Source organism: Lycorma delicatula, chromosome 1, assembly GCF_047948215.1.
Source record: "Lycorma delicatula isolate Av1 chromosome 1, ASM4794821v1, whole genome shotgun sequence".
Classification (NCBI taxonomy): domain Eukaryota; kingdom Metazoa; phylum Arthropoda; class Insecta; order Hemiptera; family Fulgoridae; genus Lycorma; species Lycorma delicatula.
Genome location: NC_134455.1, coordinates 175,491,063 through 175,733,662, shown reverse-complemented (window position 1 = coordinate 175,733,662; position 242,600 = coordinate 175,491,063). Strand labels below are relative to the sequence as shown.

General features: G+C 31.5%; 2 protein-coding genes and 1 pseudogene across 5 annotated transcripts; 2 read left to right on the top strand and 1 right to left on the bottom strand.

Annotated features, from left to right (window-relative positions):
* Window positions 1-30,157: 30,157 nt before the first annotated feature.
* shn (zinc finger protein schnurri) lies at window positions 30,158-221,798 on the bottom strand. Of its 4 annotated transcripts, none has more exons than XM_075367637.1 (15): window positions 221,076-221,798; window positions 106,445-106,615; window positions 94,915-98,306; window positions 80,818-81,168; window positions 72,593-72,862; window positions 70,480-70,591; window positions 68,132-68,252; window positions 64,570-64,705; window positions 60,850-60,964; window positions 57,299-57,540; window positions 49,754-50,147; window positions 45,635-46,373; window positions 35,498-35,684; window positions 32,700-32,948; window positions 30,158-31,507 (listed from the first exon to the last, which is right to left on the bottom strand). In XM_075367637.1, exons 1-15 carry the CDS (start codon window positions 221,113-221,115, stop codon window positions 30,326-30,328), a joined length of 7,701 nt encoding a protein of 2,566 aa, XP_075223752.1. In that variant the 5' UTR covers window positions 221,116-221,798; the 3' UTR covers window positions 30,158-30,325. The 4 variants fall into 4 exon arrangements, with proteins under 4 accessions (XP_075223752.1, XP_075223743.1, XP_075223770.1 ...); XM_075367628.1 differs by having other exon boundaries at window positions 60,850-60,967; window positions 221,076-221,797; XM_075367655.1 differs by lacking the exon at window positions 221,076-221,798 and adding an exon at window positions 219,663-219,715 and having other exon boundaries at window positions 60,850-60,967.
* LOC142325622 (uncharacterized) lies at window positions 145,526-164,121 on the top strand. The gene is made up of 2 exons (XM_075367614.1): window positions 145,526-146,059; window positions 163,122-164,121. Exons 1-2 carry the CDS (start codon window positions 145,927-145,929, stop codon window positions 164,009-164,011), a joined length of 1,023 nt encoding a protein of 340 aa, XP_075223729.1. The 5' UTR covers window positions 145,526-145,926; the 3' UTR covers window positions 164,012-164,121.
* Window positions 208,079-210,213, top strand: LOC142318512 (uncharacterized; annotated as a pseudogene).
* Window positions 221,799-242,600: the final 20,802 nt, after the last annotated feature.

Genomic DNA, 242,600 nt, shown 5'->3' with positions numbered 1-242,600 from the left:
CATGTTCAGCAAAAATAAAGTTCAACATATATGCATAAAACCTAAATGTAAAAAAAATATATTTTATCAGTTGAATTAGAAAGGTAATTTTTTTAGTTACAAAATAGTATTTTTACAAGACAAAAAAGAAACAGAAACTTTTTCCAAATGATTGTATTAAACTAGTTCAACCTTCGACACAAAAGTATTTACAGTAGTGGCAAAAATGATCATTTATTAAAAATTGGATACTACCAGTAAAATTGTAAAGAAATTATTAATTGAAAAAAATACTAATATTAAAAAAAATTGCCTAGCCTAATTAAATTTAGATGCAAAGTAATGACTTCCCTTAAAAACTCAGGAACCTAAACTACTTAACCAGTAGTGATTCTTAGCCATCCTTAGCAATTCAAGAAGAAAATAATCAAAACTTATTGAAAAAATAAGAATTCCATTCCCCTTGTCAATTTTAATAACTGTTTTTGGTTCTAAAAGGATTTTTACAATTTATTCCACAAACGTGTTAGCCATATCTTTATTAATTCCTCTCCCATGAGTCCAAGTAGAACCTTAAAATACTGCCTGCCATTGCACTGAAGGAATGTTAGTTTCCACTTCTGTTTCTCTACCTTCTCTGTAGTCTGACCTGCAGAGTAACTAACCACCTTCTTTATAGCATATTTGTAGAGCATCCAGGTATTTGGCATTAGCTACTTTACCACTCAGTAAATTTTGTCCCAGATCTTTCCAGTTCATCAGTTTTGAATGTATTAGATTTGTCAGATTCTGAATTGTGCACTGAGTAAACTATCATCTGATGTAATTGAATCATTAACTTTATTATCATTGACTTTATTATAAATTTCTTTTTTCCTCATTCTATTTCTATATATATTTTTTAGGTGTTTATCTTCTGAGTTTCTGTGAATTTTTTTAAAAATGTTTTTCCTTTCATTAATAGCTCTTTCTATGATGAGCTGTAACAATAGCACCAAGTTCAGTGTTTACTCTTTTCTCCATAATGACTTATCATTAAATGTCCTGATATTATCAAGACCATGAAGTTGCCAAAGAACTCCAACTGCAGTCTCCGAAACAGAAGTGTCATGTTCTCTTGTTCACTATTGGTATCAGTGGTACCATTTTCTAAAGTCATACTTAAATGACTTCATGTGAGTTGAAAGGACGAATTCCACATGCATGAAAAACCAGCACTTGCAGTATTGTGAGCCTCAAGTCTGTCATTCAGCTTCTTTAAAGTGGTGGAAATTCTTGTGTAAGCAAAGAGGTAAATGTTTTCCTGCTTTAAGCTTCTAGTTTCTAAGAATTTCATATCAGTATTTCATCAGTGGTGCATAAAAAGCAACATGTCAGGGTTGACAAGGGTGTGTTATATTGGTGGAAAAGATCCAAACCTTATTTCTGGTTCTAAACATTTCTTCAAGACAAACTGAAAAAATGGGAATAGAGATTGTCTTCTAATAGTGCTGTAGGACCTGCAAGACACTGGGGTTGATGGAGTGACAATAGTTGAAAACTACTCCTTGTAACACAATCCATTAAACCATCCACTTTTAGTACTATTGTACCTAACATATTATCTTCCCTTAGATGCCCCACCCTCACTCCAGAGTGGATAGACCTTAGCAACTTTATACACAACATAAGCTGGAAGTAAATCTCCCAGTGCACTGTCATTGAATATTAAGGTGATTGCACTTTTGATTTCATTCAATTCTTAAATGGCATTCTTCACACCCCGGCTAGGAAGATACTTTATTTCACTCCTGGGAAGATAAGTTTTTGTATTACTAAAGTAGTAAAATATTTGTATTACTTAAGTTAGTCTCATCAAAATGTAATAAATTTGATGGTGGTACATTCTTAATACTGGTTTCAAACCTCTGAAAGAATTCTTTGATACCAGCTGAACAAATGTGAGATCTTTATTGATATATTTCTATATAGTCTATGTGAAAGCATATCACTTTCTGCATAAAAATGTTTGTATGAAATTACCGCTTAACAAGTTATTTTTAGAAAGAGGCTCATTTTGTGATTGTTGATCAAGATAACCTTTAATCAGGTAGGGGAAATAGCCTAATATCACACTCTTTTTTAAAATGTATTAATTAATTGGCTATTTTTGTTTTAAATTAATCAACTTAAGTTTCAAATTTGGTAGTTAATACTGTACTACACACCAAAGTATCTATAAAATACCATATATAATTGAAAATGTAGAAAATAAAAATACCAAAAAAGACATTTTTGTAGGTTGAAAAACGTATTCTTTATATCACACTGGACGTGTCTGTAATATTGCACAGGATGATATTAGGAACACTAAATTAAATATTCAAAGAGAATAGGATGGTAAGCAGAAAAAATTAATTTAACTATTTAGAATATAAAACAATTTAATAAAGAACGTAGAATAAATTGCATAAGCAATTATACTTGTACATAGAAAAAAATACAAATTATAAATTTTAGAATATTAGATGTTAAATTTGGGAATTTAGCTTTCCAAACAGAAATCATAAATGAAGGTTTTGTAATTATTAGTTACAGATTCTTCATGACTCCATATGCGACATTTTACGCATATGGTCCACTTTTCTTTTGTTTGTCAGTTGAGTAAGACTGGTTACAGTAAGGACACACACAATCATCTTTGCTGTCTTCGCCATCTGTGGGCACCGTCAAGGATTCATTAGGATCTTAATCTGTATTTGAAGATGTTTCTGATGATGACTCACTTTTATCTTCTTTCTTAGGCACATTTTTGTTTTTCTTTTCAGTCTTTGTATCAGGTTGATTACTTTTCTAAGGACCTCAAAAATGTTTTTAGTTACATTTTTCTTTTCTTTTTTAGCAATATCTTCACAAAATTTATTTTTATACAGCAAACCCATCAGGACTGATGCTAGGAAATTTGATTGTCATCCTTTCTTTTTGTAAGTATTTTGATAAGTCATTTACAGTAAGGGACTTAGGTCAGTTGGAAAAAGTCTACTACTGTTTGGTGATGAGGAGGAGGAAACATAACTGAAATATTGTTGAACATGGACACTTTTATTCCCAAATCGTTGAAGGCAATGGGTCCAGGTTGAGGCTCAGATTGTGCTGGAGGGAGTTCTGGTTTGTTGCAGGTGGTAGACTGCATTCATTGGTGATGGAGAGACTGGATTTCATGGCCCTTCTTGTTGATCACAGACTCAGTAGAATCAACCACTGCAAATTCATTATCTTTAAATACGTTTATTTTCAAAGGATAAAGCTAGTAACTCTAAAACCATGTTTGGGATTAGTTATTGTGGCTTCACTGAACAGCTTTGCAGTTTGGTAATGTGTTGTAATCCTGCCAACATTTTGCTTATACCAGTTTTTTTATTTTGCATATAATAAGTTTTTAATGGGTACATGAAGACTGAGGTGAGGTCCAGTAACACCAGGTGGTGTTAGTGAATATTGCTAACTAACATCTATGAACGGGTACATGAAGACTCTCTCAAGGGGTTACATTTTGTGTTGTGTGGTGGTAAACTGGTAAACAGTGATGGGCACATTAGCTGATTTGTGACTTTCCTTGGATGAGTCAAACAACAGCAAGTTTCTTGTGTGAGTATAGTGTCTGTCCAGAACTAGGATTACTGGGCCTTTCTTGCTTCACACTGTCTAAGATATGCTCCTGAAACTATTTAAGAAAGCTTTCAGACTATCCACCTACATTTATGATAAGTTGCTGGTGGTTCCATTTGGTGCTCCATTGAACAGCACTAGTTCCTGATTTTTTCAAGAAATACATGCAGAGGAGGAATGAAATGGCCAGTGGCACTCATGCTTATAACAACAGTCTCTAATAATATTCTCTTTCTGCAAAGGACATAGCCCTAACTTGACTATTACCTTTCAATGCAATGACTTTGCTAGTCTTGTGTTGAACAATTACAAGTCCAGTCTTGTCACAGTCTGTTTGGAGTATAATTTATCTTTTCCAAAATTGGTCATATATATCAAAAAAAATTTCAGCCCTAAACTTCCAACCTAACTTCAGTATGTCTTCTCATGAAAGAGCAAAGCCACTACGTCCAACCTGCTATAATGATGCCTTTGCTAAAAGGATTTCTCAGATAATTTTTTCTGTTAGATGAAAGGCCATTTGTTTATTATCTTTTGGGGTAATTCATAAAATCCTCTCCATATCTAGACAGTATTTAATAAGGGACTTTTCCAGCTCATTGTCAAGCACAGGTTTTCTTGCAAATTTAGTAGAAACCAATACAATAAGGTCATTCTCTCCAGAATTTACTTTGCCTGTTGACTTCAGAACATTAAAAAAATATTGACATACGCCCAAGATCTATCTCCTTATCCCTAACCACCATGACTGCCTCTTCATGTTGTCCTCATTTCATTGTTTCTCCTTGTTAGGGGACTTATGCATAAAAAAAATATATATACAACATGTTGCGTAGCACCCATTAAGGTGATAACACACTTGTAATCACCTTAATAATATAGTATTCCTAATATCGCACAGTGCAATATTAGGAGCAACGCAATACTCCAGTATTGTGTTGTACTGCTGACACTACCAGTAAAACTGACAATTCACTGTTACCAGTTACATCTAATGAAACCACGCACGTTTTTTGGTTATACTGATAGTATATTGATTAAAAATATCACTTACTTTTATAAAGATTAATCTTAGTAAGATGAACTCTTCAAAAACTTATCAGATCCACAAAACTTAAAAAAATTCTACAGATTAAACACAACAATGTATCTCACCAATATTCTCATTAGTCTGTCGTCCTGCCTCAGGACAATAATTAGCCAGTTTCCATCAAGATGCAGTACTACTTTGTGACAACATGCAGGATGCGATATTAGGCCTACTTCCTCTACTTCAGTTCAATGAAAAAAGCTATTCCTAATATTTGTCAGATATTTAGCAATCGTATACTGTTCTTATGCGGTCAAACCCTAAGGTTGGTCTGTACATTTTGAGTTTCTTGTTGTCTGTTCACTAAAGTTCTTTTTGTCACATAGTCTCTTTAGCTGCAGCTCTCAATCTTAATTATTTCTTTAATTGTCTTAAATGCATCTTCCATTTCAGATCTGCAAAAGAAACTCTGAAGTTCTAAATACATAGTTTGAGTTAAATAACTTGTAGCCTTGTTTCCAAAATTAGCTTATTCTACTAAAATTAAGAATTCCAGATTTTACCAGAAATTATAACTAAGACTCAGATAATGATTAAAAAGCTTATAAAATAAATAATGGATTGAAAAAAAAAGATTTATTCTTAGTTAGATATATACATAGATACAGATACAAAAAGATTGATTAAGCAATATATTGATGTGAACACAAAATTACTTTAGGACAACTTTTAATCTCATTTATAGCAACTTTTCCTTCTAAAACTAAAGTACAATACTTTTTTGATCAGTTTGTAACAACCAGCTGTTTTACAGAGAAAATTATTACTGTAAATCTTAAAATATTACACTTGCACTAGTTTCATAAATTACCGTGGATGATGATACTATGTTTTAAAAAAATAGAAATCTTTTATTTATGTGTTTTTATATTGAAAATATATAGAATGAGTTTCCTTCCATTTTAGTTCTACTTATCATACACAGTAGGAGTAGGTGTTTATTATAAAAATATTCCATGGTGCTGTTTTTATATCCAGCTTTAAGTTGAACTTAGTATTTTATATGCGTTTTGAACTTTATTGCCTTTGCAAATAATTTGTTTGTTTACAAGTGTTAGATTCACTTGCTGGGAACAAACGTATGTATTAATGTTATTGAACGTAAGTTATATTTAACCAGATTAACTAAATTGATTTCATTATTCTTAAACAAAGTTTTTTTTTAATAATTTCTTGTATTCACTTATAGTTTAGAATTTTTTATTTTTGTAGCAATTTCTTGTTGTTTTCTAAATAAGAGCTTAGAAAACAATGCTTTTTAGATTACAGTGTAGTTATTTTCTATGCTATCACTTACATCCCATTTAGTTAAAAAGACAGTTTATACTTTTAGCTGTGCTTTATAAGTATTAAGTGAGATCCTAGAGTAAAATATGAAAGTTGTTCATACATAAATAACTCATTAATTAAGATGTACTACAATAAGATCTCTGCTGTGTGACATGAATATTAATTAGCCAATGTCAAGATAGAAATATTAATCTAGAAAGTAAATTTTTAGCAAAATAACAGATTATTCAATTAAAACTTTTTATTTAGAGAAATAAATTTAAATGTTGCTTCTTAGATTTTACTTGAATAAAAGCCACAATGTGTTTATAAATTCATTTAGTTAATGTTTCTCTTTTAGCCAGCCTCAATTTCATTTACAATGCTTTTGCTTATCAACAGTTCAGATTTGTGATTTCTGTTAGTGTAAGCATAATAAGATGTAATGCACATTATTTTATTTAGAATATTATTTATTTCACAAAATTTAGTTTATTTGTATTATAAATTGTTTAATAAATATCATGATCCAGCAACATTACATACATTGATTGTATTTATTATACTCTATTTAACTTGGCTGTGTGTGTTGTGTGTATGCATGTGTGTGTCTGCAAGTATTCTTTTATTCATAAAAAACACTTCTCCATTGTAGTAAGGGACAAAACAATTTTCTGAATGTCCCTCACTGCCACACAGCCAGATAAGGATGGACAATTGTACTGTATTTGTGAATGCAGAATATATATTACTGTTCAAGCATGCCATATTATTCCAATATACTATGCCATATTGATCCAATATTACTTTTGAGATTTTTACTGTTTAGTTTACTTTAATTATGTAATGAATTAATATTTGTTTATTTATCATCAAATGTTGTACAACTCTTTCCAAATTTTTGTTATACATTAGATTTTTTTAGACAACTAGCCAATTATTCTAGTCTTAGAAATGTTTATTCAATTTTATATTTGTGTTTAAATAAGTAAATTTTTGTCTCGTTGATGAAATATGTAAAAAATAAAAAAGTCCTAAACTATCTAATATTTTTTTGTTTAATTACCCCTAAATCAAAAGAAATCCTTACAGGTTCGGAAAAATTATTGTTATATAACCCTAGATGCAAAACAGCATCAATTAAACTACTAACAAAAAAGATGACAACTCAGTTGATGGACTTTACCCTCATTTAGACAGGAAAGTCAATAGTGGTAGCGAAATCTCACTATCGCTAAGTGGGTTGTTTCTGATGCATGGCTTACATACACAACTTAATTTAAAATATTTATCATTTTATTTAAATACAATTTTTTTTTTTTGTTTATTTAATTCAAGATTCTAATGCACAAGTGCATACCGTATTTAATTCGCACGGGTGTAGAGGTACTAGTGGTGATGGTCGGCATTAACTAAAGTAATGTAATTTCACAACTTACACAGAACAAATTTCATTTGCACAGTCGGCTGACTGGTGTAGCCGCGAGGCTTAACACATCAGGTACCAAGTCAACCGGGCGATCAAGTTTGAAACTCAGCCAGCCCAAGTTACTTTTTACTCTAATATTATTAATTTATTTAATTCTATCGCTCACTTGTGACGTCAAAACATGACGGTAGTTTAGAGCATTTTCTGGAGTGGGAGTGTGATTTTGCAAAAAAACTTTTTTGCAGATATTTATTATTTTTTAATTAACAAATATGACCTTAATTAGGGAAATGTTGAGATACTGAGGGTGACCTTGCTCTACAGCCTGACCCCCTGTTGACTTTTAAGTTGAAAAAATGGCATCAGTGCCCCATATATAGAATTAATCTGACCAGGTTTGGTCAAAACAGTCTATTAGTTCTGAAGATATAAGGTATATACTGAACACACACACATACTTACATACGAACATTTACATCCAGAAAATTTCCATCTAGTTTTTGGGTTCCTTAGGTGTCAAAATGTCAAGATCTGGTGAAAACCACATATGCCCAAATTGAACTGATTACAATACATTCCCCTCTAGAGCTACAGCGCTATCTAGATGGGAAAGTAAAAAGAATCTATTCTTCTTTTTTTTTTTACTTTTAATGGTGTTTTATATTCATAAATTTTATGTTATTGAACATTAATTGAATTATTTTTTTAAGCTTTAAATAATACTTTTTTATCTGAATAATTTTCTTGAATTCACTGTATTGTTTAATTTAAATTTTATACGTTTAATAACCTTTAAGAAATAGCTCTTCTCTTTTAGTGTTTGTAAGACAAAAGATTGTCTGTGTTATTCGCTCAATAAAAGCTACTTTTTTCATCTGAGATATCACATCATTGCATCATAAATATACCCTACTTATGAAAAATGACCTACGATCCATTCTAATTAAATAATATTGATTCCAACTGCATGAATCCATTTTCATATTTCAATACAATTCCATTGCAACAGACACTAAAAAATGCTGCTGATGTAATATAAATTGCCAAAGATACAGTCATATAACTTAAATTTATTTTAGAGAACTTATCTGAGACCATATGTGTAATGGAAACTTTTTCCCTACTAATATTTCTTTAATGACACATTTTAATTTGTACAAATTTATTGTTTTTTCCTTTATTAAAACCATCTTCTTTCAATTTTTACTGGTTAAGTGAATTAATTAATTTAATAATATACACACACATACAATGAATTATGTGTGGAAATAAACTTGATGTTTCAGAGTTTTCAGCATTAATTTTCAGTATATATCTTATACTGAAGAATTCATTTTTATAGATACTTTTTTCCCTTTAGGTCCTGTTAGTAAATTCTGTTGAATCAGGTCTCACTGGTGGCTTCTGTGTTTTCCCATTTTAGAGACTTTAAATAAAATATAACTGTTACCGTTTTTGTTTGTTGGAATTATAAAGCCCATTTTATGGTATTTTTTTGTCCTCTACTTTTTTCTTTTCTTACAGCACATTTTTCAAATTTAGTATGTATCACTTTTTTTGCCAAATGCTGACCACCTGTACATTTACCAACAACAGTTGATTCAATAAATTGTCAATCTCTGGTGACTTGTTTCTATCATAACCTTAATATAGTGCTAGATCTCACTAGTGAGAATTTTTGACACTTTTTCCTTCCCATAACTTTCATCTATTGCAGATACTGGATTTACTACCCTTTATTTTTCATTAAATCTAACCTAAAAATTAAATCGTATTTTTTAGACAAACTATATAATATAATAATGTATATAGTAATGTATTGGTAACGGCCAAAAACTATTATTAAGAAGAATTAATAATAGTCACAAAGTTAAATCTGTATCTGAAAAAACCAGTTAAAGATATCTCTAAAGGTTCTACAAATTAGAGAAGAATAAGGATACAACAAACTATCTCTCTCACTAAAGAGCATATGCAATTGATATGTTGATGTAGTTCACACCATAATCTATTTTAACAATGGGATATCCATAATAATTAGTTAGCATGAGAAGTTACCAATTCTATTTGGTTGGGCTCTATTCATACTAGCAGCCACCCTTAGATTACAAAGATAGTGCTTTGCCATTGAGCTATTCTAATTATTAAAAAAAAGCAATAACCTAGTAAAAATTACACTCTGGGGTATTCACATTATTCAGAGATTATGATTATACAAAATTTTTCTTACAGTTAAATTTTCCTCCCTATTCTGATTGTAATAACCATCAACTTCTTTAGAAAATCAGCATTTCCATCAAATTTATTACCTTTTTAATCATCATGTACTTTCCATACTTAATTTATTGAAACTTTCTTAGACCTGAAATGAAATATAAAAATGTCTTCAGATATCTAAACTTGATTAAATAAATTCCTGTTACATATTTATTACAGTTTAAAACACTTCTTTTTATATTTAGCCTCTGAAACTTCAGAGGACGATTTGTGTGAATGTAATTGAAGAGTAGTCTTGTACAATCTTAGGTTAACCATTCCTGTGTGGTTAAAATTGAAACCCAACCACCAAAGAACATCAGTGTCCATGATATAATATTCAAATCAGTTTAAAAGTAACTTTACTAGGATTTGAACCTTAGAACTCTCAACTTCAGAATCAGCTGATTTGCGATGAGTTCATCACTAGACCAACCCGGTGGGTAATTTAGAACACTAAAGTAAATACATTAATGGTACCACAAATAACTTAAATAGCAAGATGAATTTGAAGTAACGAAATGATTACATTTTACAAGAACACCAGTCTACTACAATAGCACATACTGTGTAGATTTTGCCATAGTTTATGGGGGTTCCACATTAGTAATGCAGAAAGATAGGCGTTTCTAAAATTGTGCATAATATTATTCAAAATAGTTTATTTTAAATAGATTTACAACTAGTTCAGTAACAAACTGTTGATTTTTAATTCACTAGTATCAGTTGTAACCAAGACCGGAATTACATCTAAATTGACACCGGTAAATTTGCTTGTAATTCACCAACCAAACATAAGACATCTGATATTGGTCCTTAAAATTTTGAAGTTGCTGGTAGTTTTGGTCTTAGTGAGAAAAATGTTGATTTTCTGGTTCTTATTTGAACTAATTGGACAATGCACTTACTGGAGAGATTGCATTAAACTTACTGACTACGACTACAATTTTCTGTCAAAAATCTGTTAGCTTAATGTTATTAGAAATTGCACAGGTAACTTTATGTTTTAATTTTAAGGTTTAAATATAATGAACTAATTTTCTGCCTAAATATCTTTACTCTTTTTAATAAAAATTGCTTAGGAAAATACCAGGTACTAGAATTTGAAATTTGGCTTAGGGACTATAAACACATTAACTGAGGTTTTGCATTAGTTTCGAAGTTTTGAAAATTCAGTAACAAAGGTGGTGATGCAATTCAATGCAAATGAAGCAAGATGTAATCTCATTAAATTATGAATGTATTTTAAGGTGCCTGCTGCATGTAAAGCATTATCATTGGCTTAATAAATTAACTTCCTTACTTAACTTAGTCTTCCTTACTGAACTGAAAAAATGACTGATTGGTGGAACTTTAAAATGTTAGCAGCTAATTACTGTAAAGAATTTCAAATTCAACTTCTGAAATATCCTTCAATTAAATGACTCTGACAGCAATTTTAGATGAGCCCTGATTTCTTCATATGCAATAGAAGTTATGAATTTAGCATCATCAGCAACTCTTCTAGTGAAAAAAATTGAGACAGAGATTTTAAAAACCAAGAGCTGACCAAGTGATAACACTCCTCAAAGACACCAGCCATTCTTTATCATATTTAAAATTACATTTTTCACCTGTACGGATGTAAGAAACCTGTTCTAGAGTAATGAGTCAGTTCAGGTTTACAATAGATAAAGTTTTTTATAAACTTTGAATCATAATGTGATGTGAAACTTCTTAAGCAAGTCAGATTTCTTTGACTGCTGTGTTCAATTTTTATTCACATTTAATTTGGTATAAATTATACATTGAATGAGGAGTTTCTAGGCTCTAGGCTCTGCTAAAAAAAAAAAAAAAAAAAAAACTTGATATATTTATTTACTGCACTGGAGCTAGGGTCCTAATCTATCTGATTCAGTAGATGAGTTGATGTCATAGTTACTTAGCTACTAAAAAAGAGATTTGAAGCTATTTAAGAAGTATTACAAAGAGAAACTGCTTAAAACTAAATTTAAAAAACTGACCAACTGATCAAAGATTAAATTTAAGAAAGAAAGAAAGCTAAAAGTAGTTGTGTGTAGAATAATTAATCCTCTTCAAATAAAATTAAAAATAAATAATTCGTTTTTAATAAAAGTTGGCTACCTCATAATAATGCATTTTCTGTAGTAAAGGTTGGTTACTGGAGTGAATCTATTTAGAAATAGCTGATTAATGTTATACAACTTTTAATTTATTGGCAAAGAGCTTGAATTCAACTGAACTGAATAAAAATACTACTTAAATCTTAAGTTTATCAAATTGCAGTGATATTCAGCCTCACAATATCTTTACTCAGGAACTAGCTGTGTAATTAATATTATTATTAGAAAAAGTAGTTTTGACTTGTGCTCTTGTATTCCAGTTGTTTTACATGTATCGTACTTATAAAGAAGCCTGGAACATATAAGAAAGCAACAAATTACTGTCCTCATTTCAGTGGAAAACTAACATATTATATGCAAGTGTCCCATGAAAAAACTTTCAGGACATGTTCTACTGGTGAAAATAATGAAAAAAGTTAATATAAACATAGATTTGTAACACTTTGTTTTCGAGTTGTGGCTAGCCTGGATTTCAGCTCTTCTAATAAAAAGAAACCCTACTGTAATTATTGGGACCAAAAGTAAGTAGTAAATTTGATGGTTTCTTACATAATTTGCGCTGGAAAATAGAATAAAACAGATCCATAACTGTACAATAATGTTTATTAGTTTCAATTTTTTCTTCTGTATTGTTTCAATAAAAAATAAATTTTTTAAAGTTTTTATTGGCTGTATTTACATTAATTTTCTTATAATTAAATTCTCTACAAGTTTTATTACTAAATTTTCCACATTTATTATTAACAAAGCTGTTGTACTACAAAACTAATAAAAACTTGTTTTTCGCCACTGAATTTTGTGTTTTACATCGTATATCTTAAAAATCACTGGAGTTACCATTATGGGATCTATTTTATCCTATTTCCCAGCACAAATTATGTAAGAAACTTAATTTTGGTCCCAGTAATTACAGTAGGGCTTCTTTTTGTAAGAAGAGCTGAAATCCAGGCCAGCTGTAACTCGAAAACAAAGCGTTTCCAGACCTATGTTTATAAGAACCTTTATCATTATTTTCACCAGTAGAACATGTCCTGAAAATTCTCAGTTTCTTCATGGGACATTCTGTAGAAGTAGGAGGCAAACTTTAAATACTACAGTTTAAAAATTGGTGTATTTCCTAAATATAGTGTTTTATATGTGCAAAACATTGTAACTTTATTAAGGAATGAAATCCTTATTAGATTGATGGTATTACTACATTAAAAATGTTTTTACTTGAAATACATGAAGTAATTATTCATATTTACTATCACAATTATGAATTTGTCTTTTCTGTTAGGTTTTCTTTTTGCTTCAAAACTGCTAAAATTATACTTGTTTTCAAGAAAAGAAAACAACCCATTCAAACTAAAATAATAAAAAAAATAAATTGACTAGACATTTATCTAATAGATTTAAGTTGGTTGAAATAAGTAATAATCTACAAACACTTCAGAATGTAAAATACAGCCCTAATATTAAGAAAATAACTAAAAGAGTAACATTGTTCAATACTAAGAACATTTTTATTTTTAATATTAAGTAAAGATAAAGTGAAACACAAGATTTTTTAAAAAATGATGTATAAATAATGATTAAGATGCATAAATAATAAATACATCGTACTTATGGAACTGCTCTTTGGTGCACACAAGTATTTTGAACTCAAGAATTGTATTAGACTTTTAAATGTCAGGTTAGCCAATTATTGATGACAATATTTCAATTGCTTGTATCTAAATTTTAGAATTAAGTGTATGTAGACCTTCAGAAATGTTTCTAACTGGAGTACAGTTCAGAATTAAATGAGCATAACACTGAAAATTTTTCTCAACAGCAACTTTTGAGTCAGCACTCTTTTATAAATGTAAGAAGGCAAGTAATAAAATACCAGCTTTTATTTAACAAGTGTACATACATGTTCAAGCATTGCCTCTCTGACTGGTTCCAAGATAGGGAATACTAGTTATTAATGACTTAATAAAGTATAGTATTTGCACCACTAATATTTATTTCAGTGTATTTTGCTATAACATTTTTAACACTATGGCACAAGTATATGCATGTTTTATTTTTATTGTGATTTGTACATCACCAATTTTTTTTTTCAGAATAATTTGTTATTATCTGACAGCTTTAACTCTGAATGACAGAATCTTGTAAGGTATAAAAAATACCAAGCCAGATAATTATTCAAAGCAGAGATAATATCATTACACCACACACTTTTATTTTTAATGTTATTACATAAAAATATTGCTTTTTTTAAATTTTTAATGCCTAATCAGCTAATGAATTTAATTGATTAAGGTAAAAGAAATATAATATCATATTGTTTTTGTTATAATTTATCTGAAAAGAATGGCTGGGTGAATGTAACACTGATACTCCAATACTGACATCCGCCTCAACTGCTTTACTGCAATTAATTTCAGTACATACAAGGTCTGCTCAACTGAACTTTTTTTAATCTTTATTATTACAGATTATTGGTCCTTGTCTCCTTCAAAGTACTCCACTCCCCCATTCACACATTTTTCCCAGCAGTATTTCCACTTCGTGAAGCAGTCCTGTATAACTTCATTTAAGGTCCGTGATAAATTTACTTTAATACCTTCAATAGTCTCAAAATGCCATTCTTCATCACTAAATTTAATTTTTGAAATAAGAAAAAATCACAAGCAGCCAGGTCTGGCGAGTAGGGAGGCTGAGGAAGGACAGTCATCTGATTTTTGGCACAATGCTGAGCGAGTGGTGAAGGAACCATGAGTTTTCTCACTATAACACTTGTCTCTTTTTGCCGATTTTTTCACATAACCTTTAATGCCTTGATAGTACGCACGATTCACTGTTTAACCTTGAGGCATAAACATAACATAAAACAAAACAGATAGCATCACTTTGACATTGGATTGAGACTGACATGCCTTCTTGGGGTGTGAAGATCCTTTGCCAATCTTGTGATGATTGAACTTTTGTTTCAGTTTTGTAGCCATAAACCCAGCTTTCGTCTCCCATTATGATCCTTTGCATGAATGTTTCATGATCATTGGCTTGTTCAAGAAGTTGCCAACAAATGTCCACTCAATGTTCTTTCTGCTGTTTGATCATCAAACAAGGAACAAACTTTGGTGAAATCAATGCATGTTCAATTTTTCATTCAAAATTTCATGGCATGATCCAATTGAGATGCTAACCTCTTCTGCAAGTTCTCTGATAATCAATCAGCGATTTGCATGCTCTAGATTACAGATTTTCTCATCGTAGGTATCATCAATTGAAGTCGAAGGCCTTCCTGGTCAAGGGTCATCTTCAGTTGACTCTAACAACTACTTTTACATTGTGAAAACCATTCATAACATTGCATATGATCCAGAGCACCATCTCCGTATGCTTGTTTCAAAAGTTGAAATGTTTCTGTGAAAGTTTTCACCAGTTTCATGTAAAATTTTACATTGTATCATTGCTCCTGAAAATGTCACATTACAAAAATCACTAACTAACACTTAAACACATTGCACCCAATAACAATAACATGAAAACTAAGTGAGATATCAACAATCCAAGAACATTTTGTTACAGAGGAGGTTATGTAGAACACAATGCTGGCAACTGCACATTACTAAATATCTCCACTGGTGCGTAATTAAATATGTTGGATCATGCCATGACAGAAAATAATACAAAAAGGATCTGTGACCAATTAATACAAAGCTGAAATCACAACATATCATAATGGTAAAATATCGAATACTTAATTAATAACTGTATTAAGTTGTGAACATCTGTCCAAATTATAAACTAGCTGATAAAAATCATATCACAAACCACTACAGCCACCTTTTTTTTCTTTTCTGTTTAGCCTCGAAGCACCATGAGGTATTACTTCAAAGGATGATATGTATGAATGTAATGATGTGTAGTCTTGTACAGCCTCAGGTCGACCATTCCTGAGATGTGTGGTTAATTGAAACCCAACCACCAAAGAACACCGGTATCCATGATATAGTATTCAAATCAGTAACTGCCTTTAATAAGATTTGAACCTTAGCCACTTGCTGTCTTAATACTGTTTCTGGTAACAAAATTTTAATGTTTTAAACATTACAGAAATAGCATCCTAACAAACCAGTAACATTTTTTATTTTACCACAAAGTTAAATTTTGAATGTTTATAAATATTAAAATACATTTCATGTGTTACAAATATTACATAATATAAATGACAAAAAAAAAAGGATTTGAACCAGTGTCTTCAGAAAACATTTGTGGTTGATAGTAAGATGAATTATTTATATTTACATGAAATTAAGTGTATATATAAATAATATAATATTTTTATTTTGTGTTCCAAATAGTCAGCCCTAAAATAAAACAATAACAAACCATCATAAATGATTATTTTAATCAACAGTAAGCAATGTAGGTTAGGGAATACCCAATATTGGTATAGGTGATGGTGAAAAGGGGCGTCCATCAACTAATAATTAATTTCAAAGGTACTGTAAGTTAGCAAGCAACATTTTTTGAGTTTTCATAACATAATTAATCTTTCACACCACTCTCTCCAGGATATTTTTAATAAAATAAAAGTATTTGATACTGTTTTATAAAGAAAAACTAGACCTCTTTTTCAAGAAACTTGTAAGGAAGTAGCTTTTTAATTCAACAAGTATGTATTTTTTTACAAATGTTCAAGTGTTACTCTTAACTAAATGATTATTTCAATCTCAATGATTTTTTTTTTATTTTGAAGAGGAACACTTTCTCTGATGGTTTCATTGGAAGATTTTGTTATATAACTAAAGTAAAAACATTTTTCCGTTAAAAATTAGTTATTTACCAAGATGATTTCAAGATAGTTTTTCCTCATCATTGCTTAGTGTTGGACTGTTGTGGTATACAGATACATACGAGGGCTGTTTTTTTTTTAAACAAAAAAAACTTTCCACTTAAATTGTTGGAGGTTTTGCGTCATGTTGGCACAAAGTGGTCATGCATTATTGTGGATCAAAACCATGCTGGACGAGAGCATGCCTCTTCTTTTGTTCTGAATCACTCTATAGAGGTGACGTAAAGATTGACAATAAACTTCCTTTGTTATTGTGGTCTTCTGCTCCATAAAGTCCACCAACAAGACACCTTTACGGTACCAAAAAACTGTAGCCATTGTTTTCCTGTTGCTCAGTGTCTGTTAGAACTTTTTCAGTTTGTTTGGAGAAGTGTGCATCCACTGCTTAGACTGTTCATTGGTTTCTGGATTGTTATACTGGATCCAAGTCTTATCGCCAGTAATGATAGCCTTTAAAAACTCTTTCCCCTCATTATCATAATACATAAGAAATATTAAGCCTGACACCATTCGCTGCATTTTGTGATCGTCACTCAACATTTTTGGGATCCAACGTGCACAGTTTCCAGTATCCTAGATCTTTAGTCACAATTGTGTATAGAGAAGACCTTCAAATTTCTGGGATTTCTACAGAAGGTTCACTTATCATAAACCTCCATTTGTAATGGACAAAATCATCAACACACTCAACCAGGCGTACCGTAGCGACAGACTTACGTCCTTGCCCACCTTCATCATGGACATCCGTTTGCATTTCTTTAAATTTCCTACACCACTTCTGTACACTACCATCACTCATAGAGTTTTCACCAAACATTATGCTCATTCTGCGATGAATTTCAGCAGCACTAAACATCCTTCTGCTTACAGAAAGTGTATCACACTTTGCAACTCACACTTGGCAGGAGCATCAATCATAGTGGCCATGTTCAATTGCCCGTAGATCTGCTCAGACTGATGCACTGATCTTTATATAACTGGATAGATGTTCCCATGTTTTGGAATTGGTAAAAACTAGCGCCATCAGATGAGTGGCAAGAACTAAATAAAATGAAGTGGTGCATGCACAGAGATGTGTAGGAGTTGGTATAACACCATGTTTTAAACCAATGCAGTAGAAGTGTTCTGATTTTACATTTTGAACACTGATCTCTATATAAATTTTCTACAACTTTCTGTAAATTTCTGCTTGTGTTGTGAAAATGACCGTTCTTTTGGTTATCAGACTTGAGTCCCTACCATCACAATTGTAGTCGTGCAAGCTTATAATAGTTTTATTTAGTTTCCAGCCACTGATTCTGCAGTGCTGGAGTATGCTTCAATATGGAACACTTAATTGTACTTTAGGCTATAAGAATCCTCCTGTATCCAGTTATATAGAGATCAGTGGACTGATGCAATGGAGCCAGCAATGGCAGAGGTTGTGGTGTGGGAGCGGCGCAATTGCATGACACACAGACCTGGTTCCAGCTTATCTCTTGTTTACTTAGATGCATGATCGGAGGTTGATAAAAAAGCAGCCCACGTATTTTCCAGCAAAAATTTTGGGTAAAGAAGCAATATCTATTTTTACACTCTAGAGAACCTGATCTCATGCTCATTACCAATCTCTTTAGATTATTTCTCAAATTTCTTTACATATTTTAATCAAACATAGAAAAAAGTATAATCTATACTTCAAACTTGATAAAGACATCTTTACGTAGATTGAAAAAATTCCTTTTTTATTTTAATTAAGAAACTGGTTTTGTTGTCAGTGGATTTTTTTCTTACTGACATGTTTTTTTGACCTACCCAAATTTGAAATAAAAGTAAAAAGACATAAAATACAATAAACTGAAACAAAAATTTGCTTTTCTTAATATTGAATTTAAGATGTTGGTGCCATATTAAGAATTTTTTTGTTATGGGAGACTTGTTTTTAATCAGGCAATGCCTTCTAGAAGTCAAAATTTCATGATGAATTGAACAAAAAAAAATTACTTTTAGTTTAAGGTTTTTTTTTTTTGACAGTCTATTTTAATAACAGACTTCAAAAAAGTAGGAGATTCCCAATCAATTTTTATTTCATTTTGTAAAGTTCCTTGGTGACCTGTTGAAAATTTTTTTGCATAATTTAAGTGGAGGGGTTTTAAAATGAAAAATTAAATTTTCAACATATATGATTTTAAGGTATTTAAATTTTTTTTTAGTCATTATTGTTTAATACTGGATTGATGTGCTGTAATGATACGTGAACCTGATTTCATTGCAATATTCTAAGTATTTTTCACAAAAATTTGATTTTATTTAGAAAAATTAATACTTAATTCCAGCTTGTCTGAAAGATCAATAGATGATACAGAGATCGTGTTCTATTACAGTCACATTGTTTCTCTGTATTCATTTCTTATTTTTGTCAAGACCTAGGTTGGTTTCTTGCCTTTGGACTTCTTAGAAAATGATTTCTTATAAGGGCAGCATTTTTTATACTGGCCTATCCATACTCTAACTAAAATAAAAACTGTAAAAGAAAATAAACACTTAAAGAAAACTACCTTGGGAAATTGAACTAAGATGGTAATGTGAAAATCATGAACCCACCGGGTTGGTCTAGTGGTGGACTCATTATCGCAAATCAGATGATTTCAAAGTCAAGAGTTCTAAGGTTCAAATCCTAGTAAAGGTAGCTACATTTATATGAATTTGAATACTAGATCATGGATACTGGTATTCTTTGGTGGTTGGATTTCAATTAATCACACACCTCACAAATGGCCTGACCTGAGACTGTACAAGACTAACTTCATTTACATTCATATACATAACATCCTCATTCATCCTCTGAAATAATTCCTTACAATGGTTTCGGAGGCTAAATAAAAAGTTCCAGAAGCTAAACAGAAAAAGAGAGAGTGAAAATCATACTTGAATGTTGGATATTTTTGTGACAAACTGATCTAAAATAATAATTTTCTGGTTTGTTTCTTCAAACAGTTTTAACAGAAAGGTACCTATATATTACAGGTTCTATATTTAAAAAAACCAACACCAGTTACCATCAGTTGTCATCTGGTTGTTATTATTCAAAACGTATATTGTATATAATTCCTAATGTATATACAATATATATAAATACACATATGTAAATATTTTTTGGAAGACTAAAAACAATAATTTAATATTTGATATCACACATAATCAATATATGAATTAACTACTACACATTATTAAATTATACATATTTTTTTCTATGAATTTATATACACTTAAAAACAATCCAAAAATAGATACAATATTTATCAAATATATTTTTTTAATAAGCTGTCAGTCAAAATTTATATAATCATTACTAAAACAATTATGAATAGAAATGTATAAATTACAAAGCTATATCTGTATTTCACTCTGATAATAGCAAATATGTCATAACAGGATAAAGCTGAGGGATTGTTGGCACTGTCAGCATTTAATTTATTATTTGTCTATTTTATAAATACAATTAACAGCAATTTAATTAAATCATAATTTATCTTATTCTCAGGCAGCTACAACTAAACAAATCAATTAATTAGTTTGTAATGGCTTCTTCAAACTTACTAAAAGTAGAAGGATATCTTTCTGAACATTTAAAAATAGTAATAAGAATATAATGAACAATACCTTAATACTTACAAAAAAGCCATCACTTTTTATATTTAGTTCTATATTCTCAAAAAAGCACACTTACCTCTTTCAAATACTATTATATTAATAAGAGCTAAATACATTTAACCAAAAAATTTTTTTTACACTTTTAAAAATTATTAATACTTTTTACTTTCCTGAAAATAGCTGCAATAATAAGGGAATGTATGGTTGATTGTCAAAATTTTGGGTATGGAGGCTTTTGCAAATTCTCAAAGTTTCATGACTTACTCTTAAAAAAAAAAAAAAAAAAAAAAAAAAAAAAAAAAAAAAAAAAAAAAAAAAAAACAGAAAAAGACCCATGGAAAATTCCACAAGGATATGCATGTATGTTGGCCAGTATTTTGATAAATATCTACAGACTAACTTAACATTGAAAGTTAATTCAAATATCTCAATAAATGGGAAATTTATTTCATTAAATTTGAATTTAATCAGACTAGAGGATAGGATATTTACCACCATTTAAAAATATCAACTTTTTGGGAGCATTCTTGGAACTTGAAATTTAGTGTAATGATAATGCTATAAGAATTGTTTGTTTACAGTACTGAAATTTTGACTTCAGAGGAGATATTATTAGCTTAGTTGTTTATAGTTTTTATTAAATATTTCCAAACCGATAAATAAACTCATGAAACTTGGAAAAATATTCATCTACATTACTTCTAAAGTTAAATTGTAGACCCAATCCGACTAGAGGAAACCCTCTTTTTCTGTTCAGCCTCCAGGACAACCATAAGGTATTACTTCAGAGGATGATATGTATGAATGTAAATGAAATGTAGTCTTGTACAGTCTCAGGTTGACCACTCCTGAGATGTGTGCTTAATTGAAACCCAACTACCAAAGAACACCAGTGCTCATGATCTAGTATTCAAATCTGTATAAAACTAGAGGATACCAGCTATACCTAAAATAACTGTTGTTTTTTTTTAAATTTTATTTAATAAATTATTCTAAACAAGCTTAAGTATTAAGAACCAAATTAGGCCAAAATATTTATGGGCATGAGATTTTAATTATGTTATCTTTTAGGCAAATGAATAGACAAATAGGCAAGCGAGTTTAATTATTTCATCCAACATTAAATAAATTTTATACTAAACTGTATGGGTGAGGCTAATTAATCATTCACAAAAAAAAAAAAAACAAAGAATGCACTCAAGGTCCATAGGTCATGATTACCTCTAAAAAAACAGTTACATTCTTTTATATTATCATGGAGAAAAAAATCAATTCAATTTCATTTTGTCATTTCTGAAATCGCAGTATTAATACTTTATGTCCATATTTTGACTTCAAGGTAGAATTTTGATCAATTTTAAGTAATGATATATGACTGATTTTTAAAAATCCTTTGATGTATTTGAAATAAAAATCTATCGAGAACGAAACAGGAAAATAATAATTTTTTGGCTTTTTCATACAATACGAGTATGTTTGTAATATATACCTTTGTTCTTAACCATGAGTTCTTTTACAGGCTTTTGAAAAATTACAGGAGGTACCAAATAGTAACTGAATTACAATTTTTTATAGCATCGTCATAAACAATAGTAAAAATGCGAGCACTTTATGCACTACATGCATATTATAAAGCTCAAAAACAAATTACTAATAATGTAATCATATGTTATCATTCCATGTTTTCACATATCAAAACATTAATTGCCAGGGACAGAACCATATAAGAACTTACGTGTTCAGAACCTTTCCTACCTCTCAAAAAAAAACTTTTTAAAGTTAAAAGTACAACTGGAACTTTTAATTACAACAGGTGCTGCATGGAGAATCCCTAATAATAAAATAGTAATACATAGAAAACAAATGAAAAAGAAGAACCATAGATTATGAGATAGAGCTGTCTATCAAGTTTAAAAAAAATTCAATGAAATTCAGAATTCAAGTAAGAACCTCTAAAATTATATTCTAAATCCTTGTAGCCAAACATCTAATAACAAGACTGAACAGGAAGGTAGTTATCATACTGATCATTAATTGTAAACTACATGCATTAAGAAACATAATAATTTTAATATTTTTATTTATTAATTCTAATAAATTATTATTTTTTAACTGTTATCTACTGATAATATATTATTGCATAACCATATAATACATGTTTTTAAATACTACTGTTTAAAAAATTTTATTTGATATCCTGTTTCAACAATTTTGATTCTCCAGATTTAAGTGAATGGCATATCTAGCATAAGCAACTGAACGTTTTTCAAATACCTATAATAGTGTAATAGGTTATTACTAGTGAAGTTGAGGTGATTCACAATTTGATATCAATTTTATTAAAATGATTCTAGTTTTAGATGTCCTGAAATTATACGACATAAAAGAAAAACAAACTCCTAAAACACATTTCCTTCTTACTAATACAGTCAGATAAAAAAATCTCTGAATATACATTTACACTTTTCAGCTTTTGTTTACTTCCTTATTAATAAAAATATAATAGTGTTTTAAACCAATTCGTAACATAAATAAATATTTTTAATAGCCTTGTAAAATCCTAACACTTTCCACAATAAAGTTGAAATTTTACGAATATACTAAAAAATTATACGAGGATGTCTCTTCCAAAGCAAATTTTTTTCTGTAAATTTCAATTCTATATTGCCTCAGTTGTTAAAAAATCAAAAATCTAGTTTTATTTTATTTATAGCTAAGAAGTGACCCATCACTTTTCTGTGAGTATTGCATGTTATACTAACAGCAATAAATTATACTTTACTGTAATAAATTAATAAAAGAACAAGATTTAAAATGAACTATGAATCCAATTTTTGTGACGTCTCACTGATAAGATATGTAGTTTTAAATACAGGTCTCATCCTTCAATTTATGCATTATAGTATTTTATATACCCAGGAAGTCAGAGGGAATTCTTGGAGTGTATGGGGTCAAAAGAAGTTGAAATTACGACAACATCAAGGCTTCTGGGCAGCACATAACAGATTTGGACTTGTAATTGAACATGTAAAACGTCATATTATTACTATAATCATAACCAAGCTTACCAGTAATTAACTGGATCATCTTTTACATATTTCATATGATATTCATTGACATATACTACATTAAATATAGGATTACAATAACTACATGACAAGTAAAATTGAAAAGTTATATTTAATTAAAATTCCATCAAATGGGTGCCCACTCCATCTGTAATCCTATAAAAGATTGACTGAATATGTTTGTTTACTTAGACAGGAGCAACAGATTATCTAGTAGTGATTTTGCTTTGATCAATTTAAAAACTGTTATTTCTCCAAGAATTAAAGAGCCATTTAAGAACAGGTACAGAGTAATTAAACAACCTAGCCCATTCCTGGAATTGTGTGCTGAAAGAGTCTCCAACTGATCTATAAACTGTACAACCAAACACCAGCTTTATATATATATATTCCTTCAGACTCCTTACCTCATTAGATTACAGTGAAGGAAAAACAATTTTAATACAAAACTACTGTTATTAAAAAAAAAAAACAAATTTTATTTAACTAACATTTCTATGTCAAAACTGGTTTTGACTGAGTTTCTGACCTTTTTGGGCATAGCACTAAATAAAAATTTGGTTTGGGTCATCATTATAAAATAATTAACTTCTCTTTATGTTTCCACTACTAACCATTGTACTTTCAATAATTAACTACTTTTTTTTATAATCTGGGTTCAGGTTTGAGGATAAATAGAATGCAAAATACATTATGAAGGTCAAGGCTCACAAAGAAGCATGCTTTGACCTAAATATTTTATTTACATAGTTAACTATGTAAATCTAAGATCTATATCTCATTTACATACCAGTAATATTTGTTGAACTATGCCCAAGAAAAGTCTCTACAAAATGAAAATCTCCTAAGAAAAAATCTACTAACTATTTATAAATCTATCATTTTTTCTTTACAAAAAAAAATGATTATACATCATTGGCAACTAATAAAATGCCTAGTCTACATCTCAATTTTGATGTTTGATGTGAAAATTCATTTTCAGAGAAAAGGAAAGAACTTGAGCAACAGCTTACTTAACATAAAATCATAAAATTTGTTTTTTTGGTTCCACATTGCAACTATTATAATCTTCCATGGCAGTATGCAGGTGAATTTTGAAACCTATATGAATGTACTCCAATTGGGAAACAAACAAATCTTTAATATTGAAATTTTACAATGATTCCAAACACAACCTAGAAAAATTACATGATTCCTTGGAATGCTAACAATAGTTCATATGATATTTAAAATTAAATACAAAGTGAAACAAATTTTGCTACAAATATCAGGAATGACTGAACCATCATCAAAACATCTTGATCTAGATCTTAACAATAGCTTCTGACCTGAATAATAGTGAAACAATAAGGTTAAACATAGACTTAACCTTTCAAAGGTTAGAATTTATAAGTTTTACAAGACAGGTAATTTTTCCTGATCTCCCAAGTTTCTTCATTTGTCAAAATAGAAACATGTCAGGATCATCTAATCATAGCAATACCTATAGTGAACAGTGGAAATATCAATCTTACAGTACAGAAACGAGAAAAAACTTTCTGGCTCCAAGATTAGTAAAAAAGGGCTATACCGAATCTATTTATACCAAAAGCAAAGAATAACCAAGAAATATTGTGTTTTATGAACTTGCTGAAACTATATTGGTCGCCTTAATCAGAACAGTAAAACTTATTCTCAAATATCCCTTTACACAGTCTCTGTTATTATTGTTGCCAACTTAAGTCAATTCCACTTTCAAATTTTGGTGGTTATTAATTTATTTTAATTTATTTATTAACTCTTTTTTTAAATTTTATTAGGTTACTGATCATTTTTTTATCATATAAAAAAAAATAAATTATATAAAGTTAACACGTTAGTGCCAAGAACACATATGTGGCACCCAAGTCTAGTCAACTTGCAGGTACAGCGTCTGGTGTATTAGCATATTTCCAGCAGTCCTATTCCATGGGTGCTTCAGTTGTCCATGCTGGAACCTCTGGGACCACCATTGAGTATTGCTTCAGAGGATGAGATGAATGACAAGTAGCATGTGAAAATGCCATGACTGACTGGGATTCGAACCTGAGACCTCTAGATGAAAGGCCAAGATGCTACCGCTTGCACCACAGAGGCTGGCGTGAAATATATATTAAGATAATTTGTGCCTGGTTTCAATTTTCTGTTTGTATACTCATATGGGTGACTATGATGTTTCTGGTCCATCATGACCAAAAAGGCAACATTTAGATGCTAATAAAATTATAATGGATTTCGAATTGAAACAAATTTTAGAAAAAACAAAAACTGTAACGAGGATTATAGCAATGGTGATATTGATTCTAATTATTGTTTTTTGGGCTAGTGATGATGAATTTTGAAGCGATTCTGATGATGAAAATATAAAAACAATTATTGATGGTCATAATCTTAATGAGGGTAAATATTGATTCTATTCCTGACCAACAGCAGCAGCAGCAGCAGTAGCCGCAACACCAAAAGCAAACTGCTCTTAAACCTAACTACAATTGACTACCTAGACAATGCAGATAACTTGACTACAACTTCTATGAAAGCTGCAGTTACTTTAGCTAATAATGGTATTAAATAGGTTTCCAGGCCACTAAGATTGAAGAATGTTCTGTTCACCAGAAATCCTGGTTTACTTGTTACTATACCAAACGAAGGTAAGCCAACAATTTTTTTTTTTTAATTTAATAGCTGATGAGTTCTTTGCACTTCTGGTAGAATCTAGTCTTCATACAAATAACTAAAACACAGCAAAGCTCATTCTCCTCACTCACAAATGTCTTCATGGAAACTGCTTGAAGATGAACTCCAAATATTTTTAGGATTTATATTTCACATGGGAAATATAAAACTAAATAAATTAAAAGAATACTGGCCGACTCATCACTTGTATAATATATCATTTTTTCATAATTTTATGGGGAGATTCATTTACATTATTAGATGCCTTCATTTTTCTCAAAATCAACCAGAAGAAATTGCTTCTACAAGACCAATACAACCTTTACTGAAGTTATTTGATTAAAAAATGAACTGTTTGTACTACCTCAATAAAGAACTTTGAATTGTTGGGTCATAGTTTTGTGACATGGTTCTTTGATATTTTGTATGTATAAAAAATAACAGCACAAATATGGCATTACTGTACCTTGTATGCATTGCTGTACAGGGCAATTTTAAAAGTAAAAGTATACACTGAGCTTATGGAAAGCACGGGTGAAAAAGGTCATGTTGCTAATGTTGTTCTGCATTTGATGGAGGGGAAAACTAAAAGTAGGTCATTTGCTTTATATGGATAATAATTCCTATAATCTACCCAAAAAGTTATTAGAACATGACATGTACACTACTGGTACACGCTTTGTAATAATAATAATAATAATAGAAAAGACACTCCTTGTCATGTTTCTAAGGCAAAACTGAAAATCAATGAATCTGTTTGCCTTTGCCAATTTTCAGGAGTAGGCATTGGTAAGTGGTAAGATAAAAGAGAAGCTATGTACACATCAAGTGAACATAAAGACAAACATGTAGAAAGTCAACAGGAGGGGTTGGGCTAAAGAGAAACCGAAGCCTACTTGCAGAATATAATGAATATATATTCGGTATTCAACAACAGGATGAAATGCTCTCCTATCACTTGAGAGAGCTAGAAAAACCATTCGGTGGTAAAAGAAGCTTGCCACTCATATTATTGAGATGATGGTAATGGGAGTAATGAGTAATGGGAGAAACATTTTTCATTTTTAATTCCTCGTAAATACGTATAAGTAAACATTGTAATTATTTCTGCTATGGAAAATGTATTCAAGTAATACATAGAATTAAACATTATTATTAGGATTGGTTATAGTTTAATTGTTTAGTTAATTGTTTCTGCTTAGTAGCAGTAGTGTCCTTTCTTATCATTATTTTTTGTTGTTTAGATTTTTCTCAACTAGATGATGTCTAACCATCATTATCATTTCATTTGAATTTTTTCTTATTTTAGTTTTACTTCAATATTATCCATATTTATCAATATTGTTTATGTAGTTTTGATAAACTATATGGCTGCTGAAATAAAGATGTTTTTTTCTTTGGCCTAAATGTTCCTTTATAATGATATATTTGAAGTAACACATGACAAACTTTGATGTAAATAAATGCAGTACAAAACAAAACAAAGAGTGTAGACGGTGGACAGTGACAAAAGCTGGTTGACCACTACCTATGCGCCAACCAGCTTATAAGTGTTTTACGGTTTAGCTCAAAAATAATGATAATTATTTTCTATTACTGATAAAAATGCTGTTTTAGTGCAATTAAAGTAGAATAAAAAAAAAAAAACATGTTGGATTCCAGCAAGTTTACATCTCTTTATGGCAGCACTGAATGTGTTAAATATATATATATATATATATATATATAAAAGAAATATTTAACATATTCAGTGTGTATACATATATATTTTGGGGAAAACAAAAAATCTTTTTAAACTAGATATAGTGAGAAAATTCACAGTAAAAGTATTGTCCATAAGTTTTAAGATGTATGCAAAGTTAAAGGTATTCAATTAATATGTACATTGAATGAAGAAAATTTATAATCGTGTAAATGAATGCCAAAGTGAATATTTATTTAAAAAAAAGAACAGGAATCAAATTAAAGGTACACAATTTTTGAAAAATTCAAGTGATGAAGACGTAATTGGTAATTAAAATGCATCAATTAATTACATGACATCGAGAGTAGTAGATAAGACACTCCATTCTAATCATCTCAGTGAATCTGGCTCAAAACTTGAAAATGTTAACAATTTTGTGAAACAAACAATATGAATGATGAAGTAAACATTTAAATAAAATAGTTTTGACAAAATTATAATTAAACATAAAATAAGCAAATGAAAAAATAACATTTTCTTAAGTGTTAAAGCATAAAACTTTAGTGATTTCAAAAACAAAAAAGGAAACGAATTAGAAATTTTTTTTAAGTTAATAAATGTTGAATAAATATAGTTTTTTTATGTACAAATATTAACCTTCTCATGGATGCATCTCAAGGATATCTACATTGATCATAAGCCTCTTGGCATATGTGATTTAATTTAGCCTGACATGCTTTACAATATTTTATTTTTGAAAATAAACATTCTTTTTTCAAATTTATTTATTTCAATAATAAATAAAAATTATGATATCTGGTGAAGTAAACAGGATCAGTTAGCTGACAGTAGTAAAATGGACAGCAACAATGAAGATAAGGTTATTGCCTTTCCAATTATTTGTAAGTGTGTGGTTCAGGCTGTTAAAAACTGTTATACAATTTTGTCTAATTATCTATTACTTAGATAAAGAGTGGATTTTTTCTTTTGCAATGCTTGTTGACAGAAGTATAACATTTATTAAGTTAAGTGCCATAATCAAAAAGGTTGTAGGCCATTACAAGTTATTTCTGAAATTGACATAGCTATTGTGAAGATAACAAGTACCCTGTATCATAAGTTCAATTTTTAATATAAAAATGAAATAAAATTCAACCTTATCAACAATTTATATTACGTCTAGTACTTTTGGTCATTCAACCATCCTCAGGGAATAAATTTTTTACTAAAGAAATTTTTGATTTTAATTTAAAACATTAAAATTTTTATGTTTTAAATTAGAAAAAGAATTTCTTTCCTAAGGACGGTCAAATGACTGAAAGTACTAGACATAATATAAATTGTTGGTAAGGTTGAATTTTATTTTATTTTTATATTATAACTCATCCCGTATCACTAAAGAAAATGACAAATGGAACTGTTTGGCTTCTTCACTGACACTCTCACACATCAATGTACCAAGCCCACTAAAATGAAACTTTTTTATATGGCTAAATTTAAAACTTTACATTCCTAACTGTACATTTATTTCTTTTTTATTACATACAATTATTTTTAGCAACCAGTAGCCACAGAATATTTCATAATATTATTTGGCCAGACATATTTAATTAGTAACTGTAGGCAAATATAATTATTAGTAAATTTGTTTTAGTAGTAAATATACAAGCCATTTAGGTGGAAATTCAACAATGTACATTTATTAAATTTAATTTCTTCTAAGTTGGCTAATATTGATGAATTAATTTTAATCACATTAAATTATTCAGAGAAATATTGTTTTAACAGTAGTATATAAATCTTTTAAAAAAATCTTAGGAAAATATCTCAATATAAGATATGAAAGAGGAACAAAATATACAATAAAGAAAATATGTTTAAATATTTCAGTAAATCTGTTTTACAAAAAAACATACTACGCAGAATTTTGGATAGTTATCAGACTGTAAACATATGGGGTTACTAACATAAGATAAATATTTACCAATAATAATTTTACACAACAGGCTGAATGCAACTCAGAAATTAATGTCATGAAATCTTGACCATCCAAGCTGATTGTAGGGTCTGAATATGCATAATTTGTACTTATTACTGACCTGTGTATATTTTTCATCACACAAAAGTTAAGAAAAATAACATAAAATGAAACACTTTTTGTGCTTTTAGAGATGTCATTCATGCTAGAGAAGTTTATAATAATAGGTTTTTACTTACTAATATGTTATTAATATATGATTTCTTAATTCCAAAAACACACAATAAACTAAACCTTTAATTTATGCTCTTTTTAGCCAAGAAAATAATTCCTCATAGTAGCCTAAAAACTGGTAAAAAAAAACTGATAAATGCCAACAACCCCCACGTTGTTAACAAGTAAACAAAAGTTAACACAAAAAGAATTAAAAAATAATAAAAATAAATAAAACACAATAAAGATAATGACCAAACACAACTGTAAATAATCAAAGAAACAAAATATATTTTAATTCTATAGTAAAATTTATACATAGTACATATAAAACATAAATTGGGCCCTTTGAGAAAGATTTAGATAAAATGTAAAACATTTTGTTTTCATATGAGCTTTTAACACAATAACAAACATAATACACAGCCTATTACTAACTGCATTTTTCAACCGTTGAAAGATTTGATATACTGATACCACTACCAACATTTTCAAGTGATTCGTGACTACTTTGTAATGATGATACTGATTTATCATCATTATTGTTAGTCACATCTACATGTATCTCTGTCCTTTCAGCTGCATTTGTTGACATATCTCTATCGTTATCAGTTAGCTGTTGAGTAGGCTTAGTTTCACTGACTTTCTTGGTGGGTGATACACCTATGCTAATTCCACTATTATTATCAGAAACAGAATTACTATTACCGTAAATACCCAAATCATTACACACTAAATTACTACTATTACTGCTGTTGTTAACACTTGACATCTCATTACTAGTCTGATTTTGTTGTCCAAAACTACACTTAATTCTCTGAATAACAGAACGGCTATTGCCACTTTCAGAATTACTATTATTACTACTAATACTACTACTACTACTACTACTACTACTGCTTTCAGTAGTTGTAAAATTGGAATACTGAACAACAGTGTTACTAACAACATTAGTTGTACTAACAGTTGCATTCACAGTTTGAGGCTGATCTTTATCACTCTTCAACTTCTGATTTTTATTATAGTTGCCGGATTCTTGTGTTGTTGGTATAACGCAATTTATGATACCAGTAGCAGTAGCTGATGTCTGAATTTGAGTAGGTAATTTTTTAAGATAAATAAAATGCATTTCTAAACTGGAAGAACCAGAACTAGTCTGAGCTGAAGATGTTGATGGTAATTCAACACAACTGTTAGAAATTTTATTTTTAACTGTACTGGTAGTATTCTGATGGATAGGATTCATTACAGGTGGAGCTGCTGCCTGAGGATGTAGAGTTTCAATATCACTGGGTAAATGGCTGGTTAGACGATATTGTGTGCCAGGAATGTAATGCTTATTATCAGTTAAATTATCATCAGAAGTAGAATTAGCAGTGGACGTGATGCTACCTTTACTGACTGCTGGGTGATGGTTTATATCTACTGGCAGTTCATCATCATCAGATGAGATTTCATTCTGGTGTTGGTTTTGTTGATATAAGAGATGTGTAGGACCATGATGATCTGTAACAGCACTTGCTCTATGATTTTGAGAAGAAACTGGCATCATTTCATTTTGATCCCATTGCCCAAGTTTAGTAGGATCTTTGTCATATAATTTTTGAGCCAACAACTAAAAACAAACAAAGACAATTATCAGAAAGGTATTATTAAGAATGGAAAAAAAACACTGTGAAACATTAAAAAAAATATTTATATGTGATGTACCTAATAAATTAATTTTTCACTTAAACCTGAGGTTAATGCCTTTATTTTTTAGAAAGTTGTTTAGGTATATTACACCAACATCATTCTTTTCTTTTTTATAAGTTTTATAATACAGATTGAATTACTTATTTGTATTATATTTCATATGAACTTTTAGATTAAAGTATGAAAAATTTTACAACCTTGATAATAAAAAACCCAGGATGGTAATGATTCGAAGAACCTTCTCTAAATGAGAAGAGTACTCAATTTATAAATCACTATATTCATCTATTTTTTTATTATAAATGAAAAATAAAAATGCTGATCAGAATTATAATGCCAATAATGCTAAATTTCAGATAAAAATAAAATTAGTATAATACTATGCTAATATATTTTATAATAAAATCCTTTGAGCAACAAAGATAACTCTTAACTGTACTATTGTGTTAACACAACTAATAGATAAGAGCATCATTTCATTTTAATGTACATTAAAATTCCTTGTTTTTTAAAATCTATTAAATACAAAATAAAACATAAATGAACTGACAACTTTTGTAAATGTATTTGCCATTGGCAAACATTTTATGTTATTACCTCCAAAAATTATATTATTTTAACAAATAACTAAATCTAACTGCAAAATAATCTTTTGCCTTTCAGTCAATAGCACCACCCTTCCTGAAAGACAAGTGTAACTAATCCAGGATTAGGTGAAATATTAATGCAAAAATTTTATCTACAAAAAAATAACAAAAACAGAGTGGAATGCCAAAACCACTCTGAGCAGAGAAGGTAAAGGTTCAGAATGGCACATATAAAATCTTATAGAAAATTTATAGGCTTTATCATGTAAAGATTTACCATAAGAAAAACTAAAAGCAAGTGAGAACAATCAACGTAATGAACAGTATATACAAATAAATACCAAATAGCCTGATGCCCAAAAATGATCACACCTAAATAATCACATTCTACATGACTGAGTCAAATTATATGGTACGAATCAATATTTTACAATAGAAATACACTTTATGCAAACAGAAATTAAGGTGGTCCAATAATTTAAATTAATAGATATAAAAAATGTAATCAAAGATTTCCATTTGTACCTGAAGACTTTCTAAAGAATTCTCACAATCAGAAGTATCAATATCATTCATATTTATTCCAGAACGTTCCATTTCAGCATAAGTACCAAATGGAAGCTTGCCAAGACATTCCAATTTCATGATATGCATCTTGGAACGAAGATGTTTTGCCAGGTGTCCATGTATTCTGAATGCTATTTTACAATCATCACACTTAAAAGGACGAGGATTTGTTGTGGTAGCTGTACCAAAAGTTGAATTCATGCTCATCTAAACAAAAGAAATTCATAAAAAATTTCAGTGTAATAAATCACAGAATGTATGTAAAAACTTCTAACAATGTAATTGTATATTAAACAGTCATTTTTTGTTATTGAAGAAACATATGTTAATATAGAGAATAATAATTATAACCAGTGAGTTAAAATGATTTCTTATAGAAAGTACACTATGAATGCAGTCTAGACGCAGGAATTATTTTTGAAAACAGCTTTATAAGCGTCAGGATAACCTACAAGCCATTGACTGAAGGTTTAAATATAGTGAATACCTTGATTCAAATCAGTTGGAGACATTAATCTAATGGATTAATGTTAATTTTCAACCACTCAGCGACTAAAATAGAACCACAGAATGGCTTCAGAAACAAAACCTATTTTTTTTACGGATAGCTTTGCAAAGATTGGGCAAGAGCTATTCATAATTGCTTTACTTACTATTGGCTGTGAAATAGGTCTGTTTACCAATGTCACTTAAGAGGCTTCTTTGTGATGTAAAACCCAATTTTAAGAAAACCAATTTATCTTAAGAAAAATGATACAGTATGTGACTACCATCCTCCTTCAACAAGATTTCCAAATAATTTAACATATTACTGATATATTTTTATCAGAAGATTACGATCACGCTTTCTGTAACTCTTACCTAACTTTCAAGAAAATTAAAATCAAATTAGCACATTTTAAGAAATATGAATACTAATTAAAAACAATATATAAACTGAACAACATAAGGTATTAAAATGTGTAATTCCTATACGAGGTGAACGGGAAGTCCCTTTACACTGTAACAAATCCAACTTAATTAAGCTTTCCTGCTTCCAATTCTCACCTCCGCTGGGAAAATTGGGAAGGATAAGCCATGGTGGAGATCATCTGGTATGTTCATTCATGGTGGGATGACCTTAGTCATAGTCAAGTGTGGAATGATGGATACAAGTGCATTTACTGTTGAAGAGCATTTCTTAGCTTGGTACCATGTTTTACCATACACTGGTAAAACATTATGAATGACTTCTTTGTGCATTTTGGGAAATTGTCACCACCATAGCAAACATTACTGACATGGCAGAAGAAGACTTTTGCAATGAGAAGTTTTCTTGATGTGCCATGCAGTAGAGGCCGAGCACTCAAGATGAGATGTGTGCTGCTGTGGAGGTATTGATTCAAAGATCACTGATGAAATCAATATCCAGAATTAGGCACGTTCTACAGAGTTAGGGGCATTCCAAGATCAACAATGCAAGACCATATGCAAAAGTACTTGAAAGTTACATGTTTTCATCCAGTCACAGTTAATTAGTTGAGTGACAATGTCCTTGATAGACATGTTTATGCATGTCAGTTATTTCTTGAATGCTTCCTGAGAGCAAATGATAAAAAGAATGTCATTTTCTTAGACAAGTGTCTGATTTATCGAAGCTCTCGTAATCGAAATGTTTTTGACTTTGTACAACCCTCACTTTTCGAGGAAATTGAACACCATTCACCACATGTTATGATTTGAGCTGGGATGACAGCTGAATATCTTATTTTTATTTTTCCGATGGCACAGTTATTCAGCACAGTCATATCAGAAAATGATTGAAAAGTGGTTGCTTCCAGAATTAACGGCAAAAGGGATTGCTGACATCATTAAATTTTAGCAAGATGGTGCTCCAGTGCATTTTGCTTTGAATGTCTGCAAACACCTCAATGAAATTTTTTCGAATCGCTGGATCGAACATGTGTTAGAAGAGTTACCAGCTTCCATTGGCTTGGCCAGTAACAAGCCCTGATCTCACCAGACCTGACAATGCACTCTGCAGTTCTGTAAAAAGAGATCCAAAAACACAGATACATCAACAACGAGCAACTCCAAGACTGTTCAGTCAGCATTTTAAATTATCACCCCTGATATGCTGTTGCAGATGAACAACAGGACATTGAGGCACATACAGCTGTACTTTGAATATGATGGTACCCACAAAGACATTTTAAATCCATAGAAGGTAAGCTACCCCTTAACCTTAATAATTGTACCTCATTAAATTAATAATTTTATAACTAGTGTAAAGGGATTTTCCGCCCATTCTGTACAGTAGATCCAATTAAAAATAAGCAGAAATATAAACCAGAGATTCCTTTTAGAAACTCAACAGAACATTGTGAGTCTATAAATGATTACACAAGTTATTTAACTTGATCCTTATTTAAATTAAAATATTTGCTCTGCTCAGCCCTGTCTATATATAATAATTAAGAGAATAGATTTGCAGCAATGAGTTATTCTTCAGCAACTGATATACATGACAATGAGTTGTACTTCAGATAATAATATACATGATGTATGGACAAACTCATAACTCGATATTTTGAGTTCATATAAAAATGCAAATGTTCCAAAGATACCTTCAATACATTTAATGATTGTACAAAGTATTTTTTGTTATTAACTAGTCCTTAATTTTGCATTTTATATAATAATATGGGATTTTTTTGGATAAGAATGGATGTTAATATTAGAGCTAAAATAACAAATAATGCAAAAATGTAACATACCTTATTAAGATGTGTAACAGAACGTTGATGCTTCTGAAGATGTCCCTTTGTACGAAATGAAACGGCACATGATTCACACCGAAATGGTCTTTCAAAATAATGAATATTTACATGCAATCTCAACTGACTTGGCTTTGTAAATATTTTATCACAAATTAGGCACTTGCTACGACCATCTTCCGTTACACTTAAACCAAAAAAATACAATTATAAGAGTAACATATATCATAAATTATCCATACTTAATGCTCCTTTAAAATTTTGCACAAAATGAACAATAAAAATAATAAATAGAAATAAAAACAACGCAAACTCAAATTTTAAACATAATAATAACAAAAAAACAAAAATCCATCAATCAACCCCCATCTCTTAACTTATTTATGGGTCATTCGTTGTTGAAGTTATTCTTGCTCAACCCTTTTTAAGATTTATTTATTTATTATCTTTTTTATCACATGTATTTGGCAATAATATACTATTTTCAATAATATCACCATTTTTCACTTTAACTATCATAAATATGAAATATTATTGCACAGCAACTGACAATAATATGGTTAATCTTTTATTAAACTAATTTATTTTGATGAATCTTTAATTTCTACAACAGTTTTTCAAGCTAATAACTACTGCAGTAACTACTGTGTTTAAATTTTAATAAACACTTTTTATTTCATACTCTGAAAATAAGTGGCTATGAGGCTTATTGTAATAAGTACAGTTTCCTAGTTTTGAATTGGAAGAAACTGGCTGGCTACAAGTGGAAGGTTTCAGAAGTTTAAAAAAAAGAGCAACAAGTGTAGCTTAAAGGTTTACAGATATTTTCCTGTTTTTTCTCATATCTTTATAGTCTTTGTTTCCAAATTAAGTAATCTTTCTCTGGTTCTTTCACAAATCACACCCACTACAGAATTTTGAAATCTATTTTTTTAAACAAAATTTAGCTTGCTTGATGTGTATACGTTAATATAATTTTTAAAATAAAAGAAAAAAATCAACATTTTTTTCACTTGTTGCTCTTTTTTTTAAACTTCTGAAACCTTCCACTTGTAGCCAGCCAGTTTCTTCCAATTCAAAACTAGGAAACTGTACTTTCTAATTTTCTGGAAAACTTGATTTTGTAGACATAAAAAAGTTGGGATGAATGAAATCTGGTGTACAATAATATAGTGAGCTGAAATTTGTTTGTAATAATGAACTGGTGATTAAGAAAAATGTAGTACTGTCATGCTTTAAATAACAAGTCAACAGTTTGTAAACTGGATAATTATAATGAAATGATAAGCATAACATTTACAGTATACTTATAATTTCTGCCTTTTGAGGGAATAGAAAGCATGTTTTATCCAAAAAAAAAAGTCTCCTCAACGATTCATCTGACTTTTTTTTGCAATCCAATATTATTTATTTTTATTATTTATTTAAATTTTTTCAAGTTTTATAAAATCAAATCTGTTTGTTGTCTATAAAAATCTTTAGGTTAATAATTCTTATATTCAAAGAAAATAATAATCAGCAAACATGAAATTATAGTTTTTTCCAGATTCTTCTTCTTCTTCTTCTTCTTCTTCTTCTTCTTATTATTATTATTATTATTATTATTATTATGAATACTATATTATTAAAAAAATCATCTGCTTTAATATGTAGGTAAGAAAACATAAAAATTAAAAAAAAAGTTGACAAGGAGGCTCAAACCTGAGAATTCCTGATTATGAGACTGGTCTGCTCATCAATCAGTTGCTGCTATGACTGCAGGTATGTAAATAAGCTACTTGAACTGCTTGGAAATCTTTAAATGTAGTTTACTCAAAAATGGGGCCAAGTTGGAAACTGTCATTTTGAATTTAGACAAGGGACCGGACCTTCCCTCCTACTATCCTCAGAAAGGGTATCAATAAACTCTGGTTTAAGCAGAATGCCTGCCCTTGTAAAGTTGAGTTAGTAGTATGACAGTATTGCTGTCATACTACTGACAGCAATCTGCCCTTGCAGATTGCTGTCAGTAGTATGATGCCAGCTACTAAAGGCAATTAGTACAGGATCTGTTCCTTTTGAATGTGTAATGTGTTACTGATCCTATCCAGGAGTGTATAATATACGTAAAAAATTCTCATCTGCACTAAACGCAAAGAAAAGTTAAAACTGTTGCTTGAATAGAAGCATTCATCTAACAGTTAAACAAACGACATGCTAAGCAATTAAAACTAAGCATTAGATACAAATGATATATATGCTAGCATAATAAAAACTTTACTGAGGCTTTATTACATATGTTAATTGATGAAATATATTAGCGTAAATAGGTATTTTTTTAATACTGGCAGGCATTGTGCCTATCGAAAATCTAAAGATACTTCGTAATGACCAAACCATTGTTAGGGCTAGACTAGTCGAGTCCTAATAACATAGGGCTCAAGTATATAAGCCATTAATAAGTAGGATACAATTTAATTAATGGTATCCTAATGTGAGTTCTATATTATTTTATAATTAATAAACCACAACAGGCTATCTATCTGCCACTGCTTGTTCAATGTTATTAGCATGAATGTAATACACACTAGATTAGCACTGGTAACACAGTCCAAGGGAACTCTGGTTGATGATGAAGGATCTCTGTTATGAAAATATCTACTTTATTAGTATAAAATACATGTCAATTTACAACAAAATAATTTGAAACAAAATGATTTAAAACAAAATAATAATTGAAAAAAAGAATGATCCCATTTTACATGCTGAAATAAATGTGTCGGATTTCTATAGAAGTTCAGCAGATCTGATTCATTAGAATTTACTGGACTGCTTTAACAATAAACTTAAAGCACTAATCTAATCCAGTAAACTCACACAGTTTTGAGAGAATTTTCTCAGGTTTACCTTTAATAGTTATCAAGCCAATCTCATGAGAATATTAGTAATTTTTGTACCATTATTTTAAATACACACATAATTTTATTATGTAAAAAGAATATTTTGTTTATAAAATATTTTTTTTTTACATTTTATTAAATTGAACTACAAAAAATATAACCAATATACACACATCTTAATGTAATTTATTTTTTGTAATCCTCAAGCCAGTGAATAAAAACAAAACTTCTTCTAAAGAAACAGAAAAACACTAAATTTTGTAAGTATATGTAAAAATGAGACACATAACAAAAAAATAGACTCTCATCTATATTATTTAAAACAGATTGGATAATTATCATAACTACATCTGCTTACATCCAGATGGTTCTACAACACCTGGAACATCTTAGGGAGTAGCATCTTTGCTGACCTCCATTGCAGAATTGTAGCATCTCTTTCTTTCAAACAGAAGGTACTGGGTTTGACTCCTGATCAGGCTTTGCATTTTTCACATTCTACAAGATTCATCAATCGTGACAGATACATGACTCTTTACTGATAACAGTAACTAGGTTTAAGTACCACCACTAGTGTTGGATTGTTTGTCAATTAAAAGTTTTTGCAACATCTATGTCTTAATAGAACATGTTGTTAGTACCTGTTATAAGCAAGGATTTGACCTAGTCTTGCTTACATCCTTTGGGTGTGGGCCGTAATCAGAGGTCTTGTGACTGCTTGCTGAAAAAGGTATTTACAAGATCGATCCAGTAGCGGCTAAGAGGTGCTGAGTGACAGGGGGGGATTTATACACCTCTGGCTGTCTGTAGCTCACTGCATGTGGTTGTCATATTCGTAGGGTTGCCCATATTTAGTAATAGTAGATACAGTGAGATTTAGGTAGTCTTTGTTACTTTGATTTTATAGGATATTTTAGTGGAAATGTTGGAAGCTAGTGATTCGAGCAAACAGCTCAAGCCTGAACGGGGTAGGGCTGGTAAAGTAATGGAGGTAAGAATCAGTGATTGCTCTGGCTCCTCAGATGAGGAAGATCAGGCAGTAGCAGGTGTTACCATGAGGTAATCTGCCTGATGAGTTTCAAGTAGCTCTATCCCCCTGGTTAAGTATTTTGAGGATCAGCAATCAATTTATGATCTTTATAGAGAATCCGCAAAGTGCTTCGATTAGAAATACGATTATTCCCAGGATAAAGGAATTTAAACCATTGTTCTCTGCCCTTGCTCAGGGTTAGCTATTACTTGAAAGCTGTCGAGATGTACTTCAATTCATTGAATAGTTAATTTCAGGCAGTTGAATACTCAGGATGCTTACATAGCACAGACTGAATTAGGTGAGCTTGTAGATCGAAGGAATCTGGAAGTGACTGTTTTGCAGTATCCTTATGTTATGGCAGGTGATCTGCCAGGTTTTAGTGGCTGCCAGAAGTTTCTGCATGGTCCTGCTAGTATGTCCACTATTCTGTGCAGCATTCATCTGGACTGTGTTTTTGTTCGACAGCTCTCTGATTTTCACCATGTTGTCATGAAGCTGGTAATTGGGATCATGCAGCTGGTAAGCTGCATCATTCATTTCTGAATGATGCAGACATTAATGCAAAGTCTTTATGGTGACATAGTATTTTGACCGATGAGAAAGGAGAGTTGGTGGAGAATTTCATTGTATAATACAATATTAAGGTTTATAATGTTTTGGGTGAATTGCCAACCTTAGCAGGAATGGTTGATGGTAGAAGGTTTTTGGTGCCACAAATATAGATGTGAAGTTGGAAGGAATATTCCTGGGACTATTTACTGATGGACAGTATTTGATGACTGTTCCAGTGATCACTGTCTAATTGTGTTTCAGATCGCGAATGTCTGCAGTGAGATGTACTGGTGTAATGTTGCTGTTCAGTAGAAACATTTATTGTACAGGAGGACAGACTGGCGGAAATCTGTCGACATATTATCAGCCAGATTTCGTGTCTTGGACCGGAGTTTGAAGTTATGGATTTGGTGGAGTTGGCAGAGAGGCTTTCTCTTGCTTATGTGGATAGCAGAACACTATCCCATGTAGTTCTGGTCGGGAGAGAATTGCTCCATCGTGGACAAGAGAGTTTTCTGATCTAAAGCAGTCTGTGAGTCATCTTAGGCGAGCTTCTCAACATAAGAGTGACCCTGAGCGATGAGTAGAAGTCACTTCCGAGCATAGGGATCTGAGTTCCCAGTATTTTCATACGATTCGAAGAGCAAAAAGGGATTCTTGGCGTTCTTTCATGCAGGATCAGGGTAATAAGGATCCCTGGGATGTCGTTTATATGATTTTGGGACTTAAACAAAACAAAGATGTTCTTCTGTCTGTTCTCTTAACCTGGCAAGGTATACCAACTGACAGGACAGAAATATTGTGCACTTTGTTGAATGATTTACTGCCAGATGATAATGTGGAGGGTGAATGTCAGTATCATCTGTGTGTTAGGCATGAGGTTGCTTCTTTTTGTTCTTTGAAGATTAATCTTTGGAGAATACTGAGGCTGAGGTGCAATAAGTTGTTTGCAGCAGTTTTGCGAGGCATAAGGCTCCTGGGTACAACAGAATAACTGTGGGACTCCTTCTTCACTCACTGGGCATATGTGTAGGTGTAATAACAAAGGTTCTGAATAGATTGCTTTCTGCTGGCTATTTTCCGCTTTGTTGGAAATCAGGTGCAATTAACCTTCTTTTCAAAGGTACTGACAAGAAGCCTATTGTGAGTTCATCGTACAGGCCTCTGATGCTTCTGCTAGTGCTTGGTAAGGTGTTTGTGAAGGTGCTGTATTTGTGGATTAATGGAAGGTTGGCCTCGCAAAATCTTGATGGAGGACTAGTATGGTTTTCAACTGGGGAAGGGTAGAAAGGATGCAATTTTAAAAGTGACTGATATCCTTACTAATTTTAACTCTGTGTATGCCCGGGGTATATTTTTGGATATATCCGGAGAATTTAACAATTTGTGGTGGCCCTCTGCCTTGTTATCAACTACAACGATGGGTGTGTCAACATGATGAGATCGGGGTGCTGTAAGTTACTTTTGTAACTGATATGTAATGCTTCATGATTGTGGCACCAAGGTGACTACAATGTTGTCCAAGGGAAGTCCCCAAGGTAGTGTGCTGGGTCCTCTGCTCTGGGTTGTGGAGTTCTCTCATGCAGTTGAGGCTGCCCAGTGGATGTCGTGTCATCGCTTATGCTGATGATGGGGGCTTCTGCTGGTTAAAGTAGACTCACAGAACGAGGTTGAATTCTAACTAACTTAAGCTTGTAGAGTTCTAGAGATGTGAAGCAATCAACACAAAATTGTATTTAGCCCTGAGAAGGCCATCATGATGCTGCTGAAGGGCCGTTTGGCTTCTACGTGGTGAGCCTGTGTTTCAGTGACTGGGCATCTTCATTATGTCTTGTTGCAACAGAATTTGGGTGTACTCCTTGATGAGAATTTAAGATTCAAGGAGCAATTTCAGAGTGTAGCTAAAAAGGTGTGTAATGCCTTCTTTGGCATTTGTAGGGTGGTCCATCCCAATTGGAATCTAAATTTTAAAACAATGAAAACTTTGTATAAAGATGTATGCAACAAGATTATGCTTTATATGAAATGAGTATAAAAGTTACCACAATATTCTGTAAAGGGCTGAGCATCACCTGTTACTTACTGTGATGATGGGACTATAGGACTGTTTCACGAGGCAGTTCTAGTTATTACAGGTGTTAAATCAATTGATGTCCTGTCAGTTATGTTATGCTGCGAAGAAGACAGGTGAACCGACTGGATTGCTTATTTGGGAAATATAGGAGGAAGATTTTGGTATTTGGCAGGACAGATGGGATGATGCATAGTCTCTTTCCAGATGTAAGGACATTGGAGTCACCTTGTGGATCTTCCCAAATCAGCAAGTGACTCAGTTCCTTTTGGAGCATGGCGCGTTTCAGGACAGGCTTGCTCAGATTAGCTGACTGACTCAGGTCAATGTGTTCAATGCTTAGTATCGAATGAAGCATATAATGTGCTGTACATCTGCTCAAAATTGAGTTTAGGTCAGGGAGCTTGAAGGTATTGGTTCAAGTCTGGATCTGCAGACTAACTGGAAAGTTAGAAATGAGTGGCACATTATTGAAAGATTTTTAAGGTTTTTGGTGCTCAAAAGGACTGCAGAGTGTTTAGTATAGAAAAGTAGCCTGGTGGCTAGGGGCCCATTTGGGTGCTTTTCTGCCAGAGTAGGCACAATCAGCAATTGTGCTCAGTTGTTGTTTGGTATGTATGTGGGTCAATAGGTAATCTTGGCTGCTTTGGTAAGATAGGTCAAAATTGCCATGTTGCAAACAATTTTTTTTTTGTTTTAGCTCAATTTGTAAATTCTTATTGGTTATCAGTTTTTTGAATCATGAGTTTGAAAAATATCTTTTGTAGTTGATGGAATCTTTTAATGGATATCTTTTTAAGACTGATGGAAATGTCTTTCGAGGCATTTACATCAATGCCATCCTGATAAAGGTCGTACTGATGACTTAAGTATGTAATCACATATTGAGGGTCTAGAAGATGACCTCTGGTAAAGCCCATCAGGGCTAAGGAACAGAGGTGGTAGTGTGACAACCGGGATCATCACAAGACTGGGGGGAGGGGTGTGTCTTCTCCAATGGGTCAGGATGTAATAACCTTAAAAAGATTGAGGGGTATGAAGTATGGTTGAATAGTTAGTCACGAACACTTTCAGTGTACTAGAACCCGAAGATTACTGAAGTTGGGAATTATCACTGAAATTAAGCTGAATGTGGATGTGACATTACTTACAGTTTTAGCCTTTAAAAACTTACAGTTTTTAAAGGCTAAAGATAGTAATTGATACCACTTAATACTAAATAAAAATAAAGGTATCATAATAAGAAACAATATATATATATATATATATATATATTTTAATTTCATTCTGATCACTGCTTTTAATATATTATACAAATTAATAAATTCACCTAAGCAGCAAAAATTTTATGAAGACATGCTTTCTTAATGATAAATTTTTGTGTCATAGAAAAATGTGTTTGGAGAGCTACCACTTAACACCAGTTTTTTTATATGATGGTCATTCATATATAAACGGGAATTTTGCTGCATGGACTGAGGAGGAGCAATGAATGTGATGGGGTGCTGTGGGTAGTTAGTTGGATATGTGTGGAGGAGTAACTGGCGAGCCACACCTGTAGGTCAAGTTTCCATATCAGTAGCAGTATATCTGAGGCAGAAGGTACCATTGTCTTTTGCACAACAAATTATAATTCGATATCTTGCCAACGAAGGTATCAAATCCTCTGAAATTTTGATTCCAATCCAAGCACAGTTCAGAGAAACTATCCTGTCAAAAACTTAAGTGTCTGATTGGCCAAACACTTTAAAGTGGTTGTGATGCAATGAAGTCACAAACTTCATCTGTGGACCAGCGTCAATGACAACAACAACATTCAGGTCGTGTGTGACCTTGTAGAAGGTGACCACCACCGCATAACCGTTGCTGAAGTTATATCAGAGGTGAGCATAAGTTTTGGAAGTGTGTGTAGAATGTTATCAAGCACTCCTGGATACAGCAAAGTGTCAATGAGGTGCGTTCCATGTCTTCTGACTGACAAAAGAAATGTTTGGAAAGACATCTCAGCCACATCTGAATAGCTTTGATGAAGGAGAGACATTTTTTAGATTGTATTGTGACCTGTGATGAAACATGGGTCCACCAATACATACCAGAAAACTAGAGAACAAGTATGGAGTGGCGGAAAAGTGGGGAAGGGGCACCAATAAAGGCCAAGAAACACTTATCAGCTGAAAAAGTTCCGGCTACTGTGTTTTGTGACTTAAATGTGTACTATTGATGATTCCCTGCACGAATAAAGGAGGATAAATGTGGAATACTATACTGTCAGTTTGTTGGATGACATCAGGGCTGCCTACCGCAACAAATGACAATGGCAACCGATTCACAATGTCCCTCTCCACGACAACGCACAACCGCATACAGCAGCTCAGAGTTGCTATAAACTTCCTAAAATTCATTGGACACCCACCGTACAGTCCAAACTTGTCACCATGTGATTTTCAGATGTTTGGTTTGTTGAAAGAAGTTTTAAGTGGGAAAGATTTGAAAACAATGCCACAGTTGGACATTATGTATGCAATTGGTTGTTCGAGCAGTCATGTTGTTTTTTTGATGAGGCGATCAGGAAGCCACCTATGTATTTCTATTGAAGGAAACCATGTAGAAAAATAGATAATTTATTAGTAATTCTATGCAATATCAATAAAGCTATACAAACAAATTCCAGTTTATATTTTAATTACCTTCACAAAAAAATTATATTTTTAAAAATTACAAAATCAATGTAAAAAGTTTGAAATTTTAAATAACCATGTTACTGTGTCAAAAGTTCACATGTAATAACAAACCAAATTTCATGCAAACTTTTAACACTGCTATTTTTAATTTTTTAATTTTACTGTATTACAATGACTGAGATGATGGAGATATCTCTAAAAAGACTGTTCTATATAATTATGTATCTTTAACGTAAGAATATCTTCCTTGAATTTTTATTGGTTATGTGAATTCATTAATTCACAAATTATAATAATTTTTAAACTCACTTTATTTATCAATACCAGTTTTTAATAAATTAACCTCCTCAACAGGATCATAAAACAGAACTCACCACTGGAAAGGTCTTTCCTCAGGCTATATTCAGTCTGGATCTTTAATTACAAATTGCATTATGAAGTAAAAATAGTTTTCATTTTTTAGATATTGGTATATAATGATTATATTTAATGTAAATATAAAATTATAAAAAAAAGTCTTTTCCATCTATGCACCTCTGATTTAATTGCACTCTTTTCAATCATAACACAAAGTATAATGCTTTGGTTGAAAATACAGTGTTTTTATATAACGTGTAGCTGCTCTTTGATAATGAGTACTATTTTCTTCTGCTAATTAAGATGTTCATACACATAATAAAAACATTAAATAATGCAATAGACATAAAACTGATAGAAACCTTCTCAATAATAAAATTATCTTCAACCACTGTTAACAAAGGAATAATTTAAGAAGGTTGAAGATGCTAAATAGAGAAATTGCTATTATGAGAGGAGTCTCATACTGACTGGTGGTAAGTAAATAATAAATAGTATACAGAACAGTAAATTCAATATATTTAACAAATGTTTAAATATACATCAGCAGTAGAGATTTCTTACCTGACGTAGCTGGGTGAAGGTCCACTAGAAGGAGGTAAAAATTCGGCTTTTAATTTTTTATTTGGAGAAACAGTAGAACCAGTGTTAACACAGTTATCACCAGAAGGTGTATTTGATAATTTTAAAGCATGCTTTTTAGCATCAGTCGAAGTCTTAATTAAAATATCCAAAGCATTTTCTTTTGCAATCGCAACAGAATGTATCTCACAACCAGAATTATCATTAGTAACTGCCGAGTTGATTGTTGAGTATGTTTCATTACAAGTATCATCCTTGTTGGCAGAAGCAGTAATGATGGCAGCAGAACCAACAGAAACTGATGGTAACGATTGATTAACTGAGAGTAATTTTGATGCACTTGTAATAGGTACAGTTGTTGAAGATGCTGTTATACTTAATTTTCCTCTATTTTGGTCTAACACTGGATGTAATGTATTACTCATGTTATTATTACTAGTGCTACAAACTAAGCTTTGTTGTTGCTGTTTCATTGTTTGTTGTTTAACTGCACGTTCAGTTATGTAAGCTTTTAACAGATTATTATTATGATTTTCTTCAATGGTGCTGTGCATTGCAATATCCACCATCATATCACTTACAGCATGAGAATTAGAAATTGTGCGTTTCGAAGTTGGTAATGAATCAATTGTTGAACACAATGATGCTAATAATAAAGCAGCCTCACAAGTTTGTACCTGAGATCTTATATTGTTGTTAATTATAGAGCTTCTGTTTTCATCTGAAACAACATAATATATGACTTACAAGGTTAACTGCTGAACACAAACATAAAGCAAAATATGCAGATAAATATGTATTTGTCCAGATTTGCTCATATAGCTAAGTTACTTGTAAATGAAGCAGCTAAGTGACTAAATTTAAAAATGTTTCATCAACATGGGGGATCACTGGCTTTAAATAAAAATTCTGAAAAATATTCTCTAAAACAAACATTTGTTTCTAACTTAACAATTAGATGAATTATTTTAACTATGCTCAGCAAGTTAATAAGATAGGTAAGAAAGAGTAAAAAACAGGCTTATATTCATATAAAAACATTAGTCATCTCTACAGTTTATATATATTATTCACAAACTATGACTTGAAACTTCTGGTTTATGAAAAATAACTTCTGGATCAGAAGAGTACTTGTAATTACACATTTCTACAAATAAAAATATGCAGACCATAGGAAATCACTTTATGGTTATTCAGTTTTTGGTTTGTTTACTTTCCAACAGTGTGCTAACACAAAAATTCATAATATAATTCAGTAGTTGCAATCTACTTAAAATGTATTGAAGATTAGATAAATACTGAAGACATAACATTTTCAGCAATCATTGTTCTGTTCAGTATTCTTTTAGATAATGAATTCATAAGGCGAAATCTGTTACCATGTAAGTTACACCATATGTTAGCATCCTCTATTCATAATTTCACTTATATTTTTTTTGTTCATATTATTTATTAGTAACAAATTTTTGGTGCTCTGTTTGTTTTGTTATGGTTCTTTGTATTTTTATTTTTTAAAATTGATTATGGCACACATACTATTATTATATATATATATATATATATATATGTATATATTATATTATATTATATTAATCTGATCAACCCAAGTATAGAATTAAAAAATAAAATAGGATGACACCTACCTTATTCCATAATCCAAGAAAGAGCACTTTTGCGAGTACCTCGCATCATCAGTTGCTCTATATATTTTTTCAAATAGTTCGTTGCAAATTACACATTAAAATTAAAAACCCTATATTATAAATGAGATTTAAAATTGTTAAAAGATATTTTTCAATTAAATCAAAACAGAAATAATACTAAATTTTTTTAAATTCAAAAATTTTAAATCTTAAATTAAAATTAACAAAAGTGCATAACCAATATGAAGTCATTAATAAAATTAAATTAAAATCAATAATAAAAATAAAATAGAAATCCATATAGACTAGCTAGCCAAAGTTATGTACCTGTACAGAGTTGAAATACTATGAATTATCAATGTCTAAAGAAGTGCTGCTATCTACAGCAGCTTTTATGATTGTGTCATCTTCGTAAGCTGTATGTAAATTGATCAAATTAAATTTATTTTTATATTTGTATATGTAAAATCTTTCTAAAATGTCAAAACCCCTATTATATGTATTAATAATATTGCATTTCTTAAATTTCCAGTACTTCTAAATTTGTATGAATATTGTATATTGAATGTGTATTATTAATAAATGATCAGAAACATTGGAGAAACCCAATTTTCTATTTTATAATATCTAAAGTGTTCATCAAATCTAGTTTTAAAAGATCTAGTAGTTTTACCTAAATAAATATGGTCACAATCATTGCAATTTATTTTATAAATACCACACAAATTGTGTAAATCATATAAGTAGTACATGCATTATTTTTTAAATGTTTTATTAAATGGTTATTTTTGTCTTGTATGCAAGTTTAAATAAATTCTTCGTAAACCCTTGTTATGTTTTCAACAATATTATCAGTATATACATATTTTAAATATATATTGTCAATTTTTTGTGTGTTATTGATTGGTATGAAATATGTATTATTGTTAATTTTTGGCTTGTTTTTTGTATATATTATCTATTAAAGATTCATTATAACCATTATACTTAGTAATTTGTTTTATAATATCTATTTCTTTATTAGATTTGTTATTATTACACTTTGTGTAATTGATTGCTCTTATAACCATATTCGTATATGCATTCATTTTGTGTGACCATGGATGATTTGAATATCTATGTATGGTGGTTTTGTTGGTTGAGGATTTTCTATGTACTGAAGTTATGAACTGATTATTTTTATTCCTATTATCTATTTCAATACAAACATCTAAATAATTTATTTTCCTATTTTTATAAATTTCAAAAGTAAATTTCAATTCATTATGGTAAGAGTTTAACTTGTTCAAAATTATTAAATTTTAATTATATATAACAGCATTATAGATAACAAAAATATCATCAACAAACCTGGTCCAGAATAAAATATCATGAACATAAGTAATGCTATAAACAATTTTACTTTCAAAATTTTGTAAAAAAAATCTCAGATATGATGGCCTAACAATGGAAAGTCCATTAGTAAAGTATTTTCTTTAGTACAAAATTTTATCATCTAACTTAAAATAATTCTATTGGCAAATATTTCTAATAATAACGATAATAGTATCAATAAATAAAGGGTCTTCATGATTTTTTATTAATTTATATTTTATTATGTTGATTGTTTCATCTATGGGTATGCTAGAGTATATGTTACTAATGTCATAAAACTAACCATCCTAGTGTTATCCCCAATTTATACATCTTTGAATTTATTTACAAGTTTATATCCATTCTTTATATTATATTTATAATCTAAATTCATTTTGATTCTTAGTATTTTATCTATTACTAATTTATATATATATATATATATATACATACATAAGAACTTGATATTATCTGATATTTATCTGATCAACCTAAGTACAGAATTAATAAATAAAGTAAAGTAGGATGACACTTACCTTATTTCACATTATATATGCAAGAGCACTTTCACAAATTACTCACATCATCAGTTGCTCCACGTAACGTTTTACAAATATTCATATCAAAAATATTAAAGTTATGTGGAGCAACTGATGATGTGTCTGATGTGTCAACCACTTAGGTTGATCAGATAAATAAAATTTTTGTAGTACTGAGGAATATGATTCCTAAAGGAATTGACTTTAGAAAATGAAAAAAATTATATATATATATATATAAATGTATGTATAATTTCATTTTATATAGTATAGCCTATTAATTAAAAAAAAATGTTTTGTGTATATTGAAATAAGTGCTTCAAAATTACATTTTAAATTTAATTAAGGGAAAAGGTTTTCAGGTAAGATTTATGAATTATTCTTAACCTTTACAACTATCATATGAATATGCTGGCCCCGACCACCCCACATCACATTAATTTAAAAAGAAAATGAAAAGACAGAACAGAAAGGTATCATAAAAAGATATTAGTAATAATTTATTTAACATTAAATAAACTGACCAAATAAAACAATACTACAAAATTTCAAAGATATTAACATACCTGATGTTTTATTACTGAGATCAATTGGTGATACAGCAGTAGTACTACTGACATCTGAATCTGCATCAGTTTCAGTAATACTACCACTTACTTTTGTAATAATAGCCTCTGCTGAACAGTTAGTAGCAAGATTTCCAGTATCATCACCATCATCATAATTTTCACTATCAGCTGTACTCTGTCGTTCATCAAGGTGTGATTCAGTTGTTCTCTTCTTCAGTGCACTCTTCTTATCATTGCTCTTATAATGAATGGATGGAAAATAATACCTTGAGGCAACTGTGCTTGCACCATCACTGCTTTCACAATGAGTAGATGGTTTCTGTGCAGTGCACATTGTAGGCTGCTGTTCATCGTAACTTAAATCTCTAGCTAATCTTGTATTATGTGATACCTATGGCAAAGGAACAAGAGAAGATTATCAAATTAAAAAAAAAAAAAAACAACTTAAGATTAAATTTAAAAAAAAGGAATTTTACAGCGGGTTCATTCATATACAGTGAAACTTTGATAATTCAAAACCCAAGGGACTATTAAAAAATTTTGAATTAATAACTAGTACAACAAAATTCCTATTATCAATCTAACCTAACTTTTATGTTTTATATGCTTTCTTTTGGTTAGGTAACCCGTAGGTGAAATAGTTTCCTTTTTTAAAGGCAATATGTTTTTATTAACTTAGATGCAAAAAAATAATACAACAATTTTTAAGACGATTATTAAGTTTAAATACAGTGGTAATAAATACAGTACATACAGTCAGTATACATATTTACAACCTACAGTTATTGGTGTGTAAAAAAATATACCATAATTTTAACTTGTTTCTTCTGTTTATTTTGAATTTTCATGACACTTTATTCTAACTTATTTAAACAACTAAATATTTCTGGCCCTGTATTTACTTGACCTTCAAAGTACGACTGTAATTTACTTAACATTTCCAATGCTTCTTTACTGTCAGGCAGCGGTAGCTGTTCTTCTTCCTCAATGTTGCCATCTTCATCGTCTTCTAACCTTTCCTCTTTTCTAACTTTGGCTACGATTTCTTCATCTGGTGTTTCACTGCTAATGATGATATCATCATCTACACTTACAAGCACAGCAAAAGGTATACTGGCAAGTTCGTTCCGATTCTCCAGTTCATTTATACTATTGTCTTCATCATTCTCTTCACAAATGTTACTTCTATCTGTTTATATAATGAATCCAGCAATCTTAAAACAGTTTGAAATGGTATTGGTTTCCATGCATTTAGTATAAATTTGTGTCTAACAAATTAATACTAAATGTTTGAATTGATTTTGTTATTATTTTAGTTACTAAGAGATTGTGATTATAATATTTCAAATATGGTCCAGCAATTGACACACAGAAGTTATATTCAGTGGCAAATAAGACGTGGGTGAGCAGGACAGTTGTCAATGAATAAAATAACTTTTCTTTTCTGCAAAATGGACCACATAACAATATATTGCGATGTATTGCTTACTTCTGTAAACCCCTTCATTACGCACTGGAGTATCTGGAAATTTAGGCCCCCTTTGTGTTTTCTTCGATCTATCTCCATTACAATTACATTCTAAAATCTTATCCTTATTTTTTAAGCAGGTGAATAATGTTGATAAAGGAATTCCATACATCAGACTATATTCTTCCTCCACTTTCAACTGCTTTAATAATTTCAGTATTTTCTTTCAGTTAAAGTTTTGTATCTACAGTTGGCTGACTTATCAATTAACAGATTGCAAAACAATTCAAAATTAATGCCGTAAAAAAAAAAAGAAAAAAAAACAATGAAATACTACTAAACAAATAAGAAACAGTAAACAACGATTACAGAACAGATCCATCTCTTCATTCAATATCAAACATGAATTTAGTTCAAGCATAAGGTAGGGGGGATTATTTATGAATAACCAAGATTGTCACTGACAATAAATATAACACTAATAAAGAAATGAGATCACTTTAATGACAGAAATACAAGTGCTTTTGAGTAAATTAAACATAAAGAAATGGAATAAATGAAAATAAAAACTTTAATTGATGAATATTTTTATTTTGAAATTTTGAGTTACAAGGTTTATTTAACAAAGTATACAAAATTGATGGGGATGAATATTTCTTCAAATTAACAAGTTTCAAATTATCAAGGATTCACTGTAATTAACTGAAGGTCAAATAGGTAAATGATCTTTATAATTATTTATCTATTCACCTATTACTTTAATATGCATATATTTATTGTTTATAACAGATACATACCATACAAGTATATTATTTTACATGAAATATTTAAAAAGGCCAAAAAAACATAGCATAAAATTCCCAGCAAATCAGGATTACATTTAAGTATGTAAGTAAAGAATTACAACAAAAAAAATTGTTCTATACTTTGAGAAAAATTCTGACATGGTATCCATATGGGACCATATCTCCCCAACCCCTTGACCAATTGTAACCAAAATCTAATGACATCAATTAATCATATTAAAAAAAAATTCATAAAAATTGGTTGATCCAGTCTGAAAATATCAGGCAAAATAATTACTAACCAAAAAAGGCAATAACACTTGGCTGAATTTTTCCCCTTAATGAAAATGGCCAAACACATAACCAAAGAGATATGGTGAATGTAATGTAATCATTTTAATTAATACAATAGGCGAGTCCAGAAGCAACAAAAAAGGGTGTTACCCCTTCACCTTTATGGGGTTTTTCACCAGACCAAACCCCATCAGAAATTACTTTTATCAACTTAAGGATCATTAACAATAAAAAAAAAGATTACCTACCCTTTAAATGAAATTTTGAGATATGGGACCCATAACATCTCTATTTAACTTCACTCTTGATCATTTGTAACCAAAGTTAAATGTAATATCCTGCATCTTCAATTGGTATTAAATTCTACATCTATTACATTAAAACATATTCTTCATTCTGATTAATTTAGATTACAAGGATTTCAGTATAACAGAATTTCATCATAAAGTACTACACTACACACAAGTATAAGGATATTTTTTCTAATTCTTAGAAAAAGAAGGAGAGATAGCATTTCAGACTTTTATTCAGGGGTCCCAGGATCAAATCCCAAACAGGCATGGCATTTTTTCATTTGCTACAAAATTCCTTTTCCATATTCCTAAATATCTTCATGTCTGTGATTCAAATATCTACAATTCTTGTAAGCTTCTGTGGTGAATTAATTCATCAAGAAAAAAATTTAATATTTAATTCCTTATAACCATTCTTTCTGTCGCATTTCATCATTTTCTTTATTTTCCTCTAATCTATTTTCTCTTCTACTAATGATTTCATGACATTCAAAATTTCTGGGTTCAGAATTAATTCTGAGGTTCTGTCAAAAGAATAACATTAAAAGTGAATCACAATGACTTGAATTCAACTCCTGTATTCCTTCAAAGTACAAGTTAAAATGCAATGGAAATAGACTAGACTACACACTTCTTTTCTGATTTCTATTTGAATCAGACAGAGCCTATCTCAATACACTCCATACATTTTGATTCAATTTTCTTTAAAACATTAAATATTTTATTCCATTTTACAATATTATATACCTTCTCCAGATCAGTACATGCTATGAAGATGGCTACATTCATCTTAAGCTGCCTTCTAAGATTAAGCAAAAGGCAAAAATGGCATCTCTTATATCCATTATCTTTCTGAAATCCAACTGGCCTCCATTTAATATCTTCCATTAAACATTCTTTTCAACTATAGATTATTTTTTAAGCATAAGAAAATGTCTGAGCTGATAATGCAACAGTTCTCACACTTACCTGCTCCTGTTTTCTTTGTTGTGATAAAAATTATATTTTTTCTTTAAATCTGCTTCAGTCTCATGAACTCTTCACACTAATCTGTTTTCTCTGTGTAATCTTACCTCTTTAACCAAACAATTTCGATGATGTATTATCTACCACTGTTGTTTACTTTTTGTTTGTATCAATTAACATGTTCCGAACAATTAACATGTTCCGGCTTCTTATTGTTCATTCTCCAGTCCCGTGCACCACATGTGCATTAACTGCAGTCATTACATTCTACGTTGTAGCAGTCGGACCTTCATTCACGTTTGTTATATTTTAGTGGCGTGTTGTTTGATATGTTTTGATACTTGGTCTCAGTTTTTTTTTTGTTTTTTTTAATTACTTATTATGACTCAGAGTATGGGTGGGGGGATGATAATGAATATGAGTGTGAAACTGGAAAAGATGACGGAGAAAACATAACACTTATTACAGAACAAAATTCTGACGACGATTGGTTTTGAAAAGTTAGTTGATGAACAAAATGATGACAAACAGATTCATGTTCCTAATAACCAAATGCCTACAGATTTACCTTCTAATATTTTGTGGGCATCAGTAAAATATTGAAAAATATCCCGCTTACCAGAAATCCAGGTTTACATGTGTCGATTCCTAGTGAAAGTAAGCCAATTGATTTTTTTTTTTATTTGTTTGCTGATGATGAATTTTTACTCTTCTGTTGCTTGAAACAAATTGGTATGTGAAGAGATTGAAAGCCGAAATTATTTCTCCCAAGTCACATGTGCTCTCATGGAAACAGCTGAACAAAGATGAGCTACAAATATTTTTGGGGCTAGTGCTTCACATGGGTAAGATTAAATTGAACAGATTGAAGGACTACTGGCTTACTCATCGTTGATATAAATTCTATGTTTCCATGATTTTATGGGATGAAATAGATTTTTGACAATTTTAAGATGCCTCCATTTTTTCAAAATCAATCAGAGGATCTTGGCCACAGACCTGCTGACTGCTTATATAAAATAAAGCAGTTGCTTATTTTTTTTAATAATAAAATGAACACTTTGTATTATCCTGTTAAAGAATTATACACTGACAATTCAATGTTGTTATGGTGAGGTCGATTAATAATAAGACAATATATAAAAAATAGAAAGCATACATATGGAATAAAACTGTATGTTCTAACCGAACCTGACGGTACTGTTTTAAAGCTCAACGCATATACTGGTGTTATGGATGATATGGTGAGAAAAGATCATGCAGCAAATATTGTACTTCATTTAGTGGGCGGAAAATTAAAGGCAGGGCACGCTTTGTACATGGATACTTTTTATAATTCATTCCATCTATCCAAGAAATTGTTGGAACTGGACACACACCACTGGTACTCTCCACAATAATAGGAAAGAACAAAAATTAAACCAGTGCCTATCATTAATTAATTATCATTAATTATAGCAAGTATATGTTCAGTACTGATCACAAAGATCAATTATTGTCTTACTACCCAGGTGCCAAAAAAACAATCCGCTGGTATAAAAAACTAGCATTTCATATTAATGATATGATGATGCTCAATACACTCAAACTTTACAGCAAAACAGGAAACTTGAAAATACCATATCATGATTTCCGATTATAGAACTCTTGCTGGAGAATGTTTCACAGGAACAAAAACCGGCAGTCCCAGCTGTTCAAGGAATGCACACTACATGGGTATATGTGAGGTAACTGAAAAAGGCCGAACTCTCTGCAAAAGATGCCGCTTTTGTACAAAAAATAATAAACTTAAAGTCAATATGTTTTATTGCAAGACCTGTAAAGATTTCACTGGATTGTTTGAATGTTTCGAACCATATCATACAAAATTTTTATAAAATTAAAAATATAAATAAAAAAAACATTTTCATAATAAGCCAATTCTGTTTACTTAGATTCTATAAGTTTTTTTGTGAGATTACATTTTGAATCATTACTATCATTTGAATAGTTAAATTTATTTTCTAAATTTTTCTCTTATTTTTCCATGTGCGAAGCTTAACTATCCAGTGAATGTTTTTTTTTACTTCAAAACACTTCTACACCAACAAATGTCATTATTTGTTCCTAACATTTTACTAATTTAATTTCTAGGATGGCTTTACCATTTCCTTCTTTCATTATGTTTAGAATTCTTATATTTTCTGTCTTCATCCAACAAATCTAACACAACTTATGTTATGTTTTTTACAACTATTACCTTTTTTACCTCTGCCTTAATTATTCCCTTTTTCAAATTTATTGATTTGTGTTCTTCTGCATCACATTTTAAGTAATTTTTAGATTTATACAATTTTGTATTTTTTTTTAAATTTAATTTCACATTATTTTCTTTTAATATTTCTATATCCCATCTCTTTGTTCTCATTTTTCTAGTCATCATAACTGTTCATTTTTCAATCTATATTTCAGCATAACTAAGTTGTGGTCAGAATCAATGTCTGCTCCTGAGCATGTTTTATAGTTTAAAAAAATAATTATATATAATACTGACACACTAAAAACTTACAATAAAACAATAGTAATACACATGTGCAAATGAATGCATACATGCATGCACAGCAGACACTGTTATAAGCTTGATTAGCGGACAGACTTCAGTAAGTTGCTGAATAAAATATTGACTAGTTTTAACAATGTCGGAGTAGTTTTAATCAGTAACTATCACAAATATGTTACTGAATGCAATTTAAAGGCGAAACGAAAAAAAATCTTTTGATTGTTTCATTATTTTTTTAAGTTTTAATTAATGGTATTTCAAAAACAAGAATAGTTATTGAAAAGTGTATTTCATCATTTCCCACAAGATCATCTTACTATTAAAAAAAACTGAAGAAGGCTTCAGATGATGAAGTAAAATTTCAAACGCCATAAAACAACATTTTTTCAACTGCCCACATTTAAATCTATTTATATTATCTGATAACACTCATTTTTTGCAAAGTTTTCTAACAACTTGTAAATATATAACTTCTAGCCACAAAATTAACTTAAGAGTTATGTCATGAATTTTTTAAATGTTAATTTATATAAAACTGATTCAATTTGCCATTAAAAAACTAAAGATTTTACTGAAAATAAACCAAAATCTAACCTGTAAAATCAAGCTCTAAATAAACATAATAATTTGTGTAACTGTTGTTTGTGATCATGAATTTTAATTACTAGATTAAAAAATTGCCACTAAAAGTAGAATAATCAAGATAAATAATCAGAAAAATATTTTTATGATAAGGAAATTATCACTACACACAATTTTGTGATTTGGAGACAAATTTTCTATTTTTTTAATTACTAATTGACAGTGGCATTAACTCCTATTACTAATGACAGTGGTCATTAGCTGCTATAACAAATTAACCATACTGTAAAAACTGTACTCAGCATTTTTAATTTTAGTGACCTAAAATATCAGTAAATTAAGCATGGCTTCAAATTGTTTTTTACTCCTAAACCTGTCAAGTCCCATGACTATATTCACTGAGGTGTTCTAGACCATAAGGGATGCAGTGTGCCATGTTATATAGGACCCTAAAAAAGTCCTTAATTCTACTATGGACAAGTTTAGTAAAAAAAAAAAATGTATTTAAAAGAATTCAAGCAATCGCATACAAATAAAAATTATAGCAAAACAAAATTTAATACCTACTAATAAACATCAGATTGAAATTTTACACACTATTGATATAATACTAACCTTTTCTCTTTCTCTCTGAGCAGTCATTGCAGTCAATGTTGGAGTTTGTGGCTGTGATACATGGGATGATGTGTTTGTAAATGAATACGGGTAAGTACTAGGTCGTATTGCTACAAGTCCAGCTTGAACATGTACTGGTGGTACTGTAACTGCAGCAGCTGACACAGCTACTTCAGATAATGTGAGAAGTGAACGTGCAGCAGCTTCTCTTTCTAACCTACTATTCCAAGTATCAGCATCATCTGATAAAAAGTAAAAAATATAATAAAAATAAGTACAAAAAGAAAACATAAATTATTTATAAAATATATATTTATGCATTCAGTTATGAATATTTGGTAACATATAGTGAAGATTGAAGATGCTTCCAGAATCCTGCATTCTTGTGTAAGTAAGAAAGAAAGAAATTTACATACTAGACAAAATTATCAAGTTTGGTAATACTATCTGACTCTGAAAGCAGGTAAACTATCATCATCTCTTGAACAGCTAAACCAATAAGTTGTTTAAACATAATCTAAAAAACAATTTAATATTTATAAATCACTTTTTGTTATAACAATGTGACAAAGGAAATTAAAGCACTCACACTGTATGTTAAATTTTCTTTATTTAATACTGGTTATAAAAAAGAAATCTTAGAGGATTTAAAAATAAAAAATAAAACTGTTTATAGCATTAAAATATCAATGATTTGACATTTCAGATAACAAACTTTTCAGTTTAGTTTGAGATTTTAGACAATGAGAGAAGTAAAAGGTTCAGTGATATCTTAACGATAGACATCTTAGCTGTTACTAGGGAGATTTGTGCAATCCTCAGAAAGTAAACTTACTTTCAGCCTCCGGGAATCACCATAAGGTATTACTTCAGAAGATGAATGATGATATGTATGAGTGTTAAGTGAAGTATAGTCTTGTACAGTCTCAGGTTGATCATTTCTGAGATGTGTAGTTAATTGAAACCCAACCACCAAAGAACACCGGTATCCACAATCTAGTATTCAAATCTGTATAAAAGTAACTTCAAAATCAGCTGATTTGCAAAGATGTGTTCACCACTAGATCAACCTGGTGGGGTTTAGAAATTAAACTTAAAAATTGGATTCTTAACTGTACCTCTAGCAGTTTTAAAGAAAAATGTCATAAAGCTCAAAAAACATAGTTAGGTTTCATATTAATTTCCTTCTTTAAATTGCTAATAAGCAAATAAATCTTGTAACAAAATTTCTGAGAGAATCTAATTCTGAAAAAAATTGATACAGGAAAAATCATTTAAATAAAAATATATCAACATTAATACAAATAAAAATTAAAGAAATCCAATTTTTATTTAACACTTTGATTGCTACAATCATGAAGAAAATATTTACCCATCTGCCAAATTATTTTTGCATTTTGTACCTTTTACATTCCATTCGTTACACAAAGACGCTACCTCCACTTTAAATAACCTAAAATAGTTCATAAAATATTGTGGCACAAATAAATTATCTACAGAAATAATACAATAATCATCACAACACATTTGACAGTAGCATGTAACACTACTGCTCTTGCTATGAGCCGCTACTATTGTGTATTCAACAGCTTCTTACATTACAATACTCTCCTTTCTCAGTCATTGTGTTTTACAATTTCCATTATTTTAGCACATATTTTTCAATTAGAGAAACTGATTGATTTAAGACAGTTTTTTATTTTAGTCCACAAAAATACAAAAACATACCTATTCAAAAACATGTACGTACGTCACAGATTTTTATTTGTCTAAATCTTAATTTTAAAATTTAATTACAGTAAAAATAGATAATTCATAAGAAAATTTGAATATGATGGACATACATACACATATACAAAAATTTGGAATTTGATTTTTAGAGTTCAGGAACTAATCATCACCAAATATGTTAAGTGTTTGAAACTCTTAATCCCCAAAACCTTCTAAACGATTAACACAAGGAAAAAAATTAAATATGCAATAGTTGATTCATTCTTTTACTATTAACTAATTTTTTCCATTCAGTAATATTTTATCTTCAAACATTTACATAACCAACTAATTTAAAATATAGTTCAACTTTGAAAATACAGTTCAAACTGCTCACAAATAAAGACACTGCTGAAAAAGTAACATATGGTCTCATGTACTTTTCTTTCACTAATTGTTTCAATCTACCATAGTTTACAGTGGTGGGGGAAGGCGAATTTTATGAACAGACATTATTCAGTAAATTTTACATGGGGAGTTAATCCAATTTTTAGTTAATCTTGTGTTTCAGAATTCTTCAGCATACATATTCCTGTTTTATGATATTAATACTGTAAAAGAATTGATAAAATAGTTATTGACTTCTGGCCACTCTAGCAAAGATATAAATTTGGTTATAGATTTTTTAAATTTAATCTACAATTTTAAGAATTCTAAGTTAATTTATTACGGTTATAAAAGATAAATTCATGAAATAAAGCAAAAGTAGAAATTTTGTACCTTCAAAAAATCAAAATGATACATAAAATCAAAAACTACTACTACATCATCAGTTTACAAACAATAAAAAACAAACATACCCACTAGTTCTACGTAGGATGTCTGAAGAAGTGTTCACTGCTAATAGTACAGTGCAAAGGTTCCATGATAGGACATTATAAGTAATAAAAAACCAGTCCTTTGTGGCATTCATGATGTTAATTTTCCACTTTTTGCTTTCATGTTTTATAAAGAGTATATTTCAATACTCACCACTTTTTTTTTTACTGAACATTTTAGTATTTTTCATTATTCATTCTCATTCTTAATTCCTATCTTTTTACAGACACTATTTTTCCATATTGATTCTTTATGTGTTTATGTTGATACTCCTCATACCTCCCCACCAGTCCAATTATCCAACCCCACCCTAAATGTCAACTGTGTTTTCTAAATTTTGATGAGTGACACTTCTTAAAGCACTAAGGACAGGCAAAATACTCCTGAGCAATATAAATAAATCCTTATTGTGATTCAATACAGGTCAATGTAGCCTGGCAGGTGGTTTCCCTACTGCTACCAACTGGGCAAGCTCATACTATCATATATTCTCATAAACATTTTGCAGTGTTACTCTGTCTACATCTTCAAATACAGCATGCTTATCCCTAGACCAGCAGTATAATCTTGCAATTCTAATGCCAGCACAGCATTCAAACAATCTATTAGTATATAAATTAACCCTATTTCAAATGCATTCCTTAGAATGAGTTCCACTTTCTTGTTTCTTAGTACTTAATCATATATTCTGTTTGCCAGTCATTGTTCTCACTTAAAGAATTTAGAATACCATGAAATTTATATTTTATATGTTGTTAATGGTTTTGTTTTGTAGCCTTTATAGAGGATCTAAAGGCAAAAAAATTAAATGAAAAATAACAATGATAGTAGTAATAATATGCAAAAGAATAGTTAAAACAAGTAAAGGTTAAGAAATAGGAAGAGGTGCTTTACAATCAATGTTTCCACCACAGAAAGACAATCATCAATATACATTTACATCATCTGCTACCATAATTCACCTTCATTGTCATCATCCTCTTCTTCATCTTCTTCATCATCATCATCGTCATCTTCCTCTTCCTCCTCTTCTTCAGATTCCTCAGCATCAGTAAGACCCTGGTCTGCTCGCATTGCCTGCTATTACATGATAAAGCAAATAAGGTAAAATCAGTCAGAAAATGTTTCCACAAACATTACAGAATTTCAAAAACTGAACATATACAAACTTAAAAAGCCTCATACTCAAAATCTTTGTGATTCACATTAAAATATATGTCAACAGGAATTATCTGTAAAGGATGACACAGATTTTTAACCTTTATTTTACCTCTCCCATGTCTTATTTGACTAAATATTAGTTATTCTTCAAAAATAGTTGTACATAGACCCTACCCTGCCAATGGAATTTTAGCTGAAGAAATTTTAGACATTTGTAAGAAATGTACTACATACATTTAAATGTTCATGAACTATTTTTTGAAATATTTTATTTATTAGGAAAAATAATGACCAATAAGGTAAAAAACAATTCAAAATTTTCTAAACTCTAGCCCAATCCAAGATGAGTCCCAAAATGTATTAGATGCTCCAACTGACAATTCCCTCTCTACACCTTACAAATTAAGATAGAGGAAATACATTATTGAAATTCCAAACTGTGAAATTCTTGATTGACAGTCCATTAAATGTAATACATAGAAAGGCACACAAATAATAGTCATGTGTAAAAAAAATGCTCAATTAGATAAAATATATGAATAATAAATGTGAATCTACAAATACAAAATACTCAGGTACCTGAATATTAAATATATTGAAAAAACAAATGTTGATCCTAAAAAAAACATTTTTAGTTCTGATCTAGTGATATTAATTGCAATAAACCTGTTTACAGACATTACTTGATTGCTTTAACTAAACATACTTGACTGAAAACATAATTTAAAAAACAACAAATTTAATTTAATTACAATAAAAATTCTAAGTGGTTAACATATATCATAAAAATAAGAATAAAAAGAATATAAATAAGAATCATTCATATAAATTTATTCATATAAATAAGAATCATTCATGTATCATAAAAATAAGAATTTTATTATATAAAATTTAGTCTAAATGAGTTACGCTTCAAACTTCAGCTCAATACGTTCAGGACATTAAAGCATAGATTAGCTTATCTGAACCCTTAAAACATATAAAATAAAAAATGAACATTGTAAAAAGTTATTGAACAAAGTTTTTTTGACAGTTTTTCAATAAACAGAATTTGGAAAAATGCTAAAGTAATTGGAAACGTTACTACATAAAACTAAGCTTCAATAATACAAGTGAGCAACTTAAAACTGGTCCAATGCAGAAGATTTATCTCCACATAATAATTTTATAAATAAATTAAAGAAATTTGACAAAAAAAAACTTAATACTTAATTTATTGGTGAAAATTTACATAATATTTTTACAGAAGATGTTGGAAGTGAGCACCCTACTCAGCAGTTCATTTTCCTACTTAAGTAATAATGTTGAGACATCTAATGCAAAATGTAACATTAAATGGTTTCATTAACATGGAGAACCAATGTATGTGATGTGATGCTCAGGTCTTTTGAAAAAAGCACTTGAATTTGGTCATCTGAGCCTAGACAAAAATTTTGAGGAACATTTCTTTCTACATTACCAGTTGAATCAAAAATTTCTCATCGTTGTTTTTTAAACAAATTAGAAAGGTTATTTTTTACTAATTGTTTGAATACCTGAACAATATCTGATTTTTGCAATTTGACATCCCTACAAAGTCAGAATCATTCTTTGTCAGTCATAAAGTACAGCATTAAGTCTAATTGACCATAAGCAATTTTAATGAGAAGCCAGTTACAGTAATTAGGAAATTTCAGAATATCTGCTTCCTTATGCTGTTGCATAAACGTTTTACAATATATCTTAAATTTAAAGAATGTAAAATCTTATGGCATGATGTGTATTTGAGGACATTTTGATCTGATAATTTTCTTATAGATTTTTTTGATTTGTGAAAATTCTTTGTTGAATTTTGGCCTCTCGAGAAACAGTCCAATAGGCATCAATCACAGATAACAAATCACAGAGCTGGACTCTCAACAAATATTTCTATAGCATTTGTACCTCATTTGATGAGTCCAGACAGGTGCAACATACACCTTATAACTTCAAATACACCCTTATATAGAACATGCATGGTTTTGAAATTAAGTCCTCAATTGGGGTAAACTAATCTCTAAACACTGAAGAAAGCAGTACAACCCATTTTGGTAGCACATTGAAAGTGCTCCTTGAACTGAAGATTCTAATCAAGGACACCTAGGTACTTCTGCAGCAGACATACCTAATTTGATGACCTGCCATCAAGATCATCGTGTAACAGCTAGTCTGCCCTTGAGCAAAATTATCATAGTTTACTGGACTAAACACCATCTAATGTTGCACCTCTGCCTTTGTAATTTCCACAGATAAAACATCAGAATGAAACGCAGCAACTTCCTCTTGAACTTGCAGATGATACAAAATTATATTACTCACCTAAATCAGGAAACAACGAAGACAATTATAACATGGTGAAGCACCAGTTATCCAATATTTTTTGTCAACTTTTTTAATCCAATCATCTGTTATCACCAGAGGTCAGTCACTACATTCTTCATCATGAACATTTGTTTGTCCTCTTCAAAATGAAAAGCATCTCATTTTTTTACTCTAACATCACTCAAAATATTCGGCATGTAAAAGTTAAAATTTGTCGGTGAATTTCAGCCACACAATAGTTTTTTGCTATCAGAAATTGGATTACTCTGCGTACTTCACACTTGGCAGAATCACAAATTGTGGCACTCATTATAAATGGATGAATATATACAACAAACAACAAAATGACTAAACTATTGTTACTAACAGCTGATTTTTAATTAAAATAACTGAGCTACACAAGAAACATCTGTTTACATCACGTATAACGATGGCATATTCAAAATTGACCTTACTTTAAAGACAATGTCTGTCTGTGTCTGTGTGTGTGTGTGTGTGTGTCTCTCTCTCTCTCTCTCTCTCTCGCGCGCGCGCGCGCGTGTGTGTGTATAAGTGCATGCGCGCACTTACATTAATAAACAATATTTCACACAGCACTTTAAACAATAGAAATATCATAAAATAAAATCTGATAGATATTAGAAAAGATCCATCATTCAAACTTATAAAAATACTGATTGATGCAATATTATTTCATCATTTATGCTTAATGAAAGATATTTATTTTTCATTCACATCAAAAACATAAGCCACAAGCCTTGTAAGTACAAGGAGCTTGGACTCCTGAATTCAGAAGTAAACAGATAATCAAAAAAAAACTTGAGATTTTCAAACCAAGGTAAAATGACAAACCAATATATAGAACCTAGGGAATTACACAACGAAGGAATTCATACATTATGTAGTAACCACTTCATTTTTTTAAAAGGGTTAGGTTATTTTATTAATGAATACAGATATTTGAAAAACTTATTCAAAAATGTTTTTCGTGTGTACATGTTAATGATTCCATTAAACTAAAATTATTATTTACACATAAAAGAATGATATAAGAATTTCACTCTGAAGTGAATTGTTCAATTTTTCTTAGTTAGTTCTTCAAAATACTTAGCGTTTACAACATTTTTGGTGTCGATCAAGGCACCATACAACCAGTATGGAAATAATACAATATTAATTACCTGTCTTGCTAACATCTCTTCATTAATACATGAATCATCAACCAAAGTAGGCACTGGATTTAGTCCAAGTTCAACACATTTTTTAAAATGTGCTTTAGATTTCATGTGCTTCGTTAAATTTCCTTTTGTTTTGAAACTAGTAAAAAAAAAAAAAAAAAAACAAACAAATAATATAATTAAAATAGGTTGAAAAAACTAACAAATTTGTTTCCTCTTTTAATAAATAAACAAAAACACAAAAAATTATGCTAAAAATTATATTTTTGGTCAGAAATATAGAAAAATTCAGCATATAAACATAAATTCAAATCTTAATGTAAATTTAATTCCAACACAGAAAGATTTTTAAAAATATACATTTTTAAACATATACAAAGATGACCTAAACGAGATTATACGTTTAATTTGCTAAGGGATTATTACTTGAATAAAAGTAATAGAACATTGAGAAATTCCTTTGTTTAAAAAAAACTTAAAACTAACACTTTAACAACAGGAAGTGAATAAACATGATCAAAAGATTAATAATTATAATTCCAGCCTTTTTACTTAATCCATGATAAAAAAACTTTTTAACTGGGATCAGCTGGTAATGATTCTGTCATACAGAAAGTCAAATAACACACCAGTTATAGCTCAAATGTAAAGATAAATTAGTTATAAATAGCAATTGGCAACAATGAATGGTTTCAGCATGAGCAATTGCTTTAAATAGTGTGTTGGCATGTAACTTCCACATTGCTGACAGTTCATTGTTGTTGTGAGACAAGAGTTTTAAAATGAATGTGGTAGTAACAAATCCCACCAGTTGTAATTAGATTAAGTAATTAGATTTCTAAATACAGGAGGACATAATGCGACTGAAATTCTAAGCTAATGAAAATATGGGCCTACTGCAATATGTGAAGGAAAAGTGAGGCAATGGTGTCATGAGTTTAAGGAAGGCTATTCAAATGTTCACGACGATCAGAGAAACAGCAAGCCTAGTGTCCAGACTGATGATCTCACTGAACATGTGAATGCAAAAGAGAAAAATCATTGCTTTACAATTAGTAATTTTTCTCTAGAATTTCCAGAAGTTTCAAAGACAATAGTGTTGGGAATCATGACTGATACTCTAGGCTTTTGTAAACTGCATGGACGATGGATGCCAAAGATGTTGACTAGTGCTTACAAAGATTACAGAATGACAACCTGCATATGCTTTTCTCGACCACTTTAACCACAAGGGTGACAAATATCTTCCTACATCGTTACTGGTAACAAAACATGGATTTTACATCAATGCAAAGACAAAACAACAATCCATACAGTGGCATCATTCCAATTCATCTTAACTGAAAAGATTCAAACAAGCCCAGTCTCGAAGAAAAATAATAACTGTATCCTAGGACCAAAAGGAAGTACTTTTGATTGATTTCATAGAATCTAGAAAATCTATCACATCACAAGTCTATTGTGAAACACTTTTTAAACAGTGTTGTGCCATTCTAAACCAATGACAGGGAATGCTAAGGAATTGTACTTCTTCACAATGCACTTGCACACTTCCACACATGCATACACAATAGAAACAATTAAAAAATTCAGATGGGAGATTTTTTATCATCCCCATTACAGTCCTGATCTTGTGCCCATTGATTACTATCTCTTCCTATACCTCAAAAAATGGCTTGCATTTCAGCAATTCAAAGAAAGTGAAGAGTTGAAAATCTCTGGGCAAAATTGGCTACAATCCCAGGCAGTGGAATTTTAAGCATGGGTTTGAAGAAGCTTGTTTCATATCAAAAGTATTTGGAACAAAATTGTGATTATATAGAAAAATAAAGTTAATATGTAACTATTTGACACTATTAATAAATTTTTTTTTTTCAAATGTTCTCATTTTGCTACTGATCGGCTCTTACCTTTGAACTGTGCCCTGTGTTACTAAAATCAGAACAATTCAGTAGATAGTTAACGCAAATAAGTAGCATTCAAGTTATTCATATACAGAGTGATTCAAAGAAACGGGAAATTTTGAAATTTATGTTGGTAGCTGTGGGCGATTGGTACCACTTGATAAGTGGCGCCTCTCTAACCTAACCTGCCATTTAGTAGTCATGGATCCTTGGAGTGGTGCGCAACGTGCATTTGCTATCAAAGCTTTTTACAAAAACAATGACAGTGTGGAGGGAGCGCGTAGAGAATTTCGCCGTCATTTTAATCTGGGACGGCACGACCATGTTCCATCAGCACATGCAATTAAAACATGGATATCTAATTTTGAGGAAACTGGTTCGGCAATGAAAAAGAAACCTCCAGGCCATGAGCGAATCGTCCGTACACCACAGAATGTTCAAGCTTTAAAAGATGCTGTCACACGAAGTCCACATCGGTCAATCCGTCATCTCTCAGCATCTTTACAATTGCATAGTTCAAGTGTTCGAAGAATGTTAGTGAAGGACTTGCAATTCCATCCATACAAGTTGCAGATCGTCCAGGAACTGAAACCGAACGATGGAGTTGTGCGAGCACAATTCTGTAATGTAATGCTTCAGAAGATAAATGATAACAAAGAGTTTGTTCACAAACTGTGGATGTCTGACGAAGCGCATTTCCACCTCAGTGGATTTGTTAACAGGCAAAATTTCAGATACTGGGCACAAGAAAATCCTACGCAGCTACACCAGCATCCGATGCACAGCCAGAGTGACCGTGTGGTGTGCTATGTCATCTTATGGTGTTATAGGCCCTTATTCTTTTGAGGATGACAACGGTCTTGCGATTACAATGACGTCGGCTCGTTACGTAGCCATGCTTGAAACCTTTGTTGTGGAATAACAAAAGAGATTTCCACCGATTCTTAACACAGCCTGGTTTCAACAAGACGAGTAACGTCACATACTGCACGAATATCGATGGCAGCTGTACGCCGATTGTTTGGACAACGTGTCATTTCACGAAATGGTGACATTAGATGGCCTCCCAGATCGCCTGATCTCTCAGCTTGCGATTACTTTTTGTGGGGTCACCTTAAAAGCAAAGTGTTCCACAGTAGACCTGCTACAACGGAAGAACTGAAGGGGCAAAGATCCGAGAAGCAATTGCGGAAATTCCAGTTGAGATGTTATGTCAAACCATGAACAATTTAACGAAGAGACTTCGTGAGTGTTTACGTAAAAGAGGAGGTCACCTGGAAGATGTCATCTTTAAATATAAACTAAAATGTATGTATCCTAAAAATGGCAACATTTGTACAATTACATGAAATAAAATTCATTTTCTAAAAAAAATTTTTCATTAACGTTATTTAATTTTTTTAATTTCCCGTTTCCTAGAATCACCCTGTACTATTATAGTATATGCTCATTAATCCTAGCACTGATTCAATGATACATAGAATTGAAAGTTTTTAAAAAATTGCTCTCATAACAAAATTTTTAAAACTTTCTATTATCTTTCCCATCATCCCAATATCAAAATTTTAAACTGATAAGAGAATCAATAAAACTGGATCAGCCTTTTCTACAATTCTTGTTACCATAAATCAGTTTATCAAGATAAAATGAGAATTTTGTACCTAAACGTGCAGTGTTTACATGTGAATGGTCTGACATCAGTATGCGTACGGATATGTTTCTTAAGCATTGAAGGTTTTTTACATCTTATACCACACTCTTCACAAACATATCTTCCTCTGCCTGAAGAAGAACAAATTAAGCATTATTCAAACAAGTAATTAAAACCTAATATAAATAAATCTAATTTATTAATTCTCACAAATAGCTTCAAATTATGCCTAGTTACTTACAATTCACATACAAATATAAAATCTAAAAAAAAAATTAAAGACCAATAATAAAGATCTTTTTGAAATTATCAACTTCTTTCTACTTCATGTCCTCATCACATCAATTCCTCATTGTAATTCTATATATTCTTATTAGTAATCATTCCATTCTCTTTAAAAAGTGGTTTTTCATTTGCAACTCTCTTGATACTTTAGCTCTCATTTTTTTAAAGTTTTTGGAAAACCCATAGGTAACGTGTGGTAGGTAGAGAAAATTATTTTGAATTTAATGGTACATGTTATATACAAAAAAACACATTACCTAAGGGTTTTCCCTTATCTGCGATAATGTCAGAAATTAATCTACAAGAACTTGAAAGTAAAATTGTCTATGGTATAAATCATGTACATAAAATTTTATTATGGGTCAGATATGTAGATGATCTTTTAGTTATACCATGTATAAATAACAAACGTAAAATAATTTTAAACAAATTAAATTCTTTTCATGAAACATTAAAATTGACATATGAAATAGAACATAATAAGAAAAGAAAATATTTAGATGTAAATATTAAAATAAATGAAAACAATCAAATAATAACTGGAGTATATAAAAAACCTGCCTCAAATGAAATTATTATAAACAGGAATACCAACAACCATCTTTGGTCTCAAAAAATTAATATTTTTAAAAACATGGTAAATAGAGCAATAAATACATAAATGATAAAAAAAGAATTGTATAATGAAATAAATAATATAAAGAATATAGCTACAAAGAATAGATGTGATACCTCATTAATCGATAATACTTATAAAAAATATAATTCCAAATACTTCAGTAACATAACAGTACAAAACCAATAAATGAAAATGAAATCAACAAAAATATTTATATAAATTACTCATACACAAATAAAATTATAAAAAACTTAATTAATCCACATAATAATAAAAAATATAAACCTGCTTATAAACCTGATAATCATGTAATAAAACATTTAAAATATTATAATAATAAAATAGTAAAAAATAATTACGATTCTTCTGGTATTTATAAAATAAAATGCAGTAATTGTGAAAAAATACAAAATAGAAAAAATAGGACTTTTAAAAAACATAGATTTAATGAACATTTCAGGTCATTTAAAAAAAAAATAAAATAGGTTTCTCAAATATAGCAGACCATTTAATAATTAACAACCACAATATAACTAGTTTGGAAAATAATTTAGAAATAATTGAAAAATTTTATATATATCAATGTAAATTCAGCGTAATGAATCTGCAGGCAGAATTTGTTGGGGACATTCTTAAAAATATTATTTAAGCTTGTAATAAATTGATAAGGAATTTTAAATAAATTAGAAAATAAGTACAGTATTACAAACTTCAAAATAAATAGAATTTTTTTTATAAAAATTGCATTTCGGTTATAGTTTTCATCACTTTAATGCATTTAATTCTCATTAACAATAAATCAATATACAAACAAATTTGTACACTAGAAAAAAAATATTGGTATGTAAATTTTATAATCAGGTAAACTTTCATAGTTTTAGAATATATGAAGCCCACACAGTGTATATTTATTTTTTCCTTCTATAAGAAAACAGGTGTCTGCATAATATTCAGGTACTAAACACTTCACTTCACAGGATCCAAAGTGTTATCAGTGATTGTCAAAACATCAGTGATTGATCAATATGTACTTTCCTGTATTACAATTAACAACATGTATTTACTATATAACTGTATTACAGTTAACTTATAGCAGCTAACCTGCAACACAGGTTTCAATCAATTTTCACAGATCCCTGTTCAACAGGACTTGACCATATAGATTGTGAAAGTTTAGTGCACCATCATCACTACCACAGATTTACATTTAAAAATAATTGAATGAATGATATATACAAACATTCAATTTTTTCACAATTTAGATTCATCTCTTATTTATTAGAGAAGTGTTTATATTAAAATCAAATAATTCTTTAAACTGTTATTTACATTAAGTTTTATTATATCTTAAAATTTCTCATTAAATTAAATATTAAAATATGAAAATACAATGATAATTATAAAACATAACTTACTTTGATTTGATCTGAGAGTAAGATTTCTATTACACTCACCTCTGCCTCTGACATAAATGTAATCTTCATTTGATTCAAAACCTCCAGCAAATATTTTTACCCTCTTTGGAGTATTTTCTTCAGTTTCAATCTTTCCAATGACTTCCTCCTTCTGTAAAAAAAATTAAAGATAATTATGTAAAATATTAAAAAAAGTATACCAATTGCACATATTGATTTTTCAGTGGATAAAATATTCATTATTGAATTAGTTAATTTTAAGACCTAAACTCAAAAAATTGAATTACAATCCAAACAAAAATCTTTGTTTCACATACAGAAAAATGCAAGCAGCACTTAGAGAGCAAATAACAGAAGCAATGAGGATATAAGTCTACATTTACACTTGACAAAAGCTTAAATTGATAGATAGATAACTAACAAAATAATTATAAAGATGTTTGTAATTTACTGACTTCAAAGAAAACTAAGAAATATGTTTGAATGCAATTTTAAAACGCTGAATTGGTTCATAAATGAAACTTTCTAGATTATGAGGATCTTCATAGTTTTCCGAACTTTAAATTGTAAAACATTTTATTGATTTTTCCCAGTAAACCATGCATTACAAATTACCCAACAAAATCTTTTCATTCATTTTCACTGGTACTGTATGAGTTAGAATTTCTAAAAAAAAATTATGTTTTATAAAATATAATATTATTTTGTTTCAATGTGTTATATTTAGAAAAAAACTTTTACGTTCTAGAATTAGTCAATCACTTGATTTTTACGTAATAAAAATTTCTAACAGTTTTAAAGACATACTGCTGTTAACAATAAAAAACATTTTTCATACTTTCTTTATCTTTTCATTGATGTTTCTCACAAATGACACCACTTTCTGTTTCACCCACTCCTTTTGATGTTTTTAATTCATAGATTGTGGATTAAGCTAGAAAGTTGTTCGACACAATCTCGATACAATTTTCTAACTTAGTAACAGCAGAATTTTTTTACTTTACCAATAGTTATGATTTTATTTAACTATCATCAGCTTTTCTCACTTATCCAATAAATAATCATGTTTCTTCTCTAGCTTTATGATAATGCAGTGATAATCAAATAGCTTATCTTTATAATTGCATGGTAGTTAAGACAGGAAAAACATAAAAGTATCTTTTATCTCTCTCATTCTGGGTAAAAAGAATTTGTACTAGTTGGATTGATTTCTTGATTCTTATTTGAAACAGATAAGAAAATCAATACAAAAACAACATAATATTACAATTATTGATTGATATAAATACTAGGGGTGAAATTCTCTATCGTACTGTTATTGATAATAAAATAGAAATCTGTCAATACAATCATGAGAACAGAACAAGAAGTGCTACTCAATAGAGTTAACAAATTCAGAAAATCATTCAAAACCAAAAAATATTAAGTAAACAGAAAATTATAATAAGTATTTTTTTGGAACCAAAAATGTCTCTTGCTCATCAATTTCAAGCCTAATAAAACAGCAATCAATTACAGGCTTGCTGTGAAGTACTTAAGCAGCTCCACTGTGGAAAAAACAACACAGCCTGTTTCCAAACACCTTTATTTAATTTCACTGCACATCCTAACAACAAAAAACTTGATAACACTCGATTGCAATAATTCAAATGCTGTTTCAAAAATTTGGCTAGTAAGTACTCAAGCACCCACCAAACTGCTCTAATCTAGTGTCCTTCGTAATATAGGTTTGCTCCAACTGTTTCCTTATCTGATTTCATTTGTTTCCAAAAACAAAAGGCAGCAGTAATTTTAAAAGTGATGATCAAAAAATCTTCACAAGTGGCTGACAAAACTAACAAGAGATTTCTACAATAAAGAAGCAAAAAAAAATCTAGCTATATGATTTGATAAGTGTTTAAATCTAAATGGTAACTTTACAGATCAATAAAGAAAATTTTGATGCAAGAACCAAATAAATATTTAAAAATTGATTGCTTCAAATTTATTATTCCCAACCCATTTTCAGTTTTTGAATGGTCTCCATAATTCAATAATATCACAAATGAAAGAATCCCATTTAACGGGATAACATTTACACACAAGACTAATGAAGTAATTTATCATAATTAACAGAATAACTACAAAGAAAAAGTCCTATCAGTCAACTTACCTCTTGTCTACAAGATTTTGTAGTCGGAGTAGCTGTATCGAGTGATGAAGATTTAATTAAATTAGAAGCTGAAGTTTGTTTGATGTTAACACTATTATTATTATTGTTATTGTTGTTTATCCAATACGAAGAATGAGTAACAGTTAACTGATTACACTGGTTTTGTGTTTGAGCAATAGTATAACAACTAGGACGATGGCGGGAATCATAATACCTCATTGCCTTGCCAGGATCTAGTCCGAATGGATTAGGATCTGCATCTGAACACACCTAAATTAAAATAATGAATTTAAGTCAATCATAAATATAACACAGTAATGGTAATATAATACAGTAAAAGTTCATATCATAAAAATAACTGAAATATTTTAATAAAAGTTGTACAATTTTTCTACTTAGATGTGCTACTGGCTACCAAGAACACTATGTCAGTGTCCCATTCAAACTCTCTTTTAATTTATTAAAACCCTCCTCTTTTTCCTAACCACAAGACCAGTAGTTTAATTTTCTGCAATTTATAATCTATGGGAACTAAAAGTATTACTTTTTCTTTCTTCTTAAATCAAATTTTTGTAAAAATCCAGAAGAAAAAAAAAATATATATATACATATGTATTTATTTGGCGTTTCATTTTATCCAGAGTGTCCAGGCAGGAGAGATGTTGCCCAAACTTAAGGGTCTGATTCACAACATCAAATTAAACAAATACGTTTAATGAACAAATTCCTTATTATCATGCTTTATTTTCTTTCTGCCCACTATTTTGTTTTTTTCAATAAAAATCTATATCAAAGAATGGATTAGGATATTTTAAAGAAATTTGGTATTCATGTATCCAACAACATCTACAAAATTGGCATATTTGAAAATTTTACCTTTAAAAATTTCAAAATGGTGGCCATTAAAATTTTTACATCACTAATATCTTTATAAATATTAGTTTTATCAAATTAAGTTTCATTAGATTAAATGTTAAACGTTTTATTGCATATAATGACACTTCATTTCAATGTTCAATCCACAATGTGAATCATAAAAATTACCCAGTCTAACAAATTCTTATGTCTGTTTTGACTTCCTTCACTAATAATTTCTATTACTAGTAGTGAAAACAGACAAGACAATATAAACCGATTTGTTTACTTTGAAGTCCTGAATCAGTTCCTTAACTCTGGCTAACCCCTCCCAAGGAAACTGTTTATGCATGATTTTATTACATCTTCGTAAAAGAATATTTTATGCTAAAGGATAAAATATAAATTTCTACATATTTAGGTAATTTTGGTATTTTTTGTTACTTTTTTTAATATTAATATCCAGCAGACATTTTGACAACATAAATATTCTCAACAAATTAATTAATTTTTATAATGAAAGTCATTATTCATGCATGGTAAAGCCTTATACAGTAAATAATCAAATCTGAATATCTAGACATTTTTGTCTAAAAAGTAAAAATACATATTATATGTCTACATTACGTGAGAAGGATTTATTTTTTGGTAATTTTACTTATAATTGGTTCACTATCCATTTATCAATCTATTTATAATTGGTACACAAAGTAACAATTAAAACCAAACACATGATTTTTCTATCTGTTAACTTAAAATATGCTACAGTTCCCTTATAACTGATATTAAGAAAGTAAGGAGATACTTCTTTAGTTATCTTCTAAAAATCTTTTAAAACTTGTGAATTCATGGGCTTTTATTGTGAGGAAAAAGAAACATTTACCGAGCAAACTCAGGGTAAATGAAAAAAAAAAGAATATGCAGAGAAAGCAGTAAAAGAAAAGATATTTAAGTGATTAAAAATGTATATTTTCAGTTAATAAGCTACATACTTTATTTTTATAGCCTATACTCAGAATGAGTTTCATGTAACCGAAAACTACATTCATTGTAATTAAATTCATGTGGTCTTCTAAATTCATTAGTCTTTCTAAAATACCCATAATGATGATTTTATATGTAGATGTATTCTTCCCATCAAAATAATGAAACACAGGACTAGAAACACTTTGTTTTCAAATTACAGCTAGGCAAAAGATTTCATGTTCTGTTCCAAACATCAAATAAGAACAGCATGTATGTAATGTGCATGTGCACGCGTGCGCGCACACACACACAGAGAGAGAGAGGGAGAGATTTTATACACATTAAATAAAAAGACAAATATTCTTTTTTTTAAAACTCAATATACAAAGAGTCCTCTCATCAATGAGTTTAGAACTAACTTGATGGAAATGTGCTTCTATAAATCTTCTTTTTTTAATATGAAATGATCATTTTAATAAATAAAACAAAAACAATATCCTATATGATAAACAAAATACATCTGATATACAATTTAAAACATAATCATACTAACAGAATTTCTTTAACTCAAAATGAACATTATCAACAACACTGCCACTTACACCATAAAATATATTAATTAAAGCAATAGAAATAAGTTTCAGAAGCGAATTTCCATTTTTGGTTTGTTTTTTTTAGAAATGTGAATTTCTGTTTACATTTGTTTTTATCTCAAAAATTAAATACATTTTGTTGTACAATATTTTTCTTATTTTATGACAATTCTCAATAAATTACACCAAAAACAAAAAACAATTTTTTAACAGTTTATCACTTGACATGAATCAAAATGTAAACCAAATTTAATAACCCTTACAAAACATTATAAATAAGTAAATATTGTATCTCATTCTGATCAATACATAAAAATAAATTACATAGATCAGGAATGAAGATGTGCTACTCCACAAATACAAAAAATGAACAGATCAGAAAAAAGATTTTAAAACTAACATAAAAAAAATGTAACAAACTATATTAGAAAACAACATTTTTTAAAGATATGATAAAGTAACATTCACTGAAAATTTTAGGTTAAACAAACCAACTGCTACCCACGGTATTAGGCAGTAAAAATGATGTACCTTCTTGGGTTACAACATCAACTAACAATATATTACATAATGCATAGCAAATTCAGTTATAGAAAATATTCTCATATTGCACTAAAAACACCAGAAATATTTTTTGCAGTCACACATTAAAATAGTTTCATCATACACATTTAATTTAGGCCTATTAATTTATACGCACCTGATAAAATACAAATAATCACTATTTTTCATGTTTTCAAAACCATTCTAAAAAACCAGTAAACAAAACAAATAAAGAGATCTAAAACCTTAAAATTACTGTCCATACATAACTAATTTATATTTAATTAAACTTAAGATCCAGGTGATCTAAGTAATTTAATAAGATCCAAGTGTAACAAAAAATATAAATAAAAAATAAACTTTAGTGTAGACCTATACAAACCAAAAATGTTAATTAAAATAAAAATACTAATATGGCTTTTTAATGCAATCCGTCCCCCATAACTTGACCAAAAAAAAAAAAATATATATATATATATACATTTATCTAGATAGATAGATATATTGTATACTGATTGTATATGTATATATATAACATACTTATACAATCTAGCCTTGTGTAATCAGCATCTTAGAATGTTAATTAACTCACTAACACCCTAACATATGAGGAAAACAATGAATTAATGCCAATAAACAAGTAACTAAATAAGGCACAATAATTATAAAATTAAATAACAATAAAAAAACATAACCTAAAATTTTGATCTTAACAGTTCTATCAATATAACAAACTTTAAATATGGTAAAATTTAATTCACTTATTTCAGTTAAAGAATAAATGAATTATTTATTAACCCTAATAATTAAACAATTAACTGAAATTTAGAATAAAAACATAAAAATATTTATTTCTCAAACACAAGCATTCTTATATATAACTACAATACAATCCAGAATTAACTATAATAATGCACACTTCACTAAAAACAAAATAATAAACGTGTATTAAAAACTTAAATGAAAATATGAATATAATAGAATAAAATAAGGAATACATTTTGTAAACAATCACTTTAGTTCAATGTACTTTCAGTTCCTTCCTATCTTCAACTAATCAGCTAAATAAATTGTTACAAAATAGTAAACTAAGTACAAATCTTTATAAATACTTGATATATGCTTCCAGAAAATTTCTTAGAAACTATAGCACACTTTCTTCCTCAGTGGGTACATGGTGTTCAAATGGAAATTATATGGCAATCATAATGGTAACATAGTAACCATAATATTCTTATTTTTAAATAATAACTTCCTTGAGAAAAATGTCATTACTTCTTCCCAAAAAAAAAAATATTTTAACTGTTTATAATTACATCAATTTTATTTGCCTGGTAATAGAGAAATTAATGATTTTGATGTATCTTAATTGAGTTCACATTCAAGGAAAACATTGTAAAAAAAATATATTACTTGTCATATATTATACACCATAATATTGAAATAGTATACACTTATTTATTAGTACTATTTTATCTACAAATATATAGGATGCCAGTATTTATAAGCACATTCTATGTCAGCAACTGCTCAAATGAAATAAATTTATGTAACATCATTTTAGATTATATCATGGTTAAACAAAGATTTAGAAATCAACTCGTTGACTGCAAAACTTACCCTGGAGCAGACATTAATAGCGACCATAATTTGGTGATAATGAAATGTAGATTGGGTTTAAAAACCTGAAGAAAAGGTGTCAGATGAATTGGTGGAATTTAGAGAAGCTTGAGGAAGAGGAGGTAAAGAAGATTTTTGAGGAGGTCATCGCAAGAGATCTGAGTAAAAAAGATAAGGTAGTAAATGTAGAAGAAGAATGGGAGAGTGTTAAAAGGAAATTCTTAAATCAGCAGAAGCAAACTTAGGCGGAATAAAGAGAACTGGTAGAAAACCTTGGGTTTCAGACGATATATTGCAGCTGATGGATGAACGTAGAAAATATAAGAATGCTAGTGATGAAGAAAGTAAAAGGAACTATCGGCAATTAAGAAATGCTATAAACAGGAAGTGCAAACTGGCGAAAGAAGAGTGGATTAAAGAAAAGTGTTCAGAAGTGGAAAGAGAAATGAACATTGGTAAAATAGACGGAGCATACAGGAAAGTTAAGGAAAATTTTGGGGTACATAAATTAAAATCTAATAATGTGTTAAACAAAGATGGTACACCAATATATAATACGAAAGGTAAAGTCAATAGATGGGTGGAATATATTGAAGGGTTATACGGAGGAAATGAATTAGAAAATAGTGTTATAGAGGAAGTTGAGGAGAATGAAATGGGAGAAACAATACTGAGATCTGAATTTAAGAGAGCATTAAAAGATTTAAATGGCAGAAAGGCTCCTGGAATAGACGGAATACCTGTAGAATTACTGCGCAGTGCAGGTGAGAAAGCGATTGATAGATTATACAAACTGGTGTGTAATATTTATGAAAAAGGGGAATTTCCGTCAGACTTCAAAAAAAGTGTTATAGTAATGATACCAAAGAAAGCAGGGGCAGATAAATGTGAAGAATACAGAACAATTAGTTTAACTAGTCATGCATCAAAAATCTTAACTAGAATTCTATACATAAGAATTGAGAGGAGAGTGGAGGAAGTGTTAGGAGAAGACCAATTTGGTTTCAGGAAAAGTATAGGGACAAGGGAAGCTATTTTAGGCCTCAGATTAATAGTAGAAGGAAGATTAAAGAAAAACAAACCAACATACTTGGCGTTTATAGACCTAGAAAAGGCATTCGATAACGTAAACTGGAATAAAATGTTCAGCATTTTAAAAAAATTAGGGTTCAAATACAGAGATAGAAGAACAATTGCTAACATGTACAGGAACCAAACAGCAACAGTAACAATTGAAGAACATAAGAAAGAAGCCGTAATAAGTAAGGGAGTCTGACAAGGATGTTCCCTATCCCCGTTACTTTTTAATCTTTACATGGAACTAGCAGTTAATGATGTTAAAGAACAATTTAGATTCGGAGTAACAGTACAAGGTGAAAAGATAAAGATGCTACGATTTGCTGATGATATAGTAATTCTAGCCGAGAGTAAAAAGGATTTAGAAGAAACAATGAACGGAATAGATGAAGTCCTACGCAAGAACTGTCGCATGAAAATAAACGAGAACAAAAGAAAAGTAATGAAATGTAGTAGAAATAACAAAGATGGACCACTGAATGTGAAAATAGGAGGAGAAAAGATTACGGTGGTAGAAGAATTTTGTTATTTGGGAAGTAGAATTAGTAAAGATGGACGAAGCAGGAGCGATATAAAATGCCAAATAGCACAAGCAAAACGAGCCTTCAGTAAGAAATATAATTTGTTTACATCAAAAATTAAATTTAAATGTCAGGAAAAAATTTTTGAAAGTATATGTTTGGAGTGTCGCTTTATATGGAAGTGAAACTTGGACAATCGGAGTATCTGAGAAGAAAAGATTAGAAGCTTTTGAAATGTGGTGCTATAGGAGAATGTTAAAAATCAGATGGGTGGATAAAATGACAAATGAAGAGGTATTGCGGCAAACAGATGAAGAAAGAAGCATTTGGAAAAATATAGTTAAAAGAAAAGACAGACTTATAGGCCACATACTAAGGCATCCTGGAATAGTCGCTTTAACATTGGAAGGACAGGTAGAAGGGAAACATTGTGTAGGCAGGCCACATTTGGAATATGTAAAATAAATTGTTAGGGATGTAGGATGTGGAGCGTATACTGAAATGAAACGACTAGCACTAGATAGGGAATCTTGGAGAGCTGCATCAAATCAGTCAAATGACTGAAGACAAAAAAAAAAACATCTATTAAACATATCTAAATGTTCCACTAATATTACTTTCATGACTATTGTAATATAAAACATCAAAACAGGAAAAGGTATTGTAATGGTAAAAAACTAGCTAAATTTTTGCATTTCTTTATTTAGAAGTCACCTAAATTAAAAAAAAAATACTAAGATGGCATTTTATGTTCCTTAATGTATACTTCTTGGTGTCTATTTTGTTTAATATCTCAGGAGCTGGTGATTATATACTATGAAGTTTGGTATAGTACTTTGTGTATATAGGGCACTAATATTATTTAATTTTTATGAAAATCAGATAAGGGAATGAGATAGTTTAACTTGAACCCATAACAATTATCTCTAAATAGGCATACTTTGGTAAAACCTTACCGAGGAATGTTTACAGATTATTAATAATAGTGTCAAAAATGTCTTTGCACATCCTTAGTCTAAAACAGAATCAATGGAGGGAAAAAATTAAAAAAAAAAAAGATGAATAGTATTTAGTAGATTCAGCAAAAGTCGGATGAAGGAATCGATTGGATTCCATGGGATCAATTATTATGATTACTATTAACATAATGATTATGTTAGGTGCTATTTGGTAGAAATTTCAAAATTATTTTGTATATTATTAACAGTAATATAAAAAAATGATATTCCTTATTCTCCAAATGAGAAAGATTTATCTAAATAGAGATTTAATTTAACATGTTAAAATAACAACACATGAGAGAGTGATATACAAGGTAGAGCAGAGAACAGTGCCCTCTTAGTTTTGAAGGCAGAGGTAAACGGTAGAACTTTATAATTTAGAAATAAGCAGGTAAATTTTTAAAAATAGAAGAATGTTTGGCCCTTTTTCTTCCCCCGTGGCCATTAAACATCTTCAATACCAAACTGAAATGACATTCTGAAAAAAAAATCTTGAAATAACAAAATATCTTGCCAAAATTGTTTTGAGAGGAAATAAAATTAAGTAAACCAGGAAAGCTTGATAACCTTGCGGCCAGCATTTTTTTACACACCTGAGTCCTAATGCCTTTAGGATTAAACTGTAACTAATCTCCAACTATTTCAACCATTTTGCCGCAATTATTTTTAAATATGTAAATGAAAAACATTTATTATATTACACACAAAAAAATTCATTTTTATAATTTTCATTTATCTACTCCTGTATTTTATAACCACACATTAACATTCCTGTGTGTAAGTAAAATTCTACCAGCATTAGGTGAACAAACCAGACTGATCACACAATATAACCCATGAAAACTCTTAAGTTAAACTTCAATCAACTCCTCTAATAATATTTTACTGTATCAACATGTTTATGTTGATACAGTAAAATATTATGTGAAAATATCAGTAAATATTAGTTATATCAGTAATATCAGTTAATATTATTAATATTATTATTATCAGTAAATATTATGTGAGGGTGTTTACCCTCACACACATAAAAGAAATATTAAATTTACCTTCCAATTGGAGTACATAGACACACTGCTGTGTTCAGGTGTTAAAGGTACATAGATAGGCTGAGGTTTATTCAGTGTACAAAAAAACACCCTAGTGGAGCACTTCAGTCCAAGGTAAGTGTAGGCATGCCCATTCAAATATAACTGTCCATATGATTTTCTAGGCCGCGGAGTCTCAGGACTAACAAGTGGTAATACATTAGTAGGCGTATTAAGAGTATGTCTTTTAGGAATAAATGTACCCGGTTTAAGGGGCAGTGATGTAGGCCTTAAAAATTTTTTCTCAGGTTTATTTTCAGTGGTCTGACTTTCAGATAAAGGAACTCTCTCAATAGATATAACAGGAAGTGGCTGAAAAACCAACAAAAAGTAAGAAAATTAGTAAAATATTTTAAAATAGATTTAAAAATTAATCTTATCTTAGTATACAACCAAATACAAATACATGTTTTTTTTAATATTAATAATACAAACAAGTATGAGAGGTGATCAAAAAATAAGTTATACTCTTGCTGTGTTCTTGAACTGAAAGGGATATTTTAATGTCTTGTAGTAGCAGCACTGGTTATGTTGTTGTCTTAATGCTCCCACAGCAGCAATTCTGCATGACATTCAGTATGTATGTAGTGTAGTTGTCAATACGGCGTGTCCTCTAATGGTTTCATCCATCATAGAAGTGTGTTCAGTAATCCGATTTTTGTGGGCATAAAATTAGAAATTCATCACCAAATTGTTGAAGTATATGGTGAGAATGCAATGTCATGCCCCATGATCACAAAATTGTGCCAAATATTCAGAAATGGAAGAACAAATGTGAGTGACGTACTGCATGCTGCGCGTCCTTCAACTTCAAACACGATGTGTAATGCAAAATGCATGAATGAAATGATCTTGAGTAATCGGCGCATTAAAATTAGAGATTGCAAGTGAACCTAACATCAGTTACGGTAGTGTGTTTGTGATTATTCACAACCAGCTTGGTTACTATAAGATGTGTCCACGATGGGTGCCACATCTGTTGACCGACAACCACAAACATCAACATTTTGCGTCTGGTATTTCTTTTCCTCCATGTTATTCCAGGACTAGTCCACAGTTTTTGAAGAAAATCATCGTAGGAGATGAGAGCTGGGTGCTTCATTACACTCCTGAGACTAAACGAGTATCACATGAATGGATACAGAAAAATTCGTCGCAGCCAAAAAAAGTGAAAACATTCCCACGTGTTCAAAAGATTATGCAGACAGTCATTTTTGATTCTGAGGGAGTTGTTTACAGTGAATTTATGCTCTGAAGAACATACTTTGACTGATACTGTTTCGTAACAATCTTCATTTCATTATGAAATAAATAAATACTTTATTCAGATAATTATATAGATAATAGATTATAAGATCACGTCAGAAATGACAGATGATGTATTACAAGGATGAATACAACAGCACGAAAATTCGGACCAGATTCCCAGAAAACTGTTCTAGCATTTTACCAGGAAAGAAGATTTGTGGAAAACCCTTAATATAAACAGCATTATAAATTACTAAATTAATGAATAAAAAAGAGGTATTCAAGTCCTAATCAATGACAGCTCGACGCTAAAATTAGTCAGGGTGGTGCTTCAGAAATTTTTTTTCTGTGCCTTTTCAAGGCCATGGTTAAAGTTTTCTGTAAAATAAAAGAACCGATAAAAAATGAATCAAATAGAATAGTGGGAAGCAAGATAACAATCTAATTCTACACTTTTATCACCATTGAAGAATATGGTTCATGATTTTTAAGCACATAAAACCATATTTGGTTTAACTATATAAATAATAAAATGTCAATACAGATAATATTTCTTAGTATTATTAGATATTAGAATGTCTACTTAAAAACACTGCAGTCCAGTGGTGCTTAATTTAAACTTCTATGTACACAGAAACAAACACATAATTAGTTTCTATTAATTACCTTCTCTTTCGCCCTTCTAACGTGTTTTTGGACATATTTGGCAATCAAAGAGCCCATGCTTTCCGCCATCTACTGATCATTATTGAAAAAACAACTAGACCACTTTCATAATCCTTCCGCTGACTAAACTAGAAAAGGGAACGAACAAGGAACGTTCCATATACATGTGGAGTAAAAATAAAACTAACTTCCACCAGCATGCCAGGGTTGGCACTGTGGGAGTGACAGTGCTCTCTTTCCCTTACAGCCTCATGTGCAGCTTTCTATGTGCACATGCACACAACAGCCAAACACCACCCCGCTGGAACTGTGAAGCGCACAGTTTCATACAAAGATTTTTGTATCCTTTCATAAACTGGTGGATGGCTACTGACAATAAGCTTAAGGATTATTTATTGTACAAGTATAAAATGAATTAAAGAAAAAGGACTCATTATATTAAATGTTAACAATAATATTAAGTGGAAATAGTGGGTGCAGCAGTTCCACAGTGCCGACATGCAAGCCACCACTGGTCCTAATTAATAGATAAAATAATGATTATTAGAAAAAACAGTGATAAAACTATGTGAAAATAATAAAATTTATATTTATAGTCAATAATTTCAATAAATAGAATTCATACAAAATATAATAACAATTTTGAAAGTTTAATTGAAGAAAATTTGATTAAATAGTTAAATACACTAAAATACGTATGCAGAAAATTCAGCTTTACCTAATTAATATTATTTAAAACTCACCAGTAGAGTAAAATTAATTGTGCGCAAGGAAGTCAAATAATATTTTATATAAATTGGTCAAAAGATCACTTAGATGTGTAATTTACTACAATAAAAAGCCCTCAGATTAAAAATTCTTCATATTTTTCACCCTTATGTTAACTAATATACTTTAACAAATATGTACCACTTAACAGTGTTTTTGGAGAATCACTACTCAGATAATATTAGAATTTATTCATTGGAAATTTTTCACTTAAGAAAAAATTATTATTAGATATGCTATAAATGTAAGTGGAGATAAGTTTTAAATAAACCAAAATAAGTAGAAATGAGTAATCTACAGAATAAAAAAAAATAAGACGAATATATATGTTTTATATTACAACAATGTTACAAATGTGATCTATGTAACAAAGGTGCATGAAATTATATCAATTTTAACAATTTTCAGTTTTAATGTTAAACTTTATTTAAAATACAGCACATTAATTAATACATAGAAAAAAATTAATTTAACAATGAAAACAAATAATATAATTTTGTTAAAATAAAAACATCATCATATTATGCTTAATAATTTGGAATTAGTACAAAATGAAATGAACAGTTCAGAAGGGGAAAGATAATCTTTATACAGTTTATGAAGTGACTGTTCTGGACAAGATAATAAGAAATGACCATCTGAGATTCAAAACTATGTACTTTAACTGACCTGAGAGGTCCTCTCAGGTAAGTTGGGTTTAAGGCCCTTGAGCAGCCAGTAAAACAAACCCATAACTATTTGTACAACAATTCCATAAAAAAACACAGTTACTAAGAAAATCGTAAATGAAATTTAAGAAAAAATAAACAGCATTTTTTTAACATAAGATAAAAATAAAAAAATTAATTTCATAAATAATTAAAAATTAGAAATAACTTAAATGATCACTTGCACTCATAACTTTGAACACATCAAACACCAAACAGCACTTGTATATGTAAATAATGAATATTCATATGTTCAAACAAAAACAACTACTATGACTCACTCCTTTATTTAAATCACATCTTCAGTGTACATAGTTGACATAATTTAATTACCATGAATTCAATAAACACATTCTATGAAGGTATGCATTCATACACACATGTATATACATACACCTTTCTGTTTCTCTCATATTGTAGAAGATTTAGAGTTCCAGGGGTTTGTTTTTCTTGGGAAAAACATGTCAATTGCACTTTTTAAGTTAAATAAATAAGAAGTACATAATTGGGATTGTATAATAAAACTCAAACCCCCACATTAAAGTTTTTTTTTTTCTGTCTTCAATCATTTGACTGGTTTGATGCAGCTCTCCAAGATTCCCTATCTAGTGCTAGTCGTTTCATTTCAGTATACCCTCTACATCCTACATCCCTAACAATTTATTTTACATATTCCAAACGTGACCTGCCTACACAATGTTTCCCTTCTACCTGTCCTTCCAATATTAAAACGACTATTCCAGGATGCCTTAGTATGTGGCCTATAAGTCTGTCTTTTCTTTTAACTATATTTTCCCAAATGCTTCTTTCTTCATCTATTTGCCGCAATACCTCTTCATTTGTCACTTTATCCACCCATCTGATTTTTAACATTCTCCTATAGCACCACATTTCAAAAGCTTCTAATCTTTTCTTCTCAGATACTCCGATTGTCCGTTTCACTTCCATATAAAGCGACACTCCAAACATATACTTTCAAAAATCTTTTCCTGACATATAAATTAATTTTTGAAGTAAAGAAATTATATTTCTTACTGAAGGCTCGTTTCGCTTGTGCTATTTGGCATTTTATATCGCTCCTGCTTCGTCCATCTTTACTAATTCTACTTCCCAAATAACAAAATTCTTCTACCACCGTAATCTTTTCTCCTCCTATTTTCACATTCAGTGGTCCATCTTTGTTATTTCTACTAATTTCATTACTTTTGTTTTGTTCTCGTTTATTTTCATGCGACAGTTCTTGCGTAGGACTTCATCTATGCCGTTCATTGTTTCTTCTAAATCCTTTTTACTCTCGGCTAGAATTACTATATCATCAGCAAATCGTAGCATCTTTATCTTTTCACCTTGTACTGTTACTCCGAATCGAAATTGTTCTTTAACATCATTAACTGCTAGTTCCATGTAAAGATTAAAAAATAACGGAGATAGGGAACATCCTTGTCGGACTCCCTTTCTTATTACGGCTTCTTTCTTATGTTCTTCAATTGTTACTGTTGCTGTTTGGTTCCTGTACATGTTAGCAATTGTTCTTCTATCTCTGTATTTGAACCCTAATTTTTTTAAAATGCTGAACATTTTATTCCAGTCTACGTTATCGAATGCCTTTTCTAGGTCTATAAACGCCAAGTATGTTGGTTTGTTTTTCTTTAATCTTCCTTCTACTATTAATCTGAGGCCTAAAATTGCTTCCCTTGTCCCTATACTTTTCCTGAAACCAAATTGGTCTTCTCCTAACACTTCCTCCACTCTCCTCTCAATTCTTCTGTATAGAATTCTAGTTAAGATTTTTGATGCATGACTAGTTAAACTAATTGTTCTGTATTCTTCACATTTATCTGCCCCTGCTTTCTTTGGTATCATGACTTGGTTGCTGCTCATAGTCTAAAACAGGCCATTGGTTATGAATTCAATAGTCTGTCACATAAGGAACAAAATATTATAATTCAGAATTTATTACTTTAGTCTTCACCAGTTCAGAATTAGAAAAAAGCCATTGCTATCTGGGCAGTGCTGCAACACTGAACAGGTAACACATTAAACCAAGAAATAGCAGTCTTTAATCTGACGCATTATACAGTTTTAAATTTGATGATTTTAACAGAAATATTTATGTAAGCCATTTATTTCCTGTTACTACATAAGTTTTTAACCAAGAAAACACCTTTCAAAGACTAATCTTTTTCAATTGCTGTATTTTTCTGATTTTATTGTATCCTGCACTTTCATGTTTTTTTTCTGAAGTTATAACATGTTCTTTCTGAAGAATGTATAAGATCATAGAAATCTTTTTTGTAAAACAAAAATTTTCCTTTGGTGACAAAACTGCTGTAAGCGAATTATACTAAGCAGATGGTTAAAAACAATATAATACATTAAAGAAAATGTATTCATAAAGTATACCTTTTTATAAAACAAAATAAATCTGGCCTAAGCATACTTTGTAATAATACTACCTTTTAATCAGCTTTATAAAAAAAAAAATATGTTCAAAAGCACAATAGCAATTATAAACATGAACAGCAATTATAATGGAAAAGGATTTACAAAAGTGAAGTAAAATAATTTTGGAATTTAATTTGCGTCTTTTAAAAAAAATGAATCATGAATCATGAATCATCCTCCTCTATGAATCATGAGACCTTGCCGTTGGTGAGGGGGCTTGAGTGCTCAGGGATACAGAGTAGCTGGACCGAAGGTGCAACCATATCGGAGAGGTATCTGTTGAGAGCCAGACTAAGGAATGATTCCTGAAAGAGGGCAGCAGCTCTTTCAGTAGTTGTTAGGGGCGTGAGTCAGGGCGACTTAAACGGCCGTATCAACATCACTCAGTCCTCTGAGTACTGCGCAGCTGAAAGCAATGGAAAACTACAGCTGCTTTTTTTTCCAAGAAAATGTGGCTCTCTGCATTTTCATATAGAAATAATGGAGGCGCCTTCCTTGGTAAAATATTCCGGAGGTAAAATAGTCCCCCGTTCGGATCTCCGGGTGGGGACTACTAAGGAAGGGGTCACCAGAAAATTAAAAAATAACATTCTACGAGTCGGAGCGTGGAATGTTAGAAGCTTGAAAAAGGTTGGTAGGCTAGAAAATTTAAAAAGGGAAATGGGTAGGACAAATGTGGATATAGTAGGAATTAGTGAGGTTCGGTGGGAAGAGGAAGGCGACTTTTGGTCAGGTGATTTTAGAGTAATTAACTCAGCGTCAAATAATGGGCAGGCAGGAGTAGGTTTCGTGATGAACAAGAAGATAGGGAGGAGAGTGGAGTATTTCAAAATGCATAGCGATAGAATCATTGTAATAAGGATAAAATCAAAACCTAAACCGACAACGATTGTTAACGTCTATATGCCTACAAGCGCCCATGATGATGATGAGGTAGAGTGTGTATACGAAGAGATTGATGAAGCAATTAAACACGTAAAAGGAGATGAAAATTTAATAATAGTTGGAGATTGGAATGCAAGCATTGGAAAAGGCAAGGAAGGAAATATAGTGGGTGAATACGGGCTGGGCAAAAGGAATGAAAGAGGGGACCGACTTATAGAATTTTGCACGAAGTATAATTTAGTAATTGCCAACACCCAATTTAAAAATCATAATAGAAGAATATACACTTGGAAAAAGCCAGGCGATACTGGAAGGTATCAGATAGATTATATCATGGTTAAGCAAAGATTTAGAAATCAACTTGTTGACTGCAAAACTTACCCTGGAGCAGACATTGATAGCGACCATAATTTGGTGATAATGAAATGTAGATTGGGGTTTAAAAACCTGAAGAATAGGTGTCAGATGAATCGGTGGAATTTAGAGAAGCTTGAGGAAGAGGAGGTAAAGAAGATTTTTGAGGAGGACATCGCAAGAGGTCTGAGTAAAAAAGATAAGGTAGAAAATGTAGAAGAAGAATGGGAGAATGTTAAAAAGGAAATTCTTAAATCAGCAGAAGCAAACTTAGGCGGAATAAAGAGAACCGGTAGAAAACCTTGGGTTTCAGACGATATATTGCAGCTGATGGATGAACGTAGAAAATATAAGAATGCTAGTGATGAAGAAAGTAAAAGGAACTATCGGAAATTAAGAAATGCTATAAACAGGAAGTGCAAACTGGTGAAAGAAGAGTGGATTAAAGAAAAGTGTTCAGAAGTGGAAAGAGAAATGAACATTGGTAAAATAGACGGAGCATACAGGAAAGTTAAGGAAAATTTTGGGGTACATAAATTAAAATCTAATAATGTGTTAAACAAAGATGGTACACCAATATATAATACGAAAGGTAAAGTCGATAGATGGGTGGAATATATTGAAGAGTTATATGGAGGAAATGAATTAGAAAATGGTGTTATAGCGGAAGAAGAGGAAGTTGAGGAGGATGAAATGGGAGAAACAATACTAAGATCTGAATTTAAGAGAGCATTAAAAGATTTAAATTGCAGAAAGGCTCCTGGAATAGACGGAATACCTGTAGAATTACTGCGCAGTGCAGGTGAGGAAGCGATTGATAGATTATACAAACTGGTGTGTAATATTTATGAAAATGGGGAATTTCCATCAGACTTCAAAAAAAGTGTTATAGTTATGATACCAAAGAAAGCAGGGGCAGATAAATGTGAAGAATACAGAACAATTAGTTTAACTAGTCATGCATCAAAAATCTTAACTAGAATTTTATACAGAAGAATTGAGAGGAGAGTGGAAGAAGTGTTAGGAGAAGACCAATTTGGTTTCAGGAAAAGTATAGGGACAAGGGAAGCAATTTTAGGCCTCAGATTAATAGTAGAAGGAAGATTAAAGAAAAACAAACCAACATACTTGGCGTTTATAGACCTAGAAAAGGCTTTCGATAACGTAGACTGGAATAAAATGTTCAGCATTTAAAAAAAATTAGGGTTCAAATACAGAGATAGAAGAACAATTGCTAACATGTACAGGAACCAAACAGCAACAATAACAATTGAAGAACATAAAAAAGAAGCCCTAATAAGAAAGGGAGTCCGACAAGGATGTTCCCTATCTCCGTTACTTTTTAATCTTTACATGGAACTAGCAGTTAATGATGTTAAAGAACAATTTCGATTCGGAGTAACAGTACAAGGTGAAAAGATAAAGATGCTACGATTTGCTGATGATATAGTAATTCTAGCCGAGAGTAAAAAGGATTTAGAAGAAACAATGAACGGCATAGATGAAGTCCTACGCAAGAACTATCGCATGAAAATAAACAAGAACAAAACAAAAGTAATGAAATGTAGTAGAAATAACAAAGATGGACCGCTGAATGTGAAAATAGGAGGAGAAAAGATTATGGAGGTAGAAGAATTTTGTTATTTGGGAAGTAAAATTACTAAAGATGGACGAAGCAGGAGCGATATAAAATGCCGAATAGCACAAGCTAAACGAGCCTTCAGTAAGAAATATAATTTGTTTACATCAAAAATTAATTTAAATGTCAGGAAAAGATTTTTGAAAGTGTATGTTTGGAGTGTCGCTTTATATGGAAGTGAAACTTGGACAATCGGAGTATCTGAGAAGAAAAGATTAGAAGCTTTTGAAATGTGGTGCTATAGGAGAATGTTAAAAATCAGATGGGTGGATAAAGTGACAAATGAAGAGGTATTGCGGCAAATAGATGAAGAAAGAAGCATTTGGAAAAATATAGTTAAAAGAAGAGACAGACTTATAGGCCACATACTAAGGCATCCTGGAATAGTCGCTTTAATATTGGAAGGACAGGTAGAAGGGAAAAATTGTGTAGGCAGGCCACGTTTGGAGTATGCAAAACAAATTGTTGGGGATGTAGGATGTGGAGGGTATACTGAAATGAAACGACTAGCACTAGATAGGGAATCTTGGAGAGCTGCATCAAACCAGTCAAATGACTGAAGACAAAAAAAAAAAAAAAATGATAAAATATTAAAACCAAATTACAAAATTATTCCGATTTAAACCATAATCTTCACAAAATATTAACAGAGTTAAATAAAGTTCGATAAAAGAAAATTCTCTGAGTTAGAAATAAAATAAAATATAACAATATATCTCAGATCCCTCTCTACATTGCCTGCTGAATGATTCCTGTGTCAGGAATGTGTCTGGTTTGTTAAAATTTGTATTTTTTACGAAAATAGCAGTGATTTAACAATTAAGAAGTAGCCACTACCTCCTAATGTCTAATTAATTTAGTATTTTCGTTTTTAATTGTACACATTATGTTTCATATTATCTTTATTTCAATAATTAATTAAATACAGTGTTCCACGAAGAGATATATGCTTTTGGCTTAGTATCACTCACCCATTTCCCCACTGATTCTGTTGAATCTGCACAGAACTTTTAATAAAGGTTCCAAAAATGTTCTGTGAAAACTTCAACCTTCTAGGATTTATAGAAACAAAATAGCGGCTTTCAAATAAAAACATCAATTTCAGATAAACCACATTTTTTATTCATTACAAAATAGCTGGTAAAAATGATTAAAAACAGATGATGTATTGTTAAACAGCTATTAAAATTGAATAAAACAAGTTAATAATTAATAAGCATGACTACTTATCTAATTGTTTTTAATTGTTCTAGTTCTAATTATCATCTGTTTTTAATCATTTTTACCAGCTATTTTGTAATGAATAAAAAATGTGGTTTATCTGAAATTGATGTTTTTATTTGAAAGCCGACATTTTGTTTCTATATATCCTAAAAGGTTGAAATTTTCACAGAACATTTTTAGAGCCTTCATTAAAATGCTTATAAAGCTTCAGTATTATTGTGGAGGGGGGGGAGTAAATGGACAAGTGATAATAAATCAAAAGTTTATACCTCTTCATGGGACACATGGTATATGTTACATAGAAGACAGATGAAACAATATGAAGGAATCAACTGTGAACTAAAATTACTCATTACAACACAAATCAGATCTTCTTTTAGATGGCATTGTCTTATTTTATGAAATTTTACTGCAGTCATCAAATTTAGTGTCAATGTAATGATTGCAAAGAAAAGAAAGCTGTGCTACATGGTTATTGAAATAAATTGTTAAACAATAACTTATGAATCTTAACATTATTTGGTTAGGTCATGGTGTCCCCTCTTACGCTGATATAATAGTTGAGTTATATTTTTTAGTTTTATTCCATAAACACTGCTGGAAATACTCATTTTGTATTATTCAGTGAGTGTTGCTCATTTCTTAATTTAATTTTATTATGATTTCTTCACTATCATTCTTTTTAGTTACTTTTTCATTTATTTGTTGTTTTTTCTATTTTTTTAAACTATTTTCTCAATAACTACTGATAATGATTGTTAAACAATGGAAATGCCGTCTAAATTTAGATTTTAAGTAATTTTTCCTAAATCATTCTTTAATGTTGATTTTCCATTTGTATAATTAGATAAAATAATATTAGATATTACATAATTAGATAAAATGAACCAGATTTATTTATTTTTAAATTTCTGTCTTTGAAATAAAAATAAACAAAATAACAACACAACTGCAGTGAAAATACTAGACAATTCATTCAAATTATAAGTTAACCGCTGTATGTAAATTAAAATTCATAACATTTAGATAAAATATCCATAACAAATCAATAAATACTAAAAAAATTGTTTACAAAAATATAAACATTTATACTGATAAACCAAACCAATTTTTAATAAAAAAAATTGTAATAATTTCCTACAAAACATATTGTCATCTTCATGACCAGCTCACTGAAGTTTAATCAGTAAAAATTGGATCACTTTGTTATTTTTACATTTTTAAATAATTCTTATAGCTAATTCAGAAGCAAAACAATAACAAAAAGAAGAATGTATGGAAAATACATAATGTATGGAAAATACATAATGTATTTATAAAATATTAATATATAACGCATATTAAGTTTAAAATAAAATTACACTTTGAACAAAAACACCAAACATGTATTTAAAACTGGTAAAATTCTTTTCAATAACAAAGATATGAGTAAATAAAATATGCAACAGTTATTATATTTTATCATACAACTCTTAATCTAAACTAACTGGAATCTTAGGACTGTTCTGTTTGACGAGCTGTTGAATAAAAAAAAATTGATGGATGATCAAAAACTAATTAAATTTTCTGAATGCACAGTGTAAAATTACAATATAAAATCAAGTAACAAGTTTCAGTATATAATGCATGGCAGACAAAAGCTACAAAATCCTGTCCATTTAAACATGCAACAAAAATAACAATGTCAAAACTGTTTAGGTAAAACAAAACTAAATAATTTGTATTTGTTAGTTAAAAAAAATTAAACACATGATCAGCTTCATGTGTTATCAGAAAAAAAATAATTTTTTTTTTCTGATAATTAAAATCTGCAGTAACGCACAGGTAAAATAATCACAAAAAATAAAGTTTCTTCTGAAAATAAATGTTAAACTGAAACAAATTCATTACTTCCCGATATACAAATTTTAAGTAAACTAAAAGAAACTCATTGTGTATTAGAAATTACAAATTACAGTTGACAGTTATATTAGGACAAGCAAGACAACCTTTATTAATTCATTAATAAAGGTTGTGTTGCTTTAATTCATTTGAATTTGACAATTTTTTAAATTTATTTCATTCTTAAATTTTCAATTATATTTTGCCATGTTAAATCAAAAAAATAATTTTTGTTTTAATGATTATTAAAAAAATATGTGCTTAAATTACATATTTGAGATTTTTTATAAATATAACAATTACTTAACAGTGATTTTAGTTTCTGTACATACAAATGAACAATTTTTATATGTTTACACATATTTAGTAAAACAGAGTAGCAGAAAATGATTTAAAATTCTACAATTAGAACAATATTGTAATTCTCTTTTATTAATTAAAAAAAAAAACTTTAGTTTGAAGATGTTTTTTAACATATAACGTTTTTCAAATTCTTTCCACTAACTAGCAACATTTTATTTAAAATTCAATTACTATACATCTATACATACCAAAACAATATTTTTTTAAATATTTACAATATTTAAAAAAATGATATAGTTTGTTTTCAGCTGATAATTAATTTTTATTCACAATAATATGTAAACTAAATACAAAAAAACTCTGTTTTTAATTAAAAAAATTTAATGGTTAATCTCTGAAAATAGTTCTAATGATTTCCATTTTATACGGTTTACTGTTGAAGTACAAAGTTAAAGAATTTTTATTAATTATTGAGAAAAAACTTCTTTTTTTCATTTTAAACTGTTTTGAATTTATGATTACTATTTAAGAAATACTGATCAAAGTTTAATTCATATTGATACATTTAGATTTTACATTCCATTAAAAAAAAAATCATCAAAATTGGTCCAGTTGATTCTACACAAGAGGATAAAAATATTCTAATATATGGAATTCCTAGAGAATCTCCAAGGATGGTTTAGTTCACCCTAAAACACTTTTTTTTTTTTAAATTGACTGTTTTTTTCAATAAACTTCTATTTTAGCCATCCAAAAATTGTAAAACTTCCTCAAATTTGTACAAAGTTGTCATGTATAAATCTATAATTGAAGTATATGTATATAAAATGAACTGATTATTTATTTATATTTCTTCTATGAATTTAATAAGATTCTTTGGCAAATTATATTGATTAATTTTAACATAAGAATTACTCATCACCATATAATATGTTTTGTATGTTTTATTACTATTACTGCATACTATTCTGAAAGGAGTAAAAATTCTGATCCAAGATATCTCATAGAGTAGAATGTTGTTAATAATATACCTAACATTAGTAAATCAGTAGAAGCCCAAAGCCCTGTAGAGTTCAATGTTTCTGATAACTCAAATTACAGCAGGCTAAATAAATAATTGAAAATCATGCTTTATGAGATTAATATGTAGTTTTGAATTGTTTGCTCATACTGTAAACATTATGTCAGCATAACTAATCACAATTTGTGACTACTATTCACCAAACTACAACAAATAATTTTAGAAACTATAATCTCAGAATGAATTTAATATTTTTAATGCACATTCATTAATTAATTTATAAGAGTTACACTAGCTAAATACAAAAAAAGGAATTAATATGCTAAATATGAAAACAGAAAATGCCCATACACCTTTTTTTATGATTAATTCACCACTTAAACTCAAAATGTGTTGTATGAAAATATGGAATGAAATATTTGTAGAGTAAGAAATACACCATGCTTGACCAGGTTTTGAACTGGGACCTTCTGGATGAAAGACTGAGCCTACCACATTGAGGTACTAATTAAAAGAAATAATTAAATTAAAATCTTTTAAAACTAGATGAACATTTTGAGATAGACAATCATAGTCAGCAGATACTGAGGAATACTTTACATAATTTGCTCAGTATCTACTTGCTGGGTAATCTAAATCGTCATATAACTTAAGAAGTTTTTTCAGCATTTCTATTTTTAAATTTATTTCAATAGAACCATTTTTACAAAAATTCAAGCCTTTAAGGGAATAAAACATTTTGTAATGTAAACCACTTTCAGCCACTTTGATCACACAAAAAGTATAAAGCTACATGAAAAGTAGCAACAGTAAAAAATATTTTATTATCTATAAGTTATAAATATTAACAAATTCAGAAATGAACAAATAATTCATAATCACTAAACGTTATAGGAATAATAAATATTAATACTTACAGAAACTGCAGTCTGTTTACTGGTGGCAACAGGTTTGTTCACTGGACTTGTATTACTTGCACTTACAGAATTTTCAGTTTTATCGTTGAGTTGTTGATCTACTGAAGTCGATGAGTTTATACGTTTACCAGATTTATTATTAACCACTTTATCAACCTCAGTCTGAAAGGTTTGTGAAAATTTCCTTGTGTTACTACCACCAGTACTGGATGGTTTATTAATGACTGTTTGTGACTCTGATACAGATGAAGAAACAGTCGAAACTGCTTTCAGAGGTGAAGTTGATATCAATGTCTGCGGTCCTGGCATACCAGGTACATAGGGTATAGGTTTACCACCATGTAATATAGTCACTATACCACCACCATATGGAGAACATATTGAATTGTTATTATTATTACTATTATTATTGTTGTTGTTAGTGTTACTATTACCACTTATCAATCCAGCTGCAGGTAATGTTAAAGGGTTGTAACCAGTGATGCTTGTCAGTGGATTTATTACACTTAAGCCATGGTGACTATTGTTATCAGTTAAAATTGGAGTAAAAGGTGCAAAGGGTATACCTACAGCTGGAACAGGCAGATTCGGTATAATTGGTATAATCAGTTTATTTGTCTGTGGATATTTTGCCGAATCATTCACTGTTAGAACAGTAGGTGGCTGTTTCTGATGCATCCCTGAACTATTATTAGCTGCTGAATGATCTTCAGTGCTTTCCCCAATGTTAGTTGTCTTTTGTGGTCGCTGCACTAGAGTGCCACCTGAATGTAGTCTAGTTTTTGCAATTGTAACAACAATTTGTGGAGGACATGATTCTTTGAAATTTGAAGGTTCATTGTGATTGTCATCCTGTCTACTATTATCAATAGGGGATTCTGCACTATCCATTACATGAACATCCGATGATGATCTGTTGGAAGGCTCAATCCTCAGTGTCTTCGTTTCACCTCCAGGATTATCAAGTATTTTAACTTCACCACCAAACATCTGCAAACTGTTAGTTCTCATTGGGCACTTAGACAGCTCTTCCAGAGAACGAAGTGTTATTGACAACGGCTTACTTATTTGATCATGATGGGGCACAGGTGATGTTCTGCTCGTGGTCTCAACAATTTTACACTTTTTATTACTACTCTCTTGTTTTATTCTATCGACCACTTTACCACCATAACCATTATCAACCAAAGGTGTATTACCCAATAAAGGCCCTGGAGATGGAAATGGAGGACTTACTACAAGTGATACAGGCACAGATCCATCTCCCCTTCTATCCTTCATTGGTGAGCTTTTTCTCACATTTTCAGCACTTGTCTGTTTATTTTCACTAATATGCTTTGAAGAAGAGAAATATGATGGAGAAACAGAACAGTTAATAGAAGGCAAAGAAGGTGAGGAAGTGGAAGACACAACTGGACTGATTACCTTACAGTAATAATGCTGATGTATTTCTAAGTTTTGAGCATTTCTGCAAGGTACACTGCAATACTGACAAATGTACTGGTTCTGATCTTCACATCTACTGCTGATTCTTTCAATCGCAGCAACATTGGCAATACTGAGATGTTGTACTGCATAAGGTATGTTGGACCCTGTGACTGCTGGGTCCAACATACCACTGGGTACTGCCCCACTCATTCTGGTTTTTAATAATAAATCTTTAATTATAGAACTGCCATAGTCCATATTTTCATTTTTGAATCTGTGTTTACCTTCTGATCCAGAAATATCATCCAACAACACAGAATTAATGTTAAATTTTGTTTGTTCTTCATTCAACTGAGTATTTGTTCCAGCTTTCTGATTCTGCTGCATTAGTAAATCAAATGATCTCTCGCTTCCATATTTATTACCTGCAGAAGGAAATCCTTCAGAGTAGCTACGTTTACGACTATGAACTGCAGCTTGAGCTGGAGGAGGGCTGTCTCTTTTACAACTATTATTGTTGTTAGTTGATAAATTCAAAGGTTGTTGTAGAACATCAGCAAAATTTAAAGGCTTGTTCTGCACTTGTAGAACATCAGCAGATCCTGACATCATGGACTGCTGACTTGGTGACACTGATGTTTGAGGTCGAAGCAGAGCTAGGGCTAATTTTGAAGGAACATTTTGTTTGGATATTTCAGATTCAGAAACAAAATCTTGGTTTAATATCATTGTAGATGCTTCATTTCCACCACTTGTTGGAACTCTGGGAAGGTGATACTTTTTTGCTACCAAAATATCAGTTGGAACTGGAGACGATGAAAGGGGACTAGAAGGGGCCTCCTTGCTGTTCGACCTTTGAACATATTTTTTTGGCCAAAATTGCTTTGCTGAAGAACTGCTTGGCCAGACTGTTTCCACAATCGCTTGGTTTTCACTGATGAGTTTGGTGATATGTCGTTGAAGAAATTCAGGACTTGGAGAAGACCCACTTGTAAAGGATGAAGTTGTAGATTGAGGACTAAGGACTAGGGTAGATGGTGACACAGTAGTAGTGGTGCTAGGGGTAGGTATTTTCAATAGTAAATTAGGATGGTTTTTTTGAGAGCTTCCTTTACCTTCTTCTTTGTTTGGTAAAGTCACTGGTTTGTTAATCAAATATATTCCAGTAGTATGAAATTTGGGTTTATACAGAGCAGTCTTTGGATGTAATTCAACATTTTTCTCTTCTTTTACAACTGCAGTAACCTCACAATTTGTTTTAATTTGATCAGGTATAGTAGCCACAACAGAAGAATGTAAACTTCTCTGTACAGTTGATTTATCATCCTCTTCATTGCTGCTTTCTGCATTATCGTCCAGCAAAGGAGGCCCAGGTGGAGGTGAACAATATCTATCATTAACATCTTCAGTTCCTGATTCTTCCACTTTCAGAGTGTGTGCTCTTGACCTACAATGCTTGTAAAGGTTGCTTTTGGTTTTGAAAGCAAATCCACACGGTGTACACGGATAAGGTCGTTCATTTGTATGAGCACGAATATGTTTTTGTAGTACACTTGGTTTGGCACAAGCCAGTTTACAGTAAGGGCACGTATAGCGTCCAGAAGGAGATTCCACTGACCTGGTTCCATCATTTAAATTTTTCAAAGATTTATTATTATCACTGATACTGCTGTCCAGTATAATCGATTCACTATTATTACTATTACTGTTATTGTTTTTGTTATTATTATTAATAGGCACTGAACACAAAACCCCTTTCACTCGACTGCCATTGACTGTAGGGATCGTTGGTGGCATCACCTCTTCGGGAGAAAGTACAGTTGATGCCATTTTCTTAAACTTTTTATGCAGGTACTTATTAGTAGGCAGAGCTGCTCCTTCATCACCATCAACCTTTGATGGAGAATCCACAACCATCCTCTTGTTTGTGGCACTTTGTAGTCCTGTCCCACTCCCATCAGTACCTAAAAATAAGAAACATTCTGTAAATATATAAACGCTACTATATGTATTAGACAGTAAGAATAAGAAATTTAATTTACCAAATAATTATTTTCGAGAGGAATTACCCAACTTAACAACGAAACATCTGCCACAGTAAATTCAGGATTCACACCTTTCTTTACTGCTAACCAATAAAACAGTATCAAAAACCTCAAGTCCTTGGGGTTATTGATACCCAATAATGGTAAAATATTTGAATTTAAAAAAAGGTTACAATTTGAATAGAAAGCAGTTAATGTACATTACAACAGAAATAATTATAAAATTAAAAACCATAAAATGACTAAATACCATTTTGAATTGCTGAAGGAAACAAAAATCCATAAGTACAATAAATCAACATTTGATAATGAACATAAATATAATACACAGGATGCATTTACAGTAATTTATCATTAAATAAAACTAATAAAATACCATATATCTGTAATAAATAATTATATATAATACTGTGATTGTCAATAAATTCTTCTAAATGAGGTCTTGGGTAATTATTTTTTATCAGTATGCACAAGATATATATTAATAATTAATTTATTCTTTACAAGTACAAACACTAGGTCTGATTGCAGTTACTGATAATTTAGTAAAGATTATCATAATCCTTCATTACATTATATGAAGATTCTTAATTCTTATCAGTAAAAGAATACGCCAACAAACCATTACTTAGTTTCGATGGTACAATGATGAGCATGCTGATTTCTAATCAGCTGGTCTTGAACCCTATTCCCAGCAAGGAAATGGCATTTCATCTTTCTCATTTTAATATTATTATTCCTAATGGGTACGTTGCAATCTTTTCAGCTAGTGAACAATAAGCAACCCCTCCATGACCCAGTGAAATGAGATGATATACTTGTATATGGCTTGTAAATGAGGGATAGTCTTGCACAGAATCAGGCCAACCATTCCTGAGATGTGTGGTTAACTGAACCTCAACCTCCAAAGTACATTGGTACCCATTGTCTAGTATTCAAGTAACTATCTTTTATTAGGATTTGAACTACTATCACCGCTGGCAGAAATGTAGATAAGGTGAAATCTGACTATTTATAGTTTAAAAATACTATACTGAATAAACCAAATAAAATATTGATGGGTTGGAATGAAGTAAAACCTTACACAAAGAAAACCAGCAACAGATATTAAAGGTATGAATGTGTTCTTGCCTTTATAGCATTAAACATCGATAAGACAATACATACACAGGCAATTAATAGCAATTTGTTCAATGACATCAGCAATTCAAGTGATATGCAATCACATAATTACATATTTCCACAGTCCTTAGCATTCGCATTGGAAAGTTCAGTTTGTAACAACTGCTTTTACATTTTCGATTGTGTTTTTTTATGATATCCGGTTTTGGCATTTCTCTAAAATTTACGAGAAAACTTATAATACAAGTATATTTATATTAACATTTTTATGTGAATTATTATTAACATTGTTATGTGAACATTTTTATATTTATATTAACATTATTCTATGTGAAACTCAGTAATTCAAAATCATGTAATTTAAAAGAAAAAAAGAAATCAACCTTTTTATTTCAAATCTTAAAAATATACTTACATTGTTATTCAAATATTTAATTTCCAAAATCTGCTAATAATCAATCCTGTTTTAAGTATTTACTTTAGATAAAAAACAGAAATTAAAATTACAATCTTCCAGAATTTAAAATCGAATGAACAATTATTGTGGTTTGCGAAGAGTCGCTTATAATTCTGTTAGATGCTAACAGTAAATTTTAAAACCATGGACAATGTTAAGATCAAAAAATTGGTTTCTGTTTAAGAAATTCTACTTCAGAAAGTGTGATAAAAAGGCTGGAAAGAAATGTGACACACAAATCTATCTGAAAACTAAACTGAGGTTGCTACCATAACACTTTCTTTGCTACCGCAGTCTGACGTATCATTTCTAACAAAACAATCTAAAGAGATATCATCAATATATTACACTGTAAGGAAGAGGAAAAAAGTGGAAACCAACAAGAAAAATTAACAAACAATGAAGAAACAGGCAAACCTCCTTCTTCGACAAGCATGAAGGTAGTTAAGTCACCTGTTATTTTACTGTCTTTATGTATCAGTACATAATTCAAACATTAAGAGATTAAATAGATAGAGATTAATATTATTATTCCTAATGGGAATGTTTCAATCTTTTCAGCTAATGAACTATAAGCAGTCCTCCATGATGTTATAATCTGACCCCTCCACAACCTGTTTCATAATTTACAGAAACGTTCAACTGCATTGGAAGTTTAAAGTACATGAATACACAGCATCACCTTGAAAAGCAAAAAAGTGATGTTATGTTTAATCATCAGTAATAGTAATGACAACAATGCTTAGCAGAGAAATTCTATCTTCCCTCTATTTTACCTTCAGGAGAAATTCATCGTCCCCTATTGTGATTAAATACAGTAACATTTTTCGGCAGAATGCCTGTTAATTCTGCACATCAGAAAACTTAACTAACTACTTAATAACTACTACCTTCCATAAATCAAATAACTGTAAAGCACATGAGGTTAAAAATATACCAATCAGAGGTCGCTTTCCTTGCTATTAATGATGTTCACCATTTGGTCAGTCCATATGGTGAACCGAGTGAAGGTTAACTTTTATAGTGTTACATATAACTTGCATTTCCCTAGACTTTGCATGTCAATATGCAACAATACATTCAATTCAGTGAAGAAAGCATTTTGAAACCACTTCACTCTTCATTATTTATTAAATGTGATATAAGATGCTTGCTATTGTTAAGAATAGCTAAACTATTTTTAGAGGTAATTTGTATATCTCGTGTAAGATCGCCTACAAAAGTTCAGTTACAGTCTGCAAACATTTGGTTAGAACACAGTTAATAATATTTAATTAAAGTTATACTAAGTAACACTAAGTATTATTAAATTCATAATTTAATAATCTACATTAAAATTCCATAGACTGATAGATACTTTCAACAATTTTTGTAATTTAAAGTAATATTTTATAATTTGAATTTTTGTGTTCCTAGTTTTGAATTAGCATGATTTTTACTGTATCGCTATGGTTTTACCATAACATTTTGGGTTAAAGCTTTTCTTTGCTATTGAAATTGTACCTTTTCTGTAAATACTATCTTCTTTTTTTTAAATTTGATGTAGGTAAAGATTCCTACATTAGTAGGAATGCAATTTGTTCTCGCATTACATTCCAGTGTGCATTACATTTCAGTTGCCCTTTGAATTAAGTGCGAACTAAAGTTTGAATTAAGTGAACTTAGGTTCTCGCTTATCTTTATAATATACTACGACAGTCAAAATTAATACAATAAATAAAATGTTTATTTATGTAAATAGATCTGCTGTTGATTTATTTGAATTTAAAATTTATACTTGCTAACAACAGTACACGTTACATGTAATCTAGCAACTTTAAAATAATATAGAAAAAATTAACTGAAAGAATAATAATAATAATAATAATAATAAATCAAATAACGTACACATGAACAATACTTTTTTTGAAAATAAAAAGAAATACTGATGAAATTATAAATAAATAATTACAAGTGTATTATTGAAAGACATCACATAAAAAACACTTGAAGAATAGTCCTCAGATTCATATCAGTACGTTTAACCCACAAACTGTCCTTCCCTTGCAGCAAAAATTTTCAACTTTGCTTTGCCACCTTATATAAAACATTAAATTTATACATGTTTGAAAAATATTGAACTATAATTTGTTTTTCTAGATAAGATTTAGCAGCATTAATCGTCCAAGTAAAGAAGGTAAATACTACTAGATAAATGTGAAAACAATTCCTTATGTTTATCATGGTATAATATACCTTTCTCTTATTTGATGTGGTACAATAAATGAATGTATAATACAGAACTTAACGCATTAAACCCCAGTATATTATATTTTAATGGAAACAAAAAAAAAAATTTACTGGTAGCATTACTTATAACATTTGTATAAGTATATGATGGGTACAACATAATATAGGACTTGATATGATGCACTGTTAGCACAGTCAATATGTATGAACCATCAGTTGATATCGACAAGCACATAACTGCTTAATAGATCTAAAAAGATTTTTCTTTTAACTTACTCAGGTAAAGAAATACTGCAGTTTTTCAGGAAATGGATTATTTTACCAAAACACCTTTTCTGGAATGCAAAATTCCAATCTGAAAGCAGTTGTGATTGGCTGAAAAGTATAACTAAGTTAGCAAGAAAGATTTCGAAGTGTAGAGCGGTAAAAGAATAGGAAAAACAATAAAACATTTCCCTTTTTAATAAATTACAACCAATTTTTGGATTCTTGTCTTTTAAACCCTTATAATCTTTTAAAATAACATTTAATATAATACATGCAAAATAGAATGAGATTCTGAATCAATAAGAAATATTTAAAAAATCCTTCACATAAGTAACATGGAGCATGGATAAATTATGGTTATTTAATTTTCAGATCTCATTTCATCCAGGTAAGTTCAAGTCTACAATAGACGCATGTCTATCGTAGACACCTTTTCAAACCTACTAGTATAGTTTCAACTCTTCTAGAATCATTCAAAGACCAAAAGTATTTTAACTGTTAATTAAAGTACACAAAGATTTCATTCAATTATATTTTAAATGTTAATGTACACTTGTACATTATCAGCCAAGAGAAAGTCAACATTGTTAATGTCCAAATACTGTAACCAAACAGGTTAAGTTAAAATCTGTAACATTCAGTAACACTGTAGTTATAATCGGTAACAGTAGAAACTTTAGATATGTAACATTAACATGGTAAAATAATTACACCTTTAATAGAAACATTACATTATTATGAAAAATGATGTTAAAGAAAGCAATGTAACAAAAAAAGGATGTGCAAAATGATAAAACCAGCTTTTCGATTATCCACAATTTTTTGTTAACATTGTACTCAATTCTCATTTTCATGAAATAGGAGTATATAAATTATACTGCGACATATTTTCTTATAAGTTACATTTAAAAAAAATATTACTATAAAAAAGCGTTTTTCATCCACCATCTACGTTAAACATTTTATTTTTGAGTCCAAAAATAATTTTTCGTAATCATAACTAATATCAAACCCGTTAAAAATAAAAAACGTTCTCTATATTTTTACTAATTGTATTCATAAAATCTCACAATGTAAAATTTAAAAAATTATAACGTCATGTTTGCAAAATAGCCTAAATGAAACTGTTGTACTTCGATAAGCAAATATAACATTTCGATGTCATGAAGGCTACATGTCTGGAATATATTTTTTAACGACTCAAAATAAACTAATCAAATCGTTTTTTTTAAATCTGTAAGCTCTAATTTTTAAAAAATGATACTACTAATCATAAAAACTATTTTAGACAATTTTCTCAATGTCGATTATTTAATATTCATTATTCCAAAACGTCATCTTCGTCAGTAGACATGACGTTTCAACTGTCTACCATGTAGACAATAAGTTTAAATAACCCAGAAAAATTTTCATCATTAAACAAAATAAAAATTAAAACAAGACATAAAATCTTTTTGTACTGAAAATAATTTAATTTTATCCTTCTTTGGTTTTCGTTTAAAATAAATTCAACTGTTTAAGTGTTGGCCAATGATAATATTGCGTAATACAATATGTACATCAGTGACTTAAACTGAGTTATACTCAGTTGATTGTAACTTTAACTGTTCTATAAAAAACCTACTTACAATATTTTTATTTTCAAATAACCGTGCTCTTATCGGCTAGATTTAAACAAATTTCTGGTTGAGTAACAACTCAACCGAACAAATTAGCTTTTATGTTATGAAATTCAATGTTATTAAAACACTATTAATTTCTTTAACTATTATATTATACATTTATAAAATATTTAAATTATCTGTCTAAAGATCTATTATGATCGCTCCATAATCGGTGACATAGAATAACCATCATGTAGGATACGGAATGAAATCTGTTAAATAGATTAAACATAATTCTGAGTATTAGATTACCTTTGTTATTGATTGCAGTTAAATCAGCCTGTATTATGACTCAATCTGTGAACGTACCAGGTTGTCATCACATTTCTAACAGGTTGCAGAACTGGCATTTTTCTCATAAGGGTTGTTTTAAAAAAACTTACTCAAGAGTTCCACTACAATTTTATACTACGTCGCAAAAAGCCACACCAGAATACCAAATATAAAGTAACTAAAACGTTACTTTTCTACTTCACATCTATTGAAAAATAATGACACCAAGCAATTAAAAACTTAGTTTACACACTTCTGCTTTCAAACATAAGTAGGAGAACAGAAATTAACGATATCTATATATTCATGACTCTTACAGGAGAATGCATACAAAAAGAAATTTACCAAAACTTCGGAAGAATGGAGTATCATCTTGTTTCGAGAATACTATATAATGAAAATAATAATTACTTTAACAAGTTCAAATCGAATTAAATTAATTAAATTCACATTTACTTCAAATTTTTATTTTCCATGCCCTAAATACTGAAATATAGGATTTTGAAAATTGGGTGTCAAGCAAGATCTAGCCAAGAAAAATGTTATTAATAACCAAACCTTAATTTATAGATATTTTATCCAGATTATACTTACTCAAAACAAATGCTTCGTCCAAATACAGTTTGGTTAGAAAAAAAAAAACACTTCAATAACATTCCGCATCTTGTATGTGAAATTCTCACTTTGTGAGAATATAAACAGGTTAAGATATAAAATCAACGACAATCGAGTACAAATTTTTAGATGAAGTTTTGTAAGCTCAAAATAACTTATTTTACACAATACAAAATACATATTACAACATGGAAATCGATCAAATTTTGTGATTAGAACCGTTTAACATCTTCCAACATTGCTTCAAATAAGCCATTACTTTGGATTTCGTTTTGATGGCGCCACAAGTACTCGGAAATACAAGAATTTAACTGTTCCTTTCTATTCTGAAGCTTTGCAATCGCTTACATTGACACCACTATCCGGGTGAGTGCACCCTTTGTGGATTTACAAGCTCTCTATAATTTACAGTTGTATGACTGAAATTAGCATCAGGTAACTGGGTAGTAACTTTTGTATGAGTGCCACATCGTAAATAAAGGTTATATCTCGATCAATATGTTCACGAATAACCTCTAGAAGGGTTTCCGATAAACGGTCGGGAACATCATAGATGAAATAGCGCCATTTTTTTCAACATATATCTCCGAAGACTCAATACCTGAGGTATACTTAACCGAAAATATATTTAGGTCGCGAGAAACATAACTGATCTATTTCTAAGGATAAATTATTTCAACCAATTTTTCTTAGATTTATTGAAAGGAATTCAGCGCAAACCTCAATCAAGATAATTTTTCCAATTTGTTACCGCATGTCCACCGATTCCTAACTGTAGTAGCCTTTGTCTTTTAAGTACTAAACCGCATTCCGTAACGGATATCAGCTTCATTTACCCTATTTAATAAATTTCGTAAATCATCTAAACTATCATCATCCAGCTAAATGATATTAGCCGCAAATCGAGGATTATTGAAAATCATATTACGCCTGTATCACTTTCGAAGCCCTTAAAAAATTTCTTCAATAAATACTGAAAAATATCAGCAAGAGATTGCAAAACCCAGTCGAGCACATATGTGAACTTAAGCACGCCACCACCTGAACATGTATTACGTTAAGAATAAAAAAGATTATATTTTTTTTAAAATTGCTTCTAAAAATATTGGCACTTATATACTTAATAAGTATATAAGTAATAAGTATGTATATACTTATTACATGATTCAAGTCCCGAACAAGTTCTCTTATTTATGGATTAATCAAACAAACACACCATTTCTATTTAGCCGATTCATCTAATGTGGAAAAAGTTTCCAGGTTTTCAAAACAGAATCATGGTTTTTGTACATTCTTATACTGTAAAAAAATAATAATTCAAAAATACGCATTTGGATGTTCTATGACGCTCCTAGAATCTTAAATCTCTGAAAATCCTGTCGGCGTCCATAAATAGTAACAATAAATAAAATAAATAATTTTGCAATTACCGGTTGTGGTGACGTTGGCTGCACTGGCTGGCGTATTTCTTTTTAGTTTGTTTATTGTTAAAGTAGTTGTACTCGCGGTCGTACTGGCATCACTGTTACTAACGCTACCGGTGTTATTATTTCCCTGATGTAAAGATTCAGACGTGTGCTGGCCGTTGTCCGTTTTAACTCCTGTCACAAACCAAACAAATAAGAATTAATTAAAATATTACAACAATATTTTTGCATAAAACAGTTCTGCGAAATAAATCTTCAACTATCACAATCCACTTTCAACAGATTTGATAAATTATTTCAAAAATTTTTATCTTTATCAAATACTTAAATCATAACACAATTTACTGAACTTTTAACTTTTTTTATGGATACAACTATCATATACACACAAAAACATGACATTAATTACATAGATTTCATACTTTCGCAATATATTGGTCTTGAAATTACTTATTTCAATTCCTTTTCATTATATCTTTCCAGTTTCCCCGTTACGGCTTTTCGTTTATTTCATCTGCCAATCATTTAGCAACGTGTATAAGGGAACATTCCAAAACCGGTTGATGTTTTCCTAGTAAGTGGAAAAATGTTTTTTTTATATTCGCTTTCGACAATATTATTTCATTTTTTTTAAGAAAATTATTTTTTAATTTCAGTAAAATTGAAAAATGAATAATATTATTAATTAAAACTAAAATAATTTTAATAATTATTTTATGCAAATACATAAATTAAAATAAAATACAATCAAGTATACATAAAATTTTATATAATATAAATTATAATATTTCTATGAATTATAATATTTAATGACAAACAAAAAAATTATCTGTTATGAAAATCACAATTTTTTTATTTCTGATCTTAAGTACTGATTAACTGTTTAATCATTTCTAGGTTTTCATTTGAGAAGAATAGAATCCTGCAGTTACGTAAACTATTCGTGACAGCAAAATAGAAATAATCGCAGCAAATTAAAAATTTAATCGTTTTTAATAAATAAATATTTACAAACGAATGGTGAAAAAGGAAATCCACATTCTTTTTTTTTAACAAAACCCATAGTAGTGTACTATTCAGCATTAGTCACAAGGTGGACAACACAAGTGACGTAACACGTGTGCTGCAAGTGAATGACCCTACAAAATAAAATCTGCGTCAACTATTCCACCACAATTTAAATTAAAAAGGTATATATTACTCCTGAAATTATATTTCACTTAAGTATCATCACAAAAATAATTCACGCATTCAACAAAAAGTTTTAAATATCATTATCAGTTCTAAGAAGTGGATAAATACAAAGAAAATCTACCAAACGGTTATTAAAATAAATTTGAAAAAAGAAAGCGCTCACAAAAACCGTTCACAAAACAATTACTTAAAATGTACTCGATAGAATAAATGGTCATTTTGATAGGTAAACAATCGCCATAAGCAAATAATACGGAAAGTTTAAAATATATATACATGAAAAAATATTTCTACCAATATTTATAGAATTAAGAATAAAAACAACTGTCAATAAAAAAAAAATCTAATGTGGACATCACATGACTTCTTTGTACGCCTATTAAATTACATACACACATTTTTTTAAAAATGAAAAGTACTTAAAATTTTATTTCATTAAAAACAACTGATATTCTTTCATATATATATATATATATATATATATATATATATATATATATTTTTTATTGTTATTATTGAATTATTATTACCATATTTTTTTTTTTACAATCAGAGATTAATAATTATTAATAAATCAATATATTTTAATTTAAAAAAAGTTAAAAAAAAGGAGATGAATTCTGATTCGTATCGATGTGCCTTCTCCTTTTAAGATCCAAATATTTCATTAAGATTTCATTTGGCTATAACTCTAGAACCAATGAAAATAAGTACCACATGATATAACGTTGAAAATTTCTCAATGAGTTTATTCTGCAAGTACGAAAAAGTCCAAAATTCACATTTTTTGATCTTGGACTTTTTTGGACACTTTTGGTTCAGTCAATTGCAATCAAAAGGGGGGTGCACAGCTAGATGTTACAACAGTCCTAAATTTCAACATCCTACGACTAATCGTTTTTGAGTTATGCGAGATACATACGTACGTACAGACGTCACGCCGAAACTAGTAAAAATGGATTTAGGGATGGTAAAAATGGATATTTCCGTTGAAATCTGAAAACCGAAATTTTTCGCGATCACAATACTTCCTTTACTTCGTACAAGGAAGTAATAAGCATCGTTTTAGGAAATCCTAATAAAAGCGTAAAGTTAGCTTAGAAAATCTAAAAAATTGAAACCTCTGCGACTTAATTCACATCCCTTATATGTGATTGGATAAGATAAAATATATCTTATCCAATGCTTTTTTTTTCATAAAAAATAAAAAACCATGAAATACAAACCAATCCAAAATATGAAGAAACTTAACGGAGGAGCTTCCGTTTAATGTTCTTATGATATAAAACGGTTGTAAAAGAAATAAAAGTTTTAATCAGTTAAAATTCCAAAATGCTACTAGATAGCACAGTTGTCTCCCCCATCATTGTTCAGTAATGAATTTTCTTCCTCACCAAATAAGTTTCTTATTTATCTAGTTCCTATCTATTACGGATGTTATTTTAAAACGATCGTTTCTAATAATCCAGTTTTGTGACCAGCTTCCAGGTAAACTTAGGCTATAGCCAATATCTCTGGTTTTCTATAATAATACAATGAACGAAATGCATATTTATTCTTCCTTTAAACTTTCTCTACCTATACTAAATTGCAATTCTTTACAAATGAGTTTATAAATGCTCTTTGGTACGGGTTTAGTTTTATCTTTAGCGTTACTGATGACAGAGATCTGTTTTCTACATGCAAACACGGTTGTGATTTTCAATTTTTTTTATTTTGCTGCTATAAGAAAAGACAACATGCAATTTCTTTTCGTTCTTTATTCACACCTTTTTCTCTATTATTCCTAAGAATTATTGCTGTATTTGTTGAATATACTTATATACAGGTGATCGTAAATTATTCAGCGAATTTTAGGACTAATAAAAAAAAGAACAAAGCAATATATTTATATGAGTTTTATTTTTGATCAGGGTATTTCAATCGGTTTTGTTTACAACACTTATTAACTTCAGATTAGTTTCACATGAGCACTTGTTTTGACGTGTAAAATGTTTACAGGATATTCAATTTCACATCACACGTTACGAAGACTATCTGGAGTTATTCCATTAATTACAATCTTCGTTACGTACACTCTATCTTTGATAAATCCCCAAAGAAAGAAATCGAGTGGTTTAACGTCAGGGAATTGTAGCCAGAGAACAGTCCATCACGGCCAATCCAATGTTGAGGAGGTAGTCCCTAACATGTAAACCCAAACTGGTGGTGCGGCGCCATCTTGGAAGTAAACGCCGTAATTTCGATATTCAATTTGCGATACTGCATATCCCTGTGACATCTCTAGATAACTAGCGACAAAAAAAAATGGTCGCATCACTTCATAAGCAGTTAACGCACACCAAACATTAATTTTCGGGATATCACGTTGTGTTAGTCGAACTGCATAAGGGTTCTCGCTACCCCAAATCCTACAACTATGACGGTTAACGTGACTAGAAAGATGGAAGGTAACTTCGTCAGAGAAAATTATTTTTTCTAAAAACATATTATCTTCGTTCACTTTAACAAGAATATCCACGGAAAAACTGTAACGTGATTTATCGTCATCTCCAGTCGCATGCACCGGCTGAATTTTGTCGAATGAAGTTTTAGGTGCTTGGGCAGAACCTTCACGATTGTCGATCGCGGTATTCCCAGTTCTAAACTCGCACGACTAGTCGATTTACCCGGGCTTCTTTGAAAAGTTTATCTCGCTTGATCCAACTTCTTCGAGACCGGGAGGTTTGCCAGCACCTTTTTTTGTGTACTACACTTACTGTATCCTGAAACTGCTGATACCGACGTTTAGCAGTCTTTATTAGAAGTATCACAGGCCTATTCGAAACGAAAAATCTAAGAACAGTAGTAATAAGAGATCCTCGCTTTCATGAAATCATAGTACGCGCATTGTTTTCTCCTGCACGGTAGCCACTGCTCAACTGACGATCCCCTCTGTCATTACATCGCGCCGGCGTGTACATTAAGGCCATCAGTAACTCTAAAATCTACAGTAATGTTTGAAAAAATCAACGCGTGCTGCATTGCTTTGTTCATTTTTTATTAAACCCTAAAATGCGCTGAATAATTTACGATCACCCTGAATTGTAACCTCACTATTTATTGATGATGACTGTTTAACAATCGAATTGAACATCTAATTTTACATTTAATTTAATTGGTAATTCGGTTTTAAACTGCTTTCGTGCTCAAAACCGAAATTACGAAAGTCAAAATATTCTATTCATATTAAGATGTTAAACTGAAACGCCGTAGTAATTTATTTTATCTTATCTTTAGTTTACTGAAATTTTGTCTCTACGACTATTGTCCACATAATTTTAATCATAGAGTACAAACTGTAAATTGGAAAATAAAAAAACCACGAAAACCGTTTACAAACCAAATATAGCAAAACTACCTACAATAACTACCTACCATATAGCGTGGTAGGTGCCAAAACTACCTACAATATAGCAAAACTACTTACTTCAGAATCACAGAGAAAAAGATATGAATAAAGCACGAACAAAAATTGCATATTACCTTTCGTATGGTAGGAAGGTAAAAAGCATTTTGAAAAAAAAACACAACTTTAAACTAATTGCGTTTGCTTTTAGAAAATTAGGTTCATTTACGCCCCTTACTCCAAGAGAGGTATTACATGAAAGGTATCTTTGCTCTTTTGTACTCTTATAACTCCAGAATGACAGTACCGAATTTTATAAAAGTGGGAACAATTGATTCGATCGACTTAATAAAAGTCTCTAGTTATATATGACAATTTTCAATTCTTTTTTATTCATTCAACAATAACAATTGATTCAGTATAATAATTACACATTTAAAAAAAATATTTTATTGATATATAAATTATTCAAAGAAAGATTTAGATTTTAATCGCTTCTCTAATTCTTTTTTACTTGGTATTTATGGCGCTTTAAACCTATGGGTACAGCAATGATTCTGTAAAGGACAAAGATTGTTCATGATGGAGAAAAGTAACAAACATTTTCATTAAAATTAAGTAAAAACTAATATTAAAAAAAAAAATTGTACTTAAGTAATTTCTATATATTTTCTGGAAGCACATTTAAACAATTTTTCAGAGGTCAGTTATTATTAACAGTGAAATTTCGACAACGTTTATTGAGTTCCACTCATAACTGAAGCAATAAGTAAGTTTTGATATATATATACCTCCTTTGATGAAAAGCTTTGTTATAAATATATAATATAAACTCCCGACCAACCCGGGGGTTTCTAAGATACGGGGTCAGATCTTAGAAAGTTCGTATCAGATTCAAACCGTTTAAAATTTCTTACCTAATGAATGATTCTCAATTGGAATTGGATTAAAAAATAAAAATACAGATAAGGGAGCAGAATTCATCATTTACCTCCTATATCTTTAGATGAATAAATTATAGAAAAATACAGCTATTTGATAAGATCTACTTAACAAAGCAAAATTTTAAGCAAGTAATTAATTCAGTTTTTATTATTTTTACAATAATATCTTAACAAATACTATTCATTAGGAGCAGTCGTAATCAAAGACTACCTATATTGTTCATTATTCTCATATTTTACTCTTTAAAAATAAAAAAAAAATAAAAAATGAAATGAAGTGATTAAGTAATATAGTTAACAAAAGTAATACCATATAAAACTTTTTTTTTATAATTTAAATTTAATTAAAAGTAAGTTTCTTTGAGACAGAAAGTCGAACGCGACCAGTTGTCAACATTTTATTTGTATATCTATTCAATTAATACCTGTATACCAGGTAATACATCTGATTCATTTTTAGATACAGGTAATTCCAGAGTATTTAACATCATTTCAAATAACTAACTACAAAAACTAAATATTACTGTATATACTTGTATATAAATACTTCCCCGTCAAGTTACGCATTTTTCACACCCTACAATATCATGAATAAATATAATAAATCCTCTAAAACAGTAAAATTGAAACAGTTGAATCAACAATTCCGAGCTTATATAAATTGTTACATGAGATAAATAAGCAATTCCAGCAATTGAAAACCTACATCGACAGACTATTCTCCAGATTCTGAATAATCTCTTCTTTATTTCTAAAAACGAAATACAGAAAGAGTTAAACTTTTATCTTTATACAATATTTTATATTATTAAGGTTAAATTATATAAATTTAAATGAAGAAATAAAAAGATTATACTTATTGACCGAGAGAAGCGAGACCTGTTGAAACTCGACCTTTTGGAATTACGTATAAGAGATTATAATGCAGTTAGACCCAAACGATTTTTACGAAATTTTGCAGAAACATTTCTGACTATTAGGCGGATCGATGACATCATAAAATTTTCCGTTTCAAAGTGGTGCTATTTTTTTTAGGTACGGGGAGATGAAGAGCCAAGACGGAAGGAATGTTTCAACCGCCAAGCGACCGATAGTTCACCTCCACTTCTAACCTAATCTTGACGTCACACACCTTTCTCGTCTTTCAGTTAGCAGTTAGATGCTTTCTTTATTCCTTCATTCTTTATGTTTCACTCTTAATTTTAAGCCTAATGTATCTTTTATAATTTTTTTCCTCCATCTTATTTTTAAAAAAAAGTGCTTTCTCAAAAATCACCAGCAAGCGATATCTGGTGCTCTTCCTAATTAGTATATAAATATATTTTCATAGTAGCTAAATTTTTCAATCACTTACAATGGACAGCTTTGTACTTCATTTTAATTTTTAATTTATTCATCAATTTCGTTTTAAAATTCAATGTGTTAAATTTAGATAGAGCTAAATAAGTTAAATTCTATTTTTTTTTAATTTGTTAAGCTCATTATACAAATGAGCGTAGTGTACTGTTCACAAATCTATTAGTTATGCCGTAATTGGTTACGGAGAATAAATTAATTTAAAAATTATCTAAAGAATGAAGTTAATAATAATATTTTCGTAATTTTTTTTCAGTCAATAAAATTAAACAAATGAAAATCAAATCAAACAAATATAATTAAATAGATGTGCCATGATTACACCTTATCTGTTTTAAAATGTCGTCAGTTTTATAGTAATAATTCTAGATTTCGTTAATAACTTTGATATGTCGATGTCGCTTTAAAAGAATTTTTTTAATAAAAATGATCCAGGAATGATGCTTTTAAAAAAAAAGTAGTGTTTAATGGTAGTGTTAATAGTCGCCATTAAACACTACTAGTTTTACACTACTTAGTTTTGAAATAATCTTGGAGAAAAAAAGCAGAGAACAAAGCTTACCTTGTTATCATACTCTTATTGTATCCGCAAAGAACACTGTAAACCCTGAAATTTAATTTTAATATAGTTAATTATTAAATAACCATTTTTTTAATGGATAGTATTAAGTTTACACAAATAAGAAATTTGTACAACATAGAAATGTTTTTACTCCTCAAACAGCACTTCCTAAATTGGGATTTTATCAAGATAAGTTGTTGAGCTGTTAATTTACTTCTATGAAAAAAAATACTCTGCAACTTACTACCTAACGCAAGCCTACGAAATTTTTTATTTTAAACCTGTCTAATTTCAAGGAATTAAAACATAATTTATTGTTTTTTCGCACATTACGATTGTACATTCCTTTTCTTTATTAAACCTGGTAACGATCTTTAATTCATTAAAATCACAGATTTCCTAAAATAGAGTATATTCTCCAGATCATTTTCTAAATCAGTATCAGGTATTTTCCCCTAAAGTATTACGTCCATTTTTTAAATTTAATAATTAACTTATATATTTCATTTGTTAATAATTACACTTCATATATTTCATAAATAAATATTGCAATATACACACATACTCATACGGCAGATTTTATTCAAGTCCAAGAAAAAGATGAACGCTTTCTACCTGGAATTCCCGTATCCACTACCGTTGGCGATACGGGATAAGAATCCTCGACAGTAACAAATTTAGGCTTCGCCTAAGTTTTATTTATAATGATTTTATTTTACACGTTTTTAACACACATTTTTATTATTTTCTGCAACAAACGTACGATACAAATCAATGATCTATTTATATAATTATAATTATTATAACTCGCAACTAAAGAAATGACAAGACCACAATAAATATAGAAACGCCCACCTACATAGGAGATGGGATTGGTAAAATGCCGAGGAGTTGGCTAGGGTAAGGAATGTCGCTTTGGTAAGTGTGAATAATGTTCCTCCCTTCATCGGTACATCACAGACTTCTGAACAATTTACAATAGCAGGTTTACAACAGACAGGACGTGGGTTGCGTTGAAAAAGACAGAACTACTCCGCTTATCCTATTTATCTTAAGGATAAATTACCTATGTATTTCGAATAGATATATTCTTTAATTTAATATAACCCATGAATTCTACTTTAACAATTATATAGTAAAACAAAACGGATTATTATAATTTTTATACAGAATATAATCATTATCAGCAAAAGATTTTCAACTTTATAACAAATGTTAAGTACTGGTACACAAAAATGGCAGATCAATGTATCACGACTGTTAGAGTAAAAAGTTTTATCTAGTTTTCTTTAAATGTATCGTACTAAAAGGTGGTATGTAAGTAACAACAGACGATATATTAGCACTGGATAAAAAATGCAGAAAGATATATTCAGGATCATTTTTGCGAAGAAATTTATATACTTCATTTTTTCCTACATCTATTACATCTTTAATTCTAAAATAAAAAGCAAAAGAAATATTTAAAATACTACTTTAAAAATAGCAATGGATAACTCCAGGGTAGGAAATGGATAAAACATTTTTGTCTTAACACACTGTTTTTTTTGCAACTATTAAATAAGGAAATTGCAGTGCTTTCTGAATTCTAAACTGACCATTTTTCCAGTTATTTTTCCCTACCACGGCTTTTTTCTTAATTTTGACTACAATTTTTATTTTAATACGAATACCACGATTAACACAGTCATTATTAATATTATGCGATTCATAGTTTAATTATTATTTTTCTTTTACAATTGCAGTTGTTCACATAGGCATAATATTTCTTTAATGACAATACGTTTGCCGATTTTCCACATAGCTGTTCCTATAGATATGTAAGGCCAAACAAACAAACACACAGACACACACACACACAGAGAGAGAAAGAGAGAGAGAGAGAGAGAGTGTGGGAAAGAGTGTGTGTGTGTCCGTGTATATAAGGCCAATATATTAGATTAAGATTTAAAGTTAGAGTTTAAACGAATGTGCAATGCAATGTTTGCCGAAATGTGAATATAAAAGTCAGAGTCAAGGCAGAGTGTAACAGACTAGAAATAGACGGTCAGAAGGATGATGCTTCATGTACTTTTCGTAGCTCAATGTTCGTAAAGTAAATACTCTACAAAACAGAAAAAACACACAACACAAAAAGAGAAGTGATGAGTGCTTCTTACAAATGAACGAGGGAGATGGTCGTATGGCGTCTACTGAAATATTTGGCACCAGATAACAAATATGCAGACAATCCGCATCGGCAGCACCGCATTAAAAACACACACAAGACGTCCAACGCGTACTATCAAACGCTTTTTCTCATCAACCTGCGCTACCACCTTAAAATATCGTCTACATTTAGACGTTACAAAAAATTTTAATTACTACTAAACGATGAATTCAATACAATTGCAAAAATATTTTGATACAAGATACTACTAAACAACTCACAACAAATGTTCTTTATTTCTCTTTCATTCACGCGCAAAATACAGAAGCGTGCGAAAATAAGGATGAATATTTGCAACATAAACGTTTTTCTTAGGAAATCTTAATTCCAAAATAGTTAAGATAATTAAAACATAATCACGTTCCTGAAGTAATGCGACATTCTTAGATCACAAAATGTACAAATTAATCTGAAACAACTGTTTTTTCCTAACTTTCTCAAATACGAGTACGTACGAAAAAATTCACGAAAATTTTCCAACTGACAAAATTAGCTACACATTAATAATCAATATTGCACAACCCGTATGTTGTTTAATAAAAAATGCAGAGTAACCTATAATCTCTAAGTTGTGGAAAAGTCACGGTGAGCATTATTTTAATCTATGAAAACACAATAATGGAAACAGTAATTATAAGAAGCGCAAGAAAAGATTTAGATCTTTACCGTTATTACCCTTACAAAGGTTTCGTTACTAAAACGAGTTCTTGATAAATTAATCTACAAATAGATAGTTGTGAGCTATTTCTGTAAATTACGTAGATAACTATTCTGCGTAGGCCGTCGCTCGTCTTGCTAGTACCAGCAAATGAAAATAAAAAGACCCAAAAGAAATGCAGGCGAGTGTCATTTTCATTCTACTCATTACATGTACATTTATACAAAAACATGACGCTGAACCCGTAAGTAATACCAAAACTCTACGAGAAACCGACCGTGACTAACGGCCCTTTTTTTACTTTATGTGCTTTACATGTGTTACAACCAAGAGAAAGACTGGGACATGTACAGAATTTAGTACCCTTGTATATCGAGGAACAATGTCCAGACACTGTCTTCAGTATAACCACTAAAATCCTATCATTTCATTACTACAATGAACAGAAAATAGAAAAATTAAAAAACAACAAAAATGTAGAACTGAGAAAAAATATTGTCGCGGTTCGACAAGGATATTGAGAGACTAGCAAACGTAAAAAAAATCTTATAAATGAAATTTATTACTCTAAAATGTATAAAATAAGATAAATAATAGTAATATTAATAAATATATATAATATACAAAATAGTAATTCAAATAAAAAGACAAAATTGATTTAATGAAAATTAAATTATAGATACCAAAATACAGTCCAATTTACTAAAAACTATATTACTAATAGAAATTAATATTGCATAAACAATAAGATAACAATAGAAAAGTGTAAAATACATTTCACGTTTTGCAAGTATTACTACTTTACTATTTACAAAAGCACGAACTACCCTACAGTTTATAAATGGATAGAATACTGTCACTTTCACTCCAAATTACAAATAACTCACCGCACGGCTTATTTTCAATCACTGTCCGAAATGGAATACTCGTGACGCACTCTTCAGTCTTTGTTAATACACGCTTACTGTTATCACACGCTGCACCGAAGTTGGACTTGTAAAACTACTTAATGTGTCCGCTGGCCACCAGCAGTACTTCTACTTCTTGGCCTGTAGAAGCAGTACCCTTTTAATTGTTGATGCGTAATAATTTTCATTTTCCGCGCTCTTACATTTTTCTTTAAGTTCTTTTTTCGGTCCAGCAATCTTTCTGGTCGAACAGCAGCTTTCGGAGATGCCATTGTCTGTATTATAAAAAACAAATCGTTAAACGGACCCGTTATTCTAACTAAAGAACCCTTTCCGATCCTCCTTCTAGATTCTTCTTTCTTTATTTTCTCTCCCTTTCTTGTTGATTGGAAGAAACTCGAAACACTGACCCCATTACAGTATATATATATATGTTTTATCCATAAAATAATCCTGAGTGCTAGCACAACACTCAACCAATCAAATTTAAATGTTTTACTCCATTCAAAAATCCCTTTCCCTCCCTAATAACAGATATTTTAGCTTGTTAAGATTTAGGTTAAACTTCTGGCTCACTTTGTAAGTACTGATTAACCTGATCCAGCTTTTATAACTTGGTACTTCACAAAAAAAATTGCACTGTTCCAAAGACAACAATTATGGATATCTAATTACTCTTCATTGACGGCAAGATTTTTTTTAAAAAAATATTCATGAGATCTATATAAATATGGTCATAAATAAAAAATAACAAACGAATCTAAATTCATTTTTTTTGTAAACTTAATGGCAATTTTTACAAAACTATCAAATTATTAGCTGCCCGAGTTATACATTGTTTTTCTTTTGCCAATGTGCATTAGTTGGCATTCCAGCATTATAAACTAGTCATTTTTAATTAAAAATATCAAAAAGGTAACAAATTCAAATAGTGTTAGATCTACAGTTAAGACTGAAATTACTAATAAAAAGAAAAGAAAAAGAAATATTAAAAGATGCATTAATTTGCTTTTTCGTTAACTAATCTAACTATCCTTCTTGATAATACTAAGAAACAAACGTATAATCTTTCTTTGTCAACTGTTTCTAACAATATAATATCATGTTTTGCGTGAAAAATGTATAATTAGTTGTTTCAAACAATGTGTAGTTAGATTAGATTTGTATATTATTAGGATTCTAATTTGGTTTTTATCTTGATATATATATATATACACACACAAGTATAACTAGTATTTAATGAAACTTCAGTTAATCTACATACACGTAGTAATTCATTACAATCAGGGTATTTTAGTTAATTTTCCATTATTAAGTTCAGTTATTATAACTTATTATATAATTATTAAGAGCCCTCCGGGCTGGTCAAGTAGTTTACTCTTCATCGCAAATCAGTAGTTTCACAGCTGATTTTCGAGGTCGAAGGTTTTGAGGTTCGAATTCTAGAAAAAGCTAGAAAATTCTAGAAATATTTTTCTTTCTTTTTCTGTTTAGCCTGCAGAATTACCGTAGATCCTTTACTAGGATCTAAATACTAGACAGTGGATACCGGTGTACTTTGGTGGTTTCTTCTGTTTAGCCTCCGGAACCACCATAAGGTTTACTTTAGAGGACGAATGCGGATGATAATGTATGAATGTAAATGGAACTGTAGTCTTGTACAGTCTCAGGTCGACTGTTCCTGACATGTGTGTTTAATTGAAACCCAACCACCAAAGAACACCAGTATCCACGATCTACCATTCAAATCAGTATAAAAGTAAATTTGGTCGTTGGAATTCAATTAACCACACGTCTCAGAAATGGTTGGACTCTGTCTGTACAAAATTACTTCTCATTTACATATCATAATATCATCCTCATCTTATTGGGACGTGAAAGGTTTACTTGTTACTAATTAGTTAAACAGATTGCAACTTACACATTAGAAAAAAAAATGATTAAAAATGTAACTTTAAATATATGTTAAACATTAGCAATTTGTGTGTTTTGTAGGCTGTACCGTATAATTTATAGAGTAACATCTTTAAAGTAAAAGTTAAATTAAATTTTTATTATTTTAGATATTTGCTCATTACAATTAGTATTTAAGTTTTAATATTTCATTATTTTAAATTACGAAGGAAAATGCGAAAGCAAAACAACAGAAAAGGAAGAAAATTTAACCTGTGAAAGCAATAATTTCGTATTTTTTAAAACCAGTAATCATAAACAAAAATCTGGATCAGTTTTTTAACGGGGGAAGCTATATATAAAAAAATTGTAAAAATACATATGCATGCATTTTTCAACAAAACAAAGACTAAAGGCTGTTTCATTACTAAGAGTTTAAAAGCAGGAAAGTCATAGAGAAGGCTGTATCAGTTTGATTAGCCGAACAACAGCAGGTGAACAACCGGACTGTAACTGTGATGGAGGACAACACCTGCTGATCCAACAAAACTCATACACACACATGCTCTCACACGCGCACCTGCTGCTGCTACTACAGTACATCCATCTTAGCAGCTGCTGTCAAGTGGCGCCTTAGTGACTACATGAAGAAATCCACATATATAAGCGTATCCATACAAGCAGTTAACTTCAGATTTTAAAAATCATATATATATTTAAACCGTAATAATTTAGTTTAAAATCAAGCACAAAAACAGACATAAAAATGAGTGAGAGAACTTGTAAACAACATATATCGCATAATTACAACTACATAATGCACAATAATAATCGCTTAAAAATTAATTAATTTTTAATTGTAACGTTTGTGGAAAGCCTTCAACTGATTGTAATTTATTTTCAAGCAGGGTTATCCCAAAAATTTATGACACCTTCATGTTCCTTTCTTAGATTGGTCATAATTAAATCACATGTTGACGCGTTTCGGATATATTCCATTTTCAAAACTCGCTGTACCCCAGGCCAGAATTGTGAAGAGTACAGACAGTTTTGAAAATGGAGTGTATCGGAAACGTGTCAACATGTGATTTTAATTAAGACGAAGCATTTTACTAAATATAAATATTACGACGATCTTAGCAAAAAGAAAATTTATTTTAATAATAATTCATATGTTCCGTTTACATAACATTTTTATGTTACTGCTTAAAAAAAGTTATTTTTGTAGATAATTTTTCGGAATTTCTAGCAAACTTATTTAACAGTTTTACTTACAATGTGAACGGGAGCTTTTGTTCATGTTATTCGGATAAACTTAATTCTACGTTCGCTTATCTACAGTACATTACTGTTGTGTACAATAGTAATACACATTTTATAATAAACACACTCGCCTAAAAAATAGAGTTTTTAAGCTAGTGTGTCTTTATAACTCAGATCTGAGTTTTAGACAGATTTCTGAATAAAATGAAATTACGTAAGTTAACAGAAAAGTGTGATTGGAAAAAACGTAAAACCACTCTAGATATTTTAGTTATTATGAAAGTTATAAAGCCTCAAATTCAGTAAAAAAGATTAACACGACTAGTATGACCTGAATTCATTAAAAAAAACCTAACAACTGAAATATCATTATTGCTACTATTTGTAATTAAAACTATTACGTTTTGTCATGTGTCAAATTTTAATTGGCATTTGAAACAGCAAAAATAAGTACGCAACAAACGCGCTTAACTTTTCCAGCATCAGTAGTGAGCTTAAAATTTAACCCTAATTGTTTCAGTAATAAAAATTGAGAATTTATTTATTTTTTACGATTTTCTATTTAAAGAAAATAATTTTACGCGTACAAATAATTTGTTTTTTTTTATTAATAATCAAATAGACGTTACAAATATTAGATCAATTTTTTCCTCTTCATTATCTGCTATTGCGATCCCTAACATGTTAACGACTCATTTAGAAAAAGATAATACGAAATTTTTAATTGTATAGGTTAAAACAATAAAACGACTTTTATATATATTTATATTATACATATTCCGATTAAACTCGGTGTCAGATGTTTTCAAAATTGCCAATAATGCTAACTTTTTTTGTCGATTTCTTAGGTGGAATATAAACTGAATATACACCCCAACAACGTTCACTTTTTTTACCAAGGATTCTTATATTTAAAAATTCAGATAAACACTTTTTCAGCGTTTCTCAAAACGCCGAATGGATAGTAAATTGACAATATTCATCCACCTAATTACTCTTCTGTAACGCAAAGACAACGAAAGTAAAATGGATATTAATCACAATTTTATATCATCGTGTCATTAGCGCAGTTACGAGGCCTAATTTTTATAAACTAATAAAGAATTTCTTAAAATTGGGAAAGAAACATTCGGCTGTACTAATAAGAAAACATACAAAAAAAATGTTTAACAACTTTAAAAAGTTCTTTTTTAAATTTATTATCATCACTCTTGGTAATTTCTTAAAAATCTATTTTAGCCGAATGTTTCCCCTGAGTACGGAAGCCTCCAACATGAAAAACATTTTTTTTATTTTTCAAGAACATAGAACAACGGCCCCACCTCTCAACTTTCATAAAGTCCTTTACAAGTATAGACATAATTGGCTTTTTGTATTTCTCTATTTAACTATTCGAATGTATCATAATACTAGAAATAATTTTTTTTTTATATAAAAATGTGTAAAAAGGAATTTTAAATTTTGGTTATTATTTTTTTTTCAGTAAAAAGAAATAATTTTATCATAAAAATACAAACAGAGTTTAAAATGATTGAATTGAAAACACTTTGAGGTTAAAAATTATTTGCATAACTTGATCGACGTAGCCAGGAAAGTTTTGCAATTCACTGTTGGCTTTTTAATCTGATTAAAAACGCTTCGAAGGGGAAAAAATAATGAAAGAGATTGATTTAACTATAGATAGCTATAATAAAATAACTTCTAAAACAATTAAAGGTACTTCAGAACTACATGAAGATTAAAAATATGCATACGATTAAAAACAGATAACGTGATCATCTAGTAAGAACTGTATATACGTTAAGTCTATGATTAAGCTGTTATTCTCTTCTGATTTTTTTTTCAATAGAACGTAATTTTCTCAACAAGACATTCGCTGGAACAGTCTTCAGTTTTAATATTGCGAGTAACAGAAGAGAGCAAAAGTTTTTATTTCTCCTAACCTTTAAGCCAACAGCGAAATTGGTACTTTTTCGGAATTTCGCAACAAAAAAAAAAATAAAAATTAATTTTGAATCAATGTAAAATGACAATAATTAACATTATTTAAATAGTTTAAATATCACTTTTGTTATTAATAAGTTGTATGTATTGGTTATATTTAATCTTAATTAGATGAGTCTAGCGAGCGAAGCAAGCGTAGGTTATGTTGAAATACGTACGATACATAAATTCGTCGAGACACAGGAATCAACATAATCTAACCAAATAAAGCCTACGTTTGCTTACCTAGTCTACTTAACATTAAAAATAAAAATTATATGTAGTAAGTTGTATACAAAATTTTGGCTGTGAAATTCCGGAAAAAGTACCGAGAAATTTCACAAACCAAAAATTTAATCCCAAAACCGGGACATTACTGAATTATCACATAACCGGCGGATTTATTTCACGATAGAAAATTCACTGGATATTTTCACATCCAGAAAATGCAAGGTAAGCACAGAGCAAACGAACAAATGAAGTTCCCAAACTACATACCGATGATTAAAAGTAAGTCAATTTATTAGACATAAATAAAACTCCAAAATATTACGACTCCACAGCCCTCCCCATTTCCTCTTCTGGGGAAAGAACTACCCACAAGAGAAAAACTAAGTTCTCAGCCAAGATGAATTCATTTACACGTACATGTAAAATATAGTATCACAGCAAAATAAATGATTTTAAAAAATCAATTCTTAGAAACATATCAAATGAAACCGGGTGAAATATTAGGTTTAAAAATAAACAACGATGTGAAAAATGGAGAAAAGAATACGATGATGATAAACAGCAAGGCAAGTTCTAATTGAAGGCGCCGTTAAGACCGATTGAACAGGCTGCTGCCGTTACCGGTTGCCATGCCAACCATCTGACGCCGACACAACCCACCACTATTATAAACATAATACACAAACGGACTAAGGGCCACACATCATTACGACTGGAACCAGATATCATCAGAACGTTACCACCGATTTGTCGGGCAAAGTAATTAATGATCCTGCAGCTGAAGGCTAACAAATCGCTTTAAAAATATTACAAGTTCGAATCAAATATACTGATATTTGTTTTTAATAAACAATGAGGACAATTTTCCTTCTTGTTCGTTACCCCTACACAAGACAAATAAATCCAAGAAAATCATATACAGGTTTGTTTTAATCGTTTTATTACCGCAATCGTTAACTAGTGATGTACAACTCCTAAATTAATTAAAAAAACCGTTAAAATCCTTTTAACTTTATGACACATATTTTGCAAAACTACGCTGAATAGTGTAAATTGTTGCTGAATATTTGATACGTAATTATCCACTATTAATAATAATTAGCGGTAAGATACTGGACTAAAATAATGCTAATTGTGATTTTTTATGATTAGTCTGACTAGGGGTGAGAAAGGGAAAACGAACAAGTACCCAAAAACTAAGCCTTAATAAATAATTTATGGGATAATTTATTTTCTGTTTACCTAAATAACAAAGTTAAAAACATTTTGAGAAGCATGATCATTTTAGTTAGGTTGAAACTAATGTGTGTGTGGGTGTATATATATATATATATATATATATATATATATATATATATATATATATATATATTATTTATTGTTTTATTATTTTTACCAAAAGAATAAATAAAATATTTTCAGAGCTGTTCAACAACTACACAACTGCGATTCACAAAGAAGTATAAAAGCAATTATTTGGATGCCTAAAAGATTAAGATAAACAAGAAAAATTACATTAATGTAATGTTGTTTGTGTGAATATTCAGCGATAACTGTAAAACAAGATCGGTGTGGCCGATTTTAACGATTCGTCGATACACGGATTCAACGTAATCTAACCAAATAAAACCTACGTTCGGTTAGCTAATCTAAAAAAAAACCGTATTTTTATGCAGGCATCAGAAAAGAAAATTTTCAGTGCGACAAAATGTACTAGGTCGGATAAATTACGCGATGATGTTACACAAAAGAAGTTAAGAAATTTCGGTCTTACTGATAAAATCAGACAATAATAAAAGATGGGTATATGTACTAATTAAAAAAAGTCAGAAGAAAAGCTTTGTGTAGTGATTTTACGGTATTAACCTATCAGAAGAAGCAATATAGACAGACCAAGCGTACGTTAGGTTTCGGTAGAGGTTTATTTACGTCTAATCCTTGTCCGATGAAGAATAATCTTTATTTTAAAATGATTATTTATAGTATACTTTTGGGAATTAACTATAGTTATAATAACTAATAACAAAAAATGCACCAGTACGTAATCCACTAGTCAAAAACGTTAATGAAAACAGTATCACGTCCAGTTTAAACTAAGGGTACACATGAGATAGTGAAGCATAATTGGTAAAAAGCAAAGATTAATCGATAAAGCGATTAAAATAAGATCGGTTAAATTATTTAAATCCATTGTATGCACAAATATTGTTAAGTACGAATTCAAGGTACTTATCACAATTTCTTAATTTATATATACTCACACAACAAAGAAAAGAAAGAAAAAACAATATAAATCTGTATTACCGTCTAAAAGTACTACTTCGAAGCACAAACACAACTTACGAAATTAGACATTTTCAAATTTCTAGCAATAAACAACATTTTTTTTACAACTGAAGAGGTTAGTTAGAACCAATAATGTATAATATCTTAGATTTTATGTAATCAGGCAAGCAATCACATAGACTCAGGTAGAAAAAATTCAAAAACACCTGTAACTATCGTACTCATCATTGTACCCAAGCCAGGTATCTGAATCTTTCCAACCCTGGTATGAAATCGGTTCTTCTGAAAAATCAACCGAAGAGAAAAATAATGACAAGACGGTAAATAAGCAAGAAAATTTCTCGTGCACACACACAAGTTTTTTTATCGTGTTTGACAGCTTGCTCATGTATAACACAACAAAGATAAAACTGAAAAGTAATGCGCTGAATTTATTAAACCCCTCACATATTTAACGTTAAGACTACATCGTCTAAAATAAAAAATTTAAAAGAGAACTAGATCTCCCTACTTGATGCGCGCGAGTAGTAGGCGTATCGATCTTTTATCCGGAGGTCCCGGGTTCTAATCCCGGTCAGGGACGGCATTTTCACACGCTACTTGTACTTCATCTCATCCTCTGAAGCAATACCTAATGGTGGTACCGGAGGTTAAAAAAAAATCTCCCTACTTGATGAAAAAAAAATTATTTGGTATTTACTAGCTCAGAGTTTATTTTTATAAGTTAATATATAAATCATTAAATCTGACGTTCTCCGACGATCATCTAAAGAAATGTTTACAGTTAACTCTTTAAGAATATAAAATTTGGAATCAATTCTATGTAGGTTTTTTTAATAGGGATTCGACCCCTTCAAAACTAGAAAAGCCAATTTTTATTTGCTGTGAAGCCAAAATGTTATTATTAAGTGTATAAAAAATATATGTTATAATAAAATATTTCTTGAGAAACATTTTCACAATTTTTTACTGATATTTCCCGTAAAAAAGATTCAGAACCGATAAACAGAGGAATGTCAGGCAATTCGACAAATAGAAAATAAACGAATGAAAAATTCACAGATTCATGTAGGAGTAACTAGCGGAGGTACCTAAGGAGATACTTTAGCCCGTGCGCATCATTATATAAAAGTTATATAGATCACAAATCACGGAACAGTAAGGTTTCCATGTTATTCTTTCACAATATTATGTCATTCATAGTTGAGAAAGGATACAGATCAGAGAAATCAATAATGTTGTAGTTTTTGACTTGGTGGGTAATGTTTTTTGTACAGTCAAGAGAAACAATAACAAACGTTGGTAACATTTATATTTTGGTGAATAACATTCTGAAATAATATTGTTCTGGGCAATTTAACTAACGATTCATACCATAAACTTGCAATATTTGTACAGTTACCTACCCTTTGAAATAAACATCCGACATGGGTGTGGGGCATCATCGCCATCTTCCACAGAACGTTGAAAAGGAAGCTTCCATCGTACAAATATGTGTATTATAGAAATTACTATGCAACTATGTAGATAGCTACAATAAAATAACTTCTAAAACAATTAAAGGTACTTTAAAACTACATGAAGAAGACAAATGGTATATTAAATATTAATAACAATGGGAGAGCGCGTAACAGACACACACACACACACACACACTCTCACACGAAAGTATACTTTACATATAAAATATATATATCATACAATATAGTATGATAAATTTAAATAAACAGTAAGTAACAACATTAATTTTTTTCAGAAGTAACAATCCCTTTCTCAAAGAAATCCAATGAATGATACTAACGACCATACTAGTTTCTCACATCCATCCAGCATGCTGTCAGCAAATTATTCATATGAAGTGGAATTCGGTACAGAGGCCCTTGTAAAACACAATTATGAGTTTTTGTGTCCCTCTTAAATGTACTGTGGACGTAATTTTAGAAGAATCAGATAAGTACGAAGATATATATATTTATCCAAATTTTTTGGACAATTATATTACACTTTTTATCACTACAAAAACAATGGAAGCTTCCATCGTCAAATATGGGTATTGTAGAAGTTGTATGAGCAGTTTCGAACATTTTAAGACAGCTGACTATTAAAATTCACATATTTAGATAGTGTACGCCACGCCCCTAGGAATCTGCCCGGAGAGCTCGATTCTGGCGAATGAGAAGGACAACATGTAATGATCCTCAACATCTGCATTATATAATAAAAATTTCATACCAGAGAATTCTCTTAGCCACTCATTCAAATTCCAGTCCTTAATCTGCAAGACCTCTGTGGCCGATTTCTATGGAGGAGTGGATGAAAGCCCTCTTGGCCTTTCATCCGGAGGTCCCAGGTTCAAATCCTGGTCAGACATGGCATTACTCCTAAGTTACAAATTTCCATTTTCACGTACACGCTTCTTTGTAAGCTTCTGTGATGAATTAATTCATCAGTCAAAAAAGAGATGCCCCTGCTAACCAGAGTAACCCAGTTTAAGGTTAGATTAAACCGTTCCAGCAGGAAATTAAGATCTGGGGCAGGTGACTAAAGATTACATCCTTAGTTTGCAGTTTCACACCTGATAGACGTAGAGCAACAATGAAGTCTCCGGAATTAGTAACCGCTAACAATCACATCGGTTGCCAAGTAAGGTACAGTAACCTAAATTGCACCGTTACAGGTTGGCTACCAATCCTTGAGGAGTTAGCCCCTCCATTTGAATATGCTACCGCAGGGCCAATAACCTGGGCAATGGGTATCATTGAGAGCAATAAAAGGAAAGTAGCCGGATAGAATCATCAGAATATAAACGGCATCAATAAAGAAATAATCACTTTTGGAACTAGGAACATTACTTCGTTAACGGGTAAGAAGTGTGAATGAGGGTGGAATAACTCAGATAGAAGGGAAGAGCTTGCAGGATATACGAAGATTGGCACTGGATCGAAAAGGTTATGGCTGAAGAATCTCGACACTTAACAGAAAAAGGGAAAGGAAAATTAAACTAAAATAGTGTGGCTTACATTTTAATTCAGAACATGAAAACCGATATCTATAATGATATGACATTTTTACAACTACAGTATTTACGCAGCTTAGTAAAGAATGAACTTATGATGTCATAAATTCTTTGTTGTTTTTATATTTGTGTAATATCAACGAAAACAGAATGAAAATGGCTAACCTAACCCACTTTGTGGACTGATCTGTCCACATCAAAGGTAGATCGATACAGATGAGGTATACAGCTTCATAGTAAAATTGTCAATGAGCATTTTCTAATGTCCTCGGGGACTCTTATTCTTGTTCTTATAGTGATAATATAAGACTAGGTCTTCCCTATCCATCAAAATAGACCGTTACAATATCACCGGCACAATTAAAATGCAATCAAAAATAGCTTGGATTTCATCCCTTATCTGCCTTCAATCTATAAACAAACATATTTGTTTATAGACTTAATTAACTAATTGATTATTGTGAAATTTATATATTATGAATTGTAAAGCCGAAGGTCAATACACTTTTATACAGCCTAATATCATAAACGTCCACGCTTTTGGTGACGTTAACCCGTACGAATTTGCAAAAGTACGAATCTATATTTCTACTCTCGTCCCTTATGTTTCTAGTTAAGATAATTGGTCTGTGCTAAGGTACATATCATACTCGATGCATGAGTCTCAAAATGATGAATAATCAACAAATTATACGAATGGTTTACGGTAGTAATTACAGTTTTACATTCTGAATTTTATTATACACTTTACTCAAAAAAATTATTAAATCAAGGAGGATCTACACTTAATAATTGTAAATTATCAATTACTTCTATAACATAAACACACGAAATAAGTACATACAAACAATTAATTAAAATATTAATTGGAACATTTATTAATTTATTTTAATAAGACGCGTAATCAAAGGCCTAATAACCAATACAAATGGCATTCACGAACCGCATATGATAAAAGTATAAATAAGTAAAGTCCGAGGGTTCTTCTGTTTTGGTTTTTCCAAAATTAACGATTTCATCTGAACAATCCGATAAAGAAATGGCTAAAACAAACATCTTAAGAATTTTAATCAATTTTTAGATCTAAAATTCACTAATTAACTGTTTAATTTTTCATTTTTAACTGTGTTGATTTTTTAGTGTAGTAATTATCTAAAAACAATCATTTAATCATTAACATTAATAAACATAGTGAATTTAGTAACAATAGATTATTTCATACTAATTTTTAATAGTTTTAAATAATCCAATTATTTTTAGAACAAAGAAAAGTAAAATTAGACGTGTAAAATCAACTGAAATTCAGAAAATCTATATTCTAATTAGTTTTAGGAACTTAATTTCAAATCTAACGGCCGGTGGAAGCGAGAATTAATTTTCTACTCCATTGTGAAAGCACTAGACTTAACCAACCTTACATTTTTCAAGGTGCTACAAATAATTATTAAACTATTATACACTACTAGTAATTACAGTAGAAGTAATTAATTGATATGAGGATAACCCGGTTCAAATCCAGTGTCTGTAGCACAATTTAAAAATGCAAAATAAAAATGTTTGTCTTTTTGTAATTATTTAATTTTATTTTACTTATCTTCATTGTGATTATGAATCTGTGTTTATATACTTGGGCTTTTTTAAAACCTAATAATATAGAAATTGAATTTTCTAATATAGTCTCGCTATTAATAATACTCTCTCTTTTTCTGTTTAGCCTCCGGAACCACCGTAAAGTATTACTTCAGAGGATGAATGAGGATGATATGTATGAATGTAAATGAAATGTAGTCTTGTACAGTCTCAGGTCGACCGTTCCTGAGATATGTGGTTAATTGAAACTCCACCCACCAAAGACAATACAAATTAAACTTTTCATCAATAAATAAATAATTAGATGGTAAAATCAGATATTTTATGCTACTTAGAAAATGTTTCTTTTGCCAAGCATTTTAAATAAATTTGTACGTAGTTTAATAAACCTACTCACTTGATTCCTGATTCATTACTGTTGCAGAAACGTTTCGTTTTAATAAACAATGTTTTCTGTCTTCAGTCATTTGACTGGTTAGATGCAACTCTCCAAGATTCCGTATCTTCTGCCAGTCGTTTCATTTTGATATATCCCTTACATCCTACATCCCTAACAATTTGTTTTAAATATTCCAAACGTTGCCTACCTGCACAATTTTTTCCATCTACATATCCCTCCAATATTACAGCGACTATTCCAGGAAGCCTTAATATGTGGCCTATAAGTCTGCCTGTTCTTTTAACTATATTTTTCCAAATACTTCTTTCTTCATCAATTTGTCATTTTATCCACCCATCTTATTTTTAACATTCTCCTATAGCACCACTTCTCAATTTAATAAAAATTTTAATTTTATTTAATAAACATAACATAAACATATAACGACAAACCAAGCGTTAACCGATCCACAGGATTATTTGTAAGCACTCAATAATGATTAATTCTCAATCAACAAAGAGCTTTAATAATAAATCGAAGTAGTACGTGTCATAACATTTGAAGTCACCATTTTTATACTTCATTTTTTTTTATATTTTCATACTTGTACAAAGCTACATTTTCCACATTTTAATTCAATTTTTTCGCGAGATACAAACTGATAAAATTCTTATATTTGTATTAAAAAATAAGATTTCAGGCAGTTATTGTATAATTTTATAATTGTTTCTTTTTTCAGCAAAATATGCAATACGACCGCAAAGTGAACAGTAAAAATGATAAATATATTATATATGCCGTTAAAGTAAACAATATAGTCACAAATTTATTATCCACACCTGAAGGTCGGTTGTTCTGTTAAATGTTTATAATAAATTATATATATATATATATAGAGAGAGAGAGAGAGAGAGAGAGAGAGTAATGCAGGAATTACTAATAAGTCAGTAATAATTCAATAATTTGCTAACTGGATTTATCCCGAAATTAATAGTAATGAATTTAATGTGCAGGTAGAATGGGCGAAGTGCTGCGTGATACGCATGTGCAAATGGTAGTTAGACAATGGTTGCAATAGTGCGCTCATGCGCGCGTCTACTGCTGATTTTTATTTACTAATGTAAGTATTTTTATTATTATATAGTAAAATAAGCTACATGTAAATGTATATTATGAGACAATAAAGAACGACAATTTTTAGATATCGATGTTATGTTTATGGACAACGACTGACTGCAAATACAATTTGTATCTAAACTGTTGGCAAATTAATTCGGTTTACATACTGTCATTCTTGATGAGGAACCTTAAAAAGGAAACTATAAGACTCAACTTATACTTCACTAGTAAACAAATATTAAAAATTCATAAAGATTGTGATAAGCCTCCTCGGAACGATTTAGTCGATAAAATTATACACACGCGTAACTATACCATGTTTATGATCTTTCCGTCATTAACGATGATACGAGACCATTTTATTATACCGTATCATTTCTATTCATTTAGCCGTTAATGATACTTATGTACTCGTATCATAGTTTGAAAACAGAAAGATTATTGGCAACGTGAAAAGGACACAACGTACAGTATATATGACTGCATCTTAAGATATAGCAATAAAGATCATTTCTATTGGCGGCTTGTGCTTTCTTGAACATATGTACAGTAATTCCTTCTTCTAAGTGTTTTATCAAAATTATTTTAATTGCTCATTCACTGAGATAATGTAAATTTAAACGGTACATATAAAAAATAAAATTTTGCTGGTTCTTTAATAAGACAACTCGGTTAATCAAAGCCAATTAAAGATTTTATTTATTTTAGAAAACTAAAGAAGATACGGTTCTTAGAGATGCAGTATGCTGAAGGTAAGTTACTGCCCATAAAAATAAAACCAAATGACAAGAAAATCGTAGACTAGCAATAATTATGACAGGAGTAGTTCAATTAGCAGTAGGCCAATCATTATTAACACATAACTACTTACAAAGAACATAAAATTACAATCAAACAACAACGCGGATGTAATACCAAACTGTAAATACTTATTTTAGATAACATAAAGATCAACCGCAACAACTGAGGGCCGTTCAAAGGCGTTCTAAAATGGTATCTGTATCACGGTATACGTACTATTTTCCTGTGGCATGTGGTTCGCAGAGTTACAACATGGATAACATCCCACATCATTACAAATAAAGAAATAAAAACTAAAGGCCACATCCGTGACACGTATTACAGCTAGTAACGGGTAGAAGAAACAGATAAAATTGTGGACGCGCCTTACACTGCACAAGTTGACAGCTACAGCAGACGGGTAGAGGAAATCATTTGCTTGCGTCACCGCTTCATACTCGCACACCAAACTACGATTCGATGGAGGGAGGAAATAGCTGGAACCTGTGGAGGGGGCTCGCGACCTTGCGCGCGCGAATACATACACATACGAGGGAGCAAAATTTATTATGCAGACCAAACAAGATGCTGACGATATCCTAATCCGTTATGTCAGTTTCACGAGCGTAGTTAGCCTATTATGCGGTAAATACTTTTTAACAGAAATGATAATGCAAGTAGCAAAAAATTCCTTCATTTACATGACTAGAGATTTTAATAAATTAATACGCAACGACTTAAAAAAAATTTACAAATTTAAATCGGAATAAAACTGATTGTTATTGTACCAAAAACTAAGCGGCGTATTTTCAACCGTAACAATATTGATTAGCAGAAAGATACCGATACATCAGAAGTAATAATGTGTTTCAGTATCTTTAGTAAGGTTAAACAAAAATAATAACATTAAGATCTAAAAAAGTATAATAAAAAGTTAAAATAAATTTTTTTTTTTTAGATTCTATTACGTAGCTTGAATGTACTTATAAAAAGAAAAATTCTTCATGTTCTCTCATTTAACTTACTACAGACTTGTTCTTTTAGATCAATAATACTGTAATGAATTCAAAAATAGTATAAAACAGAAAATCTTGTAACACGTACTAAAAGAATTAATAACGTAAGCCACAAATAAAGCTACATCTAATGAACGGTTCTCAAGTTGAAAACCGACTTCAAAGAAGTCCTAATAATAAATGAGTACGATTACAACTTGGAGAAAACAGATTCAAACAATCGTATGACCTTTTAATAACATGATTTTTTTTCTAACATATTTTGCGCCCCATAATTATATACTTCTGTCCCCCCACTACCAAATGAATTCAGTCAAATACGCTTAATGCCCTAATGATGTGTTCTATGATTTTTTTATTTGTGCATTTAAACTTTTATCGTCAATAGTTACATTCAATCATAACTGCTAAATATACTGAAAAACAGAACAGTGGTAAATAATTTCGTATGTTGGAGAAAAAAATGAAGAAATGCATTACAATGTTTTTTAACATTTGACGATAGTCGTACAACAATGGTTGGCAACAAAACAAACAAATTGGTTATCGTACGGGTTATCAAACGTCGGAAATAAATTGAACTTTGTTTAGTACAAAAAACATTAAGAGTCGTAATTAACAACTATGACTGTTGTTGCTGAACTATCCCTGACCTGATACAATGAATCACTAGATAATTATTAGAATATGTCCATCCTCAACTGAGTATCAGCCACCAATCCCAATGAATCACTAAATTATGTGCAAAATTGAAAACCGTGACTGTTATTACTGAGCTACTAGTATCCCTGTAAAAAAAAATCACTAAATTCTATGGAAAAACTATAAGATTTTGAAGAATTTTACACTCAAATCACACATATTTTACAAAAATCAGGGTATTGTGAAGCACAATTGTGGTTTCTGTTAATATTTAAAAAGTAATTAATGACGACAGGCAAATGACCTTCCGAGAGAAGTAAAGGTACGTGTTTTTTAAACATATATATCACTGATCCCTACACGTACAGACGTCTTTTTATAATAGAACAAGGAACTTACATCTCAGATGCCATTGACAAAAACAGAAAATTCAGTCAAGCAAGCCCTAAACTATCTATTAAAAGCATATTACGACCAAACCTTCGTAATTGAAATTCTACGGAAAAGATTACGTTTTTTCATATCAGAAATATTTAAACTTAAAAAATTGTTAAATACCGAGACCTTGGAATATTAACGTGAATTTTAATCAAGCACTTACTTTAAAGATCCACAACAACACGATTAAAAAAAAGACTTCCTCTCCTAAAATGTAACTGAGAGATACGTGAATCTGAAATGCAATGCCTAAAAACCAGATCAAGTTGGAGGAGACATTCATTTATCACCTACACCTCTGCATTCACCTGGTAAGTCAAATATAAACCGAAAATTTATTTCACGGCCCGGATATGAACATGATTGGGCTGCCTTGGAAGAATATCGATGAAGGAGTGTCGGGAGAGGATGGAAGGGGATGAAAAATTCATCTGTCTCGGCATTATCATCTCTCTGGTCAATAGCGTCATGTCAGAGCAAGAGGTTTCATCATCGATTTCGCAACGTATAATCTTGAAGTATCTCACGAATGAGGGCGTCAAACCCTCCGAAACTTTGAATAAAGTGCGCACGCAGTTTGGAGGATATATCGTCAGATACCCGTATCTACGACTGGGTCAGTAAATTTAAAGGAAGACGTGAAACCGTAGAAAATGAGTTACAATAGGCGTTAAAGAGGAAGTATGACAGGTGACGATCGGCATCTTAGGGTCGTTAATGTCGCCTCGGAAGTGGATACAGTCATGGAAATCGATTTCCACCAGGTCAGTTTGAGGTGAGTTCTATGACTTTTCACCCAAAATCAGAAACGCCCGACAGGAAATTTGCCAACGGTTCCTGAATGATTTCAACGAGAGGGAAATAATTTATTGCACGGAATATCACATTTGATGAGAAAAGGGTATTATTATGATACTCTCGAATCAAATAGGCAAATATCGAGAGGAGTAGGAATGGAGAACCCTGCCTCTTGTAAAGAAGAAAATGCGACTGAGAGCTAGAAAAGTCCTCGCAACAGTCTTTTAGGTTGACGGTTTTCTTCATAGACTGTGAAAGATGCGTTCTACTGCCATCTCACGGACAAAAAGAAAACTACCTACAGAAACAAAAGCCGCCGTCAACCAAGCAGAGATGTGATTCTACTTCACGTTAAAGTAAAGCAGCACACACCCGTTAGTAGTACTCAGGATAAACTGAACAAAATTTACTCGGAGACGTTATTATTCCTCCACGAAGTCCAAGATTATCCTCTGCGATTTCTGTTTGCTTGGCTAAGAAGGAGACATTAAGAGGAGATCGATTCCGGAGCGACAACAAGAAGGGGAGGAATACGCAGGGGCTCGTGATACGTTTTCAAAAGGTATTATGAAGAAGGGATCCACAAGCTCATCACACGTTGGGAAAAATGTAAAACTACAGGAAGCCTACGCAGAAAAGCAATAAATATGTTTTTTATTTTTATTCTTTATTAATAAATGTTAAAAATTAAACTCCGGTTTATATAGACTGACCTAGTACTTTCTATGTTGTTATACGGTACAGCTGTTCGGCATGAATCAACTCATATAAAACAAGAATTTTGAATGATACACTGTATTATGTAACTGGAAGTATAAATTTAAACCCGGTTAAAAAATTGCACATTCTGATATTACAAGGAAAAATTTAACTGCAAAAGAAAAGTAGAAGATTTATAAACCCAAAAAGGCGTATACCCTATTCATAATCAGGAGCCTTTTCTAGCTAGTATAAAATTCAATAAATTCTAGAAACTACAGTAACAAATTAGAAATAAGTGAAAGAGTTAACACAACACTATAGGTGACTTTTTCTGTAACTGTAAAGCAAATAACTTAAACAACCTCCTCCAGTTACTAATTTAACTCATGAAAGTCGTTGTTTTCCTTTCACCCAAAAAAATACGGAAAATGTCATTGCCAAATATTGAACAAAGTACTTAATTAAGAAGAAATGAAGTCACTATACGAAGAGAGTGACGACATTAAACGTTAATAAAAGTTAAAAGACTCAAGTTTCAGAAGCTACTTTTGAAATCAATCAGAATGTTCCACATAACCAATGACGTAGTAAAAAACCCGTATCGAACAGTACATTCCATCTCATGAAACCAACTCCATTAAAATTTTAAAATACCACTTAAAAAAGTGCCCTTCAGTGCATTCTCATAAAATAATTGTTCCCAATTTTATTTTCAAGGCTACTTATTTCATTACATTACTACACTTTATTTTAGATTTCGTTAGAACGGATCAAAAAGCTGCTCGTGTAAATCCTTAAATTGAATCGATTTTAATCACTCTGATCTGAATAAATGGCCACACAAAAACAGTAAGACTGTCCACATTACTATTTCACGTGGCATCTATATTAAGGTGAGTAGAATAAATGCCAAATTCTAAATATTTAGGTCATTCACATTTTATTCTACTTTCTTTCTTCATATATTTATATTTTTCAGAGTGCTACTCCCACATATTCTAGGAGCTGTGTAACTATCGAATAAAGGAAGATACAATTATACCTTACTCATAATCTAACAAACTACTGACAAAAACAAAGAATGCTTTATCAAAATTCAACAAGGTCATCATTGAAAAACTGAAAACTTTTTATTCATAATACAATTTACTTTAATATTATTGCACAGAACACGTATTTCATTACCAAATATCAATTGCTTATTGATATATATACGATCAACAGTAAAGGTGATTGATTCCCGTTAATGTTATTACGTCAACTATTATTGAAAACCTAGAAGCACTAATGAGACGTATTAAGTAAGGGATAATGGAGCTTACTTATCCATTCATTTTACTTTATTCTCTTTACACATACTGTTTGTGAAAGGTAAAATCCTTTTCCCCTAAGAAGCGCCTCATTGCTATGGTAAATTAGAGACATGATTGGAAAATAGTAGTAATGTGGATATTGGAACAATTGAAATGAAATTTACAACAAAAACTACACAAACGCTAAATCAAACGAATTTATATACGCGCGCGCGTAAAAAAAAATTTGAACTTTCAAGTTAATAATATAAGGTGTAGCTTAATTTTCTACTCGTTTATGATTAAAAATATGTATGATGTACAGCCATCACATTTTGTTAAATGTCACCCGATGGTTAAGAATAGCAAAATAAAATAAACCATATCAAATTTATTAGTTTATTTCACATAATGTTTTTAATAATAACTACGGTCAGTTAAATATCATAGTTTATTAAATTATAACAAAATATTGAATAAATCATTCATGTAAACTTGGTGTATATAATTGCAACCACTTTAATGTGTTCTGTAATTTATTTCACTGAAAATCAAAATTTTATAAATAAAAAATCTGATGTGGACACCACATGACTTCCTTGTACGCATATTAAATTACATATACACATTTTCTGCTGCAATTTATTTTTATTTCATTTGAAAGTGAGATACGATCCTCCAATTCTTTAATAAAGTGAACAGTTACATAATTGCTGAAATAGTAGTTGCGAGTGGCGTAGGAATGGATAACCTTACCTTGTAAAGAAGAAAATGCGACTGATAGCTAGAAAATTCCTCGCAACCGTCTTTTTTGACTGTTTTCTTCATAGTATCGTGAAAGATAAGTTCTATTGGCATCTCAGACAGAGTGAAAGCTATCTACAGAAAAAAAGCCGCCTTCAACCAAGCAGAGATGTGATTCTACTTCACGTCAAAGTAAGGCGCACAAAGCACACTTTAGTAATTAAACTATTCCGTTTAGTGAACTCCTGTATACTGGTTACAAATATTAATTTTGACCTTACGGTGTAAAATATTTTACACCGTAAAATAGTTTTTATTATTGGATTATTTGGTGAATAATCAACAACGAAAAAGAAACAATCATACAGGAAAAAGAAAAATGACATGAAGAAATATATCTCAAAAAAACGACAAGAAAATGAATATGAAGAGGAAGAAAATGTTAAGGACAAGGGAAAAATAAAAAAATTAAGAGAAGATGATAAATATATAGAGGAAGAAAATGTTAAAACCAAAAAAAGGAAAAATGTTGCAAACCAAAAAAAAATAAACAGGAAGAAAATGTTGCAAACAAGGGAAGAATAAAAAAAATAAAAGATGATAAATGTAAAGAGGAAGGAAATGTTAAAACCAAATAAAGAATAAAAAGATTAAGAGAAGATGATGAATTTAAAAACAGAGAAAATTTGAAAACTAGAGAACGTGAACACAAATTAAGATCAGACGAATTAAATCAAACCAAAGCGAGATTAAACGATTGCTAACAAAAACAAATAAACGAAATGATGATAGACTCCGACTTCGGGAGAATATTGTCCGACAATTTCAGAGGAGTAATGGACAAAAAGATAAGAATTTTTTGCAATTTATTAAAGATCGGGCATGTATGCCTCAGTGTATATGTTGTTGTGATGGTCTATTTTTCAGTCACTCTGTAGTTAACTTTAATGTATATAAAATTAAACAGAAATTCCAGAATAATTAAGTAAAATTAAAAGATAATACGATTCGAAATTACAATTTTCAATCACCTTTTTTATTTTTTGTTTAACCTCCGGGACCACCGTTACTTATTGCTTCAGAGGATGAGCTGAATGATTTGTAGCATGTGTGAAAATGCCCTGCCTTACCGGGATTCGAACCCGGAACCCCGGATAAAAGGCCGAGACCGCTACCACTCGTGCCACGGGGGCCGGCAGATGTTTCACCTAATCTACTACATTTACACATATGTAATAATGCCGATTAAATTTCATATACAGCTTTTTTAAAAGTAAATAAAATTTTATTTCACTAATAATTTCCCAGTTTTTGGAAAATATTTTAAATTCCGGTAATAAAGAAAGATTTAATTTTCAATTTTTTGCGACCGCAGTAAACATTCGATTTAGTTACACATTTTTTACTGATGTAAAAATGTAGTAAGTATGATACCAAAGGAGCTGTTTACAAATGGTTAAAGTCATATTTAACCATTTTCATCATGTTTACCAACCGTAAACATGTATTTGAAATTTCACCTTTTGATAAGAATATTACGTAAAAGTTATGATGTAGAATACTACGTAAAAGATGTAGAACGCGGAGTGCCTCAGGGAAATTTTCTTAGTCCTTGCTTTTTTATTGTTTATTAATGGAACTACCGCAAAATCTTTAACCCTTTTCGCAGATGACACAATTGTACCTGTACCTATATATATTTACGTCAAAGGAAATGAAAACTATACGATTACAGTTCAAAAAATGATTCACTGGATGAACTGTATCTAACATTAAAAATGGATAAAACCGTTGTATTGTGTTCCTCAGGTAGACATAACACTGCTGATCGCGTGAAATACTCGATAATGATAATGCTAGTATTTCTGTTGCCCACAAAGCGACATTTCTGGGTGTTTTATTAGATGACAAGTTGTAGAGGGATGATCAAATTGATTTCGTTTGCAACAAAATCAAGCCGTACTGTTTTGCAAGAAACACCTAACAAAATGCTACGCTTGTCATCATTATTAAATATTTATTTTGCCTACATACTGTATATTTCCGTATAAAGCATAATGTCATTTCCTGGGGCTCTCTCAAAAAAATCAGAACTAGTTTTTAAGAACAATAATGGGCTCAAAAATCTGGCTCCCATAAGTATAAATCGTGCAGACCTATAACTAGAAAATTAAATATATTAACTTATCCTTCTGTTTATGTTTATGAATGCGTAATCTTTGCTAAAAGGATTGGTCACTTATTCATAAAATATAATATCCAATTTTGTCAAATCATTCAAAAAAACTGTTTTCATATAACTCAGCAAAATACTTCGAAAGTTGGAAAATTACAATAAATATATATGTTTTTTTGATTTTCAGAAGTTTTATTTAAATGTAACAGCTGTTTCGATATACTGTACTTTCTTCAGATGTTAAGTACAGAATACAATACTTCGGTTTACGATAAGCGAAAGGGCTAATTGAAAGAACACAATTGAAAGTTTGATAAAACATTAACAGCCCTTCTATTTACCCTTTCTCCCTTCTCTCTTTCCTTCCCCCATTCTCTTTCCCCTATCCTTTTTTTCCCCTTTCTATTACCTTTTTCCGTTTTCCACTTTTTTATTTTTTCCATTTTCCCCTTCTTACCTTTTCGATTTTTCCTTTTTATGATTTTTCCCTTTCTTCATTTTTCCCGCGCATAAATAGGTCCAGTAGTTTTTTACTCTATAGCGGACACATATCGGAAAGATTAAATATCGCTGTACTAAATACTTTTATTACGATTCCATCGTAAAATATTTAGTACAGCGTGTGTTGCTTTTACGTCCAACAGACAGCGCTGTTTTTTACCTGTCACGGATGTGACGTCTTAGGTATATAAATAGTAGGTATATAAAAACTCGCGTGTATTCGAATGCAACGTTGAATCAAAATTTCAAGATGAAGAACTTTTGGAGATTAAGATTTTGAACAAACGAAGATTTACAGTTTTAATTATATAGATAGAATTAAGAGATTTTTTTTAATGAAAACAATACTATTCTGTTGACGAATTTTTAAATAATACTAATTTAAACAAATTAACCACACGATTTACTTGCATCCCGTTCAACGTGTACAGAAATATCTACTCAAAATAATTTTCAATAGCGGCTTATGAATTGTGAATTATTTTGTCGTAATTTTTTATACTTAATGTATTTACAATTTTATTTCATTTGTTTGCACTTAATTAATTGTGTACTTAAACACATCTGTTTTTTAGCTAATAATTTGTTTTTATAATAACGAGTATCTTACATTGACGTGACCTATATAATGCATTTTTATGTACCGATCAGAATGAAGATTTATATACTCGTATTTATAGCATATTTAATAAAAAAAATTATAAATCTTAATTCATAATTTTTACACTTTTATTTATAGCTGACGAAAAGGAAAAAATTAACTTCTACAGACGGCCTTAAAATAATTGAACGGTTCTGCGGTGCGCGATTGTTATTAAATTAAAAAAAAACTTCTTAAATATACATCTCGATTGTTCAGTGAAGTGTCAATTCATATATTAGTATGAAACATTCTATTTCAATTAACAAGTTTAGGTACATTTAAACCGTACGGCTTCTAGAACTCAGGTTCTATTCCCGGCAAGGATCCGGTATATTTTTTTAGCTATCATCTCATCATATTCTTTAAAACTGAAACATATCGGCGGTCATAATAACAAAAATAAAAAATATACACAACTATCTCCAAAATAATACCAGATGGCCGGTCGTGACCTCTACAAATTACCGCTACGTTTAGGCTAAAGCAAATATTTTGTAAAACTAAAAATGTAGAAAATAAAAATATATTTAATAAATAATAACTTTGCTGATTACTCAAAGCTTTTACGGTTAATTTAACATAACAGACATGATTTGGATGGCTGAAAAAAGTTTATGTATTTTACTGCTCTTCTTTACGATGAGATTTTATTTAGAAATATTAAATCATGAACTCTGCAATTATAACCGATATATACGAGTATATCCTATCGTATACTGAATGTGTTATCAGGATGTACCTTAACTGATTTGTGGCGTCCTCACTTAAGGCACATCCACGATGACAAAGTAATAGTAGGGACTATGTGTTAGTTTCTAGGACTGCAGAACAAGAATGATAGAACAACAGGAAAAGTGGGTCACTACTCTTGGTAGGTTTATACATTGCTTTATTTCATCCATTTTTCAAAGATCATTTAGAAAATGATGGACGTTAATCGACTAGTTGGTGACAGACCAGAAGAAATTCAATCATCGGTTAGAGAAGATGATTTTCTATTGACGATATTTTATGTACGTGATGTGAAGAACGAGATGGTGAGGTCGTCTTCCATATTACTGCGGTTTTTCAACAGGTAAGGATCTGCGGATGTTTCAATCTACCCCGGGAAGAATTCATGCGAGTAGATTATGTTCGACAATAGGAAAAAATCCAAAATTTTTACGTAATTTCTAAGAACAGACTAGACATTACGAGGAAGTACAGTACATTTAACTTCATTGCAGAATTCTCAGTTTCACGGATATTTAATTATATGTGTTATCTGATTAGAAAGCAGTGATGGACGTAATGGTATTCTCGGTAAGTATTACAATTTGCTATTTCTTCAGAATGTAAGTACAAATTTAGAAGCCCGTAAGCGCCTTTACCTCCAACCATTCTTGTTTTTTCCTTTATGGCCATACGTTTACGTGTGTGTCTGATTACCGGCGAACGATTTAAGAACATATTTATAACACCTTAAGTGGCTTTACAATGACAGGGAAAAAAATCTTCCACAGAATTAAAACGACTATCGTTAAGCTCAGAACAAAGTTAGTATTTATAATACGTTTAAAATGCAGTACTTACGTTCTTCAATTCTTAGGACTAAGAAAAATCTAAATAATTGACGAAAAGTACTACGAGTTTGATGCAAAAGCTCATGAAACTGCACAAAAGATGACGATACTGTTTAACGTACTCTTATTTTAAAATGTTGTAACTCTCCATCATTTCATTTTAATTAATTTTTTTCTTAAATTAACTGTAATAATTCGTTAAATAAATTTTAACAGACATTTAGTCGTCGTTGACCAAGTATTGCTTGTAAACATAGAAAAATCCGGTACAAAAATTTCTCATTCTTTTCTTCTCAGAATAAAAGTTTGGTGGAGACTAGCTTGTTCCTTTCAATAAGGAGATATCAGCGAATAACATCCTAACTTTATTCATCAAAGGACTATTATAATGAGCATCATTATTCTTAAAGTAACCCTATCCAAAACCTCTGATATCTCAAGGCTTTATATGGATCACAGCAAAAGTAAGACTGAGGCGTACACCGTAAAGCAACAAATGATATCAGTTTCAGTCGACAAAAAGCTACTTCTTTTACACGAAAATAAGAAAGTGTAAATGATTTCTAGAGAAATCACCTTTTGTAAAGGTGCTTGATAAATACGAAATATAGTCATATTTTTTGCAGTCTTCGCAAGATATAGAACGATGGGTAAAAAGGGCATGAAGATCAGCAAGACATCATTTTAAAAAATCAGCAGAGATGCTGTAAAAAAAAAAAAATAGTTAGTAAAAAAAAGTTCTAACGCATACAATCATCTATCACTGAACTAAAGAGATATTTAGCTTTGAAATTTATACTTCCCCACAATAAATATCAAAAATGTAAACGCATCATGGCTTAAACTCAAATTATAACGTTACAGGAAAGAAGATTTCTTCCGTTTAAAACCGACGACAAAAGCGTCACGACTCAAAAAAAGCATAGCTATCCTAATTTAAACCGATATGTAAACAAATTTAACAGTAAAAGTCCCAGAAATTTTGAAAAAATTTCCAAATTAAAAAACTATTTTTCAACATTCCAGTAGTTTTCAAACGATATATAAAAATAGTAGAAATTGCTGACAAATTACCTTTAGTATTTTTCCGAGAAAAATTAATAGCACATAAATAAATATAATAATTACGTGTAAAAAGTTTAATTTAACGTTCTGCGGAAACCATATCAAGTCTTTCTTTCATTTGATAAAACGAATATTATTAAAATCAAACTAATTTGAGATATACAGTATCGATTATTACATTCCACTAGCCAATTTGAGTTATCAGCCAAATTAAATGAATAACAGATATAGGAAAATATCTTCATCAATCTTATATCCCACTGAAGTAGAACGCAATAGTACGGTGAAGTTTGCAATTCGGATGTAAACTATCTAGGATCAAGAATTAATACTAACTTATTCAAGGATTAATACTTTTCTACGTCGAAAAAAACAAGCAGATACAGAATTCAATCGTAAACAGTACACTAAAAAGATTCAACTTTTTCATAAATTAACAACTTTTTTAAATTCTTAAAAAACTTTACTGAATTTAGTTTACAAAAAAAACCATTGACAAACAGTAACAAATATTTGAGTACGATATAGTTTTTTAATAACAATAAACTTTCTTTCTAAATTTAATTATAAGTCTGCATGTTGTCCAATAAACCGATTCCAATCAAGAATTCTTAACTCTTGTTTTTGTCTCCCCATAACTTCAAAATTAAGAAATAAATTTTACAAGAATAAAAACGATCAAAATACGTTCAATAAGTAATACTGTTAACAATTAAATCTGTAACGTAATAAGTCATTCCGAAACGATAAATTAAAACAAAATAGAAAATGAAATTAAAAAAGTTTATCATTATGGTGTTTTCATACATTGATGCATAAGTGCACTCACTCTTTTCAGTATATATGGAAAAGAATTTTAATTCGGAACCAAAACGACCGAGGGATTGTCTCATGAACAAATTAGGTCTCATTAAACCTAAGCGAAATTAACAACCTAGTTTTTTTTTTAAGTAAAACCTCGGCGTTATTCGGTTACGGGTTACAAAATAAGAAATGAACTACTTATCCCCTCCCCCCCCCCCACCACTTAAGAGGAAGTGGATCTATATCTTGTTATTCTGTTTAACATACAGTTTCTCTTTCAAATGCATTAGTTTTTAAAAATTGCAAATATACCGACAATATCTCTTAGAATTAAAAATAGATTAATAAGTACGTGCTATGAAATACTTTTAAAAACATTTACACAATGGGAAATTTTTTTGCCCGTTAAAATTAAGGAAAATAACCACCCGATAAGAACACGTCTTAGAACAGCAGTGAAATTAACAAATCCTTTTAGACCACATGCACTTATACAGATTGACTGAAACTATTCTAACCGTTAATAAACTTAATTTATCTATTTTCTGGCGTATAGCTAACCTAAACTGATCTACAATTTATGAAAAAGAACTAAACTCCTTAAAAATAAATAATACTCAATAAAGTTCGCATAATTCCAGGCATATAAAGCGTTACTGTACACATTCATATTACACTCGTACATATTTATGAATATGCGCATTGTATCAATACTACAAATATTATCTCAACTAAGAATTTTTTTAGAAATTTTCTTTTACTGTAATCGATTACTATTAGTTCATTAGAGCATCACTAAGGTTATCTTAAATTTGAATATTATTAGGCTCATTCAAAAAATTTCTAGTACAGTAAATATTCATATTATTGCAATTATTAGATAAGGGGACTTCGTCCGACTAGTTACTCCCCGCTTCACTATACTCCCAACATAGCATAGCCGTGGCCGTGGACCGCTCTGCCGTTCACGGATGGCGAATCGTTACGAAACGACAACGACGGCGGGGAATGGTGGCGGGCGGGTCACGGCGACCTCACACTGCCGAATACGGCCGACAGCTGCCGGATTCGTCCGAACTCATAGCCGCTTCGTTTCCGGCCGGCCGTACACCGCTTATACAGAGCCCACTGCTGCAAAGCGAGACACGTCTGTCATAAGAGAAATCGAACCGAATATTATTAACTGTTCGGATATACCGGGAGTAGTGCGTGCGAATTAAATAATATCATGTACGCTGTAATCGTTAATTTATCGACCAAGTGATATTTATGTTAATGCTTTTAACTGAATATTACGCAGGGTTTTATATGTACGGTCGTCTTAACCGCCACTTGTTAGAAAAATGGATAACGAAAGATTGATCGAGTTGGTATACGAAAGGAATGAGCTGTGGGACGTCGGAAACAGAAACTATCACAATAGAGACTTCTCCAGGAAGCTATGGAATGAAATAGCCAATGCAATGGATTGCACAAGTAAGTAGAACTAGTAGTATTGCTCACTAGCATAAAACGAAACGTGGGAGGGGGAACGCGCGCGCACCTTTCTTCAATCTGAGTAATACAAACACAGTAAAGCATAAATATACAACAAAAAACATACGAAACTAAAATTCACACCAGTAATTTAAATAAATAAATCAATACTTTGATATTTATTCATACATTTTTTTTTTTACTTTCTTAAATAAGCAAAAAGCGTGTACGTGTATTAGACAAAAATAAAATTTTAAAAAAGCATTAAAATTATATTGTTTCATCTTTTAGTATCGTCTTTAACCCGCATAACATGGTATTTAAGAAATAACTAAAACCATATATTACTGAAGGGAATGATCTAATATTAAATAAGTATTTTATTAAGTTTAATAATGTTCAAACACTCTTTCAAATACTGATAATATTTCTAAAGATATTTTGCCGATTTTTAATGGTATCAACTACTAGTCATTAGTAGTTGATGCCATAATATAATAGTTGATGTTATAATATATGCAGTAATTTATCTTAAAGGTAATCGCATCCGGCATTGATTAACGTGGCCGATCAATGGAAACCGATCAATTAAATTCTGCTTAAGACATCTATGTGATTTTTTTTTTTTAAACTGTTCCCCAGTGGATCAAGATGATTATAAGCGGTTGCACATATAACCATCAAAGATCTTCATTATACACGTAATTATTTACACTGTACTAACGCTGTAAAATATGTTTACAAAAATCAGGAGAGTAAATCCTTACCGACGAAACTTGAAATAAAAAATCTGATGTGGACACCACATGACTTTCTTGTACGCCTATTAAATTACATATACACATTTTTAAAATGAAAGAGAGAAAAGTTTATTTCATTAATAACCTCTGATTTTTAATTTTAATTTTATTGTTATTATTGGATTATTACTTATTGTAAAATTATTTTTACAATCAGATTTTAATAATTATTAATAAATCAATATATTTAAATAAAAAAAAGGAGATGAAGTCTGATTCGAACCGATGTGACGTCCCCCTTCTAAGATCAAAATATTTCATTAATTAAAATGTCATTTGGCTATAACTCAGGAGCCAATGGAAATAAGTACCACTTATGATATATCGTTGAAAATCTCTCAATGAGGGCTTACTACAGTTTAGAAAAAGTCCAAAATCCAAATTTCTTTTAATTTTGGGCTTTTGGTCTAGTCAATTACAATCACAAGGGGAGGTGCACAACTAGATGTTACAACAGTCCTAAATCCAAAATTTCAACATTCTACGGCTAATCGTTTTTGAGTTATGTGAGATATATACGTACGTACAGACGTCACGCTGAAAATAGTCAAAATGGATATTTCCGTTTGAATCTGAAAACCGAAATTTTTCGGGATCAAGCTATTTCTTTTACATTGTAAAAGGAAGTACATTGATATAAACCACGGATATATTATTTTTTCAGTCGAGCAATTAAAAACTGATTTGAAAATACAGACAAAATAATCGTTACACTGATTAAGTAAATGTGTATAATTTCATTTAATTCTGTTGTCAAAATCACACTTCAAAAATGTCCGGTAATTCATTTCAAAACCATGATTTTTGGTATAACATCGAACTAATTTTAATATAATTAAGTCGTGTTTATATTACCGCTTATAAAGCGATTTGCATTATACTAAGGTTATCCTTAATTGCGCTTTAAAACAAATTATAGAAATACACCTCGTCTCAGGTAATCTTAATTAAAGGTAAATAAAAAGTACATTTTTTTGAGATTGATTGATTTTTTCTTTTCTCAATTTCTGAAACGGGCGATGGTGAAGCATGGACAAAAATCTTGATTTATTTGAGCGATTTTTCGTCTAATATTGTCACATTTTTTTAATAACCATCCGTTTTTGTTCACTACCAATAAATTATTTTCTCATCGTTCATCAGATAAATAATTCATATACTTCAGTTTATTAAACATCAATCATCTTTGTGTTAAAAATGATTGTTACTTTCAGCATAGTACCTAGAATATTGTATAAGATTTACCTAATACAGGATTCTCTCATAGTTAACTTTTAAAACTCTAAATCCTATATATATAAAACCTACCGGGTTGGTCTAGTGGTGAACGCGTCTTCCCAAATCAGCTGATTTGGAAGTTGAGAGTTCCAGCATTCAAATTCTAGTAAAGGCAGTTACTTTTATACAGATTTGAATACTAGATCGTGGATACCGGCGTTCTTTGGTGGTTAGGTTTCAATTAACCACACATCTCAAGAATGTTACAAAATCAAATCGAAAATGATACAAATATCATTTTCTCAAAACAATATTACCAGATTTTAAACGAAAAGTGTTCATAATATAATGAACGCACTGAATTTTAAAAAGTTATTATTTTTCGAATTTAAAATGCATTACTATGTACTTATTTCCTTCTAGGTCTTTTCTGGTCATTGGTAATAGACAAAATCCACTTCCGCAGTATGACACAAATGCGGTCGATAATGCAGGCAATATGAATCAGTTGGCCTGTGTTAAATTCATGTATGCATTTACAATTATTTCCGTAAATCTTCAATTCTCTTTCAGCTTTTTCTGTTAGGCTGGCCTATGTACGAATAAAACCAAGTATATTTTTAAAGGTTTTATTTCTGTTTAGAACAGAAATAAAACTTCAGTTAAATAATATGAAATTCTTATTCTTATGTAACACACTTTTATGTAATTAAATTTAGTGTCTATATTATTTAGTGTCTTTTATGTAATTAAATTTATTGTCTTTTTAACAAATTATATTTTAAAATAAAGCAAACGAATTATTTCTAATAAATTTTTCCCTATCTGGTTACAGAATTATAAACATTCAGCTTACAAAAATTTGACAGCAAAAGTTTCGATTTCGTTGAAGTATCTTTTAAAAAAATTATTGTATCGTTGGTTTGATCATCAGAAGTCTTTTATAAATCCACATAATCAGAAAAGAACAACTAGTCGATTCATAGATTGAAATAAATCAGTTTACTGAACCTGTAACTGGTTTTGGGAAATAAATTTCCTACTAAATGTAATTTTTCAAAGATTTACTTAAAATACCAATAATAAAAGGCACCGATATCAGATTTTCTTTTTACACGATTACTGGGATGTTCTATAGAGATCGATTTTGACAGATAAGGAATGTGTAAACTTATACATGTGGTCCAAGAAAAGAAAAATAATTTTCGAGCTGGTACTACATGTATTCTAAGATAAGTAAATGCTATAATTCTAAAATTTTCTATTAAACGAAAAAAAATTTAATAAATGTATAATATTCTGTTAATGTAAACAAATAATTATGGACAGTGTGACAGGCCATGTATAATACCACCTACACAGTAACTGTATCTCCGTGCAATCATAATCGTCTACATACAGAAAATGAGTCTTTGTATTTAATTTGTTATTCTTCATAAAAATTAACCATATTTCGTTACACCCATCACAGAAAGAAATAGTCACCGTTTACAACGAAAATCAAACACCTAAGCAATTCACGTGCAACCTATGAGTATTATAAAACATAATACTCGTAATATGAAAAATGCACACCAAAATAATATAAAAAAATGTCGCTCTTGAAACCTGGGAAACTATAAAGAAATATGAATTCCTAACTCAAATTGTGTGTAATTCACAAGTACACTATTGATGAATGAGTAGAGTATGTAGAAACTTCATTTGTCTAAGATTTTTGCTAGACTAAAGAAATGTACAAAACAACCAAAAAACATTTTCATAATACATGATCTTCTCGGGAAACAATTTGGAGCAAACTGGATTGTAGCAAAGCTGTTTTATTTATTTTCCTAATTAACGTACAAACATACCGGAGATAAATCCTACTGACTGCAAAATTGTTAATGCTCTTAATAATCTTTTTTTCTTGGCTCTTAATAATCTTTTTCTTTTATTATACATGCGTATATATATATATAAATATAGAAACTATAAAATACATAATAAGTGTGCGGGAACATTAGCCTAATACTTCTGTTGAAAATAACATCAATATCTCGAAAACATAAAACTAAAAAAGTACGAAACGAGAGATTAACGCGTGAGAAATTTTTGAATCATAAAATTTTCACAAAGAGGACTGAAGTCAATTCAGTGATTTTTAGACCATGATAATTACGTAAAATATAGAATTATAAGAATTATTTTGTCATATCTTTTTTAAAAATAAAATAAAATTACACATTCATTGCGAGCATCTTCGAATTAGCCGTTTTATTTTAGCTCAAATTAATTTTATAATGAAAATGGCCTTTCAAGTTGAAAGCAGCGCAAAAACGGCCTCTACGGAATTAAAACTCCATTACAGTCGATGCTTGCGTCATTTACCCTAGTGACAGACATAACACAGCTCGAATAATGTCAGATTATTTAGTATGTGAATTAGAATATCAAGCTGAATAGCGATGTCAAAATCCATAAACGATATAAATGAAATATTAAAGAATGTCTCCAGTAAGAAATTTATGTCGCTTAAATGATTAAATTATCTGGTATTTTGATAGTAATAATTATCAAAAGGTTTTTTTAAATCTGAAGTGGTCTTCCCAGAAAATGAATATTAGTAAATGAAAAATGAAGAGACAACAGAATGCAAGATTCCTCCAATTAACGGGTAAGATCGGAAATCGAACCCAATACCAACTGACCTTTTGAAGTCAGCCGTCTTGACCGTTACATCAATTGGTTGTTTAAACCAATGGTTGTAAAAAAAAATGTTTTTATTAACTGTTGAAACTAATTAAACAATATCAATGTAAGAAAAATCTGTTTTTATAAGGAAGCATAAGGGAAGTTTGATAAAGGAGTACGTTTTAAAGAGGTTGCAGTATTTTTTTTCTTTTTTTTTTCAAAATAATGGTGCAACATAAAAAAACATATTTATACCATTCAAAGAAATAAAGAGGGAGTACTAGTTCTTTCCATTTAAAAATAAACTATTAAGAGTAAATTCTTTGTTAAAGGGAACAAAGGAAATTACCATTTTTTGATGGTTAAATACATGCAGTTACTTCATGTATCATCACACAAAAAAAACTGTAAAATTACATTTGTTCCTTTCACCATAATAGAACAAATTTTGTGTTAACTCCATTAAAAAAAGGATTTTACTGCAAGAGAAATGCAAATTTTATAGAAGCTCAACCTTAAAACCTTTAACGACACAGCTTTTGTAAATTTTAGTTATGTTTTCTAACGATAGAGGAATTTGATAGAAAAATTTGAGTAAGACAAAGTTTTTTCCTATAAAGGGACCATTAATTTTAAAGTAAAAAATTTGAAAAGAGAGAACAGCTTAACCCCAAAGTTGTGCTAAAAATATAAAAATATCCTGGAAATTTTCTTAAACCGAATTCATTCGTTCTTTTCTAAATCAAATTGGATTAAATACAGTCAAGCAGAAAAAAACTCTAAATCTGTTGAAAATAACATCAATATCTCGAAAAATATAGAACTAAAAAAGTACGAAACGAGAGATAAATATTAAAAAATATAAAAGACTGCCAAAAAAAAAAAAAACACTGCTCACAAATATTTCTCTAAAATATGATAATTACTAATATTGAATAATTAAAGAGCGTGTGGGTGACAATTTTGTATAATTTTGTTTTCAAATTTTTTATAAATTTATTTAGACATATATATAGTCTATGACACTGCTGGTAGTTCGGGCAGCCATGTGCGTTCCGGCGGTAGTGGAGTTCGGGCAGCCATATGGAAGTTGCGAAAAGATCGGGAGGCCGAGGTATTTGGGATGAGGTTTCGAGCCAGGTGTGTACCGTAGCTGAACGGTGATCACAATGCTCCGGATGTAAATTTCGTATAGTTGCCCATCTCCCGCTTGCGGAAGAGGCTTCAGAGCCTCGCGATGGAAGCATGGCGGCAGAGTGAATGGAACACCATAACTAAGGGAAGGTCTTTGTAAAATTTTATACAAAACTTGGGAGGAGATAGTACCCCTCAAGATCATTTTTAAGGGCAACTGGAGCCCAAATGCTCACCAACCACGTACATTTGGCACAATATCTGTTCAGGTTCCGCCTGGCAACCGATAAGCTGTGTGTCTACGGGAAGGTCCACTCGAATGTACATATGATGTACGACTCCCTCGCTCTGGGAGGCCAGAACTCGGGCCACCCTGGAACTTAGAGGCCAAGGGGAAAATTGGCCACTCATAAGCGGCGAGTCGGTGTGGCGTTAGCCGCACTGTCGCACCGTGAGGGAGTCCTTGATGCAGTTCCATTGTTCAACCCTATCAATAGATTGCTAAAAGGAGGACTCTAACCGCATTGCTGAAAGAAGCTACCCTTGAGTAATGACCGACCATCGAGCTATAGCTCCAAGCAGCTATAAAAGATGAACAGGTACTTGCTGGCATACAGCGACCAAGGCGTGGCAGCGAATTGATGTCATTTAATTAATTCGACGAGATAAATTTTTAATTTATGAGGCTCATATATTTCATTATAAATCGGGGTGCGCCTACCCATTTAGAAAATATATGACGTGTGAACGGCTGGACACAAAAGCGACTGGTATAATAGATCGCGCTTATACCGTTCACGCAATTAGGTTAGCTTCAGGAGCTATTAGGAACTAGGTCGCTTAAAATGTTTCAAGGTACAGTAGCCCTTAGAGACACGGACATTCGGTCTCATTCTTGAGGGCGAGCGAAGGGTGGTGGCGGGAGAAATGCCAGTAAATCCAATGACACTGCCGGTAACGAAGCATTCCAATGCGGGATCGTACTTCAAAATCGGTTCAGCCGTTGAGCTGCTAGGGTGGAACAAACATAAACCCTAATTATATTGCACTCCTTTTTGAGCAGTCGTGTAATAAATTATTAGAGTACAAACCACACTGAGTATCTGTTTAAAGTAAATTAAAAATGTTTTAATTTTCCAGGGTCTAAATTTATTGTACTAAAACAGCTTTTTTTTTTTTTACAAATTCATAAGATGTTTTTGTTGAGTTTGTTATTAATCAAATTAATTTTTTTTTTTTTTGGTTTTTCATAGACTTCATTAAATCAGTTTCTCAGAATAAAATAATCTACACGTTTTGATAATAAAATTTATGCATTTAACAAAGTTGTACTTAAAACCTAAAAAAATATTTTTCGTCACAGAATATTTCTGTTTTACGTTTGATATGAAAACTACGAGAAATACTGTTCTAGGACCGGCTTTATTCTACTTTTCAGGTAAAAAACAAAAGAAACCATCAAGTTACCCCTAATATACTGAAATTTCACCGGGTAACTGAAATCCACGCGAAATGTTTCGCTATTCGTAACACGATAACAAAACGTTTTCGGACATGTGTTTGTATGAATTGTTTTCCTTATTTCAAGCTCTAGAATCAGTTTCCATATTATTCCCCTTTCCTTTTGAACCACCTGCATATATATATTTATATAGCCTATGACACTTCCAGTATCGTAAGGATTCCAGCGCGGGCGAGGTCATACATCTAAATCGGTTCAACCGTTGGGCTGATGCGGCGGAACAAACATACATACGTACACCCTAAATACATTACACGTTTTTGGGCGTCGCGTAAAAAAATCAGGGCACAGCATTTTTATGTAAGATGCTTTTAAACTTAACTAAAATTAAATTAATCAGTGGGATGTATCTTATCTTAAAATTCTTTTACGAGGGTCCATCTTTACGGAAAATTAAGAACAAAACTTGCTGGAAGTAAAGCAAGAAGTTATAGAATTTGCAATTCTCGTATAATTTCTTGTGTTCGACATTTTCATTAATTTTGACGGAATTCATTCCCACTTCTGTCGAAAACCTTTTTTTCTGACCTTATATTTTTCTCAATTACATTTATAAGTGACTGCTTTTAGAAGTACCAGACGAAATTTAATCACAAAAAAATATTATGCCATAATATCTTTTACAAACATTTTTACCGTTGTTTCTCTTCTCTTCTTTCAAACGAGTTTTGACGTTTCAATTATCGTTTAATCTTGAAAGACAGACGTAGCAGTCAATTATTGGTAACTAAACCCACGATTCGATTTGGAACATAATAATGTTTGTTGCGTTGTGAAAAGGTGTGAGCGCACAGCCTTTTTTTAAGGTATAATATAGCAAAATTCCGGTTATAAATATCCCGGTTAATAAATAGATAATACACTCATAAATTAATAAATGTGCGTTAAAAGAAGGTGAAGATATCAAGAGCTGAAGGATCTTACGATGATCATGATTTAAGAAAGAAAAAATTGACGTACATTTTGAAATGTAAAATTTATAAGTATTTCCGTCAATCGACAGCGGGAATTCCCCAAATGCAGCAGCAACCTGTTTTTGCTTTCCCTTTCATTATTGCTAAAAAAAATTTAGTGCTTAATTCACAGAATTTCCTTGATGACCTTGTTTCCTCGAAAAGAAAGAATGATGTAGTTTAATAAGAAGAATGTTATTTTTTATATACAACGCAGAAATCCCTGACTAAGTCAAGTAGTGTTTATAATGTGTTGTTTCTAAGAAAAAGAAGTAATTAAGTTGTATACTATCAGTACAAGTGTAAAACTAGTCGGTTGTTTTCCCGAGAATAATGATGGTTATTATATGTCCAGCCCTATTGTAAATTAAGTAAGGTGTCGTTTGTAGGACTGAATATCACCTGTATGTAGGAGGATTTGGCATCCTGATATTTGGCATGAGAAGTATATTTGGGTCAGCGAGAAGGCAAGGAATGAAGACTTCAATCCTCACTTTTCCGAGTAAGCCAGACGGAGGATTACGTTTTTGGAAATAGAATGCCATTTTTTGTAAATGGCTATGTCTAAAGTTTGAAATTAAAATAAGATTTTATTTTTGAAGTGAAATATTCCACTTGAAACAGTGGAAACAAAGTTTTTTAAAACTTAACGTTCCGTAAGGTGGAGTTATTTTTCTTCTTGAGGGGATGCTGTACACCATTTCCAAAGTAGTAAACGAATAATATTCATTCAGTCGATGGTTGCTCACAATCTTATCGCATACTGGACAAACATTTTTTGTACAGTATGCGATAAGAGTGTGATCAACACCATAGTTATATCTAAAATACTGAAGAATGAATGGTAATAATACTACATAATCGATAATACTATAATAATAGTAATACTATTAGTTACATATAACAGATATATGTTGCATATAAATACATGAATCATTAATTAAAAGTAATGAACAATAGAGAATGTTGGTAATTTAAACAGTCGAATATCATCTTCACCGAGTGAAACCTTACCGAAATCTACGAGTATAAAATGTAGGCGTATGTCATTAAATAAAAAAAAATATATGAATTTACATTTTACAGGTGCAGGCTATATATAGTAAGTATTGAAAGAGCGCATTTCCGTGATCAACAGTCCACAATTGTTTGAAAAATAATCAAGGTGATCATTACATTACTTTTTTCTCTACGTAGTTGTTTTAAAAAACTTATTCTTTCAATAATACTTCAACGATCCTAACAATAAGAATTATTTTTAATTATTATTTACATTTTCTTATTCCCATTATCATAATATACGTAGCAGTGCCCATTATTAAGTGAAATAGTTATTACTTTACCGATATCTGGACAAATGTTGACAGAAAAACTCCCAACTCGGCGAGAACAGCGAAAAAAGATCTGCTATTATGCAAAATTAAAAGTGCATACCTTTAGAACTGATTTTGTGTACTCAGACAATTATATGGACCGGTTTGTATTAAGTTGTCAAAATAGATATTTTTTTTAGATTTTTGTAAGCTAATAATGCAATGAAATAGCAGCATAGATTAACAAATTTGTGATAAAAAGAATATTTTTTTTTTTCATTTTCACCGCCATTATGAAAAACGTTATTTATCTTGAAACTAAATCAGCAAAGATATATCAAGACTAGTAACCTTGTTTGCAATTCATAACACGGTTAAATATATATATATATATATTTCAGTTTGGGTTTCACATATTAATAACATCTGTTTTTATCAGAAGAAAAGTGTAGCAATAAAGATCAGAGACTGTCTCACAAAAACTGTACGTTATGTATCAAATGTAGATTTCAAATATAATTTGAAAGGCTCTACAGGTCAATATTACTAGTACTGATAACGTTTTAAATTTAATTTCGGCAGAAGCTAAATGCTATGCAAAATAATTCGATTTTATGGGATCTTAAGTAACTGAATGTATGAGAGGAATTACAGGTTCACTGACGAAAATCAATGACTGCCAATCTAGTTTAGGCGAATACGTAGCTTTTGAGAGGTACGTTCCAGACGATAAAACAAAATGAGAATCTTTTATTTATTTTTTAGCTGACCTACCAAATAAACTTACAGATTCTGCGTAGGATGGTGGTGCGAAAAGTATTTAGCGTGTGAAAAAATGCAATGCCTGACCAGGATAAGAATTCGAAACCTTCTGAATGAAAGACACAGTGGTTACTGGTACACTTAGAGGTCGGGAATTGTTAAAAACAGTACAGAAATAATGTACCGAGTTCTATTAAGATAAAGTATTAAATTAAATTAAAAATAGTGAATAAAAATTTCTGACACTAGATTAGCATATTAGACAATTAAATTGGGGAACTTAAAGTATTTTGAAAGTTCCTGTTAATATAATCTCGTTCTATCTTAAGTTTCGTAAATAATGTGTGTAATGTGTGTTCGTAGATGTTAGAACACCGAAAAAGTGAAAACATTGTACGAAAAAATGTATTGTAAAATCTAATCATAAGTTACATGTACTTCTGTAAACTATGCTATGCCAGGCATTACTTCTCTATTTTTTCTCTCATCTTTACAATCCGAAGTAATGAGTTCAGCTGTAATATGCACACTGTTTTTTGGAACATCACACACTTCTTGCATGAAAATTTAGTATTTTAACTTGAAATTTTCAGTTCCTAACACCGTTAAGAAAATTCCTTCAGAACTAACTTCCTTCAGAAAATTTGTGAAAAATTATCTTTTATTTGAAAAAAAAAAAAAATGTGGCGAAGCTTACGACTGTAGAAATGAAAACTTAATTGCGCTGTAGGTCAAAAAGCATGTAATCGCGTATATAGTTCAAATCGTATTGACAAACGCAATCAGAAAAATTAGAAAGATTTCAACGAATATTTTGGGCCAAATTTATACTTTTAATGTAAAATTAAAATTCTGAGCTAATGCTTTTTCATTTACAAATATTAAACTTAAGTGACATATTATTTTTACTTAAAAATAAGATTTCCATAAATAAAATTCGGCTTCTAACTTGCAAGAAAAGAAAGACTGTTACCTACTTTAAATCTGATAAGACAGCAAATATTTTTTTTGTAAGAATTCAATTAAAAATGGTTTTTAATTTAAAAAAAGGGGTGTTATTATTTTAAAAAAGTTAGCCTTTTGAATAATCATGCTTATAATTATTTTCACGTCGTAGTCGTTTTTATCATAAATATATTAATATTGTATGCAGATTATCAAATTAAAATGAAAAAAGCATAAAATCATTCATCACACTAGACTCAAATTTACATATAGCAGTGAAATGTTAAACAATATTATATTATTATTACACTAATCAAGACCATATATTATAATAGTTATATAAAAGTAAATCAATTATTTTACGTAAGGGTAAAAATTAAAACAAAATCTAACATCTTTGCCCTTAAAAACACATTAATAAAAATTTAGATAGGTTTTTATTTGAATTGAGGTACTGTTATGATCTGGGGAAAATCGAAGATGAATTCCGCAAAGAAATGTCATTCTGCAGTACTGCCGCAAATATATGCTATTAAAAAAAACTTCCGTACTTAATTGAAAGTAATGAAAAAGCAAAATTCAAGAAAATATAAAATAATCAAGGGCATTTTGGAGCGTAGGCTCAAGCATTCTATTTTTAAACTCCGCTCTTCCTTATAAATAATTGTACACTAGGTAAAGAAATTTATTAAACTAATACTTGCGGAGGGAATTCTAACTATAATAGGTCGGAATTTTATTAGTCGTCAATATTATAGCAGAAGATAAGTGAAAAGTAATTTATACTCGATACCACAGGAAAAATACACAATCGCAATATAAATTTATACATTTAAAAAAACGATGATTAAAATAAAATGTTACCTTCTTACGTAGCAGTGGCAGCTGGGATATTGAAATTTTATACTCACTGCTAAACGTGGAGTGGAGGAGTTAAAAATATATAATTTCATCTTTACGTAATAAATAAATGTCCAGAAACATAAATAAATAGCAATCATACAATTGGAAAAAAAATGACAAAACTGAGATGCCAACAGCATACTTAAGACTACGGATTTAAAAGATTAATTAAATAGTATAACTATTTATTTTTACTTTTAATGCATTTACAACACCCTCTTTTTTAAATTATATTGCCAACTATTAAATTATATGACATAACTATTCGTCGGCGAGTACGAATCATCTCAAAGAACTGACTACTACAGAAGAAAATCTATTAATTTAACCAGAAATAAAAGAAATACACCTATACTATTACAACTGTAATCTATAACATTATTTGTTATATGTAACAATAATATAATTAACCGTATTTGAACCTAAATCCTGAGGCATCACAGGAAAACACTCATATTAAGTGATTTTTAACCTACTTTAAAGAAAGAAAAGGTTCCCAATTCCTGATACAGATTTTTAAAGTTTGTTTTAACTGTATTCTTCACCAAATCGATTTCAAAAATTCAAACGTTTTTTAAATGCATTCTAAAGTTTATTTCTATACATTTCATTTATTCTAGGATTTCATTACATTTTTTTAAATTTTTTGACAACAATATTTAACAGTGGATATTTTAAGTATTTTCACCAGAAAATTAAAATAAAATTAATTAGAAAATGTAGAAAGAGTAATAAGCAATCCAGAGTTAAGTAAAGGTACCTCAATACAACCAGTCGTCTCTACATAATTTTCTTATTTTTATCAATGCTCAGGTATCTCGCCTTTGCGTTTCTTACAAACGGCTTATTTTTGGCTAGCAGTATTTTTTGCAGACCTTTTATCCAAACTTTAAATAAAACTAAATTTAAAAAAATTCAAATCAACTTTAAGGAAAAACCCTACTAAAAGTTATAAAGTAATACTGTTATTATTATTCTTTAAATTTTGACTTTTTTCAGTTAATGAAAAGTTATTAGGTTGCTGTTAGCCGTTTTTAATTTGATACATTTTTCTAAAAGTTGAAATGTAAACATTACTGAGAGTATTATCTTCTAATTTTAGTGGAATTTCATCAGATTTTTTGTTAAAAAATTCTGATGTGGACATCACATGACTTAATTGTACGCCTATTAAATTGCATATACACATTTTTTTAAAAGAAAAAGTACATCAAATTTTATTTCATTAATAACTTCTGATAGTTTTTCATACTTTTTTTTTTATTTGTTATTATGAATTTTTAATTTTAAAAATCATTCATGGCCCTGTTGAATTTGTTTTGTTTACTTGATTAATTCTGTGTAAACTCGAGTTTACAAGTCCTTTCAAATGTATAATGATGCTTATCCAGTAATATAACCAGTAGGACAAAAAAATATCCATATACACTTAAAGATTAACAGGAATTTTTAAGAGGAAACATTGAGGTTATACTAATGTTTAATTTCGGTTCCTTTACAAAATGGTTTTATTGTGGGACAATTTCCAATTATAAACTTATTTGCAAAAATTCACAGGATTTCCATATTTTTCCACCATATTAAATCCACCATTTTAAATTTTGATTGTTATATTCGTAACCAAAATTCTTCAATACAATACTGTATTATAAAATTCTTCAACAGGAATTTTGTCCGCCATTCTAAATTCGTCACGTATTAAAAATGTGAATGTCATCTTCGTAATCAGCTCCCTAAATCTCCCCAGATAAGGATTTCACGACGAAAGTATTAAAATGTTTAGTTATTGAATTTTCCAAATAATTAAGAAACAAAATGATTTTTTCTTGTTAAAAAAAAAAAATGGGACGAGAGTGTAGTCAGTATGTCATCATGTCAGTGGGGACATATTGTAGCAATGGACTTATAGATTTTTTTTATAGATTTTTTTTCAAATCTACATATTGATAGATTTGAAACATATTGCAGGAGATTTCATTCAGACTCGTTCACAGATGAACTTTCTTTTCTTTCTTTTTCCTGTTTAGCCTCCGGTAATTACCTTTCAGATAATACTTCAGAGGATGAATGAGGATGATATGTATGAGTGTAAATGAAGTGTAGTCTTGTACAGTCTCAGTTCGACCATTCCTGAGATGTGTGGTTAATTGAAAACCCAACCACCAAAGAACACCGGTACCCACGATCTAGTATTCAAATCCGTGTAAAAATAACTGCCTTTACTAGGATTTGAACGCTGGAACTCTCGGCTCCAAATCAGCTGATCTGGGAAGACGCGTTCACCACTAGACCAACCCGGTGGGGGTTCACAGATGAACTATTCAGAAACAAGCATACTCGGGTCTTCACTAATAGATAAAATTCAAAATTACTTTCCATATATAATTTATTATTTAGAGTACTTAGTTTGACCTGAAGAAAACATTTTACCATGTGAACAGAAAATTTATAACCAATTGTTTTCTACGTGATTACCAGTACGTAATTCTACACAATGTTAGAACGCGTATAAAACTACTACTACTACTGTTCGTGAATAAGCTTTAGAACACCAAAACATTGGTTTTGATGTCAATAACGAAATTCTTACTCCATAAAAATAATTAAAACTTTTTAGTTCATAGTTGAAAACTGCCCCACTTTATAAAACCGTATTATGAACGGAAATTACTACATAAGCTAAGCATAACCTCAAATTTTCTCTTAAAAATTCCTGTTAATTTGTAAGTGTGTATTAATTGATATTCTTCTGGTTACGTTAAGCATCATTATAAATTCGAAAGAACTAACCAATCCGATCGGGTTTACACAAAATTCATCAAATAAACAAAACAAAATCAACAGGGCCATGAAGTAATTTAGAAAATTTCAAAATGTTATTAACTGAATCTTACAAGTAAGGTACTTTATGGTACATTACACCACTAATACCGGCCATCAAATAACATTGTCAGTATATAAATAAATAAATGGGACAGTGTGTGTGAATCCATAATAATGAATAAAATAGAATATAAAATGAATTGAAAATAATATTAAATTGAAATAAAATATAAGATGATAATGCACATCTTTGCATCAGTAAAGAATAGAATCATCAAACGCTTTTTTCTTGTCATCAAATACGTCTTTAAGTTGGGAACTAAAAAAATTATTATAAATCCGAAAATATGTCTATATCAAAGCAAATTTATTACCAACTGTTATAAAACCGAATTTAAAAAATTAACATTAATTCCTATCAATCTAGTAAGCACCAATCCCTATTACATAGAACGCACATCCACGTGCAACAAATTTTATTAAATACACTTAAGAAAAGTTTTACGTTTTTCCTAAACTTTTCTAAAAGTTTAAACTTCCCTACTGATCTCTTTATAAATAAAATTGTTAAGTTTCAGTTCAAATTCTACATAAAAGTAAAAAAGTACATTGATAGTTTATAATGAAGTTGTCATAACAAAAACAAGAAATTATTTCTTTACGTCGCACAATCTTCATCTTGAAATAACTAGTGGTTCTCCAAAAATTCTACCAAATCAACTTTTATTACTTTAACATCTCTTAAAATAAACAAACATCTTTTAACTCAATAAAAATCTTATAGTAACTGATTATTATAATGCGTATCGATATATTTCATCACTCACTCACAGTTTTACGGTACATAAAAAATAAATCTACAAAAGAACATCTATTAAAAACTAAATTTAACTAGATTTTCAAACTTTTTTTTTTGTCTTCAGTTATTTGACTGGTTTGAATACTAAAAGTTTGAATACTCAAACTTTTTAGTATTCGAAAATTCAAAATTTTTAAGATTTTCAAAATGTTTAGTACCGTAAAACAACGACGAATAAAACCAAGGTTAATTCAATTAACAACAATAAATTAATAAAATGAGATTAGCCCGCGCTTAGATACAACGGTATAATAAGGTATGAATCAAGTAATCACATATTTTACTATAATCGGTAAGTCTCTCCTATTTTTATCATTTATCATACATTATCTGTTGACAATCGCGACTGCATCATGTCCAGAGCAGTAAACAAAAAAGTAAGTTCGGTAGGCTTCAGTGAAATTCCTAATAATCCATTTGGTATGATTCACAATGTAGTAAAACTTACAGAAAGAGTGTAAGATAAGAGAGCAAGTTAGAAAGCTTAGTTAATGCGCAGGATGGGTATAGACTGCTAGAATGGTTACTTATTATATATGACGTACTGTCCCAGTGCCAATACTACTTCAGACACTCCAAGTAGAAACAAATGCGCATCTACGTGTTTCAGTTTTTTAAACTTTAATGAGCAATACTATTTTTATTAATAAAAGCTGTTATTTGAGTTGTGAGTGAGATGGTAAATCGTATTTCTTACAACCTAATGGTAACAACTAGAACCTCTCAGAGTAGTTTCCTGGAAATTTAGTGTAAGGTAAAATAGCTAAGATTTAAGCCACGTTCAATAAACCACTTCCTATATATCATCGAAGTGAACAACGTTGAGTGCAGATTCACTGCATTTATTAGTGATTAAAGACCACAGTAGCTGAAGAAAATAAAATCTATTTTTTTTTTTTTTAATTTCAAAGAAATTTCTAGCAGTCTTTTCTAAGAATCAAGTTTATAATTAATCTTCTTTGTCAAAATGCAACTCTACTGTACTTAAAATATATAATATATAAAATACTTAAAATATATAATATGCAACCTTTTCCGCATATTTGATTCCTTTTTTTAAATAATACATAGAAATATAATAGTAATATATTAGCAATATTTATAATATTCCTATAATAACAACAGCGTTATCATAATATATTTCTCCTTTGTTGCAGGTCATTTGGCGAAATCGAAATGGCAAAATCTAAGAGACACATATCGAAAAGAATACATGAAGCACATAAGAATACCAGCACATAAGAACAAAGGCCCACACTGGAAGTATTTCCATAAACTATCATTTTTAAACGATGTATTAGCATTGAGAAAAAAATTTGTAACACCAATCGGATCTAGAGGCAGCAGAACGCCCACCAAGGCTAAAGTCGAGAAAAAAAAACCGATTGTTGACGAGGAAAGAGAAACAAGCGATATGGATGACGACATTTATACAGATATAAATCCTTTAAGATATTTATGCGAAGTGCCTCAGGTTGTCGCTGACGAAACCCAAGACAAGTCGTCTGCACAAGACACTATATCTGATGATGCGTTTTCAGCGACCGAAAACCAAGACAATAACAATAACGGTCGAAGAAGAACTAGAGCGTCCGTGAAAATGCTAAAACAGGAAGGAAATTCAATAGTACCACCATCCCCCCTCATTCTTCAACAAAACGAACAAAATGAAAGTCATCAGCAACCCCCATTTTATGAAGAGTTCCATCATTTTGCATTCAATCTGAATCCAGAGCAACACAACATGGGTTTATACGACGATTTTGAAGCCACCCGAACGGAAAACAATCAGACCAACAGCTCAATGTATGACGAAGATTATCACTTTTTAATCAGTCTATTGACTCACCTTAGGGATATTCCAAAAAATAGGAAATTACATGTTAGGCAAAAGTTGCAACAAGTGCTACTGGATGAGCAAAACAATATATTAGATGGCAAAACAGTTGACATTAGACCAGAAAATAAGGAACCGGAGCGGCTAGAAGATCAACCAAACATAAATAGCGAGGAGTCAATGGAAATTAAAGATAAAACCGATGAGTAAACAGAAACGTCAGCTAATTAAATCGAATAAAAACAAACATGTTTAGTATATTAAGACATTCCAATATCAAATACATAAAATGTACATAAAAATATATTATTATCAAACGGCATTGTTATTATTATTCTACTTGTAACACTATATAAACGAACCGCATAACTTTTGTAATAAAATCATTTTTAGTTACTCTTCCAACCAAAGTTTGTTTTTTTAGACAGATAACCTAACCCTTGATCTTGGCAATTTTCTTTCCTTAAAAGAAATGCAGTTATATTCGTTCAAGCTAAATAGAAAACTTATAGCACGATTTCATTGAACTTGTACTCGACTGTGTCGATAGCCCACCAATTTCACACGTTAAATTTTTCAAGACGTTATTATTTATAAATAAATAAGAAATATCTAGTAAAATGTGAATTCTCGTAAGAATGTCAGGCTTAATTGCTTTTTTCTCTTTCGTCTTAAGGAAATAAAACTGTACTCTGGGCAGCCGCTCCTGTACGTACAGCTCTATACTGGACAAATGTACAAGTGTAGGAATGAAAACAAAGAGATCAGAGATCACAAATTTAATTAGAAAAGAATGATATTTTTAAGAAAGGCAATTATCATCTTCCAATCTAAACTTCCAATGAAGATCGGGCTGAATACGTGATATAATTTAAAGGGATAGTTCACACAATTTAGTATTTATTTTTGATCGATTTTTTATTTATTGTATATAAACATGTTCTTTTTCCACCTTCTCCCCCAGGCCGGTCCCACGTAAAGCATAAACACGGCCCGGGGAAGTGTCCTTTACTCTAACGAGCCCACCCGTCTACCGGCTGTAAGTCCGGCATGACAGGCAGGCCCGCCGATAGAATCTTGATTTCCTTGCCTGCCTCTAGCTCCCAGTGTGAAATCACCAGGTCCGACAGTCGAGTCCAGCGACCTACGCCGGGAGCCGGGACTCGGTCTTGCATTGCCTGCATCAAACTGAGTAAACCCCAAAGGTCACCTCCGCCGGGACTCGGTCCTTCAAATGCCTGCCTCTAACAAGCGCGACCCATAAGCCGCACCAGCCGGGACTCGGTAAATGCGATCGGGTCCTCGGCTCCGCGGCAGCAGAGTCCCCATGCTTCATCCCCGGCGGCCACCCACATAAGCGTGGCAGACGCCGACTCCACAAGGGGCTATCCAGCACCCCATCGCTACGCCACCCTTCATGGTATTGAAATAAGCCAGAACGTCTCCATGCAGGAGAAATCAGAAAGCCAGATATTGAACAGCAACCACTCTCCACAAAGCCTGTAGACACCAGGACAGCAGCAACTCACTCGCGAGCAGCACACTAATCTGTCCGATGATCCGCTTTCCCACAAATAACGCATACCCGCGGGTTCCCACAATTGGCCCGCTGATGACCAGACTGTCCCCAATTGTAATACAACGCCGAGCGATCATTCCCGCGACAAGCTGAGGAGATGTGGCCCCGACACCAACAGCGATAACACCTATCATCAGGATCCCTTACGGAAGCCCGACAATTCAGCCAGCTGACCCTAACCCGTTGTTCAATCACCTTCCTCGCAACACAGCAGTGGCGTTCTGTATGTTGTAGTGGCGTTCTGTGGTGATCACAGTATGGCGTTCCCCATAAGCCGGACGAACCGAAGGCACTAAAAAATCAGCTGTCTCAACCACCTGGCGTATGGTCTCAGTAATCTCCACCTCAGTCGTGGTAAATTAAATATCCCGCAGGTGAACCATCGACTTGCGACCACCCCTCGTCTCGAATCCGCAAATCTCCAGCAGGCCCCTCTTTCACTGTCAGCAAATCACCCACTTCCTCCGTCGCTACATGTTTACCAAGACATAACTAAATGTATTACTTTTATAAGCTGAAGATGAGTTCTGAATCTAATATCAGAATGATGCCATAATAGCAACCAAAACCGTGAATTTTTTGGGTGGTTATCAAACTTCAAAACGATTATACCTTTCCCCACATTTTTTTCTCTGGGAGCTTTTGAAAAATACTGTGTATAATAATCCTCGTACCACTGAATAATTGAATGCAACATAAAATATTATGAATGCAAAAATCTGAATGCAGGTACATTTTTAAGTGTAACCACAATAGTAAAATAGGAAGTGGACTTTCTCAACAATTATTAACAAATTCTACTCTAAAAATAAAAAGTCGCTCAAAATAAAGCAAAATAAATTATTAAATTAAATACATGTTTTATTACTTATTTGTATTTATTAATTTAATACTTTTTTAGATTGCTCGAAAATTAATACGGTTTAAAAAAAGCAATACTGACATTTCAGCGAAGTGATCAGCATCAATTAATCTAGTTTCATAATTACGGGCACATCATAAACGAATATAATTAATTTCTCCATCCGTCTCGACTAAGGAAATTCACCACTGTACGACATGCTAAGATTATGTTGCTGCAATGGAATAATGTTGAATAATTAGAATAACTTACTTAAAAAAAATCCTATTTTAATCGATTTAAATATATCTCATTACAAATTAATGGTAATACCCTCATTAAAACCCAAAAATAAAAGCGAATAAATAAATTCCGCTAATAATTTAATGTCAACTACATAATCATTGAATTTTTTCTGTTAATAACGCGCCGACCTCCGCGTTTGAGTGGTTAGCAACTCAGCCTTTAATCAGACAGATTCCGGTCAGGTATAGAATTTTTTATACTGTGTTAAATCCATATTCCCACGCACAAGCTGCGAGCTGTGTAGTGAAAAACGTAAATCTGTATTATTATATGGTTCAATAAAAAATGTATATCATACAACGAAAGGTGAAATCTAAACTTAGAAAACCGATGATGCTCGTATTGAAAATTCATAACAATTATACACTTGACTTATAAGTCGATTTTTCCCATCATATGCAATGCACATAAAATTATTATTACTGAAATTTATGTCCGATAATAAAGAAAATATTTCTAATACATTAATCAGGTAATCTTTAACAGTTTGTTATTTCAAATTTACTATACAAAAAAACTCTTTTTTCAAGTACATATTTTTAAACACATTTGTTTGATAAGTAACAAAATATCAGTCTTGCTCTACAGATTAAGGAGTTACAGCTTTTAGGAAAAGTTTTGTTATTTCTAATGTCAAAGAACTGAGGGTAAATAAATCTACTTTCTAGAAATAGGAATTACAAAAACTTTTTTTAAGTTCAAGTTATAATTAATTTTTTTTATTCTTTATCTCCAAACAAGATGTAATCACGGTGGGAATAATTTCAATTATTACTGAGGAAGAAGTTAAATTTCTTTGATTATAAATATTAATTTTTTGTACAAATCCTTTAAAATGTTTACGGGACTAAAATTTATTAATTTTATACAAATGAATTTTTGCTAATAATTTTAATAGTTTACTTAGTTAAAAAAGCTAATGTTTTAAATATTATTGTTTTTATTTGGTTAAGAAAAAGTAAATAAATAAGAAAGGAAGATGGTAAAGAAAAAATATAAATAATTGATATTTTGATTGACAAAAGTGTTAGAATAATCGTACTAAAGAACGAAAATAAGTTTTTATTTCCGTGTACAAAGTAAAGGAAGTATCGTTATCGCAAAAAATTTCGGTTTTCAAAAAATGTCGGATATTTCAACGGAAATATCCATTTTGTCCAACCCTGAATCCATTTTTCGGCGTGACGTCTGTAGTACGTATGTATCTCGCATAACTCAAAAAATATTAGCCGTAGTATGTTGAAATTTGAGATTTAGGACTATTGTAACATCTAGTTGTGCACCCCCCCTTTTGATTGCAATCGAATGATCCAAAAGTGTCAAAAAAAAAGCCAAAATCCACAAAGATAGGATTTTGGACTTTAACTTAACTTTTCAACGCCATATTGGTGGTAATTATTTTCATTGGTTCCAGAGTTATAGCCAAATAAAATTTTAATTAATGAAATATTTGGATATTACAAGGGAAAGGCACATCGGTTCGTTTCAGACTTCATCTTTTTTTTTTAAATTTAAATATATAATTAACATCCGATTGTAAAAAAAAAAACTTTTACGATAAATAATTCAACAATAACAATAAAAAAAAATATCAGAAGTTAATAATGAAATAAAATTTTATGTACTTTTCATTTTAAGAAAATATTTATATGTAATTTAATAGGCGTACAAGGAAGTAATGTGGTATCCACATCAGATTTTTTTGACAGATGTACACTCCCTTGAAGTAAGACACTAAAACTTTACTATAAAAAATCCCAAGAATATCTCCTCTGAAAGACAACCGTTATTTGCATATTTTGGAAATTTCACTTGCTACATGCTCTCAATGAGGATAATTATCTTTAAAAATTTATTTAAGTATGATAATATCTTTGGCATACATAACCTACAGTCTACAAATTATTTTTGTAGAACAATATTCATACAAAAAATAAAAGTCAAGACATAAATTTTAAGTAGTTTCTTTATATTTTTAATACATTATGTTAATAGTACAATATTTTAATATAAGGATTATGATCCACATAAATTACAACGAAATTGTTGTAAATGTCAAAAAAAGGAAAAATTATAATTTAAATTTGATAATTTAAACGTTATTTAACCTTAGCCAATTAGGTTAAGGTTAAATAACGTTTCGCCAAAAATCCAAGATTTTTCAACCGTAAAAACATAAACACATCCCCTCATGTATGTTTAACTAAACTGGTCTACTATATGATCAGCATATGGGTTAATTAATATATAGCAAATTTTGTGCTTTGTGCACGCACACAAAGTTTCATCAAAATAATCTTGAAATTAAATTTATTTGAACGTTATAACTAATATATTCTTAAAAATAATGTGAAGAGACTTAATTTTAGATAAATTTTAGTTAAAATGCTGGAAATTCTTAATAATGTAAAAAATGTACAAAAAAGCATACAAAAACTTTCTTTACAAAAATATGTCAACAATGGTAGTCAAAGATTTAACAACTATTGTTATTATGAAAGAAAAATAAGAAATTATGTATTTTCTTACGGCCCGATTATTTAGTGCACTAACGATTATAGGAGCTTCATAGAAATAAATAATATAGATATTAAATAATTTTAATATTTAAATTACATTTATACGAGTAAATTAAATTTACTGCGTATATTTTTTCACATTTTACTTAACAAGTGCCAATTTTGAACTGCTCTGAATGTTTCCAGCCATTCGATTGAATCTTTTTTAAACTAACAAACTCGTTTTATTAAAATTTTAAGATGTTTTTTTTTTTAATTTTAAACTTAAGGAACCATACAATACATACTGATACTGCAATTTATGTGTTACAGACAAATTTAGTTTCTATTTATAATAAATTCTACCAATTGCTACTCTATTTTCTTCAAACACTCATACATCGAAGGTCATTCGAGTGATCGAGATGAATAATTTGACAATTAAAAATAAGTTGTATAACTATTCTTGAGTTACAGGAACATAAACTAATCGTTCAACACATTCCTTTTAGGAATATCCATTTTAGGGTCATCCTCTTAAGATAAAAATAGTTCACAACTGGTCACAAGGAAATAAAATTAGCATCGACTTTGTTATACTTTCGCGGCAAATGCCCGAGATATGGTTCCTGTATCCCATACCCACTCCACTTTGACTCCCATTCAAAAGCGTTAATACTCGGTATAAAGAGATCACGTGCTAAATTTTCAGGTTTTTTGCCCAGCTATTGGCGAGTTATTAACTCAAACACATATGAATAAATTTGTTTCTGCATTTCTCGACGTTCATAACTCTATGAATCCGAAAACCCAAATAAGCTGAAAGGTGTTTTGACACGATTATCATACTTTCTCCTTATTATACTATCCTACAACAAGGGAAAAGTGAAAATAATAACAATAATTAAATACGGTTCAGGAGAATATTGTTTCACAAAATCTGAAAATTATGAATTTCTATGAATAAGGTATAAATTTTCTTCATAATCCATATTTAATTTAAAGAACTCCATAAATGACGGTACTTAGTATTCGATTAGTCTCTACAACCATTTCCTGTCATGAGATTCCGCCATCAGAAATCATACGATTGATTGATTGCCTTCTATTTTTGTTTTATAATAAATATTTTATTTACTCTTATGACAACTGTATGTGTTCCCAAAATCACAATCACAAAATTAATAAAACAAAAATTTCTTAGCAGAAAATTGTACCTATACATTTTCGGATTCTACGTATCAGGATGAATAAATAGTTCCTATGAAAAATGGTGATTTTCCTATAGTTTCCTTCTGTTCGCCATTTCGTGTTTTTAAAATTAAATTTTTACCTTAAGATCGGATTGAGAAATTATATTTTCTATGCATGTTTACACCAATATATACTTTGATACAAACACATACAATGCATTATATACACATACACGTCCCTTTAAAAAAGATTGGGAACGGATAAAACAATATAAATATTAACGGAAAAACAATTTATTTAATTTTTTTGTAAAAAATACTAATAAATGCATTCTATATGAAACAGAAACTAATAAAGACGTAACATAGTTACTATTTAAATGTTTAATTATCTTTCATGAACAAAACCTACGTAAAAATATAAGCGATATTAAATAATCGCAACGCTGTTGTAAAGCAGTCAAAAATAATACATTATAATAACTTTTGTATCTATTAGACTGATCACCTAAGCGTTTCACTTTCTAAATCGACGAAGAGTCGCTCTTCATCAATTCTGTATTCTCATTCAAGGAACGAACTGAATAAAATTCTACTCGTTCCACAGTCGAACATAAATAATCATATACAGGAAGCAGCACTGAACATCAACGAACCACTGTCGTAGCCGAACAGTAAGTCAATGACCTCAATTGTCACCTCATCTTCTACAATCCCATACAATGTACACGGGCGTGCGTGCACCAGCGATAATTGTACATTCTCCTTTTAAAGGTGTTATTACGTCGTACTAAATATAATGAACATGTGTAGGTGCGCTCACACGCGCATGTGTCCGTTCATCGGTGTGGTTGTGTCGTCATTCAGTTAAACCCGCCGATGAATCATAACCAAAAGCAGAAGGTTAAAAGGCGTAAACGTTGACAGTTCTAAGAAGTAACCGGTTTCCTCGGTACATGCGCAATTCCGTAACTTTAGAAATCGATATACCATATTTCAATAAATAGTTAAAAATAGAAAATTAAAAGTATAAGATTATGGTTTATCATTAACAGCTAAAAAGCATAATTACAATAATAAACAGTTATAACAGTTGACTAGAATACATTCTACAGAACTTACAAAATGATTACGACACTATTATAACGTAATAACAGTCGAACCCGTGTAATTTACAATTAAGTTAAAAAATAAATCGCTGAGAATCAATTCATTCAATTTATACTTCAAGAAAACATCATACTTATCTCATAGTTTAGCACAAAATAATATTTTTAATTCACACATTTGAAAGTTTAAGAACTCAGGAATTTTCAGGAGTATCACGGGTCCTACAATTAATGTGTAAGGACTTGAATACTACTCCAACATAAAAAATAAATAAATTCTAGATTCGTCAACGACTAACATACCAGAACTTTAATTTTAAGACTGAAACTAATGAAAAAAATCAGGACCATTTTTTTTTCTTTCAATGAAATATAATTATTTTAAAATGGTCCATTTTTTACTACACGATCACCTCTTTGCTTCCCAATTGTGGGAGCTCTATTTTCAACCTTATTTGATTCCTCGCAATTTCAGTATTATAATACACAAATCAGAAGAAAATACTTTCCTTAAAGATTAACGGAGAGAATAACGTGAATATCAGCTTTAATTTCTGTAATAATAAAGGAATTGGAAATACTTTTGGATTTCTAACCGTTATAATTTAATCTCTGCATAAAATATAAATATGTTTTTCATTCGTTTAAAGTCGAACAATTTTCCGGAAATTGATTATTTATCCAGTCGATATAAATATATTTTAAATTTTATAAAACTGACACGAATTAGAAGCAAATTGATTTTAAAATGATTACTGCATGACTTACGTTACTGACTTCCGCGAAACAAGTAACACGTAACTGACATCAATACTTCTAATTTATTTTCGTTTACAAAATGAGATATTTACATAAATTTATTAAACACAACCTATTTGTTATAATATAATAGTGATAAATCTTATAAAATCATACTGTTCGCCCACAACGAGAATAGAGCTATAAAGAATGCAGTAGCGACGAGCTACTATCGTATGTGTGAGAGAGGCAGATACGTGTGTGTGAGCGAGAGAGATAGATTGACGAAGGGGACTGCTACTTTCCTTCGTATCCCTTATACCGCAACTCTACTGTCGTGCTGGCTAAACAGTAAGAGGCATCAAATTTCTTTTGTACAGTTTGGCTACCTTATTTAAAAAACAATTTGAATCCAGCTCGAATTAGTTTAAATTTGAATCCTAACGGATGACTGTAGGTAATCCTGCTGAAACGGTTAGGCCGATTGGGGTTTGAATTATCGTACCATGCGTATTCTTTACAAAGGTGTCCGAGAGGCCATAATGTTGTACACTGCGGCCGTCTGGGCATTGTTTACAATTCCAAAGATATAGTTTATTGCGAGCTCAGCGTCTTCTATTGTTAGCTGTTGTCGGAAGCTACAAACTGTCTCTAGAGAGGTAGTCTCTGTGATCGCCGGCATAAAACGCATTGACATTTTAGCTACGGAGATTTTAGCAAGCGGTAGGTTTCTAAGAAGGGAGGCCTTCTTACTTCTGGGCGTATGCGAGAAATCGAAGACCAAGGTTTTGACTCTTGGCAAGTTAGGTGGAACGATTCTTCTACAGGTCGATACACGCATGGTATATTCCCAAATTTTAGAGAGCTGCGAGCAATTAGGTGGGTTTCTCCAATCGGTACACAACTCAATTCCTTTCAGGACATGGTGCACCGAGGGATAGTTTGGCTGATTTGGGGTTGTGCCCGGACTGTAGGGTCGATGACACTGCGGACCATTTCCTTTATATTTGTCCCCGGTACGAGGCTGAACGTACCAGAGTTGTTAGGGCGCTCGAGAAAGTGAATTCCTTTCTTGATTGGCCGGAGGTAGGCGTGTTGGTATCGAGCCACGGTTAGTTTGTAAAAGTAATGGTGATTACTGTTAATGTTAGCTGTCGGCGGAACGAAGACTGCACTTCGTTCCGCCGGAGGTATGGGAAACCACGCGCCGTGGGTTGTAGCGACATCTCGACGATGGTAGTAAGTGAAAGTAAATGTCACGCGGGACTCTCCCTGGTAGACCAAACCGGATAATGAAACCAAGTCAGTGGTATGAACTGAAGTTGAGTTCACTAAGGGAACTAGAAATAAATTTCGTTGTTGCGAACAACATTTTTAGTGGTATGTTATTATTCATTTGCCTCGAATTTATGAGACATTTACACACGAATTGGCTCTATAAAATGTAGAACTAGGCGCGGGGTTCGTGCTTCCGCGAACACGCTTAGCTAGTTCAGAGAGCAACGATGTAGGACATTCAAGATGTTCGGATGAGGCCTACAGCGAAGGCAAAAGCTGAGTTTATAAAACACTGATGTAAATGTCTATCGAGGCATTTACATCAGTGGCATCCCAACGAGGTCTGGCTTATTACTATGAGATGTAAAAAGATAGAGGGCGAAAGACGACTCCCGTTAAAGCCCTGATGGGCTTTTGGAACAGGGGGGTGGCAACCGGAAGCGTCACAAAGCTGGTGTCTTCCCCTATGGAGTTGGGATGAAACGGTTAGGCACATTTAGTCATGAGGGGAATTAAAAAGCTTGACTGGAGCAACTAATAACAAACACATATTTAAAGAAGTTCACAATGAACACTACAATGAATAAATCTTATTCACACTAGCACCACTACGATAGATCTATTTATTTTGAAAATAGTACAGATACATTATTTGTCTCTGATGTTAAAGAGTAGTTGAGTTACAATTACCACAGTATTACAACATTCATTTCAAACGAGTGAATTGTCCCTCAGATCTCTTTAGTGTAATCGATTATTTATCGGATATCTTCCAACAACTCTTATCTCGCTCGGTTTATCGATCAATCGAATGATTTATTACTTTAAGGCACCATCATTTAAATGGAAATGTGTATTCTTGTGGAATTCAACAACATTCTTGTGATTGTGTCAGATTGATCATCCAAAAGAAATAATGTGTTATTTGTATGTAAGCAGTAAAAGCCGTATTAGGAAGCACGGCAATTTATAGATTGTATAATCGACCTTAAAAATACAGGCTACAGAGAACTTATACGTATACAGGTACGATACAACACAGATGTTAATCTCAAGTTAGCAGGAGTAGTGATTGTGACGTGTCTTTCTTCTTTAAATTAATTCATTAAAAATTTGTTTGGAGCTGAGACGCTAGAGTGGTTTGGTCAGACTATTTATTATAACTTTGTATGAATTGAAATAAATATAGAAAGTCAGTTCTGACTGTTTAATTTTTACGAGACGTTCAGCCCGAACGCATTCAAAACGTTATTAAAATAAACGATTTTCTCTTTTATTTTTCAATATGATTGTTCATACGAAAAGGAATTGTTGACAAGGAATATAATCGCACGATTGACATGACGTAACACACACGTGTCATCTGTTATGAAACTCATTATTATACGTATTTTACAAAATATGACAGAAATTAATATATAGATTAAATAAATCAATATTTTTAAGAAATTTTACTTAATGATAAACTTAAATAAAGTAAGCTTGTTTTTGTGTAGGTTGCAAATTTAAGTAAAGGCCTCCTCTCTATTCGCTCACTCTGGGAAATACAACTAATATGTCTGTCAAGTAATTAATTCGAAAGTACATTCTTCAAAGCTGCTCACAACTCTGAGACCGTAAACGATATAAACTTACTGGATAATAGATGAGAGATTCATTAGCTTTATTTGCCGGAATGAAAAAAAACAAGCGATTTAAAATAGCTTACAGAATTAACAGTTGCACAAAAAGCCATTGTAGAACAATAACAAGACACAGAAAGAAGACAAGTCTCTTTTACTTTCTAACCGATAAAACAAATTATATGAAATGTTTTACAGATATTAAGATATATTATTATTCTACCCAAGTAACATCGTTAATAAATTATTGAATTATTAAGTTTAATTTAAAATAAAAAGTTTAATGTAATTTATAAAAATCCAAGTTCATATACAGGTTGTGAAACTAATTTGAATTAGCAGAAAAAAAGAAATGGATGCTAGAAATAATTTTTACGAAAAAATATATTTTTACTACAATACGTACAAAGTCCCAACAAAATGTTTCCAAATTGAGCGTATAAAAATAAACAGGAGCAGTATGGGCGCACACCCGTATTGAAGAGGTGAACATTTAATTATGCTGAACGATGCGGCGTTCGGTATACAATGAGATTTATTTTACACCCGAATTTGTGACCACGTGCACAAGCACAACCGCGATTTCATCACAAATCGCAAGGCAGAGCAAGAGATGACATCAAACTTTGTGAAAACCACCGAAGACGTCTGAAACGATTCAGAATGCCTACATCCTTAACCAGGCAAGATGTTTCAAATGCGTTGTAGAGGACAAAGAAATGACAAGGCGACACTTCACAAGCTCAACTCCCAAAAATGTGGAAAAACCAAACAGCTTGTGCATGAGAATCTTCAGATCACCATAAAGTAAAGTTCTCACATCAGTGTCATTCTGGACAGTATAGGCGATCGTAACGTCCATTTTTAACTTGCAATACGTCTCTGCCGAGTTGGGGCCCTGGCATCTGGATCTCCGAGTACAACAAAGACCACAAGAGCACCTGGTTGAAATTTAGCAGGATCTTAACCACCGGAATTGGTTACGGCTACAGTCCAGTTATCAATTATCAGCAGTCTTTGATCTGGAAGAGTCTCACTCTTTAAGACGGAAGACCAAGCGAGACAAATTAGGAATGCAAGAGCATGCTATAGTTTTCATAGAAATTCGCAAGACTGTGTACCGTGAATTCGTCACCGATGAGTGGATTGTCAATGCAGAGTCTCTCTGAGGCGTCTGAAAAAGAATATCTTGCGGAAACGACCGACCTGAACTGCTGTGCGAAAATAAACGGATACTGCATCACAACACTCTCGCGTAGTTCACAAAACTGTACAACACTCTTGCACAGTTCAAAAAACTGAAAGTTTTTGAAACACATTATCACCGATTTCCATAAGCCATGTTCGAGGATCTGGACTCCTGTAAATTCTTTTGCTAATCGAGATCCCATTCTGATACCATACAAAGATACAAAAACGCACAGAAGGTGCTGGACACACTTGAAGATCTGACTTCCTCGGTGCACTTCAACAAAGAGAGAAGTGCAGGGGCAATGTATTCCTGCAGACGAGGACTAATTCGAAGGGCTGAATAGTAGCCAAATTTAAATCAGATATACTTTTTTGCAAATTGAGAGTCGGAATTTTTTGATTATACGACGAATATTTATATAATATATTTCCTTGAGTTAAATATAATTGAACAAATAAATCTGCTTAAATTCACCAGCGTAATTAGCAATTGTATTATTTAATTAAGTAATAGATCAAGCAATCAACTGAAACAGAATGGAAACTGAAAACAATGTTAAAATTTGATAGTCAACGCGGTAACGTAATAACTACGCTAAAAGGTTTAAAGGTTTTACATCAATAAATTAGGGCATAATTTAAATCACTAAATATTTAAGAGAAATTCGTAAATCATTTTCATTGAAATAGAATTGTGTGTCCAAAAACATTAGATGTGAAAGAGTAATAACAATTTCTTTTTTTTAAATAACAATATAAAACTACACAACTATATTTATATATTCATTACACATTAAAATCTACTTCTGTGATTTTCGTTAATCACCTGGGATTTAATAATTGTAAATGATTAACTGCAACACATTAGACAAAATGTTATACTTATATAATATATAAAGAAATGACATATATTTAAAAACACGCAATGATTGGAAAACATTTTTTTGACATCAGGTAAAACGACTTATCTAAATTTAAAAGCGATTTTATTACATAATTTATTAATTAGATAAAAAAATATAAATCGTTAAAAAAACAAGAAATAAGAAGAATAAAGTTTTGTAAAAGATTTCAATAAAACATTTTTTACTTATTTCAAATGTATCCCATCCCTTCATCTTTTGGAGCCAAACCCAGATTTAAAAAAAAACATTTTTTTCTATTTTGAAAAGGATGAATGATTTCTAGAAAGATTTTTAATTTTAATAGCGCTTTCGAGATTTAATAAAGCAATTCAGAGAATAATTTTTTAATTTTACTTTAGAACAAACTTTTTAAACTTCCTGATATATTAATCGAAAAAAAAGTGTCATTAGTAATTAACGGCGAATACCGTTGTTTGCAAAGGTAAAAAAGCAGCCTAAATAATTCTGTGGCAGTAACTAATATTCTATTTATACTACATTAATTACTCCCACTTTCACACAAACGAAAATAATACAGAACTACTCACTCCCCTTCTCTATTAGTTACCTCCCTCTCAATCTATTAGTCGGTTTCTTTTTCAGCGACCAAGGAACTACAAATACATAAAATAACATGAAGAGTTTACGAAGCAACATTTGTGAAAGTTAGAACGTCTGTCTTATATAACGTCATAAACAACCACCCACGATAACGTTAAGCTTCGATGTAATCCATTTAACAGATTTGCTTGGTGAAATTTCATTAAAAATCTAAGGCGTCGCAAAACACTCCTACTTCACAAGTAGTGAGAATAACAAATTCTTTGATTGGTCATCATAACTATCTTTTTAATGATCAGTCAATTTTTTTTTTTTTGTCAAAGTTCACTTAGAATGATAAGAATAAATACTGTCAAACCAATAACGATATCGGTATAATACTAAACTCTGAAAAATGGATCAATTTACAGGTCGCTGTTTTAAAAATAATTGACTTCATACAGCTCTATTTTTAAATTCTCAAAATATTGGAAAAGTAACAAACTGTGACAAAAAAACTTCTTAGCCATTTCTTAACGACGTGTATAGAATAAGAGAAACAAGAAGAGAAATGTGTTTTACGAAAAAAGTTTTCCACAACTGTTACAAGTTTTAAGTAAACAGGCTTTTGCCTTTCAGAAAAAGTCTACCTTAAAGGCTTATAGTTCAATCGGATACTCACACGTCACACAATTCTGATCGAGGTTTCCTTTAAGGAAGCTGTTGTCAACTGTATTTTTAGTACTTCAAGAAAAAGGTATCTGTTGCAGGAAATAATTAAACTGGTATTCCAAAATTGTTATACTACTCCATTTCGGGTAGAAAAATACCCTGATCTCTCGAGAAATTCCATCCGTGAAGGATGGATGCCTATATTCTGAAGATCTTAAAACACTCTTTAGGTAGGATTGTTTGGCTCTTTTTATGACCTCTTTGTGAGTGACCGACAGATTCATGCCATTCATCCCTTCCATTTACCCTTGGTCCCTTCTTTACACTAAAGAGACCAAGGGGTTTTTAAACATGGGTAAACCATGGACCGTGGATTTTTTTTTATTAAACTCCACTCCGTGCTAAGATTGTCTGGAACCACTTTCCAGTCACTACATATTATATATTTATATGATAGTGGCATTGCCTACGAACCTGTCAGGGGATTACGTTTCTTGCCCAATGGCCGTATAAAAACTCCAACCAAGATAAAGTAATTATCAGGTAATGTTGGACCTCCTAATCCTTTTAATACATCAATCAATACACGTAAACGCCAATACAAACTGCTATTAAGAACACGATTACATCTATTAAAGATCAATGAATCTCTCACCCAACATTTTGACGGAAATGAAAACTGCCGTAATAAAGTAAAAAAATTTAAACTAACCTAAAGTTATAAACTTGGGAAGCAACTTAACAGCTAAATAAACACGGTTTCAATAATTACAATAATAATTACACATCAGCAAGGGTTTTATTTTGTTTTACTTTTTACTAACATTCATCTTCATGTAACAGTACACAATAAAAAGTTACAAGATTTTAAACCCAGATTCGCGTGTATTCTGGGATCTATATGCATAGTAGTAAAACACAGCGTGAAACAAGTGACTTGGCTTCTACTATCTTAAATGTTATTAAATAATAAACGATAAAACAACCACAGTAATAATAATAACAAACATAAAATTTAATGGACGATAACTACTATCTAATCTACAACTAACAATGACTCAACAATACGTCACACGTTCAGTTAAAAAAAATTAGTTTCAAATATCAACTTAAAAGTAAAAATATTGTGAGTAAAACCTCCTTTTCATACGTTCATTTAAATATATTTATTTCAATCTATAAATAGTATAGCAACGTAATAGAGGTTGCCCCCTTTGAAATTCTATTAATAAAAAACTAACTATTGATGTCCATCATAAATCATCTGTCACGCTACACAAAATTTACAACAGTACCGAGAATAATCGGAGATTATAAACAGCGTATGTGTAAATAAAAATTGCATCGGAAACAAACACAATTTGATTATTTCAGTCACAGGACGAAACAAATGGAGAAAATATTACCAAAAATACAGAACAATAAACTGTATGTAGTAAAATTGGTACGTAGGAATATATTCGTCAGTTTTGTAAACAGTAGATTTCGCTCATTACTCATTAATTCGCTCGTTAATTTAATAAAATAAGTTCTAGAAAACGAAATTAAATTAATAAAGTGGAAATTGAAGAACAAAACGAAATTCTTCATCGTAACTGACTGTGAAGGGTTGAAAATAACGTAGAAAAATCTTTTTCTATTAAGCAATATCGTAAGCAGTACTTACAGTCACAGAACATCACTGATTGAAGATTCGAGGAGGTAAATCCACACAATATTATGACGTGAATTTTTTTTAAAATAAGATGTCCAAGGAAAAACGCTAAAAAAGATTAATCTATGAAAATCCAGCGCAAGATTAATAATTTAAGAGTGAAATGAGAAGAGCACATGCTATAATCTTAAGTAAACAATCTTAGAGACTGCTGAAGACGGAAATCTCCCCTCTACCGCCTTTCAACATCATCTCTATCTACGAAAAATAGAAACCAAAAAGTTTAAGAAAAATTATTACACATACGTTGTTCTGCATAATAGCAAGCATCCTTACTGAAAAGTTTCGGTAAAAACGTTGTTTAGATGTAACTGCATCACAAACTGCGGAAAGGTAGAATTAAAATAATTCCTTCGCCCGGACTACAAATTTCCTCAAGAGACTATGTAGCAAATATAAGCAGAAAGGTACTACTACAAATAAGTAATTAAATCAACAGATATTGCCTTATCAAAGACGTGTGATGAAACTGAAGACGCAAAACTCAATCCATTTCTATCACTACGATGGATCGGGCTAAAATATCTAAAACTCCTTAGCCGACAATAATTAAGTGTAATTGTTTTGACGCGGCACAGTCTAGTATTGCTGTTTAATACAATAAGTAATAACAGTAATAGAATCTATTATATAATGGAATTATTTCGTTATAAAATACCAGCGGGATAAGAAAAAACAAGAGTATCGCTGTATAATTAATATTCTTTCATGATTTAAGTTAAAGGTGTTAAGTTAAATCTAGGACAGCGTTCAACTTCTAATTATTTTACGGTGAAAATAATGTAAATTAACAAACAGAAAAAAGGTGTTTTGTGTAAAGTGTGCAACAACAGGAATATGTTCATTGCTGTGTGACTATTTACAGTGTTCTTTTTTGTTGTACTGCCAGGAAATTACTTCATCCGAAATAAAATTTTAAAATGTATTATAGAATAAGAGCTCTTTGATTAAATTTATAAACATCTGCCCAAAATACCCAATATTCCTGCAAGAATTTATGCATATTACGCGAAAGTTGATTCTTATAGTTTCAATTTTTATCCTTCCAATTTATAAAAAGAATTTAAAAAAATACTATTTCTGCCAGAGAATAACAGACAAAAACATGTTTTGCCAAATTGGATGCGGAGCCTCTATTGGAAATGTTTAACTAGAAGTTCTGTATACACCAGGATTCAGTCATTTTATACTGAATTTAACAAGTTGAGCTTTACATAACGAAATTTAATAAAGCGAAAAATAATGTTAATATATCAGCAATAACATAAACGCTGTTATCCTACTGTTAGTAGTTGTGTTTGGTTTCTGTTAGGGCAACCAAACACAACTACTGATGAGATCTGTTGAAGGTACTCCTCCAATCCATCCCTGTGCTTTTTTCTTTTTTTTCACCTTGAGCGTATAATAATGAATCGTTATATCAACGGTTTGATAAAAATTCATCTCATCAGAATCAAGAAAAAAAATTAGGTCCCTCCGATTTTCGAGAAAACGGGCATTACAGAACATCTAACCTTTGTTTACTACCCAGTGATCAATAACATGAGTTAAAAATGTTATACTGATTGATGTTATACAGTTACCGTTTCTTTACACTGAGGTTGCTTACAAAAACGTTCTTTAAAAGATTAGATAAAATCCGAAGTTCCTTCAAAATCTCCGTCAGAATTTACACGGTGATTCAATAAAAAAAGTGAAAATATTTTTAATGCTTAGAATAATGCAAGATTAAATTGGCCTCAAATTGACAGATTCAATTACCGTAACTCAATACCTTAAATGAGTTAAAGTTTGGTAAATTGCTTGTTTAAGTAAACGTATGAAATTGTACTTTTTCATAAATTTGTTAGCTTAAAAACAACTATTACACAAAGTAATCTTTTAATTAAATTTTTGCCATTTTTACTTAAGCCGTAAACAGATAAATAATTCAGACCGATTAAAAATTACACATTAAAAATATTATCGCGCAGAAACGGTTGGTAGGTGGGTTACTCCATAGATAACATGGAAGAAAGAACTCTCTCAGCATTTTCCTGGGAAGACTCGAGGAATAATTAATACGAAACTATGTGAGCCAGAGTAGAGTAGCATCGTTAAATTCAAAATGGATAAATAAAAATGCAAGAGTTAGTTATTCAATTTAATAAATAAGGTTAATAATTACATGAAATAATAATGAAGAAAGTGCGTAAGATAATCAAACAATATTGTAAAATCTGTACAAAGTAAAATAAATATTTGAAAGCGTCAGTTCGAAAATATTTGTAAATACATGTTAAAAGTGAATGTTGAAAATTTAATATTAATTTAATTATCGCTATTATTTGCTATCGTTTAAAATCTTATCAAAAAATAACCTTGTTTCCTTAAGGAAAACTTTCACTATCATTTTAAACAAATTACTCAGAAAACCTTTTAAAGGGTTGCGTACGCAATTAAAAAATGGAAACTGAAGCATAATAAGGCCCTTTCGAAGGTCAAAATATTATCTTGAAAAAGTAGTAGTTTTTTTAAGGAATATTATGACGTTCCTATTTTGATTAGATTTTTTTGGTTTACTGAATATCGATTAATATAATTCATGCATACTGGCGCTAAACAACGCTCTGAGAGCCAATTTCTGTATCTCTGAGAGTGTTTTCTGACTTCTTGAAGGACCTTTAAGTTATATTAGATTTTGGCCAGGAATATTAACTAACAATGACAAGCACAGTGCTTTATTAGGATACTTCAAAACGGAATAATATTGTTTGTATTCGTTGCAAAGTAAATGAATTCGAACGTTCCACGACAATTTCTCCAGTCGACAACCCAATGGAAAGATGTATATTCAATCTCAGGGAGAACTCAGGTCGACGAACAAATCTGTTTTGTGGCTAGAGATTTATCCTTCGTTTACTCCACAACATTATGTGGTTCCAGAACAACACGGAAATCTAAAGCAATAGCAATCCAATATGAGGAGAAAGGTAAAGTGAAGTAAGGGAAACCTAGAATAAGGAATTACGTGAGAACAGGGAATCTTCTTAATGAAGAAAATAAACATTCCACGGCTAGAAATCGAGCTGCAAACTGAGCTCACTCCTCCTCTTTTTATTCTAATTGATGACATAATTAAAATGTGCAAAATCAGAGTAAATAAATTCCACCGATGCAGTAAACGTGCAATATAGGGTTTGAAGGATTTTATAATGTAAGAATAAAAATGAATATTGCGAAAACAAATAAACTGATCGTCAACAGAACACTTTGACTTCATAAAATAAAGATTAAAGGATACCGACAAAACTGAGTTCCTGTGCCATGGAGCAGTGATAAAGGATAATGGAAAAATGGATGAAGAATTAAGCAGTAAAACTACAGCCGCGAGACGTCTATTTAATGCGCTCAAAAAAGGTTTTACTGGGAAAATGGAAATTACAAAAAATAGGACGAATATGGTTGGACATAATAATACTTTTGGGCCTACTATGATTGCAAATAGAGGTATCAAGTGAACAGAAAACATAAGAAAAGAAGGCGTGACAGGAAAAGAAACCATGTTACATGATAGAACTTAAATTCAGAGCAACTTAGAGAAATGATAAAAAGAACAGAGCTCCGATGGTTTATTTGCGTGCAGAGGATGACTCGCAGAGACCTTAAATCGCGCTACGAAACAAGACAGGAGACAAAGAAGTGAAAAAGTCAACCAAGAAGAAAACGGGAGTAAGGAAGTCCAGAAGTGTTAGTTGGTCGGAAAGTGGACTGGATTAAGGCGAAAGAAATGGAACAAACAATTGGAAATCTCTTATAACCACTGCACCGGCAGGCAGATGAGGAGTCGATTAAATAAGTAAGAATTACATGCTTTAAATCACGTAAATATTGTGAAGAATAAGAGAAAAGAAACAACCGAGTTCTTCCTCTATCTACGCAGAAGATCCATCAGTGTAGCTAAAATACTTCTGTATTTTTTTGATGTTGCTTTACTAGTTTTTGTCGAAATCCAATTTTCCCTATAATAAACCCTATATCACTCGACTTTTATTATTGAAAATTTACAAGAAATTATCAGTGTATATAATTTGTTTAGTATACCTTTGCGTAATTTTTGGTTTTTATAATTTTTCAAATAATTCTATAAATTAATATAAAGGTTGACTTTTTCGAAATAACATTAGAAAAAGATTCCTTAAACAGTTAGATTTTAGAATTCCTTTAATAAACCAAACATTTTTTCTCATTCTTAATTGTTTTTCAATTTAAAAAGCTAAAATGGAAAAATGATGAATGTTGGTAGATTCTTCAATAGCTATTATTTGTTTATAATTTTTAAGAAGCGACTAGTAGCATTCAAACATATACATATATCGTACACAACCATGTATCACGCGCACCATTTTGTCTGGAACGACGATTGCAAAAAAAGCCTGCGCATCAAACATGGATTTTAAGGTTTCACATTGATGATAATGTAATCATTAAACGTTTATATAATTATACAATATATATAACTACATATATATATATATATGTGTGTGTGTAGTTATTCAATCCATATAGATTTGTAACACAAACTGATATGTTTTGACTAAAACACTAAATCCAATGAAATAAAATGATTTAGATAAATTAAAAAATTTTGTTATGAGTGGTTACCGGTATTAAAAAAATTAAACTTTTATCTACCAAGTGGCGCCATACTTTCAGAAGCTGTCCTTTCCGTTTTTCTCACATGAAATAAGAATATTTCATGTGAAAACATTTTTATCGATTGTATTGTAATCGTTTTATGATCAATCTTCATTGTGATAACTACCGTTCACTATGTAAAGGTTTCGTGTAGAGTAGAACCGAATGGTGAAAAAAAGGGACTACATTCATTCATTGTTGCAGAAAGCATAGATGCTATTGCTTATGCAAGTGAGCAGGAAAATCATGCAACAGGCAAAAAATCTGATATAGCAGAATCCTGCATTCATGAGTGGCGAAAAAAATAACACGAGTTTCTCGTAGTCAATAAAACCAAGAGAGCATTTCCGTGGAAAATGTGAACGTTAAAAATGTGGGAAAATAAATATGTGTAATGTACGTCAATCAGTTTGAATGCGTGACTCCTAAAAAAATGTGTCAGATGAAAGCCCTGGAAATCGCCAATAAATTAAATATCGGTAGGGATAAATTTAAAGCTAGTCTTAAATGGGTACGCCGATTTCTTTGCTAACGTAGTTTTTCCATTCAAAAAAGGACAATAGAAAATTCGGCTACCAGAGGTATACAAACATAAACTAAACAATATGTCGTAAGTCTACGAAAAAGGAAAAATTATTCCCTACATTAAATTAGAAATGCAGATCAGACACGGTAACTTTCGAAATGTCATTAACAATTGAAAGTCTTGTGCAAAGAGTGAAAAATATCGATGATGCTGACAATATTTTAGACGGGAAAAATTACCCCGTATATAATTTAAAGAAAGAAAGAAAAAAGAACACATACCGAGGTAAAAAAATTCCACTCGATATTGTCGTAAGAGCACAAGAAAAGGGATGGATGAATCATGAATTAATACAGGACTGGATTAAATGCATCTGCAAGCGTCGACCAGGCGTTTTATTGAAACGAAAACCTTCCATACATATAACGAACAGTTTTAGGGGTCATACGACCGATGATGTAAAGCAAAAAATGATTGCTGTAAAATGTGATTAGGTCATTATTCCTAATAGAACGACATTTAACCTTCAACCTATCAGATAACTGCTTAAACCGACCATTTAAAACCAAATTCCGTAAATATTGCACTAATTGGATGGCCAACACGACACGAGACTGCATTATCTGGTAAAATTAAGAAACCGACTTTGATACAGATTTGTGAATTATTGCGGCTTAGTAAAAAATACCAGATAATTTGATTAAAAACTCGTACAAAAAATATTATATTTAGAACGTTATCGATGGAAGTAAAAAACTATTATTGGTGGGTAAATGATTACAAAAATAATTGCAATTCTATGGATGACGGAAACTCAAGCTCTGTTGACAATAATTAAGATAAACACCTACTCTAATTTCGATGCTTGTAATTAAACATTTAGACTGAGATTTAGTGACATTATACAAAAAAACAAATACGTTCAATCTTCTACGGTGATTTTTTATTTTTAATAAAATTCTAGAAAGTAACAATAATTTTTTTCAATTTTTCGAACCTGGTTTTGCGTGGTATATGGATGTATACAGTACTAATTAGAACAAACACGTTACAAGAAAAAATTAGAAAATGACATTCAGTACAATGTCTGAAAGAAAGATAAACAATATGCACTCAGAATATGATCGATTTTTGACATTAAGAATTCCTTTCTTCAGATATAGTTGTTAAAAAAAATAATCATAGATAAATATAAAATAATTTTCTTATATTATTAGTTAATATTTAGGAACTGGTCATTAATATATAAAAACTAAAATACTATATTTAAGAATTCCCATGGAATCTTTACAATCCTATTTCTATAATCTTACTGTTGACCTTCAACAAAATACGAATCGTATAAAAAACGAAGATCATTTAACTTTGTATGGCTGAAGTTTGGAAGAATTACCATTAACAAATATCCGGCAGTGTAAGATATTCTCTAGCAGTTTCGTTTTATAATTACTTCTAAACTCGTCATATAATGGGAATTGAACATTATGTGGAGAAAAGATTCTAGTACACCCACATTATATACTGAGGAATCAGTAACATGTCTCTGCCCATTTATATGTGAATATTGTATATATATATATCACACATAGAATAATTACAAACTGCACGACAATCTCTCGGGAAATGATTCAATAATAAAAAATAAGAAAAGGGTTCATATAAACATAGGTCAGAAAACGGTTCGTTAATGAGTTTCGGCTCGCGAAATATTTAACCCTGATTTCTGCTTCTCTGTGAAATTAATCCGTACCAAAATTCTTCGGGTACAAATCGAGGAGTAAATTTGATGCTTCCTTCTGCTTCTTGATCTATGAAATTGAATAAAAGTGGTCCCAAACCGCTATCTGACTTAGGATTTAAGAAAAACGGGTTAAAACAAGAAAACTTTTGTCAGAAAATACACTTCAGGTTTGGAATAAAATAACTTTGTTAATTTACCAAGAAACAAATAAAGAAATCCAAATTAACTTTGTAGAGAATTTACTTCTGAGAAAACTGATGTAAATAACGTCTATAAAAATTACACATAAATTTGAGAAGTTCAACTTTAATTACAAACAAATCATGCAAACTGGATCGGAAAAGTAATACGATTTTAAAAAGAACAATTCTCATCAATGTTGAAACAATATAATGTAAAAATAGAAAACTTATCAGTAACACATACAAATAAATAAAAAATAAATTCAAAAGAATAAAAATCACATACTTTTCGGCACTCTAAAAATTATAATATCAAAACGGTTACATGATAAAGCTGCAAACATTTCTTCAAAACTCTTAATGTGGCCACTATTCTGTTCGCTCAGCGAATCCATACTTGCCGGGCACGTCTAATAGTATTATTATTATTTCTAATAGTATCTCCATCTTCTATTATACGATGTCTTAATTGTTACCGAGTACCAATACGAAAGGAATAGGCTAACGGCTTCATCCAACCCCAAAGGAAAAACACCGCTGGCGTGAGTTCCGGGAGATCGAGGTGGCTATTTTACTGGTTCGTTTCGACCAATCCATTGCTTACTAAATTTTTTATTTAAATGATTCATCATATTACGACAGTAGTAAGCAGGTACGGGATCTTTGAAAAACCACATCCGCACTCTCTACCTACAAGTGGAATATCTTCCAAGAATTCCATCAGATTTGTTTGTAAAGAATGCAAGTACCGCTCTCCATTGAGCCTTGGCGGTATTAAAAAAGGGTCCATGAGATTATCATCAAGAAGATAATACCACACATTAAACGAAAAAGTGCATTGGAAATGACTTGTAGCAGTCTCATAGGGATTTTCTTCTGCCCAATTGTGTTTCGATAATTTACAATGCCATCTCTTGTTAAACAGGATTCGTCAGTAATTATGTCATTATTTAGGAAATCGAACGGCGTTCACATTTTCTAATTATTCGTCGAGAGAATTTCATCCGTTTATCAAAATCGGGTGCTAATAACTCTTGTACACGTGTTGTATGAAACGATTATAATTGTTGCTCCCGTAACGTTTGCCACACACGTGGTTGCGAAACACGAAAGCGATGTGACAACCTTCTGGCGCTTGAGGTGGGAGATACCTGTACCTCATTAAATACTGCTTCTTCAGAGTTGGCATTTCTCACAAAAAGCTCGAATCATTGTGGATTAAGCATACCTGTTTCTCGAATTCGCCTCTCCAAAGCCTCAAATATTTTACGATCAGGTATTCTTCGATCTGGATAATTTTCCCAGTATTCACGCACTGAAGCCAATCCTTTTTTTATTTACTTTACCATAAATTAACAACATCTCCGTCAACTCTCCAAGTGAAAACAAATTTGTGGTATCGCCCGTTGTGAATAACTGACCGAACAATAACAGCACAAACACCGCTCAAACGAATATTCAAATGCTAGACACTAAACTTAATTGTTGATCAGTTGTTATTGCCAACCTATGAAAAAAAAAACAATTTTTCATTTTTTAAAAGGACATCTTTCAGATTTATTTCTAAAATTTTTAGGATTTGTGTAAACTGTTCTGTTTAAAATCGTATCACTTTTCCGATACAGTTTCTGAGTTTTGTTTTTTATTGAAGTTGAACTTCTCAAATTTGTATCAAATTTTAATACACATTATTTAGATCAATTTTTTCAGAACTAAATTCTCTTCAAATTTAACTAAAATTTTTATTTGTTTATCGATAAATTAACAGTTATTTTATTCCAAACTAAAACAGTCTATTTTCCGACAAAATGTTTTCGTGTTTTACCCCTTTTCTTAAAATCTAAGTGAAGTAGAGGTCTGGGACCACTTTTATTCAATGTTTTAGATCAAAAACCATAAGGAAGCACCAAATTTACCCTCATCATTTATGCCCGAAGTATTTAAGTACAGATTAATTTCACAGAGGAAGCAGAAAGCAGAGCTAAGTATTTCGCGAGCCGAAACTAGCTATCAAACCGTTCTCTGGCCTATGTTTATATGAACTTTATTTTTATTTTTGGCTACAGGAATAATCTCCCGAAAGATTTCCGTACAATTTGGAATCACTCGTGTATATATATATATATATATTACGCGCGCGCACACATGGCGTAGAAGGTTTAATTTTACTGGCACATCTAAATTTATCGTAAGAAGTCTGCATATATTTAGTTGACCACCATAAAATTAGTTTTAAGAATGTTTAAACGGGCAATTTTTAGAGACTAACTTTTCTGGATTGGTCTCTATTAATTATATATTATTTATAAGTCTGCAGTAAAAATATAAATATTTTTTTATCATTCAAAGTTGTGCTAAATTGTCACTATCAATTTTTGCTATTTTATTTCGTATTACTACTACCGAATTATTTTTGACTTTTATTCGTTAACTGTTATAAGTAACCCTAAAGACAGTGTTTAGAGTAGCGATTCTGACTTGCTACCAGTTCTTGAGAACCAATTTAATCCTCTGTAAGTACAGAAAGTTATAAATGAATTTGTCTCATTACCAGTGTAACTGGCTATGCAGGCATCTGAACAAAAAAAGGCAAGTATTTATAGAAAAACTGTTTAACTAATTTGATAATACAACTTCAAAAAAGAATTCTGATTTTATAAAAATAGAATATTATGGACAACATTAGAGCATTATATAATCAATCGCATTTTATTTTCTAATGACTTAGTTTAGTAATAAGATGTCTGCCTCAAATAATCCCGATGAGTGAACTGAACTTCTAGGTAATAGTAATAACTACGAATACCGTTTTTACATTAGTAAAAAAAAAACAAAAAAAAACCGTTAACTTAACCTTTGATACCCTTGACAAAACTGCTTTTGTTTATCTTACATTCATTTTTTATTCTAAATTCTGGTATAGTAGTTCTCTAATGTTTGGAGCATTTTTTAATTTTTTATTTATTGCACTATCAGCCAAAATGACATTATCCACATATATATATAGACATCATTATGTTGTTTACATCGTTCAACAGATACAAGAGTACGATGGTGACCTTTACCTCTAAAATATTGTTCAATATACATAAATAAAGTAATAATGTCGCCTATAATAAATCCTTTAATAATATCAATTCTAACCATTTCATTACTTTTATTCTCTGATTAGATTTTCCTGATCATACTTATTTTTACTTTCCTGGCATCATATATCTAGAGCTATGCTGCAAGGAAAGTAAGATAATCAGTCAAAAAAGGGGTATGATTTTTTTTTCATTTCTCGACATTTCATGACCAAGGGACTCCAAAAATACAAAAAAGTGGGGGTAATTTTAGTGCGTACGTACTTATGTACGTGTGTTGGCGTGTTTGAAACTTAATAGTTTTTGATTAAAACCGATTTTGATGAAATTTTGTTCAGACAGGTGTATATCTATAACCGCACTTTATATTAAGCTCAATATATGTGTGCATGCTTGTCTTACCACTTAAAAATTTTGCTCCCAAATCCCCTTTCTCCAAAAATCGAAACAAGCTATCTTTTTATTTTTATATATTTTTAACCGATTTTTTTATGTCCTCTTAGGCATAGTAGTAGTGCAACTGATCCAATTTTTTTTTTTTTTTTTTGTATTTTCATATATCATTATTTTTTCACTATAAAAAAATAAATAACCAATTCCAGGAAAGTATTACAACTTTGTTGTCAGCTTTTGAATTATTTTTTTTGTTGAACTGACACCAAATAAAGATAACCACAATCATACTTGTTTAATGACTAACTGAATCAAATGCCACTTCTAAGTCATAAAAAGGGTGCATATAGTTATTTTATGTATATAACACCGAAAAAATGGTTTTGGGTTTTAATGAAGCGCCTGTATGCCATCACCAAATGTAAATCCCCCGAAAACAGATCGTTACCTTCTGACCGCGTAAACACTCTGTTAATCAAAATACTGATAAAAATCTTTGTCAAAACATTAACAACCTCTAGTTCTTTGAAATTTTTTGGATTATAAAAATCTTCTTTCGAGAAAGGGAGTAATTTTTTATGAAAATTATAAGACAATTTTTTTTTACAAGAAAAACTGATAATATTTTTCATCTCAATTCTCCCCCGAGGGAGAAGAAAACCCGCCACGCAGCCTGTCTAATCGCTACACCAGCCCCTCCGTTCCTACCTTGAATGGCTTAATCGGAGGACATCTTCTTGCCCTCAAACTCATCACATTCCACAGTCATCAGTCCGGCCTTGCGAGATGCCACCGATGCAGATGCCCCGAAAGACATCCACATCGGTAAATTCCGCCCTAGTCAAGTTTCTCTTCAAAGAAGACATCACACACGTAACTCAACCACGTAGCCCTCAGAAACTAAGCTAAATGCCTACACGCGGAAGATCAAAGACCTCGCACCTAACTCTACAAATTCTATCATCACCACCACCTACAACCTTAAGATAATATTTTACAGATCAAGTAAATAACATTATCCTACAAGAAGCAGATTTAAAAAAAAATATATAATCTATGAATAGAAATTTAGTCATTTTTAGTAGCCATCAAGTTTTGATGGCTACTAAACATTCTTGATGGCTACTAACAATTCATTGTTTCTGGTTTTTCCCAACCCGTTTCCAACAATAAATTTACCAATTTATCAAGTAAGTCATGGGTTATTATTATTTATAAACTACTACGTTGAATAAAGTTTCGTCGTGATAATAATTTATAGTTATTACCTAACAAGTATGAATAAAGAATATAATTAATAATTACCGAACATATCAAGAGCTTACATAAAATCGGTTGCGCGCGCAGTTATTGAAAAGAAACAATTTTTACAAATAAGTATCGGTAATAGGATGCTAACGGCAAAATAATTCTATCACCAGAATAATAATAATAATAATAGTAATGATAATGATAACAGTAAGGGTAATAAAAATATCGGAATAAACAGCATTTAAGAATAATAAGATTAAGTTGCGTTTGCCGAACACAGATAAGAAGTTATCTTTATAATTACTAAACAGTTAACAGTATCAATGCTGCCAACCCACAAATTCGTATAAAATGAAGTACTCCATTTTATTTCAAAGAACTACGCATACATCACTTACTCATGTCGCGTTTAAATACTTACAAGACCGATTTATCGTGTAAATGAATTGACGTTTGAGTTGAATCAAACAAAAATGAAATAAAATAGTAGAAAGTAATAATAATAATGTATTCCTCTTGAAAAGTTTACGTTTAATTTTACCACAAAATTGGTTATACACGGAATCTACCCAGAATTAATTACAATTAAGTACTGCTACAGTGAGTAAATCAGATTAATAATTATAATAAAGTTCAGCCTGCCCGACAAAATGAGATTTATCAGTGCAACTTGAGGAGACGAGTTTCTACCGCACTTTGTATAAACGGTAACTTATAATTTAGTAGTACTTCAATAAATTCCTACGCAAACACCGAAAGATATTTTAAATTTAGTCATATCTCAAATCATTTACATTCACAGCGTAAAACTAAGAAAATCTTTGTTATTTTTTACCGGATTATAAAGGAAAAAAATAAAGTTTTAGAAAAGAATCTTTGAATAGTCAAATTTAAATGATTACAAAATAAAAATTGTAATGAAAAAAGTAAAATTTCTTTTGTTTTATTTAAAAAGGTTGTTTATCTAATTACAGTCTTAAGTACTACGTCGATTAAAGGAATTTTGTCAGCCCCAAGACAGATCTTTATCTGATTAATAGGAATTCACTTGCTGTCATATATTAGCTAATATTTGTATAATGGAATCTGTAAAAAAAGAATACTCCAGTATCGTTTTTAAATTAAAATTAAATAGGTCTTTCTATTTTATTTACTTTACGTAACTTAGACAAACTGGCTATAGTTTAGGTTTATTAGTAAAGGTATTATCGTTTTTAAATTCAGGAAACAGCGATAAAATATTAATTCACGAGAAAGTAAAATGATGTAGCGTAAATACCTTTCTACAAGAGATTGCACTGGAATAACGATAATAAAAATTCTATGAAATAGTAAAGACAAGTACCCTGAATTCAGTGAAAATATAAACATGAGAATTTATTAGAGGTATAATGCAATATACACAGGTTTAATTTAGCTCCGAGAAATTCGTGGAAGATTTTCAACTACAAATGTGTACAACCATATCTCAGAACCTTTTATTAAGATAATTAAAATCTTATCGTCCTCAATGTAAATTAAACAAAGTATTTATACAAATGTTTAAAAGGTTATCCAATGACTTTTTAAACCGTATAAATAACTTCACCACTAAGGTAGGTTACTTACACCGTGTCCGACTTGCCATTCTCTTCCTACATTCCACCCTAAAATTTTCAGTTCCCGATAGATTCATTTAATCGATCATCTCTCATCTTTATCATTTTCGCATTCGCATTTTCTACTGATCTTCCTAGCAATGGTGTAATCAAGCTTTTTCTCTCGTATTTTCTAGCCGGTTAACTTTCCTATTTTGATCGAGTTTCTATTTTCATACTCTTTATCGATTACGTCTTAATTTTCACTTAGTATATTCCTATAATTTTCTCATATCACCCTTCTTCAAGGGCACATTTCAAATTACCGAAGCTTTTCTTTTTCCCTTTTGCATTTCTGGCATCATAGCTCTAGAGCTATGCTGCGAAAAAAAGAAGTATAGTAATCAAACAAAAAATGGAGTATGGTATTTTTTTAATTTTTCGACGTTTCATGTGCCAGGGACCCCCAAAAAAGAAAAAATGTGGGGGAGGGTAAAAGTAATTTTATAATACATAGTATCCATAAAGTCTTTCCATGATTACAAAAAACTATTACATTTACAGCTGTGCGGTTTGTGGCAAAAGAAAGAAAAGATTATCAAGTTTTTTTTTATATTGGTTTGTTGCAGTTAGAGGCAAAGTAGAGGATATTGTGATCAATTTTTTATGAAATGGCATCCATCCAGGAGAAAGCGACATGTGTGTTGTGGTATCACGAGTAGAAATCACCGATTACTGTGCAGCGAAATTTTAGAAGGGAATATGGACAAAGTTTAAGAAGAGTGAAATGCAGTCGAGATTCCCCGGTCAACAGGACACAAAATTTTACACAAGAAACTAACGTTGCACGCATATAAGTTCAGATACTGCAACATCTACAGCCAAATGACGTCCCTCGTTGTGCTGCCTTTACGACCGAGATTTTGCTACAAATTGATAACGACAATGAGTAACTGCAGCGTTTGTTTTTCAGACGAGGCTGCTTCCCATACCTCATGGAAAGTAAACAGGCATAATGTGAGAATATGGGGCTCAGAAAATCCGTACTTTACCAGGGAAAAAATTAGAGATTCCCCAAGTGAATGTGTGGTGCGGTTTGACGCACAATAGAATCATCGGTCCCTTCTTTTTCATTGAGCAATCAATAACAGCTATCATTTACCTGGATATGCTACAACACTATGCTATACCTCAACTAAATGACTTGCAACCTAGGGTGGTTTTTCAGCAGGATGGCGCACCACCACAATAGGGATTACTAATTCGAGATTTACTGAATGAATCAATTCATGACAGCTGGATTGGGCGCAACGATCCCACTCCCTGGTCCACACGTTCACTAGATATAACTCCCTTAGACTTTTTCCTCTGAGGTAATGTTAAAGACGGAGTCTGTGCAACAACAGTGCCTGATAGAGCATACTGAGACAGAGAATAGCTGAAGCTGTTGCTAGTGTTACCGAAGAAATGTTGACCAACACACAGAAATGGTGAAATTGATTATCAGTTGGACATTCTACGAGCGACAAAAGGCGCAAATATTGAATTTTATTGGTATGGTAAAAAAAACTTGATAATTTTTCTTTCTTTTGCCACAAGCTTCACTGCTGTAACTGTAATAGGTTTTTTGTAATAAATTTCTGTAATCATGGAAAGACTTTATGGACACCCTGTACTTTTCAGTACCAAAAGTTATCGGAAAAGTTCTCTGAGTAAAGTCATAGAAATTAAGTAAAAAAAATTTTAAACGATAATCATTTACTGAAATAGTTTTTGAAACTTCGTTACAGAACCCGAAAGAATTACAAATATCAGTCTTGCAAAGACGTTAGTCTCCCGAGCTTTACTTCGGTTTCTGCATTTCCATAGTTAGCGTGAAATTCTCTTTTTTAAAAAGCATTTTCTTTTAAATGAAACTCAAAAAATAAATAAATAAATAACGCTACAATAATTAAGAATAACATAAGTATTACTTCCATATACGAACGGGATTTTTTAATACTCGCTTAAATAACAAGCAGTAACAGAATTAGATATGATTTCAACCGGACAAATAATATCACAATAGATCCAATTCAATTAGTTATATAAAAAGAATATTATAATAGCTATCAGTATAATTATCAGCAATTTAACCTTTAATACAGTCGAACTGACGTCACACTACCACTCTCCGTAGGTTTAAATTCGTATTACTAAGAAACAACACACCATAAAAAAATGTAAATGAGATTCAGTGTATGTGTCTGTGAGTGAGTGCGTAAATATTATATATAACTGTACAAGGTCGCGAAACTTAACTTATGGCGTACTGTAGCACGCGCTATACTCCGATTGTTATGTTCTAACTTGTCCGTTAAAAAAAAACTATAGCTATGTACAGAACATTTACAGGTGTTAAATATAACCAGCTACTTCACCCGGGTTCGCCTGTTCTGTGTGCTGTGTAGCCCGCTATTCGTGCTGCTAATTGGAATAGTAAATACTTTTCAATAAAATTATTATACGATGAAATTGAATCTCAATTTAATGCTTGTTTCTTTATTTTATTTTTTTAACGTTAGACATTATAAAATAGATGGGTCTCATTCGTTATTCCTTCCCAGAAAAATAACCATCGAACATCATAAGCAGCCGCTTTCGTTTATTCCTTACAGCTCAGGAACAGTAAAAAGTAGTTAGTTCTATGAACAGTAGATCTCGCATTTTCTTACTGGATTCAACAACTGAGCTCTATAATGAAACTGAATTAATAAACTACTTAATGGAATTTTCGAGCGTAATTCATTTTGTAAGTTTTAGCCATACGCTAACACTATCTAACGCTGATAGGTGCTGCTCGTACTACCCAAAGATGGGTGCCAAAGCTGTATCATCAGTAGAAAAGACCACGTGTCCGATTCTCAGCAACTGCAGCCAGGTGACAAGCTTCCTTTCCACCGATCATTTCCTTGTGCCCTGCCTAAGAGAGATAATGACTTCCATTTAAAAATGAAAAACCTTTATCGTTACATACACGTCGTAAGGAGCCTCACAGTAAAGATTTCAAAAAATCTAAAAACCCGTTTCACCGTAACTGTATTACAAGAAAAGAAATGCCAAAAGATCAAATTTAAACAAAATCTCGCGTCGCTCGGTTAATTATTAATACATTACTTTTGTATCTATTTGAAATATGTTCGAACATGTTTACGTCGAACTAATTTTTGTTAACTTATATCACTCTTTACTCTTTGGTTAGCTCAATCTGTAGTGCGAGTTCCTACGATATATTTGCTATTTATTACAAAATTTAAATTTCATTAAATCTAATTTTACCACCTTACGGCATGGCTATAAATTATTAGCCAGGTTAGCAAGCACTCAAAAATTCAATAAATAAATACAACAAAAGATAATTAATGGCCTCAGCCAGAATATTATTTTTTATTATTTTCCTAATATATACGTTGCAATCTATTCAACTAGTGAACAATAAGCAACCCCTTCGGCCCAATGAGATGAGGATGACGTATATGACAAGTAAATGAGGTTGTTTCAATTCTGGCTGACCGAGTCTTATAGAGACTCGGTCAGCCAGAATATTGAAAAAAATATATTTATAAAATTCGTTTATGAATTTTATTTTTACACGTCATGTCATCTCATACACACCCACAACTGGTTTTCTCCGATATCTTACCCGATCAAAAATAAAATTTCTTCTGCAGTAAGAACACCTAACCCAACCAATATCTTAAAAGTTTTCCAAATAAGACAGCTTCCCATATTTTATTACTATTTATTTACTTTTGTGAAATACAACCAGATAAAATAAGATAAAAAAAAAAGTTTTCATCTACAGTTCAAGTAAAATTCTTTTTTTTTTTTTTTTTTTTTTTTTTTTTTTTTTTTTTTTTTTTTCTCGCGTGTGTTTTGTTCTGTTTCTCTAGTTTCAGAAATGGGAGAAACGTGGATGTGGAACGACGCGTCGTGCCGTCTCATCCTGCCAGTCGAAAGGAAAGTAAAAATTAAATTTTTTTTTTTTTTTTTTTTTTCTCGTGTAGGTGTTCTGCTTCTTTTTTTGTTGCAGATGCCAACAGCCACCACAAAAACAAATGGTTTCTTCACTGCAGCCACGCGGTCCCCCCAACCCCTTCTCAGACACACGCGTGTCTGAAGGTTAATAAATTACGTGGAAAGAATAATTACTGTTTACTTCTTTCCAGAAAATCGCCGCCCCAAAACCGCGATCGCGAATAGGTATCACCATCTGTAAGTTAAACTTACAGTAAGATAAAATAACCCAGCAATTGCGACTCCTCCGGAAAAGGGGACACATTGCTCCCTCCTTATAGCTAGTGCCCCGTTGTGGCGTATTCCTGCTAGCCTATTAAAGAGTTAGCACCGAAAGGACTTCAGTGGACGGTCTGAAGGGGAATTACGTCGGGAGGACAGGCTTTATAAGCCTAGCCTTCCGCGGTCGGCCCATGAAATGGGTTCGATAACGCTGGTTTAACAACGGATTGGAATGCAATTAAATCCGTCTTAAATTCACTAAAATAATAATAGACAAAACTTGAAAAATTAGATCCGAGATTAAAAAATAACCCTTTTAAAAACAAGCCCGATTAGAAAGATCCAGCAGCAAGGGACTCTGTCCAGGTTCTGCGATAAAGTAGGGAGTAATAGACTCCTGCCAACTTTGCATTCCATTCCAAGTAAAATTCAAATTTAAAATTTATCCTGCAAGAAAAATCGGTTCGACTGTTGATGATGACACCGAAAAAATGAAATAATTGGCCTAGTTATCTAAGTGGCATTAACATAAAAGATATATGACATGTAGACAAAAATAAAAATTTAAACACAAAATTTAAAAATAGTTTCCGTGCATGTAAGCACAATAAACTGAAAAAAAGTACGCTGCAATAAACTAAAAAAATTAAACACGGGCAAAAAATACAATGTGAATAACTAACAAAGATATGTCGTCAGTTAATATATACGAGTATAAATATAGATAGGCAGACCATAATTAATCCGAACTGGCGACGAGAAACTGGAATGTTATGATTCATATTTACAACTATGTTTTTACTATTGATATAATCCATTCCACCACCCGTTTCTAATAAAGTGACCACAACCAAACTAGTACTTACGGCGACTCGCATTCCAACTCTACTGCATAGAAAATACAAATACCAACAAATTCGAAATCTGTTAAATGCAAAACTTGTTAAAGAGAGAGTTTAAATGCGAAAAAATTAAAAAGATTAATAAGAATTTATGCGACATAACATTGTTCTGTATAACTGTCAAATTTCCACAACTGAGTTGAGAATTCACACCCGCCAGATTACATTTACTTTAAAACGTTCAGGGTTAAATGTCATCCATAGACATCCATAGATAAAAATCAAAAGAACACCCCACATTAGTTTTTAGTTTTAACTAAGAATAAAAACGGTATGTTGCTAAATATCAGTACGGTATAAGGATATACTAGTAAAAGGTGCAACCACACCTATAAGTTTGTTTGGATTCATACCATACTCTGGAAGATACAGATATCTAATATAGCTTGCTTATTCGAGGTCCACATGCTACTGTGTCTCTTAATTCTGTATTGTGTATTCCTGTAGCTCGTTACAACACCGACTTCCAGACAAAAATGTGCCGTAATTAAAACCCAATAAGAAAACGGCACTCGGGGAGGATTTGGAGGAGGAACAGCAACTATTGGCAAAACATACGAGTAATTGGTTCGAAGTGATGAAGAAACTCTGACATCTTTAACCTTACTTTAATGTGCTGGATTTCTATAGAAGTGACACAGCCAACGACAAAAAATTATTAACCATAAATTTAACTTTTGGCTTTACTGTAAGTGCAATCAGCAATAAGTATATCCACAAATTTACCTCTTATATCATCAATGCCACCCTGAAATAATAACTCTAAATTTCCCTGTCCAGAAATCTAAATACATTATCAAATATTTTAACATACTAATTTATTATCTGCTAGCACAAACCATGGAAATCGAAAGTAAAATAAGGGTGAAATAATTGGTAATAAAAAAAAAAAGATTCAAATGTGGTTAACAAACGCATAAAAACAAATAAAAATTTTACTGCGGTGAGATAAAAATAGTTTTATCGACTGCTTCAACTTCATGAATTAGATGTATTTATAAAGAAACGATCAAACTTAACCACATAATAACACGATCTTCCGTTTGACGTTCTGCAAAATTTCTCTTAGGAAACGAAAATTATCTTGTCTTCAGTCAGCAGTTACCAAGATAAATCAATGGATATTAAAAATAATAATAATAATAAAACAAAAAAACAAATAGAAATAACTAATTGAACCGTTTTTCCATCAATAAATTTAAAGTTGACTCATTTTCATCTTTCTTTCTATTCCGATCTAATAGTTTAACCTGATCATAATTGCAGCATTCTAAATGTTTAATTATTTATTTAGATATACAAATTGTAGTTTCCTCCCGCACGTTTTACCTTCTATGTTTCCTTTAATCACAAAATTCACTAATCCTTGATGCTTTAATATTTTATCAACGACCGAGCTCTTTTGGAGAAAATTTGCCTCATATGCTTCTTTTTTCTAATTCGTCGAAAATATTCTGTATTTTTTTTTTTTTTTGTTTTTCGAACATTCTCAACTCAATTTAAATATTTAACATAATCTTACTATTTAGAAAAGCGATCTTCTCTGTATTTCAGATTTTCGTATTTTCTGTTTCACTGCCATAAAGAACAACAAATATAATTTTCTTTAAAATTCTTAAGTCCATGCGTGAAACATGAAAATCTATTTCTGTATGAAACCTTTGGTTTTTATGTGTTGCTTACATCGTTCATCAGTCTAAACAAAAATAAAAGGCTAAATAAAAATATTGTTCGAATTTTAATGTACGTAATCATGCTTCAATTGTTTAACGTTTCGTAGAAAAAATTTAAAACTGATAAATAACTTATCCTTTTTTAAAGCAGGAGATGCTTTTTCAAAGCAGGAGATGGGTTTCAATTAGACGTGATTTTTCTCACAGCCGTACGCACTGATTTCTCTCTATTTTATTTTTGTTGAGGAAATTCTTCTAGTGACTACTTAGTAAGTTAATTTCAGATAATATTAATGGAAGAATGTTTAAAAATGTAGAAGGTTCTAAACGTTGTTTCTCGGAGTCCTTTTTCTTACGTTTGTCTAGACGCAAATTTCTCGTCGTTTTAGTTCTTGCGAAGGGCTTTTTTATAAATCTATCCGAGTTTAAATATATAAAACGGAAATAAATCTTTTTTCTTTTTTTCTTGTTTAGCCTCCAGGAATTACCGTTCAGGTATTACTTCAGAGGATGATATGTATGAGTGTAGTCCTGTAGTCTCAGATTGGAGCGAGTTATATGATCGAACATTTTGTATTTTTGAACACGCATGTGTGTGGAAATTTTTATATAAATTACGTATGAGATGTATTGAATTCATACAGATGTAAATAGTGATAGTTATACAGTCCGTAATATTAATTATCCATCATTTAAATTTAATAATTAGTAGCTGTATCCAGTAAGATTGATTTCAATAGTATTTTGCTTCCCCAAAGATGTAAAATGGTATTTTTTTTTCTATATATTACATATTTTTTCTTGAATTTGTGTAGAATTTCACGATGATAAGGAGGGAACTCATGCATTCACACACTAACCTTGATGTACGCTTATGTATATTTTAAAATCTGAATTGTTAACGTAGTAAACGAGGGAAAATAAATAAGCAACAGTAAAATCCACAACAATAATGAAGGCTAACAAACAGTAATTCCAAGAAAGAAAGAGGAATTATATTAAACAATTAATTACTAAGCTGAGTCAGGTGAAATGATTGTTTTTAAAGTTCGTACATATAAGATTTACGTCCCTCCATGTGAATAACACTAAAAGCAATTAACTGGTAATTCATTCTTTCGAAATACAAAAAAATTTTAAGTTATGTTATGAGGGCATATAAATGCAGTATGTCGGTGGCAGTGCTCGTTTTGTAGTCGCAGCTGTAATAACCGGTTACTTGGAAAGTAGACACATCATCATACTCGGAGCTTACAATTAATTCCAAGAAGAATCACGTGACCACAACAGCAAACTACTCATCGACACACAGGTTTAACTAACGATTCGTGGAATTGAATGTAAGGAAAAAGAGAAATAAATGTTAATATAAAAGTCGAATTGTCTGTCTACAAATATATAAAATATATAAATTTATGTACGTACTACTTGCATTCGTTAGTTATAACCCCCACTTACTTTAGAACTCCAGCAAAAGAATTTAGATAATAAGTAACTGATTAACGACAGACAGTTTTACAGACTGAACGCGCAAGAAATAACAGTATAATAATAACAGTAAACTTATCCTTATACCATAAAAATACAAAATTGCGCCAGAAATAATTCTTATTCTACATCAATAATGTATTTATACACTGCCATAAAACTTAAAACAGATTAATATCTTAGTAAGTATGATATAAATACAAAATAGACAAAATAAAAATTCTAAAACTAGTGAGAAAAACAATGTGCTTCTAAAACATCGTAATATTATTTCCATTAACTTAAAAGAATAAGAGATCAAAATATGACACACCATGCACTAACAAATATGACACTGCGAAAAAAAGAAAGGGAAACTTTTTTTATAAGTTCCACAATTTTTTTGCACCTTCATTAAAGTTGAAACAAATATTTATTTTTCAACCGTATGAAGCGTCTTATACGTGACATTCATAGAACTTTGAATCAATATTGTAACAAGACCGGTATAACAGACCTGAGTAATGGATTCCTATCAATTAAGTAGAAAATATAATAATGAAAGGAATGCAGAAAGGGGTTAAAAGAACTCCTTTTAGTAAAGGTTCGTTTAACAATCGTCTTTTGTAATATTGCCCAGTGACATACACCAAAACAAATTTTTGTTCCGTGAGGAGAATTACCGGACCAAGGTTTGGAATTTCATGGGAAGAGTTCGGGCGGCGGATGATCATTCTCACGCTTTGAGTTGGGTCCGATCCCATAGGTAAAGAAGATAGGAGTATAAATACTCCGGAGAAGACCAGCTGAAATTAATTCTGCCAATCAGTCTTAGCGAGACGTTTGATGTCAGTCTGCGGGATGTGAGTTCTGCGAGATAACAGTCAGCGAGAATATTCTGCGAGATCACCAAAGGATCAAATTTCTAGTGTGAATCAAATTCTATGCGATTAAGATGGCGTCACAAGTAATTCCAGTGTAGACAGTACATGAAGACAAGAAATGGTTCGGTGAATTACTGTAAGACTAAAAGTGAAGAGGTAATGTACTAAATTTCATTCATAGACTGTTAGGGTAGTTTTAATTGTGAACAGTGAAAGAACTTCACACTTGTCTTATCTATTGCACTATTGTTTTAGTACAAGACTAGTGGTCATGCTAATGTCTTTTGTCAGTGGGACTGAATTCTGATTTTCATTATTTACCTACCTGTGAATAAATCCTGACGATTACTTTAAATTTTGTTTTATATGTAATCATTGTTTTTTATTATTATAATTGAGATTTATTATTATTATTATTATTATTATTGTTGTTGTTGTGGTTGTGATTACTATGATTTATATTTGTTTATTATTGACATTTAAAATTATTATTATTGTTGTGGTTGTGATTACTATGATTAATATTTGTTTATTATTGACATTTAATATTACTATTATTATTATCATAATTATAAAAAAAATACAGAAATATATTTGATTACATATAAAAAATTATTTTTAAAAAAGCTTTTATTTAACTAATATTAATATTAACATTAATAAAAAAAGGAAACAAATTAGAAAAACCCTCTAAAAAGTAAAAAATAAGAATTAAATCAAATTGAGAATTTAAAAATATATATATAATATATTAACAAATATAAAAATGCAGTGAAAAGTAAATAATAAATTATATAAATATCTAATAAATAATGTAATTTTTTTTGTTTTTTTTTATTATTTTTTTAAGACTAAAAAAAAAAAAAAATATTTATTTTTACACATCGAGTTACATACGTGTACCAAATTTCAATCATTTTCATACGATAGTTCATGAAAAATGAAAATGTTCAACTAAATGCATGAATTTAGCGTAGGGGTAGCACGTGGGGGCGTGGTTCATATCAAATTCCGACATCGTAGTGCTGTATTGTCATCGAAGTTACATACGTGTACCAAATTTCAATGATTTTCATACGATAGATCAAAAGATGTAGCAGTTGCAAGATATGATTATGCCTAAAGCGAGTTAAAAAAACGCTTTTAAAAACCAAGAAAAGTCAATATAAATTTCAGTTCATTACAATACATATAGCCTACTTCATTGTTTTTTTTATTTTTATTTTTTTTGACACATTACTCATTTAGAATGTTAAGATTACTTTTTGTTTAGCTTTTACAGTTTAGTACATAACTTTGTTCCAGTAGAACGACTCAGCAGAAATAATCTTATCAGTGTAATGTAAAAAGTACAATAAAAGAAAGTAGTGGAAAAACTTAAGTTAAAACTGTAAATATAGATTCCTGTTGAATACATACATTCCCATCAACTGTTTGAATGCAGTGTTTCTGTACTCTACTATTTTTAATTCGCGAATTAAAAATAACAGGCTTCAAAGAAATCGTAACCACCTCCTCACTGTTTGACGTACAGTATTTGTATTAGTGAGGCTTGTCTTTACCCGATAGGCACTCCAGTTTTCAAAATCTTATCGTTCGGTCTCCGGGCCGGTCATCAGGGAGCCCCCATCACTAAATCATACCAATCACTCGTTTTAATTTTCTCCTGCAGGAGAAAATTAATATGTTCTGGCTTCCTCCTCATATATTTAGCAGGATATGACCGACACTCAAAGAACCAAAAATAAGGAAGAAGGAATTTAAAATAAGGAAATATAGTGATCGATTTAAAAGGATGATTTACTGTCGGAGGTTATGTCAGTACGAAACAAATAACCCGACTAAAATTCTTCAAATCAGTAGGTCCACCTCCAGACAGTGGGCGTCTATTTCACCCATCAATCCAATAGTAGATCGGACACTTTTGCCCAGATGGAAGGAGAACATGAATGATCAACAATTTTCAGTTGACTAGCTAAGATAAAAATGGAAAAAATTGCTTTTCTTTCAGAAATTACAGCCGCCTGAAAATAGGTACACAGTCCTAAAGAAACAGCTTCGACAACTCACGGAAGATATGGCATATTTAACTGAACTATAAGCTCGTAGCTCGTTCAGCCTGACGCACTGGAGTATAGCTGATAGTAAAGAGTCGTATTTTTAGCATAACTTACTACTGAATAATTAACCCTGAAGTAAATATTTCTTTCTAGATCGTGCTCATTCTTAACAGCAGGTCTATAGTACTACAGAAATCAGTTATCCGAATAAGATTAGTTTAACAAGTAATGAATGATGTATGATTATTTAACATCAACAGAGAACACCAAAGGAGGTCTGAAATGACGGTAGTTACCCCAGTTTACAAAAGATTCATTCAATTTTAGAAATAAAATTCAGTATTATTTAAAGAATAATAAAATATAATCAACAATTTTATTAAAACTTCATACGTAAAAAATCATTGGCATTAATTACCAACAAATCGTATTATCATAAATAAATCTACATTATAATAATAAGCAGTTCAATTAGCATAAATCAGTAATTGCGTAACAGATTTGAACCTCACATCAAGAACACACTAAAGGTATCATACATCAAAGTTTAGAAACCTCAATTAAAGCGCATGTAGGGATCGATTGCGACTGGTTTCTTGCTATCTATGACGACTTATCGCGATATACTATCCCTTTACTGTGACATTAGCAGTCAACATTACTTCAGGCATCCCAGGCAGAACTACTGCTTATCTATCTGTTTACGCTTTGATAACTTTGATGAGCAACTGATATTGATAACTTTGATATTGGTGGGCCAACGGGAAAAACTGACTGACAGCAAGCATGAAGACTTCAATATTGATAGTCCGGATATTACTGCAATCAATCTACACCGAAGAATGCTCTAATATTTGTACATTAATATTTCGGTAAGCAAATCACTATAGTCTTTTTTCTTTCTTTTTCTGTTTAGCCTCCGGAACCACCGTAAGTTTTTACTTCAGAGGATGAATGAGGATGATATGTATGAATGTAAATGAAGAGTTGTGCAGTCTCAAGAACGACCATTCCTGAGATGTGTCGTTAATTGAAACCCAACCACCAAAGAACACCGGTATCCATGAACTAGTAATCAAATCAGTATAAAAATCTTTAATAGTACAAAAGTCAGCCTTTAATAGGATTTGAACCTTAGAACTCTCGACTTCGAAATCAATTGATTTGCTACGATGAGTTAATTAATAGACCAATTCGGTGTACGTGCTCGCCACAAAACAAAACAAACTTCTATTGTTGATTCAATGCTTTAATTATTATTGGATTAAGAAAAAGGTTTTTTTTTGTATAAAAATGACAAATTTTAAAACTTTCAAGACAAAAATAGGTAGAAGTAAAAATATAAAAATTTATTAAAGCTTACTTCAAGGCACTGTAACTTTCAACTCGATTTAATAATTTCTAAACAGCAACGAATGCTGTAACACGTACGCACATACATTATATACACACACTTACATCGTTTTAATGACGTATTTTTTTCTTATAATGAAATTTCTCTGAAAAGTGCAATGGTTTCATTGTGTAGAATAAAAGATACCATTTTTAATGGTATTTTAAAACAAAATTTGATTATGATGATTTTAAAATAAATTATAAGTGTTGGAAGTTTGTAATGGAGTTGTGAACGAAATTAAAAACCACCATCAAGTACAACCGTTTATCAGTCACAACATTAAATAAATATTGATAATTACGATCAATTTACAGTGGATATAATATGAAGGTGTTTCATAGTTGTAAATAACCTGAAGAATAATTATGGTACTTATAAATATTGATTGCGAAAAAATTTTTATAGCTTTACTTAAAATGCTCTTTGCTGCTTAACATGCTAATATTTAGACAAAAAATTAAAGAAACAGAAAAAAGTATAATTTAATAAATTAATAAAATTAAGCGATTTAATATTCACTCTTTTTTGAACCGTAATTTTTTAAAATAAAATTCTCAAAAGGTCTGTTAAAAAACAATTTTTTTTGTTTCTTCCCACACAGTAATTGTAGAACAAAGGATAATGAGAATAATACGTAACACGGAAAAATTATGTTTGCTGGTAACACAGAATGCCGGTGGATGAACGCTCTAAATCTTGTTCCGCTGTCTACGATATGCAGGTAGCAGGAGGATAGCCTGTGGCTTACCGAGTTGACAAATGTCGCAATTTCGTCAGGTTCGTATCACCGAGAGGTTGCGAGTGATCGCACTCGATGGTAGGCAGGTGATTGTAATAACACAATTCAGGTTAAACGGGCAGCATGTGGCTTGATTAGAATCTGATAGGGCTACAAGGAAACTTTGAAGTCGTCGTTCGTTTACGAACGATCACCAAAGAGCATTGATGTCATTTGACGGTTGAACCCGCAAGAGTGTGCTTCTGATTTTCATACACAGCCTCCGTTAATTTTTTTTGTAAAAAATCCAGTTACAGCCATTATTATTAAAAATAATAAAGCTTGTGTAATAATAATAATGATGTGATACAGTGTACGAAATGCTCGTGTTCTGAATCAATCCCGTATTTTTCATTTTTGATTAATTCCAACAAAACAGAATACAACTGATAACGGCAGTTGAACGATAACATTAGCGGTAAAAACGTATATGATCAGCTTTTATTTCATAAATACTGTATATAAAATGGAATAGTGAAGGAATAAAATCTCGTTACCAGACTGCTGTATAGATTGTTTGTTACGATGAATGACGACATTGTAGTAAGTGAATCATTGTAGCGCACAATAATACATTGATAATTATAACATACTCGTATTATAGTAAAAAGAGTTAGTTGATCGTATTATAGTAAAAAGAGTTAGTAAACGATAAATAACAGTACAGGCCTATCCTATAATACTCGTAATTGATTAATTTATTTAATCGCACTGAATTTATATTACGCTGAATTTGCTTACGCTTTAAAAACATAACAGAAAAAAAAAAATTATTTTGCTTTATGTTACACAAATAAAGCATGAATACGTGATGAAAAAACCAAACGGAGACAGAATGAAACACTGCTACCATACACAATGTTTAGGGCGAGATCAGCATCTGACTAGCGGGATTAACTTTGACCGATAGGGACAATATGATAAAATTAAATTTTAGTGCATCTTCCCATAATAATAGTCATTTCAAGAAGTACGTACACCACACGACTATTATCTTTACAAGGAGAACACTTAACACTATATTACTGGAGATCAAGCTCTGTATAATTGGCAGAAATGTGATTTTTAGTTAAGACCACATTGAGCGAAATTGCACTGCAGCGGCGCGGCGTGGCACCACGCGGCTTTATTAGTATACCGCACTTGAACTACAGAGGCGATAAATTGCTACAATACGTAGCAAATTTTATATGTAAGTCGTTTGGAAACCTTCGACCAAAATGGACAAAAGTGACATGGATGTGATAATAATTCCTTTTTGTTATGTGAGGAAGAAGAAAGGTTGGAGCAAAATCAAGTAAGAAATAGGCGAAAAATGTGGCTGCGTAACATTTCGAATTCATGATATGAAGAAGGAGAATATTACACACTTTTGCCACGGCTTAAAAATGCTCTGAAGAGATTTCATACGTACTTTAGAATGTCTCAAAATAAATTCAGGGAATTAGTATAAACTGTGCGGTTTCATATAGGAAAACTGGATACACTATTCCGAAAATAGATAAGCGTGGAAGAAAGACTCATGGTGACTATTAGGTAAGTATTTTTTATTTATTACATACGCACTGATTATTCTGCATCATAGGTAAGTATTAGCAGCAGTAGAAAACCATCCGAGTTTATGATATATGTGGTTTGTTTATTCGAATTTACCTCAGGAATAGTTTGACATTTGTCTTCCGTTCCCCAGGATAGTCATAGGTGGCTGTATCAGAAATATTTCGAATTTGAGTTGAAGATTATCAGAAGCAATCTGAACTTGCTGGACTCTAATACTGAGATCGTGATATTGGTGTATTTTGGGTTTTGAGAAACTGCTTATTTAAGTCAGATGTAGATGGAATTTGTTCGAGAAATTATTTATTTAAATCATTAGATGTAGATGGAGTTGTTTCCTTTGTTACTGTTTCAGCTTGTCCTGAGGATAATGTCGAGTTCCTCAGTATATTCTCGTATTCTAAATCTGATACTATAGCATAAATTTTATTTTTTGCCTTGAACTGCTGGAGGCAAGGCTATGACAGAGTCAGCCATAGCTCTGAAAAAGGAATGTATTGGGTCTCCAGTTTCCGTTGTTGTCGGTATAGTTGTAGCTGGCCGTGAATCCAAATAATTCTATAGAACACTGACTACTGATAGCTGTTGTGTTTGGTTATTTTTCCTCGCAGTAATATTTCTGAACATCAATGATGTTGCCGATGAAAAAGATAGGGGTGAGTTTACTGGTTCAGGAGAAATTGCCATTAGATCGGGAAGAGACTTGCCGTTGGTAATATTATCATTTGTAATTGATTCAGCGTCTTCAATATTATTATTTGTTGCTCTCTCCTGAAGATACGATCGTAAGAACTTCATTTGACTCAAGTTTCCATTTTTTATTTTTAGTAGCACCATATCCACTCTTGTATTTGCTTCGTTTTACATTTCTATGATAGCCGTCTCTCAAATCTTTCCATTTCTCTTTGCAGACAATATCTGGAAATAAAATATTTATTAATTTTTGATTCTGATTCTTTTAGGTTCCTTGCTCCTGGCGATTCATTTAAGACTACCGCAGAATCTTTTCGTTTGGGATATACAACCGTATAAGAAGTCATACACACATGTACAGCATTGTGAGAAGAGTGTTATCCAAGGTAGTAATGCCCATACCAGATGATGAGATATGGAAGAAAATTGAAAAAGAATTTTCTAAAAAATAGAATTAACCCAACTGTATTGGTGCACTAGATGGGAAGCCCACAGAGATTTTCTCCCACAAAAAGCGGCTCGCTATATCTTAATTACAAGAAGTTTTTTTTTTCTATTGTGCTACTCGCTTTAGTAGATTCAGATTACAAATTTATATATGTGATCTTGCTCTTGGAAACAATAGCGATGCAGGGATCTTTTACGGTCAGATTCAGCAGTAAGACCGGAAACAAATACTTTGAATATACAGAATTATCAGGCCCAACAGAATTACCAGGAACGAGACTATCTCACGTGACTGTTGGAGACGAAGCTTTCTCCTTAAAAACATATTTTATGGGACCTTATTCTGCGACACAATTATATGACCAATCCAAAAAAGTATACTTTTACACACATAACAGAGCCCGAAGAGTTTCAGAAAACGCTTTTGGCATATTGTGCCAAAAATTTAGAATTTACTATCGTAAGATTTGTCTCAGACCGGAACATGTAGACAACATGATTCTTGCCACTTATGTCTTGCACAATTTTCTCAGACACAATACAGCTTGTTTGATAATGAAGACCCTGAAGAGATACAATTACGAGATCTTCCTTGTATAGAAGGCAATTTTTTAAATAATGCTACACAGATACCGGGATAGATTCAAAGATTATTTCAATTCCCTTCAAGGTAGTTTGGTCTGGGAAAACGACATGGTAAACGAGGATGTCGTCAAAGAGAAAATGAGTATTTAAAAAATGTAATAATAAGTATGTAGTCGTAAAAAAAATTAATACCTAATCGTTCGCTTCACAAAAAAAGTAATTTGTATGTATTTGTACGTTATGTTTGACAAAAAATAAATATCTTGTACCTACTTAGAAAATATATAAAATTTACTTATCCTTTACTCCCATTTCCTTTGCAATTTCTTTCCAAAGTTGTTTTTTCTAGTACTATTCATATAATGTTCATTTTGAATGTCATATAACTAATGATAATAATAATAATAATATAATCATATTCATTATATAATAATTATAATCATGTAATTATCATTTGAATGACTTGCAGTTCGCGCCACTTGCTATTTCGCACTAGCGGCAACGGAACTATGCGAAGTGGCACGCGCGCTCATTTGGCCACCTTTGCTTCGCAGTTCGCTGCCGCGTAGTGCGTTCTATCTCATACGATTTCATATAAATATTTGGTCGCGTCGTGCCACGCCGCGCCGCTGTAGTGCAGTTCCGCTCAGTGAGGTCCTTTACAGTAGCCGCCGTGTAAGGGCGAGCTTGGATGATCACCACACACGTCACTGCTATACTCTACTGTTCTCTAAAACATTGGCACACCAAGATTAGTCATCTCTATGTAGCATAAGCATGATGTAACTGTTATTTTTCGAAGCAATGTATCTTTGTGCGTTTACAGTTATGAAAGTGAAATTATGTTTCAAATACAAAACAATTATTATTTTTTTGTTTCTCTTTTGCTTTGCTACATATATATAAAGTAAATTTTTGTGGTTCTTCCTCTCGGTACGGTTCTTGGTTCTTTTGACGACTGTCGTGTATTTTTTATCATAGTCAATCAATGTACGATGCGATATTTTGTAAAAAGGTTTTATCTTGGTGTACGGTTCAAACTTTTTAAAGTAGTTCGTTCACATGCGAATAGTGATGGCTAAATTTAGGTCTGTTAAGAAAAGTAAAAAACTTCGAAGGTGGGCGCGCGAAATTGTAAACAACGTGTATGATTTCATGAAAAAAGAATCTTTAACTGTAGGAAGATTAAAAATTGCAAGCATTTAATCGCTAAACAGAAGTGTGAAGAGAGAACTGCAAATGCCACAAACATTTGCAGGACTCAAAGCCTAAGAAAAGGAAAAGTAGAACTTCTTCGATTCATGAGGGCAGAATGTTCGTTTATCACCCCGAAAAAAAGAAACGTTTTAAACCAGTTACCGGATTAGATGATTTTGATAAGTGTGGTTAGACGAACTGTGAATGAATTCACTCAAAGATAGGCTACAGGTAACAAACTCTGTAAAGAATTGAAAATTGAGATTATTTTACTGGCAGTAAAACTAATTCAGAAGAATTTTGAAATTATTAAGTTTTAAGTGGCGGAAATCAGAAAACGAGAGGAAATTTTTAGTTAAAAAACATGATATAGGCAGAAAAGGATTATATTTGCATCAGTGGTTTTAGAAATATAACCGAGCGATCCTATACTTAGATGAATCCTGTGTTTCATCATCACATTCAATGGCAGAATTATCGGCTGACGACAGCGGTGCAGATTTTAATTTACCAATAAATAGTGTCATCAAGCAAGAAACAAGACGTGACTGTTTGGTTACAGAAACATCATATATCATTTTGGTCTCAAATGGTTAAACTACAATTGTATGAACTAATTACGTTGAAAACAGTAACAGAAAACGATACCAATTTGACGAATTATTGGAAAGAAGTAAGCATCAAGTTCTGCGGCTTCCACCTTACCATCCTGATTTAAATCCAATCGAGGTGATATGGTCGGTGGTAAAACGACATGTTGCGAGCCACAACACAACGTTTAAGATGTCGGAAATGCAGAAACTGTGTGAAAATAAAATGAATTTGATGAGCGACGAACACTGGAAATCTTACTGTAAAAAGGTTAAAAAATTAAAGGTGAACATTGAAGCCAAGTCTTTAATAGATTCCCTGACAGAGTCTATCATTATCTCTTTACGTAGTGACAGTGGTAATAGTGGCAATTACATTGAAGATAGTGATGACAGTGAGGAGAGCGTTCTAGTTGAAGAATTAAACGGATAATAAATTTTCCAATAAGTAATTAAAGTTACAATAATAACCATCTATGGCAATATTTACGGTGTAATTAGTAATAGATAATATTTTGTCATCTGTCATTACATTTTGCAATGTACAGTACAGAATTAGCCGACTGTATTTCATTTTATAATTGTTGCATTCATTTGTTAAAAAAAGAACAACAATTATTAATTAGGGGTAATAATAAGAGCGAGGATCATGTTTTTACGTTGGGTAGTAATCGTTGCCATTCCAAGCTCGCCGTTACTTGGCGGCGACTAGTTAGTTTTTTCTTTTTCTGTTTAGCCTCCGGAATCACTGTTAAGGTATTACTTCAGAGGATGATATGTATGAATATAAATGAAGTGTAATCTTTTACAGTCTCAGGTCGACCGTCCTTGAAATCTGTGGTTAATTGAAACCAACCACCAAATAACACGGGTATCCACGACCCTAGTATTCAAATCCATATTTCGGGGTCTTAGTATTCAAATCCTTTCTTTCTTTTTCCTGTTTAGCCTCCGGTAACTACCGTTTTAGATAATACTTCTGAGGATGAATGAGGATGATATGTATGAGTGTGAATGAAGTGTAGTCTTGTACATTCTCAGTTCGACCATACCTGTGATGTGTGGTTAATTGAAACCCAACCACCAAAGAACACCGGTATCCACGATCTAGTATTCAAGTCCGTGTAAAAATAGCTGGCTTTACTAGGACTTGAACGCTGGAACTCTCGACTTCGAAATCAGCTGATTTACGATGACGAGTTCACCACTAGACCAACCCGGTAGGTTGGTACGTATTACCATTAATAATAACCACAATATAATTCTTGGTACGTATTGAGGTTAACCAAACTCAATGCTGATATTTGAATTATTCAATGTGATATATATATATATATTTTATTTTTTGTTTTTTAAACCTCCGGAACCACCGTTATGTATTGCTTCAGAGGATGAGATGAATGATTTGTAGCGTGTGTCAAAATGCCATGCCTGCCTGACCGGGATTCGAACCTGGGACCTCCGGATGAAAGGCCAAAACGCTACCACTCGCGCACAAAGGCCGGCATTTTTTTTACGAGTAGAATATTACAATGCGTTAAGTTTAATTAAAATATATTACAATGTGTTAACATTGTAATATTCTAAAAATATCACTGTTCACACAGAATCATACATGAACAAATAATAACTGTACCACGGTAGCAATCTTATAAATTTAATATTTTGTTTTTATTTACAAATAAACATATCAATAGTATACTTGCCTGATGCGTAGGTAAGTGGATACAAATCATCATCGTATTTATTCTAAACTGAAATAACACAATACTTATTGTGATGTAGGAGATTTCTCCCTTCATTTTCACTTCTAGGGCTTCGGAACTTGCTCTCTTCTGTAGTACATACATATATGTGGAATTGGCTTAGGGTTTATTGACCAGCTGGATACGTCTTCAAATCACACGGTACCGAAAACGGGGGAGCCCTTCTTCATTTACGAATCGATACCGTTCTAAAGCGCCTGCAATTTCCAAACGAAAGTTTTTTGTAACATGAGTTAATTCGTCAATGGAATATTTTTTATTGGTTTACGAGCTTCTCCGGTCGTGAATAGAAGTCTCTATTTTCCAAGAAATTACGGTAGAAATAGACACCTGCTTCCTAGAGTGAGCTTGAGCTACCCTCTGAGCGGTATTATCATACAGCAGTTCCTCGGCATTCTCACCATTCTTAACCTTACCCGTGATCCATTCTTCCTCGTTTTTCGAGGTCGAGATGTTAGGTCTAAGCTAGGATGTCGGGACCTTTACAAGCAAGTGTACAAGAGGTGAAATGATGTACACTGACTCAGGGACTGAGATTCCCGTCCGGTAGCTAAACAGAAACCCACTAAACATAAGATAGTATCGGGTAAAGCCAGGTGTCCTAAAATACATAATCATTTTATATAGGTTATCGTTCTGCCATCTCTGGTGATTATCTATACGTATAAACTTCCCGTATATGTATATGTTATACATAATCCCTAGAATACCAGATATTTGATTCCTGTATGAATATCCTTGGTGGGGCCTAACTAAAATAAATCCATCACAACGAACATTTTTCACACTGAAAATATGAAAATTAAAAACGAATATATAAAAAGTGTAAAAATTCTTTTACGTCACGTTTTAATCTAAAATTTGTAGCTTATTTTTAAGTTCGATATAACTTAAAATAAGGTATAACTTAAAAACCTGGAAATTTACGAACAAAGCATGTCACTGATGTAGGATACGATTATAAATAAATATGTATATCTTGTACATATTTATACGAAATAGATAAATAATCACACCAACATATGATGCGTATAACCACAGTACTCGCTCAGAGTACAAACCATCAGACATTCAATCTTATCAGGATATATTACACCGCAATGAAGAGGGGGGGGGGGGTTCATGTCGAAATTGCCCTGAAGATCTTTTTTGTTTATGAGTAAAATTTCCAAGAAATAATAAATGAATGACTACGGCGATGATGTAATGGGTTAACGAACATCCGTCAGCCAACAAATATGATAACATTAGCTAGCCCACACATGCAAGGGAGCGCGCACAAACACACACACAACGAAACATGTACAAAATAGCTTGATAATATTATATTAAACGATACCAATGTGCCTCGATGATATACAATATTATAATTAATGATAATTAACTTTATATTAACTGCCAATGTCAATATACAGTACTCGCATTGTTGTAACAATTCGGTGACACCTCAGTTGTACATAAAATAGGTCTAATATTATTACTACACAGAAAGTTACCACTACTCCATTAACACTATACCCAATATTTCACTTCGCATTAACAAACATAATTGTACTGGATTCAAGATTAGAACCCTCTTTCACCGTTTCAACATTTTTTTTTGTGGAAGCAAAATATCATTAAAATTGTAAACTTTATTACTCCTTTTGATGCTGATGTTATAATAATACTGTAAATAAATTATTTAAATAACTTTAATAGTATAAAATTATTTTTCACTTACAGAAAAAATACAAGTAGAAATTTCAATGTGCAAAAACAAAAGTATCATACCTGTTAGTTAAGAGTTACGTCAAAATAACAGAGTCATACAAATATAAAATACTCATAAATTAAAAATCAATGCAATTTTTAAATGTTCAGTTAAAAACTTTTAACCTTTTAGAATATCAAACTAAACACAACAATAACTGTTTTCTGCAAACGGTTAGGAATAAAATATTAAGCGACCAATTTACATGAAAATCTTAGAAAAATACTATTTGTGACTTTTAGGCGTTTTTATTTATTGCGCTGAATCAATTTATCACAAAATTTACTACAAAGGATGAAACAGACCTTTCATCCTTTTTATTTAAATCCTTAAGGTTTTTAATAATAACGATAGAATGTTATATGAATTATATATGAATATATTATGAAATAAAATAATTATATATGAATTATTATATATGAATTAATACCTTGTATTATTCACCAACAAAATAAGGATTCATTATCTTGGTTACATTACAAAGGAGGTTTTTCCGGATAATCTTTTCTTAAGTTATGTTTTGACAGCACAAACATTATATTAGACAAGAATTACAATCTAAACAGCAAATTTTTCAGGTCCCCGCTAACAGACAGTAGAGGCTGTCTACTTTATTGTGTAACATTTGCGATGGATCTAATTCTATTTTTATAAAAATCTTTAAAAAACGTTTTCTGAAACTTAGATCGTTCACCTACCACCTACAATTCAATAAAACTTTTTCTTATAAATTGAAGGTAGATATGTAATAAAGAGTAACCAACCAGAAATTCAAAATTTTGGTGGGGAGTAGTGAAGAACGGAGATGGTTAGCATGGTACTATGGAACAGCCTTAAGACAGATAACCGTACGACGGCTAAGTTTATTTTTACAAATTATTATTTTTTTAATTACAAATATATTAATTATAAATATTGTTAGGCAGATGTAAATATTTCAAGGAAAAATAAATTGTTGCAACATACAGTAAATTGTCTCAGCCGATGCAAAAAAATTGATCAGTTGGTGTTCTATGAATTTTGGATAATCGCTCATTGAAACCGCATTAAAATATCGTTGGGACCTTTACAGGGGATCTGCTTCCTAGGAATTCGTACGATGATTTCTGTCTACGTACTTATTCAAGGGCTGTTTCCTATCCGGTGACTGAAAAAAAGCTCGACCTAGGGCTAAAGTAAATATCTTTTATTGGAGTCATGCTGTGACAAGCGTCAAGAAAGGAAAACACCTGTACACGCCAGCATTTTTATTACACAACTAGGGGGAATGCCTGATTTCACATGATCACATACTACCATCATTCATTGATGCGGTAAATATTGTTCCCAGAAAAACATATAAGACTAAATAGGTAAGATGCAATTTTTATACCTATTATTATGCGCAGGATGGTTCATTTGAAAATTTTAGGCGGGGAATGCATTCCTAATAAAAATTATGCCATGTTAAAAAGTAGAATATATTTCGATTACTGTTTTTGATTAACTTACCGTGCAAATTTTATTAAAAGTGGTAATGCTTTTATGTGATATGGAAAAAAATTAACAGACAGAAACGGTTCAAAATGAGGCATGAAAATACCATATTAACGAGAATATGTACACAAGAGTTTATATTCTGTAAACATATACCCCTCTTATATATAGGAAGGATATAGATTTATAGATTACAGTTATTTATTTTCTCAAATTGTATGTTAATTTCTATTAACATCCCCTATCAGATTTGAATAATGAAGGGTACTGGGAAAATACAAGGAGGAGAGCCAGACATGATCGAAATGGTTCAGATTTTTACTCGCTCCAAATAAGAAGTTTTGAAAAACAATCGTAATTTTTTTTTATATAATCCAAGACAGAAAATAATTAATTTTTCTACTAATTAGTCAGTTTCTTTGAAGTTAAATAATTATTTTTAAAAAATGGTTCTGATATCGCAAAATTCACGTATTTTTTATTGAGAAATCTAAGAGACATGAGATCTTTTGTTGGCAAGAAGTCCTGAACCTCTTCCTCCTTCATTATTTCTGTCTCTTGCAAGGACAAGGAAGCTTGAAACTCTTTAATTTCATTTTTTTTCTCTTGTGGAAGAATACACTTAAGAGATTTGAGTATCGTTACAAGTTATGTTAATTGAGGAGGGCTAAACGTACGAGTCCGGTGGGAGGCAAGAAGCAATGATAATTTTAATAATTTGAATAATTTTTAATTTTTCAAATATGAATATCCTAATAAAGCCAGGACGGACTGTGCTAATGTGAGCTGTACGTATGCATGTACGTAATATTTTTACAAGAAAATATCTGAAAGAAATACGGCAAGCCTGCGATAGATTTTCTTTTTGAGGATACAACTTAAACCAATATTTAATTTTGGGTTGAATCTATTACGCATAATATGGTTGTTGTTCAAAACTTTAAATCATAGTTATTGTGAGCCCTTTTAATAAATAACAAGACACATGAAAACAAAAAATGAATTAAGTATTAATTCAGATTTTATCCCGTTTCATTCCCTTAAAGATATCTAAATGATCAAATTAATTATTATTTATTTTCTCACCATAGATAATAATGAAATATTTCAAATTGTTCATTGTCCAAAAGGTATTAAACATAATGTTCTTATTCAGGGTTTCATCCCTTTACAAATCCCATCAAGATTAACGTTAATTATCATAATTCATATACAGTATTCCTGTTTAAGTTGTCATAAATGACTGCCAAATATCAGGTTTCTTTGCAAATGCTTTTTACATTTTTTGCTACTGACAATGAACAACGTTGTTAAAATATCTCCCAAAATTTTGCAAGTACAGTGTAAATAAAAAATCTGATGTGGACACTACATGACTTCCTTGTACGCCTATTAAATTATATATACGCATTTTTTGTTGCATCGTTTAACTTATTTCATTTGAAAGTGAGATACGATCCTACAATTCTTTAATAAAATGGACAGTTAGTTACACAATTGCATTGTGATGGATACCACACTGCATCACATTTTTTTGGTGATGTCTGTATCGGCATTTTATATTAGCTTATATAGTAATTTTGCTTCACATCGTTCAAGCAGTTATGTGGTGTTAGTGACAACGTGTCGCATCCATAACCACAAACACATCGGTTCGAATTCGACTTCATATACATACATACATTTTTAACTTTTTTTTTAATCTAAATATATTGATTTATTAATAATTATTAACCTCTGTAAAAATTGTTGAATTAAAATGAAAAGTAAACATAAAATTTTATTTTACTAATAACTTCTGATTTTTTTCATATTTTATTTTTTTATTGTTATTAGTGAATTATTATTTATCGTAAAGGTGAAAAATTTATCGTACAGCAAGTGAAAAATAAGTAATGAAACTTGTTAGAATGAACGATTTAAAAAACTTAATCCAATTGTGCCGTATAGTAAGTGCAGTTTGATCACCTTCATTAACTATGCAATAAAAATTATTAAAGTCAAATAAAACATCATATCACAAGTAGACCCGGAAAAATACAGCCTCATATTTTTTACAAGTAGAGAATTCTGTTTTGATTAAAATAGTATTAATTTACTATTTATTAAAAGGTTTAAAAAACGTTTTTGTTATATGCAGCGCTTTATGATTGAAAAACATGGACGACAGATTTTATAACCTCCAGTTTTAGGTAAATTAATAATATAATTTATTACTAAATTATATTATTAATTTACCGTTTGGGATTGATAATTTAATAATACACAAAAATTAAGAAAATAGAATAAAAAAGTAATCTTAAAGAAAAAGAATTGAAGAAAAAATTATAAGACTTAAGTTACAACAAATATGCTGATATTAAAAGTTTAGTATAAAATAACAAAAATATAGAAAAGCATAAAAATAATCAAGTCAGAAATCAAAAATAATGAAAATTTTTCCACACTAATAGAGTATATTTGAATCCAAGTTTCGTTAAAATGTTTAACATTCATATAAACTCGTTTATCATTAGCGCAAAATAACGTTAAAGAAATGTGTTATTAAATATAATTTTTTAAGATTGAAAATTTTAATAATTACTAGGTTCAAATTGACTAAAAAAATTTGAGCAGTCTCATTTGGTGTTACAGAGAGATTCAAGCGGTCAAACTAAATGATGTTTTAATTTATTTTTATCAGTACACGATTTTCAGGAGCCTTCATAAGCAAAACTAAAACGCATAAAACGATACATACTATGACATGTAGAATATGACAATCCATCTTTATTACACTTTTGTAAAAAATGATTCTTCTTGTAGGAAAAAAAATTCAGGGCCGAATATATTTATTTCGTCAAAATCAGACTCAATAACGCGACTGAACGATTACAATACGCACGAGAAAAAATGCAGAATGCAAGATAAAGATTATTTAGTTAAGATAATCTATTTGAAGTGGTTCTTACTAAATAAAACAAAAACGTCTTAGGAATACGGGCATTACAATTTCGGGTCAAAAAGCAAAATAAACAATTGTAATAATATAAATAAGTTTTGTGACTGATATCAATTATTGCACTATTATAACATTACTGTTCACCGAACTGGAACTACACTTGAAGTCTCAGGACTTGCTGGATTGCAGTTATTCGAACACAAGAAGACCAGAACAGCCGGTTTTGTTATTATTACTATTACTATTATTACAGCAGTGTGAAGTGGCGCGGCAGGCATTACGATGCCCACATCTTGACGTAGACAGAGATTGGCGCCAGAGCTAACCTTCTCTCCCCTCCTCACTCTCCGAAACTCATACCGCTGCTCCTTATCCGCTCACAACAACAGAGAACCCCAAACATAAATGAGCGCGCGCGTGTGTACCAACACGCATACACAATACCAAAGTACTGAGTCCATACGACCAAAATAAACTGGGAAGTCACAAGAAATCAAGCAGTCATGTGGTAATACGATGAATTAAATAAATAATTTTTTTTAAATAATTATGAAATTATACTGCAAAACAATACACATAAGAAATTCCCTTCTATATGGCAGACAATATGCTACGTCATCATAACTCAAGTAATCTACGTATACTTAATTGGTGATTCAAAGGGAGGGGGAAGGGACATACATACAACACATACTGTACAGTATTCTAAAGGGAAATGGTTGGCGGCGTGAAGCGGGCAGGAGGGGGCTTCGCACACATTCCACCAGTGAAGTGACTCGCCTACAAGTCTCCTAGAACAACTCGACTTCATAATACCCTCTCACTCTATCCTTCTCACTATTTCACTATCTCTCCCTCACTTAAACACCGCACTCTTACAAACACATTGGAATCTCCCACAAACCAGCAGTAGAATAGAACACATGCCAAAAATCAAAACAACGAAAATGTACTACTATTGAAATAAAAAAAAAGTAATAGCGATTCAATCTAATCGCTCAATGCCTTTCGAATGTAATTAATGAAATAAAGCTCCAAATATAATTATGATGATAATGTAATTCATATCATGTAATAAATATTAAAACGAGCAGAATATACACAATTTAAAGGTCACCACTAATGACCTTTACATAAACGATAACACACACACGCTTACACATATATTTATATCTATGTTGCGAAATAACATGATTAAAGGGCATAACTTACTTTTCGTGGGCGGAATTCCATGTCCTTTCCGTCGTGGCATGACGTATTATTTGGTTAGGCTTTCTTCGTTGTTATTTCTCCGTATTACATGAGGTTTTCGTTTATTACATTATTTTGGTTTTTATAAATATAACAATAAATATAATAAATAAATAAACATATTACGCGGACACTGATATGACATGCCAAATAGAACACTTTTATATCGATAACAATATCTTCACATTATGTTGTAAAATACTACAACCGATTCAGATAATGATTTGATGCCACAGATTATCATAATATATTTTTTCTATTTTGACACACATTAACAGCTGACAATCGGTTCAACGTAGCAAATCGTGTCGGGTCCGGAAAGAGAGGCTGCAGCTACCGATGAAGGGATTCCCCCGTATAAATTAATGAACACTCACACAGCTGATGATAAATTTGAACACAACCGAAATAAAAATTTATTTGTATCACTTGATTAACTCAACAACGCACAACGCGTACAAAAGGAACTCGCGACAACAAGAATTGTAAACGTTAACGATGAAAATGCGTGTTACATTTTAAAACAGACGAGGCAAACAACGCACATTCATACAAACAGCACTCACTGAGCACTGAACCGAGAGAGCAAGCGAGACACAAGCGTATCTACTGCGCCGCTATCTCTCTCACTTCTACACACACATAAACACAAACAACACGTTCATCGTTCCCCTCACACCCCACCTTCCTACAGACTTCTCTCGTCCTTCATTCCAGAGGTGACGTCACGCGCACATAGAGGTTCTCCTCCTTTGATACTCGACAGCAAAACCGAGCCAACGCCATCTTACGACTAAATTATGAATTAACTTTCTCGATGGGAAACGAAGAGCGCGAGAGTGAGATCGCCTGACGTACGTACGTTTCCATGCGATGCGCCGTTGCCAGGGGCAACCGTTCTCCCTTTGCGGCTCCAAAGGTTTCATCAATTCGTTCACAACGTGCCACATCACACCTCCTCATCATCCTTTCTCAATGTACATCTCAACAAAACAACCCTCCCCCACTCAAACTCTCTACAATTTTTGACACTTTTTGTGCGTATTAAAAGATTTTAGATGATCCCAGTGATACCAAAATATTTTTGACTTAAAAAAGAAATGTTGAACAAATTAGTTCATTAAAAAGAGCTTCACTTTCATTTTTTAATTTATTTAGAATAAAACTGGAATGATTTATTCCTCATGTCTTTCACACAGCTAAAAAAAAATCAAAGAATAATTGAATTTATTTGCAAATCCTATTTTGTGTTGTGTAGTTTTTAGAAGGTATTTTTCAATAAATGTCTAGGTGATATTATTTTTGGTTACTTGTAATTACAATTTATACAACTTATGTGTAAATTAAAAGCATTAGCACAACTTTTTACGAAATTACGCATATTTTTTATTCGTTTTTGAATGCTCATTAACAAGTGAAAATTACTCCTTTACATAATAATACTGCAGATGCTACTTCGCTTAGAAATCACATTCGTTACGAATTCAACAAAATTGTGTTATATTTCTTGATACACAATAAAATTTTCACTATTAATTAAGACGTTCACAGTAAAACCTCTGAAGTAAGTTCAAATAATTGCTGGTTTAGAGGCTACAATAATAAAATTGCACAGTGCTTACGTATTAGACTGTTTAAAAGTTATTGTTATGGCTTGCGAAAGATATCAAAGTTAACTTGGCTCGTTTTTGGGGGAAAAGCCTATAAATGTTGAAGGTCCGAATTCGATAAAATAAATAATAAAAACCCATATTACTGTGTATTTTTTGTCCCCCTTATAACTTCAGAACTGCTGAACACAGATATGTTTTGTATATAATGAAAGGTATTCAAAGAAATCCTTTGATAACAATTTAGTCAGCATTGGAAACTCATTCTTACGATTTGAAAACTCATTCTTTGCATGATATTAGAACATTTTAATAATGGATGGAAAGAAAAAACGTATGTTTTCTTGGGGACAGAGGGCTATGTGTTTTTTGTTTATATCAGACGCTGACTACATTAATACTTTAGAGTTTAGACGGTTGATTTTTGGTCAAACGCATCTATTGCAAGTTCACTTGAGTTTCAGGTGGCTTGCGGGCCCCACATCGTGAGGAGTGCGGTCTACAAGAACTGTCTCTGAAGGGAAACTTTAATAAAAATTCTTTAAAATATTACAGTTGTTTCAATTTTCTTTCAGTATAAACAAATATTGCAATTGTTTCAATACAAACATTTTGAATTCCCGCAAAAAATTTACGTTATTCACGTATGACCGATTCTAAGTCTAGTCACAGCCACTTGTTCTCGGCGAGTCAACTTCACGTCGCTTTTCCATTTTTACGGAGAAGTTTTGACTGAGTTTAATTTTGTATTTAAACTCCTCCAATCAATATTCCACTTGTTTCTTATTATGTTAGTTGGACAGTTTTTAACATCTGCCACCCGTACAGGAATTGCATCAAAATTATCGCTGACTGTCGCCTCTCTGGCAGCTTCGTCTGCGCTTTCATTACCTGCAATACCAGCATGCCCTCCAGTCCATACAAATACGCATCGCTGTCCTCGTTGATTTAAAACGTACAAAATGGATAGGATGTTTGCAATTAGGACATCCTTAATGTTCTTGTTCCGAATTGCAATAAGTGCACTAGAGAATCGGAACATATTAGCACTCTTTCTTCGGAATAATGTTCTGCGTACCGAAGAGCTTGCTGTATGGTGGTTAAGTTCTGCGGAATAGACATTGGCCATATCAGGCAGTTTCTAAAAGTGGGCTTCTCCATTTACATATATAATGCATCCAACACCATGTTCAATTTTAGAACCGTCAGAATAAATTCTAATATGTTCTTCGTGACGGTTGATAAATATTCCTGTGGATGATCACTGCTGGCTTCTTTTTTGTTTCTTCCCGAGAGAGATCCAGCCTTGTATTTACCGCTGGCAAAAGCCATGGCAGTATTTCTCTCGTAAAAATTGCTAATGTCTCTGATATAGCAATTTCGTGTTTTCTTGTTAATTTGTGGTACCTAATTCCGGCTGGTCTGGAGTAGGTAGCACGATGTTCATATAATGCAGCCATAGGATGATTGTTAAAAAGTTTGTTATTTATATGGGTAGGAAAAGCCCATATGTCTGCTGCAAATCTCAGCAGTAGGCTCTCTCTTCTATTACTTAGTGGCATTATTCCGGCTTCGGACATTAGACTAGTCGCCGGACTTGTGCGCAATGCGCCTGTCGCGTATCTTATTCCGCTGTTATGAATTACGTCTAACTTTCTTAAATGCGACATCCTAGCGGATGAATATACAATGCATCCGTAGTCGAGTTTCGATTGCACCAATGTTTTATACAGTCAAATAGTATTTCTTTATCTGTGCCCCAATTGATATTGAATGAACATTTAATAATGTTTAGGGCTTTTTTGCATCTATCACTAAGTCCTGTACATGTAATCCCCACGTAAGGGTTTTATCCAATAACAGTCCTAAAAATCTCACATTGTCTTTATATTGTATTGGATTGTCGTCGATGGTCAGAATAGGACTTTGGTGAGAAATTTTCTTCCTACAGATGTGTACACAGCATGTTTTTTCTGGTGAAAATTGGAAATCATTGTTCCTTGCAACTTCATTAAGAGCGTTAATCGCTCGTTGTAATTTGTATTTCACCATAGCTGTCTTGTTGCTGGCATACACAATTGCCAAATCATCAAAATAGACGCTTTTGCTGATTTCTACTGGAATAGCTAATATTAATTTATTAATTGCGATCGTAAACAAGGTACCGCTCAACGGCGAACCTTGTGGTATGCCATTTTCTAAGCATTTTTCAGATGAATATTCATTGTTGACGCGTACTTGGAAAGTACGGTCATTTATATAGTTGCTGAGTAAAACTGGTAGATTGCCACGAATGCCCCATTCATGCATGTATCTGGAGGATTATTCCATGTCGCCAGATCATATCGAAAGTCTTCTGAAGATCAAAGAAGACTCCGACACAATATTTCCTTGTAATAAAGCTGTAATATATAATGTTCTCTGAAAATTTCATCAGTGGTAGAATGGTATTGTCGAAAACATGCTTGATGTAAAGATATCAGGTTTTCTTTTTCTAAAATCCAAACGAGTCGATTATTTACCATGTTTTCAAATATTTTTCCCATAGCGCACGTCAAAGAAATATTGGGATCCGTCCAATTTTTATCTTTCTTTGGTACTGGAACAACACGTACTTTTTTCCACTGCTGCGGGTACATTCCATCCCGCCATTCCTGATTATATAGTTCTAACAATCTGCGTTTTGTAGTGGTATTCAGCTATAATGTTATAATGGATTTCATCCGGACCAGCAGCTGTGTTGCCTGCTTTCTCCAACGCTTTCACGAATTCTTCCATTTTAAAGGGTACATTGTATGAGTAATTATACTCGGTTCTAAAATTTAGTAGACCTTCAAATTCTGCTTTTTTCGTCCGAAAATCTTCTCGTAGTTAGCCGTTTTGCTGGCCTTCTCGAAGTGATTGGGTAATAACTTTGCAATTTCGGTTGGAGTGTCCTTGATTTCATCTTCATCTTCATATTGAAGGCTAGAAATGGGAGAAAAGCTTTTACGCCCACAAATCGCCTTCACTTTCCCACAAACGTCTGATGCAGTAGTAGTTCTTTCAATGGATGACACGTATTGCTGCCAGAATCGTTTCTTTGAATCTGTCATAAGTCGTTTTGCATACGCCCTGTATTTTTTAAAGGCAATTAGATTATCTACAGTGGGACGTTTTTTAAAGGAGTTAAACGCTCTTTTCTTTCTTTTTATAGCTTCACTTATTTCATCGTTCCACCACGGAACGGGTCGCTTCGTAAGTTTCCCAGATTTTTTGGGTATATATCTCGATGCCGAGTCAAGCATCGCATTAGTTATAGCGTCGGCATCGGCTTCGATAACTCCAGTTGTTTCATGGAGTATCGTCCTAGCTGTGAAGCTCGTCCAATCTGCCTTATCAGACAACCATCTTTTAGAGATGGGGTCTGTTTTTCTTGTAACGTCAGTTACAATTTCCACCGGGAAATGATCGCTTCCATCTTCCATACAGATCCTCTAAAACATGGAAGGTGTACCTCGGTGCTATCGATCCACTTATAAGTGCTAGATCTATACAGGATGACGATCAATCTCTGGCACTGAAAAAAGTTCCTGACTCAACGTTTAAAAGAATAAGATCAGAATTCATCAGGAACCTTTCCAATTCTCTTCCGCGGGATCTACTCGATCCGATCCTCAAAGATAGAATTATGAGCATTAAAATCATCCACCAGTAGTACAGGTGGGGGAAACTGAGAAATTAATCGTACTATATCATTCTCCTTCTAATCAAAATTCGGCAAGTATACGCTCCAGACAGTAACCTGAAGCGGACGCTTCATTCTAATGGGACCGCTTGTAGGTTTGTATTTAGATCAACAGCTTCGGTGGTAGCTCTAGTTGATATTAGTATGCTACTCCACCTCTAACTCTTATATTTGTCGGTTGATCTCGCCGAAATATATCATATCCTCTTAATTGAAAAATTTTCATTTCGGCAGAAATGTGTTTCTTGCAGACATATACAAATTGGGTCTACATCATGTACCAAGCGTTGGAGCTAATGGAGGTTTTTCAAACATCCATTAACGTTACCGTACAATCGACTCACTAATTTTAAATTAATTTAAGGCCTTGGTTTACCTTTCGGCCATCCGTTTTTTTCTTTTTTTCCCCATGTTACGAACAGCTTCGTGTTCGCGGAGAACGTCGTCGCCCGTATAGCTCCCGGAGACCATCGAAGCTGCAGACGACGATGGACATGGATCGGCGCCGGTTTCAGGCGCCGATTGAGAGGCGGAAACCTGGCAGGCTCCCGACACGGGAGCCGCACCAGTCACCGCCCCTGGAAGGGAGGATACTTGCCCCCTGTGTGATTTTTGGTGGCCTCTAACTCAGTTACAGGAGGCTTGGGAGCCTCCATAACAAACTGCGTAGCAGTCACTTTCTTTCTGTCATCATCCAAAATTTCTCTAAGTCGGACGTGGCCTTCTGGCTTGGCGTTCGTTTTCTTCTGTTCAAGAGCACTTTTCTGTTATGAAGATGTCTCATCAGGAGGCTGCAGTATTATCTTTGGCTTAACTGTTTCTTTGCGACTGAAAGGCTTCATTTTATTTTCTATAATCCTTTCAGTCATACTAGCCAAAGTGGGCGCGGAATTTTTGATAAGCTGACTTCCATCAACAGCAACTGGAGCAGGAGCAGGAACAGCAGCCGCGGCCTGAGCATAAGTTGTTGTTATTCTAGGCTTGCGGGCGTTCACAATCTTTTTAGCTTCAAGGTAGCTGATTTTCTGCAGGGTTTTTACTTCCTGCACAGCTACTTCGTCCTTGTAGACAGGACAATTTCTGGATCTACATGAATGCTGTCCTTTGCAATTGCCACATGTAGGAGGCTCCTTACATGGCTCTCCTTCATGCAGCTCATCACCGCACACGCATATTTGCGGTCTCTCGTATCTGAGAGCGGTGTGGCCAAAGCGTTGGCACTTGAAGCATTCAAAGGCTGTGGGACAAATGCCCGCACATCCAATCGGTGAATTCCCACTCGAACTTTTTCTGGAAGAGTTGGCCGGTTAAATGTGAGGACATGAGAAGCCGAAGGTAGAGCCTGGCCGTTCCTTCGTTCCTTCTCATGTTCAACCTGCGACACTCTATCACCCCTTGAGATGTCAACTCTTCAATTATTTCCTCCTCCGTACAATTTAGGAAATCCCGACAGACCACAACACCCTTAAACCCTTTGAGGTGTTGAGCGTGCCGTGGGGATCGATGCGTACAACAAAATCTCCAATATTTTTGAGCCCTAGGATCTTCTGGGACTGAGCATCATTTGTAGTCTCCACATGAAGTCCATTAAAGGTTTTCCTTATTTCCTTAACTGGGTCTCCAGCACATTTAGTTATTTGTCGAGCATTGAGAAAAGGGCTCATCCTCGAGAAATTTCCATCTTCCTTTGTGATAACCAAATACTTTGGCTTCGGTATGTTGTTCTTGTAAAAAGTTCTTTCCCATCTCTTTCTAGCCTAAATTTCTATTCGACGAGATTCCGCACTCTTTCTCCGTTTCACCTCATGTGAAACGGCTGGTTCTAAACGAGGATGTTTACGTGAACCCTCTGCCACGTCAGTTGTTTGTTCAAGTTGCATGTCGTTTAATCCGTTCTGTAGTAAGACTAGCCGCCGGGGTACACCCCCGCTCCAGGGCTACCAACCCTGTAGGTCCGTTCCGGTACTCCGGTGGAACCGGCATATGTCTTGGCAAAGAGCGGATGCGGAGTCTCTGCACTGACTCCAGGCCCCTACACACAGAGGTTTTCAGGGGTCCCATACGCCGAAAAATATGGGCACCTTAACTACATGCTTGCCATCGCGGGGGACATGTGGACAGCGAAAGTCCTCCGTTATACCTGCAATCGCTTCGACCGTAGCCATCACTTCGCCAGCTCTAAAGGTGATATCAATCCATTTCCTTAATCATTAAAATTTTCGTATTTGCAGGTGGCTGCAAAATTCAGTCCTTAAATACGGCATATAGATGTAATTCGGTAGAAAAAAATTGTATCTCCGAGAAGAACACTCGGAGCCCCGTTAGCTACATGCATTGTACGTAAGTACAGCTGTTGCTGCCCTGGACGTGGAACGTAGGTGTTGTGTTCCGGGCCTGGGGATTATCTACCTCAAGGCATTATTATTATTATTACACCGGGGATTGCGGGGTTGCGCCGAGAGTGTCTTCGGCTAAGACGAGTGGCGCAACGTGAAAGGAATCGCACAGACGCAAACGCCAGATCAGTCGAGTATAACACGGCAAAGAAGCGGCTCCGTCGAGCCCTCAACGTGAGCAAGGCACGCTGCTGGAGAGAACTGACGGAGACCGTGGATGCAGACCCTTGAGGGCTGGGTTACAAGATAGTAACTCGGCGATTAGGGGCTCGCGGTCACCAGCTCCACTAGACGAGGCTGCTTTAGCCTTGTCTAAACGTTTTAGCTTCGTGCTCCGCTTTGCATCACGTCATTAAGATGTTGTTTCCGGTCTAATCGGCTCATGCCGAGCGGGTCTTCGGCGACGTGGGCGACTTCTCACTCTTCTAATAGAAAAACTGGATGGCAAAAAAGCCGCTGGTCCCGACGGTATACCGGCCGAGGTGCTCAAACTTGTGGGGCGCTGTAGGCCCCGTCTTCTTCTAGACGTGTATAACGCATGTCTGAAGGCTGGGTCTTTTAGCGCCAGATGGAAGTCTTGCGCTGATTTCCAAGGGCAAAGAAAATCCAGAGTCGCCGTCCTCCTACCGCCCATTGTGTATGCTTGACTACTGGGAAGGTATTGGAGAAGCTGTTAAAGATAAGATTGGTTACGGCGATGAATCAGGCAGGTGGCCTGTCACCTAACCAGTACGGTTTCCGGCAGGGTCGGTCGACCCTAGACACAAATCAAGAGGTTGTTGAGGCAGTGCGGCGAGCAGAGGACCACAATCATTTTTCGTGACGTGTGGTCCGTCTCGTTACGTAAAAACGCTTTCAACTCAGCACGGTGGAGCGATATGATTCGGGTCCTGGAGCATTTGTTCCATGTGCCTTAATATCTCCTCAGAATGGTGGACGCATACCTGAGGATCGGGAGATCTTCAGGGAAGACCGGGATCTCATTTATGAGACCGCCGCAGGCTAGCGTAGGACTGCGATCACGTCAGGGGGGCGCAGGGGTCGATTCTCGGCCCCGACCTTGAAATGCCGTCCACAATGGCTTAATGAGGCTGGAGATGCCTGAAGAATCTGTCTTGGTTGGGTACGCTAACGACGTTACGCTGCTTGTCGCAGACCATGACTTGGAGCGCGCCCAACTGAGGCTCAGCCGAATCATGCACAGAGTCGGTGCCTAGCTGGACGACCATGGATTGTCTCTAGCCGACAGCAAAACGGAGATCGTGGTTCTAACGAAGAAGCGTATCGACACCCTTCTCTCCCTGCGGATCGGGGTAGAGGTTGTCGAGACCAAGCCGGCCGCAAAGTACCTGGGTATGACGACTGACCGGAAACTCACCTTTGCTGAGCAGCTTCGGAGAGCCGCCTACAAAGCTGCGAGAGCCGAAACTACTCTCATCCGGTTCATGGAGAATGTCGGCGGACCGAAGACTAACAGACGGCGATTGCTGTTGTCCACGGTACATTCCATTCTGTTATACGGGTTGGAAGTATGTGCCCAGATATTAAGAAACCGGAAGCGGCTCGCGCAGGTGCAATGCACCGCAACCTTGCGAGTTGCCTCCGCCTACCGGACGGTCTCCGAGCCTGCAGTACTGGTGGTTGCCGGCGTCATACCCACTGCTCTTTTGACAAGGGAGCGCCAGGTGATCTACAGGAGGCGATGGGCAGGCCAAGACCGGGAGCCCATTGCCAACGAGGAACGCACTCGCACGTTTCTCACATGGCAAGAAACCTGGGACCACGAGACCAAAGGACGATGGACCGCAAGGCTTATCCCTCTGGTCAGATCGTGGACGGAGCGGCGGTATAGAGAGGTGGAGTACTATATGACCTAATTTTTAATGGATCACGGGTACTTCCCCGCTTACCTCCATGTCATAGGGAAAGCGCCGTCCCCCGATTGCCTGTATTGCCCCGGTGTACGAGACGACGCTGAGCACATCTTTTCCAAATGTGCTCGGTGGGCGGCAGATCGAGGGACACTAGAGGCGGATCTCGGAGCACTGAGCCCCCACAATGTGGTTGCAATGATGCTCCGTAATCTGAGAAGCTGGGAAAGTGTAGCCCGATTCGTCTGCAACATTATCAGTGCCAAAAAGTTTGACCTGGATAGTCCTGAAAATTAGGTAGCACCTAATCAGGCTAGTATATGAGGACTCGACCGAAAGTAATATGTTAAACGGTTCCGGGTCGAGGCCTGGTAGAAAGGGGGGTGGTTTTAGTTGGTAGTCTGGTAATAGTGATTGGATAATACCATCAACGGAAGCCCGACACCCCGTGCGTAAATGCATTTCCACCTCCCTCCGCAAAAAAAAAAAAAATTATCATTTTAATATAGGAAGGCCTAATCATGTCCGAATAAAATAGTATTTCGCAAAAACAGCTAAGGTCTAAAATCTGCGTCTTGGATAGAATTGAGAAAAGGGATGTAGAAAGAAGACCTAACTAAATTAATTGAGAATGAACTTAAACCTTTTGGGTGTGGGAATATTTATAGATAATAAATTGTTTTATTTATAAAAATGATGAAATTTTTTCCGCGTACTTAAGTGAGAAAAATTTAGAATGGGAGAAACTTTTTCAGCACATTAAATTAGAAATATGGACATCAATCCATTTGGTTAGAGTGAGATCTGATCATACCGAAAAGAGTAGATACTGCAGTCAAATAGAGAACCTCCTCTTATTTTAGACGCTCAGTTTTACAAAATATACATCTCTATTTTGACTTTTTGTGTAAACCCAGATTGAAAACAGAGTCTCTACAAAGAGGCACCCCACTTCATTGAGCCTCAACAGAAATGGAACTACATTTCACACTAGCTGGTGTTTATATCTGTGCCACAGAACCTAATTAAGGAAAAAGATATAAAGGAATAAGGAATTTAAAAGAAAAAGGATTATCAACTGCAAAAGGTCTTGCTCTGATCAGGGCTTTTGCATCATCGAGCGGGAAGAAGTCTTATTTGAAAAATTAAAAAAGCTGACAACAAACTCGTTGTACTTTTCTGGCATTGGTTAATTATTCTCCTAAGTAGAAAAATAATATACATGACAAAAGTTACATAAAATTTTTTTTTTTTTTGGGAGGGGGCGTAATTTATGATGAAGTTTTATCGTAAAATTATCATAGTATTTCTAAATAAACCAAAAAAAGTTTAAATAAACGGTATTTTTTAATTTTTCTGTGCTCCCTCACCTCTAAATTCACCCTCCAAGACATTTCTTTGATTTTTCTACATTCACTGTGTTAAATGGAAGAAACTTAAAAAAGCTCCACTGAAAAGTGTAATCCAATAAAAAGTTATCTCAGATTTATTTTTTAATTTGGGGGGTGAATTATGATGAAATCTTATTGTAATATTATTATTAAAAGTTTAAATAATAAACTTTTAATAATAAAAATTTTAATAAACCAATAAACGTTTTAAAAAAATTGATATTTTAAAACTTTGATTGGCTTCCCCACACCGAGTTTTTTTTGGGTCACTTTCACTACTAAACTTTTTGGAAAAATTGATCCTAGAAAATTATCTGCTTCACCACCTGGATATATGGACCTAACATTTTACCAATAAATTGCCCAATACACATAAGTCTGTACAAAATTTCATCAAAATCGGTTTATCCAGTCAAAAGTCATTAAGCTTCAAACACGCCATCACAGGTAATCATACATACATAGATAGGAACATTACCCCTACGTATTTTATTTTGTATTTTGGCATCCCTGGGTCATGAAACGTCGAGAAATGCAAAAACAACCATACCCCAATTTTTGACTGATTACCATATTTTACTTCTTGTAGCGTTGCTCTAGAACTGTGACTCCAGAAAAGTAAAAATGTTTCCTAGGAAAATTGTTTGAAATTATATTTTGGTTTCAGTTTTTCGTGAATTTTTTTTGTAAAGTGCAACTTGATTTTATAAATCATAGTTTAAGAAAGAAGTTTACAAATTAAAAAAAAATAAAAGTTTAATTCTGGCCTATAACTTTTTTTTGGTAAAAGAATTTTACTTTTTGGCATTCTAAAAGAATAGAATCATCCAGCAGGAGAAATATCCGCTACCCCCTTTTAAGTAAAAACAACTAAAATTTTAATTAGAGTTGATTTTGGTAGTTTCTTATTTTTACTAATATGAAATGAAAAGAATCATTTAAACAAACATGTGCAAAAATAAACTCGGTTTTTTCAATTCTCAATTTGTATTGAACTTACAATTTTCAAAATATATATGTGAACAACTGAACATAATTTGCGGAGAACCGAAAACATTTCTAATATTATCCCATAATGTAGGAATTCGTAATGTGATTGACATTCTGTATGATTCTTGTGCAACGATTAAACTTTTAAATTCTATGGCCACATGTAAAAAACTATATATAAATTATATTACTTTATAAAAGACAATTAATTAGAATTTAAAGTAAATTTATCAATATTTCAGTAAAAATATGATTCAGCCTAAACGGCTGGATTCCGTTATCACGGAAAATCACTAAATGTTTGGTAGAAAATTACGTATGAATGAACTTGTTAGCGTACTATTTGGCTTCATTTTCAGGAAAGATTTAACTTATGAAATCTGGTGTGGTATTTTATTTATTAGGAAGTTGTAATTTATTCTGTTAAATTTTTGATAAAACTCGAATGAGGAGGTTGGCAATATCAAGTGGGTGCTTTATCTCAAAGATAGATTGAGTTTACGAAAATGTTATTCATAATTTTATTTTATCAAAGATTAATATCATCGGAAATAATAACATTAATTGTTTCTTTAATAGATACTCACCCATTAAAACTGTAATTTTACATTTATTTTTTAACTACTGACTATTTTTAAAAAAACTACTTTATTTTATAAAATTGGAATATTTTTCATTTATTTTTTTTAATGAGATGTTATCAAGGTAACAATCTCAGTCAGCTATTGTTTAGGGGTGGCAGTCTTACAATATTATGCTTAAAACTGAACTTTTAATAACTTTTCAAACTTATTTACAGGTCGATGGTTGCTAATTTTTTTCCAGTTTCATTCTAAACAAGACATTTCAGTTTAGGAAAATTGTCCAAAGCTCTCTGAGGGTTAAGGGTTGAAAAACTCCCTACTACTAAAAATTGAAGTTCAATTTTTTTCAAACCTTGACTGTTTCATAGTTAGAGTGAACAGTTTTTAAATTTGATCAGATTTAAACGAAATTCCTCCAACGTAACATTAGTTTTGAAAGTTTGTTAATTTTTTCACTATTTAATTTAATCAGTTTGGAATTATTTTTTTTCAAATGTAGGCTTACGAAAGTGAAATTGGATTTCTAAATTTTAAATTTTAGGAGTAAGACGTCCAGTTTTACAAAATACACATCTTTATTTTGATTTTTTATTACAACCCACATTGAAAAAGTGTGGCGGGCGTTTTTAGATTTGCCAAGTACAGGGGTAAATTGGAATCCATTCATAGGAGGTGTTGCATCAGAATAGCGGCCGCCTCTAGGACGGTGTCCAGGGAGGCGGTTGAGGTGATTGCTGGATTCCCGCCTAGACTTGATGATAATGCGGCGTAGCAGAACTAGGGAACTGAGAACATTCCCATTAGAGGAAAGGAAGCGTTCTGCTGAAGAACTAGAAGAAGAAATCTTACAGACATGGCAGGAGCGGTGGGATCGGGCCACGATCTTGTGGACCCACCGCCTTATTGGGGACATCAGGGGGTGGTGCCGGAGGACCCATGGCACGCTGAGTTTTGAGTTAACGCAATTCCTGGAGGGTCATGGGGGATTCAGGTCTTATTTGTATAGATTCAGGCTCGGTCAATCTGAAAATTGTCCGGAATGCGAGGTGGAAGACACCCCAACGTGTTTTCTTTTCGTGTCCGCGATTCACCATAGAGCGAAGAGAATGCTCGGCAACCTGAGACGTGAGCACATGTTTCGTCCTGAAGATACTCTACTACAAGGTGAGGCACAGTGGAAGACTGGAAAGTTTCATCAGGACGGTCATGAGGAAGCTTCAATTATATGAGGAGTCCCGCAGAGGAGAATGGCGCCGAAGGCTGCGGAAGCGGACAGGTCCTCGGCTGAGTGCCTAGGGGGTCCTCCGTACATGTGGGGGTTGCCTGGGTGCGATGAGGCCGGGGACACTCTGCTTGTGCGTCTGATGGTGGCTACTGGTAAGTGGTATGACTATTTAAGATTTTTGCCTTGATGGCTGTGTGGGTGTGTAACGCATGGGTGTTAGTAGCTTGTCCTGTTTTCTGCAGGTTCTTGTGTTTTGTTGTTGGTGTATGTATTTGACGTGCTTTATGTGTTGCTTCCAGTGGTGTATGAGATTTGTTGGATTGTTATGACTGTGTGTGTAGGCAATTCCCCCGTCTTCTGATGAAATGTTTTTATAAGCAGTCCCAGGAAGGGGGAAGCCAAGGGTGGAGGTTTAGTTGGTAATGCGCAGGTATACATACGCCCTTGGTTATAACTGGGAGAACCTGTTAGCGAGCCCGACACTTAGGCGTCCGTAAATGGGATTCTTCTTCTTTAAAAAAAAAAGTCTCTATAATGGGGTGCCCATTTCACTGAGCCTCAACAGAGATGGGGCTACACTGCCGTCTACAACTGTACCACAGAACTTAATAAAGGAAAAAGGGATAAAGGAAAAAAGAATGTAAAAGAAAAAGGACAATCAACTGTAGAAAGTCTAACTCTGATCAGGTCTGACCGATAGTAGAAATAGTTCTCAAAGATTGTAACAGAAGTAAACTAGGGAACCTTGTTTCATTTTTTGCACGATTTATTCAATTTTGGTTGCTGAGATCTCAAAAATAGGCGTAATTATTGAAAAACGGATGGAAAAAAATTATTGAAAAAACGGATTATGGAAAAAAGAATGTAAAAGAAAAAGGACAATCAACTGTAGAAAGTCTAACTCTGATCAGGTCTGACCGATAGTAGAAATAGTTCTCAAAGATTGTAACAGAAGTAAACTAGGGAACCTTGTTTCATTTTTTGCACGATTTATTCAATTTTGGTTGCTGAGATCTCAAAAATAGGCGTAATTATTGAAAAACGGGTTTCACAATTTTTTTTCTCTTTCATTTTTACACGAAATTCTTGCACAATATTATTATCATATTTAAAAAGGTAAAGTTAGATTCAAGATGACGGATAGTATTTCAAACTTTCTGTTTAAAATAGTATTTTTGCAGCAGTACACGTCTGCCTCAATGTATTCAGTTACATTCAGTTTTGAAATATGAAGCCATTTTCAGTTTTTCTATCACTTTGTAAGTACCATGATGAAAAAATGGGATAGATAGTGTTAAAGCAAAAGTTAAAGTCTAGTCACAATATGATTTGAACACTACATAAGTGCAGAAGGGAAGATTATCAATTTATAACAAATATATTTTTACAAAATTAATTTTTAGCTGATATCCAGCTACAGTACAATAGTTTTTTTTATGTGGAGGAGAGATTAATTTTTTAGCGGGTGAAAATGCCTAATTTAATTAGGAATTATAACTCAGAACCTTCTGAATAAAATTTAGAGGTGCTAACATTTTGCCTCAGAAGACTTATTGCTTACCTTTTGTTCGGTCTATGGCTTGAAATTCTATGGCAACATAAACTCAATATGATGACAGAGCGGTAGTACACACGTTTCTATAAGTACTCATATAATTGATTTTACTGAGCGGAAAGAAAACTAATGCATTTCTAGATTTTTAAATTATAAATAGAACAAATTCTTATAAAACTTTGTTTATGGTTTTGGTTATAATACATACTAACATGATTTCATATACAAACAATTTTGACTTTAGATTATTCTATTTATGAACTTAATATATATATTAATGTCTGAATAAAGATAGAATGAACTTAGGTTCGAGTTGTAATAACTATGTAACTAACAATTAAAAAGTTCATTAAGATATATATAAATATGGTCTTTTATCTTTATCCTTATCAAATGTCAGGTTGTTTTGGTAAGTATTTTGATAAGAATGAACCTTTAAAAATATTTTATCTCCAGAAATTGTAACGAGATGAAATTGTTAACAATAGTAAAAGGTTTACAACAGAAATTGGAAAAACTTGGTCAGCTCTAAAATGAGAGTTATATTTATCAAGAGACTCCAAAAAAGATTTTTCTAGAATTTTCGTTAAGATTTCGATGATTGTTCACGTGAGGAAGCGAATCAAGTGCAACTCCATCATTCAGATGGATTGGTCTAGAAATAGTCTAGACCAGTGTTTCTCAACCTGGGGGTCGCGATGATATGAAAGGTAGTCGCGAAATTATTCCACAACTTTCATCTTGATAAACTGGTCGTGAATCTCAACTGGTATTACTTAGCAGCTGCAACAACGTTTTCACTAAATGGATTCAGTACCCATCTCTTCAAGAAATCATTTTAATCTTCCGGGAAACACTCTGCCAACTTAATTTTTAGCTCTCGCAAATGTATCTCCATGCTCTCCAAACCATAGTGAATAATAGTGACTTCTTCATCCAAATTTTTCTCAATATAATCGGAAATGAGCAGAAACACATCAAAATTTTTGCTTTGAAGGCAAATATTCCAGATATCAAGCTACTTAATGAAAGCATGAACTTTGTCTGTCATTAATAAAATATTTTACACATGCTTGTAAATTCACATTCAAGAGAAAATACATCGGCTAAGTAAGCCGACAGCAACATATATTCATTATTCTGTAAAAACATTAAGAATGGCATTTGTTTATCCTGGAAAAATATTATTAATTCATTTCGAATTCCAATAACCAGGCTAACACTTTCCCCGAAGATAACCATCTGACTTCTGCATGGAAAAGAAAATTTTTTTTCGCCATCTCATTGTATAGTTTCGCGTAGTTTATTCTGTAATGGCCGACTTTTATAAAATTAACCACATCTGTGTTGATTCATCAAACTAAATGTTAAAAAATTCACTTCAACTCACTTGCTGAATTATCTGATCACAACATCACCAACCATGTCACTGATTCGTCTTGGTGTTGTTAGAAAGGGGAATTTTTCAATTTTTTTCTTTTTCTGCCTATTAAAACATTGACTTTATCAATTCTGCAGGCAGTACAGTAGCAGGTTTTCTGCAATTATATGGAATTTGGACATCTTAGCTACACTTAATGCTATGAAATAAGATACTTCAAGTGTATTTTTATCACTATGCTTGATTTACAAATAGAAGCTTGTTAATTTCTCAGAATATGTAATTTTCTTTTGAAAAATTCCAAGAATTTGCTTTTATGATCCGAGTGTTTAGTTTCCAAGTTTTGAATAAATTTTGATGGTTTTATGCTTTCATCAGATAAATTTGAAAGCAAACAATGCACTCTGGCTTTCCATCCAATGAGTTAAAACCATAATTTAAGTAACTGCCGTTGTACAGTCTTTTTATCAATCAATTCACTGGATGTAGATGGCTCACTTCGTTTTTTCACAAATTTATCCATTTTGCGTAAGAATCTAATTGAAAAAAAGGAACAATTGCAGCATTTGACTGCACACTAAGGTACTGAAACCTCAATTATTATTATTTTCAATGAAACTATGTTTTTAAAAACTTAAACAAATGCACCAGACACATGCTTTGCATTCCAAACTAAACTGACGATCTGCAATCCCTTACGACTCTTTTATACTGCTGACAGCATGATGTGTTCAAAAGTATCAACAGTCTCATAGCAAATATTAAGCAAGCAGACCAAATTATAAGGAGCATGTACACATCAAGTTGGAACGTAAAAATTGCTCATGTTTGTACACTTCATACATCTACGTTCATATCCATCGTTATCAACGCAGCTAAATAATTTTAACTAGGTGTCATTGAGGTTTGGGGGTCATGAAATATTCATTATATATTTTTTTACTTTTGGGGGTCGTGGAGTTAAAAGGGTTGAGAATCACTGGTCTAGACCAATGACTTCCATTCTGGGGTATATTTACTCCAGGAAAAAGGTTTTGAAAAAATCTTTGGGGTACACTGCAAAAGCTTTAAAGTCTGTAAAATGGTTAACACTACTGCTGATAAATTTTGAAAGATTAATCAATGAATCTTGGTACTGAAGGAAGTGTTTGTACCCAAACTTCCACACCCTATTTTAATAGTTGAATCAAACAGAACAATTAAATGCTCTTTAAAATATTGTTAGCTTTTATAGCAGCTCAAAAAATTATTCACTGGATGAACTGTAACCATCTAACTTCAAATGTGAATAAAACCATTTGCATTGTACTTCCAGGTAGATTTAAGATTGTTGATCACGTGGATGGAATGTTGCCCACAACAGAGATATTGAATTTTGGAATAATATTAATAACAAAACAAAAATTTGTTTTATCTCCTTCCTGTTACAAAAATATGTGCTCAAAATAATTTTCAATAACGGCTTAAGAATTTAAAATTTTTATATAATCATAACTTTTTATATTTAATATATTTATCTTAACATTATTTCATGTGTTTGTATCTAAATAATTAATGTTGACTTTAAATAAGATTTTTTCAACTTATAATTTGTTATTATATTTATACTTTATATTGACGTGATTTATAATGCATTTTTATATAGCAATTAGAATAAAGATTATCTATTTACTTTTTTATGTATAAAAAAAAAGCAAGAGAGAATACGATTATATAAACTGAAATCATATGACTATATGGTTTATTAAGATCATATTAAACTAAACTGATCAATATAATTAATGTAAAAAAAAACAAGCCTGATTAATACTGTAAATTATACAAAATGAAATAATAATTGCAACTTTATACAGTAACAGAGCTATTAGTTTTTAAATTGGTAATTCTGAACAGTTTTCTGTCTTGGACTTGAATAAGATGGTTGAACAGTATCTCATACTCACAGCTTGATAATTCTGCAATATCTAAGAAATTTCCATCCTGAAAATTCAAGATTGGAAAATTAAACTGATTTATTAACCAGTTCTTGAAAAAAAATGTCTTATTTTATTTAAAAATATAATTATAATTAACTAAATCAATTATATACATAATAACTTATTTTACAAATTTTGGCTTTAGTCTTATGATTATTTTATGTACCATGTCTGCTTTAGTATAAAACATTAATAAATGGAAAATTTATGTGCGTAAGGTAGATGTAATTTAAGAGTAATATTTATTGTAAATATAAAATTTTACTCAATGGTAAAAAACTAGTAATAGATACCACAACCTTCTTGATCTTTTAACCAAGGCCTGTGACTTAATAAAAATGTTCTGAAGATTAGAGCTTAGAATAACTTAGTAAAAATGTTCTTCTTATCAAATAATCCAAAAGAATAAACCACATGAAACAATTTTGTAGTACGTAAAATGTTTTACATATTATTCAAAAAATTTATAGTATTTTATTCCTAGGTTACAAAAGAAATTCTTTTCACATAAATTAAATATATATTCCCTAATTACATGACAGTATAAATAAACAATAGACCTATATAAATTTAGGAATTACATTGTATTTCTTATTTTATTTTTTCAAAATTTAAAATTTTATAAAAAGTTTTAAACAATGTGCATAAATTCATTGATAACAATTTAAACGTAAATATGTCACATGAGTGGTCATTTACAGAAGCAGATGAAAATGTACTCTGCACATGTATTAAACTTGATATGTATTCACTGGCTGATTATTTTATATCGGTATGGGTATAAAATATATCCATATATAAAATATATGACAGCAGTCATACTAGTAAAACCATAAGAGTAATTAATGGTGCTGTCTCACCCACCTTTATCTGATGGCTACAGTTCTGCTTATTACACCTCCATCTCAACCTTTGATACTGGAAAGCCCTAGTGAACTGTTGCTCTTCAACTGTATCCATAATGAACACACTGTCAGTGTTTGACATCATGGAAACTTAAATGGAAATTAACCCAAAGACTTAAGGACTTTAGGTTTCAACATGAAGCAACAGTGGCAAATGACTCGAAATAATATTAATGATTAACAATTGTGCTAAGCCATTTATCCAGAACTCCTATTAACCATCCTTGGCCTTTTAATCTGCCAAGAAACTTGAGGTGCAGACAAACTATGTAAGGATTAGAAATGAAAAATATGTTTCTTAAATAAATGAGGTTTGTCACTTACTGCATGCAGGTTTTGATGTGATGAAGCTTTCCAGATAGTGGAATATGTTAAAAATTGCTATCCTCACAGCAAATACTAGTGAAATTTACTGACTGTATATTGTACTTATATACCTGGAACTGATTGGCAATGAAACATAAGAGTGTTGATTGATTAAAATCTGAATTTTTAAAAAAATATTTGTATTTTATGTTTTATGCACATTTATGTGCCATAGTAAGTTATTTATATATAGAAATCAGTATTACTCAATACACCTTGTATTTCAAAATAAATACAGGGGTTTTAAAACAACGTAATATTTCTCAAGTTTCACGTACATTGATTAATTATGCATGAAATGAAAGAGCAACTCAAACAGTTTTAGCTGTGTGCACTGTTTCCTGTACCTTCCTCTTGAAAGCACTAGTAGCAAAGGTGGCGACCCCCCCCCTCACCAACAGAAAGTGTTCTGTGTTTTGCAGTTTGCAAAGTGTGAATCTGTAATTACTGTTCAATGTGTGTTCTGTTATGATCCTCTGAGTGAAAATAACATTTGTAGATGGTATAAACAATACATTGGCTATATTTGTAAAGGGAAGAGTGCAGGACAACCGAGTGTGTCCAAAGACAATGTTGAACATGTACGTAGTGCTAGGAGATCTGTTAGGAAGACTAGCCGTGTATTAACAATTCCAGTGATGCATGTGTGGAGGGCATTAAGGAAATGCTTAAAACTGTGTCCATATCATCTACAGCTGTTTACAGGTGTTCATAGCTGATACAGCTATGTTCATCATTTAAAGCCTACAGATTAAGGTTTGCATGCTAGCTTTGCATATGAAATGATGCACCATGATGATAAAGACTATCTTTATTGAGTCATATTCAGTGACAAATCAAATTTCATGTTAATGGAAAAGAAAGCACTCATAATGTGCATATCTAGGGATCAGAAAATCCTCACGAAATATTGCATTGTGAACGAGACTTCCCAAAACTGAATGCTTTTTGTGCTGTATACCGATGGCAGGTTTATGGGCCGTTCTTTTTCATAGAAGCAAGTGTGTCTGGAATGAGCTATCTTGATATGCTACAACTATAATTCTTTCCTCAACTGCAATATGAACCACAGACTTTTATTTGGCAACAAGATGGTATGCCAACTCACTGGCATAACACTGTATGTAACTGGTTGAATGAAATTCTCTCCGAATACTGGATTAGTTGCCAGGGAGCAGGTAACAGGGTTTGTTTGCCATGACCTCCATGTTCACCCGATCTGACCCCGTGCAATTTTTTCTTTGGGGTTTATAAAGGATCAAGTTTGTGCCACTGCTACCAGCCGATCTACCCAAATTGAGACACAGGATTTAAGTGCTGTTGCATTAATTACTCCAGTCTTGCTGATTAAAGTATGAGATGAACTCACCTATTGGCTGGATGTGTGTCATGTGATTAAAGGTGCTTACACTGAACATTTATAAAAAAACTGTTTGAGTTGTTCTTTCATTTCATTTACAGTTAATCAGTGTAAGTAAAACTTAATAAATATTACATAACTTTAAAACC

Excerpts from the sequence above, each read along its gene's own strand:
- LOC142325622 (XM_075367614.1), top strand. The coding sequence starts at position 145,927 with ATGGATAACGAAAGATTGATCGAGTTGGTATACGAAAGGAATGAGCTG. Across the intron at positions 146,060-163,121 it reads CAATGCAATGGATTGCACAA|GTCATTTGGCGAAATCGAAA; the intron begins GTAAGTAGAACT and ends CCTTTGTTGCAG.
- shn (XM_075367628.1), bottom strand. The coding sequence starts at position 221,115 with ATGCCACGACGGAAAGGACATGGAATTCCGCCCACGAAAA. Across the intron at positions 98,307-106,444 it reads AGCCAACGTCACCACAACCG|GTACTGATGGGAGTGGGACA; the intron begins GTAATTGCAAAA and ends TCTTATTTTTAG. Across the intron at positions 81,169-94,914 it reads GTAAACAGACTGCAGTTTCT|CCACTTCCTGTTATATCTAT; the intron begins GTAAGTATTAAT and ends TTGGTTTTTCAG.